The sequence below is a fragment of the Crinia signifera genome, chromosome 1 (assembly GCF_055691185.1).
Source record: "Crinia signifera chromosome 1, ASM5569118v1, whole genome shotgun sequence".
Taxonomy (NCBI): Eukaryota; Metazoa; Chordata; class Amphibia; order Anura; family Myobatrachidae; genus Crinia; species Crinia signifera.
The window spans coordinates 116,972,642-117,216,434 of record NC_139217.1 but is presented as its reverse complement, the minus strand read 5'-3'; the positions used below and the strand labels follow the sequence as shown (position 1 = coordinate 117,216,434).

Genomic DNA, 243,793 nt, shown 5'->3' with positions numbered 1-243,793 from the left:
GCTTTTTACCCATTCCCCTATAAAGCAGGACAGACTGGGTGGTCCTATACTGAATCAACACAGCATGTCCCAATCAATTACAGAATGATCCTGTAAAAGGTAGGCAGGCATATAGACAGATGCTACAATATTATTATTAATACAGTATACGTATGTTATATTTTAACATACTGTACATATATATGAATTCCTAAGAGAAAGTGTGATAGAGGAAGTTGCAGTCACATGCTGCCCTTTATATTTAACTTTTAAAATTGTCCTCTCTATAAATAACATTGTCACCATTCCACACATATTTATGCATACCCAGGGCGCTGTTCTTTGTTTATAAAGAAAAAAAAAAAAAAAAGTAACATACTGTATCTTGTTACTTTGTTCAAGGCATTACTGACATTGGTCTCTGGCAAGATGGCGTCCCTGCTTCTATAATGCAGACAACTGTCATTCATGTGCTAGCAGTATCATTAGAATACCGCTTCCTTGTCGTATTGTACTGGTAGCAGTATTGTAGTGTGTGTGCGTGTGTATTTCCCGGTAGTAGTGACACAACCCTGAACTGTATATGGCCGGCGGGTGCTATTATTAATGTCGGTATGCTGCGGCTGCTGTGGTCAGCACTGTGTGTGCATGCGATGTACACAGAGGCGCCTGTGCTGCTGTATAGCCAGGACAGCAGCAGCAGCTCCGCACAACCCAATGCAAGCAGCAGCGATGTGCGGCTCCCCCCGCACCAGCACCGCACCCCCGGGTCCCCTCCAACTACTGGGGACAGCACTTTTTCAAAGTTCATGGAGACGTTCGGCAGGAAGTACACGGCTGGGGATCAGATCATACAGAAGAGATACCAAGCCTTCCTGGTACTTGTGCATATTGTATTGCCTGTTAGCACAGAAAGCAGTTGTCTATGGGTTGTCTAGTAGAATGCACTTTATTTATAACGGATAATCCCACTGTCCTGCTTGTGGCAGCTTCATGCATTTGGAAATTATCGCACTGATAACACATTACTGGTGTAACACAGTGCACTCACAGCAACACATTATACACAATAAACACAAGCTTCATAAAGTACTAATTGTGAAGGCTTCATTTAAAATGTTAAAACCTGTCGTGGGCTATTTCTAATGCATTAATTTACTACATGCAACACATATACTGTATTACCTCCTTGGTTCACTACACACAGCTGTAGTCCTTGTAGGTCTACACCAACTAGGTCAACAATTGGGTCGACACCACTAGGTTGACAGGCAGGACGGTCGACATGGGTCAATGTCGACAGGTCATTAGGTCGACACAAGCATTAGGACAACATGGGCTAGGTCGACAGTCAAAAGGTCGACATGGGGTTTTTCACTGTTTTTTGAGCCGACGTGCCAATGGGTGGTATTTTATGCCCTACCATCCACTAGTGCGTGGTGGGAGAATAAAATAGTGTGCCCGAAGCATTGCAAGCAAAGCGAGCAATGTGAGGGGATGCGGTGCACTTCAAACTGTGTCCATGTTGACTGTGTCGACATTCGGGTCAAAAAAACAGTGAAAAACCCAATGTCTGCCTTTTGACTGTCGTCCTTGCCCATGTCGACCGAATGCTTGTCAACCTAATATCCTGTTGACAAGTATTAGACCCATGTCGACCTAGACCCATGTCAACCTAGACCCATGTCGACCTTGCTGCCTGTCGACCTAGTGGTGTCGACCCAATGCTTGTCGACCTAGTTGGTGTAGACCCACACCCCTCCACTGCCGGCTCACCCCGCACTGACAGCGGGGTGAGCCGGCTTCCTCCATCACTGCTAACAGCTTCTATAGCGCTCTCCCTATAGAGCAGGGCTGGGCAACACCGGCCCTCCAGATGTTAGTGAACTACACATCCCAGGATGCTTTGCATTACTTTTGCTATGTGGCCATGCTGAAACTGATGCAAGGCATGCTGGGATGTGTAGTTCATCAACATCTGGAGGGCTGGTGTTGCCCAGCCCTGCTATAGAGGCTGTTAGCATGGTTGGCTCTATGTGTCTCCATGGAGATGCTTTCAGCCAATCAGGGCTGAGCTATGCGTCTCCATGGAGACGCAGAGAGCCAACCACGCTAACAGCTTGAATATATATATATTAGTCCAAGTCAGCCAGGCTTTGCAAACCTGTGATACACAGCACACTTCTCCCTGAGCTTCTGAAAAACCTGCATTTCTGTATCTGTGGAGTGTTATACATTTATCCATCTTACCAGCCACCTGATTGACACCTGTTCAATAATGATTTGCTTTGTGGGTACCTAAACCTCTAGTGAATTAGGTGATCATAAAAAATGATCTACTATAAAAATCCATCCACCCGTTTTATTGCAGTACATCACTACAAGAAAGGAATAGCAGTTTATGTCTGCACTACCTATACTACTTGACTAGATGTATTCAGTGCCCCTGATGAAGTTCTGAAGGACGAAATGCGTAGGGATGCGAAAATTCTCTGTATGTGGCACACCGTGAAAAAAGGAAATGCACTACTGAAGATATTCTATATGCTGTACCATTGAATAAATGTTATTTGGTTTAATATATTTTGATATATTCTTTTTTAATAGCCACCTAACAAGTGGGCATCGGTGACAAAAATGTAGTGCACCTCTAAGAAGCACATAAGTGCTATTAACATAGCACTTACGTGCTTCTTATTAACCCTTACTAATTTTCATTTGTGTGCTGCCCTGGAGTGGTCGGCATGAGCCGACATGATGGGGACCTGCACCCCGGACCCATACCCAGTATTAGGGACCCCCAGTGACACAGAAACACCTTGACGTACTGCCTGGGGGCTTAGTTCTATATCTGCAGATATATGCAACCAAGATCTCTGTATTATCTGATTATTATGTAGTTATTTTTCACTCAGTGTGCAATTGGGATACATTATGTTCTTTTAAAATACTTACCAAGAAATTTTCAAGTGCGCATTTCACTCTGACTGTGGATTTTCGGTCTAAACCTTTTTTTTATTTTTACAGAAGTGTATTTTATGCTATACCGGAAATCCCTGAGATAAATAGCATTTGTACTGTTCAGTAGTTCAGCTATTCTGTTATGCAGACATTTAGTAATCCATAAGGTGGCAGTATATGCATGTACTTATTTATTTTTGTTGGTTATTTCATCTCGAACAATAAACTGCACAGCTTTAAGTTAAATGCTTGAATAGAAGCATTAAATCAAAGGGACAAATACATTTTTAATATTACAAGTTCAAACTAGTATCTTGGATATAAGTTACTAATGTTTATGTAATATTCCTTAATGCAAATAGAAATCATATAAATCCGGTAACTGCTGTAATTCAGACCTAATTGCCGGACTACGAGATTTCGGAGCCCAGTGATCATTCGCAATTTTCTCGCCCATGCGCACGGCTGCGAATGCGATCGCAGCCGTGTACATGAGGGGAAAACCATTGAAATCCACTCACCATGGAATGATTCACCCCCTCTAGACTTGCTCAGCCCTGCGATGGCGGTGGGGAGAAGGAGGCTGCTGATGACATCATCGGCCCTCCCTCCCAGCGGCAAGGAAATGCCTAAATTTTCCGGGACACACTTGCCCCCAAACTGCTGCAGGGTGATTGGCTAGCCATTGCTGGCTCCATTCCAAGGAACGGCTCTTGTATGCGCACATTGTACCATGTGCCTGCACGGTCATATGATAATCGGCAGGGTTGGGAATTCAGAATCGTCCCTTAGTATGTTAACCTTTTTTATTAACTTTTATGTAATAGGGGTGGTCTTGTAATTGTCCTGTGATTCACCGAGTTTCAAACATATTTTCAACTTGAGGATACTCTGTCTAATATAAACTTTCTAGAAAAAGCAAAGAGATCTCAGACTAAAAGTGTAACTGTGATACTGTTAAACACAGATTTAGGACCTTATTCAGATCCGTTCCGATGTTGTGGGTCAGCAGCCAGTGTATGATAAACTCACAAAGCTGCGAAATTCGCAGCCTTGCGAGGCAATCAGAATAAGGTGCTTAATTTCTCTTGAAAAACTTAGGAGGGTATTCAATTAGACTTAAGAAACCGTCCACCCATCGCTCATCTGCTGGTAATACCAGCCAGTGATGATCTGGCATCACTGGCCATACACACTGGGCAGTTTTTGAGCTCAAACTGTAAAAGTGAGCTGTTTCCAGCTCAAAATCACCCAGTGTGTATGGGCCTTAACATACCCATGGGCATATTAATCCCACATTTCCTAATTCTTCACACAGGCACTCTTCTTGTGTTTTTCCCACCATTGAATTGGTCTGCAATATACTCCTGTGATCCAAATTACAAAGCAGGTGCCTATATTTCCCTCCTTTTTTTCCCTACCTCTATCTATATGCTCTTTAGCCTCGCCCACTTATCATCCACTGCATATATCATACCCTCCAACATGACCCATTCCATTAGGTACAACATGCTCTGTTCCTGGACTTCCTCCTTAATTTAGGATTGCCTTCAATTTTGCCGGTACATCATTATTATCGTTGAACTAGTTCAACACAGGTGACAGCAATTATCAATTAAGAAAGAAGTCCAGGAGCAGAGCATTTTGTACCTAATGGAATGGGTTATGGAGGGTATGATTAGGGAAGCCAATCCCAGGGCATTTTTTCAATCCCGCCCCGCATATTTACTTACAGATGCGTGGTGCGGCCGGGTGGGTGGGCGAGATGGGGTGATGGAGCCCGGGCTGGTCCGCTGGTGGCCCGGTGTGCCGGCAGGTCTGCTGCTGGTCGGGCGGGCTGGTCCGGGGACAGGACGGCTGGGCGAGCTGATCCGGGGACAGCCCGGGCTGGTCCGCTGGTGGCCCGGTGTGCCGGCAGGTCCGCTGCTGGGCGGGCGAGCGGGCTGGTCCGGGGACAGGACAGCTGGGCGGGCTGATCCGGGGACAGGATGGAGGCAGACAGCCTGAGCAGCGTGACCTCTGACGTCGTCACGCTGCGCATAGCCGCACTGCCCGGGACGGGATAAGCCGGGCATCTGCTGAGCACCCGCTCAGACGCTGCCCGGCATTAGACTGCGCATGCGCAGTCTAATCCCGAAATCCCGGGATTGGAAACTCCAATCCCGGGATTGAAATCCCGGTGTTTTGGGGGCCAAATCCCGGGATCCCGCGGATCCCGATCCCGGGATTGGCCACCCTAGGTATGATATATACTTTGTATTATATTTTCCTATTATTTAATATGTGACTGAGGCACGCACAGCATAATCCTGATAGGACAGATCCAGGGGAATCCATTAGCTGTGGTAATTCACCGCTGCTCATAGATTTCACCCTATCTATCTCTCTTCTGAAGCCTTCTTAGTAACTGTTTCCAGCAAATTGAACTGATACTGTATGCACTTTTTTTTTACAGGAGAGCTTGCAAAGGCAGAAGTATCTAAACAGTTTTGCATCTGATAGCAGCAATGCTTTTTATGGAATCAACCAGTTTTCCGACTTGTCAGTTGAAGAGTTTTCTTGTAAGTAAAAATCAGGTTAATTTTCTATTTACCGTATGTCTCATTTGTACTACTTAGATTGTGGTTCATCCATAGCTCTTTATTGCCAATAAAATGTCAGACTTTAAAGGTGCAGGTTTAATGAATAATATTTTGGAAGTTACAAAAACAAAAGTTCCCATTTTCTAGAGAAATTTTAGTATACATGTATAGTCTATTAGGCGATTCAAAATACATACTTCTCCAAAATACCAAGATTTTAGTGGGTTTTAAGTTATAAGGTAAGGCATTGCTTCTAAGCAATTAAGTTTTCAGAAAACAAAAATTTCTTTACAGAAAAAAATAAATAAAAGCATGTGATGCACGGGATCACATGTTCACTTTCTGGAGAATCACCCTATTGGGGGTATCTAAAATCGGGTAATTGCTTCCCCTGGGGCTATGCAGTTAGTCCTGATAAACCGGCACATGCTGCAGATTGTCAGGGATTTTGTTTCACATGCCTTTTGGGTGCTTCTGTGGCAAAAACGCACACAATTCCTATGTGTTTTCACACGAAAAAGTATTCTTTTTTTTTTTTAACAGGACATAAACTTGGATAACACAAGGAATATTGGTGAAACATTGGGAACAATCGTTAAAAACTCCCATTTTTCATTCCTGATGTTTAATCATGCCTAATTGGCTAACCATCCCTGTGAAAGTGGACTCCTAGTGGCCAATTATACTGACAGACCCCATGTGATCTGGTCATGTGGCCTAAGCTCCAAGCATCTGCATGCATCTGATTTGTTAGCCATTTTGATCAAGCAGATCACAATTTTTGGGCACAAACATGTTGAAGTGAAATACTTCTGACATTTTACCATAAATGTTATTTTTCACAATTTAAAGCGCTCAAATTTTGGTAACCCACGGGTCCATTTTCTACTTCACTCTCGGTGTAAATATTTGCTGTTTTTGGAATCTGTAAAATAGACTGCAATACTGTTATACAAAAGTGTAAAAAGCAGCAACTGAGATGCAAGATTTTGCTTACTATAAAATATATTATTATATACAGTGGCATGCAAAAGTATTTGACCCCGTAAAAATTGAAATCAGGTTTTTTTTTAATATACTTTAAAAGCCTAGTGGGTCACAATAATAAATACTGCCTGGAACAAACCGTGTTGGTGTCTTTTTTTTAATTTTTTTTTTTTTTAATTAAGTCAAAGCTTTTGATTTGTTGGGGATTGAATACTTTTTGAAATATCAGTACATTATGTATATACTATAGTTAGTGGGCAAGTAGGATACTGGCTATCTTTAAATATAACACCTTCATTGGCTAACCCTAAAGATTTGCCAAAGAAAAGTATTTTAATTTTCAACCTATCGAAATGACAGAACAACATCTCAGTTTTGCCGGCAATTACACGCCTACACAGAGCAACACTTGTATTGCTCCATCGTATTCCATCTAGTTTGCCGCTGGTGGACACAACACTTGAATTCATCCAATAGAGTCGAGGAGCAATATTCACCTTTTGTTATATATGAATCATTTGTGCATTAAAGGTGAAAAGTATTATTTTTTATTCATAATTGTTTTCGTTTTCAGCTACTTATTTGAAAAGCTACCCTAGTATGAGCCAGGGTTACTCTATACTTAATGAGACTTCTGTGAGAAAAGATCCTTTGCCTTTACGGTTTGATTGGAGAGATAAAAACGTGTTGACTCAAGTGAAAAATCAGTTGGATGTAAGTTACATATGTTTTTGTATTTTGTATCATAGTATCTAATTTTAAAAAATAGAACAAAAAATTAATAATTAACAATGGTGTGGGGTTCCCACGAAGCGGACCGATCTTCACCGGAGGCCTTGGTAAGTATAATTTCCTTCCACTTGGATTCTATTGGATAAGGGGACAGACCAGCGGTGGACCAATAGGTCAGTACAGTATAGTATGTTTGATTGTAGTGTGAATTAAAGTTAAACTTGACTGGTGTCTGTGTTTTATTTAACTATTTGCAATGTTGTAGAACAATGCACAATAGTGCAGCCTGGGCAGGGTTAATTCTGGTAGGGGGGACCCCTTTATTTGGGGGTCCCCAATCCCCCAGGGTCCCTTCCTGGGCTGAACATTTAAGGGGTTAATGCTTTGGCCGGGGAAACTAGTATAGTTTCCCCCAGCTGTGGCACTACCCTGCTAGCTGTTTGGGGGCCCGGTGCTGGTTATCAAAATATGGGGACCCCTACTCGCTTTGTCCCCCGTATTCTGGGAACCAGGACTAGTCCTTGAGCCTGGTGCTGGTTTTGGAAATTACAGGGAACCTCTATTCGGATCTTCAAGCCCAGGGCTCGTTATAGCCATGGTTGGGGGGGAGACCCCATGCTGTTTTTTAAAAAATTGTTTTAAAGTTAGTAAATTTGGAATCACCATTCGCATGAATGGTTATTTGAATTCTGCCTATGGCGTATGCATTCTTATTCGGAAATACGAATACGGCTGGCATACGAATGCCCGTACACTGGCCTTTGTAAATTCCCAAAATGCTAATTTACGCCCATATACGGGTACAATTGGCAATGAATAGGCGTATTCGTAGCCATTTGAGCTTAGTAAATTTTCCCCATGTACTGCATGTCAATATGCATCACAAGTGTCTAGAAAGCAATATGTTTGTCTTTTTTACCTTTTTTTTCTGATTCACAACTTAAGTATTTAAAGTATTTATTTGATATGTTTACTTTTTCTTTAGTGTGGTGCCTGTTGGGCTTTCAGCATAGTTGGGTCAGTAGAGTCAGTTTATGCCATCAATGGACATCCACTTGAGGAGCTCAGTGTACAGCAGGTCATTGACTGTTCCTACCTGGATAGAGGCTGTAATGGTGGCTCCACCTCTAGCGCTCTGAAATGGTTATATCAGGTGATTATCAGTTTCCTTTTTTCCATGCACAATTTATCTTTTCTCATAATTGCTTTCCAATTTTTGTTTTTTAGCATTGTTCATTGCATTAATGTTAACGGCTGTTCTCCTTCTTGTTTGTGTTTTCAGACATAAGTGTACAACCTTTTAACAAACTCAATGAATAAAAAAGGCTTTTACTGTATATTGGTATTGTGTTACATTGGTCTACATACTTGTATCCATGATCCTAATTATAGTATGTATCAAATGTTGTATTGTTTTTGTTTTAAAGTCTCGCACAAAACTGGTGAGGTCTTCCGAGTACCCATATAAAGCAAAAACTGGACTCTGCCACTATTTCCCCAGGACAGAATTTGGGGTTTCTATAAAAGGATATGATGCTTATGACTTCAGGTAAACGTTTTTATTTACAGTACATAAGGAACCTCTTGCAATATAAAGCATCCTGGCTCATTCTATGCTCTGGATACTAAATAATGTAAGAATAATTATCATACATGCATGTTAACTGGATCCACTGCATTTAAAATGTCTGATAAGTGCACATCCGGCCGATTTGCTGCTTCGTAAGGACAAGTCTCCTTCATCGTTCGGTGTGTACAGGTGCTCTTGCAGTCTCGAGCAATGGACTCCAGGTTTAATGTGCTGCAGAACAAACCTAGCAATAATACTAGCGACCTTGCTTATGCTAATAAAAGAAGGACCATGGTCATTACATCCTTCATTATACTCTTTTCAGCATGCACCAATTTTATTGATGCAGTGTGTGCTTAGCTTTAGATTACAGTTAGAGTACCTTCAACTTTCTTTTCCGGGAAAGCAAAGGCATCACAGCGGCACTTCATGACCTTGAGGGCATTGGTTCATGTTGAACTTGAATAGTTCAGCCCACATAAATGGATTTTTCGAATTTGTGTATGTGGCAGATGCACTTTATACGACAAGAGTCCCTTGTTCTGAAACATTACTGTGCAGTGTGAAAAATGTAAATATTTGGTTTATAATACCCCTTTTACACTGCTGCAAAAATATGGGTTTTTCCCTTGTGTACAGATGTAGCCCCTGCCATCCTTGGCCGGGGCTCGCCAGACCCTCCCTGCTGGCAAGCACCGGCGGACAGGGGCTACACTGAACTGGGACGCGGGTGCGTTCCAGTCTCTCGGCGTGGACGCTGCGTGTCCCTGCCCGTCTCCGCTTCAGGGAGACGGGCAGAATTAGGGAGGCAGGCTCCGTTGCCAGGGGTCGCGCGAGCAAAGATGACCTAAGCTCCATATGCACCCGGGTAAGCGGCGGTGTAAAAGGGGTTAACCCGTGTCCCTTTACACAGGATTTCTACCCAGGTCCTGACCAGGGTAGAACACGGGCAGGAGCTGGGTAGCGGGCAGTGTAAACGGGTATGCCGGGTCATTCGACCTGGCTCCCGTTTACAGCAATGGAGGCAAACATAGAGGTCGGGCGGGGGAATCGCACAGCCTCCGCTGCTGTCTGCTGTACTGTGCAGACAGCAGCGGAGGCAGGGAGGAGGAGCATGGATTCCTGTGTGCGGCATCTATTCACCTCGCGGATGGGGGCTAGGAGGGTGTACGGAGGCTGGGGGCAGCCCAGCAGCTTACCTTGTTGCTGGGCTTGCCCCCAATGCACGGTCAAGGGCGCAGTGATTGGCGGCCCCCCGTTTACACTGCGGGTCGGCACCTCAGTGTGAACGGACCAAAATCCTGTATCCAACCTGGCTTGGAACTGTGTTCCAAATTCCGGGTCAGATCTGGGATTTTGGTGTAAAAGGAGTATTAGTAGGTTATAGTTGCATCTTGGAAAATAATAGGGCATGGTTTACTATATTGTGGCCTATTTATTAAATTCATTTTACCCTTAAAACATGCAGTAACATCTTTTTTGTCCCTACAAGACAGAATTAAGTAACATTACTAGTTAACAATGCAATCTGTCAGGGCCAGTGCACTCCACTGAGAACAATGGCCCCGGCAGATTAATATCCAGCATGCTGGATGTTAATATTAATCACCGGGCGATAGCGACATGCGGAGCCACGCATCGCTATGGTCCCTACACATGGAGCGATGTAGGATCTAGTCAGATCGCTTAAAAAGTGCCCCTGAATCGCTCCGTGTGTAGTCCCCATAACACTGTACACATCAATGCCTTTATGATAGTTTCCAGCTTTTCCAATCCTAATAGCATATGTCACATTAGCAGCAAGCAAGGAACATAACATTACATTGCAATGCATCCTAGCAAAAGTTGTGAAGGAGCCCAGCCATGCCGTTCTGGATTACTGCTCTGCTCTCAAAAGAGGGCACTACTCATTCTGAGCCTGATTCAGACCTGTTTGCTAGTCTGTGTATGTCCGTAGCCTAGCGAACAGGTAAACGCCGCCCTCCAAATGATTGTGGCTCGCGTAGATAGGTTGGCACGCAAACGGTTAACATCCGGCCACCTATAAATCTGTCCTTTGTAGGTCCTCAGAATGCCTTTCTAAGTTTCTACTTTTGAAATATGTAGAATTCCAAGAACAACATAGATCTCTTCTTTTCTTGATGTTTTTATAAACTTATCTTATAATTTAGGAATAATAAGGAGCATAGAAATCTTGAGTGTAATGTGCGGTGACCATGTCCTTCTTTCACAGAATTCTATAACAAAGAATTATTCTAATGTTCATACTGGCACATTTATGTTCTCTCACTGTTTAATAACTTTATATTAAGGTTCATTTGTTTCTGATAATAAAGTGGTCCCATGTGTGTCATAGTTGCCTACCTCCTGGCTGCCCTCTCTGAGAGAGGGCAGCCAGTTCACTGAGGCAGAGGTGGGCGGAGCCACTGACAGGACGGGGGGGATGGGGCGGATCACCAGTGTGGGGGCGTGCCCTGGCCGTGCAATGCTGGTATTTCAGACGTTGCACGGCGGGGGGCATGGCTACAGTGATGTGATTCACGTCATTTGCTCCCACGGACTCCATGCGGGAAGCTGCCTGGATTCCGGGAGGATTGCCTACCTTTCTGGGGGGCCGGGAGGTTGACCCAATTTCCGGGTAGGCAACCCTGATGTATGTGTGGGGTAAAGACTGTAAGCTCCCATGGAGCCAGGGAGTAATGTGAATGATTACATTTTCCCGGTACAGCTCTGCATAATCTGATTGGAGAGATATTTATAAATGATGAGGATAATTTACATGTAAGAGATCCTTTATGCTGTTCTGTGTTTCCTAGTTCCAGAGTTCTTAGAGGCGGGTGCTGGACAGGGTCCTTTAAAGTCGGGATCCCGACAGTCATTTACCCAACGTCGGGATCCCGACTGTTAAAACACCGACAGCCGGGTTCCTGGCGGCCACCGGCTATTCTCCCTCGTGGGGGTCCACTACCTCCATAGAGGGAGAATAGAATAGTTGGCGAGCGTAGCGAGCCACCGTGCCCGCAAGGGGCTTTGTTGCGCTCGCCATGCTGTCTGAGTCCGGCCAGTCGGGCTAATGACTGTCGGGATCCCGACTGTCGGAACCATATACCACACCCCTTAGGCTGTTTGAAAGAACTATGCTGCAAGCCAGGTGTTTCAGACCTTACAATTTTTAAGTGTCGTCATTTGTATATCGCACCGGTGATGTGCAGCTCCAGTGGGTGTAGCTGTCTCATAATGGGAGTTTGGCCATGTTAAAATATTGCATAAATTCATCATAAAGGAAAAAACCCGACATGGGCAGTGTCGACAGTCAAAAGGTCGACATGGGGTTTTTCACTGTTTTTTGAGCCGACAGGCGGTATTTCATGCCTTAACATCCACTAGGGCATGGTGGGTGAATAGAATAATGTGCTGTGCGTAGCGAGGCACCGTGCCCGAAGCATAGCGGGATGCGGTGGACTTCAAACTGTGTCACAGTGTCGACATTCGGTTAAAAAAAAGTGAAAAAACCCCATGTCGACCTTTTGACTGTTGACCTTGCCCATGTCGACCTAATGCTTGTGTCAACCTAATGACCCTGGAGACCTTGTCCCATGTCGACCTTGTCCCATGTCGACCTAGTGGTGTCGACCCAAGGCTTGTCAACCTAGTTGTTGTAGACCAAATGATCCACACCCATATACAGTATATTTGGCTTGTGAATGAGAGGAAACCGGAGCACCCGGAGGACTGTTGTATGTAATTATCCCACAACTTCAGTGCGGTCAGGTGCCATCTGTGCTTCTGCGGGTAAAGTAGTATTAGAACCAGAAATTACTACAAAAAAAATGTATATTTAAAAAATAAAGATTGGGGTGGCTTACAACTAACAGGTACAGTATTGGCAGAATTCTCCTGTTCCATTGTCTGGCCAGACAAGGGAATAGGAAGTACATACCCCTATGTCCCTTAAGTGGACCTAAGTACTCACCATCTATCTCATAAAATGACTGCACAAAATTCAGGGACACTTAGGTTTCCTTTTTTCCCCCACAAAGACAAACCTTTTTAAAGAATCCTGCTAGTTAACCAACCAGCATTTAACCAAGAGTTACATCAATTATCTGTTTCAAGTTAAGATATTGATTGCTTTTTTATTGTATTATTTATGAAATTGTGTGTTTTGTAAATTCTATAACACTGGCCAGTGCATATTTTTAGTATAATAAATATTTTCAATATATACATTGTTTCTAGCGCGTTCTATACACTCTTTTTCTACTGTTTTTGTTTCTATGGGAAAGGGCATTTCCCTGTCTAAACGCTTCTAGAACCTTCTGCGTAGAACACTGACATTTACAAAATCTAGTGGTACGTAGATGTGTATATGGACTACACCCTTAATAATTTAATTATTAACTGACATTGTGCTTGGGAGAGTTTAGCGCCAATATCTCTTTGGGCAGTATTCAATGAGAAAGTTCTCCGTGCATGGAGAGCGTTTTATTTCGCTCTCCATGCACTCTCCGTGTTTTAGCGGAGATTCTTCCTGTTCCGGAGCCTCCTGCTCCCACTATTCAATGTATTTAAGACTCGCCGCCACTCGCGGCGAGTCTTAACCCCTGCAGCGGACGAGCGTCCGCGGCAGGGAGCTTTCAGGGAGCCGGGGGACGGAAGCAGCCAGAGAGATTAAAGTCTCCCTGGCTGCTCCAGAGGAATGTGGAGGGGAGGTGGGCTCCCCTGGACCCAGGCAGCACAGGCTGCCCCCCCCTATAGCCAGCGGGGGACCCAGTATTCACTACACCCGATCGTGCATATTAACGATCGGGTGCAGTGATGAATATCTAATGAGCGGCTCGAGCGCTCCGGCCCCCTGCTGGCTGCACTGTGTAAAAAAAAAAATTACAATTTTTTTTTTTTTTTATTAAATATATATTCATGTGCTATAAGCACATGAATAAAAAGAACATGCCCCTTCACAGAAAAAAAACCTGATTTTTTGACACCAAAATTAAAAAAAAAAACCTTTTAGTTTAAAAGTTCACATTCCAGATCTCCATCAAAAGATGGAGAATTTCTACATGGAGAGAGACGGAGAAAATCACTTAGAAAGACGGAGAATATTTCACATTGAATAGGGTTGCTCGCTTTTGGAGAGCAAAATGCTCCGTCCAAGGCGAACAAAGCACAAATTCTCCATAAAACACGGAGAATTTTTCTCATTGAATACTGCCCTTTGTCTTTTCAGTGTTCCATTAGATAACACATTTGTGACACTCTTTTGTGAATACCACAACTACAACAAACACTAGTTTGCAGGAATCTATGATCTGCAAACTCTCTTTGTTCTAGGGAATAGGATTGCCACCTAGCAACAGCTGGTGGGTTATGGTGTAAGCCTCCCGACATACGCTGGAATGGTATAGTGAAATAAAATTTTCACTTACCTTACCACAGCCAGGGGAGTAGGGAGCTTAGCTGCTGATGCATGACATGTGCACAGGCAGTGCACATATACTGCAGGTCATGCAGGTGCACTCTAGTCACATGCACCTGCTGTATATAAGGCTAAGCCCCGCCCCTGAGGTCAGATTTTACAGAAGCTTACAGATGGCAATCCTAAGGTGGAACAAGAGAGAAATACCATTGTATGCAAAGACCATTGTATGCAAAAATAATGTTAACTAGAACATTCATAACGAACATAGATCAGATCTGAGAAACTCTACTGGAAGGAGTAAGAATGAAACTGGGTTGGACTAGGAACCAACAACTGAAATAACTGCCATGCTGTATTGTAGCCAGGCATGTTATAAACTGAGGCCAACTTGTGAGTATAGCAGAGAAGAGGAAATAATTAATTTCTGATCTTTAGGTGACTGCACTTGTTGCTTCTTCTAGGCCTTTGGAGTGCCTTGAATCAAAGGATAAGTTAGGTATATAACCGAACCTTAGAGAGAACAAGCAGCAGACCTAGCAAGGTACTGGGTGGGAAGGGTGGGAGCTGTTGCTAGGTGGCAATCCTATTCCCTAGAACAAAGAGAGTTTGCAGATCATAGATTCCTGCAAACTAGTGTTTGTTCGTCGGGAGGCTTGCCACCTAGCAACAGCTGGTGGGTAGACTACCACACACCTGGTGGTTGCTCTAAGGAACGCAATTCTTTGAGAACCAGAAGGCCTCCAGCAATGTCTAAAGAAAGTCCAAGCGGATGACCAATGTGCAGCTTGCAATACAGGCTGAAATGGTAAGCCTCTAGCAGCCATTGAATTAACTGCGTCACAGTGAAGGGGATGGCCTCTGAAGTGGAGTGTCAGAACTCTGTATGGTGGAAACTATACACTCCCTGGTCATAAAAAGGTCTGTCAGGATGAAAAATATTCTGGCATGTGAGAGAGAAGTTTGTTTGATGTCTCTCCTTACAGGTACTGTGAGGGGTAAGTAAGTGGATTGGCAATCAACTATACAAAGATCTATATCTGACTGGTCTCTGACCAGATCACATTCCACCAGAGGTGTGTGCATGGAACTTGTTTTTGTGTGTCCCCGTAGAATAATAAGGAAACCCATTGGCGTAGGGGTCACCCAGGTTCAGATATGTGGTTTGACGAAAACTCAGCCCCTCTGGCTGCAAAGGCAGGGGCTAACAGTGAAGCTAACTTCTTTGAAAGGCCAAAGATATCTGCAGATGGTGGTATAGTGGCCAAGAAGTACAAAAAGGGATTAATGTCCCACCAGGTAGAATGCCATAGCATGGTGGTCTAGCTAGAAAGAATCCTTTAAGTATTCTTATTCTCTGAGGCCTGGGATAAGGAGAGCTAGAGTCAAGCCATATGAGCATATCTTGGCATAAGCCTGCTAGGCTCGGAAAAGGGGGCCTGAAGAAGGAAGGTTAGAGGACTGTAAGGCTAGAAATTCAATTATGGATTGATATCTGGATCTTATTCTAGGCCTAAAACAGGCAAGGCGTGGAAAAGGCCGAGAGGTTGGGAATGGTCTGCAACCTAGTAATGTTACAATCCACATACAATGTGGAAGATGTTTCAGTAGGTCTGTGCTGCCCTGGAAGCAGTCTGTAGATGAACCTAGAGGAAGCCCGGAACCTTGTGAAAAAGGTTGATAAAGGGAACAAAACTCTGGAGGGCCAGACAGAGTATGCCAGAAATATTTGGGTATTTTGGACACGTCTGTTTTGATTTTGTGGATGACCCACAACCGCAGAGCCAGAGGGAATGTCAGCCCGCGAAAAAAAGGACATAGCATCCATGTGGAGAGTCCCTTGAGTCCGAATTTTGGATATGAATGTCAGAACTTGTACGTTTGATGGTGTTGCAAACGTATCCACTTGTGGGTGACCCAAGGTCTTTGCAATTCTGAGAAAGATCTCTGGTGTGTTATGGCAGCAGTGGGATCTAAATCTACACCTCCGAAGGAACTGGAGAGTCGCTCAATCCACAGTATGACTGGTTATGTATAAGGAAATGGCTATCTTGTTTAACTCTTCTTGTATGCATGTAGCAAACAGGAGAATGGACCGCTGTACTGCCCACTTCCAGGCATTTATTGCCTGCTGACAGAGAATGCAAGATCAAGTGCCTCTTATTCTTTTGAGGTAGATAAACAGTGGTTTTGTTGTCCAGACAGAGCTGAACTGAATTATCCCGTGGGTCTGAGGGAAATACAGAGGATATAGCCAATCTGGCAGCTCTTAGCTCTAAGAGATTGATATGAGCTTTAGAATCTCAAGCGGTCCACTTCCCTCCTACTGTATTGCACTGGGTGAATGCCCCCCAGCCCATGAGGGATGCATCTGATGTGATGACTATGTCTGGAGTAGGAGGTAGGGGATATCTGGAATAGGAAATGTTTTCCAACTGTGAATCTCCCTGTGGACTATGGGAGATAGTATCATTTTGTCTGTCCTAATCCTGTCAAATAAGGGATGATAGGAGGTTCTGGAATTGTCTGCATATGAGAGGTACGTGGCGAAAACCCAGGATCTGAGGCTCTCATTTTCCTTATCAGCCTAGCCAAGTCTCTCAGGGAAAACTGAGCACCTGAGAAACATAGACTTGTATGGCGTTCCACTTGTCTGAGGGAACCGCTATTGATAAAGAAGAGGAATCTATCAAAGACCCCAGAAAGACAACAGATTGGGAAGGTATTAATACAAATTTCTCAAGGTTCTTATGAAAACCTAGATGCCAGAGGAGTGACAGGATAAGATACCTGGGAGAAAAGGGGGACAATTGTTCTGCATGCACTACCAGAAGATTACCTAGGTAGATAATAACAGTGAACCCTTTACTGTCTGAGGTGTGTAATTGCTGCCTTTATGATGCATATGAGTATGTAAGGGGCATTGGACAGTCCGAAATCCATTACAGTCCAGTTGCATGGAACGTCTCTCCACAGGGAACTTAGCAGCCTCCTATGATTTGGATGTTCCAGTATCATGTTAAATGCCTCCTTCGGGTCTGTTTAGCTACAAAGGTCAGCTTGTGCCAGCCTAAAGGGTATATCTGCTAAACCCTCCATATGGAAAGACCAAGGTTTCATATATATTCAGTACTGGCCTATATGAACGGTGCTGTTTGCTTGCAGGGAAATGGTAGCTGACCCAACCTATTTGCAATTGTCTGCCGACTCGATCTAGCCCTGTTAAAGGGCCAGGGACATTATTCATCCAGCATCCAGAACTAGTGTTCCCTGGATGGGAGCATATCTGGTTAGGAAAAGGAACAAGGGTAATATGCCCCCTCCCCCACCTGTCCATGGTAGTCTGCCTACAGGAGGCCAATGCTCTAGTCTAGAAAGACAGGGAGGAATCCTCTGTCTTTATTAGGATGATATTCACTTCACCTCTCGTGACCTGTGTCTGGGAGAAGCCTCCTCTGCGCACTCTGTGGCTGTCACATTGCTCTAGGTTCAAACTGCTGGCTCTAACAGAATGACCCTCCTAGCAAACAGGCCCCTTGAAGGGCTGGGGACTTTAGCAGAACTTAACCTTGTGTATGAAGTCAGGACTGAAAGATCAGAATTAGGTTTGGGACATCCACTGATGCAGGAGCTACATTACTGAGATCTGCACTTGCTTGCTTGCAGTTCTGCAGGCATTTGAAATAGAATTAAAGGCCTGGCCAATCATCAGGGTAGCTCTATTAACAGCTTTCAATAGGGCCATTTGGAAGCAGGGAATCTAGGGAGTTCCCTGGAACCCTTCTTACTCTGCCTTATCCATTAATAATACTGGCCCACAGTGTCGGTTACTTTGAACTTTATTTATTTTTATTTATTTATTTTTTGCAGCACTTTTTCCCCCACTAGTGCTGAGAAAGCAGAGTCAATCTCTAGGGTAAAAAGGGCAGGGATTTCAGGAATGCCCAGGTGTTACAGAGAACAATCTGTCCTCCTTAATGAGGGGCTGCAAAAGCCAGCTGGGTGAATTACTACACCTCAAGCACTTGTTCAGGGCAGAGTGTGCTGTGTATAGCATAAATGGGGCATTTCACTTGCCAATGCCACTCAGGTCATTTGCAAATCACTATATTCACCCCTGTGAGAGGATTCACTGGATCTTGTTACATCCTCCAACTCCCAAGCCACTCCCTGTGAGTTAGCTGGGGACTGTGTACTGTGGTGACTAGTCCCTTTTCTGAGCACTAGTCCCTGTTATGAGCTTGTTGTTGAGCATACTGCCAGTGACAGGCAGAAAAATGTGCCGGCCATGGGCAAGAGAGGGTGGTCTGTTACAGACCTCTCAGGTATTCCTACTGCAGGCAATACCTGGTAAAGAGATGTTATTGCCTGAACAGGCATCTCTTGAAGAAACATGAACTGTTTGTTTGTTTCTTTTTGTGCCTTTCCACAACACTGTGAGAATAGGCAGTGGGAGGAGGAGACTCTGCCTGACTGGGCTCTCCTTTCACAGACCTCTCAGGTATTCCTACTGCAGGCAATACCTGGTAAAGAGATGTTATTGCCTGAACAGGCATCTCTTGAAGAAACATTTCTTTCTGTGCCTTTCCACAACACTGTGAGAATAGGCAGGGGGAGGAGGAGACTCTGCCTGACTGGGCTCTCCTTTCTCCACAGAAATTTCCCTGCTGTCTTCCGACCTGACAGGGTTAAATAACTTTCTCCTCTTAAATAATACCTCATTCTGTGAGGAAGAGGAGGTATAAGCAGCCACAGCCATGTAATGTTTGGAGGGCCGTATGTTTTGCTGAAGGATGGGGATTTTATTAGTCTGTCTGTAGCAGACACAGACACAGCTTCCTCCTTCCTTCAGCGCTGAGGTAAAATCTGACCTCAGGGGCGGGGCTTAGCCTTATATACAGCAGGTGCATGTGACTAGAGTGCACCTGCATGACCTGCAGTATATGTGCACTGCCTGTGCACATGTCATGCATCAGCAGCTAAGCTCCCTACTCCCCTGGCTGTGGTAAGGTAAGTGAAAATTTTATTTCACTATACCATTCCAGCGTATGTCGGGAGGCTTACACCATAACCCACCAGCTGTTGCTAGGTGGCAAGCCTCCCGACGAACAAAGGTGACATGCCCGCTGTCTGGCTATTTCAGTTATCCTACTGACCCAATTTTATATAGCCCAACATTGTAACAAAAACAACACTTGCACTTTATGCATAGTTCAATAGGTCATATATCCTGTCCTTCAAAGAATTCTGTTTGCTTTGAAAGTTGCCTGAATGAATAAACATACAACCAACTTATTTATCTGAGATCCCATTGATTACAGAGATTGACTTTGGTCCTTTTTTTGTGCTATTTAAAAATAAACAATTTGTGCAGTGATACTAGATGTGACCGATCTGTATTTCCAAACGGACTGTCTCTGGTCATGAACTCATCAACACCTCCTAAATAGCTGAAAGGGTATGCTTGGCAATTATGGTCTTGGGAAAACATTTCCCCTACCTGGTTGTGAGGAGAGCAGTATATCAGCACCAGGGCCGGCGCTACCCACTCAGCAGCTCCTGCGCTGCAGGTAGGCGCCGGGCTTAAGAGGCGCACTCCGTACACTGCCACTCTGCTGCTGTTGGTTGCCGGCTGATCCTGTAGCCAGAGAGCTTCAGGGAGGAGGAAGCGGGACTGCGGTGCGCTGCGGAGGTCAGGAGGAATCGGGACATGTCAGAAGGAACTAAGCGGGGCTGTGGAGAAATTGTGCCTGCGGACTGTTCACAGGGGTGTCGGAATGGGTGTTTTAACTTCTGCAGCCTGTCATACTGTATGACACTGCAGGCAGCAGCAGCGCTGGTAGCACTATCTCCTGTGAGTGTGTGAGGAGTCTCCCCCTTCCCTCTCCTCCGCGCTGCCCTGTCTGTCATGCAACCAGCTAGATATATTAAAGACAGGCAGCAGCGTCTCCGTCCCCTGGTCCCTCCTCCTCCCTCCCATCAGTGTAAACAACAGAGAATGCCACCTGACCTCTCCAGCTCCTGAACAGGAAGTCACATGGTCAGGTGTGCAATGGAGGAGCCCAGCAAGGCCAGCAGTCTCAGAGCAACAGCTACAGCACAGGAGCACACCACAGACTCGGCTCAGGCAAGTCATGCTGAAGATGGAGGGGGGTGCCAGTAATGTTTGCTGGGAGGGAGTGTGTGTGTGTCTCATTAATGTTTTGCTGGGGGTGACAGCAATGGTTACAGGGGGGTGTCAGTAATGTTTGATGGGAGGGGGGTTGTCAGTAGATGATGTTTGCTGAGAGGGGGTTGTCATTAATGTTTTGCTAGGGGTGTCAGTAATTTTTGCTGGGAGGGGGGGTGTCAGTAATGTTTGCTGGGAGGGGGGGTGTCAGTAATGTTTACTGGTTGTCTGTGTTTTGCTGTGTGTGTGTTTAAATATGGGTCACTAAGCGTTGTGAACATGGGACACTACTTGCTGTGTAATATTAATATGGGTCACTGTGTAATATTAATATGGGTCACTATGTGCTGTGTAATGTGACTATGGGTCATTACGCGCCGTGTCATGTGAATATGGGTCACTATGCGCTGTGTCATGTGACTGTGGGCCACTATGCGCTGTGTAATGTGAGTATGGGTAACTACGCACTGTATAATGTGGCTTTGGGTCACTATGGGCTATGCTATGTGATTGGGACACTATACGCTGTGTCATGTGACTGAGGGACACTGCGCTGTGTAATGCGAGTATGGGTAACTACGCACTGTGTAATGTGACTTTGGGTCACTACTGGCTATGTCATGTGATTGGGACACTATACGCTGTGTCATGTGACTGTGGGACACTATGCGCTGTATAATGCGAGTATGGGTAACTATGTACTGCGTAATGTGACTGGGTCACTACGGGCTATGTCATGTGATTGGGACACTATGTGTTGTGTCATGTGACTGTGGGACACTATGAGCTGTGTAATGCGAGTATGGGTAACTATGCACTGCGTAATGTGAATATAGATCAATACATGCTTTGTGATATGACTGGGCCACTACGTGTTATGTAATGTGAATATTGGGCAGTATGGATGGTGTAATGGTTAGCATTACTGCCTCACAGCACTGAGGTCATGGGTTCTATCCCCACCATGTGTTATATACTGTATATACGGGGCAGTACGGATGGTGTAATGGTTACATTACTGCCTCACAGCGCTGAGGTCATGGGTTCCATTCCCACCATGGCCCTAACTGTGCGGAGTTTGTATATTCTCCCTGTACTTGCGTGGGTTTCCACCGGGTACTCCGGTTTCCTCCCACAATCCAATAATATACTGGTAGGTTAATTGGCTCCTAACAAATTAACCCTAGAATGTCTGTGTGTACATGTGGTAGGGATTGGGAATATAGATTATAAGCTCCGCTGGGGCAGGGACTGATGTGACTTTTCAAATATTCTCTGTAAAGGAATTTTCCAGGAGGAGTGAACCAGAATAAGGCCCTTACTGCAGGGTATAGAGGGATGTAGTGTAGTAATGTAGTGCAGTGTATAAGGGGACTGTAGTGCAGTGGCATAGTATGTAATGTAATACAGCATATAATGGGGATGTAGTGCAGTGAGGCTGTATATTAGGGAACGTGCTGCTGTGGAGAGAGCATGTTAGTGAGACATTTGGCGAGCATGTGGGGAAATGCTGGGCACTCATTGCAATAACTTACTAACAGTCTTGTCTTCTTTAGTGGGGGTGGTGGGAACGCTGGTTGGTGAGGGTCCAAAGCATATGTTTGCACCTGAGCTTACTACTCGCTAGTTCCACCGCTGACACATCAGGAGCTGCGGCACCTCCATGGGACATTGGGCAGTCTAGTCCTGAATAACAAGTTCACCCCTATCCCTCATGAGCACACCCATCTCCTACAGTGATGCTGAGGTCGGGGGAGGTGATTGTGTCGCAGATACACTGCTTTAACGTGGATCACCGTCATAGCAGCGTCCCGTGTACATGCTCAGGTGGGAAGCATTGGCGGCTGTATGTGTGCGGTAATACCGCACCTGAGCATGCGGGGAGCCAGCGGCCTTATGACTGCCGCTGCACACATATATACTGTACGCTGTTGTTGTTACACTGAGGCACGCAGCCGGCAGCACCTGTATGCTGTATGTGAGGCACAGGTGGTGTCATTGTGCTCCTGCTAGCCTCTTGTCTTGCATGTTGTAGTACTGTGGCACATCCAGGTCAGTGCGTACCGCATACACTAATATCTCATAGATCTGTGTGTGTCCACTGTCTGTTTTGATCCGATGTGTGTTCATCAGTAATATTATACATACTGATGGGGGTTACTGTGCCAACCAAACACTGTTTGTAGCAGCTGATAGGTTGATATTTTATCTCTCCAAGATTTGACACCTTTCCCCCTAAGTATGTGGGGGTCTTGTTTTGCAGTATATCATAGGCCAGGAATTGTGGGTGTTCTGATGTAGATGGGTTACAAGCCTAATGCTGCTGGGTACACACTGAAGCGATTTCCACGGCTGTCGATATAGCGCAGTGCCGCAGGAGAACAATATAGTGCGTACACACCCACCAATATCGGTCAGTGACATCACCTGCCCTCTGCCGGAACCATGCTGCCTCTACCTCAGCAGCTATTGCATAGGCAAGCGCTGTCTCTTAGTAAAGTATGGGAGGGCGCAAATTTTTAGTTTGCAGGGGGGCGCCGAACACCCTAGCACCGGCCCTGATCAGCACTGTACAAAAGGTTATGCCTGCAGCAGACGTATACTGGCATCATTTAGATTTTTAACATTACCGGAGTTAAATCCAATTGGATTTAAAGTGCATTCTTCATTGGTTCCTTGTTTTGATGTCTTATATAACAATTACTTGTTCCTATGTCACTTAGAAGGCCTACACAGAGGGAGATGATCATTCTGAGTGATGTTAGAGCGATCAGACAGCTCAGCACACAGCGCTGCACGGCCATGTGCCGCTGAGCGATCTGTCAGGATCAGTGTTCTCTGTGAGCGATGTAGGGGCATGTAGGGGCATAATGCTCACTTCCACTCCACTCGTAAGTACTGCAGATATTTCAAAGGTTGGGAACCACTGCACTATACAGTAAGACTAACATTGGCTGAGCTTGGAAAATCATGTTGTAAATGCTGTGTACTGTACAAACACTGTTTTGGGATCGACCACACCATTGACATATTCTTTGCTACTTGTTTGCTATTCTGCTATTTTGCTGTTAAATTTTGTTTCTAGTTTTGTGTACATTATGGGAGAAATTTACTAAGAATACAAATACGATTTTTCGTATTCGTATTCTTAATATGAATGAATACGGCTGTTTTAGCCGTATGCAAATTCGTGTTCCGGAGGGGAATTTACAAAGCAGTCAAATACAACTGCTTTGTAATCCCCAATGGCGTATCCATTTGTATTAGCGGCCGTGTATATGGCTGCTAATATAAATTTGTATAGGCAGTCTGCACGTATCAGTCAGATCCGTGCAGGCTGCAGTGTGTAAAAAAAAAAAATATAGAAAAAGAAATAAATAAAACTGCCTGGGGTCCCCCCCCCACGGGCATAGTTGGACCAGGCTGAAAGAGCCGGGGCTGGTTCTATAAAAAAAAAGGTAAGTATCAGTATGTATGTGTTTATGTATGTATTAAACTTTTATTTTTCATCGGTGTCAGTGTGGTTATTTAACTATTTCCTTTACTGTGGAACTACAAGCGCCAGTGGGCCCTTTAATGCCCCGCATGCTGGATACAAGTCCCAGCATGCGGGAAGACTTGCTGGGACTCCTAGTTCCACAGTATAAGACAATAGTTTTTAATACTATTATTTACACCATTTTATCAGCTCGATGCCCAGGGGCATCGAGGACAGCACCAGGCTTCAGCCTGGCGGGGAGGGACCCCTTTATTGGGGGGTCCCCACTCCGCCAGAACCCCCTGGCCAGGCTGGCCGGTCAGATGGCTGAGTGCTTTGGCCGGGGGGACTTGTATAAAAAGTCCCTCCCCGGCTGTGGCATTACCCTGCTGGCTGGTTGGGCCTGAGGCTGGTTCTTAAAATACGGGGGACCCCTAGTCATTTTGTCCCCCGTGTTTTGGGAACCAGCCCTGGAGCCTGGGACTGGTTTAAAAAAATACAGCGAAGCCCTATTTGCCCGGTTTCCTGATTTTTTTAGAACCAGCCCCCGCTCTTTCAGCCTGGTGCTGGCTATGTCCGGGGGGGGGGGGTTGGGGGAGGAGGAGGGACCCCCAATTCGTTTTTTTTCTTTTTGACTGATCCATGCAGGCTGAAGCCAAATACTCCTGGAAAATGAAGCGTATTTTCCAGGCGTATTTGGCCGCTTATTACCGGCCCTGTTGAAAATACGGCCGGTTAGTAAATTAGCAATCGGCATTCATATGAATGGTGATTCCTGTTGTATTCTTTCAATGTTTTATTCATTCGTGTTTGTAAATACAAATACGAATGTCCCATCAATACGAATACAGCTATTTTTTATGAATTTGGCTTGGTAAATTTCCCCATATGGGTGGTATTCAATCCTGGGTCCCAACTGTTGGTACATAAGGTGTTAATAGATGGCATGAAAGGTGTTTTTTATTATTATTTTCATGTTAGATTATATTTTGAAATATAATCATTCATTCTTTTTTTGCAGTCGTGTTGAGGAGGACATGATGAACTTGCTGATAAGTGTTGGCCCGTTAGCCGTCATAGTTGATGCAATAAGTTGGCAAGATTACCTTGGAGGAATTATTCAGCATCACTGTTCCAGTGGGCATTCAAATCATGCTGTCCTCGTAGTTGGCTTTGATAAAACAGGTAACATGACTTTTGCGTTAATCATTTATTGACAAACGTTTGTAGAACCATAACCTTTCCAAAAGAGAATCTATCACAGAGTCCTGCGAGGATTCATTAAAAACACTTTTATAGTCATTCTTCGTCTCGTGCAGGTCACACCTTCACTAGCTTTGTGGTGGTAGAGCTAGATCAACCTGTAGCCAATTACACTCTCAAAATACAAGTAGCACCTAGAGATACACCTAGGATTATTGTCATCCGGGGCAAGGCAATGTGTGTGTGTGTATATATATATATATTCCCTTTAGAAAAGTGGGGTCCCGTAAAGGGGGCTGCAGGCTTAAATGCATTAAACAATTCATGAACCAAATCTCCACTATTTATTATCAGTTAATTTAGTGTGTGCAGAGCCCCTGCAATGTCTGTTTAAACAATGTGGTCACAAGCCGTAGGGCACCCCAAAACTAGGAAAGGATGAGTGCCGATGTTAAGTGTATGTATATATATATATATATATATATATATATATATATATATATATATATATATATATATATATATATATATATACATACAGGGCTATTTTTCAGCAGGCTCCAGCAGGAACTGAGGCCCTTATTCTAGTTCACTCTTTCTGACAAAATATTTCTTAGATGGACAAAACCATGTGCACTGCAGGTGAGGCAGGTGTAAAACCCCACCCAAATCTAATTATCTCTGCACAAGTAACACCTGCCCCACCTGCAGTGCACATGGTTTTGTCCATCTAAGAAATATTTTGTCAGAAAGAGTGAACTAGTATAAGGGCCTCAGTTCCTGCTGGAGCCTGCTGAAAAATAGCCCTGTATACATATATGTAATATGTGTATGGATGCCCTGACGAAAATGTGAACAACAATTAAACGTTGGCGTCTAATTCCATTTCTGTGTGTTTATTTACTGAGTGCCGCCGTATGCTGTATATGTGTGTGTGTGTGTGTGTGTATGTATATATGTGTATACATACACACACAAATGAATAAGCAGCCACTTATTGGCTAAAACCTCATCATTTGTATGGGCTTTTTTTGTGTGTGTGTGTGCCTACTGCCTGGCCGTTTCTATCTTAATTTAACCTTATAAGTGATCAAAATGGAATGAAGGGTTCTCAGGGCCTAGTGTTGTATAACAAGATTGACTAGCGGTGTTTGCAGCTAACAGTGTGCAGAGCTAAAACACTACATAGCGAACACTTTAATTCCCAGATAGTCATTTTACTGAAATCTTAGTTATTGAGGCAGGGCTGGATAATAGGGGTGGTCTCCATATTGTTGCCCAGCCTGCCAGCTCCCTGCAGTGTTGCAGTGTATTGCACTACATCGGCTGCTGGGAGTCCATTCCTGGGAGCGTCACAAATGTTTGAAACCCGGAAAAACTAAGAACTAAAATGTCTTCCCTGCTGGAAAGTGCACTACAGACAAACTATGTGTGACATATGCTGATGCTTAACATACGGTTCCTTCCTGGATCAGGTCTACGCAAACAGATAGACAGTGCACATGCCCACACCTTTGCACTTATTTGTCGAAAGGGGGGTGGGGTGTTGTCTGTTTTATTATGGCGGCAGGGTCAGGTCAGTTGTCAATTTTATTGATTGGGGCACACAAATTCGTTGCCTCGGGTCCACTTATTGCCCACCCCTGATCGAGTGGCTGCCGGCGCACACACTTGACTCTCCCCCCCCCCCCCCCCCCCCATAAAATGGAGCAGTAGCCTTTTATTATAATAATATAATAGGATATCCTTATGTTTTCGTCTGTCAATTTGTGAGTTTTATACTGGTTTAATTTCTTGTTCCCTCAGGTAATATTCCTTACTGGATAGTGAAGAACTCATGGGGTACATCTTGGGGTATAGATGGATATGTACATATCAAAATTGGGGGAAATTTATGTGGTAAGTTTTTATTTTTATTTTAATTAATGAATAGCTTTAAATGCTTTGATCCAAATAGTTTAATATTGTTTCCTATTTGGTTTATTATGCAGTGTTTTATGATTACAATGTGTTTTTAATTTAATTTTTAAGCACGATTAATCGCATGAAACATTTGCAATTAACTGCGATTAATCTGATTGTTAGGCACATAAGTGCCACTTGCTTACAATCTAGTTGCCAGGGGGGATTACATGCTCGTTGCTGGGGGGAAAAGAAGAAGACTGCCTCATTTCTTACAGAGCTGTCTGACAAAAAAGCTGCTGCTATAAACAGGATATAAAAATATATATGTACGAAAACACCATGCGCTGCTAAGTGGACTGGTTAATAAAGAGAACCTTTGGACAAAATGAGCACTGGACGCACCACTGAATATAGAAATATTTATATATGTAAAAAAGACTAATGCCGTCCATACACGTCCCGATGCGGGCGTGCGTTCTGTGCTTAACTAGCACGCATTGCATTGCATGCGTTGTGCATGCGATGCGATGGAAACTAAGTACAAAAAGTATGTGCAGCACTTACTTTTTGTACTGTGCGATGAGGTGCCGCGGGAGCGCGCACCTCAAAGCACGCATCGCACAGCCCGCATTGGGACGTGTATGGCCACCTTAATACACTTAAGACAATTGTAGATACTACATCAAATATGACTTAATATGAAAATAAAAATAATAACAATAAAAATACAGATAAAGATAAAAATCTATATGGCCATAGAGGTCACGCTTGCAAAGGAGCTCCAAGTGTCCAATTAATATGAATATTGCTATAAACAGGATGGTCACTCCGTATAACTAACTTAAGAAAGAAAAAAGTAATCGAAGCAGCGCTGAAGTTTTAAGAGATTGGATATACTTTACAATTTATTTCTATAAAATAGACTACACATGATATACATAAATGAAAAGCAATTAATGTGGGACTTATGTAACTGTGATAAGACAATACACCCTTAGTCGTGTATAACAGTGGAAAGTCCGTTCTGATGAATGCCCCTGCAAAAAGTTCACCTTATGCGGGTAGGTTGCACAGTATTTATACCAGTATATTTACCATCCTTCGTGATGTCGAGTGGCAGTCCTGTCCCAATATTTTCTCACTTTAGCTGATGGTTTGGAAGTCCCAGTTGGAATTGGGATAGTATGGTGTATATTACTGAAGCCAAGGTTCGCTTTGAGAAGAAGGAAGGTGGACTGCTTGAAGTGGGTTCTCCCAGCAATGGTGGATGGTGGCAATGGATAAAGTTCAATTTCTTGAATAGTTGTAATTCCTTGGGGCTTATCCGGACTCTCTAATAGATGTAAAGACAGGGTGGTTGTCTGCAGCAAAGCCCTTACACATTTCACTACATCAGTAGCTTTCTCAAGGATGGAGAGCTGCTTAACTCTATGGGGTTTATATACCCATAGTGATTACTACATGTCAGGCACATGGTAAACAATTAGGTAATCCAATCAACTCCGAAAACAAATTCATATGCAAATGAAAAGAGAGGCAGACCGTTATCCGCTTATAACTCATAGGAACGGACTTTCCACTGTTATACACGACTAAGGGTGTAGTGTCTTATCACAATTACATAATACCCATGTTTATTGCTTTTAATTTATGTATATCATGTGTAGTCTATTTTATAAAAATAAAGTTTAAAGGATATCCAATCTTTTAAAACTACAGAGCTGCTTTGATTAGTTTTTTTTTCTTCATTGCCAGGGGATTACATGCTTGTTGCCAAGGGGGATTGCATGCTCATTGTCCAGGGGTTCCATGCTTGTTGCCGGGGGGATTACATGCTTGGTGCCAAGGTGGATTACATGCTTATTTGTTTAGGGGGTTCAATGCTCGTTGCCAGGGGTTCCATGCTCATTGGCAGGGGGAATACGTGCTTGCTGCCATAGGGGGTTAAGGCTCGTTGCCCAGGGGGACATAAATCTTTTCATTGCGGGGAGATCGGCTCTGCAGAGGCGCAGAATCTCTGACAGCATTAGAGACCCAGAACCTCTCAAAAGATGGTCACAGCAGCAAAGGAGACAGCCGTTAGAGGTGCAGGAGTACTTCTATCATTCTTCTCTGTGGCGGCGGCCATTTTTGGAGGGGTGCAGGTCTCTGTAATGCTGTCAGAGAATCTGCGTCTCCATGACGCTGCTCCCCCCCTGCCACTCCCTGTGCCTGTTAACGGCATTAAAAATTGTAATCGCCGTTAGAATGCTGCTGCATTAATGCGATGTTAACGCGCCCAGCAGTAATTTACATACATTCAGCATGGGTAGGGAAATACTTATTTGGAATGTTACGTAAGGCACCACAAAGTTTATTATTACATTTAGATACCTATTACACTATTTCCACTTCTTTATTTTGCCAATTAATGTGTTTTATGTACTGTATGTGTAGTTATTACTGAAAATCCCATTTTTTTCTCAATCTGTTCTGCAGGAATTGCTGACTTTGTAACCGTACCAGTGATGTGACTTGGATGAGATAATGTGACATTTTAAATTGTGCTCTTAAAGAAATTCTACAGCTATTGACAAAAGCACATCAAAGTACAGAAACATGAAGAATCCCAGGCTTGTTCGGGGATGTTTGTGAAAATTGTACAGTTTATCCGAAAATTGCATTACAGACGTTAAAAGAATTCAGTGAAGTGGACATATCAGTGTTGCCTGTTGAGCAAAAATAGGTCCCCTCAGGTAAGAGAACAAGTGCTTAAACTGAGTACTGGAAGCCCTTTTTGGATTGAAGAAAAACATGATACAGGAAGGGTCATTCCATATATGTGAGTGAAGTTCCTGTGCTTCACGTGACCAATCCTTCTGGTATACAGATAAAGACGTTCTCATCTAGGCCTTTAATAGGATTAAGTGAGCCAGAGCTGTCAGACTTAATCTTATGCTAATCCCCTACTGTATTGTTCTATGTATTGTATTGCATCTGATAACAATAGGCATTGGTGAGCCATGGCTATCCAGAGAAGGCTAGTTGAAGAAGGCTCCATCTGATTGTCCTATCATTCTCAAACCCTTTGTGTAAATCTTAGGCTGATGCATTTGGCCCTGTGTCTTTTACTTAGATCTACAGCTGATCTTCATTGATAATAATTTGCACATGTATGTACTGTATATGTATGTATATGTTACAAGCAGAATAAAATCCACACACAATAACATTTGAACATGGAATAATATATTTAATGAAATGCTGTTTACAAAGAATAAAACTCAACACAAAAGACAAATAGAATATGGAAATTGTTTTAGATAAAATGTTTACAACATAACACAATGCAAATAGAACATGAAATAATATAATTTGATAAAAATACTGTTTGTGATATTATCATTTCAGACATTCAACAAATTGAAAATCTATTTTAAATTATGAATGTCTTGTTTGTGTTTTTATAAATAAAGTTTATTAAGTTACTACAAATGTTTGTTTTATTATATTTACATAACATTTGATACATATATGCCAATATAGATATTGACGTCTTTAAACTTGCAATAAAATTAAAAATGAAACTTGTATATAGCAAACACAATGTGGTATATATTAATATCTACATACAATATATGTAGATTTTGTCCATGCACATTACAGACTAAACAATAACCACAATGATTTGAACTACATTACATCATTTAAACCATTCATTTTTTCCTCTACTTTCTAATACTGTTTAAAATGTGGAGGCATTTACTGTATCAAGATTTAATTTTGTTGCAGCTGTTTCTTGTAATTGTATTACTAAATGTTTGTTCTGTTATAGCTTTTGCTACCAGCATTAACACTACTATACAGAGGTCTCCTCATACACTGTTGCCTGAGGTTGCGGCCTTTGTTGGCATGCCAGGCCCCAGACAAGTTGGTCATACCAAGCATCTCTTTCCCTGAGCATATTACTTGCATAGATAAAACAAATGGGAGCAGCTACATTGCTTTCTTGCTCTTATGAATTTGATGCGCCACATTTTTATACCTATGTGTCACTGTATACAAATTGCTGTCATCCTCGGCTGACATTTTTTTTTCTCAAAGAAAGTTTAATTTAGCTTCATATGCAACCTTGTACATGATTAAGACTAGTGCCCATGTGGTAAAACTCACAGCCCAGTGTCTCTAATATACTTTGAGTGGTATTCTGCTGCACCTGTAATGTGAATTTGACTCCAGATTTAAAGTAGAAGATGATACGCTTACCGCTCAGAGCTCTTCAGTTGTGCAGTGTCTTCTGCTGTATGGCATATGGATGCTAGGTGCCATCTTTATGTATTATATTATGACATTTTACTGTATATTCATCATTCTGGTAACTACAGAACGTACTGTCCTGTACTTCTGATAGTCGCTAGTGTAGATGTACTGTATAAGCTAGGTAGTTTGTTGTTTTTATTATTTTAACACTGCATAGTCCAAGAAGGGTGAAAAGTATCTGTTCCTCAGTGTTGATGGACTTTAGTCAGAGTCATCACTGCTGAAATAAGAGCTGTCGCAGCATTCTGCTGTATACAGAAACTTGTGTATACTTGGGTTCAGGCGAGGTATCCAATGTCTGGGCACCAAAAATGTTGACAGGTTGAAGAGATCTACAAAGACTTTGTATCTGTCACTGTTGGCAAAAAGAAAATGGTACTTTTAATTGCCATACAGTATATTTTCAGGTATGAGATTTTTTTTATAAAGTCTGAAACTTATATTTAAATTTAGTAAAGTTTGTTTTAGACAATTTACCTCACGGTTGAGCGCAAATAGTGGTAGCCAGACGATCCCCCAGTACCAGCTTTGCTGCCAATCATTCTGTGCACCATACAGACATGAGTATCTGGTGAAACAAATCATGGGCGTCATGTAGGAGCACTTTCACAAAGTGGTTGAACAGAAATTAAAGGGTTTATTTTGTGTGTCAGGGCAAGATTTATCAGGTGTTATATTGCAAACACAGCCTGTAAAATGACAGGCACTGATTGGCTGCCATTTTATCTCTCTCCAAAGCTTGATACATCTCATCCTTAAAAAAAAACCAGTATAAATGCTACAAATACACTTATTAGCCTTCTTGGTAACGCTTTGAGGGCCAAGAGAATTAGTCAAAATAGGTGTGAAAATTGCCAAGCAAACATTTTAGTCATCACAATGACCTGTAATGTTTACCTTATATAGGAAATAGAGGGTGACATTTAATAGGATGAGAGTTTTAGTCACATTCCAAAATCGCCTATTATCGCACTTTTTAGAATCGCATTTTTTGCAGCTAAATCGCAGATTTAATGAGCTGCGTGTTCTGGGCAAAAAAGTGTGAGTCATGAAAATGCGAATTTGAGGAAATGTGCGAATTTGTGTTAAAAAAAAAAAGAAAGCAAAAATGGCGTGAGGTCCCCCTTCCTGAGCATAACCAGCCCTTGGCTCATTGAGCCGGTCCTGGTTCCAAAAATACAGGGGACAAAAAATCTGTGGGTCCCCCGTATTTTGAAACCAGCATCGGGCTCCAACAGCCCACGGTGTCATGCCACAGCCGGGGGACACATTTTACATAATGTCCCCCGACCATACCATGACCACTGCGGCTGGTCAGCCTTGGGGGAGTGAAGACCCCCCCAATGAAGGGGTCCCCCCCCCAGAATTCACCCGTCCAGGGCTGAAGCCCGGGGCTGTCACCAGCGTCCCTGGCCATTGGACGCTGGCCTGATAGGGTTAAAACAATCATTCGTCAAATTGCTTTATACAGGTGAACTACAAGTGCCAGCAGCCCCCCCGCGCATGCTGGGACTTGTAGTCCACCTGTATAAAGAATGTTTAAATAAAACACACACACACAGAAAAGTAGAACTTTATTACACACACACCTCAATTTTACACCAATATACTTATCGACCCAGGGTCCAGCGCTGACTCCCTCCTCCAGAGCCAGCTCACCCCACACTGACAGAGGGGTGAGCCGGCTTCCTGAGGAGCTGGTAACAGCGCTACAGAGGCTGGTAGCATCCTTGGCTTGTGCGTCTCCATCAAGACGCATAGCTCAGCCAATCAGGGCTGAGCTATGCGTCTCCATGGAGACGCATCGACCAACCATGCAAGCAGCCTCAGCACTGGACCCTGGGTTAGTAAGCATATTGCGATTTTGCGGCAAAATCGGCTTTTTTTGCCGTTTTTTGCAACTAATTTTTGACTAAAAATCGCAAAAATCACATTTTCGCATCCTAGTAAATGTCACCCATAATCTTTTTTTTTACTTATTTTTTATTTGAACTTATATAACAAATGTGAGTGACGCTGGCATTTTTTGCGGATATTTTGCACATCTCTCACAGAGATGTTGGCACTCAAAGGGTAAAAGCAATTTGCTAATTTTATTTTGCTAAATCTTTAAGGGTAGATGGAAAGCCACTGTGATTTTCAATAGAGACATGCAGTGCATGTGACTTTCTGGAGATCAGAAAATGGGAGAGTATACAGGATGAGTATCCCGTATCTGGAGATCTATTATCCAAATTATTCCAAAAACCGTGTTTTTTGTGGAATAATTGAAATTTTGTTTTTACTCAACCTGTATAATGTTCTCTTCTTTTTTTAGTGTGTTTACACTATCTACATCTCCACACAGAGATAAATATTCTCTAAGGGGTAGATGGAAACTGAGAGTGATAAAGTGACCTTCCACATAGCAACCAATCCGCATTTCAAAGACTGTGGCAAATAAAGGACAGAAGCTGATCGGTTGTTTTTGGTAATTTATCCACTCACTAAGGGCCAGGTGTACCAAGCTTCAAAAGGTGATCAAATGGAAAGTGAAAAACAGCCAGCCAATCAGCACGTACCTGTCATGTTACAGGCTGGGTTTGAAAAATGACAGGTAGAATCTTATTGGCTGGTTATTTATCACTCTCCACTTTATCACTTTTTGAAGCTTGATAAATCTGTCCCTTAAGCTTGTTACACACCTATTTGTTACACTTGTTAGCTCACCTATGTGTGTTTTGCTTCTCAACTGATAGCTAAGTAACTGACTATAGGGGAAACTGAAACTGTGTGTACTGATTGTACTGTAATAGAAAATTATAACTTGAGGTAAAGAAAATTAACCTCTGCTAACTAAAATGAAAAATAAAGCTAATTGCATCATTGTATATTTGATTATTATAAGCAAATGTTTAATACATACATCTCCATTTGGTCATCAAAATATCAATATCCATTAGAGAAGTCAGGAGTTGAAATGGAACCTGGAAACGGGGTTCCTCCCTTGCAAAACAAAATTATGTAATATTTAGTGATCATTGTGGCATTATTTAACATCATTAACTACGGTACATAGCGTTGCTTATTATTTTATGAAGCTCCATTTTGTCTGGCTTACCTGTAGAAGTAGATCATTAAAGCCCCTTTCAGTGCTTTATATGACAGTCTTCTTTCTCCTGTAAAACATCACATCAAAATTACAGTTTTCAAATGTTTCCATGTTAAATAGAGAGACTTCATTTAATGCTTATTTCAGGAAAATATCTTACTACTTATTGGTGGTTAGATGTTTTATTCATTGTGCAGAGAGAATGAATGTATTTATAAAATGGAAGGTTAAATTAGAGGCGGTCAAAGGCATATACAAAACATTTTATCATCTGTTTTATGAACCCACTATAGTACCATCCAGAGTATAAAGGTTGGTTACTTGTGAATGAAAATGAGTTTCTCTATCAGTACAGGAACTGTAAGCTGCAGAATTCCTTACTACATGAGGTGGTAAGAACAACGTGTGACTGTATGCCTTTTTATAATACTATCCTCTTCTACTTATACATCTGGAGGTATAAGTAGAAGAGGATAGTATTATAGTTCAAGTTAATTTACAAGATATAAAAAGCTGCCATGTTTTCTCTATCGTTGCACCCTCTCACCTCCCAGTGTGCACGTTGCACCCTCTCACCTCCCAGTGTGCACGTTGCACCCTCTCACCTCCCAGTGTGCACGTTGCACCCTCTCACCTCCCAGTGTGCACGTTGCACCCTCTCACCTCCCAGTGTGCTATTTGCACCCTCTCACCTCCCAGTGTGCACGTTGCACCCTCTCACCTCCCAGTGTGCATTTATTTGCTTGGTAGAGTGCTAAACTATGTCAGAACATAGTAACCTTTCAGATCATCTATTGGTTGAGTTTTTTCAGTCATGCTTGATTCTTTGAAGATCAGATTGCCCACAGCTGCCTTTACCTCTTGGCCACTCAAAGAAGGTGTCTGTTTAAAATCTTTGTTCTAACAGGGGGCCTAATTCAGACCTGGTCTCATGGAATGGGAATTTGCAGGCCGGGTGATGATCAATATACTGCACATGCCCAAAATATGCATGCTCGAGTCTATCCTGTGATAAAATCCTGATACTGTTTTACCGCTGCCCATACACAAGTTGATTGACAGAAATCCGGCGTTTGGGTGTGGTTACCAGATGTTTTCTGGGAGCATCAGGGAAAACGCATTCATGCCAAGGCATTTTAGGGAAAGGCATGTGACGTCAGCTCAGGCCCCAATCTGCCTGTTTCTATTGCAGCCACCGGGTAAGTCCTGGGCTACGCAAAGACTGGACACACTGGATAAATCATTCAGTGGTGAGAGGCTTGTGAATGGATTTGCAGCTATTCACAGATATATGGATTTGCAGCTAATTTTTGTAAACCCTGCTAAGCAAATCTCAAAGGGATCCTTTCAAAAAAGCCTATGTCAATTTACAAAGACATAGAGGGTGCCCAATCTGTTTAATGTTTTCGCAAACCCCTTTTTGGTGAAGTATGCCTCAATTAAAGAGGGCAAATGGAACATGAAAAGTTCAACAATTAAAGTATTTTTCCACAGTTTATTAAAATATCCTGCTAATAGACAATAAACAGTACCTTTACTGAGAAGATGTTCATGTCGCTTCTCATCAAATAAAGCAGTAAAGACTTCCTTTTGTTTCTGGAGCTCTGCTAGCTGCTCTTCCTTGTCTTCAGAGTCTGGTTTGGCCTAAACACAATGACCAGAAGGCCTGTTAGCAAAGTTTTCTGCATCAATCATCCCCTTTTCCTATCTCTGCAATTGCTAATTAAGCTCCATGTGCAGAATATGTCACAATATATATATATATATATATATATATATATATATATATATATATATATATATATATATATATATAGAGGTAGAGGTGTAGGCCTGGCACTCCTCCAGCAGTACAGGTAACCCAGGTGCCTTCAGGAACAGAAGTACAGGATAGTGAAGAGACAACAGCGGCACTCTGGGGATTTTTTGAAAAAATATATTTTCAGCAAAAAAAGCTTCCAACGTTTCCGGGTATGTGACACCCCTTTGTCAAGGTTATACGTGCAAAGTATGCACGTATAACCTTGACAAAGGGGTGTCACATACCCCGAAACGTTGGAAGCTTTTTTTGCTGAAAATATATTTTTTCAAAAAATCTCCAGAGTGCTGCTGTTGTCTCTTCACTATCATATATATATATATATATATATATATATATATATATATATATATATATATATATATATATATATATATATATATATATATATATATATAATATATATAGCTAATTACTCCTCACCTCTCTGAACTAAAGTACCGCCAGTGAGCACTAAAGGCCACTCAACAGACCAAATTCCAAATTACTCCTTAACAGAACGTGAAAACAAAATGATCTGTTTCAAACTTGCTGGATATGGAAATAGGAAGCTGTTAAGACAGATATTGGAAGTAGCAACAGATAGAGACTAAGCTGTAATTTTGACTTTCTTTTAACTCGTTATTGTATGTTTGCTTTGTGGCATCTTGGCATTCCATTTTACGATGCTGGTGAACATCAGAAGGCATGATACAAATATATTCGTGTGTCTTTGTGGCTATTAGTGTATAGCTGTCATCGGTAAAGAGAGGATGAATAAAGTTATCCTTATATACCTGGATTATCATAGATCAATCAGTCCTAAGGCCCCCACATACACAGGTTTTTCTTTCCTCACAACAAATGTTATTGTGGAAACTACCACCTCCAGTCTAAATTCTAACTATAAACTTGTGCACCGGTCCGTTTTCCCTTTCCCCCCTTCCCCAAAAACTGTTACAGGTCTGATTTGGTCTGATTTCATCCTATTCCGATGGCTCAGGCCAATGTATCAGATGAAATTAGTCCAAATGGGTGAGTGACATCAGATCCAAACCGATGCGCTTTCCTGTGCATATCAGATTGGATCCAGTGCAGCATGTATGTTATATAGGAATCGAATCATCAGCGGCACATTGCAGGTGTTTTGTAGCACCTGCGTTGTATCGCATCTGATTCCCCTTGAACTAACCCGGCAGTGATTTGACGCTTGTAAAAGTGGCACATCATACTGTATGCCAAATCGGATGGAGCCCTCCCGGGGAGCTGCATGGGGAGCTCAAGGGGAAAAAAGTGCCTCAGACAAGTCGGACCTGTGGGGCCTTTACATATTTATCTACATTATTCACGATTCTGTCACAATTTAGTAACTTAATAAAATGTCAATGTGATAAAAATGAACACATTTTAGAGTTCACATTGACTAATAAGGTGGCATAATAAGAAGCGTTGGAAAAGAAGATAAAGTAAACTAGCCTTGGGGTTAGAGAGGTAACTGAGACAGTAGGTGCAAGTCTTTCTAGCCATACCTTGGCCATCCGTAGCTGCTCCTCTAATCCTCGTAATATATTGACCTGCAGCTTTCCCCAAAAGTCAAAGCCGGCTTCTTCCAAGCCAGGTGTGCGTTCCAGCCATGCCTTAAATGAAACAATAGTCATGATGTACCGTAGTTTATCAGTCATAAATTATTTTTATATATGTTACGTATATATTTAGAGAGAGAACTTAGATACTGAAAATAGATGTTGGGAAGGCGCTGTTCTGCCACTCTTGAATAATAAGAGTAGATTTTGTACACTCATATGATATTTTATTCAAAATGTAATAAACATTTGTTTAAATGATCGATCTAAAAATGTATATATATGTATATACAAATTCAGCCGGCACTCTTAGTAGTAAATGACAACCATCCCTGGTGACCATTGAAAAATCATGCAGAAGTCCAACAAATAAATAATGGCACTGCAGAGGCATTTGTTCAAGTGTAACAAATTGTATTAAAGAAGTCAATGACTTCTTCAATACATATATTCTTCAATATATATATATATATATATATATATATATATACTGACAACGTTTTTCAAAAACTGTGTGTGTTATCACAGTGTTTTCATGTTTGAATGTAATCCTAATTGGTGTTTATGTAATTGTTCTTTTTAAATTGACTTTGGTTGTACCATTTACGTTTGCATTCATTGACTTACATCCACAAGGCCCAATAGTGTGGGTTCTTCCTCAGATTTTAGAAGCATTTCATTCTCTTTCCCTTTAAAATTATCACGGTAATGGCGTCTGTTGTATGGAACTCTCAGACTTTCAGGAACACCAATTTTATTCTCCAGTAGTCGGAACTGCAAGCTTTGAAACCCAGAGGCAGGGGTCAAGTATTCCCTTTGGGAGAGAAAAAATTGTTCTCATTAAGCCTATAAACAAGTTCATGCTCACTAATGATATAACTAATTGGCAGAATGTGTTCTTTCTGGGGTGGATTTCATCTATACAAGTCTAAACATTAGGGCTGTACAGCAGATTAACATACTGTAGATTCGTGCCATGCTGTTGTGTGTTTGATGTAAAAGTTAAATAATGGAATACACATGAAGCTATGAAGGCATTTTCTTCAAATTCACATATAGGGTGAAATTTAATAGGATGAGAGATTCAGAAAGTGAGAGATTTGGTAAGAAATTTTCAGGTTTTTTTTTAAAGCGGCAATCATTACACTTCAAAATCAAACTCTCACTTTCTGAATCTCTCATCCTATTAAATTTCACCCATAATGTGCCTACAACCATAATTGTGGGGCAGATTTATCAAATCGTATAGGGTCAGATGTATCAAGCTTCAAAAACGATAAAATAGAGAGTGATAAACAGCCAGCCAATCAGCTCCTACCTGTCAATTTGCAAACCCAGCCTGTAACATGACAGGTAGGAGCTGATTGGCTGGCTGTTTCTCACCCTCCATGTTATCACTTTTTGAAGTTTGATACATCTGGCCCATAATCTTTGATTTATCAAATCAATCTTATAGCAACTAATCGGCTTACAACTTTTTTTCATCTAGCACAGCTTGCATAATTAGAGTTAAAACCTGATTGGTTGTAGACAACTTCTTCACTTTATCCCACCTGAAGCTTTGATAACTCTTCTCGTATGTGAGGATGTGTTAAAGACCTACCTAAATTCAAAAAAGTCCAGGGGCGTCATGGTCTCCAGAACTGAGAACTGCTCTACCAGTAATCTAAGAATCATGGAAATGCGATGAATTCGAGTAACCACTTTCAGCATATTCCTTTCGTCTTTCACCTAAATCAAGGTAAGATTATTTATTTGTGTATTTATTACCAGTGTCTAATATAGCACACACATATTCAGCAGCGCTTTACAGAAAATATTTGAACATTCACATGAGGCCCTGCCCCATGGAGCTTATAATGTGTATCCCCTACCACATATACACACACACAATAAACTTTTCCGCATAATTTTTCATTGTGGGAGAAAACCTGAGTACCCGGAGGAAACCCATACAAGCACAGGGAGAATATATAAACTCCACACAGTTAGGGCCATGGCAGATATTGCATCCATGACCTCAGTGCTGTGAGACAGTTATGCTAACTATCCTTGCTGCCAACAGAATGCCACCGGAGAGGAATAAAGAAATTTGTACTGTGGTCAAAATTACATAATTCTCTAAACAGATTATAAATGGCATAACCAATGTCCTTTATATATCAAAAGTTTATTACATCCGCATTGCTATGTGAATAGGAGGTACAGTATAAGCAACTTTTACTGATTTAAATGAAATGCCGCATGCCTACTGTATATTCTATGTGAGTCATTCTGATGAATTCACTCCCCTTTGCGGTGTTTTGTTTCTGCACATGCGTATAGCCATTTATGTGCATGTACAGGCTCTGTTGGCGAACGTACGCGCGACTTGCATAGCCGCCGTCCCATTGACATGGATCAGTAGGGTGTGGGGTGGTGGGCATGGGTCGCGCCCTTGGGAACGGCAATCGTTTCATGGCATCCCCATGAAAATGCTGGGCATTCCCATGGGTATTCAGGCGGGAGGAGGTGTGCCAGGGGAGGGCGGATGACTTCACATGATGTCAGCCGTCCGCCCTGTCTTTGGCGGAATGGTCGCAAATATAAGTCAGTCTTGGAGTAATCATTTGATGGTCGGCAAAACATCCATTCGCATGCCTGCGGGAAAATCGGCGTTCAAGCAGGGGGCGGCCGTTCATGCAGGCGGCGTTTAGTTGGCTCCCAAAGCAGTGAAATTTGCTGCTTTGCGAGTCAACCAGAATGACCTCCTACATGTGAATGCTGCCGTATTTGCATACAAAACGCTACATTGCAGTATTTAACAAAAAAAGTAACTCAAAAAGACATTCGGTGCTACTGTGTCACGCAAAAGCCTGGCGTTTAACCTGACTGCTGCATGGATGTAGAAGCACGAATCTGTAGGACCTGTTGGGGCATCAGGAGGACAACAGTAGAGAAACCTTTGTCCTTCTCTGCCAAACTAAAGGTGTGACTGTGATGATGAATCCCGGTCAGCCCTACTTATTTGTAAAACTAGGGGTGAGATTTAATAGGATGAGATTTTCAGAAAGTGAGAGATTCGGTAAGAAATCTCCAGTTTTTTTAAAGCGGCAATCATTTACACTGCTAAATCAGTTTGATTTTAAAGTGTAAATGATTGCCGCTTTAAAAAACCCTGGAGATTTCTCACCAAATCTCTCACTTTCTGAAAATCTCATCCTATTAAATCTCACCCTAGGTGTTTCAGACTTGGCTAAACACATCTACAGTATGTACTCAAAAAAGATATCTTCTATATCCAACTATTTGGTGGTCAAACCTAGTTTATGCATGAAAATGTCAACAGTTTATGTAAATGAATAATGAATATATATATATATATATATATATATATATATATATATAAATAATACCAAGTTTACTTACATGTCCATTTTGAAATATTTCTCGAACCGAATCTAATTCCCAGAGTATCTGTTTGAACCAAAGTTCGAAAGCTACCATTCAGGGAGAAAAAACAAAAACATTTTTATGGATGCAGTCAAAGTAATGCCAATGTCAGCATACTATAATTGATTTAGGATGGCTCCATTGTTTTGCAGATTCAGATTTAAATTCATAAGGCAGATGTCCAATATCAAATATTCAAAAATAAAGTTGCAACTATGGGCCAGGATATTTGTTACATTCTGAACTTTGTTCAATTACGTTCTTGATCTTTGTTATTAAACAAAAAAAAAACAGAAACTGTACATATTGTCTTAATAGCACCAAAAAATGTTTTATTAATAAAAATATATGGTCAGTATATTTACAAAATACATAAACTCTTTAGCACACTCTTTGCCATAGATTTGATGTGCTGCTTATGGACTAGTTTTTTTAAATTTATGGCTGAATTCAATTAGTTGTACTAAAAACCGCAGGCCTGTAGCAGTGCCTGGGGCGATAGAGTTTTAGTCTGCTATAAGCCCACGGGTGATTCTGGTTGATTTGGTCAGTTGTAAATTTGCAACGGGGAACAGTGGAGGAACTTGTGCAGGCCTTTTGTTGAGGGGGTGTGGGGGGTTGAGGAGGCATGCTGAGAGTGTTTGCATGGGAACGCCCTGCGTTTCCTGGGCGTACCCAAGAAAACGCTTGGTGCGCCCAGAAAAATGTTGGGCGTCCCTATGCGAACGCAGGTGGGCACCTGGCTTCCGGGGGCGGGCGGCTGACGTACCACTCAGTTCTCGGAACTTGGCGCTGCAGATCTAAGTCAGCAGAGACTAACTTAGATTTGCGAGCATGTTCAGGCTCTCACTCAAGCCTGCGAATGGATGTTTATGCTAAACATCCATTTGCAGTGCTGCGGAGACATTCAGCGGGGGGGCGGGCATTCATATGCCCGGTGGGCGGCGTTACATGGCTCGCAGAGTCAACCAGAATCAGGACCTTAACGTGGAATTTTGTTTGCACCCTTTTTAATATGTGAGGAAAAGGGCTTGTAATTAAATAGCTTTAGACGTTAGAACGTGATGCAACCTGGCCAAGGTAACTGTCGTGGCTAACTGAATCCAGCCCTCAATGCATAATGCGTTCATAACTTGTACATTGTGAAATTGTAAATTGTGAAAATGTAAACAAGGACAAACCATTTGGTGATGTAAGAAGTACGAATCAAATGTATTTGGGGCCTCACTAGGGGGGTGCAGGCTACACCTGGCTGTCACTTTCTCCGTGGGGAGACAACAAAGGGCCAACTCACTGCACTGTAACATTACTTAAAGCACCTGGCTCCTGTCAAGGTTGTGAGTCAACACTGTGGTCTAGCTGGTCCCCAGGAGCAGCCCGGCATCTTCGGACACACATGAGTGATGAAAATGGGAGTTTGGACCATGCCCCTTACCCTGCAAGGCAATGCTTTCTTTTCACTGGTGCAAGGCAAAACTGTATTTTGCCCACACCTGGAACCTTTTATGAATGTAGGAATGTCACTGTCTCGTAGCACACACTTGTAAAAGAATTTATTCTAGAAACAGCAACTGTACCCTGAAATCTGCTCGATTTTGTGTTTGGAGCCCTATGGGGCAGCAAGCATTTTGTGGCCCCTGACGCAATGACAAACACCGGCAACATCATCGCAACTAAGTAGGTTGATGCCATTGCCTGTAGATGTGCATAATTGAATTGGCGTTGTAATTACTTGCTTTGTTTCTGAGTTATGCGGAAAACATCCCCCACCAATCACATTGCATCACCATTCAGCTCTTTTACAATGTGACAGTTGGTCTACTACACCTGCCGATTGACATGGAGAATGTGACCTGCCAGGTGCTATGGAAACTTATTTATGTGCAACCACCCACTAAGCAAGGATACTACTGGGTATTGACTCCTGGGGGAAATTGTTCTGTCTAAAAAGCATTTGCCAGGCTGAAACCAGCCACATCAACTAGTATTATTTAAAACATAACTATGGGGAAAGGAATGAGTTTTTGTGTAAATAGAGTATGCCCGTATTATTTGCACAATGTACAAAAATCACAGTGCTTCAATTAAAAAAATGTTGCTTGTAAACTGATAAATTAACATTTTACAATAATTGAGTATAGCTACTGAATAAGTTAATTTGAATTATTATTGGCATTGCTGTTATATCAATGCCGCAAACTGAAAGTCTGGACTAATTAACCCAACATTCGTTAAAATTGAACTTTCACCCTCCCTGATCTCTGATAGGTGGTAACCGATAATCTCACAAACAAATACTTCTTAAAGTTGTAGATTCTGTCTAATGGTTTCTCCCATGGGAATCCTACTGTATCCCTAGAGTTTCATTCTGCTTACCTTGATGCGTGACAATAAATAGGTGTTCATCGTGGATTTTATTTCCCTTCGTCTCACTCTGTAGCTCCTGTGCGTCTAGCACTTTGTCAAGCTAAAAAAAAAAAGCAGATCACTTGCATTGGAAGTCTTCAGACAATATGAACTTAATGGGTATATTAACCCCTCAAAGACCATGATGTTTGTACTGTATATGATTGCATTTATTAAACACACAGTAGTAGAGATGCTATTCACATCAGAATATTTATATTTTATAGTCTTTCTGATTTATAGATATTTTTTTTTTTTTTCGGGACATTATTCAATCACAGTGAAGTAATCTTATTAATAATTTTTGGAATTATATTGGAAAAACCTAGAAAGGAGTAATTATCCCCTTCTTTAAACAATTAGAACAGAGTTGCCCAAAATGTTATTCTGCCTGTTCTCGAGTATAGATGGGTGTTCTTTGTGCAAAATGAGGAGCTTAAAGCATACTTACATGCCTTCCTATCAGCACACAACACTAATTGTGTCAATATATACTTGCGTATTCATTATCCAATCTGCAATCATTAAAAGAACACTGTAAAAGGTCCCAGTGTCTGTCGCTCCTTCCGGAAGAGTTTGTTACAGGGCCCCGAAACATCATATTTAAAATATTTAGTGAATACTCATCGGTGGAAGTAAGGGGAGATTGACTAGAAGTGTTCAGAGAGATTCGGGGGGGGGGGGGGGGGGGGTGGTCATTGCATTGTTGACTAGTTTGGGCAATTTTAATTCTGGGAGTACACAATACTGAATGATGAAATGTTGAAGGAAGACTTTTTATTGTAGCCTTTTTTTAAGGAACTTACAGGATCATTGTATATAACACATCACTTACATGTAAATAGTCCCCATATATGATTCCTCCTCTGCTGGCCTTATTGATACCTTCTTGCGAGCTGTCCCCATGTCTGTCCTCCAGAGAAAGTTCATTGAAAGTGTAACTAAAACAGATGAAATATGTGCATTTATTTATAATAACAAAAATATTTTGGTCCTCATAGTAACCTCACATGTCAGAATCCGAAAAGCGTTTTACTTACTGATGCCTCTTTCCCATAAAAGGACAGCCACTCATTGTTTATATTGTGTAGTTTTCCGTAATGTCCAAAACACTGCACCAGCATGACTTGTATCCTGTTATATACCTGCTGCTGGTTCTGTGTTGGCCAATCGGCAAACGCTTTTCTCTTTCTACCCATGCAATGTCAGTAATTATTAAACAATGACTGTGAAACTTATCTCAGTGTCTGTCACTGTCAAAATAGTTGTAATATTTGCTTGTAGCATAAGAATGTGTTGTCTGAAGATATTTAGTATAATGTTCCCCATAGTATTTAAAATTATATATTTAAAAGAAACGGACAGTGTATCATTCATTATGCCTTCACGAAGGTGACGTTGGCTGAACGCTTATTAAAAGTGATTGCTACGGTAAGGGGAATATTGCCGTGAACAATATAACACTTGAATGGGCTCTTTTGTTTGGTCTTTTGAGTAGTTTTACACTAGATCAGAACTATTAAGAGTTTACGTTTTCATGGATCAATATTGGTTGCCATCTGTGTTTCCCAATCAAATGTAAAACATTAGCACAATTTGTCCCTGGGTTAAGTTGTGAATAGCTACTCAAAGAGGTGTGTCACAAATTGATCGACACAACACAGGGACTATATGGCTGTCTTGAAGCAGGGCAAAATGAAACAGAAAGTATTGAAGTGTCACTTGTAAACATGTAGATGAGATTCCTTCCAGTCAATCAGTGACAGATCATGAGTGAGCTGCCTCTGATTGTAATTGCAGGTAATAACATTAGCATAAAATTTGCAGTACTGATCATATTTGATGTCATCAGTCTGAGGGAGAGACATGACAATTCTCCTACCTCTATGTCTGTTTGTTATTACTACTCAGTTTGTTTTATCACTGTTGTTTCCAATTTTAAAACACATCGGAATATTCTGCGCTATATGATACAGTAAATAAATAAAAAAATACAATTATTTTGTTTTTAGTCAAATGAATGGAGGTACAGTATAACAACTTTCTCCTTATTCCCCAGGGAGAATGACAAAACAGAAATATTAATAATGTATACATTATATCATCTTATTTAATGTAGCTTCTGCCAGCATTTTATGTATCATCATTATGACTTTAGTGTATTACAAGACAAATTAATTCTATATTTGACTAGATTAATTAAGTGCCTAATTTCCACATAGTAAATGAGGTGATTGCCAACTTCATATAACCCACATTAGACAACAATTAACTGTGCTAATTTATCCTAGTTAAAACCTTCTACTGTAGTTAAAAAAGAAACACCCTTATTCAGATCTGATCACAGTACAAATCTGGTCTCAAAATGGGCAAAACCATGTGCACTGCAGGTGGGGCAGATGTAACATGTGCAGAGAGAGTTAGATTTGTGTGAGTTATTTTGTGCAGGGTAAATACTGGCTGCATTACTTTTACACTGCAAATTAGATTTCAGTTTCAACACACCCCACCCAAATCTAACTCTCTCTGCACATGTTATATCTGCCCCACCTGCAGTGCATATGGTCATTTTGTGAACAAATTCGTACTGCGATCAGATCTGAATAAGGGCCTTAGTTTCTAGTATGAGTATAAATGTTACCAGAGACTAAAAACAAGGCTTGCAACATTTTCTGCACAAGTCCTTGTATCTCAATGTAACCTTCATTTACATATACTGTACTTGTATAGGATGTAGTCAAAAGGTCGAACATCACAATGTTAGCAGGTATGATGACATTGTTAGTAATGTTGACAGGCAATGTGCCAATATTCTCTGAAGGTCAACATTAGAAATACTGGCATTACAGCTAGAATGTACAGTAGGATGGGGAGGTTAGGGATTAGAGAGAGGGTTTTGGATAGGAGTGAATTACCTAAACAGCAGGGGATCAGGACATCTGCCACGAAAATCATAGTCATGTGTCCATCAACCACGGGTCCCAGCATGACACCTAGAGGCAGCGATCACCAACAGACAGCCGGCAGGATCGCCCCACCTATGAGTCCACCGGGCACAGCAGAACCCCCGACCATGCATGGGATTTGCGGCCTGCAGGCCCCCCAGCAGACTGCACTAGCACCGGCTATAACTCCAAAGGGAGGAGGTATGGCTACACCATCTCGACCTGGCCTCACAGACCCCCCTTCCTCACTGACTCTCCTCTGGCCTCACAGACTCACTCTTCCCCACCACCACCCACTCTGGCTCTCCCTCCAGGGAAGATGGCCTTATGAGCCCTTCTGCTGCTGTGAGCAGCATGAGCAAGATGGTGCCACAAATGGCTGCCTGAGAACTGTGCACTCAGCCATACTGTATGTACCCCCGTGTCTCCCCTGTCTTGTACACTGCACAGCAATCTATATCTGAACTGTCTCTGCTTATCTATTACCTACCTGGCTGCTGCAATGACCAGTGGCGCTGCTGATGGCTGCCTAGGCACTGTGCAGCTCAGCAGGTATGTGTTCCCTGGGTGATAGCTGTATTGTCTCTGCTTATATTGTTACCCAACTGGCTGCTGCAACTGTGAAGTTATCAGACTCACTGTAAGACTGTAATTATTATATTTTATTAGGTGTAGTGATTAATGTACTTTTTAGTCCGTCTGTACCCTCTTCCTCTCTGTAGATATTTCTATCCCCCAAATCTGTGTGTATTTCCAGAACCATATCAGAGGATGTTGCCCAAATATGGTCGGACAGGAAATACCCAGGAAAGAACAGTGTATGATTTCACCAAAATGTTATGTCCAATTACCATACTATTGTTCCTGCTATTTACAGGAGAGTGATAGCTAGGGACAATCTTCACAGGGGGTGATCAGCACATAACGCAATCAGCTGGTTCTTGTTCCTTGTATTGACACTCCCTTGCATATCTCTGGTCACTAGCAGACTTACTGGAACCGGACCCAGCAGGGGGGGCAGCAGCAGATGGACAGCTGAAGCTGGGAGGGGGGATATACCTGACTCTTGAATCCACCAATCCGGACCAAGTACAAGCCCACTGATAGTTTAAGCGCCGTGGGAATTTAGAAGGTTTTAAAATGACTGGTACATGCCAGCTTGTCATGTTAGTCGCAATCCTGGCTCAGGGGTCATACCCTCCACTGGATCTTGTGGAACACATCGTTTGCCCCCGGGGGGGGGGGGGGCATCCTACTAAGCTCTGGTGTGGAGTGTCCGGTGCTGTGTGGATTTACACAGGTTTCTGCTATCACTGCTGTGTGGAATAAGATAGTTTTGTGATTTGGAACTGTGATGCTACAAGGACTTGAACTGCTACCTGGATGTTTCTATGCTACATTTTGCCTCTTGTTCCTGTCTTTATCTACTTGTGTGTGCTGTGATAAAAATAAACCGTATTTTGGTTTCATCTGCTCGGTGTCTGAGTGATTGAGGAACCTCGTAACCTCACAGCAACGACCAGTGGTGTCGCTGATGGCTGCCTAGGCGCTGTGCTGATCAGCAATTATATGTTCACTGTATCTATAACCCCCAGGGTACATCTAGCACAGGGCTGGGCAATTGCGGCCCTCCAAATGTTGAGGAACTACACATCCCAGCATGCTTTGCATTAGTTTTGCTATGTGGCCATGCTGAATTTGATGCAAGGCATGCTGGGATGTGTAGTTCCTCAACATCTGGAGGGCCGCAATTGCCCAGCCCTGATCTAGCATATACCTGTATGTGTTAAGTATATCTGTACTGTCACTGTATACCGGTTACCTAACTGGCTGTTGCACAGCAATCCAAACCAAATTCCTAGTATACGCAAGTATACATGGCCAATAAAGAGCAACGGGGTACACGACTTTCCATAGCACGATGGGAAAAATTGCTTAGATGGGCGAAAATCGATCAGTGTATATGTACTGATGGACTGTCCCCATCATTGGTCTGCATACATGCTGGGCAAACACTTGTATGCACCTTAAGAGACCTTAGCTCCATAGAGACCTGACTTGCTTATTACCTGCATTACCGCTTTTCCAGGATCCCACACGCCCTTGTATTATACAGTTACAAACTGGTAAACTGCATCAACCCCTGCACCACTCAAGCTCCAATCCATTCCATGGCCAGTGCATCATACTGAGTATGGCTGTACAATGTTTATCTTCAATAAACCATCCCACTGGTTAAGCAACTGGGCTGTCTGTAGTGATCAGGCATTTTGCTTGTGTGTACATAGCTCTGTGATATCATCATCGCTGTACACATGCATTTCCAACAAATGCCCCGTATACCTCATAGTAGCATATGTGTCAAAGGCTAGAGAGAGATAAAATATGGGAAAAATCCCAAACAAAAACACTTAATTTTGCAGTAGCTTGTGCCACTGTGGTGCGGTACACGACACCCACAGTGGGGGCCCTGCTGGAAGATGTGCTCATCCGCCAACATTCACGGATGGCAGTGGGTGCAGCGCTGCATCGCTGACTCTCACTTAAAGTGACTAAAAGCTGTTTCCTTCTGTGGAAAGTTGGCATGCAAATAGCTGTCAGGGCATGAAACGGCTTGGATTTGCTGGCACTGGACTGAAGTGCCTCTCCACAGATGGAAACAGCTTTCAGCTGCTTTAAGTGAGTCCCAATCGCCAGCCAGAGCCAGCTACAATGCAGGTGAGCGATGGCAGGAGCTGATTGGTTGGTACGTTATCTCTGCAAGCTTTGATACATATGACCCATAGTAAGAGAAAAGTACTGACTAATATATTGAACAGATTTAGGGGGTCATTCTGGTTTGCTCGCTATTTAGCAAGTTTGGCCCCGTTCCAATGTTTTGGGGACTGAGCATTTGCATGGTCTGTTTTGCGCATTTGCAGCTACCCTTTGCGAATGACTTTGGCGATTTATATAGTCGCCGAGCCCTTCGCAAACATAGGGGCAGACCGGGGGCGGATGACAGCAGGGACGGGGATCACCCATGGTTACGCCCAGCATTTTATAGGCGTCCCCATGTAAACCCTGGGCATTCCCATGGGTGCTTGGGCAGGATGATGTCTGCCGGGGCGGGCGGCTAATGTCACAGGACGTCAGCGCACCCACTGTCTTCGTCCCAGTGTTCGCAAATAAGTCCGTTCCCCCTGACTTTTATTTGCGAATCCAGGAGAGATCATTGGATGGTCGGGGACATGTGAGGGGTGTGTTTTTGTTAGACATCGCTTTGCATGTTAATGAGGGGATTCGGTGGGTGGCAGGTGTTTGGACGAGCGGTGTCTCTGTTGCTTGGTACGCTGCAATATTCTCAGCTTTGCAAGCAAACCAGAATCAGGACCTTAATTATTTACATTTAATTAAATATTGGCAGCAAATTCTGTTTTATTTTATAATTGGAAACAAAGTAATAAAAGAAGACTGGGTACTAACAGACACATATAAGGAGATATATCAAAGCTTGTATAAAGAGATAAGAGGCCTCATTTAGACCTGATTGCTGGGCCGCACATTTTCAGAGCCCAGCAATCAGGTAAACGCCGCACTGCCAGGTTCTCCCCCCACCCTTGTGCACGGCTGCGTATGCATTCGCAGCATTGCACACAAAGGGGGAAACTTCGCAATCACTCAAATGGTTTTCCTCCTATTCGCAGCACCGAGTAAATCTAGATGGAGGCTGATGCTGATGTCAGCGGAACCTCTCTCGCCACAGTCGGGCCTGTCTGTGTTTTTTGGCAGCACTGCCACAAAATGCTGGCGTGCCTCCTACGAAAGCCCCCCAGCTGTCAGACTAGCCATCGCTGGCTTCTTTCGCAAGGTGACCTCGCGCATGTGCACAGCGTTCCATGTGCATACGCAGTCATTCGATAATCAGCAGGGCTGAAGATTACAGCCCTGCAGTATGATCTGAATCGGGCCCAAAGATCAGCATCTGCAATTTTACAGGCTGCATTTGAGAAATGATAGCTAGGAGTAGCTCGCCAAGCTCTAATAAATGTCGCCCACAAAGAGGTAAATGGGTCTGCTCGCAATCATAGGCAAATGTTATAAGTGCTACATATTGCATATTGGTCTATCCAGACCGCAGAGGCTCTTGGTGAGCTGTATGGGCAGGGCCACACAGGGTTGCTTTTGGATCTTACTGTACATGGATGGTTCGGGAATTTGTTTGGAAGTATGTCTGAAGAGAAAGAGTTTTTAGGGAATGCTTGAAGGTTTTGAGACTACAGGTAAGTCTTGTCGTATGTATGAGGACTTCCACAGAGTGTGCGTTCAGCCCCAACAATTCCTGTAACCATGAATGGGAGCAGGTAACGAGTGTGGATGAGAGGGATTTTGTGAAAAGCATAGAGCTGTATTTTGGTGTAGCTGGTAAATATACTCATGTGTAAGTATTTAGTTGAGCATGTGAGTGTGGCTACCATGGGAACCATGAGAAACCAATGATTCTGATGATGAGAAACACATAACAAGAGTAGCAGTAGAGGGCCAGATGTACTAAGCTTGAAAGAGTGATACAATGGAGAATGATAAACAACCAGCCAATCAGCTCCTACCTGTCATTTTTAAAACAGCCTGTAACATGTCAGGTAGTAGCTGATTGGCTGGCTGTTTATCACTCTCCATTTTATCACTTTTTGAAGCTTGATTCATCTGGCCCAGAGTGAGCCCAGGACCACAGCCCAAGCAGAGAATATTAGTAGTAATTCTATAAATCGAACTATATTGTCTGTAAAATCAGTAACTTCCGTATTCAAAAGTTCAATGTACAGTATGTCTGTCGCTGTTATAATTTATCAGACACTATGGGGTCAATTTAAAGCTTCTAAAAATGAAAAGAGGTGATGTTGCCCATTGCAACCAATCACATTCTGTGTTTCATTTTCTAGGATGCAATAGAGAGATTATTCAAGTAATCTGCTAGGGGCAACATCACCTCGTTTTGTTTTTAGAAGCTTTAGTAAATGTACCTCTACCAACCTGATATAATGCGTTACACGTCACAGAGTCAGACTGGAATCTGAACATCAATATTTACCAGTAAAAACCTGTTTAGTGACGTTCTTTGTGCTTATAAACACAAAATCCCAAAATGTGGTTTTTACCCAATAAAGTTTTCACTGAAAAGCTTTAAAATCTGCATAGAAAGTTCTGTTATCTTTGTATCAAACCTTTCTTCCATGTCACGGGATTGCATCATGCAATAAGTGTCATTGACCTCATTCCGCCCTCCAGCATTGATCAGTGATTGGTGGGCTGAATAGCCATTGCATCAGACTTTGTCCCTACAGATGGTCTCACTAGTTTCTTCATCGCATGTTTAAAACACAAATATTTAAGTAAACTCTAATCCTGTATATATGGTTGTATATTGTGTGCAAACAAAAGAGTTGACTTTGGTTTCACGAGAATACTGTATACAAAGTACTGTAAATATATACTGATGTTAGTTAGTTATAGAGAGATATACTGTACTTGTATACAGTATATAGAAAAAGAGATACTATCAAAGGCGTAACTACCATAGGTGCAAGGGATGCAGCTGAAGGGGGCCCATCTTTACTGTATAAATGATATTTTCTATATACATTTATCACTAATATTTGGTATATAGGGGCCCTTACAAACTTTTGCTATGGGGCCTGTGAATATCTAGTTACGCCCCTGGATACTATCATCTAGTCACAGATATGATAGTCTCTTTAGAACAGGCAGTATTATCAGCAGGTCATGTTTTAAGAATTTCCTTAATTAAAGATTCTATTTTGCTGGATCAGTAATTATCCCACCTACTCCCATAGACAGAAGTCCACAAAATATAACCGGTAATGGTGGGTACACACTGACAGATATATTGGCTAATCTATTGATATACAGGTGTGTACACAGGTGTGTACTGTAACTGCAATATGTCTGTGAATGATGTTGTTCTCAGACATACCGCGTCTACTGTGCAAGACAGACAATGAGTGATATATCAAGATTTATTGATGCAATATGCTGTGTGTACTGGTGATCCGCGTGATTGACAGCTGTAATAGCTTAGGCCTGTAGACCAGTGGATCCCAAACTGTGTGCCGTGGCACCATGGGGCACCTTGGGGACTTGCACGGGTGCCCTGGGTTGGTGGTCCAGGACCAATTCAAGTTATTTATAATAGTCAAATTGTGCACAAACAGAAGTGAATCCTGTCCATTACCACATCCTAAGGATGAGATGTAAACACAATTTATTTAAATTAATATTGAGTTCTAACTTTCTCAATGAGAAACTTTTAGCCTAGGGGTGCCGTAAAATAATTTCTCATGCTTTGGGGTGCCACGATTCAAAAATGTTTGGGAACCCCTGCTGTAGACAATGGTACATAGACTATTAAATACCTATGGGGTAGAATTTTGGTGCTTTAATGCAATGGTTCCCAATGTTGGCCCTCAAGGTACCCTAATAGTGCAGGATTTAAGAAAACCTGGATTGTTAGGGCAGGGCCGTCACACAGAGCAGGTGCCCTGGGATTGGAAACTGCCAAATCGCCAGCCTCCACTCACAATGAAATCAACAAAGCACATTTAAAGAATCAAGTAACACTGGGGATGTTCCAATAAAATATTTAAATAAATATATGAGTGGAGGACTACAATATTTGCTGTTGGGCAAGGAGCTCTGTAAATAAGATCCTATGAATTAATCATACAAGCGAATGTATTTAAATGTCTTTCATCCACAGAGAAAGATACATTGGGGGGTATTCAATCCCCGCTGCTATTTCCGACTGGGGAAATAGCGGCAACCGCCTATTCAATTCTGTCGTTCCCGACAGCATTGAAGAGGCAGATCGACAGAACGGACCCAACTTTAAAAGCAGTCAGGCCCGTTTTGCCAAAAAACGGCCTTGGATTGTCGAGATCACTGCCGTTTTAGCAGACGCACCCCCTTTTCGCCAATCGGCAGACGGTACATTGGTAAATGGTAAACTGGCAGGCGGGCCAGGGTCCCAACTGTTGGGACGTACCGACAGTCAGAACGTACCGACAGTCGGGACCCAGGATTGAATACCCTCCATATTGTTCATCTGCATGTCTATTTTCTGTATTATTGAGAAGAGAATTTACAGTGGATCTAGTATCTCATAATTCTTTGTGCATATTATATATGATCAATCTTTATATCTCTCACTCCCATTTTTAAGGGGCAATGTATGCTTAATTCTGTGCTGAGTGATGTAGGCTAAGAAAATCACCCCTTGAGCTTCCTAGTGGCTAGATTACCCATACGCACATATCGATGTGTGTATTGGCGATCTGTGCTTACTCAGTGTTCTTGATGCACATGCAGGTTATCTACCTAGATTTTGACTGCATGTGCTAAAGACCTGAGAGGGCGATGATGACGCGCAGGACCATGCATTCCCATCGCTATGGGGTATACATGAGGAACGATTTGTGCTTCATTTCTAAGGGATCTAGACAGATCCCTTAGAAAACAGCAACAATTCACCATGTGTGTATGCCCCAATAGGCCAGGATCTGTGCACAATCTCATAATTTAACATTGTTCAATTAAACACTGGCTAAACACAGACAAAATATTACTCCCATCTGTATGGTGCATAATGATATTTTGGGTGACATTTAGGGGGAAATTTACTAATATGATATCGTAGACAAAAATCATATTTTCCTAGGAAAATACGAATTTTTTGGGTGTATTTGTATTTTTGCATTTACTATGCCAAAAATACAAATATTCGTATTCATATTGATTTGTATTTACAAATACGAATGTCTACACCATTGATAGAATACGACAGGAATCACCATTCAAAAGAATGGTGGTTCCTGATTTACTAAGTAGCCGTATTGAAAATACGGCTGCTAATTAGTGTAAAACTGCCACGAATATACGGCAGGAAAATACACTTTATTTTCCTGTTGTATTTGGCAGAAGCCTGCACGGATCAGTCAGATCCCGTGCAGGCTTTAGTGATTAAAAAATTGTAAAATAAATACATTTAAAAAAAAACAGCTTGGGGTCCCCCCCACAGCTGTAACCAGCACCAGGCTGAAAGAGCCGGGGCCATTAATTAAAAATCAGGGAACCCGACAAATAGGGGTTCCCCGATTTTTAACAACCAGCCCCAGGCTCCAGGTCCGGGGCTGGTTCCCAAAATACGGGGGACAAAATGAGTAGGGGTCCCCCGTATTTTAAGAACCAGTCCCAGGCCAAACCAGCAGGGTAATGCCACAGCCGGGGGGAGACTTTATATACAAGTCCCCCCGGACAAAGCATTAACCCCCTGACTGGTCAGCCTGGCCAGGGGTGGCCTGGTGCTGTCCCCAGTGGCCCTGTGCGGTGGCCACCGGGCTGATTGAGTGTAAAAAAAATAGATTTAAAAACTATTGTTTTAAACTGTGGAACTATGAGTCCCAGCAAGCCTCCCCCGCAAGCTGGGACTTGGAGAACCACAAGTCCCAGCCTGCGGGGCATTAAAGGGCCCGCTGGCACTTGTAGTTCCACTGTAAAAAAAATAGTAAAATAAACACACTGACACACAATAAAAATAAAACTTTAATACATCCAAAGCCCATACATACTGATACTTACCTATCTTGAGCCCGTAGGTAGGTCCCTGGGTCTTGGTCCGGTGCCTTGTCCTGCTCCATGTTGGCTGTCGGCTCCATGTCGGCAACGTCTGTGTTGGCGTCTATCCGGGGCCGAAGAAATCCATGGGGGACCTGTGGAAGGAAATCCAACTCACCCAGGTTTTCCTGTGAAGATCTGTAGTCTTGATCCGCCGTAGTCCTGGACTTCTGTCACCTTCTGTGACACGCCGGCGACACCATCATCTTCCCGCATCGGACTGTCAGAGAGGCGCAGAGATCCTTCATCTTCCGCGCCTCTCCATAGAATGATTCTATTGGCCGCTAGGCGGCCAATCAGGAGCCGACTTTCTCAGCTTTGGGAAAACATATGGATGCGAATTGAAGTGTGACTAAAAATCGCAAGGTCAGAATGTGTGAATTCGCAGCAAAAAGTGCCATTGTACCCCCCACAGTTTGCATCCTATAAAATGTGCAATTTTCGGAAAAAGTGCGATTTCGGATGTTTTTTTCGATATTATCACAAAAGTCCCAATATTGGACCTCATTAAATCTTGCCCTTCATCTCTAGTGAACACTCAAGGTTGTGTACAATACCTGTAAAACCAGTACACTAAGGAGGTAATTCTGGTTAATTTGCTCCCCTGTGCGTTTGCCGTTTAGCGGTTGCGCACATAAACTTTCATGCGCATGTGCAGCCGCTTTGTGTGAGTGGGCACGGCGAATTGCTTATTCGCCAGCCTGTTTGCACCCAGCAGTGCAGGTAGGAGTGTGGGGGGCAGCGAGGGGTTGCACCCACCAAAATGCCCAGCGTTTAATGGGAGTTCCCATTAAAACGCTGGGTGTTCCAATGCTAATGCAGCTGTGACGTGGGAGGGGGTGGGCATCTGATGTCAACAGAGACACAATAAACAAAAAAGAGAAAGTGTGTCTTGGTGTGGTGCACCATAAGAATTAAATGCCAGTAAAAATTAACTTTTAATTATTTGTTCTAAAAACTTGCGAAATATAAAAATAAACACATAGTTGACAAACAAGGTGAAGATAAGTGCGTGTTTAAAAACAGCACGTGTGGGGACTAATTGTGTGCTCTATACGTCTCTTTTTATGAATGTGTTTAGTGTTGCGTCTATCATAAATGGTATCAGATTCAAGTGTGGGACAACTTCCTCTTGTTACACTTGTAGCGATTAATTATAGATGGACTGCTAGTACTTGTAGGAGTCTGTGTTTTTAATTGCCACTTCAATCACAGTGTCAACATTCGTGTGTCGATGGCATGTAATTGATGTACACTGCCTCCTAATTTTTGACTGTTGATGAATATAACAGGTATAATTCCTGATTAATCACCAGTTGGATGGGCAATGTTTGCCTTAATGATGTTTGTTACACTGGGCAAGAACCTATAAGTACATAGGACAATGCATGCTGACTGATTCACTGTAGTCAGACCTCGGGGTAATTGATCTGTGAGACAGATTGTCAGTGTGTATCACAGTTAGTATCAATTACAAGTGTGGGACAAATTTCTCTTATTACACTTGTTACAATTATTTGTGAATTAATTGTAACAAGTGTCTCACAGATCAATTACCCCGAGGTCTCACTACAGTGAATCACCTCACCCTCCACGATGACAACTCTCCACAGACAAGCTCTAGGTACCCCCCCACCCCGAGCAGGATTAAGGCTCTGGAGGGCCCGGGGGACTTAAGACAGGGGGGCCCTAAGCATTAAAATAAAAATCATAATACAAATAAATATATATTATACATATATGTATCTCAGTCCCTCCATCCCTGCAACCCCTGTCACCCATGCACCTCTCACTTCCTCCTTCTCTGCACCTCTTCACCACCCTTGCACCTTTCACTTCCTCCTCCTCTACATCTCTCTGTCTTCCTGTCACCTCTCATTCCCTCTTTCCTTAAACATCTCTATTGCCCTATCACCCCTGCACCTCCCTGTCCCCATTTACTTCTCCACCTCTCTATTCCCGCCCATCCCTCTGTACTGTACCTCTCAATACCCCTTGCCATTCTCCATCCTCCTGTCCCTCCTGCAGCTCTCTATTCCCCTGTTCTCCTTTCTGTATCCCTGTCCCCTCTTCACCTCTCTGTACCCCTGCCCCCCCCCTGCATGGTATACATAAAAGATTTACGTATTGCACTTTGGACAGACAGCAGCAGGAAGATGGGGTGTGCGGCAGGCAGCAGATGGGCAGTGGGACGGGCAGAAAAGGTAAAGTGCTTTGCTAGCATCCGTGGCTGGGTTCTGTCTCATGAGGCTGTGTTCATTGCAGCCTCTGTGCCAGCCACTCCCGGGGCACACTGCAACTTTGCATATGGAAGTCAGCTGTCACAGCCCAGCATGGCTCTGCATCGCTGTCAGCTGTGACGGCTGCCATAAGGGAGAAGTGCTGCAGCTGCTAGCGTGGGAATTTACCCCTCTTGACCCCATCTGTGGTGGATGGCGGGAGCCCTTCCAGAGAGGGGGGGCCCGGGGCTCTTAATCCGGATTTGCCCCCTCACCCATACACCTGCAGATAGCCAGACAGCTCCAGTTGGTGTGCACCGGCAGTGCATTCATGTTCAGTGTAACTGGCGCTGATGCAGGAATATCCAAGGTTGGCACACAGTGGAAACAGTGGAAATCCTGGCCTGGCCCGGTGTGGAACCATGTTCCAAATCTTAGGTCAGACTGGGACTTTGGTGGATAAGGGTCATTAGACAGCTTTATTTTTACACTGGAATTTAAATTTCATTTTAGACACACCCCACCCAAATCTGAATCTCCCTGCTTGTTTCACATCTGCCCCACCTGTGGAATAGCATGGTTTTGCCCAGTTGCTTAATTTTTTGCCTTTCTTACAAACATGAATCAGGCCCTTGTCCAAAGAAGATGAAATTGGGCTTAATGCAGACAAAAATGTTGACAACTATCTATAGTGTGCGGGGGGCGGTGCCCCTGGACTGGTTGGGCTGGGTGGCTCTAGTGCGGCACACCGTTACTGTCTATTAACACTTAGCACTATTTTTTTCTCACTAACACTATTTCTTTAATATTTTAATTATATTTCTTTTTTTTCTTTCTCTCTCACTTTCTATATATAGCTTTGGCTTCCTATCACTAATATTTATTAACACTATAGTACAGTGATTCCCAAACTTTTTTGAATCACGGCACCCTAGAGCAGGCATTCCCAACCATGGTTCTCAAGGCACACCAACAGTGCAGGTTTTAGTGATATCCAGGCTTGATCACAGGTGACTTAATTAGTATCTGAGTGATTCTGATTAAACCATCTGTGCTGAAGCCTGGATATCACTAAAACCTGCACTGTTGGTGTGCCTTGAGGACCGCGGTTGGGAATGCCTGCCCTAGAGCATCAAAATATTTTCAAGGCACCCCTAGGCCAAATGCTTCTAATCGAGAAATCCAGAAAAAAAATATTAAATTAAGTGCATTGTGTTTATATGTCACAGTTATCTGGTGAGGGACAGGATTTGCTTCTGTTTGTCGCAAGCACTGGTTTTGCCTGGTACATTGACCATAAATAATATGAATTGATCTTGGTCCACTAAACCCAAGGGACCCCTGCAAGTGTCCTGAGGCACCCCAGGGTGCCTAGGCACACAGTTTGGGAACCACTGCTATAGAATTCCACTGGTGTGCCACTCTGGGCTTTCTATCCTATGCTAGTTTTTTGGGGCACATAGATATAGCGCTAGGGACCCCCAATATACAGAGAAGCCTTGACGATGGCTTGGGGGCTTACACAGAAATTTGTGCAAATATATGTAACCAATATCTCTGAATTCTATTATCATGTAGCGTTCTAGACTGGTTACTAATACCATTCAGTGAGCTGTGGGAAATCATGCATTTCTTACTTACTCAGTATTACCCCTCCTCCCATGCACCTGAATGGTATTACTATACTAATGTAATTGAGCACTTGCCACTATCTATAGAGAATATTTTTTCTTTTCATATGTCACATTACGTTGTGTCAGGATGATTAACCTAACAACACTAATTGGGTTATCAGCATGAATAAATGTTTGTGATGTTCATGGATCACACACACATTCATATATTGAGTGAATATCCAATAATACTACTATAATTATATATTTATAACCAATAAATAAACATACAGCGGAACTTATTTTTGTTTTAAAGCATGTTTCACATACTTCTGGCTACATTTGTTGGCATCTATTTTTGTTTCTCTAATTATATATTAGGATTTCTCTTTTCCTCTACCTATTCCTATAAAAAAAAATTTCACCTTTCACGTCAAAAGTGCTGTTCACTAAATCAAAAAAATACATATACCATGTACTAAACTCACACTACTCTATATATTTTTTTTTACAGTGGTTCACTGACAATTAATATAGGCCATAGGCTTATAGCCATCAGGGTGTATCTGTGTTGATTTAAATCTTGGATAAAAAGTCATCCAGTTGGTAAATCTCTAAACCATAGACCCAGTAATATCTCAGGGTCCTTGAAAAATAAATAAAAAAACCAACCCACTAACATCGGAACTTATACTTATGAGTGGTCATAAATAGATACTGTAGATTGAGTTATCTTTTATTGTAAAACCCAATCATTGGCTCTCTATTGTGAGACTCCCTAGAAACCAATTTCCAGAGGAGCACCATAAGACATATAAGGTGATATTTTGCTGTACCTTCATCACAAAGAGCAAGCCCATCTGCCCAAGACAAATTGTGGAGGTAGAAGGGTGTCAAACATTCTTTTGCTCCTTTTTTTATATATATAAAAAAACATTAAGGGGGGTATTCAATGTCAGGGGCACGGCTGTTGAGCTAGCGCGACAGCCGTGCCCCTGTCCCGTTCTCGGTGAGCTCGCCTGGAGCTCGGCAGTCGGGATTCAATGTCCCGGCCGCCGAGCGGCGAGAAGGGGGCGTGGCCGCGAGTTGCGGCCGGGAAGTGACGAGCTGCAGCCGGCAGCTCGTCACTTCCCGGCTGTTCTCGGCAGAACGAGCCCGACAGCTAGAGATGTCGTGCTCGTTCTGACAGGAAACCCTGTTCAATGCTGTCGGGGAAGACAGCATTGAATAGGGCCCGTCGAGCATCTCCCCCACGGGAGATGCTCGACTGCGATTGAATCTCCCCCTAAATCTTATTTTGCTCTGCCTAGGGAGACGTACTTACCCAGGCAAGACCTTGCATGTTGTATGTTTTGTTTGTGAAATTGTTTGTGTGTTAATAGTTGGCTCAAATATTTTAACCGAAAATAATAAAAGTGAATTTTTAAACAAAAAATCATATCATAGACAAGTTGTGCCCCCAAAAAAGAGAGAGTCCTTTTCTGTTCTTTCTATGCTACAATACTTTACTCTCTAGGGAGCACCTCCACATATAAGATTAATCGGTACGATTGCACCCACTATACTCTTTTTCATTGTGGAATGCTACATTAATCCTTAATTTTTCTTTGAGTAATTACAGTGAATACCTGTGCATGGACAAAAAAAACCCTTCCCCTTTCCCCATACTAAGAAGCTAATTATATATTACACATTTTTGCAATAAAAGTTGTGCTTTAAATCTAGCGCAACATTAAAAAGACAACTCCTGTCTCTTCTTTGGTTTTGTACTAATTCTAATTGGTCGTCAGCAGGCTGCACCACCAAACAAAAAATTAGAATCATAATAAAAACGTATACGGGGTTAAAAATAAAGTTAAAAAAATGTTCTAAATGTAAACATGTGCAGTAGTTACTTACCATTCTTTGTAAGCAGCAGCTGAGTGCCCTATGTATCATGATGCCACTTGTTTATGTTACCAACAGGCCAGGCAGAATGACGCCACACATTGTGTGCAGCTTGTGCCCTTTCTTTTATCAGCTATTGCTACTTGCATATTCAGCTCAATAAGACCCTGTACTCCATAATATACAGGTACACTATATACAGTAGGTGTCATCTAACAGCAGTAAGTGTATGCCCACTGTATGAAGTACTGTATGTGCTGATGGCTAGCTGACACATTACTTTTTTTTGCCATGTCACTTTGTTTTTCTCAGCTATAGAATGTTCTTATTGGCTTATTTTGGTATACAGTAGGTGGTGTGCTGTGAGGCCACGCCCTCCTCCATGAGACCATGCTCCATTACTCCTGAGGGGGCGCAATACTCTTTCTGCCTTAGGGCACCAACATGTCTGTTTTAGGGTACCTAGAGTGTTTGGGAAACCATGCTATAGCAGAAGATTTACACAGCCTCCATGGAATCACTGAATCTAGTCCTCTGCTGGGCCTCAAAGATATTCTTGTAAATGGGTACCAGGTCCAACTAAGCTCCAAATTAGAGGAAGTCGAAATCAAGGCCAGGGTGTAGCAAGTTAATCACAAAAGCAAGTAACAAAACATTTTAAAAGCATAACATACAATAACATACATCCAATAAAACAGTTGGCAGAATATGCTGCTCTGAACTTTGTGGGTAACAAGATGTTAAATCATTCCAGCTGATAAACGGGAAGTGAAGGTTTATGTGGATTGTTGCAATGTTTGTTTTAGAACTTCAAACTTAGACGGATCTGAAAGTACAAGTTCTGTAGGAAGTGTTCAGCTAAGAATGACCCATGTATTACAACCTCACTTCATTGGAGTGAGTCCTCATACTGCAAATATAATCATTTTGTGGACTTTTACGTCACACAGGCACTAGTATCAAATAACAATTTTGCCACATCTTCTGTTTGCATTTAGTAGAATAAAAGTGATTGTGCTAAAATATAAATGAAACGTTGGTGTCTTTAGCTGTTTCTGTGTCCTTTTTTTCACTGAGTGCCGCCGAACACTGTCTATATCAGGAAGGTATGTGCCGCATGTCTATCTCCATGGAAGGCACCGGGACTTGTGTGCCCCGTTTCAACAGAGCCCTCCGCCGCCCGCTGCATCTCCCCCGATGCCCCAAGCTCCTCCCTCCCTAGCTGCTTCCTGCCACCGTGTTGACAGGGATGAGTGTGTGTGGGTGTTGCTCGTGCATCCCCGTCAGATGGAGCACCTCTCCGTCGGTGATCGCCAGCTAAGGGAATCTAAGGGAATCTGAGATGTTCTCCATCTGTATGCGTGCACTTTCCACATATTTCAATGGTCGGCGACCATCGAAAGATATGGGTGGATTCCCCTGGCCTGTTACTGTGTAACATCCATTAGCATGCCCTGTGTACAAATCATGCTTGCGAATGGATCGCAGCAGCCAACCATTCACAAGGAGAGATTTGGTGGACTCGCAAGGCTGCGAAATCGCAGCCTTGTGAATCAACCAGAATAACCCCCTTTGTGCAATGCTTGATATGTAAATAAAAACATGTTAAAACAAGTGCTTAAAGGGCATAACATTACCTTACAAATAAGAAAAAATGGCTGTCCACACTGTTTTTTCAACGCGTTAATTTTTTCAAGACATGTCTTGAAAAAAGTCTGTATTATAGACCAGAACGGGTCAACAAGAACAGTGTGGACAGCTATTTTCTCTAATTTGCAAGGTTTTTTTTATGAGTTTAAAAACTTGGACTATTGGAGATTTGTTTTATATATTTCAACTTTTTTTTTTTTTTTTGCTGAGACTTGTGCTCAAACTTCTGCTTTTATCCTTTCATATATGGATCCCCTGAATTTGAGGTCTGTTCCTGGCAATAAAAACATTTTGCATTTTTAAACTCTACCGTTGGCATTTTTTTTCACCTGTACTACAGTCACACTAAAACTTCTATGTATTATAAGAATTTAAATGCTGCAAAAATAAAACCTTGATTTGCTTCAAAAAATTTAGAGAGGGGGTGGGTTTGAGATCTGCACACAAGAAAGAAGAATTGTACCCTATTGGATCTGGGGTCTGCATCCATTGTGAGTTGGGTATGCTATCTATCACCTAATATTTGAAGACACACAAATATCTACTTTTATTTGATTTGATGGAAGATACCTTTATGTGCTTCAAAATTTAATTGCGTTGAATTTAGAATACCTATGTCTAGTCATTGCGATTGTTGAAAGATACCGTTACAGTATGTGCTTCAAAACACAAACATCATTTTGAGTTGGGGTACGCCACCTTATACAGCTCTACGACTAGAGATTCCACATGCTTACACAGAACAACAACTTGAAAGATACATAGTGCACCCATGACCACTCCTTTTTTTGTGAGTGGGGTAGTTAATCAATTAAAGAAAAATAAACTCCTCACTCCTACACTTTAAAAGTATCTAGATTGAAAAACACATATGCAGGTATTCAATACTTTAATTCCCCTTGTGCAGCGAATCCTGTTTTGGATTCGCTGCACAATCGCCGAGTTCCGGAGGGCTGCAGCATTAGCTGCCAGCCCTCCCTCACCCCCTATTCAACGCCTCAGGGGCTTGCTGCCCCTGGCGGCGAATTTTAACCCCCCGGCGAATGCCGCAGGGAGCCGGAAGACGGCTGCAAGCAGGGAGATGGAAGCCTCCCTGCCTGCGCCGGACACTGTGGGGGTGAAGGAGGGCTGTCGGGGACACAGGGAGAGCCCCCCAGAGCTGGCAGGGGGCTGTGTTAGGGAGCCGCTACACACTGGTCCCGATCGTGCATATGGAATGATCGGGACCAGTGTGCAGTGAATATATGAATATTAATGAGCGGCTCCCGCCCCATGCTGGTGAATGTGTAAAAAAATAATAATTTTTAAAAAAAAAATATATTCATGTGCTGCAAAATAAAAATAAAAACGCTGTATTTTCAAAGATCACATTCCAGTTCACCTAAAAAAGATGACGAATGTAAAATGGAGAATCCTGGCGAAAATCACTGGAGAAAGCAGTTCTCCACTTCAGCATTGAATACACTCTCTGTGATTTCCACTGAAAACCCCATTGAAAACCACCGGCGAATCGCGGTGAATCACAAACGGCGAATCGCCAGACATTCGCTCTTCATTTGCAGCGAATTGTGTCCATTGAATAGGGCGAATTGTTTTTTCTGTGAGAAAATTCGCCAGAAAACAGGCGAATTGCCAGATTCGCTGAAAAAAGTGGCGAATCAGTGGCATTGAATACTGGCCATAGTTGTTTTTTTTTTTATATATATATATATATTTATTACTTCAAGGCATTACTGTTGTACATTGAAGGTAAACAGAACATAAGAATCATTGTGTAATTACAGTTACATTAATGTTGCTAATTATTATATATCAAGCACCATGGAAGAACACACTTACACAAACGGTTCTTTTTATAATGTTTAAATATATATCATCAAATTTATTAGATATCAGATAAAAATGCTATATAGATACATTTTAGGTGGTCACCTATACACATATATCAAAAACACAATAGTACAAAATATGTGGTATGCAATCGGATAAACATAAGCAGTATAAAGTGATATTTTTGTCTTTAAAAGATGTTTGCTGTGCACTTTAAGTTTACAGCTCTTTGAAAAAGCTCCCCTGTTTGGGGCGAAACGCGTTAGGGGGAGAACTTTCCAGCCTGTCCGACTTACAGAGCCTTGTGGAGTACGCATTTGCCTTCACCTATTCAGCAGAGAAAAAAGGCGACAACACCTGTGATTTCAACCTGCACGCTTCCCTGCCTGTTACATCCGGCACCTTCTGAGAACTCCGTAGGACGTGTAAGCGAACCCGGCGTCTGTGAGAGGGACGCTGCCGCACAACACCAACAGCGGCACGGGTTTGGAGGGTAAGAGCGAAGACCAGCTACAACATCCATATGGTCCGTTCTCCACCAGCTACCATTTTGGAGAGACACTCAGACACAAAAACCAGCAGCGCACGGAGGCGCAGGTGAGAGACGCGGTCACCACGCGTCCATGTACACATTTCTCTATCTATCTGCTCCTGAAAACAGTGACTCTACTCATATCCACTAATTACAAGTGGAAATTGTGAATAAAATAAACGTAGACAGGACCACTTTCATTTAACCATTGACTTTTTATTTGTAAATTTAAAGTGCACAGCAAACCTCTTTTAAAGACAAAAATATCACTTTATACTGCTTATGTTTATCCAATTGCATACCACATATTTTGTACTATTGTGTTTTTGATATATGTGTATAGGTGGCCAACTATAAAGTATCTATATAGCATTTTTATCTGATATCTAATAAATTTGATTATATATATATTTAATCATTATAAAAAGAACCGTTTGTGTAAGTGTGTTCTTCCATGGTGCTTGGGGATGCAGTTAAAATACCGGCGGTCTGGATCCCGGCGTTCAGAATCCCGACGCCGGAATCCCGACCGCCGAAATCCCGACACTTTCTCCCTCCGTGGGTGTCCACGACACCCCTGGAGGGAGAATAAATTAGCGTGCCGAGCACAGCGAGCCCGCAAGGGGGGGCGATCCACGGGATTTCGGCGGTCGGGATTCCGGCATCGGGATTTTGAACGCCGGGATCCCGACCGCCGGGAATTCATACTGAATCTGGTGCTTGATATATAATAATTAGCGCAGCTATCCTATCCTTTTCTTGACTATATATTTTCTTCTGGTCCTCATCTGGTCATACTTTATGTATGTCCAGAAAGAGGTCAGTTGTTGTGTACTCACACTCCGAAAGCTGCAGCTGAAATTTTTATATAAATAATATATTTATACTATTTCTACATAATTAAAATATTTTTCTTTTTTTGCTTTAATTGCACACAGCGCCCTGATTACGACACTGTTATACAGTGTCGACCCTTCTATTTATGAGCTATGGAGACAAATGATTATTTCTTAATGTCTGTTTGTTGTGGCATCATGCAAAAACTACTGGATGAATGTGGATCACGTTGTAACTATGGTATAGCTTAATGACCTAGAAAGAAGCTGCGGTACAAGGCGAGATGTACAGTAATAGGGTGTGATTTTTTCTTGTAACAAATATGTGTGATTTTTAGTAAAGGTGTGGGATTTTAGTAACATGAATGTGCAGTATTTTGTTAAAATTTTTTAAAAATGGCATGGGTTCCCCCTACCCCGCCCAAGCATAACCAGCTCCGGGCTCTTGGAGCCGGTTCTAGTTTACCAAATACATTGAAAAAAAGTGATGGGGTCCCTCCGAATTTAGGAAATCAGCACTGGGCTCTTGGACTGGTCTTGATTACAAAAATATGGGGGATATAAATAATAGGGGTCCCCCGTATTTTGGAACCAGCACCGGGCTCCAACAGCCAGTGGTTTAATGCCACAGCTGGTGGGCTCTTTTGATGAAAGGTCCATCGGCTGAAAAATTAACACCCTGACTGGTCAGATGGGGTCACTGGGCGAGTGGGGACCCCCCCAATAACCCCCCCCACCCCCACCAGGCTTAACCCGTCCAGGGCTGAAGCACAGGGCTGACCTTGCCACCCCTGGGCTGTGGGTGGTGGGCTGATTTAAGTGGGCTGATTAAGGGGCCGAATTTGGCCTCTTGCAAATGGGTCTGAATTAGGCCCAAAGGGTGCCGGCATTGAAATGACATAGCAATGACACAATGCACCCTTTGCAGGAAATTGGATCATTGATGCATTAGGGTTGCCAACTTTAAAATGCTTGTCTCCGGGAGAAGCCCGGAGAGGAGACTTTCATTACCCGTTCGGGGGGGTCTTGACTGTGATGTCATTAAGCCCCGCCCCCATTACGGGAAATACTCGAAATCACTTCTCTCCATGGACACGAGTGTGTCATTTTAGCTCCGCCCCCTTCTCTGAGACCCGCAGATTGCGGCATTTCAATGCTGCGTTTGGGGGGCTCACTGGGGGTCCCCCTGATTCCGGGAGGGTTGGCCATCCTTCCGGGGGGCCGGGAGGGGGACCCGATTTTCGGGAGACTTCCGGTAATTCCGGGAGGGTCAGCAACCCTGTGATACATATGTTCGTGTACTTTTTGCAGTTTATTCCACTGTAGAAGTGTGTTTGCAGTCTCAGTGTATAAACAGTATTCACAGTACCTCCTACCTGGGGAGACACTTTCTCAAATCATCCTTCTGACAGATAGATAGATAACGCGCAGAACTACTGTAATTACATATATAGACTTGCCAAACCATACTATTAAGCGTGCCTGATAATATTGTATTCCTACAAATGGCAATGATGCTCCCTCTTGTGTTGCTCTTCAACATTACCTGCACTATAACAAAATAACAAAATAGTAATATTCCCTCAAAACCAAATACCTCTACAGTAATCACTATCAATTACTGAAAAAGTTCTTAGAATAAACTTAGCAAGGAATTTATTATATATAGTATAGGCCAATTACTACTCACACTGACTGCTTTATTTACATATTACACAAGACTGGTTTGTGTGTGTGTGCCCACCACCAGGAATTTTGAGACCCGGGACTCATTTCCAGTCCGGGTCCCCCCTCCCCCTCCTCACTTGACTTACCGTGACCCGGCTCCTGCTCCCCCATTTCCTCTTGCGCTGAGCTGCAGCCCGAAGGTCCCGGAATGCAGGCTTCTTCAACTCAGGATGCAGGCGGCCAATTAAAATGCAACACCGGCTGGTGAGCCAATCAGAGCTTGCGTACTGGCAGCCGATTTGATTTTAATTGGCTGCTGGTGTCCTGGGTTGAATAACCATGCGCTCCAGGATCTGCTTTGTTCAGCTCAGCGGAGGCAGTAGGGGGAGGGGTTGTGGTGGGCAAAATGAGCTGCCCGGGCCCTTCCAGTGGCCGGGGCCAGGGACAACTGTACCCACAGCACCCCCTATTGGTGGCCCTGTGTGTGTGTGTATATGCGTGCACTTATGCCCTTGTATTTCTACACTTTTGGAGACACTGGCCTGGTAACACACCAATACTGACAGGACCGCAGGCATAGTAGCCATGAATTGGACTGTGAATTTAGGAGGTTTTCATCTTATTTAAGATTGCCAATCCCAGGGAATTTTTTCAATTCTGTGAATCAGAATTGAAAAATGCTTAATCCCGGCATCCCTAATAAAAAAACACACTGTGTCCTGCACATTTACTCACGCGGGCGGGGTGGCGGTCCTTTCGGGGGAGATGGTGTGGGCAGTGATATTAGCAATAAACCAGGGGGCGAGGTGGCAGTGCTTCTGAGAACACAGCGTGACCTCTGACCATGTCTCGCTGCACAGAATCGCATTGCCAGAGTCAAAAGAGGCCGGGCAGCATCTGAGCAGGTGCTCAGATGTTGTCCGGTATTAGACTGCGCAGTCTAATCCCGGGATTGTAAATACCAATATGGCCAATACTGATCTGAGTTCAGTTTGTAAATTAAGTCACTTTTCCCAGATCCATGGAAAATGAATGACCCCCATATCCAGTCTTCTTGGACCCATCTACCAATATGAGTGATTGGGCGGGCAGTTGGTGTTGTTACCTTCTGGTGACAGAAAGCACTGTTACCCTGTAAGTCTCGATGAGAGATATGTGAAACCAAGTTATCTGCAAAACATAAATCCCATGAGCTTTAGGCCAGACATGGGATTTATGCAGATCTGATCGCAGTACAAATTTGTTTGGAAAATGGGCAAAACCATGTGCACTGCAGGTGGGCCAGATGTAACATGTCAAGAGAGAGTTAGATTTGTATGAGTTATTTTGTTTCTGTGCAGGGTAAATAATGGCTGCATTATTTTTACACTGCAATTTAGATTTCAGTTTCAACACACCCCACCCAAATCTAACTCTCTTAGCACATGTTACATCTGCCCCACCTGCAGTGCACATGGTTTTGCCCATTTCCCCCAAAAAATTGTACTGCAATCAGATCTGAAAAAGGGCCATGGTCCAAAGCAAGCACAGTGGGTTGTGATTTACATGATATGGTGTTAATCTCTGGAGACAAAGGTTACTGCACCCCTGAAGGTCACAGAAGTTTGTCCAGGCCTCCCACATGTGCACCCAACTCTGCTATGGGAGGTCAAAACTTGGTGCAATTCACAACTGCTAAAGTTGGAAAGGGGATGTGCCATGCTTTGAATGGATCTAGGTAAAGTTGTGCAACCATATTTGTGAGGTGTCTGGTTGACAGAGCTGTTTGCATGTCATTTTTGGGCATAATAGGGTTTCTACCATTGAACCAGAGGCAGAACTCTGGGAGGCAATGGAGTCAACTGCCGCCGGGCTCCTGCTACCAAGGGGGCACCTCTCCTCCCCTGTGAGTTTGAATTAGCTAATTGAAAGCCGTTGATATGGCTTTTGTGGCTGACTTCTTCTCCTAGCAGGACCATAGATGTCACACTTTATTCTAAACATAATATCCATAAAATACATACACTCTATTACAAAGCTGGACACAATTTAGGGGCATCGGCTTGGGTCATACGGAGATTAAGATATCGGCTTTTGCCGACGATGTTCTTTTATTTATCTCCAAACCCAGGAGGACCCTTGGGCCGTTGATGGACCGTGTCAGGGAATTTGGATCGGTATCCGGGTTTGAGGTTAACTTTGACAAATCCACCGCTCTTTATCTAAAACCGGGCTACAGGCTCCCCAAGTGGCATGGGGACATCCCCATTAAATGGGCAACTAAAGCCATCACTTACCTAGGGATACAGCTCCCAAAAAATCTTGCTTCCTTGTACACCCTTAACTTAAAAAATATAATACGCACTATGCGGGAAGACACAGAACGCTGGCGTCACTTAACTCTCTCGTACTTAGGACGAGCAAACTTGGTCAAAATGATCCTATTCCCCAGAATACTATACCCACTACAATCCCTTCCAATTCTGCTCACCAAAAAAGATGCCTTAGAGATTGACAAAATCATCCGCACATTCATTTGGAACGGTTAAAGGGCTAAAATTAGTATGGTCAAATTACAACATCAAAGATCCAATGGCGGTGTTAACTTACCTAACATAACTGAATATAGTTATGCCTCTCATCTACGTTACCTCCGTGATTGGATACATGGAGAAAGTATCTACTCCAACACCGCTCTAGAGGGTGCTTTCCTGACTGGTATCAATATAACCTCTTTCCTACATCTTCTTGATGAAGAAATCCCTTTGTCAATTCGAAATAACCCACTCTTAATGTCCACCAGAAAAGTGTGGCACATATTACGCCACAAACAAACAATAAACTCACATACATCATTATTCCTATCCTTTGTACGTAACCCCTCTTTCCAAAATGGGCTTGCTGGTCACCCCTTCTCCCTGTGGGACAGACAGGGCTTAAAAACTGCTAGGCAGCTAATGGATTGTGAGACTATGAAGCCGTTACAGTTTGCACAGGCCGTGGAGAAATTCCCAATGCTAGAACCCTTCCCCATGGCTTATTTACAAGCCCAACACTACGTAGCTAGTCTTTCCAGGATACTTTCCCCTAAAGATTATAATAATCCACTGGATACCTTATTAGCGACACCGAACCCCTCTTTTAAGGCAATTTCTGTGCACTACCTATTTCTCCATGTCCCCATCGATTACGAGACCCAACAAACAGGATTAGCACAATGGAAAAGCCAATTCCCAGCCCTTACCATTAAAACAATATTGCGAATATTTGATATATCGGTTAAGCTGGTATCAGCGACATCTTATACCGAATTATTCTTAAATGTACTCCATAAAACATATCTATCACCACACCGTAGATATCTCATGGGAACACTAGCGACTCATTCATGTCCTAGATGTGGCTCCCCAAGGGCGGACATATTTCACTGCCTGTGGGAATGCCCAATAATACGGAGGTTTTGGATCCAGGTCTGGAGATTCGTCACTCAACAATTAGTAAATTGCCTACCCCTGACACCTGAATGGGCGATATTCGGTATAACACCGGAACGTACTCGAATAGCACTGGGGGTCAAAAAGTTACTGATAATAGTATCCGCTGCTGCAAAAAAATGCATCCTCCAATTATGGATACAACCCACAGCCCCCCCGTTTTCAATGTTTTTGAATAAATTATCCCACATTTTTAGAATGGAGTGGCTGGAGGCCTCATTACAAAAAGAAAAATTCACGGAGAAATTTTTCGAAACATGGGAAAGCTACATAGAGACCCTGTCAGACCCTATGAAGGAACAAATATGGAAGTGTTTCAAAAACACCATGTGGTATGAAACACGAATGTGTGCTCAGGACCCCCCAATATCACTTGCAGTACATGATGTGCCTCCTTAGCTGGGACTAGGAAGGGCATAGGCTCGGATCCAGAAATACTTCTATGTCTTCCCTTTTATACATTATGTTGTTGTCTGTAACATAAAGACACTGCTGTTAAATGTTTGTGACAACTGGTTTATTCTTTTTATGTACAAATCTATGTGATTGCGGACTGTGGTCAGCACAGTGGAAATGTACCTACTATACGCATTTATTGTATGTCATGCTTCAATAAAGAAAAATATTGTTTAAAAAAAAAAAAATACATACACTCATACATATATTTATATAAGATTGTGTGTTGGGGGGGGGGGGGGCCACCAATATTTATTTTACCTCCGGGCAACTGGGACAAACTTACGCCACTGCATTGAACCCTCTGCTCCTACTCCCGGATTAATAAATGAACTGTCAGAACCAGTTCTCCTCTGCCATCTCCATCAATACCTAAGAACCCAAGGGGCAAATGGTCTGTCCAGTAAAATTCCGGACCTCTAGGTGGAAACTTCTATGGAAGCAAAAGGTTGTTACAGAAAAGGTTGACACGTGAGTTTTTCTGATGTGACGGCACCTGAGTATGTGGTCCCCAATTCGCTCATTTCACTCGCCATGCTCTGTGCCTCGCTGCACTCGGCTTAAGTTACCATTCCCAATCGGATGGTAAGGTATGAAAAAGCTCAAAAACGTTCCGACAGTCGTAATCCGCAATTGAATACCACCCTAATTATTCAAACTCTCTCAATCCGTGATTGAACAAGTAGTCATGTCTTACCTACTGACATTATGCAATGTTGAATAAATATCTCCTCTGTACACTCATGATGTTTACCTAATCCATGTTTTATAGACATTACATTAGTGTAGTGTCATTACTAGCTTGGAAGTGCAGTTTAGCAACAAAAGCAGGCTAACAACTGAGTTATGCTTTGATAGTGATCATTCCTCCCACGCCAGACCTTCCATAAAATGTACATACGAGCATACACAATGCACTGATTTCTGTTACCTTTCCAGCACAATGGACCAAGAGTCCCCAGCACCTGAGAGTAGTGGTATGTACATTTTCTAAGCCTTTGTCATTTGTCATTTCTTACTCCCTGCTACCACATGGTTTTAGTTTTTAAATGTATTGTTTGTGTAGTCTTATGCATACAGTAACAGAATTGATATTTGGTGTGGTTATGATCCAATGTCTGTGTTCAATAAAAACGTACTGTAACCAGAAGTATTTGGTTTTCCCTTACAAAATAGGAAGTTGAAATATACCCAAATTGTACAGGTTTGCCTTTAGCTAGATCTTATTAGCACTGGTTAATATTAAAACTATACTGACGGTGATCCCTATATACTATTATTCTTTATAAATATCCTGATTCAGATTGGTATGCTAAAGCCTATGCAGCTGCAATTCAGTATGCAGAAGATGCAAGATTATGCAGATCCAATTAACCACGTACATAAATGTAGGATTGGTCACAGGCGATTTGATTGTTGACATCCTCAGTAACTCTATGGATGCATTAAGACACCAGGGCAGCACAGATGGTGTAATGGTTAGCATTACTGTCTCACAGTGCTGAGGTCATGAGTTCGATTCCCACCATGGCCCTAACTATGTGAAGTTGTATATTCTCCCCGTGCTTGCGTGGATTTCCTCCGGATCCTTAAAACCAAGGGGAAAAAGGAAGGAATTTTAATATTTTATAAAGATACATGAGATATAAAAAATCTGGAGAAGACTAAATGGCAAAAAAAAAAAATTGTTTAGGTCTCTGAATAAAATCTTCTACATATATCTATTTATTTATCAATTTATTTATATAGCGCACACATATTCCAAAGCACATTTACAGAAAATATTTTACAGAGAATATTTCTACAGAGCTTACAATTTATATACCCTACAACATGTACATACACACACAGGGCCGTCTTTTCGTATGGGCTTAATGGGCACTTGCTCAGGGGCCCCAGGTGTATAAGGGCCCAATCCTGATAGCTGAGGATCCCCTTTTTCCAGGGATACCAGAATTTTGAAAATCGGCCCTGGGGAACTGGAGATATCTAACTTCAAAGCAGCAGTCCACATCTGATCTGTTAATTGCAATTCCCAGTCATATTTCTCAGGTTCTCTCTGACTTCGAGTTTCTCGGAGAATATATTCCAAAAGCTAGGACCCTTTCTGTCGACACTAGCGGCTTGTCTCTATCATGCCCAAAACAAGAGATATCAGCCTTCCAGCAGCCGGTCCCTGCTCCAAACGTCTGGTGTACAGTTTTATATTTTTGTCAATGGATTGCTCTGGCTCCTGATCTCTGATCCCCAAGTTCCCAGCACCTCCTGAAAGGTGGGACTCTAGGTTTTTATACTATTGAAGACTAAGATATATATTTTCAGATAATGGCGATATCTGCAGTCAAACAAGCTGCCCTTCCACCCGGAAAATGACGAATATTAAGCCCACTCCGCTATCCAACCCTCCCCTGCGTATAAAACACCCCCTACCTCCCTGGAAGTCATTTACAAGGGACCCTACATTCAGCTCAGTGCCCCCTTCCACACGTTAGTGTTCTCCCTCCCACCACCTGTGCAGTAAAGGAGTAATTAGCAGAAGTTACTGCTCCAGGTCCTACATGTTGAATGGAAGATAGAGCACCCCTGCTCCCGTGGGACATCAAAGCTGCTGCTGATAGCACCCCCCACCCCTAGGAGGGGAGAATTGGTAAGGGCCCCAGTGCATTGCTTTGCCCAGGGGCCCACACTGCTGTTAAGACGGCCCTGCACACACACAGACATTCTAGGGTTTGTTGGGAGCCGATTAGACTACCAGTATATTTTTTGGATTGTGGGAGAAAACCGGAGTACCTGGAGGCAACCCACAAAAGCAAAGGAAGAATATACAAATTCTGCATAGTTAGAGTCAAGGTGGGAATCAAACACATGACCTCAGTAATGCTTACTATTACACCATCTGTGCTGACCATATATTGAGAGATATATTAGAATATATTACCATATGTATTGGACCCCAGCTAAGATACACAGAGCGTGGCCCGGCATGACTGACGCATACTGGAGATGCAGGGAAGATGTCGGAGATATGATTGTAAAAAAAACTCATGCCCCTATGGGAGGAAATAGGAGCCCTGATTCATCAGGTGTGTCAACTTAGACTCAGGGTCATCTTAACAGAAGTGCAGGCTACTGGGCAAAGCAATGCTCTGGAGCCCCTTCTAACCCATTGACGGGAATAAAAAATACCCTATAATGCATTCCCTAAGGGGGTAATGGAGACTGCTATTGGCTGCTGTTCTGGGGGGGGGATCACCTCAGCACTAAACGCACTAACAGACAGCTCTGTCACAGCGTGAGCTTCTCCTCAGTGTCGTGAAAGGTGCACTGATAAGAGACTCGCTGGGTGCACTGTCACTCACAGGAGACAGCATGCGGGGACCAAGTGGGACGCCCACACGCAGGGATGGTAAGCACAGCAGGACAAACAGCCTAGAGGCTGCCACTGGTGCTTTAAAGGACAGGTGCAGCGCACACCATACTAACATAATCCAGTGGAGGGTCATCAGCCCCTAGAATCCTTGGGCCTCTGGACAACTGCCCATTAAGCCCAATGGGAAAGACTAAACTGCTTAGACTGAAGCTTACCCCTCAACTGATTCTGCTCCATCTATTTCAGACAGATATTGAAGTATTGCAGAGATATATTATCTTACATATACTCATGGCAGCTAAAACATGCATAGCACAGTTTTGGAAGCAGGAGCAGATTCCAAGTATATCAATGATTATTCGTAAAATAAATTAAAATGTTTATAAAATGGAGTGAAGGAGTCACCATAAAGAATCAGCCAAAAAATGGCAACTATGGGCACTATTTACAAATACCTGAGACAAGCTGTTGTGAGGTTAGAAATTGGGATATGGAACTCCCTTTGAGGAGACAACTCCTCTATGGCTATTATAAACTTATTTAGTCATATCGATTTCTCATCTTAAAGATATCAATAAGAACATATTAAGGTAGGGATGAATGAGGTAGGAACGGATTTTTTTTGTGTCATATTTCTTTGATATGTATGTATTGTATCTATCTTAATGTTTGCTTTTTGTATTATGTAAAATCTGTTGTAAAAGGAAGAAATGTTATAGTCCTCTCTCTACTCTTCTACGTGATGTATTTTTAGGAGAAAAGAAATAAAGTATATATAAAAAAATTTAAATTAATTTGAAAGATTTCTCTCATCCTAGAATATTGGTATAAAATCCGTTCCTTTGCTGAAAAGCATTGTGCTCCATCTGTAGAAGAACGGAAGAAGTATAACCAAGAATTTGTAGTTTCCACCTCATTCCATGGATTACATAACCTCATAGATCGCAGAAACACTGGAATACGCGGACAGATCCGTAGAGTTTTGTGGATGACTGTTGTATCAGCATCTGTCATTGGAGCCTCTTCGCAAATCTTCACACGCGTCGCCAATTATTTCAGCTGGCCAACCACTACTTCAGTCACTATCCAATACGTTGATAAAATTGAATTCCCTTCTGTGACATTCTGCAACTTAAACAGGTAAATGTGTGTGTGTATATATGTGTGTGTGTGTATATATATATATATATATATATATATATATAACAATACCAAAGTCGATACCAGCACTCAAGGGACTTATCAAACAATAGACAAACTCAGATGTCTGTGAAGCGACGTTTCGGTTTATTACAACCTTTTTCAAGCTTAAAAAGGTTGTAATAAACCGAAACGTCGCTTCACAGACATCTGAGTTTGTCTATTGTTTGATAAGTCCCTTGAGTGCTGGTATCGACTTTGGTATTGTTATATTTGCGTTGCAGACGCATTACAAGGCACCAGGGCATATATTTCCTTTTCCACCTATGAGAGAGTGCCGACTTGAACTTTTCTTCTATATATATATATATATATATATATATATATATATATATATATATATATATATATATATATATATATATATACAGAATGTAGATCCAGACTGCGCACAGCCACAAGCTTCAGAAAATAGGAGTGCGTCCTTGGGTCAGGATGTAGTGCAGCTCTCTCCAAATAAAGCCAGACCTTAGCTTTAATTTTCCCAATCACATGTAGAAAGAAATTGGAGAAAAAGCGCAGATATGAGCAAAGTGTAAAACAAATTTGACTAAAAGTGCAGGCTCACATACATCATAGATAACAGCAAACAGCTTGCCACAGTAATATCCAACATGGTGCACCAACGACTTGAATAGCCGGGACCAGCCTTTTCGCCGCCGCCAGGGCCTCCGTGGTCAGGAACTCCAAAAGCACAGCGTTGTCAGTTTAGGCCACGCCCAACCGTTTAGGTAACACGGTGCCCCCCGTTTAGAATGAACCTGAGAGGACCTCAGGGTATTTAGAGCTGGGTGACGGCGGCACTCGTCTCGTAGAATAAATGATGACCAGGAGACTGGATAAGTTCCCCAACTTTTCGAGGCGTTGTGCCTCTTTATCAGGGTGCAGAAAGACGTCTTTCTGCACCTTGATAAAGAGGCACAACGCCTCAAAACGTTGGGGAACTTATCCAGTCCTGGTCATCATTTATTCTATGAGACGAGTGCCGCCGTCACCTATATATATATATATATATATATATATATATATATAGAAAGCAAGAATCCTCTGGGGATAAGCACGTCACTGCAGCCAATATCATTAAGGCAAAAAGTTCAGTTTATTATGAGGCTAATAAACGGAACTTTTTGCCTTAATAATATTGGCTGCAGTGACGTGCTTATCCCCAGAGGATTCTTGCTTTCTATAATATACAGCAAAGGCACGCAGCATTATTGGACGATCGTGGGGAGTGCCGGTCCTTCACCCTGGATATATATATATATATATATATATATATATATATATATATATATACCATATCCAATAATAAATGGCACTCCAGAGACACGTTTCAGCTGAATCAAATTGTATTAAGAAAGGCTAAGCTTTCGGGGTTTGACCCCCTTCGTCAGAGCACACAATCCTACAGCAATTTTACAAAGCAAAACATACAACATAAATACCTGCTGCCGTACAGATCCCCGCCTTCCACGCCACCGGGCGCACGCTGCTGAATACAGGAAGCACCGCTGAACAGCGTCCTTCCAGTCCCAAGCAGCAGACAGGTTGCTAAGCAACGCCTGCAGCTTGCGTTCCACGGCGGCCATGTTCAGTACGATCGCTACTACAGACAGCGCCTGCAGCCCTAGGGGGAAGAGGGAGAATACACATTAGGTAAACATAAAAAAACATACATAAAAATAAAAGCATAAATACAGAGCATGAATACATATACAAATTGAAGAAATATTAGGAAGTATTAAGTAACAGCGTTCCAATTGATTTTGTCATTCAGTCCCAGTGGATACATGGTCTTCAATCGGAAGATCCATCTAGACTCAGCGATCAATAATCATTTTGCCCTATCGCCACCTCGTGCAGACTCTTTAACTGTATCGATCATAAAGTATTTCAAAGAGCTCAACGTATGGCCCGCGGCCTTAAAGTGGCGTGCCACAGGCTGCTCCACCGTTCTGCCCAATAGGGCCAAATCGATGGCCGACCTATGGAGGCCCATGCGGACACGGAATGTCTGAGTGGTCTGGCCAACATAGTAATACCCGCAGGGGCATACTATAATGTAAACAACGTGGTCAGACCTACACGTAAAGACAGATCGAATCTCATACACTTTATTCGAATGTGGGTCTTTGAAATTTTTGCACACAACCATATGTTTGCACGTAGTGCAATTGAAACAGCTGTAACAGCCAGGGGGTTTAACATATGTATTGGGGGCTCTTGGGATATTCATCCCCGTGATGTCACTTTTAACCAGACGATCACGTAGATTACGTCCCCGTTTAAAGGCTGCCAGCGGGCGAATTGTTTTAAAAACCGGGAGATCAGGATCACTCTTAACAATAGGCCAAAGGGCCTTAGTGGCATAATGGATGGAAGGACTAGCCACAGTATATGTACTGGTCCAAGGCAAGACACTGCTACTTTGACTGGTATTAGACTGAAGTAGATTAGCACGGGGTATGGCCAACACCTGCTGTTTCTGTACCTCCAAGGACTCTCTATCATATCCCCTTTGTAAAAATTTTTCAATCAGGTGATCAAGTTGATCCGACACCCTAGTGGGGTCACTGATGAGCCGGGCCACTCTCATCATCTGTGAACGGGGAAGCCCCCGTTTCAGGGCCGGGGGGTGATGACTAGAGGCCATCAGGAAGGTGTTTCTTTCCACGTCTTTATGATACACATCAGTACATATTTTATTATTGACGATGGAAACAGCCACATCGAGAAATTGTGCTGTATCAGTACTGCAGGAATACGTAAATTTAATAGTTGAGTCCCGTGCATTCACCTCAGACATCAGTCCGTCAAACTGCTCCCGTCCACCCGTCCATAAGATGAAAATGTCATCAATGTAACGGGTGTACAGGAGCAGGGACCGACTGATCTCAGGCCGACTCAGGAACATCTCATCCTCCTGCAAAAACATAAAAATATTAGCATACGAGGGTGCCACGGCAGATCCCATTGCGCACCCTCGCAGCTGCAGGTAGTAACTACCATCAAAAAGAAAGAAGTTACGCTCCAGAGTCAGGCCCAACAGTTTAAGAAATAAGGTGTGATTAAACAATCTACTGTCAAGATGTTGTTCTAAAAAGCAGTGCATAGCCCTCAAACCCCCATCATGGGGTATAGATGTATAAAGGCTAGAAACATCTAAACAACACATTAGAGTTCCATCAGGGACTGCAGGAATGTCCATGAGCAGTTTTAGAAAACTGGTAGTATCCTTCAAGAAGGATTTTCGCAGTGGTAACAAAGGCTGAAAAACAAAGTCCAGCAATTGGGCCACAGACTGGTATAGGGAACCGCGTGCAGAAATAATTGGGCGTCCCGGTGGTTTCCTGGCATCTTTGTGCACCTTAGGTAAGGTGTACAGCACAGGAACCACCGGGGCCGCCACTGTAATACGGTCACGGACCTTGGCTGGTAGCACACCCTCCTTGACAGCAGTAGTCAAAATAGAAGAAAGTTCTCTTTGATATCTTATAGTGGGGTTGCCTGGTAGTTTGCAGTAGACTGCATCATCCGAAAGTTGCTGGTAAATCTCACTTCGATAATCCTTTAGATTTTGGATCACGATGGCCCCGCCCTTATCGGCGGGCCTAATCGTGATATCTTGATAACTGCCCAACTGCTTAAGGGCTACAGCTTCAATCGGGGATAAATTCTTTTTTACTTTACCAGGGGCTGCCATAAACCGATTTACCGAGTCATCCAGTAGGCGACCAAATGTTTTAATCGACGGATTATTAGATATAGGGTCAAATTTAGACCTCGAGTTCTTAGAAAGAAACTGGTCAAAAAAGCCACTGGATGATTGAGAAGGTTTAGACTGGAAAAATTCTTTCAGTCGCAGTTTCCGCATCAGTCTGTGCTGTTCACAACGCCAATCAAAGGCATCAAACGAATTAGTTGGCACAAAAGAGAGTCCCTTCTTCAGCACCGATGTTTCAATCGGGGACAAGGTGCGATCCGATAGATTAAATATCAGGGTTTCTTCCCCTGTACCAGGCGAGGGGGATTGCGTCTTATTTCGGCGGTTCTGTCTGCCCCTACGGGTGGCCGGCCTCTTCTGCGCTGCCCCGCAGCCGAGGCGGCTTGATCTAAAGGGGCCTGTTGATTTTCATTTAAGTCATCAGACTCAGAAACCGCGAAATCACTATCGCTTGTCATATTAGAGTAATTCTGGCGATTGCGATTTCTACCCTGTTTCTGTTGCCACGGCTTACGGCGTCGATATCCTGGATCAGGGCGTCTCTCTGGGTGTTCCCCAGTCAGCCACCCATACACCTTATTATCATCGTAGTCCATGTCGACAGTATGTCGCTTATTTCTTTTAAACTTAAGAAGGTCTCGTCGATATGCCTCACACTGCTGCTCCAACTTGAGCAATACACCAGCATTAGTTGAACTGTTGAGAATTTCATTATGCTCATCTTGGAATTTAGCAATCTTGGACTTAGTGATCTGCAGCTCCCGTCCGGATTCCTCCACCACTAGAACCATAAGGTCCATTGACGCCCTGTTAGGGATCCCGATCCACTTCCGTACAAATTCTGGACTGTGGCGTCCGATAGTCGGGGTATTACGAATGCGGAAACCCCTAGGGATCTTGTTGGCACGATAGTAGTCAGATAGTGAGGATCCATGTAGATGGAAATCAATCTCACGCCGTCGGAGCTTGAATAAATGATGCTGTAACTCATCTATGCTCTGGTCGGTTTGAGCCAGAGCAGGATCTTCATCAAACAGAATATCGTTAATTTCAGCAGCTGTATATGTAAACTTTGTCCCAATAGGGACTGACACATTCAGACATCCCGGTGCGTCCTGGGATGCCGATGCTCCTACTGGGTCCATGATGATAAAGGATACTCCAGCAAAGTGCAGCAGAAGGGTAGTGCTGTATGCAGGTAAACAGCGGGTTAATAGTAGGTAGGTGCCATGCAACTAGTCACTGTTGTAAAGCAGTGGCCACATACACAAAGTCCAATGCAGCCGGCACTCTCATGAATAGTCACAACTGGCCTCGGTGCCCAGGAAGAAAAAGTCATACACCATATCCAATAATAAATGGCACTCCAGAGACACGTTTCAGCTGAATCAAATTGTATTAAGAAAGGCTAAGCTTTCGGGGTTTGACCCCCTTCGTCAGAGCACACAATCCTACAGCAATTTTACAAAGCAAAACATACAACATAAATACCTGCTGCCGTACAGATCCCCGCCTTCCACGCCACCGGGCGCACGCTGCTGAATACAGGAAGCACCGCTGAACAGCGTCCTTCCAGTCCCAAGCAGCAGACAGGTTGCTAAGCAACGCCTGCAGCTTGCGTTCCACGGCGGCCATGTTCAGTACGATCGCTACTACAGACAGCGCCTGCAGCCCTAGGGGGAAGAGGGAGAATACACATTAGGTAAACATAAAAAAACATACATAAAAATAAAAGCATAAATACAGAGCATGAATACATATACAAATTGAAGAAATATTAGGAAGTATTAAGTAACAGCGTTCCAATTGATTTTGTCATTCAGTCCCAGTGGATACATGGTCTTCAATCGGAAGATCCATCTAGACTCAGCGATCAATAATCGTTTTGCCCTATCGCCACCTCGTGCAGACTCTTTAACTGTATCGATCATAAAGTATTTCAAAGAGCTCAACGTATGACCCGCGGCCTTAAAGTGGCGTGCCACAGGCTGCTCCACCGTTCTGCCCAATAGGGCCAAATCGATGGCCGACCTATGGAGGCCCATGCGGACACGGAATGTCTGAGTGGTCTGGCCAACATAGTAATACCCGCAGGGGCATACTATAATGTAAACAACGTGGTCAGACCTACACGTAAAGACAGATCGAATCTCATACACTTTATGCGAATGTGGGTCTTTGAAATTTTTGCACACAACCATATGTTTGCACGTAGTGCAATTGAAACAGCTGTAACAGCCAGGGGGTTTAACATATGTATTGGGGGCTCTTGGGATATTCATCCCTGTGATGTCACTTTTAACCAGACGATCACGTAGATTACGTCCCCGTTTAAAGGCTGCCAGCGGGCGAATTGTTTTAAAAACCGGGAGATCAGGATCACTCTTAACAATAGGCCAAAGGGCCTTAGTGGCATAATGGATGGAAGGACTAGCCACAGTATATGTACTGGTCCAAGGCAAGACACTGCTACTTTGACGGGTATTAGACTGAAGTAGATTAGCACGGGGTATGGCCAACACCTGCTGTTTCTGTACCTCCAAGGACTCTCTATCATATCCCCTTTGTAAAAAATTTTCAATCAGGTGATCAAGTTGATCCGACACCCTAGTGGGGTCACTGATGAGCCGGGCCACTCTCATCATCTGTGAACGGGGAAGCCCCCGTTTCAGGGCCGGGGGGTGATGACTAGAGGCCATCAGGAAGGTGTTTCTTTCCACGTCTTTATGATACACATCAGTACATATTTTATTATTGACGATGGAAACAGCCACATCGAGAAATTGTGCTGTATCAGTACTGCAGGAATACGTAAATTTAATAGTTGAGTCCCGTGCATTCACCTCAGACATCAGTCCGTCAAACTGCTCCCGTCCACCCGTCCATAAGATGAAAATGTCATCAATGTAACGGGTGTACAGGAGCAGGGACCGACTGATCTCAGGCCGACTCAGGAACATCTCATCCTCCTGCAAAAACATAAAAATATTAGCATACGAGGGTGCCACGGCAGATCCCATTGCGCACCCTCGCAGCTGCAGGTAGTAACTACCATCAAAAAGAAAGAAGTTACGCTCCAGAGTCAGGCCCAACAGTTTAAGAAATAAGGTGTGATTAAACAATCTACTGTCAAGATGTTGTTCTAAAAAGCAGTGCATAGCCCTCAAACCCCCATCATGGGGTATAGATGTATAAAGGCTAGAAACATCTAAACAACACATTAGAGTTCCATCAAGGACTGCAGGAATGTCCATGAGCAGTTTTAGAAAACTGGTAGTATCCTTCAAGAAGGATTTTCGCAGTGGTAACAAAGGCTGAAAAACAAAGTAATCTACGTGATCGTCTGGTTAAAAGTGACATCACGGGGATGAATATCCCAAGAGCCCCCAATACATATGTTAAACCCCCTGGCTGTTACAGCTGTTTCAAATGCACTACGTGCAAACATATGGTTGTGTGCAAAAATTTCAAAGACCCACATTCGAATAAAGTGTATGAGATTCGATCTGTCTTTACGTGTAGGTCTGACCACGTTGTTTACATTATAGTATGCCCCTGCGGGTATTACTATGTTGGCCAGACCACTCAGACATTCCGTGTCCGCATGGGCCTCCATAGGTCGGCCATCGATTTGGCCCTATTGGGCAGAACGGTGGAGCAGCCTGTGGCACGCCACTTTAAGGCCGCGGGTCATACGTTGAGCTCTTTGAAATACTTTATGATCGATACAGTTAAAGAGTCTGCACGAGGTGGCGATAGGGCAAAACGATTATTGATCGCTGAGTCTAGATGGATCTTCCGATTGAAGACCATGTATCCACTGGGACTGAATGACAAAATCAATTGGAACGCTGTTACTTAATACTTCCTAATATTTCTTCAATTTGTATATATATTCATGCTCTGTATTTATGCTTTTATTTTTATGTATGTTTTTTTATGTTTACCTAATGTGTATTCTCCCTCTTCCCCCTAGGGCTGCAGGCGCTGTCTGTAGTAGCGATCGTACTGAACATGGCCGCCGTGGAACGCAAGCTGCAGGCGTTGCTTAGCAACCTGTCTGCTGCTTGGGACTGGAAGGACGCTGTTCAGCGGTGCTTCCTGTATTCAGCAGCGTGCGCCCGGTGGCGTGGAAGGCGGGGATCTGTACGGCAGCAGGTATTTATGTTGTATGTTTTGCTTTGTAAAATTGCTGTAGGATTGTGTGCTCTGACGAAGGGGGTCAAACCCCGAAAGCTTAGCCTTTCTTAATACAATTTGATTCAGCTGAAACGTGTCTCTGGAGTGCCATTTATTATTGGATATGGTGTATGACTTTTTCTTCCTGGGCACCGAGGCCAGTTGTGACTATTCATGAGAGTGCCGGCTGCATTGGACTTTGTATATATATATATATATATATATACACACACTTTTTTGTCATCAGATTATTCTTGTTTTACTATTTTCAAGTATTCAACATTTATATTTGGTCATCTTTCTTCTTTTTTATCCTTTTGTCATGTTCCAAGAATAATATCCAACAAAACTTTTGAACATTTAATATACATTTGATTAGAGAACTAGCACATTTTTGTTATCATTTCTCATTTCCTGATTTGAAGTGAAAGCAACAAATAGCCAATCAGAGCGTTGGAATTGGCCCAGCAGCGAATTGCATTTCAGGAGAGAAGTGTGCTGACCTTGTGTGAGGCAGTGCCCTGTATTATACTGTATATGACTACAACTTATGGGGAAATGTGCTCACAGTTTCTGTGTTTAAACATACCGTGCTTTTCACCTAGCATTAGTTCCACTTTAATAGGATTGAAACCATGAGATTTGTTGGCTTGTTAAACTAGCCTAAGGTGATGTAATTGTCAGACAATTAGTGGAGCTTCAAGTAATCCAGTCACCTGGCTTTACCACAGAGTTAGCCATTTTGGCCGCTTAATGACATTCTTATGGCTATTCAACCAAAGGCTCTGCATGTCAACAGGTAGTTTTAGATTGTAAATTAATGTTTGCTTTAAACAAGAAAAAAATGATCTTTCTTATATGGGAGACTGGCAACCTGGGTTTAAAATAGAAGCATACATGCAATGTATTCTATGGGATACAAGTAGAAGTGGTGATTGCTGCACGTGGTATAACTCTGGGCTTCGTGCCCAGGGCTATTCAATAAAACAACCTTTTCTAAAACTGTGTGCCCAACTCCGGTGGGGGTTTTGTCTTAACAAGCAGTCCTTGATAATTGAATTAGCCAGTGTGGGTAATTAGCAGTGGAATAAACCCTGTGGTTAAATTGATTCCCCACTAGGCAGAGGAGTAGCTAGGTGACATGGTGCCCAGGGCAACAGTATGTTTCGGCGACCCCCCCATGGCATTTTAGTGCCACTTACACATAATGCATCCTGTAGTGCTTCTTACATGCATAACACCCCTTGTAGTGTCGCATACACATATAATGTCCCCCAGCAGTGCCCCATTATACACATAATGGTCCCAGTAGTGCCGCTTACACAAGGAATGCCCCCCTGTAGTGCCACTGTATTACACACATAATGCCCATACTAGTGCTGCTTACAAATATAATGCCCCCCCCCCCCCGGTAGTGCCTTACACACATAATGCCACCACTAGTGCTGCTTAAATGCATAATGTCCCTGAAGTGTGGCTTACCTATATTCTGGTTGCCAGGGGTTTAATGCTGTTTGCCAGGAGTTCCCCATGCCAGGGGGATTACATGGCCATTGCATAGAAGGTTACATGCTTGTGGCCAGGAGGAATGATTACATACTCGTTGCCCAGGGGGAGTTAAATTGCCTTCCCACCCGCCTAAATGTCCCACCTGTCCATAGCAGAGACACAGAGTCTCTGACAGCATTAGAGACCCTGCGCCCCTCCAAAGATGGCCACCACCACAAAAGGAGACAGCCGCTAGAGGTCCCCTGCACCTCAGTGTGCAATTGGGATACAAAATGATGTTTTCCTAACCAAAATCCTTCTTAGATGGACAAAACCATGTGCACTGCAGGGGGGCAGATGTAAAATGTGCAGAGAGAATTAGATTTGGGTGAGTTATTCTGTGCAGGGTAACTACTGTCTGCTTTATTTTTACACTGAAATATAGATCTCACTTTGAAGTAAAACCGCACCCAAATCTAACTCTCTCTGCACAAGTTAAATCTACCCCACCTGCAGTGCACATGGTTTTGTCCATCTAAAAAGGATTTTGTCAGAAAGAGTGAACTAGAATAAGGCCCCATAGCACAGGCGCAGCATTTATTAATGGAATTAATAAAGGAGACAACTCAGTGTCTTAGTTGCATCAACGTTTCAGTGCTTTTATTCCACAGTATCACCGGATGGTGAGCCACACCTGTGCTGTGGTATATATTTTATATATGCTGTGAAGGCATATATCACATTGCTAGGAGTTGGAGGTCTTGTGGATCAGTACTCCTTCCAACTCCTAGCAATATATGACATTGCTAGGAGTTGGAAGGAGTGCTGATCCACGAGTCCTCTCTCTCTCTCTCTCTCTCTCTCTCTCTCTCTCTATATATATATATGTGTGTATATCCTTTTTTCCCATTTACATTATTATAGGTTCCAGGCAAGTGCAGTGAACAATCTGAGTGTTGCATTCTTCATGTGGAACATTGTATCTGCAGTTCTCCATTATTCCAACATGGACAAAGACCTAGAAGAAGTGTTAGATTTCCTGCAGCTCCACCAGAATTTCAGCATTAAAGAATTCACCAAAAATTATGGATTTTATCTCAATAACAGGACGCTATTAAAGTGTGATTTCTTTGGATACACATGCTACCCAGAAGTAAGATGACTTACTTTCTTGCTTGTTTTCCTAATAGATGGGGTTTCTGTATAATTATATGGTCATAACAAAAATGTTAATCTGGTCTACGGTCATGGCATGGCTGGATGGGATATTGGGCCCTTTCTGCCAAAATCCTTCTTAGATGGACAAAACCTTGTGCACTGCAGGTGGGGCAGATGTTACTTGTGCAGAGAGAGTTAGATTTTGGTGGGGTTTTACTTCAAAGTGAGATCTATATTGCAGTGTAAAACTAAAGCAGCCAGTATTTACCCTGCACAGAAACAAAATAACTCACCCAAATCTAATTATCTCTGCACATTTTAGATATCCCCCCCCCCTGCAGTGCACATGGTTTTGTCCATCTAAGAAGGATTTTGTCAGAAAGAGTGAACTAGAATAAGGCCCATAATGCAGTGTGAGTTTGGCAGCCACCCGGCATATCGGACGACCTCTAAGGTTTTTTTAATGGAGACAGTAATTTTCAAGACAAAACCATGGCTTATAAGTGACTGCCCCTTTAAAAAACCTCTGAGTTTGGCTGGCATCCCGCACAGCCGCCGGACTCCCACCGCATTACATCACTCCCAATGTCTATCCTTGGATTGTCTTCCTTATAATTCTCCAATTTTTAAGTAATTTATATTTTAAGACTCATGAACTATAGTAAAGTAATAAAGGAAAACAAATGCAGTTTGCAAGTACAACGCAAAGCAATATGTGTTTTTGGATTTCATGGTAGAAGACAGGGAAGAATTTAGCTATTTTTAAATGTATCTATTGTTTCTTAAAAAATAATAATAATAACATTACATCTACATGATACTAATTTGTGAAACATTTTACTATTTTTCTTCCTTTTTTTTTTAAAGGACTTTGTGCATGTTTTCACGGAATATGGGAACTGTTATACTTTTAACAGTTCCTTGTCAAATAAAAGGATCAGCAGTGCTGGAAGAGGACTTAGTGTAATGTTTGATATAAAACAGGTACTAAAATGACATTAAACATTAAAAATAAAAAATATTGTCCATATTTAAAAATAAGAATGCTGCCATTATGGATTCAAAGTGTCAGGCCTTCTATGTGACCTAAGTGACTTACAGAGATACAAACAGCATTTACACACATCACACTACTTTTCATGGGGACGTGAGAAGTAGTACACTGCAATAGGCATAATATAAACTTTGACCATTCCCAGAACCATTCACAGAACCGCTATATGTTATTGCATTGAAATAAATATCCTGAATTAGTTCATATTAAATACAGCTGAAAAGTGCTACACTCCACTATCTGGCTTTAATCTACTCTGTAATCATTCTAGCTGGGTCTAATCAATAAGTAACTGTAATCTTCACTGCCCCCTTCCAATCAGCTGAAGTGAAGGGCACATTTCGGATGTCCCCTCCCATAGCAAGATCACATGTGAAGTAGAATACACATCTTAGTAAATTTCCCCCAATGCATTAATTTTTTCCTTCAAAATTCTACACTCAATGGGGTTTATTCTAGTTCATTCTTTCTGACAAAATCCTTCTTAGATGGACAAAACCATGTGCACTGCAGGGGAGCAGCTGTAACATGTGCAGAGAGAATTAGATTTGGGTGATTTCTTTGTTTCTGTGCAGGGTAAATACTGACTGCATGATTTTACACTTCAATATAGATCTCATTTTGAAGAAAAACCCCACCCAAATCTAATTATCTCTGCACAAGTTACATCTGCCCCACCCGCAGTGCACATGGTTTTGTCCATCTAAGAAGGATTTTGTCAGAAAGAATGGACTAGAATAACCCCCAATACCCCATAATGACATTGTGAAAAACGTTTTTGGGAGATTTTTGCAAATGTATTCAAAATAAAAAAACGGTACTTGTGTATTATCATGGCGCCCACGATGTGCATCGTAGGGCATCTCATCGCATTTTTTAATTGTACAAGCACCCTGATGGGTGCTTACAATGTGAAATGCCCCCCTATTGTTAACGCCACCCCCAGTATCAACGCCAACCCGAAGCGTGGTGAGCACAACGAGCCCGCGCGGGGCGGCGGTACGTGTCCTCTGACCTTTTCATACCCCCACTATCCACGTCGGCGTGGAGTTAATTTTATATAGTGTGGAGAGTGCAGCGAGCCACCGAGCCCGAAGCGTGGCAAGCATTTCAAGATCTTGCTATGAAGCCTGCAAAGTTCTAGTAATGCCTCTGCCCTCATCCATCCATACATACATCCATCCATACATTGCTCCCTCATGGGTATGTAGATAAATGCATACGTCCCCAAATAGATTTTGAATATATTTTAAAGATTTTAATAACATTTTAAAGATATGAATAATAATATAAACATACCACTGGGTCGCTGAACCAGGCAGCGCGAGCAGCACTATACAGACCAGCAGCAGATGGCTACAGCCTCTGCTGCATGCTTTGCAGGGTTCAGGGGATGAGCTCTGAAGATGCGGCTCAGTTACGATTTAAGCTCCGGGAAGGCAAGTGTGGTGGCTCAGCCCTACTGCTGCTGCTGGCAGGGGGCATTGCCTTCTGAAGCTGCTGTGGGTTCTATGGTGCTGCTGGTGGGCTCCGTTGCAAGCACACCCCATGCATCCTCTGGCTTCATGCATAGTATGGTAAATAGAGTGTATTTCCTACATGCAAGCTAAAATTGCATTCACATCACTCATGTGGAAAAATGGTTTTTCCAGATGTATATTGATAACTTGGATTTGTCCTATCTCTTTAGGATGACAATTTGACTGATTACTGGTAGTTCTCCCAACACATTACAATGACATCAGTTGTGATAGGTTACTATGCTAATATCTTGGGTATTAAATATCTGTATTTGCCCTTTATGCAATTTGGTATTGCAGATTAAAGGTGTCCATACACTATGGCTACGCTAAGATATTGCATGCTAGCCTCACATGCGTTACCCCTGCTACTGACCCGATAGCTTCCCGGTGGCTCGATCTTATGAGACACATCATATGGGGTAATTTTGCGTATGATGAATTGCATGAGATCCCTTTCACTGCTCTGGGTATGATAAGTCCTTATTGCAGCTGTGGCAATCTCTGCATATGATGTATGACCAATGGGACCGTGCATCGGATCAGAATCGTAAGGAAATGACGTATGATTTGACACTTCACACTTCATCCCGGATTGTCGAAATCATGTAGAAAAGAGCCAAATCACAAGAGCGTATGGCCATAACAGTAATGTAGTGTGGGACCTGGTTAGTATGTAACAAGTTACCAGCCCATCAAATTGATGAAACAACATAACAGAAGAGTCAAGGACAGTAGCAAATAAAAACTCCCAGCACTACTGTATGTAGATTGAATGCATTGTGATATCAAGTTCTATTTTTAACATTTGTTGTACTGCTGTATTTACACACAGTACAGTGAGGGCCATAGTTTGCTCTGGTATGCTGGACAGCCAGCCAACACTAATATTGACAATGGACATATTATCCTGATGATGAAGCTTTGCATGGTTATACTGTATTACTAGAGCATTCTAATTCTTGTTCACAGGTGTTTGTATTGCTTCTATAATTTGCATGCCATCCTAATGTTTATGGTTCTCTTAAATCAGGCTGAATTCACGGATGAACCAAATTTGGGATTTATGGATGCTGGAATAATATTTGTGGTCCACTCCCCAAAGGTTCCTCCCAGCTTTGATGGCCTGGGGTTACACAGTCCTGTAGGGATGCATTCTCATGCTTCCATCACACACTTCAAGGTAATTACTTATTTATAGGAAATCACGGCAGAGAGTTTACATTTGCAATGCAAATACGTTATCCGGGCAGGTCATTTCAAAGAGCAAGCAAGCTTCCCTAAATACAGACGCAGATGACTGACTTTTTAAATATTGATGGTTAATGTACTGTGTTTTTAAGCACAAAATAGAAGACTTCATTGGAACTCAGCAGGTAATAAAGCCCATAAATGCCAACTGCGATATATTAGCATGGCTTTGAAGAGCACCGTAATGATGTTTGGGCATTCAGATGCTTTAAGACAGTTTTGCTTGGTGTACTGTATATTTTAATGAACTGTACCACTGCTCTATATTTTTACTAAAGGAACTTTAAATGCAGATTCAGTATGTGTTCCATGAAATGTACATGCATACTAAAACCTTTATAATGTTATTTTATATTATATATATATATATATATATATATATATATATATATATATATATATATATATACAGTTCTACAAGAGAAAAGGCACACGGACACCAGTCATCGGTTTCAAAATGATGTATTGGGCATAGCACTATCTAGCGCTTTCGGGGACACCACCCCGTCTTCAGGATAACTGCCCTGCACAGACGGGGCACTTGTTTGTGCAGGGCAGTTATCCTGAAAACGGGGTGGTGTCCCCGAAAGCGGTAGATAGTGCTATGCCCAATACATCATTTTGAAACCGATGACTGGTGTCTGTGTGCCTTTTCTCTTGTGGAACTGTATCTTATGTTTGGAGAGTGCACCGGATCAAGCTGTCTTGGAGTGCCGGCATATAAGGATTATATATATATATATATATATATATATATATATATATATATATATATATTAGTGTTTAGTATATATATATATACTGTATATATATATAACCAGCAGGAAGAAAGGCGGCACTCTCACAGACTTGTAGTGAAGTTTAAAAGTCCTTTATTGCAGCGGTATTGCAGGACTGCTGCAATAAAGGACTTTTAAACTTCACTACAAGTCTGTGAGAGTGCCGCCTTTCTTCCTGCTGGTTATTTTGGATCCTAGAGCTCCCTGGAAGGCACCGCAGCAAGATATTTGTATCACAAGCAGAGTGCCGGGTAATACTGTTTCATTCATATATATATATATATATATATATATATATATATATATATATATATATATATATATATATATTACAGAAGGCCCAGCACTATAACAAACTAACACACCTTAACGTACAGATAATCAATTATGTAAATAATAGGGTTTTAGTTCATGAATTGATCAATGCATTTAAGACCACATATTGCTAAGCTTTACACGGTACTTATATGTTAGTTGCTTAGCTATTTGCTTAGTTTTTCACACTCGCTGCGCTCACCACACTATATAAAATCAACTCCATGCTGACATGGATAGTGGGGGTATGGTGGTACTAACTAAAGTGGGAGCCCAACTAACATATAAGTACCCTTTCCACACCAAAACAATTTTAATTATTGCATCTCTTTGAAGCATAATGAGTGGTTGGTATTGGATTCTTTATTTCAAATGTAATTGTACAGATGGAGCCGGGTACCTTTTTGTAGGTATTTTATTTATCTGTGTGTTTTAACTTCTTGTGATGGTTGCCTATCATTGCCTTTGACTCATAAGTTTAAACTATTCATCCACTGTTTAAAATAAAATTAATGTATTGTACATGTACATGAAACCACTGTCTATTTTCTGTTCCACGCTTGTAGACAATTATCCAAGAACATCCTTGGGGTGATTGTAATCCTGATCTAATGTTGGAATACCATGATGTTTACAGCACGTATGGATGCTTACAAGAATGCAAGTCATCCTATATACAACAAAAATGTGGCTGTGTACCTTTCCTCCTGCCAGGTAAGAAGTTCAGGAAAATAACTACAATGCTTACTAGTACCAGACCCTAATGATGTCAGGTTAAAAGCTATGACCAGTGGCCCAACCCGGCATATTCCCGAGCCAGTACTTGTAGATGAGATCATCTCCACGAGATGGCTATTTCATTGCAGTGAACGGGTCCCATTCCCATAAACCAGGATTACTGGTTTGCACTGCACTGCTCAACCCAGCATATTTCAACAGGGTGCCTAGACCCAGGACAATATAACTGGTTGCTGTGCGTTCCTGTGCAAAAACCCGGGATATTTAGGGCGGTGTAAAACCAGTATTAGGGATAAGAGGAGCATACTCACTTGAGCGCATTTCCATCAGATGACTTTGCTAGAAGTGACACTCACATGAATGATGTATAATGACATGCAGAGACATCATGAATATCATACCACACCCAACAATAGTACTATGACACTGAGTAATGAATATATGCAATTGCAGATACAACTCCAGTAGGGTGTGGATCAGTTGGTCACCAGCAAGTTGTTAGACAGTCATTAGGTCGACATGCATTTAGGTCAACATGTGTCTAGGTCGACATGCTGGAAGGGCAACATAAGTCTATGTCGACATGGGTTAGGTCGACAGGGTCATAAGGTCGACAAAGACACTAGGTCGACAGGGGTAAGGTCGACAGGGTAATTAGGTCGGCAGGGGTAAGGGCCACAGTGAAAAAGTCATAATTTTTTCATTTTTTTTTTACCCTTATGTCGACACAGTCAACATAAACACTTAAACATACCACTGTGTCCCTTCGCATGGCTTGCTGCACTCGGCACACTATTCTATTCTCCCACCACGCCCTAGTGGATGGTAGGGCATTAAATACCGCCTGTCGGAACGTTGTGTCGACATGGACCCCGAAACGTACCACCACATCCCCTCGCATGGCTTGCTGCACTCACCATGCTTAGGGCACGGTGCCTCGCTACGCTCGGCTACACTCGGCACACTATTTTATTCTCCCACCACATCCTAGTGGATGGTAGGGCATGAAATACCACCTGTCGGCACATGGCGCAAAAAAATAGTAAAAAAAAAACCATGTCGACCTAATGACCCATGTAGACCTAACCCATGTCGACCTAATGACCCTGTTGTCTTGACCCATGTCGACCTAATGACCCATAGACCTAACCCATGTTGACCTAAAGTCTTGTCGACCTTACTGCATTTTGACCTAAAGTCATGTCGACCTATTTACATGTCGACCTACTTGGTGGTGACCCAATGACCATATCCCCTCCAGTATTACAGTAGGTATACATTGCACATTGTCATTTCTATGTATTCTTTTAATCACAGGAATTGGGAAAGAATGTGACATTCAACAGTTTTACAACTGTGTATATCCTGCTCTCCGTAAGTATAGAAAATATATTTATTCCTGTATCATAACAGCGGTGGATATAATAATAATAATAATAATAATAATAATGTTGTCAAATACCTTATTAATTCCATGGAGGGTGTATATACAGTATACAGTTGTGCTCATAAGTTTACATACCCTAGCAGAATTTGTGATTTTCTGGCCATTTGTCAGAGAATATGAATGATAACTCACAAACTTTTCTTTCACTCATGGTTAGTGGTTGGGTAAAGCCATTTATTGTCAAACAACAGAAACTACCCAAATGACTATGATCAAAAGTTTACATACCCCAGTTCTTAATACCGTGTATTGCCCCCGTTAACATCAATGACAGCTTGAAGTCTTTTGTGGTAGTTGTGGATGAGACTCTTTATTTTCTCAGATGGTAAAGCTGCCCATACTTCTTGGCAAAAAACCTCCAGTTCCTGTAAGTTCTTGGGCTCTCTTGCATGAACTGCATGTTTCAGATCTCCCCAGAGTGGCTCAATGATATTGAGGTCAGGAGACTGAGATGGCCACTCCAGAACCTTCACTTTATTCTGCTGTAGCCAATGACAGGTAGACTTGGCCTTGTGTTTTGTATCATTGTCATGTTGGAACGTCCAATTATGTCCTATTATGTCCCATGCGCAGCTTCCGGGCTGATGAGTGCAAATTTTCCTCCAGTATTTTCTGACAACATGCTGCATTGATCTTGCTATTAAGTTTGACCAAGTTTCCAGTGCCTTTGTAGCTCACACATCCACAAAACATCAGCGATCCACCTCCGTGTTTCACAGTAGGAATAGTGTACCTTTCATCATAGGCCTTGTTGACGCCTCTCCAAATGTAACATTTATGCAGAAGAGAAGGAATGTTTCACAGTCCCCACTTCGCCTTTGTGCAGCAATTACAATTATTCCAAAGGGGGAATAGCTGAAAACCCCTGAAATATACAATTCAAACAAACATCTGGAAGATCACAATTGCGCTCAAATGAAAATAAATAAATTATACAGTAGTTACTTATCACCGTGAAGTAGGTCAAGATTTGAAAATGCCCCTATATTCACTTCAAAGAGTCCTCCAATGTATTTCACATAAAAATGAAGAAACACATACTGTATATAGTGTAATATTGCTTATATTGATTATAAAGTCTTAAAATATCTTTTCCAGGGAGAAACTCCTTCAATGGATTCTTGTGATATAAACTTTACGGGACCACCTTTCATGCCGTATTCATAAGCAAATGCTTACAATTATCTTACAATTCATAATCTGTATGTAAACATATAAAGGTATCTTTAAAAGGTACTGTATGCTACATGTTCTTACTTCTTATACACAGCGATTCCTCCTATCGCGGTTTCTTTTTCCAAAAAGGACCAGCACCAAGCAGATTTCAAAACACTTTTTTTTTAATTTATTAGCTCATAAAATAGGATAGGTCATAAAATATAGTAAAAAAGAGGAGGAACCTCTCCACAGATGGAATAGGTAGTGAAACAAAAACAAAAATGGAGAGTGACAAGGGCGCCAAGACAACTCACCACAAGTCGTTCCACTGTATTAGGGGAGATCCCTTCCTCTCAAATAAAAAATGTTTATGGTTGTGGCCAAAAAGTTACATTTTGGTCTCATCACTCCAAATGACTTTGTTCCAGAAGTTTTGAGGCTTGTCTCTGTGCTATTTGAAATATTGTAAGCTGGATGCTTTGTGGCATTTCCATAGTAATGGCTTTCTTCTGGTGACTCGACCATGCAGCCTATTTGCTTCAAATGCCTCCTTACTGTGCATCTTGAAACAACCACACCACTTTTTTTGAGAGCGCCCTGTATTGCAGCTGAAGTTATTTGTGGATTTTTCTTTGGATCCCAAACTATTTTCCTGGCAGTTGTGGCTGAAGTTTTTGTTGGTCTACCTGACCATGATTTGGTTTCCACAGAATCCCTCATTTTCCACTTCTTAATTAGAGTTTGAACACTGCTGATTGACATTCTCAATTGCTTGGATATCTTTTTATATCCCTTTCCTGTTTTATACAGTTCAATTACCTCAGTGGCGTAACTACATTTTGGGCGCCCCCCCGCCGTTAAAGGGCGGGCGCCCAGCCACTCACCCGCCCCTCCGCCCGCCGCACCAACACCCGCAGTCTAGATGTTCAGATCCGATATATCTGTGGGTACCTGGGGGAGGGGCAGGCGTGGACCGCAGGCGGCGCAGATGGAGACCGGGGGCGCGGCGGGAGAATAGGAAGAAATCCTATTCAAAAGACCGGGCGGCCGCTGATTGGCTGAGCTCTCAGCCAATCAGCGGCCGCCCGGTCTTTTGAATAAGATTTCTTTATATTCTCCCGCCGCGCCCCCGGTCTCCATCTGCGCCGCCTGCCGCTCCCCCAGGTAGCCGTCAATGCAGGTGGGGGGGACGCTGCGAGGCGGCTGGGGGGACGGACGCTGCGGGGGACGGACGCTGCGGGGGACACAGAGGCGGCAATTACTTACAGCTGAGCCGGGCAGGGGGAGCCGGGAGCTGTCACTGTCAGTACGGAAGAAAAAAAAAAGCCCATACAATGAATCGGCAGCCTGTGATTGGCTGAGCGCTCTCTCAGCCAGTCAGCAATTGGCTGAGAGAGTGCTCAGCAGCCAATCACAGGCTGCCCATTCATTGTATGGGCTTTTTTTTCTTCAGTACAGACAGCTCCCGGCTCCCCCTGCCCGGCTCAGCTGTAAGTAATTGCCGCCTCTGTGTCCCCCGCAGCTTCCGTCCCCCGCAGCGTCCGTCCCCCCAGCCGCCTCAATGCCCCCCTGCCCCCTGCTCCCTTCACATTGCAGCTAACGTAACTATAGCACTGCAGCCCCCGGCGCCCGCATAGCGCCCCCCCGCGGTCGCGGGGGCTGCGGTGCTATAGTTACGCCCCTGAATTACCTGCAGATCCTTTGACAATTCTTTTGCTTTCCCCATGACTCAGAATTCAGACATGTCAGTGCAGCACTGGATGAAAGATGCAGGGTCTTTCAGGAGACCAGAAACACACACACACTGATTACAAGCAAACAGATCACAGGTGAGGATGGCTACTAAAAGCCATTGAAACCCTTTGTGTCAACTTGTGTGCATGTTATGAGGCCAAAATCTCCAGGGTATGTACACTTTTGATCAGGGTCATTTGGATAGTTTCTGTTGTCATTATGATTTAGATTTAGAGAGTAAACACATTCATATTCTCTGATAAATGGCCAGAAATTCTGCTAGGGTATGTAAATTTATGAGCACAACTGTATTATACAAACAATAGACAGTTTTAATTGAACCCAGACAGGGGCGGATCCAGGATAAAATGACAGGGGGGGCACCATGATAAAAGAGGGTTTAGGTGGCGGAGCGGCGGTGTTAGTGGTGCCAGTGTACATACTAAGAGAGCGGCAGAGAGAGGGTGGGAATGGGATTAAAAATAGGCCCTGGCATTTAAAGTACGCAGGCCCACCATGGCGACAAAAGTGAAGGATATAGTTGTGCAAGCCGCGAAGGCGCGCTCCGGAAAAGGGTGTGTGGCCACTCAACAGGGGACGTGTCCTTGAGTGTAGTGTACAACACCATATACAACTTCTACACATTATACAACAAAATACTAGACCACATTATACCACATTATACTTGCCCCTTACACATGATGCCACATGGATTGAGCCAAAATTCACATAATGCCACACGGATTGAGCCAGAATTCACATAATGCCACACATATTAAGCCAAAATTCACAATACGCTTGTCCACCAAAGGCGCACATTAAACATTTACACCATAATGTCCATTACACGTTAAGTTACACGCCATTACGATTATGCCAAACACCATAATGCCTATTAAAAATTATGCTACATACTGTAAGTGCTGCTTATCTACGTGCTCATTGCCAAGGGTTCCATGCTCATTACCAGAGGTTCCATGCTTGTTGCCACGTGGGATTACATGCTCATTGCCAAGGGGGAATACATTCTCGCGGTAAATGGGGGACAGCCACCGCCAGGCAGAAGTGGTAGCCACTGACAGTGGCAGAGCCTGGCTGTATTCAGAGCACTGCAGGTCCCGGCTATTTGAAATAATACCCCTTTCACAACAGAAAATGCATTCCCAGGTTGGCCCCTTTTACACCAGCCTAGTCCCTGCATTTTCTGGTGTAAGGGGGAGAGAAAACCACCCCTCGCCCCCTTTAACCAGTTATCTCATTTAACTGGCTATATCTTCGGAACCAACTGACCCATTTACATGAGACAAGTATCATATTGAAGAACGCTTTGAAGGATTTTGGTCCAGTGAAACTGGAACGTTTGGTTCCAGAGTAATCTGCCCTCAAAAAACATGAACAGCCACAAGCTTCTGTGATGCTAGGGGGGAACTGGCAGCCGTCGGAATCGGGTGGGGGTCGGAATTGACGGGTACCATATTATCCTATGGGGGAAAACGTTACAGCTTTGCCAGGCGATTTCTCCGTTGGAAAGCCCTGGTCTTCAGCTACAAAATTAAATGACAGGGGGGACACGTGCCCGGGTGCCCCCCCCCCCTGAATCCGCCACTGAACCCAGATATTTGTGGAAGAATACCAATGTTTATATTATGCTAGAAGCATAACCACAGATAGCAGCAATGTTTCAGGCAAGTTGTGCCTTATGTACAACACGTTGGTGTTTTTCTACAGACGTTGGAGTGCCATCCATCTTTATACTGTATACAATTGACCTCTCTGGCACCCTACATTGATGTATATTCTGAGCAGAGTGACCAAATAACACTTAAAAGTAAGGTTACATTGTAAGCATCATAAAGGTGCCTGTTTCACAATCCATATAAATCTGAGTTAATCTTGCTGTAATTGAATTTGAATGATTTAGTGACTGAAACGCATAGGATATCGGTTGTGTAATCTGATAATGCTGTATTTTATATGTTCCTTACCTGCAGATCATATTGATAAGAATGAGCTCTGTAGTGTAGGAACCTACAATTCCACATGTCCTGTTCCTTGTGAGGAGACAGACTACCCCGCTAGACTCTCATATTCTACGTTTCCAAGTCAGAAAGCTGCTGATTATCTCTCTAGCAAACTGGATAAAACTCCCACATACATGAGGTAAATATATAGGGGGTTATTCTGGTTAACTCGCAAAGGCAAACTCACTCTCTAATGGAAAAAACCATGTGCACTGCAGGTGGGGCTGATGTAACATGTGCAGAGAGAGTTAGATGTGGGTGGGGCTTGTACTTCAAACTATTATCTATATTGCAGTGTCAAAATAAAGCAGCCAGTATTTACACTGCACAGAAACAATAAAACACCCTACCTGCAGTCCATATGGTTTTGTTCCTTAGAGAGTGAATTTGCCTTTGCGAGTGAACCAGAATAACCCCCATAGACATAGTTAACCAGACCAAACAGTTCTTGTGTTGTTGCTGTAATCCTGGTAATTATACACGCTCCCTTATTGATTACAGAACAAACCTCTCCATTGACCTTAGAGTTTCTCATTTTAGGAGTTTATTGTCTTTAAATAGAGGAAGCCAAAGCTGCCACACAACCAAGTTAGTGCATGAAACATTGTAATGTCACTAAGTGCTTAAGTGACCTAAATTACGGTCATTGGGTGACAAAGATCAGCTACTGTTTTCTAAATGAGCCATCTATTGATTTTTATTCTGTAACTTGGGGGAAAAAGCATTGTCCAACTATTTACGAGATAAGAAAAATGAATGATCTACAAAGGAAGCACCACTAATGTATCAAATGCCCAGTAATAAACACAAGTCATATCATGTTATTCAATCAGGTTTTTATTAACCATGTGAGTGCCAACTGTGAGATATGTTTAAAATGTCCACTATAAATGCCAGCGTCGCTCACCTTTTATTATATAAATTCAAATACACAATATTGGGTAAGTAAATAAATTAGATTTCCTATAGAAGGTGAACATTACAGGTCGTTATGATGAATAAAAATGTTTGCTTGGCAATTCTCACACCTATTTTGACAAATTCACTTGGCACACAAAGGGTTAAATAATAATGAGTTTACTCTAAATTCACAGTATTTGCTGAAAATAAGATGACAATTTTCAGTTAACAAAGAATACAACTTGTGCAGCTGTCCTAACAGCATAGAAGATGCAAAAATAAAACCAACAATTTTCTGATATATTTATTAAGTAATAATAAGCCTACATGTAGATGTATTAAGCTCTGGAGAGAGATAAAGTGGACAGAGATAAAGAGGACAGAGATAAAGTGGACCCTTTCTGACAAAATCCTTCTTAGATGGACAAAACCATGTGCACTGCAGGGGTCAGATTTAAAATGTGCAGAGAGAATTGGATTTGGGTGAGTTATTTTGTTTCTGTGCAGAGTAAATACTGGCTGCTTTATTTTTATACTGCAATATAGATCTCACTTTGAAGAAAAACCCCACCCAAATCTAACTCTCTCTGCACAAGTAACATCTGCCCCACCTGCAGTGCACATGGTTGTGTCCATCTAAGAAGGCTTTTTGTCAGAAAGAGTAAACTAGAATAAGGCCCTAAGTACCATTCAAAATTTTTGTAATTTTTCAAGCCCACCCTACAACATGGCAGTTAGGAGCTGATTGGCTGGTACTATAGTTTCATCTACTTTATCTTTCTCCAAGGCTAAAGGTGCCCACACACTAGAACGATTTTTTGGCCGATTTCCGATGAATCGTCAGATATATCGTCCGATGTTAACTGATAATCGGTAGAAAATCGGCCGATTTCGGTCCGATGCGCGCTCCCGTGGATCTTTTGCTAAATTTTCTGATCTTAGGTGCTGCATGAAAGATCAGAAGATTTAAGAAAAGATCCATAGGGATGCACATGGGATCTTAAGAAAAATCTTTGGTAAAGCTGTGCCCTTGCCTGAAATCTTTTATCCAGGACAGGCAAAAGATTTGAAGGCTAACTTATGCGCACATCTTATGATCACAGATCTTTCTAGTTGTGATGACGTGATAACGTCACACGCATAACGGAGAAGCTGAAGCACGATAGAGGAAGAGAAACCAGCGGACACTGCTGATTCCCTTGGCGCTGATGCATCCCAGGCCGCCCTAGCATGCCCATCCACCCACCCATCCTGTACACAGTAGCCAATAGCCGGCTTTGTGTACAGTCAATTGAATCAGTGGGGGGACTCGCCTCTGGTGCTCAGCCATGTGGGCAGTGGCAGGCAGCGGCATGTTAGTGCATTCAGCGGGTGCTGGCGCCCACATTAACCCCACTGTGGCTTGCTCCCCCAAGCGGCAGCTGGGGCTGCCTTACAGTAGTTACACCACTGATTTTAAGAGGGGGGTTTCCAAATGTCATCCAGAATCTTCTACTCTGCAGCCCATTGGAGTAAGTACAGGAGTGTGGGGGAGCGGTAACTGCACTGAAAATTGGTCTTTTTATACACTGGCTACTGTATGGAATACAGTATTAATATTTAACAGTACAGATGGTCCATAGTATAGGCTGTTTCAATCAATTAGATAAGATAGTGGTCAGGAAAATTGTTAAACATCATAATAAAAAAATTCACAAACATAAGTTGGAGCCAGAAGTGCACTTTTTAATCTCCCACTTCAAGGTAAGACTCCTGTCGCTTCATCCTGGCAACTACTCTCTGGTCAGATACACAAAGTATATGAGGTAGAAGAAGCTGGTACACTAGGCATGTGCAGCAGCTCTGCACCGTCTATTAAACTGCATGATGTAAAGGCATCTCTAGTGATTGTATTATATACCAGTGCTATTGTTGTCATAATTTAAGGCACAGCCCGAGAGGAGAGTTCTTACCAACTCTGTGGGAATGTTCACAAAGGGATGGAGACGTCCTTGCAAGTTCACATAGGGTACTGAGTGTTCAAGGCAGGATGATCTGCTAGGAATGGCTGCTAGTCAGTGCACTCTGGTGGGTACACTGTGGCCCCCAAAATGTGAGTGGCTCTCATTGGAGTGAGCAGTCTATTAGAGTTCTTTAATTTCTGCTGCTGGCCAGCCTGTAATTCCCACTGCGGGTACCTAATTCATCCCTATGTGATAGTTTTGCACTCTCATTCCTTTCCCCGTTGACCTGTTCATTTCATTTCAAGTGTTTGAAAACGATAGAGGCTCAAATCGTCATTTGACCCTGACCTACTGTTCTGTGCACAATGTTAATGTATGTTTCTATTTTTTCTTCCAGGAATAATTTGGTGTATATTGACATTAAATACCATGAGCTGAATTACAAAATCAACAAGCAACAGAAGTCTTTGACATCAAATGAGCTTCTCTGTGAGTTTTGATTTATAAAACATAAAATAATAAATAATAAGCCTAGGCGTCATTGGGTCTGGTTAATCCCGTTGCTCAGACTATAGCCTTCCATGTGAAGTGGATGTGGTCTCACTGTGAACGTGACCTCAAAGGAATCCCCTGTTACCAGGGGCGGATTGGGAATTAAAACCAGCCCAGGAAATTGCTTGAAGCAGCCCAAATAGGGGGGTCTCTCCAAAATCCTTACACACACCACCAAACATCGTCCGTAACCAAAGACGGACCTGTTGCGGGCCGGAAGAGCGCCCGGTTTTTTGGGGTGTGTGGCCTATTTCACGGAGGCCACGCCCCATTTTTGGCTAGTGGCTCTCTAAGCTGCTGGCTATGTCCCCAGCCCCTCAGGCTGCAGAATATGCGCAAGCGCACAGCGTCTATTCTGCAGCCTTTGGGGCTTGGGAGATAGAGACAGGGAGTGACAGAGGGTCTCTCAACTCCCCCCACCCCACTGTGGGACACTGAGTATGGGCCACCTCCCTTAAACACATTATGCACCATAACAAGAGCACCCCTTTTTCTATCGAAAAACCTGTACACCTTATACCACACAGTATGAGCCAATATTCACATTATGCCACACAGAATTAGGTAAAAAAAATAACATTATGCAGCAACCTATGAGACCAAAATCACATTATGCCAAACAGTATGAGCTAAAGTTCACATTATGCAACGGAATGAGAAGACACAGGGTGAGAGGGGGTTGGTGCAGAGTGAGAGGGGTTGGTCATGAAGGGTGAGAAGGGGGTGAAAAGAGGTGAGATTAAAGTGGCAGGGTGGAAGAGGATGCAGGGAGGGAGGGGGGATGCAGGGTGGCTTAGAATGCTGGGAGGGGAGATGCAGGGTGGCTGAGGATGAAGGGAGGGAGGACGTACGCAGGGTGGCAAGGGACGCAGAGTGTGAGGGGGGCATGGTGGGTAGGAGGGGTAACGCAGAGTGGCAGAGGATGCAGGGAGGGGAGTCACAAATTTGTGGAGGATGCAGGGAGGGGAGATGCAGAGTGGGGTAGGTTGCATGGTGGTAGAGGATACAGGGAGGGGGCACACAGGGTGGCATAGGTTGCGGAGTGGTGGAGGATTCAGGTAGGGAGGGGGGAAGCAGGGTGGCGGAGAAAGCAGGGTGGAAGAGGGTATGCAGGGTGGCGTATATGTGTATATATAGATATGTATACATATATATATATATATACACACACATTATATGTGTATATGTATGCATATATATATATATATATATATATATATATATATAATATATATAGAGAGAGAGAGACTGACTGAGGCAGGCTATTATTACGATTGATACTGACTGTACCTGCCTGTGGCCGCCCTCAGCCTGCTAAGCTGCTGCCACCACCGCCACCTATCGGATCCGGCTCCCCAGATGCCACTGGGGTACTTCACGTACATTTTAACTTTCGGCACAGCCGAGGCTGGCCGTGGCTATATTCAATAAGGTCATATCGCCGCGGCCGCTACCGTGCAGATGGCGGTTTGGCTGGCCGTGGCCCAGCCAGGGAGGGTGGCAGCTACTTCTTCTCGAAAATGTGCCGGCCCACCGGGAAACGGCCCGCTTTCCCGGTGGGCCTCTCCCCCCTGCTTGTTACATTACTCCAGGGGTGTGCAAAGCATTCCCGGAGGAGATGTTAGGCTACCCACAGAGCGTCTGCCTACTCTGCCACTTCGTCCTCAGTGACAGGAGCAGGGCACTGAAGATAATATCACAGTTTAGTGCCCAGCTCCCTGTTAGTGAGCAGGAGAATTTTGGTATCACCCGCTTGGCTGGTGATACAAGGGTGAAGTTCGTATACCCCAATAGTGATGCTTCTTGATATAAATAAATAATTGTTGTTCAAATCAAAACCGGCCTGCTCCTGCGATGTGAGGTTTGTCTCTGGGATGGATGGCAGTACTTATGTGCACAGAAACAGGTTATTCAACAGTTGCACGCAGATGCAGCCACAATGTGTGCTGAGAAATAAATGCGGCCTTCAGCTTGTATTCAGCTGGCTGCATCTGTACTAGTGTACTGCACTCACCTTGTCATCACATGTCACATGTGCACCAGATCTATCCTTGGTGCAAGAGATCGAGCAGAAGGATTTCTGAGTATACTCTTCTCTGAATAGCCTGTTCGCTCAGTGCAACATTTTTATTACATCGCATATTGAATGTGTTTTTTTATTATTACAAAAAAAAGTTAATATTTACTATGTAATGTAATACAAATCAGCTGCACTACTGCTGAGAACTGCAAAGTGAATATTTAAATATTTGTGGGGGGAGGGGCTTTGTAAATAATAACTGCCTGTTCATAAATGAGACCGAGCGAGTGACAACACTTCTATACTCTCACTATACCTCTCACCTGTTTTCGTGGTCAGTCCCATTTTTTGGGGACTCTCCCACATCCCACCCGGGGCCAGCAGTGTCCTTCCCGCATCCCACCTGGTGCCAGCAGTGTCCTGCAGTGGGGTGGGGGTAGGGGGTGGGACGAGTCCCCCTGTCTGCTTCTGCTAGGAAGAGCAGCGGGGAATAGATCCTGTGCGCATGCGTGCATTCACTGAGACAGAGGGGCTGAGGGCAGGGCCGCCAGCTTATACAACACTGGCCATGTCCTCATAGTGCCAAAAATGACAGAGACCAATACCCCCTTTTAACGTGCATGCAGGCCCTGAAAAGGGGTGTGGCCTCTGTCAAAGGGGGCTTGTCCTTGTGATTGTTGCACCAGCAAACCATGCCCCCTTTGCCAGAGGCCACACCCCCTTTCCAGGCGCACCCGGGTCTGCCATCCGAGCATCCCGATCACAAAAGATTTACATGTTGGCAGGTATGTTCTCATTTTTGCAAAAACACCTCCCTGATACCACTGACACCACTATTCAGGCTTCAGTCCATTCTGCCTGTGTTTCTCCTGCAGTCCTGTTTTGCCATCACACAATCACCAATGCAGGGGCAGAACAAGGAAGAGCAGATGGAAGCATTGTGCCTTGTCCGGGTCGGTGATCTGATCTCATTTAACTCATTAGTACGGGTAGCCGGACAAGTGACCTGCCACAGGGGGGTCAGAGTAAGTTCCCTTTCAGGAATCCAGGCAGATGGTTGTTCAGCCAGCACCCTTATAAAACATTGCTAGGCACTGCAAAGCCGCAGCTATGATTACAGACCCTGAGCCCATCAGAACCTTGGGGCCCCTCACAAGGTGTTTCCTTTGACTCTCCCCCTGTTGCCGGCCCTGGTGCTTATATGTGGCTTGTGTTTTCAGTAAATGCTAAAGTCCCATTGCCCAATTTCTATACAACATAATACAGTCATTGTAACGCAAAATAAAAGAATACATTAAGGGCCTGATTCAGCAAGGCTCACTAAGCAGCGGTCGTTCACTGCTTAGCGAGCTCTGAAATGCCAAATGCCCCCCGCCAAATCTCCTCAGTACCACGTGAGTGGATGTACAAGAACACATGCCCTCGCATGTGGCCGAAGGGGACAGAGATCATTTGATGGTCGCCGACCATCAAATGATTTCTCTCCCCTTTGGAAATAGAATACCTTTATTTCCTTCAGTGTCTGCTGAAGAGGGGAAGGGCGCTGTTGTCCTGTAACGCCAGCCATAGGCCCGTCTGCATTCCCAGGCCACCCATAAAATGCCCGACGAGTGTGTGACTCGCCAAAGCCATTCAGTGCCAGGGTTTGCACATGCGCAGAGATGCGTATGCACGAACCCTGAAAATCGGGGCCTAATTCGAATAGCTACCAGCGATCCTGAATCGGGCCCTAAATTCAATGAAATTCACACATCCGTTTCCTTTCCTTGATTTGTCTGTAAAATGTATCCAAAGCTACATGAGACTCATAGACATCCCAACTGTCCCGGTTACTACTTGGACACTATTCCATTGCCCCACCCACAGGTCACAGTGTCCCATGGGTTGAAGACAGTTAGGAGCATCATTGTGCACAGCAGCCGATGGACACTTAATAGATGCCTAGTGTACGGAGCGGAGCCAGGGAGTTGCCCAGCTGCTCAGGGAGAGCTGGCATGGCACCGAAATGACAAAAACCCTCCACAGGAGGCCCCGCCCAGTCCACAAAGAACCCGCCCCCATTTTCAGAATGCTTCCAGCCTCCAAAAGTTGGGAGGTATGCCGTAGTGTCTGCTAAGTGGAAACTATTTTTTCTCTGGTCAAATATTTTATATACAATTATACATGTGACTTGCTGAGTGACATTGAGTAACACAACTAAACTACAGTATAACTAATGTTCTTTTCCTTACTCTCTTGCAGCTAATGTGGGTGGACAGCTAGGCCTGTTCTGTGGCGCAAGCATGATTACAGTAATAGAAGTCCTGGAGTATCTGGTAACAAATTTCTTGTGGATTTGTGCCTTCCTTATCCTGAAAGTACCCAATCTATCTCAGTGGACATATACACGGGAAAGACAGTGATGCTAAGGGTAGTGTGTGACCTCAAAGTATGTTCCATACAGTATACCATTATTACATATCTCTTTCTCTCTCAGATCAATATTTGGTGTGACTTTGCCTTCAAAACAGCATCTATTCCAGATACACTTGCACAGTTTAAACCAGATTGCAAAAAAAAATAAAAATCATATTTAGAGGACATTCTGGAACCTTTTGGGAATATTGATTCTCCCAAACAATAGCCAGAGAAGCCTGGAGCTCCTGGAAGTATTGAATGGAGGCAGGACTTACTCAAAAATGACATTGATGTCAGCTGTGATGTCATGGTCTGTCTAGTGTTCCTGGCTGAGTCTGTAATGAATATACATATATATATATATATATATATATATATATATATATATATAGAACAAGGGGAGACGGCGGCACTCAAAGGGACTTTGGAGAAAGTAAATCAGACCACTCTGGGGTTCAGTTCAACGTTTCGGTCGGTTAGACCTTTATCAAGAACTACTGCATACACGTGTATGCAGTAGTTCTTGATAAAGGTCTAACCGACCGAAACGTTGAACTGAACCCCAAAATGGTCTGATTTACTTTCTCCAAAGTCCCTTTGAGTGCCGCCGTCTCCCCTTGTTCTATTACTTCGGTGCTTGCTGCACCCTGGAAGGCACCTGGGCAGGTATTATACCACAAAAAGGAGTGCCAGCCTTCCCCCCAGTATATATATATATATATAATGAATAGTTAAAGGCCAGCATAACACAATAAAATAGCAGAAGATAGCAAAAAAGCAAAAAGCTGTTTAATCATAAAGGTGGACACACCAGCATATCAAAAATAGTCCATATACATATTACCAAGTCCAAACAGCAGCATGGCAAATGTGGCCATTAATAGGAGGTTGGTACCAGGCAATTGATGGTATAGGGAGTGTCCCGCAATATAGCTCTAGAGTCCAAGATATTGGTAAGTATCCTGACACGTTTCGTTACCTTCACTGGTAACTTTTTCAAAGGAAAATCATTTTCCTTTGAAAAAGTTACCAGTGAAGGTAACGAAACGCGTCAGGATACTTACCAATATCTTGGACTCTAGAGCTATATTGCGGGACACTCCCTATACCATCAATTGCCTGGTACCAACCTCCTATTTATGAATTTATCTGATCTTGAGACTGGAAGAAAGAACCTTCGGGGACACCACCACCATCTCAATATTGGGAAAATTTACCACCAGCCTATGGATACCTGTCATTCCATCCACAGAGACAGCAATTCCTGAAAACATAGTGGCAACAAATATCCCAGCATGGTTTATGGACACCCATACTACTAACTTCCAACATTAAGGAGGACAGATCGATCCAGCTACTGGGCAAAAGGGAGAACGCTATAAGTATATGGCTCAGTCCTATTTCTTTTATCAATTTATTACCTATTTTTGTGTTGTTTTTAAATACCTGTACATGTGATTAAGTGTATCATTTTCACTTACTCATTTTTTAATTAGTGTCTTAATAAATGTACATGAATTGTGATACCCTACTGACCTTTTAGTTATTTTTGTATTATAATTCATAATTTCAACCCACCTATAACTACCTCCAAGCGCTCCACAACCTCTCTTTTTTTCTTCTACATATATTTCGAGGAATTGACAGCTGGAACCACATACACCCCATTTTTTGGCGCCCACTTCTTACCTCTAGTAAGAAATTCCCTCTTTTTTTTATATAGTGATATATGTGGCCAATAGTATTTGTACACACTGAGGGCCAGATGGTATCAAGCTTCAAAAAGTGATCAAATGGAGAGTGATAAACAGCCAGCCAATCACCTCCTCCTGTCATGTCACAGGCTGTGTTTGAAATATAACAGTTAGGAGCTGATTGGCTGGTTGTTTATTACTCTCCAATTGATCACTTTTTGAAGCTTGATACATCTGCCCCTGAGTGATATAGGCTGCTGATGTCACCGGGACCGGCTAAACATGCAGGTCGTTTGGCTATATAGTCAAATTGACCTGCATGTTCAGAAGACAAGCAATCATTGTTAACGATGTGCAGTAGTCGTTAATGATATTGAGTGCACACACGAGACTATATTGTGAAAGATATCGCTCAGAGGCCCCTTTCTTAGCGATATCTCTCTCAATATCCTCTAGTGTGTATGGTGCTTTAAGCTGGCCACATGCCTAAAGATTTATTGTGCAATCTGGCTGGTTGGAACAAAAATCTGGTAATATATGGAAGCAATTGGCAATTGACCATTTGCTCCAAAATACCAGAAAACTGACAAAAACATCCATTCCAATAATCTCATATCATTTGGAATTAACCAATTTGTCTGATTAACCATTTTTGTCTGTTCTTCAGTATGTGGGAGCAAATTACCAATTATCATTTACACCCATATATTACCAAATTCTTGTTCCATCCAGGCAGAATGCACATTAAATCTTTAGGTCTATGGCCAATTCGTCAGCATCCAACTGGTGGTCAGAATACCGATGCATCCCTATGGAGGGAATCTCAACCTAGTATATTTACAGCTCCTCTGTATAATTTTATATTAAGCAAATTATAGATGTTACTTAACGGCAGCCTATCAGCGCTGAAATAACATCTGTAATTTGCATAATATTAAATTATACAGAGAAGCTGATTGGTTGCCATGGGGAACATCTCCTCTGGTTCACTTCTCCACCCGTATCCCGCTTCATAGATGTAACCAATTGTCTATTACCACTTTTTCCCCCCCCCATAGAATGTATGTATCATATCTGTTCACTTCCAGTCCCCATTTTCTGTTATGTCTTATGCAGAAAAGTAAGCTGTAACTTGGTCTCCTAATTTTGTTTGTGGATGTATAATTCTGCTTATCTGTATGCTGCTCTATTGAATATCTTTATAACTTAATTTGTTATATAGTGTTTTTTTTTAACTAGGTGTAGCACTTTGAACAGTTTGTAGTCCTTTCTAAACAAAATATGACGATGATAATAATAATAATAATAATAATGCAATGTTCAAGATCCACGTTTGCTGCTTTTTTCTTGATTACACTGTATATAACTGGCCTACATTCTATAAAATGTACAGCCCTGACATTATAATGGGCATCATTGAGCATTTGACTTATTTTGTACAATATAATTGAAGACTTCCGTTCTATTGAGTCTCATACACCATGGGCCAAGTGTAATAGGGTGCAATTTTTTTAAAAGGTGCCATTTTTAGATGCCTAAAAAAACGTAAAAAACTACATTTGGCCCCTTACTGTATGTACAGCTGATAATACAGCATTGTGGGCGGGATGTATTAAAATACATCGCCGCCCTTCGCCGCCCCCCCCCGCCGCGATGCTGCCGCATATGTACTAACATATGCGTCTGGCATCGTGGTGCGGTGACGGAGTCCCCTCACGATACCTGTACACTGGTGTGCGGGGGGTCTCCGTCACCTCCCTGCCGCCACGCTCTCCCCTCACGCCGGGGACAGCTATGCATGCTGTCCCGGCGACTCCTCCTCCCCCCTGCAGCCGGAAGGATGTCCGGCTGCTTCACTAGGGGAAGGCAGGGCTTACCTTCCGGGGTCCAGGAGGATCCTTCAGGAAGGTAAGCCAGAGGGGGGGTCGGTGAGGCGGCGGGTTTGCGTCGGCGGGCGGCGAAAAGAAGCCCATAGGCTTCTATAGGGTATCGCCACCCAAAGGTGGCGATACCCTTCAGTGCGGTATCATTTTTGATACATTGGAAAATGCGGTAAAACTGGGGTTTTACCGCATTTTCCATTTGATACATCTCACCCTGTATCTTTATCAGGCATACAAAATATGTTTATTTACTGTATACCAGATCATTGCAGAGAGATACGTGATCGTGTTAGTTATAAATGTGGCATTACCCTTTTCTGACAATTTAATGTAATGAAATGTTGTACTACACTAAAGAGAATAGATTGTTGTAGGGTCATGAAATCTAAAAGCATGAATGTAACATACAGCAGTGTGCGTCGTCTTGTACTGCAATCTGAATATAAAAAAAACTGTGAATAACTTTACTAGGAACAGATTAATCTCATCATAAATATTTATTAGTGAAGTAACAGACAAATGGTGGAAAGACAGCATAGAAAATGAAAAATATATACTGTAGGTTATCTGTCCATTTAGAGTGGTCCAGATAATGAAATTTCATTTAGTCTTTCAGCAGCAAGACTTTATCAAGGGGATGCTCAGCATCAGTCACATCAGTCATAACATTAAAAAATACCTCAAATGAAAGCATAAAATGAATAACATATGTCACTTCTAGGAGTAACCCGGGCATGTTGCCCATGCCTAGCTGCTTCCTCAAGCAGTAATGCTGTGTACACACTGGGGAGATATATTGCTCAGCCATATATGGCTGAGCAATATATTGCTCAGTTTCTACTTTACATCAGCGACCAGAGATGGTCGCTGATGAAAAAGAAACTGCCGGGGGGAGCCCGGCAGTGGTAATCAGCTGGTCACAGGAGCATGTTCCTGCGACCAGCGATCACCACAGGGGCAAAAACGGGAGCGCGCACCCGGCGATATATCGCCGGTGCACACTCCCATTGCGGGCAATATGGTCTCTCAGCGACCATATTTCCTGCGATTTTTCACAAAATCGCCCCTGTGTGTACGCACTTTTAGAAGTGATTTCTTACATTGCCAACATTATTATATCAGATCAAGCCTTGTTGTTTCACACAATTCCCGTAGCTGGCTGTGGAGATCCACATGTTATCTCTCTAAGCAATCTCTGAGCTTTTTCAAGCTTATATTAAAATAAAATGTCTGGAATGACTTCCTTCACAATACTGAACATTGTAAAGTTCTAATCTTATTTTGGGAAACGTCCAAGATAGTTTTTAGTGGGGTAGGGGGATATTATTTATTTTGTATGCAGGAGTGTTAGAGGAGATGTTCGGTGAAATTTACTAAGATGGGAGTTGTATTTCACATGATATGTTGCTATGGGCAACCAATGAGTTCTACTTAGCACCCTCTAGAAGAAAATAGACAGGATCTGATTGGTTGCCCAGGGCAACATCCCATGTGAAATACAACTCCCATTGTGTATGCAGGAGTGTTAGAGCGGATATTGGGCCTCATTCTGGTCTACACCATCCCCAGCGTGGTCGCACAGGGGACCAATGCTGAAGCACTGCGCATGTGCATATTCACTTATGCCCATGTGCAGGGCTTCTGTGTGGGCTCCTTTGTCGACCTGCATAGTTGGCGTGGAGTCGCACAGATGGGGGGTGGGGGGAGGGAGATTGAGGAGGGTAGGAGGCGTTCACCTGCGTTTCCTGGGCGTACCCATGAAAACGCTGCAAGCGCGGGAAGACACCTGGACAACAGCCGCCCGCCCAGTTTTTGCAAGTCTAGGTCAGCCCAGAATGACTTCGATTCGCGAGCACTGTAGAAATCATTAGATGGTCGGCGACCATTGCATACCCTCCAACATGATCCATTCCATTAGGTACAAAATGCTCTGTTTCTGGACTTCCCTGCCAGTGGCAGTTACAGAGTTGGGGCTGCACCACTGTCCAATATTCAAAAAGGGGGGGTCACACCTACCACCTCAAACATCACTGTCCTGGACTCACTGGCAGTTTAAGTGACACCACCCCCCCCCCTTGAATTTTGGAAGTCGAGGAATAGAGCATTTTGTACCTAATGGAATGGGTCATGTTGGAGGGTATGCCATTGAATAATTTTGGGCCCGCATTCTACCCTGCCAATGGATGTTTATGCAGAATATCCATTTACAGTGCAGCGGGGATATTCGCAGGGTGGTGGGGGACAGGCAGGGGGCGTTACAAGGCTCGCTAAGCAGCAAAATACTGCTGCTTAGTGAGTCAACCAGAATCAGGCCCTTTGTATCTCCTTGCAACTATGCGAAGGGATGTGTTATAAAAACACATGCCCTCGCATGTCCCCCAGCAGGAGAAATCATTCAATGGTCACTGACCATCGAATGATTTCTCCTGGACTTGCAATATAAGTCACGCCGCATTTACAAGAGAATGCCCAGCGTTTGCATGGGGGACATCCGTGAAACACTGGGCATTCCCATGGATGTGTACATTATGGTTTATGCCAGAGGTTCCCAAGCACGGTCCTCAAGGCCCCCCAACGGTCCAGGTATTAAGTATATCCATGCTTGGCCACAGGTGACTTAATTAGTCAGTCTGATTTAACTATCTGTGCTGAGCCATGGATATACCTAACACCTGGACCGTCGGGGTGCCTTGAGGACTGCGTTAGGGAACCTCTGGTTTATACTATGCCATATCTGTAACAAATCAATATAAATCCATTTACCTGTCATTTATGTTGAATTCTGACATTTTTAGTATGGGATGGCAGCTCACCCCTTCAGTGTAAGACTGGAGCACTATTTCTATGTATTATTACACACATATACAATCAGTTTACTGATCACATGGTATCGATGTGTATACAGGACTGCTACGGACTTATAGCACTTCTGCTACATTTGGGATCAGGATGTCGCATCTCATGCACATTTAATATTTTAGATGCCGACCCTCCAATCCCATACAAGCAATGCTCACAGGGGATGAATATCGGTACACATTATTTGGCTGTTCGGGAGCGGTTCCCTGATCAGCTGAGTGATCGCCAAAGTGTGTACCCAGCTTAAACTCTAAAGTTGGCGGGATTTGTTAATAAAACACTGTGACTGACACTTCCTCATGCACTGAGGAGGATCCGACAAGAACACCTACAACAAGACGCACAGCACCAAAAGAAATGAAGTAACAACCACACAACGGACATGTACCAGTACCCTTATTTTATTTTGCAAGAACAGCAAACAATTATATTATTCTTTTTATAAATAATACTTTACGCTAGACAGCCCATAATATTACACTCAGCAATATTCAAGCCCCACAAGCATCTTTATTTGGCACATATGTGGCACATGTGTGCAACAAAAAAACCATTGCACCAATTTCTGCTCAACAGATATTAGTATTTTACATGCTTGCCTTGGTGAAACTCAAAACCATAGTTACACACTGCCTTATAAGGAGCTCACATGGACTTTCACGTTCTTTAGCAGCCTAATCACATAACAGAAAGAACCACAATGAAAATGGATGCCAAGGTTGATTTGCTGCACCAAGCGTTTAACGATATTAGGTGACTTAGTCACTTGCATGTTTCTTCCAGCACAATCATGCCTGTATTCATATAATAAGCATCCTTATTCCATACTGTGAACTCTGTTGCACCAGTTGCTGTATCTAGATGCTTCTATCAGTCTCATGTACAGTAGGACAGATGCATTTTTCAAAACATTATTGCTTGCTACTGCTAAGAACATATACTAGAAATTATTATTTTTTGCAATAAAATATCTCACCCTTGAAATCGTAAAATCAGGGCCTGTCGGAGGCCCTTGTGATTCCTGAGATTTTATTTCCATTGATGTATAATTTATGCTGGGCAAGTTGGAATCTGACTGAGACAGAGCAAGTGTGATAATTGAGGAACGTGGTACAGTATGTTCAACATTCCTCAGGTCAGGGAGAATACAATGAGGGCTGAAGCCAAGGAGTTATAGCTAGAACCTTGGTGGATTGTAAGCATGTGACAGGGAATAGTGGCTTTCAGTAGATGAGTCATTGGATTCTGAGGGTTGTATTAAGAACGTTTACATAATGGTGGAATTCTTCAACGTTATCATTCCAAGAGCGCACACTTTAGAGGATCAGTCAGTGTGATGTTCTTCTTTCGTTTACAGATTAAACAGTAATGTCTTTTCTAAATGTATCAAACACTGTGCCTTAGGAATGCTTTCCTATGCGTTTTGGGGTATGGATCATTTGGTCGACCATAAGTTGGTCGACAGTCATTAGGTCGACACCACTAGGTCAACATGCTGAAAGGTCGACATGGGTCTAGGTTGACATGGGACAAGGTCGACACAAGCATTAGGTCAACATGTGCTAGGTTGACAGTCAAAAGGTGGTCATGGGGTTTTTCACAGTTTTTTCCCCCGAATGTCAACACAGTCGACATGGACACAGGATAAAGTGCACCACGTCCCCTTGTATGGCTCGCCATGCTTCAGGCTCGGTGCCTTGCTGCGCTCGGCACAATATTTTATTCTCCCACCGCGCCCTAGTGGATGGTAGGGCATGAAATGCCACCTGTCTGCACATGCCGGCTCAAAAAACAGTGAAAAACCCCACGTCGACCTTTTGACTGTCGACCTAGCCCATGTCGACCTACTGACCTGTCGACATTATCACATGTCAACCTTTCAGTATGTCGACCTAATGACCGTATCCCACGTTTTGTTCTCAAAACCTCACATCAATGTGCATCAATTAGAACTACCCAATATGAAAAAGCAATGACATTTTTTTTGCATGGTATGCAATGTATTACGCAGAGTAGAAATTAAAATAATAGTCGTTACACGGACTTGGTGGTTTATATATCTTGCCTGTCAAATTGCTATATATAATATATAGCAAAAAAATGTGTTTCTTGCTTTTTGTACAATCCAGCCTCCCGAGCATTTCATATATAGTGCACTCATAACAAGCTGGGTCCCTTTAGGTACTTTAAAACAAATATCAGTGCCCACTTGGCCACTATACTGTACCATAGAAATAAATACTAGCCTAAATCTTTAATGGTCCAGTGTAATTCTATGTGAAGTATGATAATCCATATTGGAAATACCTGGGGACTGAACGCAGCAGGTGGCGGGGCAGCATCATGGAGTCAATGGCGTAAGTATGGATGTTTTTACAGCAACTGGACACTTGTACTACACATAGGTGTCATGTAGGAAACAAACATTTAGAAATGGTTTATAGTCTACACCAAAATGAACTAAATACCATAGCAGTTAATGGAACAATCTAATACAAAATAATACAAAAAATACTGTATGGTCCAATATGAAGGTTGTATTTTATATATAGATATCATGAAATTCTCTAAAATATGGCACATATTTAAAATATACTATAATACTTTTATATTGATAAATATTTACAAGCTTTGTATTCATTGTGTCAAAAGTACATATCTCACTATAACTAGGATACCCTGTTAATAAGGACTCATAACTAAAATACATACCATATACATTTATATTATATACATTATTGACAGAAAGGACTATCACTCAGAATGTTCAAAATACTAGTAAACATTAAAAAAAAAGTGATATAGTTGGTTTATAATTTCTGTGAATGTGTATGTTACAGATACTGCTATATATGAGGCTTGGATATAGATTCTCTATACAGTATGTGCATGAAAACATGGCTGTGCAGATACACATAAAGGGGAGGATGTAATAGCTTGCGAGAAGCAGGAAGTGTGAGTCTCACATTTAATGTAAAGCGGCAATCATTTACATAGCAAAACCAGGATGGTATTTCCGTGTAAATGATTGCCACTTTAAGAATCATGGGAGAACTTGCGCCAACGTTCGCACTCACTGCTTCTCGCCAGCTATTACATTCCTCCCTAAATGTTGCCAGACATCAGGTCATCTGGGTTTAACCTGCACATGAATTTCTCATTAGTTTACTTTAGATTGTTTGGCTAGCCCTACAGTAAAACCGATACCCACAATATCCAATTTCTGATTTGCTCCATGGGGCTATATTTATGAAGCAGGGGCTTTTACAATTTGAAAATTTAAAGCGCCATTAACATTCATTGTAAAGCCTGTCGCAACGTAACTATAGCCCTCTAGTGTAATGTATACACAGCTCTCTACCATTATTCACTGATCAGTATGTACTGTGTTTATTCACCGGTGCTGACAAAGGAGGTAATTCGGGTACATTCTCACCATTGCGAATTTGCAACGGTGAGCAATGTTTCGCAACTTTGCATGCGCATAAACATTTATGCGCATGTGCAGCAGCTTGGTGCAAGTGGCCACGGCAAATTAATTGTTTGCCGGTCGCTCGCACACAGCACTGAACGCCCGCGAAATGCTGAGCGTTCCCATGGAAATGTGCCCGTGATGGGGGGGGGGGGGGGGATGTCAGCTGCCCGCCTGCTTCCCATACAGGGCGCTTGCATATGTAAGACACCAGAGAGGTGTCTTAGATCTGTGAGCGCAGTAGAAATCATTTCATGATCGGCGACCATCGAATGATTTCCTCCCTGCATGCAGCAGCGAATGGATGTTTATGCAAAACATCCTTTTGCATGCGTGCGTGGAAAGTTGGCGTGCGAGAGGGGGGGTGGACGGTAATGTGGGCGGTGTTTGGTTGACTTTGGATCCCTGTATCGGCAAATGGTTTGGAAAATATCCCAAAGGCTACAATGAATATAGCCAATGGGACCAACATTTTAGAAGCTCAGAACAGCCTATTAATACTCTCAAGCAGTCATTCTGGCAAACGTCTCCTAGTGGCCAGTCAGGACCTGCTATAACTAATGTCTATGAAGTGTAGGCATCCAATAATAAGAACAACGCTAAACAACAGGATTAAATTAATTATACAATCTGTGCACAGGCAGGGATATCCTTAAAACCTGGACTGTTGGGGTGTCTTGGGGACCACTAAGTTAAATTACTCTACCTAGTAATATAACACAAAATGCACCTTTTTATAGGCTTTTATAAGTACTTGACGGACAGATTACAAGTTGCCACCAGGGCAATATCTGAATATATTACTTGCCAGTAAGTTGCCTCATGATCAGGGCTGTTCCCACCGATAGTTTTTATGTTTGCCTATAATGTCACTACCTTGTTGCTGGTTACCTCTCTGGTGCTGAGGAACGCTGTGGCGCCTTATAAAACCACCACAAAACTCATATTATAATAACACCAATAGATCACTGGAATATTCACAGTAAACAACACAACTACTTTTTGCAGATTTGAATATAACATGGAAAGGAAGCACACAAATGTTATTTCCCAAGGTCAGCTGGAAAAGTTCTTTGTAGTATAAGTTGATTTTCCCTGGATTCTCATCAATTCTTTTATATTGCACTTACTCCTTAAAAACACAAAGAGAAACAAATTGTAATAAGTATAATGCGGGTGTTGCAAAGATAAAATGTGTCCATTGCAATTATACTCATTCTCAGACATAGAACCACCACAAACATGGACATACATATATTGGACATACAAATAGGTTTTATTGCAAACTGATAGAACACTTTGTAGTCAATTCGATTAGCCATAAGGGGGGCAAATTGCTGTGCCTGGAAGCACCAGTAATGGCATCTCCTGCCACTCCGTCATAAGGGGTGTTTACACATGGAGCAAATTTGTGCTATTTTCTAAGCAATCGCAATCTCTCATTCTGAACCACTACCCGACCTTTTTTTGCTTAAGCAAAATAGCTTAGCAAAATTGCTTAGCACAAATCTCTGCATGTGTATGTGCTCTCCATGGGAGATCTTGACACCAGCAAAATTGCTTAGCACAGATCTCTACGTGTGTATGCCCCTATAGACTAATCTCACCCTGTTTTCATAGCTCTTCGTATGCAAACAAAAATCAACAAGTCCAGAGCTACCGTAAGTGCGGACTAGTATTAATCTATTTGAATGGACCCCCTTGTCTCTGGTATATTATGAGTAATAGATGCATTTCACTGGAATCACTGGGATCAGTCCAATTGTGGGTGAACGGTGAGAATTGCCATTACACTCCTTGCACACCATGTCATCCGGAATGTGCACAAATTTGTATGCAAGCCTATGGGGCAGTAAACACAACCGTGCAAGTCCAAGCTGCCGTAAAGTGCAGCTGTTGCACTAACTTGCCGCAAGAACTTTGCACAAAATTGGATTGACCCCAATTACTGTATTGTCTTTTCCCAACCACTGGTAGAGGGTGGGAATATGTTTCCCATAGGGTGGGCTAAATCTTGCCTTTCTTAAGGAATGATGGGTGTATTTTTTAACAGGCTGGTTTTTCCTTTGCAATCGTCACAAAATGTAAAATCCCATCCCTAAAAACATAGCAAATTGTTATCTTTGCAGAATGTATACAATTAATATATTTGTATATTTGTATTTATATAATAAATTCCCTTCAGAAACAGCTTCTTTAAAAATAAATAACCCAGACCAGTGACGTGCGGTGAGGTCATTGCCTGGGGAGGCACTGATCTCCCCGCACGGGACCACAGGCAAGGGACCCCTCGTCTGCCCGCATACCATGCTATATGGTATATGCAGCGGCCGGGCACAGGCAGCAGGGCGTACATGCGCCCCCCTCCCCCGGCGGACTCACCTCTCCTCGGCGGTGACAGCGGCTATCTCCCAGCGGCGCCGGACTCCACGCTGTCGCACTGCTGCATCCTATCCAGGTGGGCCCTGCATGTCTGTGATTGGACAGCGGATCCATCACTGGATCCGCTGACCCAATCACATCTGGGGGCGTGCCTTCATACTGGTGCCCCTGTCATTGCGGCACCAGTATGAGTGCCGCTTCCCCATTCATTTTCAATGGGCTTTTACAGCCCATTGCTGCACCCTGCCCCCTGCCCTCCCCTACCCGCCCCCCGCTGCCCTGTGTTTTAATGTTAACAGCGGGAGGCACCTCTCCCGCTGCCTCCCACCCTCACATGCAGCAGTGTAAGATGGTAGGAGGCAGGGGGAGAGGTAGAAATGAAGAAAATAATAAAAGAAGATATATAAATATCTTCTTTTTATTATTCACATCATTATGACAGGGGAGGCACTGCCTCCCCTGACTGCACGTCCCTGACCCAGACCTACAGTATACATGAATAGTGGATACGGATGGTGTAATGGTTAGCATTACTGCCTCACAGCGCTGAGGTCATGGGTTCGATCCCCACCATGGCTCTAACTGTGCGGAGTTTGTATATTCTCCCCGTACTTGCGTGGGTTTACTCCGGGTACTCCGGTTTCCTCCCACAATCCAAAAATATACAGATAGGTTAATTGGCTTCCAACAAAATTAACCCTAGAATGTCTGTGTGTGCATGTACATGTGGTAGGGAATATAGATTGTAAGCTCCACCTGGGCAGGGACTGATGTGAATGTTCAAATATTCTCTGTAAAGCGCTGCGTAATATGTATGCGCTATATAAGAAACTGTTAATAAATAAATAAATAATGCTAGTCTGGACACCTGCCGCTGAACTGAGGCGAGTGAGAACAAAGCAAAAGAAAGCAAGTTAATGTGTGCCTTGGGACAGCAGGCAGCACTGCAGGGGGCAGTGGTAACATGAGCAGAGATACCTTTGGATAAGAGAAGGGTGTGTCCAAACTCAAATCTATATTGCAGTGTAAAATAAAGCTGTCCAGCATTGGTGGGCTATGTGCAATAGCACCGATGTTACCCAACATGCAAAAATGCAGAACTTGCACCCCTTGCATTGCAGCATGGTTTGTTGCAGATGGTATACGGTCACTAGGTCGACCACAGGAAGGTCAACATTCATTAGGTCGACCACTGAAGGTTGACACCCTTAAAAAGTCTACATGGCTTTAGGTCGACAGGGTCATTAGACCAACACAAGCATTATGTCGACATGGGGAAGGTCGACAGTGAAAAGGTCAACATGGGTTTTTTATGTCTTTTTCTGAGCCGACATGTGCCGACAGGCGGTATTTCATAACCTACCATCCACTAGGGCATGGTGGGAGAATAGAATAGCATGTAGAGCGTAGCGAGGAACCGTGCCCGAAGCATGGCGAGCGCAGCGATCCATGAGAGGAGACGAGGTGCACTGATACGGTGTCCATGTGGACAAAAAAGGAGAAAAACCCATGTCGACTTTTGGACCGTTGACCTTCCCAATGCCGACCTAATGCTTGTGTCAACTTAATGACCGTGTCGCCCTAAACCCATGTCGACTTTTTGAGGGTGTCGACCTAAGGCCTGTCAACCTTCAGTGGTCAACCTGATGAATGTCGACCTTCCTGAGGTCGACCAAATGATCCTAACCTGTTGCATATACATTACTTGCTTTGCTCCTCGCACCTCAGAATCAGCCCTTGTGCCTGGTAGCTAAGAGCAATGTGAGACTCCTACACTAACCAGCCACACCAGTATGCCACTACTCCGGCCACAAGGGTGGGACCCCACTATTCAGCTGGTGGGTCATTTGCTTACATTTTAATTGTCCACTTAAAGTATAATATAAAGTTTCTTGCAGGGAATATAAATGTTAATCACACAAATGACATTGAGAAGTGTATTTGGGCACAAGTACATTGTAATGACTCTGTTGTGGATCATTTGGCCAACCCTATTTAGGCCGACCACTATTGGTCAACAAGCAAAAGGTCGACCCATGAAAACACATGAAAGGTTGACATTGACAAAAGGTTGACATGATGAAACTGTCGACATGGAAATGGTAGGCATATGAAAAGTTTTTCATTTTTTTGGGGGTGTATATGTCGAAATCTGCCGACATGGACACCATATAAGTGTACCACGTCCCCTCACATGGCTCGCTGTGCTCGGCACACTATTATAATCTAACTCTATGCCCACTTGGATTGTGAAGTAAGAACAAGTCTTCGTTTAAAAAATAAATCATGAAAAATTAAAAAAATAATGTCAACCTTTTTATGTGTTGACAATTAACATGTCAACCTTTTACTAGTGTTGACCGTTTGTCATTGACGACCCCAACATGTTGTCCTTTTTCATGTGTTGATCTATTAACTGTCGATCTAATTACTGTGGACCAATCAATACTCATGAATCATTCCCATGAGAATGGTTTAGAACTTCAAATTTAATACAAGCTGTAAGATGTGTGGATACCTGCATGCAGATTAGCCATACCTCTGGTTCTGTGTTCTTTCTGGACAGAAACCACACTTGCATCGGGTCTGTTTTCCCCTTCATGCTCACAGGCCCTCTGTGCTGTAAGTGGAATTGAGGGTCAGCATTATCTGGACTCATAAGACATCTGTAAAATCAGAAAAACATGGTTCTTACTGCAAAGTGTAATATACAGTAGCATAGTTCCAAAATGGCTTATGAATAATACAACTGTGTATATACTGTATTTAAGTAGATTCAGAAACAAGGAAGATTCAGAAGTGCAGCATATATTTTATTGCATGTACACCATACTTACCTACTGTACAGTAGCTCTTCTTTCTCCTCTCCGAGAGAAGCCTGGAGAGAAGACACTGGCATGCACATTGGGGGCACGGATGGACTCAAGCCCCTTTGTGGAGGGGGTGGGGCTAAAATGACACAAAATGGCGTCATTTTAGCTCTGTCTCCTCCCAGAAGCTCCGAGATTGTTGGTATCTGACTCAGCGGCAGATTGGGATGTGTGGGTACTTGTGAACCTTTCCGGGGGTTTGAGAGCCATCTGATTTTCAGGACACTCCCCGCTGTTTCAGTAGGGTAGGCAGGTATGATATATACCTAGTTTGCATCCTATTTGTGCATTTGGCAGCATTTTCAGATGGGATGATCATGATGGATCTGGATATTTCTAATGACAAGCTGGTTGTTTGAGGTCACATGTCCTCAATTTCTTCCACATTCAAAAGTGAAATTTCTAGGTGTGGACGAGCCCCTGACCCCTACTGGCTGCTGTCATTCCACCAGTGCCTGCTCATGCAACCCATTGCCACTTACAAACAGCACGGTACTGCCTGCCCCAACTGCAGCATCAGCAAACAGCTCAGCCAGCAGCTGCAGTAGGGAGGTGGCAGTAGGAATAAAGCCTGTGAACAGTCTGCACAGCTGCTGCACACAAATAGACGGGAACCATAATGGAGCAAACCCTCAACAATCACATCAACCGCTGCTGTAAGTGCACCATACCAGAAATTAACACTTACCTTGTTTTTGCCACGGTTATGTCCAAGAGAAACCTTTTCCCACCTATTTGTGCCCTCACTTATCTCTCCAATATCTCTCTGACCCCTTTTTATATGCTCTTACTTATCCCTGAGATGTCCTTCTAACCCTCACATATGTCTGAAAATAGGAATTTGGTGCTTACCAGTAATTCCCTTTCTCCGAATCCGCAGGGGCACTGCAGTCATATAGATTGGGGATAGAGCTGGTGTACTGGTGGAGTCGAAATTAAGAAATTGAGTGTGTGGCTGGCTCCTCCCCCTCTGTCCCCACCCAGAACTCAGTCTTAGAAAAACTGTGTCCGAGAGTGGAGGAGACTAGGTCATATCCAGGGCGAAGGAGGAGGAATATAGGAAAAAACAAATGAAATAAGAACTGAAAATTATGCAGCAAATGGACATCATGCCATGCAAACACAGAAAAAAACAAAACTTTAAACAGGATGACTATCGCAGGGAGGTCTTGCAGTGTCCCCTGTGAATTCAGATCTGCACTCAACGGGAGCCACCAAGAATCATCTGCTAGCATTTTTTGAAGATGCGAATACCATACTCTCCGTGGCCAATCGGGTGCGATGAGGATTACGGAAACTGACTTCTTTTTATCCGTTTGAGCAACTTTGGAAGTAGAGGGATTGGTGGAAACAAGTAGACCAGGTCATAATTCCATGGAATGGATAGGGCATCCCACTGCTAGAGCTGCCGGGTCTCTGGTTCAGGCACAGTACAGGGGAAGTTTGTGGTTCACTCTGGATCCCATGAGGTCTATCTGTGGTGTCCCCCATTTGAGAATCAACTGGTGAAAAACCACCAGATTCAGAGATCTTGGCGACTGAGATAATCTGCCTCCCTATTCTCCACTCTGGGGATGAACACAGCCGACAGACAAGTGGCAGATAGCAGAATTGGCTGAACTTCCTGTATCGCAGCACGACTCTTCATTCATCCCTGGCAATTTATTTATGCAACCCCTGTTGTGTTGTCCAATTGAATTCGAATCACTCGTTCTCGGAGGAGAACATCCGCCCGAGTATGGGAAGGAAGATCTTCAGTGCAACCATGTCCATTATCAGGCCTCAAAACAGAATGCGCTGGGACGGTTGGAACTATTACTTTTTTACTTTTTATTTATGACCCATCCTTGTTGAACCAGAAGCTAACATGTGAGAGCATTTTTCACAACTGTTTCCTGGCATGGGGCATTCAGAAGAATATCATCCATATAGGGGACAAGTGTTACTCCCTGTAAGCGAAGGGCTGATATCATGCACGCGATTATCTTTGTCAAGACACAGGGTGCAGCTGATAGGCCAAAGGGAAGTGCTCTCAACTGAAAGTGATGATCTTGAACCGCGAATCGGAGTAACCTTTGGCGCGGTTCCCAGATGGGGACGTGTAGGTAAGCGTCCTTGAGATCCGGGGACAGTAAGAATTCGCCCGGTTCGAGTCCGGCAATCATCAAGCAAATGGATTCCATTTTGAACCTGTGATACACAGTGTATCGATTTAAGTCCTTTAAATTTAAAATTGGGCAGACGGACCCATCCGGATTGGGAACTACAAAAAGATTTGAGTAAAAACCCTGACCCTTCTGTGCATTTGGAACTGGCACGATTACGTTTGATTGTTGAAGATTCCGAATTGCCAAACCGAGAAGGTCTCTTTTCTCTGGTGAGATTGGGAAACCGGTAGTGAAGAATCGGTTTGGGGGAGGGTAGACAAATTCCGGAGTGTAACCTAGAGATACAACTCTGAGTACCCAGTTGTCCCGACAGACTGATATCCAATGTTTGCTGAAGTGTAGCAGTCTTGCGCCCACTAAGGGATCCCTCAAGTGGGCCGGGAGCCCGTCCTGCCATGGTCTACTCAGTGTACTTTGGTTTATGGTGACGAGATGTAGCTGGTGCAGACACTTAAGTTCTAGATCGTCTTCCTCAATGTCCTCTAAAAGAGGCAAAGTAACCTCTGGATTTTCCTCTGAAATTTGTGGAGCCTCAAAATGCTAGAAAGGATGGCCCTACAACGGGTCTTTTAGTAGGCGGTGCTGATGAGGGAAGAAAGGAAGACTTACCTCCCTTTGCTTGAGATATTAGTTTGTCCAGTTCTGGACCAAAAAGTACCTCCCCTGTATAGGGGAGGGCCTCTACCGTCTTCTTAATCTCTACCTCAGCCTGCCAGGAATGTAATCAGAGGGTGCGCCTTGCTAACACCGCTAAGACCGAAATCCTGGCGCCCAAATCAGCAATATTTGTGGATGCTTCTCCCAAGTAAGAAGCTGCATCTTTAATATTTTCAGCAAGTGGTACTAACTCAGATCTGGGCCTGTTCTCCTGTAAGCCTTTTAGTCAGGTCAACCGCCCAACTCTCCACCACCTTGCTTACCCATGCACTTGACAGGGCAGGACAAAACTGGAAACCAGCCGTTGTATAAACTGACTTCGAAGTAGTTTCCAGTCGACGATCGTGATCCTCTCTCAAGGATACTGCTCCAGGAACTGGGAGCGTGGTATGCTAAGACAACCGCAAAACTGAAGCATCCGTCTGAGGTTGCGTTTCTCATTTTTCTGTAGATTCTGGAGGAAAAGGGTAAAACAAACGTAAATGCTAGAAATGTGAAATTTCTTGTCAGGTGTTTTCCACACAGCTAATAACGGTGCTTCAAGTTCCACAGAGCTTGAGAAGGAAACTAAACATTTCTGGTATTTTCCAAATATAGAAGCCAGAGGCTCCTCATCAGCAATGTAAAGGGTTCATTTTACTGCGTTAATTAACCCCTCAACACCTTGAGAATCATCCTTCACCTCATTGTCCTGAGGGGTTTCCAATTCAGGCTCTGTTATATATTCACTTTCCTCCTCAAAGGTGTCATTATCTAATTATCTAATTAAATAGAGGGAATAGCCTTACGCTTACGCTTGGATAGGTCTGTAGAGGGTTCAGTGGTCTGAGTAGGCGCTGTAACATACATTGTTGAACAGTCACAATGTTGACTCGCCCCAATAAAGTTACAGTCCCCTGTAGGTTTTGAGGAGGAAGTGCTGGAGCGACTGAGGAGCCCTGGTGTACCGGGACCTGCCGTTGTCCTATGGGGGCCATAGTCCTAGCACAGCGTGGGCAACAGCAAGCCTGAAAAAGCCTCCCCTCCCCCCCGTGCAGGAAGACCCGGATGTCTTGTAAAGATGGCGCCGGGTCCTGGGAGCACTGTGTGAATAGCCCCGCCCCCTGACTACCTGGGCTACTTTTAAGGCACCCAGTTTGTAAAATGTATTGCTGGTGAAGGGGGGCTGTTGCAGCACGTTGATTGACGGCCGCAATATGTGTGTATGTGTTGGATATGCAGCTATCAGCTTCCAACACATAGCTGTGCTCCTGCTTGACAGCGCGCCATACTGTCAGGTGCCACAGTGGTGCAGGTGCACCATTGCCAGGTGGCTCTGTGAAGCTGCTGGTTGTGTGGCACTAAGACCCTGGACCCGTAACATAAGCTGCGTGCAGCTGCGACGGGTCCCTGGTGTGGAGGCCCCAGTGCTTGGGGCACAGGAGGTACACTGCGTGCAGTGGCGATCTGCCCCTCTACCAGGATTATCCACATAGCAGGCAGGCAGAATTAAACTGTCTGCCTGTCCTCAGCTGTATAAAAAAAATTGAAGAGCACAGTCCCTCTTAGGAGTCCTAGCTCAAGGATCCGACTCCGACGACACTTTTTATAATACGGGGTCTGCTGGTTGTTGATAAACGGGGAGGAGCCAGCCACACACTAAATTTCTTAAAGTGCCAACTCCTCCAGTACACCAGCTCTATCCCCAATGTAGATAACTGCAGTGTCCCCTGCTGGATGACCGAGAAACTGGGTTATTTGGAAGGTTTCCTAGAGCAATTTAATCATGCATATGAATATCTTTATGCAGAACTAAGGATCAAATAGGGTTAAGGTTACCTAAAGGAAAACAAAAGGGGCAGACTAAATTGGCCAAGTGGCTCTTATCTGCCGTCACATTCTATGTTTCTCTGTTTAGTTAGAAGGAACATTAGGCTAAAATGAAAACATTGGAATGGTATCAGCAGACATTACTCACACTGCAGAAAGGAGACATGCAGGAGAGGTGGTACATGGCTGCTCTAGTATTCCATATATATCGGCTGAAACAACTTGGCATAAAGCGAGCAATTCTGCCTTACATTGCACATGCCATTACATACAGTATTTGGAAATAGAAACCTTCATCCCTTTACCTCTCTGTGACCGGACAATTAGGCTGCTCACAGTTTACCACACAAAAGTTTATTTGGGTAAAGAATATTGCACTCCGTCCATGTTCTAAAGTGGCCATAAATCAACCTGGATGGGCCTGAGATTAACTTACAATATATTTCCAGCCACCGTGGAGATTTCTTTACACAGGATACAACTTTAGGTTTTTCCATTAACCCAAGCCAAGGTACCAGGAATAGTGTCAGATCTTAGAGGTTTAGAACTGCATAAAAAGATTCCTGTCTTTCTCATATTACATTGTTATCTTAACATTGGATAATACCTCAACCCCCCTTCCCCATATACAAATTGGTATGTTTGTCCCATTTACATTCTGCTCAAGTCGGAATAGATATATCGTTTCATTCTTTAAAAGCTTAGCAATTGCTTAGTTGAACCAGTTCATCAACAATGTATTCCTGAAAAGCTATGGAAGAGCTCAGTATCTATGGCAGCCAAGGGCGTGTAGCTTGAGAATTGTTCAACATACAGCTTTGCTGCTGGCCATAGCAAATCATTGGTCATTTGTTGCTAATAGCATCCCCATGAACATGTGTGGGAACAGTACATGCCCCTGAAATACATGGGACCACATGTTGCATACAGATGGAGAGCCTCTCGTTCAGCGCCGGGAATCACTAGAATGCCCCCGCTGTCGATCGCCGACGGTGAGGCACTCAATCTGACTGGGACTTGCGAGCGTCTCACACGTGTCCCAGTATTTCGGCAGTGGGGGTCGGAATCCCTGCACGTCTCCGGTTCAGGGAGCCAGGCACGGTTACGGGGAGGAATTGGAGGGGCTGTTGTTGTGGGTAGCTGCGTGCACTGACTGGCTTAATGAGGCCGGCTACATCTGTACACCCAGCGAACGGGTCACAGGTGGGCATAAAAAATCACAATTGGGATGCATATGCACCTTAAACAGTAGCAAAGATGATGCTAGGCACACCTGTAGAAATTTACCTGAAAACATAAATAATATTTAGATTTGGGTATGGTGTGTTCAAACTGAAATCTACTGTAAATTGCATTGTAGAAATACTGTGTATAAGCCAGTATTTACCCTGCACAGAAACAGATGTGTGGTCTTATAAGCCTTAAGGGGCACATGGGAAACACCTTACATTTCCTTGTTTATTTTCCTGTGAGTGCAACGATGATCACATCCCTGTTCTCTATGCTCTGCGCATACTATCAGAATAAACATTTGAACAAAAAAAGTAACAGAAACTGAAATAAATAACTTAATGTTCAGTGTGAATAAGTAATCTTTATTAGTGAACACCACAGTCTATTTCCCTGTTTATGAAAATAAAGGGTTTAAATCTATCTCTATTTCCTCCCACTCCACTCTCCTCTTGATCCTATACCCTTACAAGTCAGTAAAGCTCTGTCTGTTGTGCTAATCCCAAACTTACCTAAAATCTGTAACCTCTCTCTCATTACTGGTATCTTACCTTCTTTCTTCAAGCATGCACTTATTACTCCCATTCTAAAAAAATAAAATTCTGACCCTAACTGTCTCTCTAACTACTGTCCTATCTCTCTGCTCCCATGCATCTCCAAGCTACTTGAGAGTCTTGCCTACACTCGCCTCACACTTTCTTAACTCCTACATTTTATTGGACCCACTTCAGTCAGGCTTCCGCTCTCAACAGAGACGGCACTGACTACAGTAGTAAATGATCTGGCCACTGCTAAATCTAAAGGCCATTTCTCACTTCTTATTTTTCTAGATCTCTTGGCTGCCTTTGATACTGTTGACCACTCTCTTCTCATACAAACACTACAATCCCCAGGTCTTCAGAATACAGCCCTTTCCTCTTCACTACCATTGTCAGTGGGAGTACCACAAGGTTCAGTTTTAGGTCCTCTGCTTTTTCTCAAACTATACCTCCTCTCTTGACAAACTAATCAACTATTTCAGATTTCAGTATCACTTGTATGCGGACGATAATCAATCTATCTATCAACCCCAGAGTTGTCACCAGTGGTTTTAGGCCGAGTCTTTGAATGCTTCTCTGCTAACTCATCTTGGATGTCTTCTCGCCACCTTGAACTCAATATTTCCAATATGGAATTAATTATATTCCTACCAGCCAAGAGCAGTTACCATCCTGATATCTCCATTACTGTTAACAACTCCACAATCTACCCTACCCCACAAGCTCGCTGCCTAGGTGTTATCCATTGACTCTGAACCGTCCTTTGTTCCCCACATAATCTGTCTCTAAATCATGTTATATGCATCTAAAAAACATATCCAAAATACGATCCTATCTCACACAAGACACTGCTAAATCTCGTATCCATGCACTCATTACCCGCAATGATTATTGCAAAAGTCTCCTTACTGGTCTTCCCAAGAACAGACTCTCACCACTGCAATCCATGCTGCTGCTAGGCTGATCTACCTAGCAAGACGCTCATCATCTGCTGATCCACTCTGCCAGTCCCTCCATTGGTTGCCTGTATTTTACCATATTCAATATAGAATACTTCTACTCACATATAAAGCTAATAATCATACTACAAAAAGTTATATCTCTTTACTTATCTCTAAATATCTCCCAACTCGACCACTCTGCTCTACCACAACTCGGTAGTGCTGAGCATCTTTATGTGCTACTTTTTCCATTAAAATACATCTTAACAGCATTTCGTATACATATACAGCTGCAGTCGCACACATATAGCCATGCCGCATATCATTTTAATCAACAGAAACTGCTTGTGCACTGTCTATATATAGTGATGTGAATAAGATGCATTTTCGGCAAACAACTACAGCACTGTCTATATATAGTGATGTGAATAAGATGCATTTTCGGCAAACAACGACAGCTGGAGTTAGCAGAGCTGCCCGGAAACGGCCCACTTTCTCCCACCAGGCATCTTGTGATCTATGGCATATTAGGGCTAGATGTATGAGGACACATCTGTATTGTGATCAACAAATAATTCAGATTTGTTTAATATTAAAATGCTAGGCCTTGGTAACATATCTTGATCTTGCTATTCCTGTAATATACAGTAGCTAAAATATATTTATCATTAATTCCTTAATGCCTTACCTGTATGTATATTCAGATACATTGATCTTTCCCTTCTCACCAGTTGTCTCCGTTCTGCTGGTCAAATTGACAGTATTTCCAAATAGACAGTAACGTGGCATTCTCTGGCCGATAACACCAGTCACCACCTCTCCTGTATGTATACCTATTGTGATCTAGGAAGGAGGCGATAAATACTCATATAACAAATCTTTATTTTAAAACATAATGAAGTAGATGTCACACATCGGTCTCTGGGACCTCTTTATCGGGTCTGGCCCAAAGCCTTGATTTATAAAAAAAATCTTTAAAAAATTAATTACAGCTAATTAGAAAATTATACATTAGCTCTAATAAAGACAGTGCCTAATTTTAGGAAGTCATGCTCTTTAAGAGTAAAGAGTGAAGCATAGGTCAACATACCGGTGCTCGGGATGCCAGCAGTGGGATTACTGATGCCGGTAGCCCGACACTGGACAGAAGACCCGCGCCGGGATCCCGACATTCCGGTAGGTCGAGAAGTGTTGGGATCCTGAGCATCGGCATGCCGCCGATGGACTTATGGCTGCCAGCACCGTCAGGATCCCTAGAATGTCCCAGCATAAACTTGCTGAAAGTGAAATTTAGAATTTGATGCTGGAAGGAAAGAAAGTGCCTCGAGAGGCTATGAAGGGGGGTAATCCCAGAAATCATACAAGATTTCTATATTGCAGATACCTGTTTGTTTTTTACAGTATATAAGAATGATTATATATTACTGTATGTATTTGTTATTTATATACTCAAAGAAAGGGAGGGGGGGATATGGGAAGTACTTCTGCACAAGAGGTTGGTTGCTATTATCAAAGATGTGGTCCCCAATATTTGGTTGCCGTGCTGTGACTGCAATCTGTACAAGGATGGGGGTGCTGCTAAAGACAATGGGAATTGTACAAGAAAGCAAGAAAGAAAAAGGATTGTCTTTGTTGCTGGCGCACTTAGAGAAAAGAATGTAATAAAATGTAACTTTTAATTCGTATCAATAAAAGAACCGTTCAAGTGAACTGTAAGCTACATACATGACTTTACAAAAAAAACATTGAACAATATATTAAAATGATGCACGCGCTGTGTATATGCCTCTTTCTTTGGTTTGTACTGTCCAGTGTCTACTTTTCAGTGTTTTATGTGTACAATCTTCCGTGTTTAGTGGTCTGGGTTACCAGAGTATTGGGGTACACTAAAAGGTGCGTTCCCTTTCCACAGCTACTTGTATACAAGGTGGGTCTGTGCCCTGCACAATCGAATTTGTGCTTCTGTTTGTGCGTACAGTTTTAGTTGAAAGGTATTATAAGTCCCTACTATGATCACGTCCTCCTAGTGGGGCATATGGGCAATCCGACAGTATGTATGCTATCAAAGATTCCCTCAATTATAAGTCCCCGCCATGGTCACGTCCTCCTAGTGGGGCATATGGGCAATCTGACAGTGTGTATGCTATCAAAGATTCCCTCAGTTTCAAAACAATTTGTCAGACAGAGTAGATTGCCAGTCAGCGACAATTTTATAAGATGGATAGATTGGTACTTTGCACAATCAAATTACGATTAATGTAATATACTAAATAGCGCAAAAACTATTGCGCATACGATATAAGTAAAACAGAACCCCGCTGTACTCACCAACCAAAACACAAATTCGATTGTGTAAAGTACAGAATACTAAGCTATCCTTTTTGTCAGCCGCTTTTTGAAACTGAAACAAATTGACAGCATACATACTGTTGGATTGGATACAAATTTCAGTGCGTATATGTTACAAAATAAGATCAATCTCTCTGTGATCACTGATATAAACACTGCCAGAAGTATAAATAAAACCGAATTTCCCAGTACTCGCTAATTAAACACAAATTCGATTGTGTAGAGTACCGAATATAAACCTATTCCTTTTGGCAGCTACTCTTGAAACTGAACCAATTTTGACGACACACACACTGCCAGATCAGATATAAATCCCATGGTGTATATGTTATAAATTAAGTCCAATCTCTCTGTGCTCACCAAAAAAAGCACAAATTTGATTGTGCAGAGTACAGGACATTCAATCTATCGGCGCTGTCAGTCACTCTTTGAGAAAATTGATCCAACCTGACAGCATACACACTGTCAGACCAGACACAAATCCTATTGTGCATAAATTATAAATTGAATAAACTTACCTGTGTATTAAGCACAAATTTGACTGTGCAAAGTACAAATTTACTTATTTTACAAAATTATCGCTGACTGGCAACCTAACCGCTATATACAAGTATGCAACATGTATATCCGATATTAATACGGAATACTAAGAACTGTATCTGATAAATTGTTCTGAAATTGAGGGAAACCCTGGACAGCATATACACTGTCGGATCGCCCACATATTTCTTACTAGGAGGTGCACGATAGGAGGAACAACACCACCGGGTGTGCCAAGTGTGTACTAATATAAGCACAAATTTGATTGTGCAAAGTACCAATCTATCCATCTTATAAAATTGTCGCTGACTGGCAATCTACTCTGTCTGACAAATTGTTTTGAAACTGAGGGAATCTTTGATAGCATACACACTGTCAGATTGCCCATATGCCCCACTAGGAGGACGTGACCATGGCGGGGACTTATAATTGAGGGAATCTTTGATAGCATACATACTGTCGGATTGCCCATATGCCCCACTAGGAGGACGTGATCATAGTAGGGACTTATAATACCTTTCAACTAAAACTGTACGCACAAACAGAAGCACAAATTCGATTGTGCAGGGCACAGACCCACCTTGTATACAAGTAGCTGTGGAAAGGGAACGCACCTTTTAGCGTACCCCAATACTCTGGTAACCCAGACCACTAAACACGGAAGATTGTACACATAAAACACTGAAAAGTAGACACTGGACAGTACAAACCAAAGAAAGAGGCATATACACAGCGCGTGCATCATTTTAATATATTGTTCAATGTTTTTTTTGTAAAGTCATGTATGTAGCTTACAGTTCACTTGAACGGTTCTTTTATTGATACGAATTAAAAGTTAAATTTTATTACATTCTTTTCTCTAAGTGCGCCAGCAACAAAGACAATCCTTTTTCTTTCTTGCTTTTTTGTTATTTATATGCAAGGCATGATTTGGTAAAAAGCAATAACAATTTTTTTTTGCTGTATAATTGTAATCAGTCAAGTGTATTGCTGGAAGTGCAGTTCTTATGTCTGCATTGAAGGTCCAAAAATAAACTACTGTATCACTGAATAAGCTTGATTTATATTTTGTACACTGCCCTTCGCACAATTTGCATGCTCATTTTTTTACTTTTCATGACAGATAGTGTCCCTAATGGAATAGCACATAAAATATATACCTGCACTGATTCCCCATCGACTTGAACCTGTCCAGCAATTTCTATCATCTCTAAGGCCAGGTGACAAATGGAGCGAGCGTGGTGCACACATGGCTCTGGGAGACCGCTCACTGTCATGTATTTGTCTCCAACTGTTTCAACCTAAAAACATAAATGATATAAATATGTATTTCTAGGAGACAGAGGCACGTAGAATATATTCACTGGGCTAATTTTTATAGGAACTGCATCTGCAGATGTGAATATTGATCACAGATGTTGATGGAATAGTGATGCTATTTCTACAGAATGGGGATAAAATGAATCATAGAGATATATCATCTAATGAATTAAATATGGCAATAATGTAACACAACTTAGGGGTCTATGTACTAAGGCTTGGAGAGAAATAAAGTGGACAATGATAACGTGTCAACAAATCAGCTCCTTACTGACATTTTTCAAACCCAGCCTGTAAACATGGAAGTTAGCAGCTGATTGGCTGGTACTTTATCTGTGTCCATTTTCTCTCTCTCTAAGGCTCAGTATAGAGGTTCTCAAATTCAGTGCTCAGGACCCCACACAGTTCATGTTTTCCAGTTCACCTGGCCGGTGTACAGGTGCATTCATTACTCATTGACACCTTTTAAAAGATCCACATGTGGAGCTAATTATTTCACTTGTGATTCTGAGGAGACCTGCAAAACATGCACTGTGTGAGTGGGGGTCCTGAGGATCGAGTTTGAGAACCGGTGGCTTAGTACATAGACCATAAAAAGAAATTGGATTGTCAGCATCACAGCGCACTAACAACTGCCGCTAGGCTACTATCAAGGAGCACCACTCCTAAGACATATACCAAAGAACAAAAATAGATAGTGTCCCAGCGCATATCAAATTAATAGTTGAAATCCACAGAGTATTTCCAGACTCTGGATACTTGAGTATATGGAACCACACTGACCTTGGTGTTGGTCCCTATGTCCATAAAAAGGTTTCTTTGCAGCACAACCGAGATCTTCAAAACACAGCCAATATTGAGGGAGGTGGAAAGAAGGACAATAGTGGTATTACTGACCTGGGTAGAAGGCAAACTGGAAGTCCTAATGGAATGCATACCGCCATCCAGCGGGATTGAATGGATGTTCACAGGATGAATGGAAAACTTTGTGTCCCTATGGTTATCTCATGAAAAAATGGGGGCACACAAAGTTTTCCATTCATCCTGTGAACATCCACACAATCCCGCTGGATCGTGGTATATGTTACATTAGGACTTACGGTTTGCGTTCTACCGGCCAGAAATGATGAAAACGAACTTCCGGAAAAGTGGTATTTGCGGAAATATACAGAAAAACTGCATCAAAAACGGACCTAACATGCTGGCCACAATATGGGACATTCTTAACACCAGGAATGGATTCAAAAGATGTAAATCTATGTGTCGTGTGTATTCTTTCAGATCCTTTTGTATGTAAAAATTCTATTCTGAGAAGTAATGATTGATATAATTATCTATTATGCTCTGACTTGATTGTTATGATGTGTAATGATCTATCCAGGTTTTGGTGCCCACCTGTGGCTGAGGGATGGTTGATCCCACCCCTTGATCACAGACAGGGTATAAAGGCCTTGTCAGTGGACACAACCTTCACACCCTTAAGGCCCCCATACACTAGCCGATTTTGGTCAGATTTCGGCCAGATCTGGCCGAAATCGGACCAAAATCGGCTAGTTTTGATGTCCCCTCAGATCCAATGCGCGGTCCCGTGGGCATCGGATCTGCGTCGGGTGGTCGGACCTGCTGCACGTCCGACCACCCGACTTGGGACCTAGCGGGGGACACAGGCGGCATAGAGCCGGGCGGGGGGAGCCGGGAGCTGTCAGTACTGAATAAAAAAAAAAAGCCCATACAATGAATGGGAGGCCTGTGATTGGCTGAGCGCTCTCTCAGCCAGTCAGCAATTGGCTGAGAGAGCGCTCAGCCAATCACAGGCTGCCCATTCATTGTATAGGCTTTTTTTTCTAGCACTGACAGCTCCCGGCTCCCTCTGCCCGGCTCTATGCCGCCTGTGTCCCCCGCAGCGTCCCCAGCCCCCCCTGCTCCCACCAGCAGCCCTGCTCTGTAGCCCCCCCCCCTTCTTACCGGGTTTTTTACATGTGATAAATCGAGACGATTTATCACATGTAAAAAATGGCACATCAAGGGGAGCAGCCGGGGAAGCTCAGGGGGAAGTCGGGGGCGACTTGTCCTAAGGACAAGTCGCCCTAGTGTATGGGGGCCTTAAGGAAGGACCCATACAGACCCTTTCCATCGGTTGGCCACATTGTTTTTCCAGCTCAGTCCGGGTGAAAAGGATACATTGTTCCTGTTTCTCATTTTTTTACTTTATTGTGTTTACCCTTTTTAATAAAAATACTACTTTTTGGAGAAATATCGAGTCTGCATCCAGATTTTGATGGTCTTCTGGGATGTAAAAAGAAACCTTGATGTGCACATAGGGATTGTATCCCAGGTCAGTACTGCTCTTATGAGTGCGTTATGTGTCCTATGGGGCTGGAGTGAAGATACCATGATGTGCATATAGGGACCAGTTCCAAGGTCAGTAATACCACTATTAGCATTCTTTCTTCTACCCATATTAATGGCTGTGTTTTGAAGATCTCGATTGTGCTGTAAAGAAACCTTTTTATGCACATAGGGACCAAGGTCAGTGTGGTTCCATATACTCAAGTATCCAGAGTCTGGAAATACTGGATTTCAACTATTAATTTGATCTGAGATGGGACACTATCTATTTTTTTGTTCTATAGTACATAGACCCTTTACTTTTTGAAGATCTTCTGTCTTAACTGGTAATGTAGGCATCCATGTGAGCTCCATCCTCGGCCGCCGCGTGGCGGGGAGAGGACGGAGGAAGAGGGGCTCCAAGGTCCACAGCCGTGGCCCCCAGCACGACCACCCAGACACGGCGACTCCATCGATCAGCCTGAGGATCCCGGGTACATCCCGACCAGCAGGATCCCTGGCCGTGGCCACTACACTCGGTTGCTACAACCCCGGTCAGACGCTGGGACCAGTGAAGGAACTCCCGGCCTGCAAGCCCCCGGCTGAAGACCTGTGGACTGTGAGGGCTGTTTGCCACCCCCGCATGATGTACCAGCTCCAGGTGAACCCAGCAGTGCCCCCACCCCTGGGAGGAGCCCCTAAGATGGAGGTATGACTCTTGTATTGGGGGACAGTGGTGTAGAAAGGCCTCAGTGACTCTCCCCCCTGCCCCAACTGACTCCTCACCCACGCTGGCTCTCCCTCCAGCCGTGGCTCCAGCCAGTGCCCCTGACACACTGGCCCCCCTAGCCCTACAGCAGGACAGCCTCAGGGTCCATCCATAGAATGCTCCTTATTCCCATTACATGCTGCACCTGTCCACCACTGCTCTAATATACAGCACTGAATGCTTCCTACAGTACCTCCCAACTTCCAAAATGGGACAGAGGTACAGGATCCCAAATCAGGTCTGTCACACCTAAACTGCGACATGTGGGAGATAGAGATGCTTCACATACTCGAGATGGTTAGAAGTGCAAAGGAATTTGGATGGTTTTGGGATTCTAGCATGTTTGTATGAACATACATCTTGGATGGTGTAATCTCTGCTACTTACACATGCGTTTGAAAAATGAATGGAGGTTTTGAAAATTACATAAATCTCATACATCAAACTCTCACGTCAACTAAAGTTCTTCACATGCATCAATTTACTGTATGTCAGGTGATAAAAGTGGTGATTATTGAACTGTTAAAAAGGTAAAAAATGTGCCCAGCCCAGAAACATTCCAAAGTAAACGGAACATCATTTGTGTGCTTTATCTTTTTGAAACAGGACATGACAAATTGACACCTTTAAACCTGAGATGATACCTGGGAGTATATTTACTAAAGGGCCGATTCAGACCTGATTGCTGGGCTGCAGTTAGTCCCCTCCCCAGCAGAGAGAACTCCCGCCTCTGTGCACAGCTGTAAATGGCTTCGCAGCACGGAGCAAACAGGGGGAAATCCATTCGAAATCACTCACCATCAAATGGGTTTACCCCCCTCCCTCCGCGTGCCGCCCACAAACACTGGCCAGCTGCCATACAGCTAGCGTTCAACCTGCAATCACAGCCTGTCACTGGCTGTGGCAGCCCAGAGGGCTTGATCATGTGCAGTGCAGACCATGCGTAAATACGCAACCCTGTGTACAGAGCTAAATCGGCCCCTAAGTGCGGGCTTATAGAAGTGGAGATGTTGCCCATAGCAACCATTTACAATCTCCTTATAAGTTATCTAGCACATTCTAGAAAATAGAAGATAGAATCTAACTGGTTAGTATCAGCATATTCTCTCTCTATAAAGCAATACTACATCAAATATACCGCCTGCTCTCCAATGGTGCTTTGTTTACCTTATAGACGAAAGGATTCTTCCTTGAGTCGGTCAAAATATCAAATCTTGTATATACATCATTTAAAAGGTTTACAATCTTCATGGCTCCTTCCCCAGATGCATGCTTGCTGCAAAAAGCATTAAATCCCACAATGCCGCTAAACAAAATGGTGACATTGTCGTATCTTTTGGCCGCAACAGGGCGCTTATGTCTCAGTTCATTGGCAACGGATTGAGGGAGGACGGAGTACAGCAGGCTATAAATGGAGATAAAATAAGATATAACATGAAATATAACTAGCAAAAATTGCTGTAGATTCATTACATGTATTGATTGATGAATATCAGTGTTAAAGATCCACCAGCTGTATACGCAATCAGGTGTGGACGTAAACAGACGGTACATAGGCCTAGGAATGGACAGGCAGAAGTATAGGGATGGCAGGTTACATCATTGGAGGTGGAGGTGTCAGCTATCTGTTCTAAATGCTTTAGTAAATGTACCTCAGACTATTTATGTCCATATTACAGAAGTCTCAAGATACAGTATATGTGACCTGTATGGCAATGTCGGGGGGCACACTTGATACGTCATTTGTCCTCATCAGTTGCAGTATATATGCTATATGGTTGCACATGCACAGTACAAAGAGGCGTATTTTACAATGAAAACATTTCTTGTATTCAACTGTAAATGTAAATGAGGCCCACTGTGGGGCCGATTCAGACCCATTCGTTAGGGCCTGAATTCAGCCTGTTTTCGATGTTGTGAGTCTGCGCATGCTCGAGTATGAGCAAACCCCCTGTGTGAAAGCCTCTGGTGAGTATCACACTCGCTGAGGCTTTCGTACTGTGAGGGGAGGGGCGGGTAGGAGACTGGAGCAGAGGAATACACATCATTTTACGGTCGAGAGTGCAGGCGTGTCGTTGCCGCCCTGAATTTGGCCATTTCTGGATAAGATAAAATTAATTTGATGGTCAGTGACCATTGAATGATATTTTCACCCATGCAGCCGCATGCGAGGACCTGTAAGTGTACACATCCCCTCGCATGCTAATGTGGGGACATACGCAGCCTAGCCAACAGGTCTGAATCAGGCCCAGTAAGCATACTGGGTGCACAAACGAAGAGACAAACCCTTGTTAATTATAAACAGATATGTAAATGCTTCCCTATAACATACACCTGGGTTTTCCGAATCAGATCCTCCTGTACCCCCAAAGATCTTGTTCTGAGGGTTTCTTATATACAGATTGGCTATTACTGATCCAGTCTGTTCGCTGGACAAATTTGTTCTCAAAATTTGGAAAGCCATGTGCACTGCAGGTGGGGCAGATGTAAATTGTGCAGAGAGAGAGCAGTGCTGCATGGTTTTGCCCATTTTAAGGACAAATTGTTCCGCGATCAGGTGTGAATTTAGGCCTTGAATTGCATGTGAATTTGTACAGCCCATGCATCAGAGCCTGAGATCAATTATGGAGTTGGCTGCATCTCAGATGTATCCACACTTGTGACCGAGTGAGTGACATTAGCGGCGACGGGCGTCAGTCGCATCTCAGACATAGAAGTTAGGGCTGGTGCAAATGCGTGCTGACGATGATGACCACTCTCCCGCAGCACAGTCACACAGATGTGGCTAAATATATGTGGAGAGCCACATTCACACTAGTACCACACATGCTGGCGCCGTGAAACTACACAAGTACCGGCTGCCTCATTAGCATATGGGAATGTCCAGTGTTTTCATGCTAATGAGGCCATGACATGGGTGCGGGGGTGGGGGGTGGGCAACTGCCCGCCCATTTCCATCCCAGCCCGCCCATTTCCATCCCAGCGTGCACGCATATGTGACTTCAGAGTAATTTTTATATGCCTACCAAATGATGTGGGAGGATCCCACTAGGCTGTGAATAAATTTTACTGTGTAACATCCACTTAGAAGCCCCTGTGAGTGAGTCCCCCTTGCGAATGGGTGGCACCAGCCAACCATTCGCATTGTGGGGTTTGGTGGACTCGCAAGGCTGCGAATTTGCAGTCTTGCGAATCAACCGGAATAACCCCCTATGTCTCCTGTGAATGACTAAGGAAACCCTAATAACCATCAGCTGTTTGGTGTGGGGACCAGATTTGGAAAACACTGGTATACACTGTCCTAGTACACACATACACAGCATACATGAATCCTGACTGAAGCCACACTGACAGACAATGGGCAAAATTACACAAAGCCCTAGGGCCTGATTCAGACCTGATTAAACGGCTGCAAATGTGCTGGCTGGACGATTATCAGTATACAGCATATGCATCTGGGCCACGGTACAAATGCAGGAGGCCTAGCTGTGATGAAATCCTGCTACTTTTTTTTGATCACTGGCCGTTTGCAGGGTGACTGACAGGAAGCCGGTGCTTGGGGTGGCAACCGGACATTTTATGGAAGTGCCAGAGAAAACGCAGGCGTGCCCAGGCATTTGGAGGGAGGGTGTGTGCAGTCAGCTCTGGGCCCAATCAGCCTGTTTCTATAGCAACCATCAAGTAAGTGCTGGGCAATTCACAGACGGCACACAGTGCAAAAATCAATCAATGGTGAAGCCATTCACAAGCCGTGCACATCAATTTGCAGGGTGGGATTTCACTCTGGCTGGACCGGATTGCAGGACGCTGCAAATTAGCAGCCTGCGATCAGGTCTAAACACACAGGGTCAGTGGCATAACTATAAATTTTGCTCCTCCCTGCCAAAAAGTTTGTGGCGCACCCCCCCCCCCCCCCACCCCTTCCAGGCTCCTCTCCAGCATGTTTTCCCAGCATGTGCTGTGATGACATCACACGCATAACGGAGAAGCTGAAGCAGGAGAGAGGAAGAGAGACCAGCAGACACTGCTGCTTCCCTTGGCTCCGACGCATCCCAGGCCGCCATAGCACATCCACCCGCCCATCCTGTACACAGTAGCTTATAGCCGGCTCTGTGTAAGGTCAATTGAATCAGTGGGGGGATTTGACATCTCTGCAGGGACCCCACCTGTGCTGCGGCTGACTCACCTCCAGTGCTCAGTCAGTGGGCAGCGGCAGGCAGCAGCATGTCAGTGCGCCGAGCACGTGCCTGCGCCCACACAGGCCCTAATGCTGCTTGCTCCCCCAAGCGGCTGCTGGGGCTGCCTTACAGTAGTTACGCAACTGCACAGGGCAATGTGGGAGGGTTTCATAGCTAATGCATCATGTAGTAGGCATTTGCCTTTAGAAAGGAGGGTTTAATTTGCATGGAGGAGATTATGGGCCTAACTCAGTACCATTTGTAATGGGCAAATTCGGCCCCGTTTCGATGGTGGGGGGTCTGTGCATGCACAGTCCCGGGCAATTAATGATTTCTCCTTCTAGCGGATGCATGCGAAGAGATGTGTTAGCGAGCACATCCAGTTGTGTGGTACGAGGGAATTCAGTGTGTGTGGGGGGGGGGGGGGGGGGGGGAGGGGTAGTTCGTTTCAGCACTCGGTAGGCAGCAAACTTCACAGCTTACCGTGCCTTACAGAATCACCCCCTATATTTCAGTAAGTGAAAGCAGACAGTTAGCTACTGCCAAGGATGCAGTATGAAAATGGTTAAGGAAAGGGAATGTGTAGTGGGGAGATTAATGAGCTGGAGAAAAGTATGTACATTATTTTGTGCCCAGTGTTGTCTCCCAGTCTCACAGTGTGTGAACAGGCGTGGAGGGGAGTTCTGCTGGTATGTGTGGTTACAGTGTGGGGGCAAAGGTGAGGTAACCTAGAACAAGGCGGGAGTATCAGTAGAATGTGTGTCCTGTATGTGGAGGAGTGCCTGAATGTGAACTGTATGTTGATTAATAGTGTTAAATGTATATGAGCTAATGCTAATGTGTTCATGACAAGAGATCAAGGGGGAGATGTACTAAGCCATGGAGAGTTTTAAAGGGGAGAGAGATAAAGTATCTCCAATCCGCTCCTAAGTGACATGTTACAGACTGTGTTTGAAAAATGACAGTACAGTATGTGCTAGTACATGTATTTATATTATGGGACATAATAGATATACTGTATATTGGGCAGGCAGCGCACAATGGTGAGAGGGGAGGTAAAGTTACAGAAAGGGAGCAACACAGTTATCTCTGGACTGTATACTGTATACACTCATTAACTGAATGTTATGTATTTACACAGTTATGAAATAGTTAAAATAAGAACTAGAGTCCTCAAGCGACCCCTGCCTAGTGTATCCGGCCATTGGTTTGATAACCAAATAACATGCCCACATGAATGTATCCATATCTGACATTCAGCTCCTATCTCTGTCTCTAGGGCTATTTATGATGGTACACAACAAGCAGGTCATTGTTGAAAGGAGAGTGGAGCAAGGTATGTGGGGTGTGGAAGGCCCTGCAATCTCTACTTGGAAGGGGCCCAAACAATTCCCGCACCAGCTTTGCTATCATTATTGCTGTCACCATCAAATGCTAAAACGTTACTCACGTATCAGTCTTTTTCTTCTCATCTTCCAGGGCTCTTAGGGTGTGCTGCAGCCGGTCAGTCAGGATTTCCAGTTCTTGAGTCAACTTATATTCTTCTCTAAACTGCTCTCCCAGCAGTACCAGGTCACGGGTAGCATCATGGAGGGGGATGTCACTGAGATACAATCCTCTTCTTGTCAGATCATCCAGGTTCATAACACTGCAATGAAGTCATTACTCAACAAATAAGCTTTACAAGCTCACAAATAGTCAATCTGCAAAATGAATAAATGAAACATTTTTATTATATGTATGAAAATAATCACCTTTTAGTGGAGTGTGGATTAGATCTGTACTTTCATGGTGTGAGCGTAATATTTGTTTTACAGTTGGGACCACAAGTTCCACAGACCCTTTAATGTCCCGCATGCTCATACTAGTGGTTCTCCTAGTACCTCATGCAGGGCAGGTTTGCTTGGACCAATATTTTGGGGAATGGGTTACGGGAAGGTTGCGCTGCGGACAGTGGGAGGGTCTTCCAGCTGCAAAGTGTTAAGGTACTGTATACTACTAGTACCTTTTGAAATAGTGGATAGTGGGAGGGGTTACACCTTGCGGTGTCACTGCGCTAGAAGACACCTATGGATAAATATCGGTGTGCTATACCTTTGCAATATTATGTGACAAATGAAAGTAAGCACGTTTTGAGCAAAAATATATGATGTGTTTATTTTATTTTAGCATATGAATAAAACAATAAGGAGAATAGTCATTCAAGTATTACCTCTAAAACAGTTAATAAAACGGCAATGCAGTATTTAAAAAAGCAGAGTGTGGTTCTAATACTAATACCGGTATACACATACACTGGGTGGGTGTGGGGAAGGGGATAACACACAAGGGGTAACATGTGCAGAGAGAGTTAGATTTGGATGAGATGTGTTTGAACTGAAATCTAAATTGCAGTGTAAAAGTAAAGCAGCCAGTATTTACCCTGCACAGAAACAAAATAACTCTCCCAAATCTAACTCTCTCTGCACATGTTACATTTGTCCCACCTGCAGTGCACATAGTTTTGTCCATTTACAAAAAATATTCGGCCTGAATTAGGCCCTATATCTGTACACACATGTGGTGGTAGTGGTGGTGTAGTGTGTGTGTGTGTGTGGGGGGGGGGGAGGGTTATGGACAGAGTGGTATCTGCCAGCCCTCTTGAAAATAGGGGAGGATAAGCCAGTTGTAGATTCTCTGTCCCCGGCAACATGATGAGACCTGAGGATTCATACGGGTGTGGTACAGGGGTCCGACAGTTGGGATCCTGACAGTCATTAGCCCGACGTCGGGATCCCGACTGTCCGGCCTCAGACAGCATGGTGAGCGCAACTAAGCCCCTTGCGGGCTCGCTTCGCTCGCCACATTGCGGGCACGGTGGCTCACTACACTCGCCACCTATTCTATTCTCGATCTATGGGGGTCGTGGACCCCTACGAGGGAAAATAGCAGGTGGCCGTCTGGAACCCAGCTGTCGGTGTTTTGACAGTCGGGATCCCGACGTCGGGTAAATGCCTGTCCAGATCTCGACGTTGGGTAAATGCCTGTCGCGATCCCGACTGTGGGGACCCCGTCCGGCACCCATTCATACAGTAAGATCCCGATACTGTGTCTTTGGATACAGCAGCGGATTGCAAAAGCATGAAGTAGGTGTCTTTCTACTCCTGCTTTTACATATTTGAGCACAGCTGCTGTATACAATGGTGTAGTGGCTGTGCTCCTGCATCCACCTCTGATTCCGCCCATATAACCCAACACCAAACACTTTTTGCACATTATGAAGTACTTAAAACCAAAGATTACCTTGGAGAGCAGAGGAAAAGAATGTTGTCAGCTTCTGGCAAGTAGATCATTTGTCCCTTCAGACGAATACAGCTGAGCTCAGTGACAGTCAGTTCATCTTCATTCTCTGACTTTTCCACATCAAGCAATCCTTCCTAATATCAAACAATATTACAGCATTTGAATCCAAACTGTGAAAATAGTGACGTATGTTACAGTGCCAGGTACTCTCCAGCTTCCTTTTACCAATAGCTCCAAACCTTCACCATAAGGTCAGGCAGAACCTGGACTAACACAGACTCCACCTATCTTTAATAAATTACTTTTTAAATGTACTCTAGGAGTATGTATACTAGTTTGTGAAGTCAAAGTAGAATCAGCTTTTAAAATCATGTCACATATTTATCTTATTTAAGATCATGGGACTGATTCTGGTCACGTAGCATGTGGCTGTGATTTCCGTCCTTTGGCGCATGAGCCAGACCAGTACTGCACATGTGCAGCCAGTATGGGTCTGCTACGTTGGTCACACTACAGCTACAGTCTGATACCATTAAAGGGTGAGGACTGGGTGGTTTCCCAAAATAGAGACATTGTGGTGGCGAGAATTTGTCTGATAAGAGTTCCCGGCCTCTTTGTTGTTGCTGGCATGCACAATCCCAGGGGTCAGACAGCCAGCCGATGGTCTCATAGATGATTCTAGGCTGCATCCTAGGAAGCAGCTCAGATCAGTGATGCATGCATGAGGCGTGTCACCTCCTGCTGCATTACCGTATTAATGCTATGAATATATCAGCGATAGCTACTCTGTCCACATCTGAATTAGGCCCATCCATGTTGAGCCTCAGTGCCTGCAGATGGCTATACTTTGGGGGGTATTCTGGTTCATTCCCTCAGATGCGAATTTGCATCCTTGCGAGTGAACCAGATCCCGCATTGTGAATGGTGGAACGCCGGCCCAGCATTCGCAACGGCACGTACATTCACACTGGCTGCGAATGGATGTTTTACATAAACACATCCATTCGCAGCCTGCGGGGTAACACTCACATAATTCGATGGTTGCTGACCATCGAATGATGTGGAACGTGCTCAGAGAGAAACCTTACATCTGTGTGCACATTCGGAGGGAAGTGGGCTGGCAGCTGACATTCGGTGAGCATCATAGGCCCATTAGCATGAGATCGTCCATTGTTCTCATGGAAACGCCAGTAAAATGCTGGGCGTTCCCATATGCTAAAGAGCCAGCCCACGTCTCTCCGTTCGCAAGGATTGGTGCCTCATCCTTCCCCTAAATGGTGACAACATGCCTCTATTTTCACAAACAGAGGCCAACATGCAACCTCCCCACCCCTAAAACGGCATTAGACTGTCATGTCTGCTTGGTGCATGCGCAGAGTACCAAATATCAGTATCTGAATGAGGGCCATTGACCTTAATTTACCCTTCTAAATGACACCCTTTGCTTTCCTGCTTTCTTCCGTTTGTGCTGTATGTATAGGTATGACAGGCCTTGCACTTTCTAGTAATCAGCCAACTTTATCTAATTTTTCTGTATTTAAAAACTTTCAATTGTGTTTTTTATTTCACAAAGAGAACAGTAAAATAAAGGAAAAGTTAATTAGCAGTGACGGAAGGGGAGAGATTTATCTGACATGAGCTGCCCTTACTAGACTGTCACCACTTTGCCTGTAAACTGTTGTAGTATGGAGAAAGAGACAATGAAAAGTAATTAGAACAGTAGTCGCGAGCCAAGCTACAGTAATATAATTTAAACTATTTTACATCCACTTCCTCAATATTAAAGGAAAGTCAGCAATATTAAAGGAAAGTCACTGGCCATCACAATGAAAGGGAAGGACACTTCATTAAGCTAGCTTGGCACTATGTGATATATAAACATTGCACAGCAGTCTTTATTTGGCCTAGTCGGTTGCTATAATCCTATGTAGTCCAAATAAAATCTTGCTGTATATTTTAAAAACATTAAAAACATTTTCCAATTTGTTTTTTTTTTCTGAGACATCTGAAGTATGGGTAAACATAACCTTATTAGGAAATATTCATACTTGAAGTATAGTGTAACTGAATTAAGGCTGGCTATGTGTTACAAACATACACAAAGCCGAATAAAGGCTCTATTTTCTACTGACAAACAATAGAAAACTAGTTTTATGTATATTGTTTCAAATGATGAATTTTTAGAAACAGGTTTGATTGGATGGTATTGCTGCAGAACTGACAACGTGTTTCTAAATCTTTGTTCTGGTGGGTACACTCTAGAGCCATAGCCATACAATTTGCTATATTGTAATGTTAATTCTAGGATTTTTTTAGGGCTGGGTGCTGGCCACCGGGCAGGGCACTGTATTCAATTGGGAGGGCACATTTTATATTACAAATATACATAACAAACAAAAAAAAAGGGCTGGGTGCTGGCCACCGGGCAGGGCACTTTTTTCAATTGGGAGGGCACATTTTATATTAGAAATTTACATAAAAAAAAAAAAAAACATAAATAAAAAATTGCACACTGCACTAGGATTACGCCCATTAAACATTGTCATACTCTGCTATGCCCATGACAATTACACATTATGGCACACACTGTAATGCCTCTTACACATTATACCACACACCATAATGCCCATTACACATGATGGCATACATCATAATACCCATTACACCCATTACCCGAAAGTTCTCAGCGGCATGTCAGCGCAGTGGGGGGCTGCATAAGGGCGCACAGTGCCACACACAAAAAGGGCAGGCTGCATTTTAAAGTTTTAAAAGTGGGCATGGTGTGGCACCCTGCAAAAGAAGCTTAGAGGGAATTATGCAGGATTGTGTGCTTCCACAGAACAGATACAACATTGCCTGATTGTGCAGTGTAATGAAGCATGGAACAAGATGTTGTTTAATTGTTGTTACATTGCTTAGTGTGTAAGGGCAATCTGGTTGCTGGTCATTCTGCTGTGTACTCACCTTAAAACCATTCAATGCGCAGGAAATCCATAAAGGAAACTTTTATGTGACACACCAACAGATAAATACACTCATGTGCTAGAACAACTGAGACAGCCGCTTCCATACTAGCTCATGCCACCACATTCTTGAATAAAATTGGATATTTTGCAATCTTGCAAAAGATGCCTGATGCTAGTGGAGTTGCATGGAACCAGAAGGCTTACTTCCAGGCATCTCATGCTACATGGCGTATTGGGGTTATATGTATGTCAGAAATAACTCCATCTCTGAAATCAACACAAAATTTGGATTGACGCTTGCAACAATTTCAAAGGTATATACTGTTGCAGCTACAGAACATCAGGGAAGACATCCAGTGCACGACATCACAATGGCCAATGAAAAACTGTAAACAATTGTGGACAGCGTTGTTTGTCAGACATTGCAACATCTGGCCAGCGTGCGACACTGCTGCTGATAACATTAGAATGTAATGCTAGGGCCAAAAGTAACATCAGTATTAGAACAGTACAACATTCCCTTTCCTATATGGGGTACAGGAACCAACTGCTAACTCAAGTCCCATTGCCAACCCAAAGGCAGAAGGCTCTGGGAATCGCCTGTTCTAGTAAACACAACAACGGGATGTAAGATCACTGGAAAGGTATGGTCTATTCCAGCGGTTCTCAAACTGTGGATCCTGACCCCAAAGTGGGTCTCGACCTTCTCAGCATGGGGTCGCGACTCCATGTTGCTGACCGTCAGTCTGATGACTTTTTTAATCTCAGTCAATGATTCAAGTAGTCTGAACAATCTGTTGAATTGTCTGTTATTTTAGACTCCTCACATCATTTTGTGCCTCCACAATGCTGCCGTGTATGTGCTGTCTACTGACTACACATGTGATGTGATGGCCTTCTACAGTAACTTGCTGGGGTCCTGTATTTATTTTTATTGTCTGGTGGGGTCCCAGAGCAAAATAGTTTGAGGACCCCTGGTATAGTCCAACAAGTTGAGGTTCCAGCTCTTTTGGTAAGATGGACATTTACGCATGTGGAGAAATATATAAGGCAATTCCAACAAGGGACAGGTCCATAGACACTAGATTATGGTTTGAGGAGCATTTATCTGAGTTTGGAATCATGAGTTGGCTTTCTCATTTGTCAGATTTACAACCAATAGAACATATGTGGGATGGCAGGGTTCCATCACCATTGCATATTATTGTTTTATTATTGAAAATGACAATGGAACCTCAGAGAAGTGCAAGCAGAGGGAGTACAGAGAACTATTTGAGGAGGAGAGCTGAAAGAAGGTCTTCAACAAGGATCCTTAGCATTACCAGTACTAAAGTGCCCAATTTAGCCCCCCTGTTGATGGCCACTAGCACAACTAAGAAGGTTATTCTGGTTGGTGCGTAAATTTCCGAATTCTTTCGGAGCGGACCGCACGCCTGTGCGGACATCGAACGAAGAAACGCCCACCGGTCCTCCGCATTCGGACGGACTCACACTTTAAGAAGAGGGCGTGTTTACGGACAACATCCAAACCTTGCGTGTGCGGTGGACACACACATATTCTGCACGGTCTTGCAGCGTCTGCACGGTCTTACCGCGTCAGAACGGACGGGAACCTGCCCGTACGCACCGATATTTATTTTAATATTTATATTAGTGATAGCCAGTTCTGTCCATTGCTTGCAGTGTAAATGTGTGTAAAAAATGCAGCCGTGCTTTCAGCATAGATTTGTGTGTTTTGTAATGGCCCATTGAAGCTGCAATGGTTCCAATTGAAGCAATGACAAGAGTGTAATTAATGAGTAATGAGTAGAGGAGTGGATTGTATTGTGTTCAGCTGACATTGGTTCAGGTGCGGCCGTACTAATTGGGCGTTCCGAATGCCTAGCGAATGACCGAGTGGTGTCCGCAAAGCAATACTTACTTATGGAGACCGCATATTTTCTGCCTTTTGGTTCGTTTGCAGTCGGTGTTCTGTCCGAATGCACGCCTACCAGAATTAGTGCACTCCCTCGTGTACGCCCATGTTTATGCCCAGTTTAGCCCACTTTGAAACTACGCCCCTGTGCAGGTCCGAATGATGCCCATATTACGCCCATATCTGCCGAGTGAATGCGGTGCACTTTTCTGTACGGTATTAGTGAGAATGAGTACGGAGACCGTGCGTGGCACATGCGCAGACGGCTAAAAAACGCCATCCGAAAGAATTCGGAAAATTACGCATCGACCAGAATAAGGCCCTAAGTGAAATCTTATTAGTGTATGCCACACAATAGCTATCACACACTCACAGCATAAGTTCCAAGAATGCTACAGAATAGTTGCAACAAATAAATGTTATTACAGTAACTGAAGCATGTGCCACTTAATAGCCAAAGCATAAAGGCTTTACACAAAGGAGGACACACTTTTGATCACACCAACATTCGGCAGTGTTTATGTCCGAGAGAGAGCCATATAATAGTTATAGCAGAGAGACTTTATTTCAGTGACAGGAGTGACGTAAGCAAAATAGCTGCAACTGAGGAGCATCAGACACTGGGCACAGAGAGAGATACATAACAGTGTAAATGAGAGTATGCCATGTATATGCAGACACAGCTTTATGTGCTAATATTGTACTGCATTTGAATTGCTACCTACATGCATAGATCTATTGGATTATCAATGCGTATTACGTGTTTTTATAATAGTCTAAACTCATATGCTTATGTCTTGCAAGTTTTTATACAGTGTTTTTGCTTCAATTATAAAAAAAATGGAGGTTCTGTTGAGTATGTCCTATTAGTGTGTGAATACTGGGTGAATGTGATTGTATTGGTATAAAGGAGATTAGGATTTGTTCAGGAGATAGGTAAGGGAATTAGGGTTGGGAATATAAAGTGGTATTGATAGTAGTGTGCGAGTTCATTATTAATTTGGAGTTTATAAAAGTGATCCAAGTGACATTGTTTGGGGGCGTCGAGTGGATTAAAAATTGTACCCAACATTAACATCACTAGGAAGGTCAGGATAAAGGCCCATACATGATATTGGTCACAATATTTCTATGAAAGGGCTTTTGAGGACAATATCACCTATTGTGTATGCTTCCAGTCATTAACGATGCGCACTCCCTTGTGCCGTTAATGACCCCCTCCCTCGTCCACGCATGTCCGGATGAGGGAGGTCATCGTTACAGGTGGCCATGATGCAGCAGCAAGACAGCCTTCGATCCCAACGCTGTTGCTCACCTCGGAGCAGGCATTGACAAAGGTGTATGCACTTGCCGAAGCCTAACACCCCTCTGCCGCCGGGTCCCTGACTCTTCCAATATCAGCGACGGGGACATTGTTAAGTATGTATTGGTCTTTTGGCTCAAAGCCGCAACTTGAATTATAACCAATACTAAAAACGGTACTTGTTTCCTAGCACGGCCACAATCTTGTCCATCGTGTACCTTAAAGTTAAGGTACACGATGGACGCGATGGACCCGATTTCCTTTGAAATCAGGTCCATTTTGCCGGCAAAGGCAAAATCGGGGGCATCTCGTCGGTCGCGTGCATTAACATGGCCCCCGACGCGATTGACGCGATTTTGCCATAGGCTTCAATGATAAAACATTTTTAACATTAAAATCGGGAGCATCGCGTCGGTCTTGTGCCATTATAATGGCACAAGATGAGATGGACTTGATTAAGTCCATTTTACATAGGAAACAATGTGAAATGGGCCAATATGACCCATTTCACATTGTATATGGCCCCGTCATGGTACAAAAGTTACGCAACCCCATTGTGAGCGTCACCCCAGGATTGACACCAACCCGAAGCGTGGCGAGCGCAGCGAGCCCGAGAGGGGCGGCGGTGCGCGTCCTCCGACCTTTTCATACCCCTACTATCCACGTCGGCGTGGAGTTGAGAATATAAAGTGTGGCGAGTGCAGCGAGCCCCGCGAGGGGACGCGTATACCTGTGAAGTTATACGCGTGCGCTCGCCTCGCTGCGCTCGCCACACTTTATATTCTCAACTCCACGCCGACGTGGATAGTAGGGGTATGAAAAGGTCGGAGGACGCGCACCGCCGTCCCTCGCGGGCACGCTTCGCTCGCCACGCTTCGGGTTGGCGTCAATCATGGGGTGCCATTAAGGGGGTAAAATTAGGGGTCTGGGGAATACTTTACATTGAATCCAATGTAAAATAGGGTCCCAGGGGCCCTATTCACATTTGATTCAATGTAAAAATCGGGTCGATCGCGTCGGTCGCATCACATGCGATTTGGTTTGGCTGCGATGCGACCGATGCAATTTTTCCGACACGATCACCCCGATACAAATCGGTGTGGCTGTGCTAGGAAACAAGTACCCTAAAAACAGTGTGTTTGTAATATTATTGGCCCAAAATGTTACTTAATTCTTAATTCAGTGCTGTAGTATCGTGTACATACCAAGGGCCAGATGTACTAATCTTAAAAAGTGATAAAATGGAGCCACCAGCCAATTAACTCCTAACTGCCATGTCACAGGCTGTGTTTTGAAAAATGATGGTAGGAGCTGATTGGTTGGTGGTTTATCACTCTCCATCTTATCACTTTTCAAGGCTTAGTACATCTCGCCCCTAATCTTCAAGCAGTTACAATGTATCTGTCTGTACCTTTAATAATTATTAATTACCTTGCTCCTTAGGACAAATACTGTGTTGATATGAGACAGGATCCCATGGAAGCTAATGTCAATATGTGGCCGTACCAAAGAGAACACTGACAGCAGGTTACAATTTCCAGGCTGGAGCTGTAAAAATTTGAAGAAAAAAATATTGATAATGATGACATATATTTTAGCTAACAATAGGAATACAGTATGGTAACATAACGTCACTGACCAATGTCAGGTAATGGGGACTTGGGGGGTATTCAATCTTGGATTCCGATTGTCGGAATCCTGGCCCGTTTTCCCTCTGCTCAACAGGCGGAATTCAATGTTCCGACAAAACAGATCCAACTTGTTTTAAAGTCGGATCTGTTCTGTCGGAATCCACCTTTAATGCTGATGGAAACGGCATCATTGAATAGGCTGTGGGCGCTACTCTCCCTGTCAAAAAAATAGCTCCTGACATTGAATACCTTGATGTAGTATGAAAAGTATTCTGATGCTGTTAACTATCATTCAAATGATTAAATAGAGATCACAGTTTATTAAATAGGCCTACAGAGTTCATTCCCGAAAAGTGAGACTTGTATTGAGAAGACAGCTGTGTATAATGTATGGGTCCGAGAGAACTGAGATGTACAACTACATTTGCTCATCTCATAAAATGACATGCTTATTTTACCCTCATCTACCTTACATACTGTATAACTTGTGCTGAGACTTTTAGTTACACACAGGAGGATCCTGAGGTACCTACAGGCAAATTGGCTCTCAATTTAGAAACACGTGAATATATGACCAAAAGTAGAACTATTATTAAGTAGTGTAGTCAACCTGCGCGTTGCCTTGTCGCGGCAGATAGATTATAATACATTTGCGAATGTTTATTGCTGAGCCCACTGCATTTTCGGTAGAATGTATGTTGGAGAAATGTGGGTCTTGTTTTTCATGTCTAGATTAAGTGCTCCATTACACACACCTGCGATTGGCCAATATATTTATTATGAGCAAATTCCATTCCAGAAATGTGGATGGGCATGCGCCGAACATCGGTCCAGAATAAGGGCATACCCATCACTTCACCCAATGCAGGAGTGTATGAGTAATGTCATACCCACCATTTTATCACTTCACCGTGCTTAATACATCTGCCCCATTGTGTCTTGTTTTCTAAGCTATGCCAGGTATAACATTTCTTTCTATTAAACAAAAGATATAAAGAATGTTGCATTTGCAATGTCACCATTACCTGTGGCAGGACTCTGTAGATAGCATTTCCACACTGTGTAACAACAAGGTCTCTGTCAAACATTATATGGAAAGGGAAAGCTTTGCAGAATGTATAGGGACTAATGCGGGATTCTTGAGTTCCATTTTCCTCAAATCTGTCCAGATCCTCATAAAAGTCTTCCTCCTTGGAGTCCTTTTCTTCTATCAAGAATTGTGTATGGTCAAATTCCTCATTTCTCTGTTGAATTACCTAAGCAGATAAGACAAGGAGCTAACATTAAGTAAATAAGAAGTATTTTATGTTCTCCGATATGGCTTGCGTTATCCGAAATGCATGTTTTTTTGGGATCAGTGTTTATTCTGTTTAACTGCACTAAAATGCATAAAACAGCAAATGACCGAGTGATGCCAACTTCAGAAATCCACTACAAATGTGTATCATGAGAAGGCCACCATCTGGACGGTTTCATGTTCAAAACCAATTAAAAATAAACTGTATTCAATGCACTTTTAGATTATGTACTAAAATTCTGTATAGTATTTGCAATGCATTTTTTTATTAACCTTTAAAATTTGGTAGGTTTTTTTGTCCTGCATTACCCTGTATAAGCCCTTTAAGGTAATTGCTGTTTTAGGGGAAATTGGCTCTAAATTGCACACCCTCAGTAATGAAAGGTGCCATCTGCTGAGAATAAAATGGGTTACATTGCTGTTTTATTATGTCATGTATCTATAATTGTGTAAATGTGTAGTGTTTGCAAGCAATGCATTGGCGCACAAAACAGTGCTCCAATGGGGAGAGACTTAGGGAATTAGGACACTACTACAGTTTACAATACGTGCATTTTACATGTCCTGCCAGTACAACGATAAACATGATGCTAAATCATTTTGCTTCCACCTATGTATAATATATAAAGAGTGATGGCATTTAGGAGTGAACATACTGGTAAAGAGTAAATGTTTGCAGGTTGGGGTTTTTTTGTGTTGCAGATCTAAGGTGGCATCTATGGCAGGAACCCCACTAGCTAACTTACTGGGGCTGGTGCAAACTGAGCACTATATTAGTTTGCGTAGTGTAACTTACAGTATGTGATACTGCTCTGAGCATGCTCAGAAAATGAACGCTCTCTACAGCCACACATATTTGGACATTTGAAACCTTGTGATTAGAGTGGTGGAAGCAGCATGTCTGAGGGTGTATTTATGCACAGGTCATGCAAAACAGCAATTGTGTACAGTACATATACATATATGTCTATTAGGAGATCTACAATTGGCACATGCTACAGACCAGATACAAGTACATGCTTATGATGATGTTGAGTTGTCATGAACTTTGATCAAATCTGAAGACAGCTTATGCAGATGTTCTGTAGAGAGCAGACACCAGCAGCTACTCACCTTCATATCTATTTCTGTTCCATGGATCTGCTGGGCCACGGTTTTAATAATCCCAATAACAATATCCTGCAGTCCTTCTCTCTCCGAGTAGTAGTGTAATATAAGGCCTTTCCCCTTCTCTGCATCAGTGCATCTAAATGATGGAGCACGCATTCCGGGATATATAGTACCCAGGTGGTCGTGCAGGGCGTCTAGGTTCTGCAAATATTAAGCAAATTATGACCATTTATTCAACACATACGCCTTTAGTGATATAAATCATACACAATGGGCAGCATGGGAAAGTCAGTTCTTACATTATTGGGGGAATTCAATTATTGTCACTGCCGGATCTCCCATTTAGTGATGTTAGATTGAGGAGTGATATTTAATTGCTGGTGGATATCACAATGATCAGGTTTATTATGGTCGGGTTTAGGAACATCTAGCAGCTAAACCCATCACAACTAATAAGCGTGAAGGGTGCAAGCTGGCAGCCAATTGCACCTGAATGGTACTACAATTGAATAACTCCATTGGGCACCATTTGCTGGACGCCAATAAGCACAACATTGAATTATCCACAATACCTCCAATGATATCTGAATGTACTGGATACTGCAGGTATATTAAATGTCTCATTATTTCTTGTCTAAAATGGTAAAAAATGCACAATAACAATGGCACAATTTGAATAAGGTACACAATTTGAAATATATTGGGCCTAATTCAGAGAGTGACGCAGCTGCGTCCGCTGTGGCATCCATTGCTGGAGTTGCAGGTGCAATAATATGCAGATGTTAATTCAGCCAATGAACACTATTGTGTGCCTTAATGTGCAAGCTCTGAGATACCATTTTCTGCACCTCTGCATGCAGCTAGTGATTCTAAACAGTCCACCATCGGCGCACCAACTGTGTCCACCATCGGTGAACTGCTGACACTTACACAAGCCTACAGCAGGCAGAGTGTCTATGTGAACATGGCCTCTGTGTAAGCAGGTATGCATCATAGAATGCTCCTGAATGCCAGTGGAACTCCCTTCACACAACTATGTGGAGGAATTTTTGTAGTCCCTTCAGGCCACCTCCCAGCAATGCCCATCGCTACACTTCTCTGGTTCTGTTACCAGCTCTCCTGTACATAGTAGCGCATGTGGTTGTAATGCATGAGCAGTAGGGTTGTGTGTGGTTTCTGTCCACCTCTGGATCAGGCACACAGCTAGACAAAGTCTTGCAAAGAAAATAAATGCATCTCTAAAATTGAGGACAATAGTCACGTTACGACATGATTCACAGACCTATGTACTTTCACTGCCCAATTTTTTAAAATGGCATCATTATTGGGGATCTTTTTGTGTGTGTGGTGACTGCACTGTAGGGCTAAATAGGGGCAGTATGGATGGTGTAATGGTTAGCATTACTGCCTCACAGTGCTGAGGTCATGGGTTAGATTCCCTCCATGGCCCTAACTGTGCAGTTTGTATATTCTCCCTGTACTTGCGTGGGTTTCCTCCGGGTACTCCAGTTTCCTCCCACAATCCAAAAATATACTGGTAGGCTAATTGGCTCCCAACAAAGGTAATATTCTCTGTAAAGCGCTGTGGAATATGTGTGCGCTATGTAACAAACTGTTATATATGTTATAAATAAAGGCACGTGATCAGAATGGGTAAAGACAAGCTCTCAACTGCATCATTGTTACAGTACATCTTGTTCCATTCTGTAAACACAAGAAAATCATCTAACATTGAGAAAATAGCATTTATAGCATTGACCACCCTAGAAACATTTTTTGCTTGTGGACAGCTTGTTCTTGTTTGTCAGCAGTTTTTCAGATATATACTTTGCAACATGAACTGCTATTGATACAATAAAATGACACAATTTGTATGCACATAGTGTGGCATTTACAGTATCTATAGTTATCTATCTATAAACATGCAAAATATGCATAAACAGTATAACATTAGTTACTCATAAAAATACAAATGTCCAATAGTGAAAGTTATGTTTTGCTCACAGCCTTAAAAATAGTTCTCTAAGATGAATCACCATACGACTGTGTAGCTCCCACTTAACACATTTGGAAGAAATTAAGGGTCTTATCTCCCATCTTCTCAGTTACCGCCCTTAAGACTTTCCCCCAGGCTTTGGTTCCTATGAATTGAGACAATGAAGAACTCCCAAAATCCTGGGACTGGATCAATTGGTGCACCAAGGTTGTGTTCGTTTGCGTAGGTGCTGCAGCTTCCCCATTTGGAGTTAGTCCTATCTAGAACTTGTGTGCTATGGGTCTTATTCAGACCTGATTGCAGGGCTGCTAAAAAGACAGCCGCCGCCTTGCCAGAGTAAAATCCCACCCTATTTTAGCCTGAAAAAGAGCTGCAATCCTGTGAATAGCTGCAATTTAATTCACAATCACTCACCATCTAATGATTTTTCGGTACTTGTTTCCTAGCACGGCGCCCGTCGAGTCCCATCGCATACCATAACTTAAGGTATGCGATGGGACCCAATCAGACCTGACCGACCCGATATTTGGGGTTTAAAGAAGTTACCCTACAATTTTAAAATCAGTCGCATCGCATGCCATTACAATGGCATGCGATGCGACGGACCCGATTTTACATTGTACAGCCACCCTGATGGCAGATTACAATGTAAAATGCCCCCCCAGACCCGATTTTTAATTGTATACCCACCATGATGGTTAATTAGTATGTCAAATGCTAGCACCACGCCACGTTCAACGCCAACCCGAAGCGTGGCGAGCACAGCGAGCCTGCGAGGGGCGGTGGTACACGTCCTCCGACCTTTTCATACCCCACTATCCACGTCGGCGTGGAGTTAATTCTATATAGTGTGGCGAGCACACGGAGACACCGAGCCCGAAGCGTGGCGAGCGCAGCTAGCCCCGCGAGGGGACGCACATTACTTCACATGTATTCCGCGTCCCCTGGCGTTAGCAATGGGGGGGCATTTGACATAGTAATTACCCATCAGGGTGGGTATACAATGAAAAATCAGGTCTGGGGGGGCATTTCACATAGGAATCAGCCAGCAGGGTGGCTGTACAATTAAAAATCGTGTCAAATCGGTCGCATCGCATCACATGCGATCTGGTCGCATGTGATGCGATGCGACAGAGTTTACACACCCGATGTCATACAATCTACATCGTGGCGCCGTGCTAGGAAACAAGTACCGATTTTTCTTGTGTGTGTGAGCATAGCCCAGGACCTACTCGGCAGCTGCGGTAAAACAGGCTGTTCGGGGCCGGAGCTGGCCACACCTGCAATTTCCTTGACACTCCCATTCAACGACGGGTTCCACCCCCAAACATCGGCTGTCTGTCAATCAGCTTGCTATGGCTAGCGAAAAAGGGTGTGGTATAGGGTTCCGACAGTAGGGATCCTGACAGTCATTAGTCCGACGTTGGAATCCCGACTGGCCGGACTCAGACAGCATGGCGAGCGCAATAAAGCCCCTAGCGGGCTAGCTGCGCTCGCCACGCTGCGGGCACAGTGGCTCTCTACGCTCGCCACCTATTCTATTCTCCCTACAACAACATTAGGGAAATGGAAAAGTGGCGCAGTGAGATACTTGGTGTTCTTTTAGTGTTACAGGTTCCTCCTTGAATTTGACTGGAGTTATTCTTGCATAGGAGTGGATGACCGGATCAGCAAGTGTTCAGTAAAAAGAACATAGACAATGAATAATTAGAATTTGTATAAAGGATTTCACTTAATGTAGACCAAATAATGTGGTGGGAAGGATTTCTAGATTCCGTATGCGTACCAAGACTCACATTATTGTATGATGGTGTTCCTCTCATAAAGGTATCTTTGGTACGTCCTTTGAAGGGCTTTCGGATTTTTCAACGCGTAGATCCTGCCGGAGGAGAGTGAACAGCCACATAGAAACCTTTTGGATGTACGTATGGATTTTATTCTATTTTTTAACTTTTTATGGTTCTGTTTTGTAAATTGATCTTTGTTACTGGATTTCGGATTAATGTGGTTTGGCCCACAAAATCCATTGTATGGGACAAATTTTTTTGGATTAAAAATATACTGTGAAATTTTAAACATCGGCTTCCCGGCTCTATTTTTGGTCTTTCTACACTGCAACTACAAGCACTTTGGAAAAGAAACCGCTATATGCGTGTTTCCCCCATAATTAGGGGTGAGTAAGGTACGCCATTACAGTTCTGACCCAATAAATAGTAATTGCAGAGACACTTATATATTGAATCACATTTTTGAAAAAAATTTATTTTATGAAAACTACACCGGGGAACCTTCTGGTTTAAATTGATGCACACCGGATCTGCAAAGTCACAAAGTCTAATGCACCAGGGAGAGACCCATGTAAAGAAACCTTTATAGGTTTGAAACCTCCTGATCACTCCGTGAGTAAGGGTACGCCCTTCTTTCTAATCAGTAAAGAAACCTTTACATGTGTTCTCCCTCACTTCCAACACGTAAGTGAGTACCTGAGGGAAAACGTCTAATCCTTCAAACCAGTGCACACTGGATTCACACAGCCACATAACTTACTGCACCAGGGAGAAAACCCACGTAAAGAAACCTTTACAGGCTTGAAACCACCTAATCACATCGTGAGTAGGGGTACGCCCTTTTTTCTTCAAAAGTAAAGATACCTTTACATGTGTTCTCCCTCACTTTAATCACGTAAGTGAGGTACGCTGCCAAGGGTTCATCATCTTTGCCCAGCCTCCCCACCTACTCACCTAACAGTTTAAAATAAATTGTTTAGAATATATCAGAATCTAAGACACCTTCTACTTTCTATTTGAGCACGGGTGAGGAGGAAGGATTCCCATTGAAAAATCCGAAAGCCCTTCAAAGGACGTACCAAAGATACCTTTATGAGAGGAACACCATCATACAATAACGTGAGTCTTGGTACGCATACGGAATCTAGAAATCCTTCCCACCACATTATTTGGTCTACATTAAGTGAAATCCTTTATACAAATTCTAATTATTCATTGTCTATGTTCTTTTTACTGAACACTTGCTGATCCGGTCATCCACTCCTATGCAAGAATAACTCCAGTCAAATTCAAGGAGGAACCTGTAACACTAAAAGAACACCAAGTATCTCACTGCGCCACTTTTCCATTTCCCTAATGTTGTTGTAGTGTATGGTTTGTGAAGTTAGGGTGCAACTTCTGGGGATTGTGAATTGAGGCAGCATTGCGCCACGTATTATCTGTCACTTGTCTTGCAAATTATTCTATTCTCCCGTCTGTCAGTGATTTAACAGTCGGGATCCCGACATCGGGTAAATGACTGTTAGGATCCCCACTGTCGGGACCCCGTCCGGCACCTGCGAAAAATAAAGACGCTGGATTTTTTCAGCAGAAAGGACCTGCGCATGTGCGCTAGGATCCATGCACATGTGCAGTCAATCAATAATCGGATGGCCTGCGAATTTGCAGTCATCTGAAAAGGTCTGAATCAGGCCCTATGTATGAAAAGTCTTTTTAGAGGCTTGGTATTCAGAAGGAACCCCTCTGTATCTTGACTGTCTATAAGATTTGATACGTTTTTGTCTCCCTGCCCAGGTTAAGTACTGCCTGAAACAGGGATATGGAAATGTACTATGCTGATAAACAATGGTTGAATATTTTTAAAAACATGATTTCTTACAGAGTGCTTCTGTTATCGAGACATGATATAAAGTAATCGCTAGGTACAGGTGCTTCAGCATCCCAAGCAGTATGTTTTGAAATAACCAGTAGTTCAGCTATCGATAGTTAAAGCCAACAACACTTTTATCATCGATGGCTGATATATGAAATGCACCACCATTGATGCCTGTCAATCAGCAAAGTGTTTTCCTTCCACCTCTCGGTGACCATAAATGATTACCCATAATGGCCATCCCTACGAGTCATTTATTCTTTGAAATGTGTGTAGTCTGGGAAAATGTGTAAGTAGGTTATAAAAACACTTTTTTAGCCTGATTAAATATGTAGCTTAACCCATATACTTTGAAAGTACAGACAGTAAGTGCTCATCCCACAAACTATTCTAACCACAGTCCCATTTAAATGAGTAACAGATATCCCACAATTCATTTCAGCTCACGATTCAGCATAATTGATTTGGTCTTTTTTAAAAGCACACAAGAGACTTCTTAACAGCATTGTGATTCATTGACTGTAGGATTGTTTTTCATAGCCGCAATTGATTTTTTTTTAATGTTTAAGAAATAAAAACGCGTCGCTATTTATTTCTTATTCATGGACAACAAAAACATAAAATACAGATGCCGATATAAGTGTCACCAGTTAATGTTTGTTGTTTCCTGATATCTTTGTGTGTTAGCAACAAAACGGCGACTGTTCTCTGACCTGTAAAAATTCTCTGACATTAGATCCAAGTACACGAAGGATTGTGTCATAGCCGGATTCTTGGCAAAAAACAAAAAACATATTTCCAAACATTTGGAGAATATCCCCGGCATTGAGATCTGCATAATTTTAAGAGAGAAGAAAAAAAAACAAGTTAGCTTAATTTACATGTTATCCAGGCAAATTCACTGTAAAGTCACTTGGATGAAAAACGGTAAAATACAAAAAGCAGGCCATTTATCCTTTTATAGTAAAGGCCTAACATATAGTTTATAACACTGTAAGACAATGCCTAGGACTCGTACATAGTATAGGAAGAAACAAGGTGACATTACAGCCGGGATAACTGTTTCAGAAGATGGAACATTCCTGTAGTTACCATAACAAAGGATACATCTGTCGTCAGGCACAAAGCACGATTGTTAGTACAGTACCGTAGCCAATGTTTTTGAAACTATAAGCACGAAATTTTCATCTCTCATGCACGTTAATGTTACATTTACATTTCTAATTACTCTTAGGCAGTCCCATACATGTTTTCATCCTTTAACTATACACCCTTCTTCAGGTCACCACAGGCGCAAGCCTAAAAACAAGGGTTTGTGCTGAAAATAATGATCTAGCTAACTGTACGTACTTGGAAATTAAATGTTAGATTTGTTGAACAGTTTACAGCCCGTCAAATAGTTTCCATGCAGGCTAAGAGCAGAGCCCGTGGCTGAGTGGGTGCAGAATTAACCCTTTCCCAATCATTTTTGTACTCTTTACTCACAGATAATTACTGCTGGCTAGTTATGGCTGATACTGGAAACACAGCAGCCAATGACAACTGGCCACCCAAATCACTCAACATTTGTAATGTTATCTCGTTGACAGAAACACAAATGTAAAGCTTGTTATAGTCTAAAAACAAAAATAAGGTACACATGGTTAAAAATAGATGAAAAATGTTATGTACATGACTTGCTTTCCTTTTAAATTTCCTGAACCAGTTATCGCAGTGTTACAGAAGCGTGCAGACTACTTACTGAGCACTTTGCTTGCTGCTGATACAAGGTCGTAGGTTTTGGAGTCATCGTAGATTATTCTCACCAGGAACTGCCCCTCTTCATCAAGCTGTGCCTCTCGCCTAGAAATGGAATTAAAGCATATTAAGCTATGTGTATAATAATGCCTCTTATTTAAATAGAGTACATTCAATTACAGTGTAAGAGGGAATTAGCCACAACCATTTTTGGAGTGCAAAAAAAAAAAACGGACTTAGCAATTTTTTTTTACTTCAGGCAATTCAATTAAAGCCCATTTTTGGGCCAAAAAAATTTCTGTTTTCAGCTGAAAACACATAAGGGTTCATTTAAAAGATGGGATTTCTATTGAAGGTGGGATGTTGCCCCTAGCAACCAATCAGAATCTATTTCTCATTTATTTAGCACCTTCAAGAAGATAGAATCTGATTGGTTGCCCATAGAAACATCCCATCTCCCATCTTAGTAAATAAACCCCATAAAATTTGCCATAGGTTCGCATACCTATGTACTTTCACTGCCCAATTTTTAAGACTGGCACAATGTTTGGGCATTTGTTTTCTGTGCCTGCTGCATGTGTCCACACTTCAGGTGCTAACTGAATTCTCCCCTTAGTGGCTCTTCTGGGGAAATTTGCTTGAGCAACAATGCAACAATACCTTACCGTCTGTAAAAGATCATAATAGAAATAATACTAGGCTGATCTCTGATTTCAGCAAGGCAGTGTAATTAAAAAATAAAAATAACAAAAATAACTATCACAAATTCAGGAAATAGCTTATATTTAATTGTACATTTTAACCCAGGATTCCAATTGTTTTTAGTACAAAGGGCATAAGCCTGAGACATGTCAATCTGTGGCCTGTCTTTCATAAAACCACGGCTTACTACTTACCTGCTGACATATGCAGAAAAGGCATGCAGTTAAAAGTGGAAGCCTATGACACCCATTGGGTGTCCCTCTGCAGGCACAACTGTTATAATTAATAGGTGCAAAAGATCCCTCAGGTATAGATGTCCTATCTTCATACGAACTATAACAGAACGCATGGAAAATGACAAGGACACTTCCAGTAAATGGGGCTGTTTCTTTCGAATGCAGGGTGCTGCTGAGATACCAACCAAACATGCCCATTTAAAAGAAGCATTATCCATCTACAGACAAATCAATCTGTTTGTAGGAGAGATCTTTGTCACTTAGTGTAAAGGTGCCCATACACTGAGGCCCGTTAAATTGGACCAAATCGTCCCTCCCTGACATGCCGTCGGGTCCAATGCGCAGTCCCGTGCGCATCGGACCTGACCAGGTGGTCGGACCGGCAGGCCGTCCGACCACCCGTTCCTCCTGGCGGCGAGGCGGGAAGCAGGGATGCATGCGATCCATCACAACGGATCGCATGCGTCCCTGCCGCCGGGAAAGTCCCGGCGGCTCGCAGGCTGTCGGGTGTCCGTACACTGCTGCGAGACATCTCAGCAGTGTATGGGCACCTTAAGTCGGTCTAGGTGCAAGAGCTTGCTTTTCACTTCTCTCCAACTCAGAAGCCAGCCCAATCTGTCCTGTGTAGGTTGTCACAAAGGTCTATAAGACTGCGTTGTCCTATCAGATCTTCTATAAAACTCAACAAAATTAAATAAAACCTCACTTAGAAGTAGTACCTGATATCACTTTTGCACCACACTTTTAACTAACATATATTTTCAATTTTTTTTTCAAAACTACTTTTTTTTCTAACCACCCGACAATTGTTTTATTAATACTAGTTAGAGATCACCCGGCCTTTGTTTTATTACTACTATGTAGAGATCTCCCAGCCCTTGTTTTATGAATTCTACGTAGAGATCACCTGACCCTAATTTTATTATAACTACGTAGAGATCACCTGACCTTAGTTTTATTAATACTACATAGAGATCTCCTGGCCCTTATTTTATTAATACAGGTTGAGTATCCCTTATCCAGATATCCGTTCTCCAAATTATTCCAAAACCCCAAAAAAGTACAACTAGGGACATCTGTAACTGGTACTACTGAGGACATGATATGTAATATGTGCAAGAAAATGATTTCTTAGCATTCAAAGTCAGATTGTACATAAACTTTGGTCCTTATTCAGATCTGATCGCAATACAAATTTGTTCTCAAAATGGGCAAAAACCATGTGCACTGCAGGTGGGGCAGATGTAACATGCAGAGAGAGTTATATTTGGTTGGGGTGTGTTGAAACTGAAATCTAAATTGCAGTGTAAAAATAATGCAGCCAGTATTTACCCTGCACAGAAACAAAATAACTCCCCCAAATGTAACTCTCTCTATGGGCGAGATGTACTAAAGGGAAAATGCGGTAAAACCCCCGTTTTACCGCATTTTCCTATGTACTAAAACCCGTTCGCAGCGGTTTCGCAGGGCAGGGTATCGCCACCTTTGGGTGGCGATACCCTATAGAAGCTTATGGGCTTCTTTTCGCCGCCCGCCGCGTCGCCGCAACCCGCCGCCTCGCCGACCCCCCCTCCCTTGGGCTTACCTTCTTGCAGGTCCTCCTGAACCCCGGAAGGTAAGCCCTTCCTCCCCCTAGCAACGCAGCCGGACGTCCTTCCGGCTGCAGGGGGAGGAGGAAGCGCCGGGGACAGCTTGCTTAGCTGTCCCCGGCGTGAAAGCTGCAGAAGCCGGCTGGGAGGTGACGGAGACCCCCCGCAGACCACAGTACAGGTATCGCGGGGGGCCTCCGTCACCGCATCGCGATGCCAGCCGCATATGTTAGTACATATGCGGCGGCATCGCGGCGGGGGGGGGCGCGAAGGGCGGCAATGTATTTTAATACATCCCGCCCTATACATGTTACATCTGCTCCACCTACAGTCCTGCATGGATTTGCCCATTTTGAGAACAAATTTGTATACTGCGATCAGATCTGAATAAGGGCCTTTGTTTCATGTTTTGAAACCTTGTTTTATGAACAAATAAAATATAGTTGTGTGTATTTCATGTGTTTGTACAACATAAATGCAAGATACCTCAAGATACATCATTGGAATATAAAAATATTCGGAAATCCGTCCCGAGCATTTTGGATGTTACTCAACCTGTACTACGTAGAGATCTCCTGGCCCTAGTTTTATTAGTACTACGTAGAGATCTCCCAGACCTTATTTTATTAATACTACATAGAGATCACCCAGCCCTTGTTTTATTAATAGTATGTACAGTTCTCCCAGACCTTTCTTTAAAAATACTACATAGAGATTACCCGGTCTTTGTTTTAGAGCTGCATTTCTGTTAATGTTATAATCCTACTCTTTCTGTTTATTTTTTTCTGTTTCATTGGCAAGGATTTAAGCTCCTACTCTATAAAATGTCTATAGTAAGAGCAAAGGAATGATAAAAAGAATTGTTCTATAACAGTTGCGTCCATTTCTCAGGTAGTGGTAAAACTGTTGGGGTAAAGAAGACCTATGGACACTCATAAAATGAACAGTGCAAATACTGGCGTGTCCTCATACACTACTGTCACAGTCACACTAAATGGCTCTACTTGTTGGTGTCTCGGGTTTTTTGCCTGAATATGCTACAGAGGGCAGTATTCAATAAGGCTGATTCGCCATGTTTTATGGCGATTTTGTGCGATTTTTTTGACTAAAACGGTGAATCACCCTATTCAATGACCAGATGGCGAATACATTTCAAGGTTTTTATTGCCATGATTCACCGAGTAGCAATCGCTATCTTTTTATGGTGAAGTGGAATGTGAACTTTTAAAATAAAGTGTTTTGTTTTTTACATTTGGTGTAAAAAAATCAGGAATTTTATTCTGAGGAGGGGCATGCTATTTTTATTCATGTGCTGTAAAAAAAAGGGGGGGGCGTGGTCTATGCAAATGCTAATTAAGCCGCGCCCCCGTTTTCGGACGCGAATAGACGCTGTGCGCATGCGCACAGCGTCTATTCGGTCAGATTGGGGGGGAACTCCCAACTGCCCCCCCGCGTTATTGTCGCAGCCCGGTGCCTCTGGTACAGAGTTGTGTATCTCTATGTCTAAAGTGCAATTAAGACTCTAATTTAAATAAAAAATTGCAAATCCATAACTTCTAAAACAAGGGATTTTAATGGTTTTGGTCATCTCCAGCTTTCCTACCTGAGTAGAGCTAATCTCCCTAAACTGATAATGTTCCCTAGATTGTTATATCTTCCCCTCTTACTTACTAAAGAATATACTAAATTAATGAATTCATCTTTTGTAAAATGTATCCGAAATAAAAAAAGACACAGGGCCGTAATTAATGAAAATGTTCTCCGTGCATGGCGAGCGTTTTTTCCGCTCGCCATGCACTCGCCACGGCACTTTCGATAGTATTCAATGTGACTGATACTCGCCGCCCCTCACGGCGAGTATCAGCCAATCCGGCGTATGAGGTGACGCCGCAGGGAGCCTGAGGACGGCGGCAGGCAGGGAGATTGAAGTCTCCCTGCCTGCCCCAGAAGGTATGTGGGGGGGAGGTGGGCTCCCCGGGAGCCAGGCAGCACAGGATGCCCCCCCGGAGAGCCAACAGGGGGCCGGGTATTCACTGCACCCGATCGTGCATGTAATGATCGGGTGCAGCGAATATATGAATATCTAATGAGCGGCTCGGCTCCCGGCCCCCTGCTGGCTGCTCTGTGTAAAAAAAATGTTTTTATTAAATATATATTCATGTGCTATAAGCACATGAATAAAAATAGCATGCCCTTTCACAGATTAAAATTCCTGATTTTTTGACACCAAAATTAAAACAAAAAACCTTTTATTGTAAAAGTTCATATTCCACTTCTCCATGAAAAGATGGAGAATTGCTACACGGAGAGACACAGTGAAAATCACTTAGAAAGACGGCGAGAAGTGCACGTTGAATAGGGTTGCTCGCTTTTTGAGAGCAAAAGTCTCCATCCAAGGCGAGAAAAGCACAAACTCGCCATAAAACACGGAGAATTTTTCTCATTGAATACTGCCCACAGAATAGGCTTACATAGGGTTCAACAACCAGTTTTTAATGGGGGAATTCATTTTACAAATCTTACACACTACAACCATGCAGCATTTTTACGACATCCCATGGATTGATTAGATTAGACTGATTCAACTTAATTGCCAATACCCCAATATATCAGGGCTACAAAATTACGTTTTTATATCCACCCAAATCACAGTATACAACAAAAAAACAACAAATTGTTCACAGTTACAATACAATAAACTACTGATACCCAACCCAAAGTAGAATTCAATGCCAAAATAGCTCTAAGAAAAAAATTATTCCTCAGTCTATTCGTCCTATTCTTAATGCAACTAAAACACCTTCCTGAAGGCAATAATGTAAATAGTCCTTGTGCCGGATGAGTCATATCCTTTAAAATCGTATGCGCACGACGGAGACAGCGCTTTTTCTGAATATCCTATTCTGTTAGAAGGTAAATAACTTTAATCCACTGCGCCACACCACTCGCTGGATTGACGTCCACTCCATAACCCTACAATTCCCATACCAAACTGTGACAATTTGTCAGAATACTTTTGATCGCACAGCGATAAAAATTGTGCAATATGTGTACTCACAAATGACGTCTCTTCAAGATTCTTAGAAAAAAAAGGCATTGATGAGGCTTCTTTACTAAGCTCTCGGTATTTAATGAAATGTGAGTACCCAAAAATTTAAAACTAGAGACTCACTCAACATTCATCCCATTAATCTGAACTGGGATGACCTGGTTAGGTTTCTTTCTCCTATAATCCCCAACAATCTCTCTCTTTTTTTTTTTTTTTTTTTTTTAATAGCATTAAGGATCAAATTGTTAATTGGTTACACAATACTAACATATATACAGATTCCGTTTTGGAGGGAACTTTTTGCAAGACCTCAAATTAATCTCTTTTCTGCATATGCATGACCAAGAGATTTAAAGGGAAATCCGTGAAAACCCTCTGCTTTGGTCCACCCGCAGACTTTGGCATACAATATATTGAGACAAAAGAAAGGGATTAATACTTATTATACTCTTTTTCTTACATTTATGCACAACCCATAATTTGCTTGGTAGATATATCATCCAAACAAAACCTTCCATTTCAGCAGAGAATTGAGAAACTTGACTTCTTGGTCTCCTATCCCTTCGCTTTTCACCGAGCGCAACATTACGTGAGTCAGGTTACTAGAAACTTCTCTGATCAAGTTTGGTATTACACATTTTACATCTGATTACAATGCATATACCACAGGCCTGCCTCAATGGCAACAACATTTTCCAGTTGATAGTCCTTTTAAGAATTTGCACAACTCTTACCGCATGATTCGGGCAAGCTCTTATAGGGAACTATTTCTCAATGTCTACCATAGGACCTATATCAGCCCTTATAGGGCTTATTTGATGGGCTCTTCCTCATCACATAGATGTCCTAGATGTCAAGCAGATAACACAGATATTTTCCATAATCTGTGGATTTGCCCAAAAATGAGCTCTTTCTGGCTGCAATCACCCAGACACTCCCCCATTCTCCCTATTTAAGGAACAAAAATAGTTTTTTGTTTAGAATGGATTGGATTGAGGCTTCCCTTGCTAACGAATCCAGAATGGACAGTTTTTTTCAGCTCTGAGAGAGTTACATTTCAATCCTTCCTGCCCCTACTAAAAATGTACCAATTAAGTGTTTTTGAAATACGTCATGGTATCTTAGTGGCGAATGTAGGGTAGTTTCTTTGAAGTTCTCGCACGGTGTATCCCACAAAATTAGGATGCATTATCTAGTTTGTTTGTCTGGCTTCCTCAGACATATATCATGATATATGTCTGAGGAAGCCGCTGACAAATGAAGAGGTGGGGAAACGCGTCACAGGACTGTGCTTGCAACACACAACCACTGATTGGGGGATCCCTGAATCCGGGCTGGATGTTCTAGAGAAGGCTGTATAAATAGGAGGCACCAACAGCCGGGAACCAGCTTATGGTGAGAGAGACCATCACCCAGCAGGTGGACTATAAATCCCAGGCAGCGGAGTCTAAGTATAAACCCTTGCTTACTGGCTATTCTGCTTCTAATTGCTGCTATAACAAGCTTACTAACCTACTGCTCCTCTGGAGGAAGATGCTGCTTAATTATGTCTGTTTTCAACAATCTAAACGGAACACTGCTCTCAGATTGTTCTAAATGCTGCTATAAAAGACAATTCCATCTAAAAAGTTACTAAATATTGCCCGAAAAGGAACTTTGGTTCTGCATGTCTAGTATGGGACAAAAGTACTAACCACTAATCGCTATATGCTTGCTGAGCCTGGATATGCTTTGCTAAAATAGCTGATTGAAAATTACATATGCTTTTTCATGATTAGCTATTAACGTTTATACAGTATATTTTATATTGTCAGTCCATGTTCTATAAATTGTGATTTTATGTTCTGTGCTACCGGCCGGTGGGTTGATCTTTCTATATGAATAAATGTCTAAATTTGTCTAAAAAGGAGTGTATTTGTTTTATGTTTTGGTCCTGTTTTAATCACAAACTCTAACTTTTTCTAAAAGGGCCAAGTATCCCTTTTTGAAACAGCAGCAGGTTGGACCTTAACTTGGTTTTGTGTGCTCAGTGTCAGGTCTGGGGTCTGTTGTGTTCCCGACCCTGACCGTGGTGGACCAGTGGAGGGCGCTGTGTATCGGAAGGCTGGAGGCCTGATGAATGACATGCACAGAAGCAAGGCCTTGCGTACCAGAGTGTTGGCGGAGACCACAAACAGAAGCGCGGAGTCTAACCTGCCAGCGGTATTCACCAGGGACCTCCGCAAGGGGATATGGACTTCGCTGCGTCTGACAGGCAGGTCGCGGCCCTCTGCCCTGGCCCTCTGGTCGTAGGCTGAGAGTAGTAATGTCACTGGAGACACGGGTAGGTGAAACAGTGTCTGGGAGGCACAGTGGGCAAGTGTCAACACTGATGTCGACAGCAGGGTCGATGGGGTCACTCAACTGCACAATGGTAATTAGCAGGAGGCTTCTGGAGATGGTATGCCAGGTGAGAATGGTAACAGGAATAGTTACTCGACTGCAGAGTGGAATGGCAGGAGTCTTCTGGAGATGACAAACCAGGTAGTAGCTGTAGATACTGCGAGAGGTACACGGGGAGACCGGTAACCAGGAGCCTTAGGAAACAGCTGAACACAGGAGGTACTGAGGTCAGATGAACACATATTCAAGGCGATGACTGAAAGTTAGAGGCCGGAATATATCCCCCTCGCTGAGTACTGATTGGCTAGCTGCAGCAGCACCAATCAGTACAGGGAAAGAGTGAGCATACCTGAGAGGTATGCAGGTGTGTGGGTCAGAGGTTACCCTGGCTGAGCAGCGGGATTGGACCCTCTGGTCAGCTGAGCGCATGTGTCATGGCGGCGCCCATGACGCGCGGAGTCCAGCGTGCCGGCATGTCGATTACACGGGTCAGCACCAACCAAACATGGGACATCTCGCCAGACACTGACAGCAACCAGAGGCCTTACTCTCAGTGCTGACCACCGGGAAGGTAATGGACGTGGTCTCAGACGGGGCTGAGACCCACGGTTTGTGACACTCAGTTTATAACCTTTTTCTAGTTTCGTCTTGAGGGCTCCACTATGTTTTTACCAATATTTAGCCGTTTTGTCACCATACGCCAGGCCCTATTCAATGCTGTCTTCCTTGACAGCATTGAGCAGGGGATCTCGCAGAACGAGACCGACTTCACAAGCAGTCGGGCTCGTTCTGCCGAGAATGGCCGTGAATTGCAGAGCTCACGGCCGCAGCTCGACTATTCCCGGCCACGCCCCCTTCTCGCCCCGTGACATTGAATTCCGCCTGCTTTTTCTTGGTCGAGCTGACCGAGAACGGGACTGGGTCACGGCTGTCGAACCAGCTCGACAGCCGTGACCTCAGATTGAATACCCGCCTTATACCGTAACTCGATGCATTTTATTATTCTGTTTTTATTGAAAAATGATCACATTGACATAAAAACATAGTGCAGAAATAAAGTGAAACGCATCAAGACTGGCAAAGTATATCCATATCCCTATGTCAGGGACTCTGGTGTCCTGGAATGTTCTAGCAGAGCACAGCAGGTATAGTATTAAGCACATTACATTGTACCTCCCTTCATTTTGTTATGGAGCCTGGCAATTTTGTCCCTAACCCTAACCTTAAACCCTAATGCTGTGTACACACGGGGCGATATGATTGCTGGCGATATATTGCTAGCAATATATCACCAGCAATCATGTTGCTCAGTGTCTCCTTTTCATCAGCGATGAAAAGGAGACACTGCTAATGTCATGGGGCGGGGGACGGGAGAGAGACCTGAAGGGGGGAGGGATCGGCAGCACACGCTGCTGCTGTCATGGGGCGGGAGGGAGAGAGCAGCAGTAGCCGTCTGCTGTCACGGGGAAGGGGGGGAGCAGCAGTGCTGATCTCCGCGGCGCTGACCTCCTGCTCCAGCGACCATTAGGGAGTACACACGGGAGCGCGCAGCTGGAGATTTATTCCCAGCAGCACTCCAAATCACTGGCAATACGGTCACTCAGTGACCATATTGCCAGTGATTTCAGCCAATATCACTGGCAATATTGCCAGTGATTTACGCACCTTAACTTCTGATGCAGAGATATAGTAGAAAAAAAACCAAGTTTGGTTATAAAAACACTCTGATTAAAGTTTATGCGTTGTGGAGAGCATTTATCATACAGTACTTATTTTTTTGTTTTTTATGATTATTTATGACTTGTGACATTTAAATAGCATTTCCAGGCACACTCTCTTCTGGAATGTTTTTATTTGAGGGCTAATAAATGTTCTAAAATATTTGCTATTACTGTGCCTGTTAATTCTTGACAAGGGAAAGTGGGTGGATAAGTGACTGTCCATTGTTTACATGGGCAAACCTAAGGTGGGTATACAATAAATGTGTGTCCACAACAACAATATTGTTACTGATGAGGATCAAACAGGGAGCCGGCATTGGCAAGAACCGTCGGAATCAGCAAAACCATTATGAACATCGTCTAATGTGTACCCAACTTTACAGTATTGATTTTTCGGTAAATTGTTCTTTGAGGTTGGGATAAATGCTTTTATTTATAAAAATGCAATGGTTGTACATAATTATGTCTGGTATAAATATAGGAGTAAACCTTAGTGACTTTGAAAAAGAGGTGAAAAAGAGCGATTGGTGATATATTGCCCAGCAGCCTACAAACATCGGATGACCATTTCCAGATTTTTTTATTTTTTTTTGCAAAGTTGCTTGGTTTACATCTTCTACGGCAGCACCATCTAGCCGTACAAAGCCGCAAGCTTGGAGTCTAGCCGGAGAACGCCAGCAGGAGTACTAATCCAGCGTGGATGAGAGACGCGCTGTATTATCACTGAGTGCGCAAAACATCAACCGCACCCACCCGCCTAACATCACAGCTAACTCCGTATGGCGGGACACTCCGGACTCGCAAGGTGAAGGACTGTGTGGAGGTATAGGTGAGATATTTATCCAACAACACACCACCCTCCATAGCATCTGCTCTTATATCAAACTGTCCTCCCGGGAGCTATACTTCATCTATACAGACTCCCCGCTTTGTAGTGCCGTGGCCCGGCAACACTGTGGGTTCAGCCTGGAAATATATCCAAAATTGGGAGGAAAATAGAAAGCCTATTTATATAAAAAGTCTTGTCTATACAGAAATTCATTGTATACAGTTTTCATAAATATATATATATATATATATATATATATGCGCATAATAATTATCTTGAATTTTTAGTACATTATTGTGTCTTATTGTTTATAGGTGGCCGCCTATTAAAATTTTCTATATTTGTCTAAATAAATTAGCTTTGATATATACCGAGACCATCCAGTTATTTGAGTCTGTGCATTCACTCATGGTGTGTATTGCTTTAAGATATTACAAAAAAATAGTGCAGCGATTCCCACTTTGGTGGCTACATTTTGATTAAAAGAGTGTGTTTGGCAGAACCACCAATGACAAACAGAGACGGATGAAAAAACAAGATCAGTTAAGGGAGTGGGCAAAAAGTGCATTCAGGATTGTGAGCAGTTTTTATTAATTGAAGACAAGCTAAAGCAAAAGTGAGAAACTGCAGATTAGCTGACTGTAATGGTGGCCAGACACTGCCGCAACTTCTCCTAGTAGTGTATGGCCATCTGATACCCCCTGAACCACCCGGGACTACCCTCCGCCTCCTTTGACATGCGGGGTGACATTCTATGCTTTGCGCAAAAAAGCGCATGTTTTATTTGCGCACCACATCGCCGCAAATCGCCTATTTTAAATTCGCATTTTTCAGCCTAAATGCGCATATTTAATGTGATGCGCATTGGAGGCTGAAAAGTGCGAATAGGGGCGATTTGCAGCGAAGTGGTGCGCTGTTTTTAGTCCTGAAAATGTGCGATTTTCATGTCTGAAAATCGCACATTTGCAGGACAGCGCAAGGTTGTAAAAAAAAGAACCGAGCGCGGGGTCCCCCGCCCGAGTATAACCAGCCCCGGGCTCACTGAGCCGGTGCAGGTGACATAAAATCAGAGTCCCCGACAAATAGGGGTCCCCTTGATTTTATGAAACCAGCACCAGACTCAAGGTCCGGCGCTGGTTCCCAAAATACGGGGGACAAAGTGACTAGGGGTCCCCCGTATTTTAAGAACCAGCACCGGACACAACCAGCCAGCAGGGTAATGCCACAGCCGGGGGGAGACTTTTTATACAAGTCCCCCCGGCCAAAGCATTAACCCCCTGGCTGGTCAGCATGGGCAGGGGTCCTGGAGAAGTGGGGACCCCCCCAATGAAGGGGTCCCCCCCCTCCAGGACTTACCAGCCCATGCTGATAGTCCGGGGCTGTCCTCCATGCGCCTGGGCTGTGGGCATGGAGCTGATGATTTGTGTAAAAAAAAGAATGAAAACTATTGTTTTACACTGGCGAACTATGAGTCCCAGCAAGCCTACCCCGCATGCTGGGACTTGGGGAACCACAAGTCCCAGCATGCGGGGCATTAAAGGGCCCGCTGGCACTTGTAGTTCTGCAGTGAAAAAAATAGTGCACAAAATCACACTGACACCCTGTAAAATAAAACTTTAATACACACAAAACACACACACACTGATACTTACCTACCTTGAGCCCGTAGGTCGGTCCCTGGATCCTGGGTCCGGGCTCCGGGGCAGAAGAGTCCGGTTCCGGGGCCTTGGTCCTGGTTCCGGGGCTGGTCCTGGGGTTCCGGGGCTCCTGGCGTGAAGAATCCGGGGTCCGGGATCCGTGGTAGTCCCCAGGGGTACCTAAGGAGGCAAATCCTACTCACCTGCTCCCCGGCGGCGACCTCCGGTGACAGCGCTGCTCCAGACTGGTACCCGGCTTGCAGGACTTTGCCCGGCGCTGAGATGTTTCCTCCTCGCTATCTCTGAACAGAATGATTTCTCGGCCAATCAGGAGCCGAGAAAGTCGGCTCCTGATTGGCCAGAAATCATTCTGAATACAGACGCCGACGAAGTAACATCTCAGCGCATCCAGAGCATCCTGGATGCGCTGAGATGTTACTTCGTCGGCGTCTGTATTCAGAATGATTTCTGGCCAATCAGGAGCCGACTTTCTCGTCCGAGAAATCATTCTGTTCAGAGACGGCGAGGAGGAAACATCTCAGCGCCGGGCAAAGTCCTGCATGCCGGGTACCAGTCTGGAGCAGCGCTGTCACCGGAGGTCGCCGCCGGGGAGCAGGTGAGTAGGATTTGCCTCCTTAGGTACCCCTGGGGACTACCACGGATCCCGGACCCAGGATTCTTCACGCCAGGAGCCCCGGAACCCCAGGACCAGCCCCGGAACCAGGACCAAGGCCCCGGAACCGGACTCTTCTGCCCTGGAGCCCCGGAGCCCGGACCCAGGATCCAGGGACCGACCTACGGGCTCAAGGTAGGTAAGTATCAGTGTGTGTGTGTTTTGTGTGTATTAAAGTTTTATTTTACAGGGTGTCAGTGTGATTTTGTGCACTATTTTTTTCACTGCAGAACTACAAGTGCCAGCGGGCCCTTTAATGCCCCGCATGCTGGGACTTGTGGTTCCCCAAGTCCCAGCATGCGGGGTAGGCTTGCTGGGACTCATAGTTCGCCAGTGTAAAACAATAGTTTTCATTCTTTTTTTTACACAAATCATCAGCTCCATGCCCACAGCCCAGGCGCATGGAGGACAGCCCCGGACTATCAGCATGGGCTGGTAAGTCCTGGAGGGGGGGGACCCCTTCATTGGGGGGGTCCCCACTTCCCCAGGACCCCTGCCCATGCTGACCAGCCAGGGGGTTAATGCTTTGGCCGGGGGGACTTGTATAAAAAGTCTCCCCCCGGCTGTGGCATTACCCTGCTGGCTGGTTGTGTCCGGTGCTGGTTCTTAAAATATGGGGGACCCCTAGTCACTTTGTCCCCCGTATTTTGGGAACCAGCGCCGGACCTTGAGTCTGGTGCTGGTTTCATAAAATCAAGGGGACCCCTATTTGTCGGGGACCCTGATTTTATGTCACCAGCACCGGCTCAGTGAGCCCGGGGCTGGTTATACTCGGGCGGGGGACCCCGCGCTCGTTTTTTTTATTTTTTAACCATTTCTATTATTTTTTACAGCAGAACCCTGCACGGAACATTGCGATCTGTGCAGGGTTCTGGCTAATTCGCCTAACAGACCCAGGTCTGAAATAAGTGCGATAATTAGTCACTTAAAAAATGCGATGTGCAAATGCGCATAGCATTAAATAAGCGACTTGTATACTTTTCTGTGCGAAAACATCTGGATGCGATAAAAATGCGAATTAATCTCGCATTTTTATTCACCAGACCTTAACGCACATAATATGCGATTTCAGCCCCTGTGCGCATCCCATTAAATAAACGATTTAATGGGAAAATGCGATATCGCCATTTTGTGGTCTAATTACCGCAAAATAACGATACTCGCATCCCATAGAATGTCACCCGCGATGTATTGCATGCGACCCTGTTCCCAGCCGCTGGGAGGGGGCCGAGTTAGAGGTCGGACCAGCAGCAAGTCAAACATCTGAACGCTCCGATATGCACTAGACCACACATTGGACCCAAACGAATGTCAAACACATACCGATTTCACAAGATATCTCAGCCCGATCCGTCAGAATCGTGTAAAATTGCCCCAAATCAGACCGGTGTATGAGGGCCTTAAATGCCGGCCTATGTCATCAGCAGCCATCTGAACCAAGAGTGATCTAATGAGAACTTACAAAAACAAAAAAATGTAAAAAACTATATTTTTCGGCGTAGACCGTTTCCATATCGACATTTTGAATTTGCTTCCCATTTGTCATTGTCCACCTTCTGCATGCCAGCCATCTGCTGTCTACTTAGAAATTGGGCCTGATTCAGACCTGATCGCACGGCTGATAATTTGCAGGGCCTAGCGGTCAGGTATATGCCGCCCCTCCAGAGCTTGCAAATACATTTGCAAGCTGCTCGCCATCTAATGATTTGATCTAATGACCAGTGTGTGCCGTCTGTGCGTAGCCCAGGACTTACTCAGCAGCTGCGGTAGAAACAGGCTGACCGGGGCCCAAGGGCTTCAAGGGATCCGGTGCCAACATCCGCCCGGCATTAAGTAAGAAAGTACTTTCTTTTATTTTATATGTGCGGCGCTGCTGCGTATGTCCGCGGGCGGGCGGGGCGTATGCCGCCGGGAGCGGCAGGTGCATGTCGGACACCAATGGACGCAGAGGCAGCGGCAGCAGCGCTAGTGTGTACCTCTGCATCCAATGCGGTCTGGTCGGTGACAATCTGGACTGGTCTATGTTGGTAGCCCTAGCAACAGGCTGCCAATCGCAAGGCTGCCTGTTGCTGCTCTCACACAGTCTCGGACAGGGAAAGCAACAATGGCAGCCGCTGCCATAGGTAAGTTATTTTAAGGGGAGTTGGGGGCCGTGGCTGAAACATCAAACATTATAAGGAGGAGGGGAAGGGGTGCATAAAACTTCTTAAAATAAAATAACAAAAAATGAGGGCTGGAGGCACAGAAACATTTTAAAATATAAGGGAGTGGGCACAAAAAAATATATAAACACAAAAAAAGCCTTTAAAAATATAATGGGGACACAAACCCTAACCATCCCAGCCTAACTCTAACCATACACCCCCCTCCCCTGCAGCCTAACATTAATTATACACTCTCCAGTAGCCTAACCCTAACTATACATCCCTTCATTGTCTAACCCTATCTATACACCCCCCCTCCCACAGCCCAACAGTTCACCACCCACCTGCAGCCTAACACCACCCATCCCCTCCCCACAGCCTAAACCTAACCATACACTCCCCTCCGCAGCCTAACTATACACCCCCATGTAGCCTATAATATGAACCACACAGGCACACACCCCGCAGTCTATAACCCTTACCATATACACACACCCGCAGACTATAACCATCACCCCCCCGCACACACACACACACACACACACCAGCAACCTATATCCCTAACCACACACATCCCACAGCCTGTTACCCTAACCATACACACACACACCCAGCAGCCTATAACCCTAACCACACACACACCCTGCAGCCTATAACCCTAACCATACACACACCCCGCAGCCTATAACCCTAACTATACACACACACACACACACACTGCAGCCTATAGCCCTAACCACACACACCCCGCAGCCTATAACCCTAACAATACACACACACACACCGCAGCCTATAACCCTAACCATACACACACACACACACACCAGCAGCCTATAAGTTATAACCCTAACCATACACGCACACCGCATCCTATTACCCTAACCACACACACACCAGTAGCCTATAACCCTAACCATACACACACGTATCCTATTACCCTAACCATACACACACACCGCAGCCTATAACCCTAACCATACACACACACCCCACAGCCAGATTGTAAGCTTGCGAGCAGGGCCCTCCTACATTTTGACTGTCTGTAAATACCCTGTTTTGTTGTATCACTGTCCCCTTTGTAAAGCCCAACGGAATATGCTGCGCTATATAAGAAACTGTTAATAAATAAATAACCCTAACCATACACACACACACACACACACCCAACAGCCTATAACCCTAACCACACACACATCCTGCAGCCTATAACCCTAACCACACACCCCACAGCCTATAACCCTAACCATACACACACACACACACTGCAGTCTATAACCCTAACCACACACACCCCACAGCCTATAACCCTAACCATACACACACCCCACAGCCTATAACCCTAACCATACACACACCCTGCAGCCTATAACCCTAACCACACACCCCACAGCCTATAACCCTAACCATACACACACTGCAGCCTATAACCCTAACCACACACACCCCACAGCCTATAACCCTAACCATACTCACCCTGCAGCCTATAACCCTAACCACACACCCCACAGCCTATAACCCTAACCATACACACACTGCAGCCTATAACCCTAACCACACACACCCCACAGCCTATAACCCTAACCATACTCACCCTGCAGCCTATAACCCTAACCACACACCCCACAGCCTATAACCCTAACCATACACACACACCCCGCAGCCTATAACCCTAACCACACACACACACCCCGCAGCCTATAACCCTAACCACACACACACACACTGCAGACCATCTTTGGCGCACACTGTACCCATTTTGAGTTTGTGTGGGGGGCCCCACAGCATATTTTTGCACCTGGGCCCACAACTCGCTAGTTCCGCCTCTGCCCAGGACAGAGACGTGTCCAAATCCCAGATGTGATCCGCCAATGTGAAAGGGGTATAAAATAGGGCTGCTTTGAATCTGCGTCCAGCGCATTTTAGTTACACACAGTAGACTCCTCTTAAATCAAAACTAACCATAATAATTTTTTGTTCTCATAAACTCTACAAACTATAATAAATAGTCACAGAAGATAACACAATAATTTACTGGGAACCTTAGCTCACACTGTTATAAAGAACAGTGGAAAGAAGCAATTTATTAGATTATCTTGATGGGAGCTAATGTAGCAGTAAAATAAATGTTATCATGCATTTAGAGCTTTCGTTTTTGTCTGCTGATGCTTTACTAGATCATCATTACTTCTATTATCTTAGTTATAGTAAATGAGCATGCCAGTATACCATGAGCCAATCTTATTTGATGCTTTAGGTTCACACAAATCCAGAACAGTTTATTTTCCACTGCATTCTTAACATTATGCACAAGGAGAATACATTGGAAAATACATAGGGAACACCCCACCAGCTCAATAATCTTTTAATAAAAACCTTTTATAGCATAATATAGGTAGGTAGTTACAGTATGCTCTATGCCAATCTGTTCCTTCAGAGATTGAGAGGATTATTAAGGGTGTGTAAGTACAGAACTGCCATAACACTCTACACACATGCCCATACTGTAAATGAAAAGTAAAGTAGCTACAGTACCTGAGGGATGAAGTCAGGATCCTGACAGTAAGAATATTGACAGCAGGACCCCAAAGATCAGAACCCCCCTGATTTAGATCTCTGTGTTACTGCTGTTGGCATCCTGACCCGCGTGATAAATGTCTATTGGGATTTCATATCTAACCCCTATCTGAAAATACTTACCTACTTTCAAATGATGACCCTCAGGAGAGCTGGCTTCATTAGGCCCACGGGAGGGCAGGAATACTGTAGTTTATCTATTTTGCCTTAGTATGTAGTAGCGTTCAGACAAAAAGCTGTGATGTCTTTGTCACTTCAAAGGCTTAAGAGCTTTCTGCTGAGATAGGTTGACAGCAGTGGTATTTTGAAATTCCGGAATGCCCTACATGACTGGCATTCTGCAGCGCCAATTACAGTAGTGTTCAGAGGGAAATTGAGGACTCTGGTTCTGATCCAATGCTCTAAGACCGAAATGGCATTGATTTCCTCTCATAAAATATCAGCAATATAACACTAGTCCGCCTTCAGTTAAGTTACTGTTGCGTTATCATCATTGAGAATGCCCTTCTATTTTATTGTGTCTGTTGTCACCCCATCCACTTCTTAATCTATTGTAAGAAAAGCTCTTTTTTATACAGGTTGAGTCTCCCTTATCTGTGTTTTTCAAAAACTGAAATATTCAGAAAATCCCCCCCCCCCCCCACCACCACCGCCACCTCTTTTTTCATACTTAATTCATCCACCGGTGTCTACGGCGGCCATTGAAATCCTCCTCAGTGCCATCCCTGGTTCCAAGGATGCATGTCACCGGTGTACCAGCGCACTCGCGTAATGCACCCCTGGGACCGGAGATGCCGCTAAAGATGATTTCAAAGGCTGTGGATGTCGGGGGACCATCGGGGCACCCAGTGCCAGATTAAGCATTCGGGGGGGCCCGGAGCACTTTAGACAGGGGGGCCCCTTCCCACTTGCCATGACTGGCCGCAAACTGCACAGGAGAATATTACACTGTCAAAACACAGAGTAAAGGCATTATAAACTTGGTCAATGGGTAACTGTAGGGGGGGGGGGGTTAATTTAACATAAACATAAATCAATTATATATATATATATATATATATATATATATATATATTGACCACATGTACCCTCTGTACCTTACTCTGTAGGAGCCCTGACAGGCTCAGCACTGCATTAAAAACCCTCCCATGACAAGGCCACTGCTGCTGCTATCCTCCATGGTCCTGAGAAGCATATGGTGAGCGCCACCAAGCAGAGCTCAGCACAAGCCTCTCTCCCAGTAATGCACTGCTTGCCTCCTTATGCTTAGCACTATTAATCACTGTCACATTGGCAGATAGGTGAAGCTGCAGCACTGCCCCACTCCCATGCACTAAACCATGCTAAAAAAATGTTTTTGGGAAAAATACATGCCAACCACAGGGGGCCCCTAGATAGAGGGGGGGGGGCATGGGTACTGATCCCCTGTGCCCCTGCTTTAATCAGGCCCTGGGAGCACCACCAGGGGACCAGGTAAGTATAAAAAAAAAATCAAAAATCCACAAAAATCCCTTATCCAAAATACTCGTGGTCCCAAGCATTTCGGATAAGGGATTCTCAACCTGTATTTAGAATGGCCTGGTTACAAAAAACCTCCATATCCAAAGATTTTTCCATACATGGGGTAGTTATATCAAATGCCAGTCACCAGATACTATCCACAGATAAACATCTGTTTCTTATACAAATGGTAAGCCCAGGATATCTAATGATTTTTTAGTCTTACCATTAACTTAAATAACGTACCCCAATATGTTTTGTCTCACCACTTCATCATGATGAAGTAGTGAGACAAAATATGTTGGGGTTACCTACTGACGGAATAACGTAATGACTTTTTGGACAAGCAAGACACGGAGATGTCCGCAGGTGGCAGTGTTTCCCATTTAATGCGGGACTCCTGTGGAAAAGGATAGTACTGTATACCTTAAACCGTTTAGACAGTTAGTACTTTTTGTCTGGAGATTTCCAGGCCTTTAGCAAACGGTAGCTCCAGAGTTTCAGACACAGGTAAAGTAAGAGCAGCTTTTCTGTGTCTACTAAAGAGAGAAGTGTCTACCATGTTAAGTGTAAGACGTATTGCCTTTATCAAGGCCTCTATACCCTGGGAATCCCCCTGAGAATCACCCTCCAGGTCCTCTACAGCATACCCTCCAACATGGCCCATTCTATTAGGTACAAAATGCTCTGTTGTTGGACTTCCTTGCAAATGACAGTTGCAGATATGAGCCTGCAGCACAGTCCAATATTCAAAAAGGGGAGCCCCACCTACTGCCACCCAAACATCACTGCCCTGGACTCCATGACAGTTGATGTGACCCCCTCTTTGAATTTTGAACTGTGCTGGAGGCCAACCTCTGCAGGGAAGTCCAGGAACAGAGCATTTGTACCTAATGGAATGGGTCATGTTGGATGGTATCCTACCCCTCCATCCGTTCCCATCTGTTCCTATTGTTTTTCGTCCGTCCACCCACCTCCTTTTAGTCTGTTAACTCTTATGAGCAGGGCCCTCCTTCCTCACGTATTCACCCTACCTCTTTACCTCACCAGTGCTCCTGCCCTGTTCTTCCCTTCTTCTACTTCATCTTCAGTCTCCTCGACAATTTCGACACCTACTTCAGAACTGATGCTGATTTTAGTTCTACCAGCTATACCCCTATTTATGCTGTATTTTATCAACACACCCTGTACGTTACCTTGTAATAAATTTTTTGTTTGCTATGTACGGCGCTGCGGACACTTTGTGGCGCCTTATAAATAAACGGTAGTTTCCTAGCACGGCGACCCGATTTTAGGGCTTCAAAGACGTTTCCCGTACAATTAGAAAATAGGTCGCATCGCATGCCATTATAATGGCATGCGATGTGACGCGACCGACCCGATTTTGCCATTGGACCCAATGTTAAATGTGTAACCGAGACCCGATTTCACATTGGATCCAATGTTAAATGCCCCCCAGACCTAATTTTTAATAGTATACCCACCCTGATGGTTAATTATTATGTCAAATGCCCCCCCCCCCCCCATTGTTAACGTAACGCCACGATCAATGTCAACCCGAAGCGGCGGTACGCGTCCTCCGACCTTTTCATACCCCCACTATCCACGTCGGCATGGAGTTGTTTTCATACAGTGTGGCGAGCGCAGCGCCCCACCGAGCCCGAAGCATGGCGAGCACAGCGAGCCCCGCGCGGGGACGCGGAATACGAGTCCGAAGCGTGGCGAGTGCAGCGAGCCCCGCGAGGGGACGCAGATTACTTAACATGTATTCTGCGTCCTTTTGCCACGCTTTGGGCTCGTATTCCGCGTCCGCTCCCCACGCTTCGGGCTCGGTGGCTCGCCACACTATATAAAATCAACTCCACGCCGACGTGTATAGTGGGGGTATGAAAAGGTCGGAGGACGCGTACCACCGCCGCTCGCCGCGCTTCGGGTTATCGTTGATCGTGGCGTTAACAATGGGGGGGCATTTGACATAGTAATTACCCATCAGGGTGGGTATACAATTAAAAATGGGGTCTGGGGGGCATTTAACATTGAATCCAATGTAAAATTGGGTCTCAGGGAGTATTTAACATTGGATCCAATCTAAAAATCGGGTCAAATCGGTCGCATCGCATGCGATTTGGTCCCATGCGATGCGACTGATTTTTCCGACCCGATGTCATACGACTGAAATCGAGGGCGCCATGCTAGGAAACAAGTACCAATACTTCAGAAGAGGGATAGTCCTTTTCCTGGGCAAGAGAGAAGCCTGAGATGGAGGATTAACTGTTTTATCTAAAGAGTCCACCGAGCTAACCAGAGCCCTGGCCCAAGATAACGCTACAGTAGTAAACAGGTGAGGTGATTACAAAACAAGTCCCTGCAGGACTGAGCTAGGTCGACATAACAGAGAGCATGCCGTCCTTCTCAGGAGGGGCAGGTGTCTGTACCTGTGAGGAAGTCATACCAGCACGCTCATAACAGTGTTCACAAAGATTAACCCCCTTTACGTGGGGAGTAAACAGCTCCCCACATTGTCTGCAAAATAACTGCTTTAGGGACGCTTTTTATGAAGTCCCTTTGCCTGACATAGTTGTAGTTGCAGTCACACACCACACACTCACAGTAGAAATATGGTAAAATAGAGGAAAGGAGCCTCCAATCCCCGACACACAAATAGACCCATTTCCACACGCAATGTAAGAACACTTGCAGTGACTTTAGAACAGTGTGGAAGGAGCGCTGGTCTGTGGCTGCGGGTGTATACACTAGAGACTTGAACCTGTGGAGCCATGTGTGGGGAACATAGCGCCCGGACAGTGCGCAGCGTGACTCCTTTGCAGAGCCGCCACATTTCCATGTCCTGAAGTCGAGCGTGCTGAGAGCAGCCATGCAAACTTTATAAATCAAGGCCTCCACTAAATAATTTATTAGAAAAATTCAGCCTCCCAGAGGAGACCAAGTGCCAGAGATTCAACTCCTCTGGCACTTTTTACTGGGGTCTGGGGGGAAGTAGATGGGAGGAGCCTACCTCACTTCAACAAAAATGTAAAGTGCCCGACTCCTAGCTAACAATCTCTTTTCCCCCAATGTAAAAGCAGATGTCAGTGTCCCCTGTGAATGAAGGATAAATATTGATAAAAATATTTTAGTCCAAACAGCCGATATAGTAGTCCATACAATATCGATACCTGAGCTCAGCACACTTTACCTTTCCATATCAAACTCCAGGAGGATGGTAAAGCATGAAAAAGTAAAAAAACGACAACTCATGTCGACTTTTTAACGTGTTTGTCAATGTCAACCTAGTGCATGTTGACCTTTGTCAGTGTTGACCACCTTTTGGTGTTGACTTATTCACTGTCCAACTAAACATTGTCCATGAGCCATCCGGATAACGTAAAGGCATTAAAGACCTCAAGAAGAGTTTATAGGCCACCAGCCCCTTGGGCCCGATGGTCTGGTGCAGGAAAACCACATGCAATGCTGATGTTTTCACAGTTCAGTGATTATTTTGTAATGCTCATGTGGAAAACATCTTGGAAACCCTTATTGCACATACGTTATCCTGAGCGTATGCACAAATACGCTATTGCATAGAGGACAGCTGGTACCTGAACCGGAGAGAACACGGGATGGGCATTCCTGGGCAGTGTCTGGAAAGTGACCTGAAGCGAACACAAAAACATCCACCACATAAGGGTGTAATGTCAGTCCTCCAAGCGGCCGTGTCCCTGCAAGCAGGGTTTCATTCCAGGCACATAGCTGCTTTTACTGAGGCCATGTTCAGGAAGAGCTACTGCACCTGTCGTGGAGCATGGGGCAAGTGCTGATGCTGGATGTGATGGCGCACCAATGGAGAACTGTCTGGACCCGCCGGCGGTGTTACTGCATACAGTACATGGATGCTGAAAATGGGCATCTAAGTGCTTTCACATTCCTGCACATGGTAGTACACAAGGGCTGAAACTAGCATTAGCTCATTACTGCACATGCAAAATGTTATTATAATATAGCGTTAATTTAGAAATGAATAAAACTTAATTAGAAATGAGTACAACTGACTTTGTGCCAAAACACCTCAGAGAAGACAACACACCTAAATATAAAGTGTAAAATGTGTTATAGCTTTATAATACGTTGTATTTATTAGTGAAAAATAGAGGGCAGAACGAAGCCAATGTATTACATGGCCAGTACGGATGGTGTAATGGTTAGCATTACCGCCTCACAGTGCTGAGGTCATGGGTTCTATTGCCACCATGGCTCTAACTGTGCGGAGTTTGTATATTCTCCCCGTACTTGCGTGGGTTTCCTCCATGTACTCCGGTTTCCGCCCACAATCCAAAAATATACAGGTAGGCTAATTGGCTCCCAACAAAATTAACCCTAGAATGTCTGAGTGTGCGTGTACATGTGGTAGGGAATATAGATTGTAAGCTCCACTGGGGCAGGGACTGATGTGAATGTTCAACTATTCTCTGTAAAGCGCTGCGGAATATGTGTGCGCTATATAAGAAACTGTTAATAAATAATAAATAAATTATACAATGCATACTGCACATCTTGTTGCTATTATACCTATGTTTATTTCTTACCATGCATTTTGGAATTACTGAGTTCACATTAAAAAGAACATTTACATTTTCTTCTCTAAAATCCAAACATTTCACTGTGAAATCTTCTACCTATTTTCATGTCTATCTACTGTACAGTATAGCAAGATATTAGTAGTCATCAATTCCAGTTCTTCAAATGTGCCCTTGGAGGGTACAGTATCTAACTGTATATATATATACATACATGTATATGTATACATCTCACTGTATATATGGCATGGTATTCTGAATTATTATACTAATGCTATGCTGTTTGGTCTTTTGGTTTAAAAACAAATGCCATCCATACATTACTGAGACAAGTTCAATAATAAGCACTGGTTTGATTTTACCCTTGTTACATATATTGGAGAGCAGTTAGTGGTGCATGTACATACTGTATGGGGTTTTTGAATAATACACATTTCCAAAAATTCTAAAGACAGGGCCTGATTCTGGTTGACTAGGTAAGCTGTGAAGATTGCAGCTTACCGAATCACAGAAACCCCGGCCTTCGCCTCACCAAAAATCCGGAACGGGGTCCCTCCGAGCAGCGGCAGTGGCTGGGAGCTTTTCGGGTGGCGGGGCGGGAAGCGACTGCTGAATATTGTGAAATGACTGGACGGACACTGATTGGCTGAGATAATTCTCAGCCAATCAACATCCGGCCAGTCATTTAAAAATATTCAGCAGTCACATCCCGTCCTAGTGACCCGGCAAAATGATGCTACAAGCTCCCAGCCATCGCCACTGCTCGGAAGGACCCCGCTGCCCGGCACTAGAAGATGCCCACCCCCCGCCACCACCAGCTGGCCGGATCCCACCAGTAGGAGCTGCCCGCCCCCTGCCGCTTTGACCTCACTGCTGGCCTTAGTGTTTCCCTGCGGGCACACACCTAGGATCAGACCCGACATATCGCGGGTGCTAAAAAGCACCTGGGTCCGATTGCGGGACATCTGATGTCCTGCGGGTGCGACAACAGGGTCCGGGTCCGATGCACACGGGACTGTGTATTGGACCCGACAGTATGACACACACACAGCTGATTTGGTCCAATTTCACAGCCCGATCCGTCGGAATCGGACCAAATCGGCTCAGTGTATGGGGGCCTTTAGGAAGCATATATCTTATGTTTGCTGGTGAGCTGGTATATCTATATGGAATGATGATAATGACTCATCAATATAATAAATCACCAATGTTACCACTACTGTATGTTATATCTAGCCTTGACTTTCTTTTGCTATTATGTATTTGACAATTCAGTTTGAACTACTCATTGATTTTTAAATGGTAGAAACAAATGTATTTAATGTAATGTGTATTAAATGACATTTAATCTAAAATATTAGACTTTCACATTTTTCACAATTTACACTTTTTATTTGGGCATTTTTCATGTTTTCCCAACATTGCTTGGTTTATTAAACACATGGCCTACAATTGGGAGTAGTAATCTGTGGCAATGGTGCTGGTGAATGATGCCAGCCCGTGGGGGCATACATCTCTACTAATGGTGGTTACATGTTACAAAACGTACAAGACTTGACCCAAAACACTGAAAAAACCCTGTGTCAACGATTTGTGCATCAACCATTGCCATGTCGACCTTTTGTAACCATTGACCTTAACGTGTCAACCTTTTGTACCTGTAGACTTCATGTATGACGACCATTTGGTGCCAACCTCTTGACTATAGACCTAAATACTGTACATCTATACTATATTCATAAGATCACATTAAAACGCAACTGTCAATAAAAAAAAACATTCAATGACAGAATCAGGCTATGACACTTAGGGGGAAATTTACTAAGATGTGTATTCTACTTCACATGTGATGTTGCTATGGGCAACCAATCAGAATCTACTTCTTATTTATTTAGCACCCTCTAGAAGATAGTCGACAAGATCTGATTGGTTGCCCATAGCAACATCACATGTGAAGTAGAATACCCATCTTAGTAAATGTCCCCCTTATAGGCAGGCATTCAATGCTTTCACGGGGGGAAGGCAGGGAATCCTGTGTAGGATTCTCTGCACATTCCCCCCAATTCTCCCTGTAGGGAGATTCGCTGGGCAGCCTCCTGTCCGCCCTATTCAACCCGCCAGGGGTTCTCTGCCCCTGGTGGCGAATTTTAACCCCCCCCGGCGAATGCCGCCGGGGAGCTGAGGGACGGCTGCAGGCAGGGAGAAGGAAGCCTCCCTGCCTGTGCCAGACACTGTGGGGGTGAAGGAGGGCTGGGGGGACACACAGGGAGAGCCCACCAGAGCTGGCAGGGGGCTGTGTTAGGGAGCCGCTATGCACTGGTCCCGATCTGTAATGATCGGGATCAGTGTGAAGTGAATATATAAATATTAATGAGCGGCTCCCGGCTCGGCCCCCTGCTGGTGAATGTGTAAAAAAAAATATATATATTGTTTAAAAAAATAAAAAACGCTTTATTTTCAAAGATCACATTCCAGTTCTCCAGAAAAAGATGAGGAATGTAAAATGGAGAATCCAGGGAAAATCACTGGAGAAAGCAGTTTTCCACTTCAGCATTGAATACACTCTCGGCGACGTCCACTAAAAACCCCATTGAAAACCACTGGCGAATCGCGGAGAATCACAAACAGAGAATCGCCAGACATTCGCTCTTCATTTGCAGAGAATTGTGTCCATTGAATAGAGCGAATTGTTTTTCCTGTGAGAAAATTCCCTGAAAACCCGGGGAATTGCCTGATTCCCCAGAAAATATGGCGAATCAGAGGCATTGAATACTGGCCATAGTATTTGTAAAATACAGGTAATGTTTTTTCTTTAAGGAAACACCAAAGGAAGGTACTTACATGAATTCCACAACCATGCAGCAATGTGCAGGAAAACATTTCCACTCTAGCAGAAGTAGACTTAAGTGCTTTAACTCACACATTACATTAAATGTCATATAAAATGAAAGTTCTCACTGTAGGTGAAATCTTCAAGTGCTGTGCATTAACATTCTTTGTGCATACAAGTTCTTATTGTATATAGTCATATTTTATAAACCATAGTGTAATAAATCTGACCACCTAAATAGAAATATAGCTATAATACATCTCTCTGTAGTGATGTAATCGTTCATTCCACATGACAATATGTGAATTACCAAATAAATAAACAAAAACGCAACCTACTTGATGTCTTCCCATACTTCTATCCCATAGTTTCTTATTACCAGCAGCTCCAAAGCATGGTTGACAAATCCATACTAGAAACAAACAAAAATAAACATTTCCCACATTAAATATACAGACCAAATTAAAATGAAAAACACCCCAACATTTCATAAAATAACAATAACATGTTATTAGTGGTACACTTATACCTTGTCCATGTCGACATATGTGAACATGAAAATCTTGTGTCAGCCAATATATATATATATATATATATATATATATATATATATATATATATATATATATATATATATATATATAGACATTGTAGGGGTTATGTACACGCACATATACAGTATATATATACTGTACATACCACATGATAAGCCTGTGTTTGTCCCTCTGCTCCTTACTCTGTAGGACTGTAGGAGACCTCACAGTCCCAGTGCTGCCTCTGATTAAAAACCCTCCCATGGGCTGCTGCTGCTGTCCTCCATGGGGGATGCGGTCAATTTGCCGGCGGTCGGGATCCCGGCATTCAGAATACCTACACTGGAATCCCGACCGCCGAAATCCCGAAACTTTCTCCCTCCGTGGGTGTCCACGACACCCATAGAGGGAGAATAAAATAGAGTGCAGAGCGTAGCGAGGCACCGGGCCCGCTGCGTGGCGAGCGCAGCGAGCCCGCAAGGGGGGGCAATCCACGTCCCCCCCATGTCGGGATTTCGGCGGTCGGGATTCCAGTGTCGGGATTCCGACCGCCGGGATCCCGACCGCCGGGATTACGTATCGGATCCCTCCATGGGCCTGAGAAGCATGTAATGAGCTCCACCAATCAGAGCTCAGCACAAACCTCTCAGCATCTGCCCTCTTGTGCAAAATGTCATGGGACTTAGTCAACTCCCAGTAATGCACTGCACACTTGTGCAGTCAGTGTGTCTTGGCTCCCGATGCTCAGCACCATTAATCATTTTCTTTTTTTTTTTTTTATAAACTTTTTTTATTGAGACATTCCGTGCACTTTACATAACATATGCAATGTATTAGTTGTCACATTCTTAACAATCAAAAGATAAGAATAAAGAAGAAGTTCAATCAATAATGGCATTTGTTAGTGTACATTAATTTTTGTCTTGTTACAATCTTCGAGGCATCAAATAAAACATTGTTTCACATTGCAAGTAACCATTGAATAAGGACTGGTGGGTCCTGTGCAGCCATTCGGCTGAGGTACCACGTTGTAGAGTGCAGGCTATTATGTAACATTTTCCTGGTGTTCAGTGGGAGAGTTGTTATATAAGAGTCCCACAACATGAAGAATTTGCCCACTTTTGTATCTCTGTCTACCATAGCCTCCACCCAATCCATCCTGAACAGGAAATGTAGCTTAGACCGAAATAGGGGAAATTGTGGAGGTGTGGGGTCAATCCATCCCTGGAGAATAGTCTTCCTACCCGCTGCACTCAAAGCCAACAGCAGTTTTTTGCTTTCTTTTGTCATACGGGTGTTTGGGTCGAATATACCCAGTATCGCCCATTCTGGAGTAAAGGGGACATAAGTAATGAGATTTGCTTCTGCGTATCGTTTTATTAGCAGCCAGAAGTAACGAATGATGGGGCATGCCCACAGACAATGGTATGTATCCGCGTTGTCAGAGTGGCATTTTGGACAGGTATGGGTGTCTGATGTTCCCATGTGGAAGCGTCTTACAGGGGATAGGTAAGAGTTATGATAAATGTTTATGAATAGCTCAATGTACATGTTGGCTTTGAGGGTTTGTCAGGAATATAGAAGGCCCTTCTGCAATTGTGGAATCGAGAGTGTAGGGAAGTGGTCAAGCCATGTGGCCATGCCACCCTTGATCTTGGTGTAGTCCAAGATCTGTCTCAGAAAGGTATAGTGGATAGAAATAGCTTTTGAGGTCGGAACCTGATAAGTAAGCATGGTGTCCAGGGTGTTATTCCAGTCCTTATCAGAGAAATGACCTATCACATGCTTCACATAGAAATTGGTTTACATAAAGGCTAAGGGGTACCATTAATCATTTTCACATTGGCAGATAGGTGAAGCTGCAGCACTACCCCACTCCCATGCACAAAACCTTGAGCTAAAAATAAAAAAAATATATATATATTATTTAAATACATGCCAACCACAGGGGACTGCTAGCTAAAGGGGGGCCCAGGAGTACTGGCCCCTTTTGCCCCTGCTTTAATCCGGCCCTGGTCATTTGTGCTTAAAAAGCATATACAATCTGCTTACGACTGCAAAGAAAGCCTACGGATCAGATGTGCAGCACGTCTGATCTGCGGGACCGCGCATTGTAATGACATTAACTACAATGTGCACACGTTCTGTCGCATGACCAATTTTGCGTTGGGGCCCAATATCGTTCAGGTATATGGGGCCTTTAGACTTCACCACATGCAAAAGCAGGAAGAACAGCACAAAATCAGATGTACTGTATATTTGTGATCAGCATTGGTCCCCAATATCTTCCTCCGATGTGAGCAGTCTGTTTATACATGATGAGTTTGCACAGCACAAATTCTACAAATAAGAAGATATATACGGTGCATTATTCAGGTACATTACTGCACATGTGCAGACCTGGGGCTTCCATATTGCTGACAGCACCCAAACACAGCAGTATAATTGACATGCTGCTGGTGCTCTGAATAAGGCCCTGAATACTATTGCTATTTGACTTTGCTTTTAAGTATTTTTAACGTTTACTTTCTTGCATTAATAATTCTTGTGACAGTCTATTTTTTTTTTTTTTTAAGAAGTCATGTAAACATTTTACAAAACACACACAGACAACAATACACAATCTTCACCTCTAGAACATCATTTGAATATCTTGCTTGCGTTTGCATCAGACCAAGGGCGTAACTACCATGGGTGCAGGGGGTGCAGCTGCTATGGGGCACTTGGGGGGGGGCATCTTCCTTCTGTAAGTTAGATGTGCTATATGAAATTATGGTACTTGTTTCCTAGCACGGCCACCCCGATTTACATCGGGGTGGTCGTGTCGGAAAAATCGGGTCGATCGCATCGCATGCGATTTGGTCGCATGCGATGCGATCGACGCGACCGACCGATTTTCGACCCGATTTTTTTTTTTAATGAAATGTAAATCGGGTCCCTGGGACCCGATTTTACATTGGATTCAATGTAAAATATTCCCAACCCCCCCCCCCCCAAATTTAACGGCGTACACCGCACCCCACGATAGACGCCAACCCGAAGCGTGGCGAGCGCAGCGAGCCCGCGAGGGGCGGCGGTGCGCGTCCTCCGACCTTTTCATTCCCCTACTATCCACGTCGGCGTGGAGTTGAGAATAGAATAGTGTGGCGAGCGCAGCGAGCCACCGAGCCCGAAGCGTGGCGAGGGGACGCGTATACCTGTGAAGTTATACGCGTCCCCTCGCGGGGCTCACTGCGCTCGCCACGCTTCGGGCTCGGTGGCTCGCTGCGCTCGCCACACTATTCTATTCTCAACTCCACGCCGACGTGGATAGTAGGGGAATGAAAAGGTCGGAGGACGCGCACAGCCGCCCCTCGCGGGCTCGCTGCGCTCGCCACGCTTCGGGTTGGCGTCTATCGTGGGGTGACGACGGGGACATCTATAATGTGAAATGGGTCATATTGGCCCATTTCACATTTTTCACATTTTTTCACTATTTCAATGTTAAAAAATATTTTAACATTGAAGCCTATGGAAAAATCGGGGGCATCGCGTCGGGACCATTGTTAATGGTCCCGACCGACGCGATGCCCCCGATATTTTACCTTTCCCGACACGATTTCAATGTTAAAATATTTTTTAACATTGAAGCCTATGGGGAAATCGTGGGCATCGCGTCGGTCGCGTCGGGACCATTGTTAATGGTCCCGACCGACGCGATGCCCCCGATATTTTGTCCTAGCCGGCCAAATGGACCTGATTTCAAAGGAAATCGGGTCCATCGTATGGATCGTGTACCTTAACTTAAAGGTACACGATCCATACGATTGTGGCCGTGCTAGGAAACAAGTACCGAAATTATCAGTATTGGCTGGTAAATAGGGGCCCTTACAAACTTTTTCTATGGGGCCTACAGACAACTAGTTACACCCCTGCATCAGACTGCAATATCTGACGTCCTTCCTGTATCATCGCCCTCATTAAATTAGTGTTCCCTCTAAGCTTCTTTTGCAGGCACCCTGCCTTTTTTTTGTGTGGCACTGTGTGCCCTTACGCTGCCCCCACCGCGCTGAGGACTTTCAGTGTATACCATCATCTGTAATGGGCATTATGGTGTGTGGTATAATGTGTAATTGTCATTACGACAGAATATGTAATGGGCATAGCAGAGTATGACAATGTTTAATGGGCTTAATCCTAGTGCAGTGTGCAATTTTTTTATACATGTTTTTTTATTTTTTTATTAATATAAAATGTGCCCTCCCAATTGCAAAAAGTGGCCTGTCCAGTGGTCAGCACCCTGCTCTAAATAAATCCTAGAGTGAACACTAAATAAGGAATGCCAAATGCTCTCAACTCCTTCCATGCCCTCATTATGCCAATCCATGTGCTCTCCTAGAAAAATATGCGCAATCATACAAAAAATAGGTCTATGGGCCCACCTTGCGAATTATTGTGCTCGCTGAGAATGGATGTGTATGGATTTGTCCAAAACCCATCGTAACAGGCTCACCAGTGGCGTAACTATAGCTCCGCAGCCCCCGCGGTGGCGGGGGGGGGGGGGAGGGGGCGCTAAATAGTTAGTTACGCCCCTGAGGCTCACCATTGAGTGATTTTTACACTGGGCACAAGTCATCGCAGTCACCGTGTAGCCCTGGACTAATTACTCAGCAGTGTGATGGATAAAGGCGTATCCGGGCTAGAGCTGAGGTCACAAACCCTCCCCTAAAACGCACAGGCATTTTTCTTAATACTCCACTAAATGGACAGTTTTCACCCCCAGATGCCTACCTCCTGTCAAACACCTTGCAAACGCTGTGCATATAGAAATAGTTGCAGGATAACCTCGCACATGTCTACTACAGGCTGTATGCAGTGTATCGATAATGGGCCACTGTGCAAATTACTGTCTGTGCAATGAGGTCTCAATCAGGCCCCCTAAGAGCACAACATGCTAAAGAGTACTGTGGGCCTGCCTTTTTACCATTTTAAAAATAACTTCTCTAAACTATTGGGTACGACTAGAAATATGTGTGAAAAGCCAGATTTTTCGCACATTTCTGCTCGGCCCTTGTTGGCATAAATAATGGGCACCTGCACCCGAACAGGGCAACAATTTAATTGCTCCGTTGGGTGCAGGGCATCCAAAAAACAATTGATTTACCCTCAATATGTTATTGACCATAATGTGTTTGTGCTGCGATTTGTGCTGGGATGTATTAAACACACAATAGTGTAATTCATTTGGAAACCTTTCCAAAAACATTGATTGTTGTATATGTTTCCTCCTGCAATGTCACCATGACAATAATCACTGAATGCACCTGACTGACAGCTGACCGGCAGAGTCAGGAAATACAGCTGCAATTGATAAAGCAGATGTATATTAGCAGCATGTTATACACATGTACGAGTGTTTGTCACTGCATGCGGAAGAAGAATGTGACGCATTAGAACTCAGTCAGGGCCTTTTCCAGAATGATAACCTCAGCTCGCAGCACCCTGATGGAAATTGTCATTACATTGTCCCCAACTGTTCATGCTAACTAGGCAACACAGCTATCGACATAGTTCCATGCATTACTGACAACAGCAGATACAAGGTATTTATTTCCCGATAATTTGGCAGCAAAAATCTATTTAAAGCAATAGTATTATGACACTTGTGGCATTGCCTGCAGCAATCTGCCTTTCTAGCAGAGCATCCATTCGATAAGACGATGGAAAGCTACGCTACAGCCATGGGAAAAACGTGATAATAGTATTAATTATTTGTACCAGCATGCAGTGTATGTAGGATTGCAGAGGGAAACAGGATGCCTTTAAATGATAACACATCCACCCACATATATTATTATGTCTTCTATGATGCACTGATTCTTTATCAGCTCAGCAGAAATCACAGGCATTGCATATAACAGAACACTACAGGGCTACATATGACAATAGAAAAGGTGCTAGCATGATTCCTATAACATACTGTACATGCAGATTGTACACTGCCATCTTGTCTTATTACACTAATTAAAGCACTTACCATTGTGTCAGTGATCTCCCCCTGTGCACTTTCCAACACAGAAAATGTTATTTAGAGAGTAAGCCAGTGACAGCCTCTACACAGGCAGCAGCAGCAGCAGCAATACGGTATTTGTGTAATGATGGGAGGCTCAGACACCAGCAGCAGCAGCAAGGGAAAATCGGGCACAGGGATCCGCCTCTGTCTGACAGACAGCTGCCAAGAGCCAATGGGCGCTCACATAGTGGTGGGGACTCCGTAATAAGCAGACGATACAGCTGCTTTGACAATGTGATCTTTGCAGGGGGGAGTAGCAGCCATCATCAAACCAGCGCTGCTCTGGTTGCTGCAGCAACCACACAGTCTGAAGCAAGGGCTGCTGTATAGATGCCTGTATACTTCTGGGCAAGGGAGGGTTGAATGCTAAGCTACCACGTTTGGAGGAATAACCTATATTTGTATAATCTATAATTAAATACAAATTATGTGGAGAAGTGATATTGTTTCGACCTGTGAGCGTAATACATGTATAGAGAGAGATACAGAGTGAGAGATCATATATAAATATATGGTACAGTACTTGTGTAGTTTCACAGCGCTACTGGATCGCATGCGATATTGCATGCAATTTGACGTGCGATTTACTATCCATTTCACAGTGGCGTGCGGTGGGGTGAGGCACAGCCTTTCTTGTCATACTAGCGCATATGCCGGCGTTTTGAATTGATAAAGTATGTCAAACATACAAATAATTTATAAAAAAATTCTTATTTTTGTTATTCTAATCATTTTTATAGTCAAAACGCTGGAGTAAAAAGTCTATGGCAGGTGAGGCAGTGACTCACCTGGCTACCTTTTTTGCACATCTCTTCTTAAAACTCAGTGAATCTCCAGCAGTACACACTGCTGCACATGTTTATAATGCTGGTATGTACCCCAGGGCTCATATATTGTGTGCATATCTGGCTCTGGTACTTGCCAGGGACTCTTGAGCCATTTACCTCACTGCACGTTCATGCCATTTCATTACCCCACTATCCACTAGGGCGTGGAGTTGATTTTATATAGTGTGGCAAGCCATGGAGCCGGAAGCGTGGCGAGGGGCCACGCAATGTAATCAACGGAATTGCATGCAAATGCCATGCGATAGTCGCTCTGAAACAACATCCGTGTCCCTTCGCAGGGCTCACTGCGCTCGTCACGCTTCGGGCTCGGTGACTCGCTGCGCTCGCCACACTGTATAAAATCAACTCCACGCCCTAGTGGAAAGTGGGGTAATGAAATGGATAGTAAATCGCCTGCGATATCGCACGTCAAGTACCAAATATATATATATATATATATATATTGTGTACACATATATTGTGTATATATATATATTTATTTTACACAGAAGTATTAATAATCTGTGCTCTCAACCACAATGTGTTCTCCACTAATCATATCTGTTATAAGGTCATTCCAGACCAATGGAGGGCACTCAGTCTGAGTTCAGTAAAGGGAAAATTTTTATAACACATCACCAGTATAATTCAGTATTGTCGACATTTCTACTCCTCAGGGTTGTTGTAACTAATTAACTAATTATACAAAGACTGCAGCAGTATCTAATACTGGAATGCATATTATATATAGGATGCATTGATCACAACATTTCTTTGGCAGTATTTATTTCAGGGTCTAACACAAAAAGATGCTTGGGGCTAATAACCATGTAAAGCTGCCCATGGGAGAAGCAGCTGGTCTTGAAATCTTCGCCTTCAGCCTTCAACTACAGATTTTCATGTGAAATAGATCTTGTATATCTTAGGTCATCGAGGTGGTTCTCCACTAAGGTAACAAAAAATGGGGCAGATGTTTTAAGCCTAGTTATGTGATAAAGTGGTGATACAGTAACACGCTGCTTGGATGTCTTTGACAATTGTCTTTAAGCTAAGACAGTATAGCGAAGTGTTCACAGGACAGAGATTCAATTGCACAACAGTGCAATTGCATTGCTGGGATGTGCCTGGCTGAAATAGAGAGAGAGAGAGAGAGAGAAACATTTTCACACAAGTCTTTCAATTAACTTGTAGGGTGCCAGTCCAAGGGGTTAGATAATGAGCAGCAATAATTTCACTAAATAGTGAAGTAGAAGCACCAATTCATCAGTAGATAAAATAAAATTAAAATAAAATAAAAAATAAAATAAAATTATTAAATCCAAAATTTTTAATAATCCCCCCAAATAAACATAAAAAATTTGACATCAGTCAGCAAATGACTAAAGGCCCCCATACACTATTCGATTTTTGACCAATTCCACACGATTTCAGCACTTGGGCTAATAAATTGCGTGAAATCGGCCCAAAATCGCATGTGTTTGACATTTGATCTGATCCGATGTGCAGTCCCGTGCGCATCTTACCGGATCAGGAGGTTGGACATGCAGCATGTACGATCAGGTCCGAACTCCTGCAGCGGGTGGGCAGCAGCGGCTCAAATGAGTGGCTGGTGGGTGCAGAGGAGGGTGCCTGTGAGGAAGCAGTGCGGCCGCGACGGTGATCAGAACAATGGGGCAGGTGGCGGTGATCATCAGTGTGCTGTGTGCAGCAGGTGGGCAGCAGCGGCAAATACAACTTTAAAATAACGTGTCAAATGACTGTCAGGCTTGTGATTGGCTGAGATAGAGAACTCTCAGCCAACCAGCGGCCTCCCTCCGCAGCCGTTGATTGGCTGAGAGTGCTCTATCTCAGCCAATCAAAAGCCGGAGAGTCATTTGACACATTATTTTAAAGTTGTAATTGCCGCCGCTGCCCGCCCGCTGCGGCGCTGGACACTGATGATCACCGATGCCCGCTCCACTGTTCTGATTACCCCCTGCGGTTGCATTGCTTCCTCCCCGGCACCCCCTGCCAGCCCCCCCACTGCTCCTCACCACCCTTCAGCTTTTTACATGTTATAAGTCGCAGGCAATTTATCACATGTTAAAAATGGCACATCAAGTCCTAAATCGTATGTGAGCCCCCCGGGGAGCTGCCGGGTGGCTTGGAGGAGAATTGGGTCCAACTTGTCTACATAGCTGCATTTTGCCGGGCGCCCATCCAAATCAGGTACATGCTATTTACATGCGATCAAATCGCATGCAGATCGCATGTGAAAAAAGGTACATCAAGAGCAAAATCAGATAAAGCCTCCCAGGGGAGAGGCAGCAGAATTTCAAGGGAAAACTAGTCATTTTTGTGGTCAGATAAATCTGGCTCAGTGTATGGGCACCTTAACATTACTCTCATTAATTGGGCATTTTGTATAGTCACCCTTCCATATGTTTGGCCGGATAATATTCGTCATAATCTACGGTACCGTTTCGGCTCAGGAGGGAGGTGCTCTTGGCACATGACGTCAGCGCCCGCCACCAATTCGCAGAAGAATGGTCAGCATAAAATGAAGTCCAGGCTTACTTTTATCTGCGAAGAGAGGAAAAATTATTTGATGGTGAGTAACGGGTGCATCCGAGCAGATGTATAAGCGGAAGGGATCCGGCCGCCGAGCGGTCATGCATTCGATGAGGTCGGTGTTAACCTGCTTGCTAGGCAGAAATATATGCATCCTAGCGAACATGTCTTAATCGGTTCCATAGTGTGGAATTCTAAGGGTTAGTTTACAAAGGAGCAATAGAAAAAGTTAAAATACTGTAGCTGCACACATAGATAACATTCATTATTCTGCAAAGGGTATTTTAATTGGCCAAGCACCCTTCCTTCCTCAGTTGTAGAGTACCAAGCTGAGAGCCAACGTATGTATAACAAGCATACCACCAATATGGTGACTACGTAGTATAACAATCAGACCTCCAGTGTATACGTATCTAGTTACATTCAGCAGACAGCAACCAATGTTCCAATCTGTTAATGATGTCAGACAGGAAACTGGGAAGTTCTGTATCTGGACACTATTAATAACTTAAACCTTATGGGAGCTGATGGTTCCCAGTGACTATTCCCCAAGCAATGATTAATGGGGTTGTTACTGTTTGTCTACTTAAGTAACATATCAGCTGCACTCAGCCATTTAACAGTTCTGTAGCTGTAATACTCAATTGCCTTGAATCAGTAGTTAGCACAGTACTGTATTTGTACCAAGTGCTTGCGATCTGTGCAAAAGAACAGTTTGCACATGCGCAAAACCTCTGCAACATAGCCACCTGCAGATAGGACTAGGGGCGGGGACCCAATGAAATCCCTGTTTGGAAAAAATCTATCTGATTAACTGACACAATCCATTATCCTTCAAAAACTGACACACTCCATTATCCTTCAAAACTGTTTATTATCTCCAAAACAGATACAAGGTATGAAACTTTGGGCCTAATTCAACAATACTTGTAATGTGGGGACTAATATATATATATATATATATATATATCCTTTGTAAATCCAATGCACTCACAGTTTTTTGTAATTTCCAAGGGCGGTGCTCCCATCAGGCACCCAGCAATCGCCAAGTCCTAAATTACATAATCCAGGGGTCCAGGGCACTCACCAAACTCATAGTCTGCAACAAAGTCCTTTATTATCTCATTGCTGAGAATAAGCCGACGTTTCGGACCATACAAGGTCCTTAATCATGGCAGTAATCCAACACAAAAGTACAGTTGTACTTTTGTGTTGGATTACTGCCATGATTAAGGACCTTGTATGGTCCGAAACGTCGGCTTATTCTCAGCAATGAGATAATAAAGGACTTTGTTGCAGACTATGAGTTTGGTGAGTGCCCTGGACCCCTGGATTATATATATATATATATATATATGTATATATATATATGTATGTATATATATATATATATATATACATATATATATGTATATATATATATATATATATATATATATATATATATATACACACACACACAGTATATATATATGGAATAAATATTAAATAATATTAATGTAAAGAAATTGTTTTAAAAAATGTTTTTAAAAATTTGTAAAATTCTTATGTGCAAATTGTTTGTGTCCAATCAGCACCAACTATAAACTGTGCCTGCTTGGGAATTAGTCTACATAGATATTTGACATGCAGCCTCCAGGTGTCTTGTTATTTACTGTACTGTATGTAGTCATCTGTAAGCTGGTTTCCTGGACACTGGGCCAGGCCACACTGTACTCAGAGAGACAGGACATAAGAGGTATGATGATTGGCTATATTGTCACCTAACTATATAACTGAATATCTTTTACAAACTGTAGGAAACTTTTTAAATATTTCACACATAAAAAATGTCTGAACAGTGTAATTGAATTATTTTTTTATCCAAACTACGCAAATGGCTTGTTAGGGATATTTGACGAGAGGGCTTTTCATAATCAGATTCATTGCTCTAAGTATGTGACTTTGCGGGTTAATATAATTTATTATCTCTCGCGGCAAACTGCTTCAATATTTCACAGTTCCAACAGATGATTTTGCCAGCCAAAGTGTGAAACATTTTTTCCTATCTTGACTTTTGAACACCAGCCAATTGTCAGCTGAGCAGGCAGCTGGGATGCATAACATGACAGAGAGCTTTATCAACTCAGCTGCACAGTGACTTTCTCAAATACCAGACCAGGGCATTTTTTTTGTTTCACTTCTATATCCTGCTTTTGCCTCTATTGCAGAACTATCAATGCAGCAATTGGCACTTTTCCAGAGCTATGCTGTAAGCATGGCATGAAAGCAGCAATGTGGCTATGAAATGAGGAGGGGGCAGTGGCATACTTGCCTACTTTTGAAAAGCAAAATGAGGGAGATTTTAGATGATAGCAAAATGCACCGAGAGCAGCGTCGCGCATCATTATATACATACATACATATATAGAGATCAGTGGACCGGCACTCTCTGTTTCTGCTGTCGGGGTCAATATGCTTGCCTGGGTGCCTGCTTCAGTGTACATGTGTTCAGGTGCGCCAATGTAGATTGCTGTAGAAAGCGTCACTCCAGGGCTTGTGATCAAGTTAACATTTATTGGGTCATTGGGTCAACGCCGTTTCGGGCCTCCTGATGACGGGCTGAGGCCCGAAACTGCATTGACACAATAAATTTTCACTTGATCACAAGCTCTGGAGTGACGCTTTCTACAGCAATCTACATATATATATATATATATATACATACATACATACATACAGTATATATATATATATATATATATAGAGAGAGAGAGTGGAAATTTAAAAGTCAGGGTATGGAACAAACCAGAGGATTTAGTTCTGCGCGCGCCGAAGGCGCGCGCGCTCTGCAAAAGGGGGTGTGGCCACAGGAAAAGGGGCGTGTCTTTAAGTGAAGTGTGCCACACCACATACCACTCATACACCACACTAGTAGGACTCCTTATACTATCTAGTACTAGTGCCCTTACACAATGTGCCACACAATGGGCCTTATTTTGGTTCACACTTTCTGACAAAATCCTTCTTAGATGGACAAAACCATGTGCACTGCAGGGGGGCAGATGTAAAATGTGCAGAGACAATTAGATTTGGGTGAGTTATTTTGTTTCTGTGAAGGGAAAATACTGGCTGATTTATTTTTACACTGCAATATAGATCTCACTTTGAAGTAAAACCCCACCCAAATCTAATTATATCTGCACAAGTTACATCTGCCCCACCTGCAGTGCACATGGTTTTGCCTATCTAAGAAGGATTTTGTCAGAAAGAGTGAACTAAAATAAGGCCCAGTATGAGACAAAATTCAAGGACAAAGGGACAGGGAGGGTGACATCAAAGAGACAGTGGGAACACAGAGAGAGTGACAGCAGGGACACAGAGACAGCCACATATGTACTGTATATTGGGCATCATGGTATGTGGCATATGCTCATTATACATATACCGCACACCGTGATGCCCATTATACATATGCCACACACCGTGATGCTCTATTTTACATATACCGCACACCGTGATGCTCCATTATACATATGTCACACACCGTGATGCTCCATTATACATATGCCACACACCGTGATGCTCTATTTTACATATGTCACACACCGTGATGCTCCATTATACATATGTCACACACCGTGATGCTCCATTATACATATGTCACACACCGTGATGCTCCATTATACATATGTCACACACCGTGATGCTCCATTATACATATGTCACACACCGTGATGCTCCATTATACATATGTCACACACCGTGATGCTCCATTATACATATGTCACACACCGTGATGCTCCATTATACATATGTCACACACCGTGATGCTCCATTATACATATGTCACACACCGTGATGCTCCATTATACATATGTCACACACCGTGATGCTCCATTATACATATGTCACACACCGTGATGCTCCATTATACATATGTCACACACCGTGATGCTCCATTATACATATGTCACACACCGTGATGCTCCATTATACATATGTCACACACCGTGATGCTCCATTATACATATGTCACACACCGTGATGCTCCATTATACATATGCCACACACCGTGATGCTCTATTTTACATATGTCACACACCGTGATGCTCCATTATACATATGTCACACACCGTGATGCTCCATTATACATATGTCACACACCGTGATGCTCCATTATACATATGCCACACACCGTGATGCTCCATTATACATATGCCACACACCGTGATGCTCCATTTTACAGATACCACACACCGTGATGCCCATTATACATATGCCACACACTGTGATGCCCATTATAAATATGCCGCACACCGTGATGCCCATTATAAATATGCCACACACCGTGATGCTCATTATACATATGCCACACACCGTGAAGCCCATTATACATATGTTACACACCCTGATGCCCATTATACATATGTCACACACTGTGATGGCCATTATACATATGCCAAACACCGTGATGCTCCATTACATGTATGCCGCACACCGTGATGCCCATTATACACATGCAGAACACCGTGATGCCCATTATATATATATATGTCACAGACCGTGATGCCTATTATACATATGCCACACACCCTGATGCCCATTATACATATGTCACACACCCTGATGCCCATTATACATATGTCACACACTGTGATGGCCATTATACATATGCCACAGACCGTGATGCCCATTATACATATGCCACACACCGTGATGCCCATTATACATATGCCACACACCCTGATGCCCATTATACATATGTCACACACCCTGATGCCCATTTTACATATGCCGCACACCGTGATGCCCATTATACATATGCCACACACCGTGATGCTCATTATACATATGCCACACACCGAGATGCCCATTATACATATGCCACACATCGTGATGCCCATTATACATATGCAGAATACCGTGATGCCCATTATATATATATGCCACACACCGTGATGCCCATTATACATATGCCACAGACTGTGATGCTCCATTATACATATGCCACACACCGTGATGCCCATTATACATATGCAGAACACCGTGATGCCCATTATAGATATATATGACACACACCGTGATACCCATTATAGATATATATGACACACACCGTGATGCCCATTATACATATGCCACAGACCGTGATGCTTATTAAACATACCAAAATAGATGGCTCCGGTAGTCAACCACGTGTTCTTGCCAACAGCTGCCCTACTGATTTGAGAAGTTTAGCAATATAGTGGCTTAGACCGTGCCCGCCCAAAAAGCAGAAATGACAGAATGACTATAGTAAGCTATCCCATGTTCATTATTATTTCACATAACAGTAGTCATGGGAACATGACAAACAGGTGACATTTCCAGCTGTATGAAAGCATGTCAGTGGCACACACTGCAACCTACATACACTTACACCGCATATATATATATATATATATATATATATATATATATATATACATACATACACACACGTATACATATATATATACACATATACATACATATATATATATATACATTTATATATATATATATACATATATATATATATACACACTTATATATACATATATACACACTTATATATACATATATACACTTATACACTCTCTCTATCTCTTTTAAGTGCCCCTTGTAGGAAGGCAGGCAGGCAGCTAGAAAATTAATGGGGCATGACGACAGGAGGAGTCGGAGCATGTCTTGGGACGGGAGCCAGTCGGGGACCAGTGGTGAGGGTAGAGGTGATCGATAAGAAGCAGGCTTAGTGAGTGGGGGAGAGAGGAATGCAGCTTACAGTCAGAAACACTCAGTTAACTTTAAGCTTTTACTTACTGGCTGCAGCTGCTGCTCCTTACACCGCTGAGACGAGTCTGACTGACACTTGTGTGCTCCCGGCTCCCGCTGCCCGACTCACTGTCTGCCACTGCCGCTCCTGCACGCTCAGGCCAGCGCTACCCACACAGCCCCGCGGTGGCCATCCTAATTACGTCACAGCGTTGCGCATTTAGGCCCCGCCCCCGCAATGACGCGTTCGCGCATGCGCATTCCGTTTTCATTGGAAAGGGGACAAAAAACCGGGAGAACCCCAGGGATTTGCGGGGGGCGGGAGAATGATTGGAAAAACGGGAGACTCCCGCTAAATGCGGGAGGGTAGGCAAGTATGGGCAGTGGCAAATGCAGGATTTTCAGAAGGGGGTTTCCAGAGGGGCTGAGCAAAGCACGGAGATGGATACTTAGGTGACCCAGTATACGCCGGGTCAGTTAAAGTATTATAGATAGACCAAATGTATATTAATAATAATAATAATAATAATAATAAAAAAATATACACACACACACACACATATATATATATATATATATATATATATATATATATATATGTATATATGGGTTTCGCATCCTAAGAAGTGACACACGTCATGAAGTTGGATCTGACATTACTTATGTGAACAATACTGTGATCTGTATTGAAAAGTGAACTAAACTTTGTATAAACCGTTTTACTGATACTGTGATGAAATTTTTAATAAAAAACATCTTTTATGTACCAATGCATGATTGTTAATGCACTAGTGGTGAAACATACAGAGCGCACATTTATCTCTTCTTCTTCTATCTATCCCACCTGGTACCTATATTTAACAGCTAGGTACGGTAGAAGTGCTGCTCACTAATCAGCGCAGAAAAAGGACCACACTCCCCCCCATTTTTTACATATATATATATATATATATATATATATATATATATATATATATATATATATATATTAGAGATGAGCGGGTCCGGATCCCCGAGATCCGACAGATCCGAATATCGGGGATCCGGGCCAGATCCGAGCCGGCTCGGGTGTTCCCGCCTTAATTCCGGACCAATAACGAGGCCGAACGTCATCATCGCGCTGTCGGATTCTCGCGGGAGCGGGATCTTATAAAAGACGCACGCGCGCCCGCCATCTTCACTCCAATCTTGGAGAGGGAAGAGGGTGGTTGGGAAGCTCCGTGTGCTCCGTGCTGTGCTCTGTGCCATGTGCTCCGTGACCTGACCTGTGCCCTCACTGCCCTGTGCTGTGCTCCGTGCCATGTGCTCCGTGCTGTGCTCCGTGACCTGCCCTCACTGCCCTGTGCTGTGCTCCGTGCCATGTGCTCCGTGCTGTGCTGTGCTCCGTGACCTGCCCTCACTGCCCTGTGTTGTAGACTTGTGGCCTGAGCCCTGTAGTGTGATTTAACTAACTAGGTGCTGCAGTGCTCACACGCAGGGGCTGCAGTGTCCACTGTCCAGGGGCTGTCCTGTGGCCCGTGCCCTGATGTGATTTATTTAGCCCTAAGCCCTGTGTTGTGATTTATTTTATTTAGCCCTGAACCCTGTGGTTTTTTTTGTGATTTAACTAACTCAGTGCTGCAGTGCTCACACACAGGGGCTGCAGTGCTGCTGAGTAGTACACTGTGTACAGGGGCAGCATTAATACAAGGGGCTGTGTCCAGTGTGACGGCCTATATCTTATCCATTGTCCAGTGTCACAAGTCACTCACGACATATATCCTGTGTCCTGTCCTGTGTGACGACTGACGACATATCCTGTGTCCAGTGTGACGACATATATCCTGTGTCGTGCTGCAGTGCTCACACGCAGGGGCTGCAGTGCTGCTGAGTAGTACACTGTGTACAGGGGCAGCATTAATACAAGGGGCTGTGTCCAGTGTGACGGCCTATATCTTATCCAGTGTCACAAGTCACTCACGACATATATCCTGTGTCCTGTCCTGTGTGACGACTGACGACATATCCTGTGTCCAGTGTGACAACATATATCCTGTGTCCAGTGTGAAGACATATATCCTGTGTCGTGCTGCAGTGCTCACACGCAGGGGCTGCAGTGTCCACTGTCCAGGGGCTGTCCTGTGGCCCATGCCCTGATGTGATTTATTTAGCCCTAAGCCCTGTGTTTAGCCCTGAACCCTTTGTTTTTTTTGTGATTTAACTAACTAACTCAGTGCTGCAGTGCTCACACACAGGGGCTGCAGTGCTGCTGAGTAGTACACTGTGTACAGGGGCAGCATTAATACAAGGTGCTGTGTCCAGTGTGACGGCCTATATCTTATCCATTGTCCAGTGTCACAAGTCACTCACGACATATATCCTGTGTCCTGTCCTGTGTGACGACTGACGACATATCCTGTGTCCAGTGTGACGACATATATCCTGTGTCCACTGTGACGACATATATCCATTGTCCAGTGTGACGACATATATCCTGTGTCCAGTGTGACGACATATATCCTGTGTCCAGTGTGACGACATATATCCTGTGTCCAGCGTGACATATATCCATTGTCCAGTGTGACGACATATATCCAGTGTCCAGTGTGACGACATATATCCAGTGTCCAGTGTGACGACATATATCCTGTGTCCAGTGTGACGACATATATCCTGTGTCCAGTGTGACGACATATATCCAGTGTCCAGTGTGACGACATATATCCTGTGTCCAGTGTGACGACATATATCCTGTGTCCAGTGTGACGACATATATCCTGTGTCCAGTGTGACGACATATATCCTGTGTCCAGCGTGACATATATCCATTGTCCAGTGTGACGACATATATCCTGTGTCGAGTGTGACGACATATATCCAGTGTCCAGTGTGACGACATATATCCTGTGTCCAGTGTGACGACATACTGTATATCCTGTGTCCAGTGTGACGACATATATCCTGTGTCCAGTGTGACGACATATATCCTGTGTCCAGTGTGACGACATATATCCTGTGTCCAGCGTGACATATATCCATTGTCCAGTGTGACGACATATATCCTGTGTCCAGTGTGACGACATATATCCTGTGTCCAGTGTGACGACATATATCCTGTGTCCAGTGTGACGACATATATCCTGTGTCCAGCGTGACATATATCCATTGTCCAGTGTGACGACATATATCCTGTGTCCAGTGTGACGACATATATCCTGTGTCCAGTGTGACGACATATATCCTGTGTCCAGTGTGACGACATATATCCTGTGTCCAGCGTGACATATATCCATTGTCCAGTGTGACGACATATATCCTGTGTCCAGTGTGACGATATATATGTAGTGTCCAGTGTGACGACATATATCCTGTGTCCAGTGTGACGACATATATCCTGTGTCGTGCTGCAGTGCTCACACGCAGGGGCTGCAGTGCTGCTGAGTAGTACACTGTGTACAGGGGCAGCATTAATACAAGGGGCTGTGTCCAGTGTGACGGCCTATATCTTATCCAGTGTCACAAGTCACTCACGACATATATCCTGTGTCCTGTCCTGTGTGACGACTGACGACATATCCTGTGTCCAGTGTGACGACATATATTCTGTGTCCACTGTGACGACATATATCCATTGTCCAGTGTGACGGCATATATCCTGTGTCCAGTGTGACGACATATATCCTGTGTCCAGTGTGACGACATATATCCTGTGTCCAGCGTGACATATATCCATTGTCCAGTGTGACGACATATATCCTGTGTCCAGTGTGACGACATATATCCAGTGTCCAGTGTGACGAAATATATCCTGTGTCCAGTGTGACGACATATATCCTGTGTCCAGTGTGACGACATATATCCTGTGTCCAGTGTGACGACATATATCCTGTGTCCAGCGTGACATATATCCATTGTCCAGTGTGACGACATATATCCTGTACACAGGATATATGTCGTCACACTGGACACAGGATATATGTCGTCACACTGGACACAGGATATATGTCGTCACACTGGACACAGGATATATGTCGTCACACTGGACACTGGATATATCCTGTGTCCAGTGTGACGACATATATCCTGTGTCCAGTGTGACGACATATATCCTGTGTCCAGCGTGACATATATCCATTGTCCAGTGTGACGACATATATCCTGTGTCCAGTGTGACGACATATATCCAGTGTCCAGTGTGACGACATATATCCTGTGTCCAGTGTGACGACATATATCCTGTGTCCAGTGTGACGACATATATCCTGTGTCCAGTGTGACGACATATATCCAGTGTCCAGTGTGACGACATATATCCAGTGTCCAGTGTGACGACATATATCCTGTGTCCAGTGTGACGACATATATCCTGTGTCCAGTGTGACGACATATATCCTGTGTCCAGTGTGACGACATATATCCTGTGTCCAGTGTGACGACATATATCCTGTGTCCAGCGTGACATATATCCATTGTCCAGTGTGACGACATATATCCTGTGTCCAGTGTGACGACATATATCCAGTGTCCAGTGTGACGACATATATCCAGTGTCCAGTGTGACGACATATATCCTGTGTCCAGTGTGACGACATATATCCTGTGTCCAGTGTGACGACATATATCCTGTGTCCAGTGTGACGACATATATCCTGTGTCCAGTGTGACGACATATATCCTGTGTCCAGTGTGACGACATATATCCTGTGTCCAGTGTGACGACATATATCCTGTGTCCAGCGTGACATATATCCATTGTCCAGTGTGACGACATATATCCTGTGTCCAGTGTGACGACATATATCCAGTGTCCAGTGGGACGACATATATCCTGTGTCCAGTGTGACGACATATATCCTGTGTCCAGTGTGACGACATATATCCTGTGTCCAGTGTGATGACATATATCCTGTGTCCAGTGTGACGACATATATCCTGTGTCCAGCGTGACATATATCCATTGTCCAGTGTGACGACATATATCCTGTGTCCAGTGTGACGACATATATCCTGTGTCCAGTGTGACGACATATATCCTGTGTCCAGCGTGACATATATCCATTGTCCAGTGTGACGACATATATCCTGTGTCCAGTGTGACGACATATATCCAGTGTCCAGTGTGACGACATATATCCAGTGTCCAGTGTGACGACATATATCCTGTGTAACGGGCTGTGTCGTGCTGCAGTGTCCAGTGACCAGGGGCAGTGTCCAGTGTCACAGGCTGTGTCCAGTGTCACAAATCAGAAAAATAAATAAAAGTATTAAAAAATTTTTTGGGGGGGAGGATGATGGAGGAGGAAATAGTGGGAGATCAGCAACCTGATAGAACTTCTGAAGCTGCTACCACCAGTCAGATTCATGAATGCAAGGCCGATGGTCAAAGGCCTAGAGGCCATGTAAAAGCAAAGCAGAAATAAAATTTTACAATGGTCCATAAAAAAAAAATTAAGTCACGTGCGGAGAAAAATAAAATTGGCAATATGCCGTTCACCACACGCAGTGGGAAGGAAAGGCTACGGCCTTGGCCTTTGTTTCTGACTGATGGTACAGCGTCTCAGAAGAATGATGGTAGCCCTTCTGCTACTACAAAAAAAGAATGAAAGTTTTTAAGACAAAGGCGAGTTCACAATTGTCACAAATCCAAGAGGAGAGTCTAAGTGTGTCCGTGGATGCCATATGTGAGCCGGACCTTTCAAATACTGTTTGTGAAGAGGAGGTTCATTCCACCATTTGCATGCCCTCTGCAAGTGTGTGCAAGAGCATCCCCAGTCAAGATTTTGACCTGGTTATTGAGGATGCTTCTGAGGAATTGGATGTGGATTCTGTTGGTGAAGCTGGCACACAGAGGGATGCGGATGATGACGATGTTGGGGATGATGTTGTTTGTTTTAAGGCACCGACGGAGACAGTTGTTGTCCGGGGTGTGGAAAAGCCCATTGTCATGCCAGGGCAAAAGACCAAAAAATCCACCTCGTATGTATGGAATTATTTCTACCCAAATCCGGACAACAACTGTCAAGCCGTGTGTAGCGTTTGCAAAGCTATTGTAAGTAGAGGTAAGGACGTGCAGCACCTTGGGACCTCCTCACTGTTACGGCATTTGCAGCGCATCCATCAGAGGTTTTTGTCAAAAGAAACTGTGAACAAACATGTAGCAGCCCGCCCAGCGTCACCGTCCTGCTCCCCTTTCTCTGTTAAATCCAAGGTCCTGCAATCTCCTCAAACAACTGCATCATCCCCATCCTCAGAGATTATGGGATTGGGAAGTAGTCCTGCACCCAATGTCATGATCCTGACTGAATCCTCTCCTATCCTGGATTCCTCAGAAGCATCCTTATCAGGTACACCTGTTGCTTCTGCTGCTGCTGCTGGTGCTGCTGCTGCTGCTTCAAGGAAAGGGACCAGGAATGCTAGTCCTGATCACTTAGCCAAGCAACTGACTGTAAGTCAATCCTTTGAAAGGGGGATGAAGTATGCCAGCAGTCACCCCGTTGCACAGCGTATTACTGACGCCATAGCAACTATGTTGGTAATAGACGTGCGTCCAGTATCCGCAATTAATTCTGTGGGTTTTACCCAGTTGCTAGAGATCCTGTGTCCCCGTTACCAAATTCCATCTAGGTTCCACTTCTCCAGGAAGGCAATACCCAGGCTGTACACGGACATTAAAAAAAGCGTTGTTACTGTCCTTAAAAATGCCTCTGTACCCCCACTGTCCACTTAACCACGGATATGTGGACAAGCGGAACAGGGCAAACAAAAGACTACATGTCTGTGACTGCTCACTGGGTGGATGTATTGCCTTCAGCAGCAGCACCAACAGCAGCAGCAGCAACATCATCTCCCATTGCTATTCAGAGGCAGGCTACACTGTGTATCACCTGTTTCAGTAAATGGCACACAGCGGAAAACCTCCTAGAAAAACTACGGGAAGTCATTGCGCAATGGCTTACCCCACTTGGACTCCTCGGGATTTGTGGTATCCGACAATGCCACCAATATTGTGAGTGCATTACATGTGGGCGAATTCCAACATGTCCCATGTTTTGCTCACACAGTAAATTTGGTGGTGCACCATTTCTTGAAAAAAAACAGGGGTGTTCAAGAGATGTTGTCCGTTGTTCGGAAAATTTGTGGACATTTTCGCCATTCTGCAAGTGCGTGCAGGAGATTGCAAGACTTGCAAGAAAAGCTAAATTTGCCCTGCCATCAGCTGAAGCAAGAGGTGGTCACGAGGTGGAATTCCACCCTCTATATGCTTCAGCGGATGGAGGAGCAGCAAAAGGCCATCCAAAGCTACACCTCGACCTATGACATAGGGAGAGGAACGGGAATGCACCTGAGCCAAGCTCAGTGGTAAATAATTTCCGTGGTGTGCAAGATCCTGCAGCCCTTTGAGGCTGCTACACGCGAAGTTAGTTCTGACACTGCCAGCTTGAGCCAGGTCATTCCCTTGATAGGTCTTTTGCAGAAGCAGTTGGAGAAATTGAAGGAGGAGTTGAAGTACACTGATTCTGCTAGATATGTTGGGCTAGTGGATCACGCCATTAGTTCCCTTTGCAACGATCCAAGGGTCGCGGATGTCTTACAATCAGATCTTTACATTTTGGGGACAATGCTGGATCCTAGGTTTAAGTCTTACATCGTGTCTTTGTTACCAATGGGAACAAATCTGCAGAGGTGCAAAGACCTCTTGGTCCAAAAATTGTCAGCTGAAGCGGAACGTGGCAGGCGCACAACTTCTCCTTCAATTTCTACCACAGGGGTTGCGAGGAAAAAGCTCAATTTTCCTAAAAGACCGACTGCTATTCAGTCCGGAAATCTATTTGACATCTGGTCCGGACTGAAGGAGCTTCCTAGCATCATGGACACGTCGACTGCCACAGACTATGATGCTATCACCATTGAAAGAATGGTGGATGACTACTTTGCTGATAGCATCAATATAGGTATGTCAGACTGTCCATTCCATTACTGGCAGGAAAAAAAGGCAATGTGGCATCCTTTGCACAAACTGGCTTTGCTTTATTTAAGTTGTCCACCCTCCAGTGTCTATTCTGAGAGAGTCTTCAGCGCAGCTGGGAACCTTGTTAGCGATCGGCGTAGGAGGTTACTTCCACAAAACGTGGAGAAGATGCTCTTCATAAAAATGAATTTCAAATTCCACGAACTGGACCTCCTTCGCCAACACTTACGTCCTCCTACTGCACACAGTCCTCCTGTATTGGTTGATTCCAGCGACGACGAATTAATTGTGTGTCAAGAAGAGGATGAGGCTGAGGAATCTGACGCTGAGGATGACCTCTTGTAAAGCCAGTTTGTGCAATGCCCATTGCCTTTTATTTTTCGTGGGGGCCCAAACAAACCAATCATTTCAGCCACAGTTGACATTCCCTCCCGCTGCAGTCCCTGTCGCTGAAATGATTAGTTTGTTAAACTGTGCATGTCCTGTATTCAACATAAGGGTGGGTGGGAGGGCCCAAGGACAATGTCATCTTGCACCTCTTTCTGCATCGTTTTGTGGGCTCTTTGGAGCGTCATTAATTTTAAAATCTTTGATGGATGAATGGTGGGGAGATGGGCGATTTATCTCGCCACCTCATCTATTATAGATTCAATGATGTCATCGGGGACATCCATGAACTCACCCTAACTTTTATTATCGTACTTCTTTTTGGATGGGATGTCCCGGATGGATGGCTGGGTCGGAGGGCCCCAGCAAATGTTTTTCTTCTTCTTTTTTCATCTTTTTTTGGCTCTAGCCAGCCATACCAAACAAATTAACCTTAGCGGTAAATTGGGTGACAGATGTCGCAGACTCATTGACCTCACAAACACCACAGTCTAGGGTGGACTAGATCTCCAAACCTGGGGTCCTAGAGAGGTGGAGGAATTTGTTCATCTGCCACCAACTACCCCCCTCCCCTCCACCAATTAGGTGATAAATGAAGAGGCGACTGGAAATGTTCCCAGAGTTCACCGATCAGTTTATTATAGCAATTGATAATTAAGTAATCACTAATCAGAAAATCAGGCCAGATAGGGGTCTTATTAGATTTTAAAGTGATACAAACAGATACTAAATATATCTTTTACATATTCTCGCCTTTTATTTTTTTGACTTGTATTGACAAGCGCTTTGCTTTCCTTTTGTGGTGAGTCTTTCGTAGGACTCTTGTACAGAATTTTTTGCAGGACTCTTTTTTACAGGACTTTGGTCGATACGTTGGAAAGCAGTTGGTGATTTTGCACTTAATCGACGTTTCACCCTGGTTTCCTCACTTTTCTTTTCGGAAGACTTTTCTGAAGACTTCATCACCTTTTGCTTTTTGGGCGTGGAGTAAGTTGTACTCTCTGCAGAGGTTCCATTGCAGATCCTTTTCCTGGGAGACTGATCATTTGGTAGATTTTTCTGTTGCATTTCTGTACTATGGCTTGGTCATTTTTCTTTCTGTTTTGTACAATCGGACATGTAAATGTCAGGCTGGGTGGTAGGGCCCTACCTCGTCTTTTGGTGCCTTTTGGCTCTTTGGAGCAGAGACATCCATGGTCTTCGCCATTCCTCTAATTATCATATATATTTATTGGATGGGATGTCCCGGATGTCGGGCTGGGTGGGAGGGCCCCAGCCAATCTTTTTCTACCTCGTCTTTTGGTGTCTTTTGGCTCTTCGGAGCAAGAGTAAATATTTGGCCATCTGATGGATGAATGGTGGGGAGATGGGTGATTCACTCTCCATCATCATCCATTATGGATGACAATATGTCCTCAGAGACATCCGTGGTCTTCGCCATTCCTCTAATTATTATATATATATTTATTGGGTGGGGGGGCCACAGCCAATCATTTCCTTCCTCGTCTTTTTGCGTCTTTTTTGGCTCTTCGGAGCAAGAAAGACTTTTTGGGCATCTGATGGATGAATGGTGGGGAGATGGGTGATTCGCTCTCCATCATCATCCATTATGAATGACAATATGTCCTCAGAGACATCCGTGGTCTTCGCCATTCCTCTAATTATTATATATATATTTATTGGGTGGGGGGGCCACAGCCAATCATTACCTTCCTCATCTTTTTGCGTCTTTTTTGGCTCTTCGGAGCAAGAAAGACTTTTTGGGCATCTGATGGATGAATGGTGGGGAGATGGGTGATTCGCTCTCCATCATCATCCATTATGAATGACAATATGTCCTCAGAGACATCCGTGGTCTTCGCCATTCCTCTAATTATTTATTATATATATATATTTATTGGGTGGGGGGGCCACCGCCAATCATTACCTTCCTCGTCTTTTTGCGTCTTTTTTGGCTCTTCGGAGCAAGAAAGACTTTTTGGGCATCTGATGGATGAATGGTGGGGAGATGGGTGATTCGCTCTCCATCATCATCCATTATGAATGACAATATGTCCTCAGAGACATCCGTGGTCTTCGCCATTCCTCTAATTATTATATATATATTTATTGGGTGGGGGGGGGCCACCGCCAATCATTTCCTTCCTCGTCTTTTTGCATCTTTTTTGGCTCTTCGGAGCAAGAAAGACTTTTTGGGCATCTGATGGATGAATGGTGGGGAGATGGGTGATTCGCTCTCCACCTCATCCATAATGGATGAAAAAATGTCCTCAGGCACATCCATGGTCTTATCCATTCCTAGACCGAGTCCCAACAGCTGCTGATGGTCAGCGTACTAGACCAAGCGCGTGGCTTCGGGAGGAACACATGTCAAGTGGTGAAGTGGTGGAATGCACGCCTATCCAGTCTGTTCAAGCTTGATAAGCAGGCAACTGTTCCCAGCATCCAGAAACCACTTGACCTCACGCCAGATAGTGGTCTTATTAGATATTAAACTGATACAAACAGATACTAACTTGCAGACACAGTCAATGCTGCACCAAACGCCCACTGTTCCTTGGCTGCACATGCCAAACTGCAAAATCAATCCACATTGGGCTCTTGGTACTTGTGTGGAGGTTCTTCTAACAGAGGAGCGCAGCTACAAGGACAATTTCAACTGCCACCCTATCTGCCCCTGCAGTGCTGCTCTGCTTCTAACATGTGCCAGGTTGGAAGTGTAAGGTCCACCTGTATGTGATGCCCACTGCTGTCGCCTAGCCTAGACATCCAGCTACCTCAGGATAACCTTTTGGCCCTACTACAGTAAATGAAAACGATTTTGTGAGCTGTGAGGTGATCAAAATTGACTAGAAATGAGTGGAAACTAATGCTATTGAGCTTAATAACACTTTAGGGGCAAAAACAGGCCTGAAAACTATTATTTTTGCAATTTTTAGCATTTTTCCAAATAAATCCAGATCCAAAACCAAAACCAAAACCCGCAAGGGTGGTTTTGCCAAAACCAATCCAGATCCAAAACACGAAGGGAGATCCAGATCCAAAACCAAAACCAAAACCCGAAAAAGTGCCCGCCGCACATCTCTAATATATATATACATACAGGGGCGTCAACAGCAGTGTAGACCCCTGGGCATAGCAATGTATTGGGGCACCTACCGATCCTCCAGCGGTAGGGGTGGGGGAAGCTTTGATGTCCCCTGGGTGGTGGGCCTGGATCAGTAATTTTCACTAATTACCCCTGTACTGCACAGATGGTGGGAGATGGGGTGGGAGAAGGGGGCATTGGGCTGAATGAAGGGGCCCTGATGCATAACTTCCAGGGTGGTAGAGGATGTTTAATATGCAGAGGAGGGGTGTATAGTGGAGTGGGCATATTATTCATACTTTTCTGGTGGGAGGACAGCTTGCTTGACTGCAGATATCTCCAGTTACCAGAAATATATTTCTTAGATTTTAATGGAACTACAAACTAGAGGATCCCACCTACCAAATGGTATTGGGGACTAGGGGATCAGAATTCAAGAGGCAGAGCAATCTGCCAACGAGAATATAAAACTACATATCAGGTGTGTGGAGCTGGAGCAGTAACCAGCTGCTGGAAGGCTGATATCTCTGGTTCTGGGAACAGTAGAGACAAGCTACTAGTGTCCATCAAAGTGGGAGAGTCCCAGCTTTTGGAGTATCCCCTCAGAAAAACTCTACGTCAGACAGCACCTGAAATATCTGACTGGGAAGAGCAAATAACAGGCTTGGATGGGGACCATTGCTTTGAAGTCAAATATCTCCGGTTTCCAAGGGCCGATTTTTAAAGTTCTTGTACCCATGGAAAGAGGGGACCCTCAGCTTTCAGACTAGAGCCCTTGGACTCCAGGGGGGGTTTCTGGGTACTCAGAAACCCCCCCTGTGTGCGCTACTGGGGGGCAGTATCCCTCCTCATAGGGCATAATTCTGAGCTGGATGCAGTTGCAGCTTTCCTTGTGTCTTCTGCAGTTGCGCCTGAAATTGATGTTAATGCTGTTACAATGCCCTTCCCAAATATGTAAGGACTGAAGCCCATTTCCCCTGTCTACAGATGCTACAATCATGCTTTGTCTTTAGATCCCACCATTGACATTTTCACCATCCCTATGAAATGTGCATCTGAGTATGGCCTCCAATGTGATCAACTCAACATATCAACTAATGTTCAGTTTAGGCATATTTTATGTTTAGTTCAGGCAAGCCTATCATATTTAAGTTCTACACGCATAACCCTCTGAGGCACTTATGTATTATATAGCTTCCCTTCTGGACTTGTAACTTGGTGGGACTGCTATGCTATTACTGGTGCCTGTCCTTGTGTTTCCCTCCTATATCCCTATAGATTGTAAGCTTGCAGCAGGGCCCTCCTACCTCCAAGTCTGTCTGTTGTTACCCAGTTTGTTTTATCACTGTCTACTATTGTAAAGCGCAACTGAACCTGCTGCGCTATATATGAAACTGTAAATAAATAAATAAATAAATATTTTCATTTGGAAGTAGTGTGATCTAGTACAAAAAGTATGTGCAGCACATACTTTTTGTACTAGATCTCATCTTATCGCTGAGATGCGATATTGTATACAATAATTGTAACGTGTATGGGCACCTTAAATGTGATCAACTTGATTCACACAAGTTTTATCCACATTCAATCAACAGATTAGAATAATAATTACTGATATGCTACATTTATTATAAAATGTATTGGTATGATCCGAGTGCATACATCTAGCATTTTATACCATGTTACCGTTAAGTGCATGCAACATAGTACACATAACAATGATTGTCTGTAGGAACTGATAGAAAGCAAGCGGCTAGGGCAATTATGCGCTGAATTATACAAAGTACAATATAATTGTGCATACGCTTAGCTCAGATGCATATACTGTGTTACGCGGTATGTGGAAGAGTGAGAACAGCCATATTTCCAAATAAAACAAGAAATTCTCTTCTAATGAGACCAGATTTTAAAACAAATTGGGGAAGTCAAACAGAATGTACAAATATTATTTATAGTTAAGTTTCTGGTACAGGGTCAAGCAAGTGAACACAGAGCATAAATCTGAGAAAAAGTCCCATGCTCATTATATTAGTGAAAGATTCCAGTGATGCGCCTGAATGCAAAGGTCAAGTTAAAAAAATAGCTTTGTAGCAGAGTAAACATTTATAGAAATGTCAAACAGTTTTACATACAATATGTAGTTCTACAATACTGCTGTGCCATAAAATGTATATTATTCTGCGGTTCCTAAGTGGATTTTAAACCGTGGATGGCGACTTGCTGGCTGCTCACTCCGGGAGAGAGCAGTAGGGAGGGAGGCAGGGGTGTGATGCATCACGGAAGGAGCATGGCAATACAAAGGAGGTGGTTTGGTGGCCATGATGATATCATCATAGCCATGCCCCCCACTATAAAATGCCTAGATTACTGACATTATACACCCAGGGGTGCAGCTAAAACTGATAGTCTGGACAGCAGATAATTTGATTCTTGCTGAATTACGTTGATGGCAGCCTTGACCGCCCACTTTACTCGGACAGCCGAGTCCAGAGTGCAGCTTAAATCAAGGCACCTGCCCATTCTTCTTCACTTGAGGGTCATGCTGGGATAGTAGCCAAGTCAATTTTAAACTTGGACCGAAGAGAAACGATCTACGCCAGATGGATGGTAAGTATAATTCTTTTACACAAGTACCCTATTCTACTTGAGAAGAGGCAGGCATACGGGGGACCATATAGGTATGTGTGGTATATTTTGTGGGGCGTGTCTGCATAAACGGCCTTGGATTATCGATATTCGGCCGCGATCGCGACAATTCATGGCCAAAATCGTCAAAACGGGTCCGACTGGTTTTAAAGTCTGGCCCATTCTGTCGATCTGCCTATTCAATGCTGTCGGGAAAGACAGCATTGAATAGGCATTCACCACTATTTCCCCCGTCGTAAATAGTGACCCAGATTGAATACCCCCCAGTGCCTCAAAAGGCTCTCTTCTTGGTCCTCTCCTTTTCTGTCTCTATATGTCATCTCTAGGTGAGCACATCTTACAATATCAGCTTTATGCTGATGATACTCAAATCTACCTCTCATCTCTTGATCTCTCTCCGTCTCCTCGCTCGTATTTCCAACTGTCTCTTCACTATCTCTTCTTGGATGTCCCAATGCTTTCTTAAATTTAACATGTCAGACTGAGTCGATCTTCTTCTCACCCTCCAGCATAACCTCACCTCCCACAATTTCACTATCTATTGATGGAACAACTATCTCTTCTTGCCCACTATTATTCTTGATTCCTCCCTCTCCTTCAAACCACACATTCAGCACCTTTCACAGTTCTGCTATTTCCACCTCATAAATATTTCCAGGATCAGACCCTTTCTCACCCAGGAGACTACCAAGACCCTCATCCACTCACTGGTCATCTCCAGCTTGGACCAATGTAATCTCCTCCTTTTTTGCCTCCCTCACAATGCCTCTCACTAATCTATCCTCAGTAATGCTGTCCGGCTGCTCTCCAAACATACTATGTCTACCAACCCTACACTGGCTCCCCTTCAGGATCTAATTCAAGCTCCTCACTCTCCTTTACAAAGCACTCACCCATTCCTCACCCACTTTCATATCTGACCATATCTCACTTAGGTCAGATATTAAAGTGGGAGAGGAATGAACTTATCTCTCTTTACAATCCCACCTGCCCTTTGCACCCCACAAATGCACCAAGCCTCCCCTGCCAACTCGTTACTTCCTCCGTCCCAGTCCTGAGTCCAAGATTTTCACCATTGTGCTCCTTATTTCTGGATTTCTCTACCTTCCCTATCAGACTCTCCACCTCCGTACAGAACTTTAAACAGGCTTTTAAGACCCAGCTCTTAATTAAACCCAGCTATCCTTCATCTTAACCCTTCTTCTGTTTATGCTCACTTCTACCCCTTCACTACCATCATTACATGTCTGCACCTCCCGTTTAGAATGTAAGCTCTCTCTTCTCTCTGCTTATGCGTTTTTTTCCTCTCCTAGAATATATATATATATATATATATATATATATATATATACATATACAGTGTCCTGGGACGGCACTCCACACAAGGTGCAGCAACAATTCTCCCACCAAGGGAGTAAGCATTCAATCCGGTGCCCTTCGAACTGACACACTGTCAGGTATGTAGACGGATGTGGGGGCGGCGGCACTCGAAATCAAACACAGCAGGCAGGTTTATCCTGACGTTTCGAGACCTCTAGGTCCCAGGATAAACCTGCCTGCTGTGTTTTATTTCGAGTGCCGCCGCCCCCACATCTGTCTATATATATATATATATATTCTCCTTAATCCATTCAAGGGTACCTAGCTCTAGGCCTCTGCGGCCCTAATAATCACTTAAGTGTCCTGTCCCTTGAAACAACTGTCTTTATTTACCATGTACTTGTCCTAAATGATTTTGTACTGTAAAGGTGGCCGTATACTACAGTGATTTCTCACAGTAGTGTATGGCCATACGATCCCATTGAGCTGTCTGTGACCTTCCCGGGGGCAGAATTTCATGCACTACAATAACATGTGGTCCTACTGCATGGGATGAATCCCATGCTACCTCGTTCCCCGCTGCCTTGCAGGCAGGTCTAACATCAGACTCCGATCTGTTTCACACAGGACAGCGCATCAGATTGGATGCGATCTCAAACCCGATTTCTCGGCCCGATCCGTTGGAGTCAGGTGAAAACGGCCCAAATCACATTAAGTGTATGGGGGCCTTTAGGCGTTCTTTACTTGTTTTTGCTCATTTATGTATTGTTAGGTGCTGGGGAACCCTTGTGGCACCTTATAAATAAAGGATAATAATAATAATAATAGTTACAAGGACCATGAAGTGCAACATAAACACACTTCTGGCAGGTCATACAGGAAACTTATGGACATTTTATGACTTGTGAGGCTCGAGAATGATGGCATTGAGAGACATCTATAAAATTCTTAGGACAATAGGTAAGGCTGAAATCAAATAGAGAAAAGGAGAGCAGGGATCAAGTATATTGGGGATCCAAGCTTAGTGCATTGAGGCTATACAAGAGCTTTCTTCAAGAATTGGGATGGCACCATTTTTGATGGTCAGGCACTAGAATGCGATCTTATAAGTCAAAGCTGAAAAGGAAGCAGTAATGATGAAATAATTTTGCATGAAAAATGAACGATAATTAGCAAATCACGGGAAATGTGCATAAAAACAGCCACATACTGTACTCAGGGTAAATTTACTAAGATGGGAGATTTATTGAAGCTGGTCCATTTAAAGTTATAATTCAGAATTAATAGTATAATAAGATTGGAATTTTTGATCATATACTTGGCATACAATTGATTTCTTGAAAGTGTCATACAGTAGGACAGGCTTGACGTGGCATTGATATGAGGCTAGATCGAAGGACTAATTAAGGATAATGTAGTAAAATAATAAATAGGCATTACAAAAGTTATAAAGATACAGGTTGAGTATCCCGTATCCAAAATGCTCGGGACCAGGAGAATTTTGGATAACGGATTATTCCGTATTTCGGAATATTTTAATATTTCAATGATGTATTTTGAAGTATCTTGCATTTATGCTGTATAAACACATAATATACACACAAATATATTTTATTACCACATAAAATACACACAAATATATTTTAATTGTTCAAAAAACAAGGTTTCAAAACGTGAAACAAAATGTGTGTACTATCTCAGCACTGAATTTGAATGCCAAGCAATCATTGTCTTGCACATATATAGTGCCAGTTACATATCATGTCCCCAGTGATGCTGTTACAAATGTCCCCAGTGAGTTTTTAGCAAAAAAAAAAAATTTCACTTTCTGGAAAGTCCGTATTTCGGAATAATTTGGATAACGGATATTCGGATACGGGATACTCGACCTGTACAATATTCTTAGAACATTTGTTTAACTCAATTTAAATAAAAGTTTTCAACGTTTATAGGACGGGTCATGGGCTAATCACGTTAATATTTTAGCAAAACATTTAGAAAACCAAGACGGTCTATTTACTAAGCGTCAGGTTATAAAACCCGGCAATTCAAAATACATTTAGGCCCTACATGTAAAAAAGTCAATGTTTTTGCTGATAAAATATATTTTTTATTAACCCCTTCCCGACATTTGACGTACATTTACGTCATGGTCGGGATGTACTTCCCGACGCATGGCATAAATGTACGTCATGCATTTAAAGTGTCACCGCGTCTATAGACGCGGTGACAGAGGGGAGATGGCTGCTGTCCCTGACAGCAGCCATCTTCCCTCATTGCCCAGGGGGGGCAGCGATGCCCCCCCCCCATCGGCGATCGCTGCGATTGGCTGTTCAAATGTGAACAGCCAATTGCAGCGTTTTCTGTGTACCGGCGAATAACGGCGCTCGGTAACACAGGGATCGGTGGTGATTGGTGCTGTTAAGTACAGCACCAATCACCACCGGGTGTAAAGGGGTCACTGGTGGTCACCCCAGCTCATCCCACCTGCCCCCAAGGCTGTGATTGGTCCGTCGGACCGACGGACCAATCACAGCCATTACACCTCAGAGAAAATAACGGAGACAGCCCTGCAGCCGCCATTCCGGTCAGGAACAGCGTGCAGAGCGGTCTCCGTGCCCATCTGTCCTCTTATACTGACCTGATCAGCGTTGGTGGTGTGGTGGCATCCGTGCTGCCTGCTGCTGGTGGTTCCTGGTTGTTGTTGTGCTGCTGCTGCTGCAGCGTCATTGTGTAATATAATTTTGTCTCTGCTGCCCCCTGCTGCCCCCCTTTTGTGCTGATCAGTATAAACTAACTGATCAGCAACTTTTTGGGGGTGCAGGTTTTTTTTTTATATTTATACCATGTCAGGTTGCACCAAAAGTTGTGCGCCTGCTGCCCCTCACTGCTAATCAGTGTCGCATCACTGATCAGCAATTTTTTAAATTTTTTTTTTTTTTTTTTGTGATCAAATTCCTGTTGCCTTTGGGCGCTGATCAGTGACGGACGTTACTGACCAACATCTGTGCTCAATTTTTGGCGCAGGAGCATTTTTTTTTTCTTTTAACCCCTTCAAGGTAGTACCAAAAGCTGCCTTGAAGCTGCTGCACTACATACACACTACATACCCCCCTGTTGAAATAAAATTTGTACCCCCCCTACACTATACACGTGTTGAAACACTACACTTACACAAACACAAAAATAATAAAAATGTCCCAATCATCCCAAAGACTGTTTTCAGCGGAGGAGGCATATGCCCTTATTGCCTCTGACACTGACACAGCCAGTGATGTAAGCGATGAATTTGCATTCGTCTTAAGCTCCTCTTCCTCCTCTAGTGATGAGGGACCCCCTCAAAGACGCCCCCGTAGAGCAGCTGAGACTCCCCCCTAAATGATTGATCCCGTATGGACCCCACCACCAGACAATTTTGAGCCCCAGGTTCCTGAGTTTTTGGCCAACCCAGGAATCCAATTTGATACTACAGGGCTCAAAGAAATTGACTTTTTCAAAGTCTTTTTCTCTGATGATTTTATAAATTTAATGGTGGACCAAAGTAATTTATATGCCCAGCAGTTTATTGCCCAAAACCCCACGTCATCATTTGCTAGGTGGACCCCTGTAGATGCAGTAGAGATGATGACGTTTTGGGGTCTGGTGTTACATATGGGCATAGTTAAAAAGCCAGAAATTAGACAATATTGGAGAACAGATGTTCTGTACAGCACCCCACTTCATCGTATGGCCATGACCCGGACTCGTTTTGAGACGATCCTTAAATTTTTGCATTACAACGATAATGCACAGTGCCCACGCAGAGATGATCCCACCTTTGACCGGCTATTCAAAGTCAGGCCGGTCATTGATCATTTCAGCGCCAAATTTGCTGAGATGTACATCCCCGAAAAATTCATTTGTGTAGACGAGTCACTTATACATTTTAAAGGAAGGGTTAAATTCCGCCAGTACCTTCCCAATAAGAGGGCAAGGTATGGCATAAAAATGTATAAGCTGTGCGAAAGTACCTCAGGGTACACCCACAGGTTTAGGGTATATGAAGGGAAGGACACAAGAATTGAACCGCCAGAATGCCCCCCCTCCCTCGTAGGTGTTAGTGGAAAGATTGTCTGGGATTTAGTGCACCCCTTCCTGGATAAGGGTTATCACCTCTATGTGGATAACTTTTACACCAGCATCCCCCTGTTTAAGGCCCTTGGTTCAAGAGGTACAGCAGCTTGCGGTACTGTGCGCAAGAACCAAAGAGGCCTCCCAAAAACGCACGTTGCCCAATTACTGAGAAAGGGTGAAAGCAGGGCACAATCCACCGAAAATATGTTGTTGGTCAAATATAAGGACAAGAGGGATGTCCTTATACTGACAACAATTCACGGAGACAGTACCACCTCCGTCCCTGTACGAGGTACCAGTACCCACACCTCAAAACCTATTTGTATCCTAGATTACAATAAGTACATGGGCGGAGTGGATCTTTCAGATCAGGTACTGAAGCCGTACAGTGCCCTGCGGAAAACAAAAATATGGTATAAGAAGCTGGCCGTGTATATCATCCAGATGGCACTGTATAACGCTTACGTACTATTCCGTTCTACCAGCCAGACGGGGACATTTATGCACTTTCAAGAGGAAGTCATAAAGGGCCTAATATTTGGGAACCAGCAGGCAGAGGGCCCCAGTACTTCTAGTACTGGCCCCAGTACTTCTAGTACTGGCCCCCTTATTGTATCAGGGCAGCATTTTCCTAACGAAATCCCCTCCACTGGAAAAAAGGGCAGGACACAAAAAAGGTGCAAAGTTTGCTATAAAAAGGGAATAAGAAAGCAAACTATTTTCCACTGTGAAACTTGCCCCGACAAACCCGGCCTATGTATGAAGGAGTGTTTTAAAATATACCACACATCTATGGATTATTAGGTTCATCATTTCACCGTGCTTCGGGGGTCTTGCTAATGCGACATAGCACCCACCATTCATTCCACCAGAATCTGTGCTGCAAAATCCAAATATCACTCCTTCCCTTCTGAGTCCTGCCATGCACCCAAATGGTATTTTTTTGGTCACATGTGAGGCATTGCCGTACTCGGGAGAAATTGCGGCACAGATTTTGGTGTGCTTTGTCTCCTTCATTCCTTGTGAAAATGAAAAATTTTGAGCCAGAACTGCATTTTTGTGTAAAAAAATGTAATTTTTCATTTTCACAGCCCAGTTGTACCAAAATTGGTGAAACCCCTGGGGGTTTGAAATGTACACTATACCCCTAGATGAATTCCCTGAGGGGTGTAGTTTGCAAAATGGGGTCACTTGTGGGGGAGGTTCCTAACTTTTAGCATCTTATGGTGCCTAGAAACCTACATGGTGCCTAAAAAATAATCTCATAAAAAGGAGGCTCCAAAATCAAGTAGGTGCTCCTTCTATTATGAAGCCTGTGGTTTGGTCAACGTGCACACTAGGGCCACATATAGGATATTTATGAAAACAAAAGAATTGGGAGAATCAATTTTTAGTCACATTTCTCTAGTAAAATCTACTGTGTTCCTTACAAAAATGTATTAAAATTGAAAATCTGCTAAAAAAAATGAAATTTTGAAATTTCACCTACACTTTGTTTTAATTCCTGTGAAACACCTAAAGGGTTAACAAACTTCCAAAATGCTGTTTTGAATACTGTGAGGGGTGCAGTTTTTGAAATGGCATCATTTATGGGGGTGTCTCACATACAAGTCCCTCAAAGTCACATCAGAACTGAACTGGTCCCTAAAAAAATCAGTGTTTGAAATTTTCTTGAAAATTTGAGAATTTGCTATTCATATTTTAAGCCTCCTAGTGTCCAAAAAAATTAAAAGGAGGTTGAAATAATGATGGCAACATAAAGTAGACATATGGTCTTTGTTAGTTATTAACTATTTTGAGTGGTATGATTATTTGTCTCACAAGCAGAAAATTTAACATTTTGCAAATTGCAAAATTTTCAATTTTTTTACGACATTTTGGTATTTTTCACAAATAAACACAGACTGTATCAACCAAAATTTACCACTAACTTAAAGTACAATGTGTCACGAGAAAACAATCTCAAAATCACTGGGATAAGTAAAAGCAATAAAAAGTTATCCCCACATAAAGTGATACATGTCAGATTTGAAAAAAAGGGCTCTGTCAGGAAGGCAAAAACAGGCTGCGGCGGTAAGGGGTTAAACGTGCATAAACATGATCGGATGTAATAAATAAAGCCCTAAAATCACATGAATAACTTTGTATTTTACATATTATTTTAGTGCATAGACCAGTGGTTCCCAAACTGTGTGCCGTGGCTCCCTGGGGTGCCTCGGGACACATGAAGGGGTGCCCTGGGTTGGTGGTCCAGGACCAACTAAAATTATTAATGGTTAATTATTTATGTGAAAAAGCAGTGCTGGTGGCTGCCTATCATAAAATGTGTACAAACAGAAGCAAACCCTGTCATTTATCACATAACTGACACGAAGAATCGCATATAAACACAATCTAATAAAAAAAAAATTGGCATAGGGGTGCCGTGAAAAAATTCTGATACTCTAGGGGTGCCTTGATTAAAAAAGATTGGGAACCCCTGGCATAGACATTTAAGGATTAACCTGTGAGGAGGGGGACTGATTTTATTTGTTATGTCTTCTCTGAGTCCTGAAGCTCTGCTTCCACACTGGGATGTACTTGGGAATAGGGGTCAGCCAGCTGTGTGTGCTTAGCTGATAGATACTTTATGAGAGGCCAAGAACAAATGATCATAGGGGCTGTAAATGCTAAAATCTCTGATTTTCTCTAAATTATTGTATCAATATCCATCAATAAGACAAAAACAGACCAATCAAACCCCTTGGGGAAATTTACTGAGATGGGTAGTCTTTTGAAGATAAGATGTTACCCATAGCAACCAATCAGATTCTTTCTGTTATCTTCTAGAAGGTGCAAAATAAATAAGTAGTAGATTCTGATTGATTGCTATGGACGACATTCCATCTTCTTTAGAACTTCCATCTTAGTAAATTTACCGCTTTGGCGGTATTCAATGTCAGGTGCTATTTCAGACAGGGGAAACAGCGCCCGCCGACTATTCAATGCTGCATATTCTGACAACATTGGAGGCGGATTTTGACAAAATGAATCCTACATTGAAACCTGTCGGATCTGTTTTGTTGAAAATGGTCGTGGATTGTCGAATTCAGGTGCGTTATTTGACAATGAACGGCCATTTTCACTGACGGCCTGGGATTCCGACTGTCGGGATGCTCCAACAGTCGGAATTCCACATTGAATACCCCCCTTTGTGTTTATTTGTGATATTTCAGGGCATCTCATCTGCGTGACAGGGGACTTAACATCTTGTCTAATTTTGAAGACAGTGCAAAGGTGTTATGTAGTTAAAGATATGCTTATGATCTTCATACATAGGCATGCGTCCGCCCACATTCCCGCCCGCTCTGCCAACGCTGCTAAAGAGGGCAGCTTTCCGTAGAAGGAGTAATGAGCATGTTAAACCCCTGTGGCAACAAACATGTAATCCCTTATGACAATGAGCATGTAAATCCACAACAATGAGCATGTAACTCCCACATTGCAATGAGCATGTAACCCTGCTCAGGCAACAAGCATGTAACTTCCCTGTGGCAATGAGCATGTAATACCCCTGTGGCAACAATCATAAATCCCCTGGCAACAAGCATGTAACCCCTTGGCAACAAGCATGAAAACCCTGGCAATGAGCATGTAACCCTGGCAAGGAAAATGTAAGTGAGTTGGACTTATGTGGTATTATATGTAATAGGCATTACAGTGTGTGGTATAATATGTAATGTGCACTACAGTGTGTGGTATAATTAATAATGGGCATTACGGTGTGATATAATATGTAAAGGGCATCACAGTGTTTGACATAATGTGTAATGGGCATTACGGTGTGTGGTATAATGTGTAACAGGCATTATAGTGTGTTAGAATGTGTAATGGGCATTATGATGTGTGATATAATGTGCAATGGGCATTACGGTGTATAGTACAATGTGTAATGGACATAGCATTGTGTGTAATCCTAGCACAGTATGTTCAAGGGGTTCTATCTGGCTCAATGTGCCTAAGGAGCTCCAGCTGGTGCAATGTGTATAAGCAACATATTGTGTGGTGTAATGTGAATAATAGACACTACTGTGTGGTGTAATATGAAATGGTACTATAATGTGGCCACACCCCTTCCCAAGAAGTCATACCCTTAATTTTTTACTTTTGTCTTTGGCGCACATTGACCCTGTTTTTTCAGAGCCAGATTGTTTGACAATCCCAGTCACGACCCCCCCCCCCCCCACACACACACACACACTTCACACAGAAAAGCAAATGATCAGGTCAGGCATTTCCATTTGGGTTCAATTAATATAAGACGTGGATTAATGATTTCAATAATGCTAGCATGAAAATCTAGACACACCCACGCACAGCTAGAATTTTTTTTCCAGAGTTGCATACGCTAAAGCAGTGGTAGCCAACCCTAGCCCTCGAAAGCTACCAACAGTTCACATTTTCCAGACAACCTAGCTGCTCTCATTAATCACTGACACATTTTAAAAGATACACAGATGGAGCTAATAAGCTCACTTGTGATTCTGTGAGGAGACCTGCAAAACATGCACTGTTGGTAGCTCTCGAGGACTAGGGTTGGCTACCCCAGCACTAAAGTAATGAACTGCAGGGGCCTATGTTGATATATAAATGTAGGATAACATATGACCTGTTTTGTGTGCATAATATGAACTCTGCAAGACTTTTACTGCTTTCACATTGCAGAAATGGGTAATGACACGATATTCTTAAATGGGACTTTAAATTGGGTCAGAGCCTTGAGACCTTTCACATTGCAGGTGAAAACCGTTTTAAAAATCATTTAATACCATTCAAACATTCAACCCGTTTAACCCCTAAGGGACACGTTTCAAGCCATTGAAATAGAGCTGTTCAAACTGCCAAAAAAACGGCTTTAAAACGTGTAGGACTCTGCTTTTTAACCGTGTTGAAATACCGGTTAACTTTAACCGGTAAAACAACTCTGGCACTTTCACATTGCAGCCTTAAACGTTTTAAAATGGAAAAAAAACGTCAATATACCGTTTTAAAAGTGCGATGTGAAAGGGATATTTATGACATTCTAGTAAGATATGTCCTTTCTTAAGAATCCTGACTAGAAATGTGTCTCAAGAGAAAGTAAGTAATGCTCATTTGTGTTCACTCAAGACTACTTGAGTCGACATCACAGTACAATACTGACTAGGGCACCCAGGCCTGCTTATATAATGTAACATAACATTATATAAGTTGGTCATGTCTTGGTAGCTAAGTTTCATACCAAAGTAATGTCCCAGAATGTATGCTTCTCCTAGCAAGCAGTTTATGAGTAAGTGTATTAATTTATGTACTGTAAGTAATGTCTCTTCTCCTAAGTTAATGTGCCAGGATTAGTTTGGTATTAGGAATGCTACATATACAGTATAGTAAAGGCCCCATACACTATGCGATTTGGGCCTGGTTTCACCCGATTCGGACTGATCAGCCTGTGAAATTGGCCCAAATCGCTGTCCTGTCTGACCTGATGCGCGGCCCTGTGTGCATCGGGTTGGAGTCGGGAGGTCGTACAGGCACATAAGTTTAAGTAAATCTTATGTGCAGCCTGGACGTGGGCAGGGTTCGCAGAGAGGCAGTGGGCGGTGAACGCAGCAAGGGGACCAGAGAGCCGGGTATGGGAAGCTGGGCAGCGTGCGCACATATGAAAAAAACACATACAAATGAATGGGCAGTCAGTGATTGGCTGAGAGCTGTCTTCGTACAAGTTCAACCTAATGTATGGGGGCCTTAAGTTGTTAAAGCTTGTTGAAATAAAACGGGAACACTGAAGGCTTCCTTGGTGAGAGTGTCAGCTCTTGAAACAGACCTACAGTAGGTGTATTGAAAACTTGAAAGGTACGTTTTTGTTCAGTCTTTTTTATACACACTTCACATGAGCTCAGATGAGGGCTACTTGGGATAAACTTCCTCATGTACAGTATTTGAACATCATATACTACTTTTATGTGGATGAGAGCTTCCCAAATATCATGCTTTGAAAAGTTTGTTCAGTATTAATTTGATAGGTGACCCTTTAATACAGGGTTGGGGAACCTTTTTTCTACCGAGGGCCATTTGGAAAATTTGAAAACCCTTCGGGGGCCATATAAAAATTATCAATTATCGGCATATACGCGTGGGCATTATACACAGGGCAGCGGCATATACATGTGGGCATTATACACAGGGCAGCGGCATATACATGTGGGCATTATACACACTGGCAGTGGCATATACATGTTGGCATTATACACAGGGCATCGGCATATACATGTGGGCATAATACACAAGGGCAGCGGCATATACATGTGGGCATTATACACACGGGCAGTGGCATATACATGTTGGCATTATACACAGGGCACCGGCATATACATGTGGGCATTATACACAGGGCAGCGGCATATACATGTGGGCATTATAAACAGGGCAGCGGCATATACATGTGGGCATTATACACAGGGCAGCGGCATATACATGTGGGCATTATACACAGGGCACCGGCATATACATGTGGGCATAATACACAAGGGCAGTGACATATACATGTGGGCATAATACACAAGGCACCGGCATATACATGTGGGCATTATACACAGGGCAGCGGCATATACATGTGGGCATTATACACAGGGCAGTGGCATATACACGTGGGCATTATACACACTGGCAGTGGCATATACACATGGGCATTATACACAGGGCAGCGGCATATACACGTGGGCATTATACACACTGGCAGTGGCATATACATGTGGGCATTATACACAGGGCACCGGCATATACATGTGGGCATTATAAACAGGGCAGTGGCATATACATGTGGGCATTATACACACGGGCAGTGGCATATACATGTTGGCATTATACACAGGGCACCGGCATATACATGTGGGCATTATACACAGGGCAGCGGCATATACATGTGGGCATTATAAACAGGGCAGCGGCATATACATGTGGGCATTATACACAGGGCAGCGGCATATACATGTGGGCATTATACACAGGGCACCGGCATATACATGTGGGCATAATACACAAGGGCAGTGACATATACATGTGGGCATAATACACAAGGCACCGGCATATACATGTGGGCATTATACACAGGGCAGCGGCATATACATGTGGGCATTATACACAGGGCAGTGGCATATACACGTGGGCATTATACACACTGGCAGTGGCATATACACATGGGCATTATACACAGGGCAGCGGCATATACACGTGGGCATTATACACACTGGCAGTGGCATATACATGTGGGCATTATACACAGGGCACCGGCATATACATGTGGGCATTATAAACAGGGCAGTGGCATATACATGTGGGCATTATACACACGGGCAGCAGCATATACATGTTGGCATTATACACAAGGGCAGCGGCATATACATGTGGGCATTATACACAGGGCACCGGCATATACATGTGAGCATTATACACAGGGCAGCGGCATATACATGTGGGCATTATACACACTGGCAGTGGCATATACATGTGGGCATAATACACAAGGGCAGCGGCATATACATGTGGGTATTATACACAGGGCAGTGGCATATACATGTTGGCATTATACACAGGGCACCGGCATATACATGTGGGCATTATACACAAGGCACCGGCATATACATGTGGGCATTATACACACGGGCAGCAGCATATACATGTTGGCATTATACACAAGGGCAGCAGCATATACATGTGGGCATTATACACAGGGCACTGGCATATACATGCAGTAGCGCACGCAGGGGGGGTTTACGAGTACCCAGAAACCCCCCTAGAAGTCTAAGGGCCCTAGGCTGAAAGCTGAGGGTCCCCTCTTTCCATGGGTACAAGAATATTAAATATCGGCCCTTGGGAACCGGAGATATATGACTTCAAAGCAGTGGTCCCCATCCAAGCCTATTAATTGCCCTTCCCAGTCAGATATTTCAGGTTATGTCTGGCTTAGAGTTTTTCTGAGGGTATATTCCAAAAGCTGTGACTCTCCCCCTTTGATGGACACAAGAAGCTTGTCTCTACTGTTCCCATAACCAGAGATATCAGCCTTCCAGCAGCTGGTTACTGCTCCAGCTCCACACACCTGGTATGTAGTTTTATATACTCCTTGGCAGATTGCTCTGCCTCCTGAATGCTGATCCCCTAGTCCCCATTACCATTTGGTAGGTGGGATTCTTTAATTTTTAATTCCATTACAATCTAAGAAATCTATTTCCGGGAACTGGAGATATCTGCAGTCAAGCAAGCTGTCCTCCCACCAGAAAATTATGAATAATAAGCCCACTCCACTATACACCCCTCCTCTGCATATTAAACATCCTCTACCACCCTGGAAGTTATGTATCAGCGCCCCTTCATTCAGCCCAATGCCCCCTTCTCCCACCCCATCTCCCACCATCTGTGCAGTAAAGGGGTAATTAGTGGAAATTACTGATCCAGGCCCTAAATGCTGAGCAGTTGATATAATACCCCCTACCACCTGTGGGACATCAAAGCTTCCCCCACCCTTACCGCTGGAGGATCGCTAGGGGCCCCAATACATTGCTATGCCCAGGGGCCTACACTACTGTTGATGCCCCTGTATATATATATATATATATATATTTATATTTGTTTTTATTATTTATATACATTTGGTCATATACTGGGTCACCTAAGTGTCCATTTCCGTGCTTTGCTCCGCCCCTCTGGAAACCCCCTTCTGAAAATCCTGCGTTTGCCACTGACATGTGGGCATTATGCACAGGGCAGCGGCATATACATGTGGGCATTATACACACTGGCAGTGGAATATACATGTGGGCATTATACACAGGGCACCGGCATATACATGTGGGCATAATACACAAGGGCAGCGGCATATACATGTGGGCATTATGCACAGGGCAGTGGCATATACATGTTGGCATTATACACAGGGCACCGGCATATACATGTGGGTATTATACACAGGGCAGCGGCATATACATGTGGGCATTATACACACTGGCAGTGGCATATACATGTGGGCATTATACACAGGGCACCGGCATATACATGTGGGCATAATACACAAGGGCAGCGGCATATACATGTGGGCATTATACACAGGGCAGCGGCATATACACATGGGCATTATACACACGGGCAGCGGCATATACATGTGGGCATTATACACACGGGCAGCAGCATATACATGTGGGCATTATACACAGGGCAGCGGCATATACATGTGGGCATTATACACACTGACAGCGACATATACATGTGGGCATTATACACACGGGCAGCGACATATACATGTGGGCATTATACACACTGACAGCAGCATATACATGTGGGCTTATACACACTGGCAGCGGCATACACATGTGGGCATTATACACAGGGCAGCGGCATATACATGTGGGCATTGTACACACGGGCAGCGGCATATACATGTGGGCATTATACACACGGGCAGCGACATATACATGTGGGCAGACACCATAAAAAGTGACAGTGTGGAGGAAGGGGCGGTGTCACCCCCAAACAGGTTAATGTGATTATGTCTGATTATGAGAATCAGACATAATCACATTAACCTGTTTGGGGGTGAATCCAGGGGTAAATGACAACCCCTGGATCTGTCAGTCACTGGGGAAGGGAGGGTGAGAGAAGCAGCATTGGCGGGCACGTCTTCTGCACATCTCCCCCGCCACCCGCCCGGCTATATTACTGATGTATCAGCCGCCCACCTGCCCGCCTATATTACATATCAGGCGCCGGGAATGGCTGCTGCTGCTGCCACCGGGGAGTTGTGCAGAAGATGCGCCTGCCAATCACAGTGGCTGTGGAGGTGATGTGCCGGCAGTGATTGGCGGGTGCGTCTCATGCACATGTCCCCGGCGGCAGCAGCAGCCATCCCTGGCAGCTGGTATGTAATATAGGCGAGCGGGCGGCTAATACTTCAGTAATATAGGCGGGTGGCTGATTAATGTTTAAAAAGTAATATAGGCGGGTGGGCCGGACATACTGGGTGCTGGGGCCGTATCCGGCCCGCGGGCCGGAGGTTCCCCACCCCTGTTTTAATAGGATGAGATATTTTGAGTTTTTATTTAAAACATCCAAATTTGCATATTTTCTGAAAATCGCACATGTAATAGGATGTGAATTGCGGTAAAAAAACGCACATTTTGACCTGACGATTTTTTCTCACAATTCAATTCGCATCCAGATGTTTTCCTATTCTAATGTATACAAGTCGCAAATGTAATAGGGTGCAATTTTTGGTAAATGTGACCAAAATTCACAAAACAAATAAACCAAGTTCTGGCAGACGAGTTTGACAGAACCATGCACAGACCAGTGAGATCTGTGCATGGTTTAGTCCCAGTGTAAAAAAAAAATGGAGTGGGGTAACCCCCTCCTGAGCATAACCAGCCCCAGCCTCAAAGAACCGGTTCTAGTTTTAGAAATTCAGGGGACAAAAAACATGGAGGACCCCTACTAATTTTTCCCCCATATTTTGGAAACCAAGACCATCCCTTGAACCTGGTGCTGGTTTTAGAATTCCTGGGGATCCCCGATGTTTTTAGTTCCCTGAATTTATAAAACCAGGACCAGTTCTTTGGACCCGGGTCTGGTTATGCTCAGAAGGGGGGACCCTATGCCGTATTTTTTTTGTTCCAAAAACCGCACATTATCATGTATAACAAATCGCACATGGGTATTAATTTGCACATTTTCATGACTAAAATTCACACATTTTCATGACTAAAATTCGAACTTTATCGCATGACATTGCATTTTTCATACCTCAATTCACATTCCATTAAATTGTCGATGTATTTTTTAAAAAAAATTAGCGATTTGAAAACATGCAATAAGGTATGATTTTAGAGCCTTAATAAAAATTGCATCCTATTAAATGTCACCCCAGATGTTTAGAGATCAAGTCAAGAAGGTATGACTTGTCCAGGTATGACTTGTCCATAGTTACTTTGATTAAATTCCAGTAGAAGTGGTCATTTTTATGAAAAACACAGCAATAAAAGTATATTTGTGGATAACTCTCCTTTTTATATTCTACTTAACATGATCAGACATGGGGCGAGATTTATTGTGTTTACCGTTTTTCCGAAAATGCGATTTTTGCTCAAATCGCCCTGTATCGCATTTTTTCCCAGAAATCGAATATTTAATGAGGTGTGTATTCCGGCATGAAAAGTGCGAGAAAGTGCGATGTAGGGCGATTTTCGGGATGAAAAGTGCGATTTTTTTAGTCATGAAAAGGTGCGATTTTGTGATTAAAAAAAAAATAAATTGGCGTGAGGTCCCCCCTCCTGTACATAACCAGCCCCGGGCTCATTGAGCCAGACCTGGTTCCAAAAATACGGGGGACAAAAAGCGTAGGGGTCCCCCGTATTACTGAAACCAGCACCAGACTCAAGGGCCGGTCCTGGTTCCCAAAATATGGGGGACAAAATTACTAGGGGTCCCCCGTATTTCAAGAACCAGCACCGGGCCCAACCAGCCAGCAGGGTAATGCCACAGTTGGGGGGAGACTTTTTATACAAGTCCCCCCGGCCAAAGCATTCATCCCCCTGACCGGTCAGCATGGGCAGGGGTCCTAGGGGAGTGGGGACCCCCCCAAAGAAGGGGTTCCCCCTCCAGAACACACCTGCCTATGCTGAAGCCCGGGGCTGTCCTCGATGCCCCTGGGCGGTGGGCATCGAGCTGATTTTGTGTAAAAAAAAATAGATGATAAACTATTCTCTTATACCGTGAAACTATGAGTCCCAGCAAGCCTCCCCCGCATGCTGGGACTTGGAGAACCACAAGTCCCAGCATGCGGGGCATTAACGGGCCCGCTGGCACTTGTAGTTCCACAGTAAAATAAATAGTTAAATAAACATACTGACACCCATTAAAAATAAAACTTTAATACATACAAAGCCCACACACACTGATACTTACCTATCTTGAGCCCATAAGTTGGTCCCTGGGTCCGGGATCCAGTGCTCCGAGGTCTGGGGCTCCAGGGCTGAAGAGTCCGGGGTCCAGGATCCAAAGAAATCCATAGGAGAACCTGTGGAAGAAAATCCTACTCACCAAGTTCCTCAGGAGAAGATCTGTCATCTTGATCCAACGTAGTCCAGGTCTTCTGTCCCGCTTCAGGTCTTCTGCGTCTACTCCCGCTGGTACCCATCTGACGAACTATCTGGAGAGAGGCGGATGTTCCATCTTCAGCGTCTCTCCTCCGAATGATTCTATTGGCCGCCTAGCGGCCAATCAGGAGCCAAGTTTGGCGGCCAATAGAATCATTCAAAAAATTTAGACTAAAACTATTTGTCAACAAAGGTTTTTTTTTATACGACTAAGATGTAACGATAACGAAAATAGTGAATATGAGGAGTAAATATAATAAAATACGCAAATAAATGTCTAAACGTTTTAAACAAAAAGTTGATGGCCCAAACGTGATTTAAGAAGCAGAACAAACGGTAAAACAAGTCGAACGGTCATTATTAATGAAAGAAAAAATTGAGAACAAAAAATATATATATATATTGAATGGGCTTTCTTGACCAATTTAACATACAAATAAAATACATTTAATCTGTTTTTAAAAAGAATTGGCATATTTTAAAGAAAGACTCGGTTTTAGAGAACATTTTACCTGATCGTCCGATTCCATTCACATGCACAACAAAGGGACCCAGCAAACTTAAAGATTTTACAGTTAACCATTTTACCTCTAAAATAAATGATTTTATAACATGCAATTCTAAAAATGTAATTTATATTTTAGAATTTGTATATTTTCAGCCATACGTGTGTAAAAATACGTATAGCTGAACATACATATATAAAATATCAGAAAGGACTATATAACCATACCGTTTCATCACATTTTAAAGAGAAACATCAGTCTCATGAATGCCACCTTAAAACTTGCAAATTATTCCAAACCGGAAAAATAGGGATATACAGTAGATAAGAGGCCGTCACAAAATAAGATGAGGTGGATACATAAATTGCACACTTCCTAATGGGTTAAATGGAGAATTTGAGTTAAAATGTGTTTTATGATTCTAATTAGTTTTTTATCCCTTCTTGTTTTTTATACCTCTTACTTATTTATGGACACCACTGGACTTTTAATATGACCTACTGTATGTGTTTTCCATCGTGAAAAGCCAAATGCTTCCAAAAGTACCCTGTTCTGGGATGTGAAGCGCGTATCTATTCCATTAATTACTTATGATTTAACGAGTAAAAGGTAACCCGGGCAGAGGTGTTTGAAATGGTGCTCCAGAAATTGATTGATTTCCAGGGACTGAAACGAAAGGTGCGTTCCATGGAGGACAGACGTTTAAGTGGAACTCTGCCGATATTGGGTGACAACTTCCCGGGGAATAGAGCGCATGGTGCGCTCCACAAGGCATTTCCTGAGCGGCAGAGGAAACTAGCGATGAAAGTAAGACAATTTCTGGACTATTGGAATGCATTATGCGTTCCATGTACCACTTCTGGGATCAGCAAATAGAATTGGTGGACGGGAGAGCTCAGGAGATGGCACAGGCACCTGGACCTGCTTAAGTATTATAGTAGCACTATAAAAAGGGTTACTTGGACAGTAGCCACCAAGCATTTGATGAATGACAAAAGTGTCCGAAGTGCATTAGGCTGGTGACATTTCAATTTCCCATTTGCTGATAACCTGATGACTGTTGGACGCAGTTTTGCAAGTGAAGGAGCGTGGAACCGGCACCCTCTCCCAAACTCTCCTATTCACCATTCTGGGACTTGATGTGGACTTTGCCTTAAGGTTGAATCAGTGGGACTCCACAATCGGTGTTGATATGCTTTTACTTATGATTTTATGCAAGTGTAATGTGAGACCAATAAAGTGTTCAAACATATTGCACTATGCTGGCGATCTCTGTTCTTTAATTAGAATATCTGATTGCCAGGCAAGGACTCTGATTGCCAGGAATATCCGGCATTGAACTGAAGAACTGTTTCTAATATATTGTGCATAAAAAACACATGTATTTATCTTGTTTGCACAAGCCATCTAAGCGCCAGTTTGACACCAACTTTTTCTTTCCTGTATCATATGTGGGAGCCATAGGTGAAGGCCCTGTGTGTCTATAGGCTGCACTGGCGGTGCATCTTCACAATTCTTTTTGAATGACTAAATCATTGACTACAATAAGACTAAAGCGTTAGTGAAGATGCATTGACTAAATCTTGACTAAGACGAAAATAAAAAAAATTGACTAAAATGGGACAATTAATTGAGTCAAATTTTAAGAAAGTGACTAAAACTAAATTGATAATCCTTTCCAAAACACTGCACAAAGTCAGGGATTTTGTAGGATTATAGACAGTTGTGTGATTAACCAATCATACCAAACAGGTACTGTAATAAGGGCTGGAGAACAGCACTACAGAGTGGTGTCTGCTGGAAACAATAAAGACTGGTGGAGGTTCCTTGCAAGTTTGGGGTTACATTTCAGCTTATGGAGTTGGGGATTTGCTGAGAAATACATGTAGGTACTTATCCATCATGTAATACCATCAGGGAGGCATCTGATTAGCTCCAAATTAATTATGCAGCTGGACAATAACCCCACATATACAGCCAGTGTATGTTCTTGACTGATGCCTGAATTGGATCAAATGTTTTCTAGATTTCTTGAGCGATGGCTAATTGAGATACATCTGGTGGAATTTTTTTTTTCTCCAAAAAGGTCCCTTCTGAGCGATATCTTTTACAATCTCTAATGTTAACAATGTGCTCTTCTGTGCGCATTGTTAACGACCCCCTCCCTTGACTGAGCAGTTATGTTCTGGGAGGACCTTGTTAATGAGGGTCATGCTGTAGCTGCAGCATGGCCCCTGCTCCCCCCACCATTGCTCCTCTCCCTGCTTGCATTGGCAAGTGTGTCTGCATTTGCCGATGCCAGTGCTTCCACTTATGTTGGCAGATACACACATTGGCTAGTGTGTATGCGGCATATATAAGTACAAGGCCTGATCTCAACAACATTAAGACTGTCTAGGATTGCAGTTCATGAAGAGACAGCAGATTTTGAGCAGGCCTACATTCACAGAAGATCTGTGGTTAGTTCTCCAAGATGTTTAGAAAAACCTCCCTGCAAGTGTACCTGGAGGAATTGATGCTGTTTTGAAGGCAAAGACCAATCACAACAAATATTGATTTGTCAAATAAAATATTCTCGCAATGTATATTGTTTATTGTCAAATTCTTTAAAAATGGCATACAACATGTTAGTGCCAAAGTTGCTGTAAGAGATCTTGAGCGACTTGCATAGTCGCTGTAGCGTTTGCACAGGGGGGTGGGATGGTGACAGGCAGTGGGCATTGGATTTCATGGGCATATCTGCAAAAAAGATGGGTGAGCCCAGGAAAACGCTGGGCGAACATAGAGCCTGCCCGTCCTGTTCTCAGACCCGGATCCCGCAAGTCTAGATCAGTCAAGACTGACTTTGCAAACAGGGTAAAAATCATTCGATGGTCGGCTACACTGCAAATGGATGTGTATGCAAAACATGATTTGGGGCAGGTAGTGGAGGGCCTGACATTTCTTTTCAGGGATACAACATCACCACAGTTTCTCTGACTCACCTGCAACACTTGCTTCCCTGTAGCCACTGTTCTCCTGGGTAAGGGTGCTGCTGCTTCTGTCTAGGCATAGGTAATCTAGGCAAATGCCTAAATGGGCGTACAGACAGCTCGATGTGGTGGGCGTCAATACCTTCCCATGCCCCAAACCTCCACCAGCCTTAAACTTGGAATGCCTGTAGGCCATACTTTCCTACCTGACCCTCTCCTTCAGGGAGAAAATGCTCTGTTCCTGGACTTCCCTGGTAATGTATGATTGCCATCACATGTGGTGAAACACCATTATTATCGATTACCTAGCTCACCACAGGTGATGGCAATCATACATTACCAGGGAAGTCCAGGAACTGAGCATGTTCTCCCTCATGGAGAGGGTCAGGTAGGCAACACTACTGCCATAGGCATTGCCCAATTTGCTTATGCCAAGGGCCCTATATGATTGTACGTATGCACGTGGATCAAGGCTGCAGAGGTATACAAATTACCATAACAGCAGGGCTCCATTTATAAGAATTAATTCTAACCTACAGTATGTAAACTGTGCCTGTAATTCAGTACAGAAATACACATTTAATAGGAAGTATGGCAAACCATCTGATGCCTGGCTATAACTGTTGAAAATGCAAAAAGGAAAACAATTAATGTCCATCTGCCTGTTAAATTCTAATTGAGGAACTATACTGTATTTGATTAGATGTATGCTTCATTAAAGGAATACATATATTATGCATGTGCCATTTAGCTTATGTCTTAAATTAGTTTTCCAGGTCAATATGTTTTATTTGTTTGTTGCATCTATTTTTATCTTCCATGTGACTGCTTCCCACATCACTTCCCAGGCTTGCTGATTGCTAACATGTGTGTAAATACTGCAGATGTCACAGTTTTCCTCCCTATTCTCAGTAACAATTGCATTGGCAGTATGGTGATTTCAAACAAAGCATTTTAAGTATTAGACCATTCGCTCCTTTCCCCTTGCATTTTCCATCTATGATATTATCAGTAAATTGATGGCAGCTGTGAAGTATTGAACTGTGGTTTTTAAAAATAGATTATCCAGTGTCCCGTCCTAACCACAGACAGAAATATGCTTCCTGATACTGACATCCAAAGTATATTTACCATAGAGTTTGTCTAAGATGTACAGTACCGTATGCAGCAAGTCACATGCAGTATGCAGATTATACATCTACTGTATTTCTGGCTGGAGACACATCAGGGCTGAGGGTAGGCAGACACTGCACGCACTACTACACCAGCATAAAAACAATAGTTTTTTCTTATTTTGATGTACCAGCAGAAGAAATATGCCTTGAAAGTGATGTCTGCAATTGATATTATCAGCACAGAAAATTCCATGTTTTTCCATCATAAACCACAACATAAACTATAAGCCCATCAGTGCTGCTATGCTGTGTTCAAGCAAAAGAGGCCAGATCCTGTGTGGAAGTATAGGGTTAGGGGGTCAGGTGTTTGCCATTGGTGCCAGAAGATCTTGCCTACTCATACCCCTTTCAGACATAAGTGAAAATCACATGAAAGCGCATCAACCCGGGACTAATTTATGTCTGAAAGGGTCTTCCCAGGATTTTACTCCCAAATCCTAAGCACCTGAAATCGACTCAGGTCACTAAAATGCCGGGATGGAACCCGGGAGTACAATCCAGTGTAGTATGTCTGAGGGGTATGAGTAAGTGGCTGGAATCATTCTGGTTTGTGTTTCTTTATTCATTCACTCCCAACTATTGTGGGTGTCACAGTAGAAAGTTACATGTATCATCAGAAATAACGCATACCCACTAACTAAAATATGGAGGGACAAGGGGGCCCGATTCAGACCTGCTGACTGGACTGCGAGTATTCGGAGCCCAAAGAGCAGGTAAGCACCAAACTGCTGATCTCTCTGCTCCCGCCAGCTGTGAATGCGTTCACACACCATTATATTCTCCCATCATGGCATAGTGGATGGTAGAGTATGAAATACCTCCTGCCGCCACATGTCGTCTAAAAAAACATGTGAAAACCTTTTGACTGTCAACTTTCCCAATGTCGACCTAATCCATGTGTCGACATTTCCGCCGTGTCAACTTTAGCCATATCAACCTATTTCAGGTATCAACCTAAGCCCTGTCGACCATCAGTGGTCGACCCAATGTATGTCAACCTTAATTGAGTCGGCCTAGTGACCATATTCCCTGCAGCCACAATGAACTAATGAACTACTGCCTCACAATTCCCCAGCTTATCTAGGGAGATGAGAACCTGTACATGCACAGCTCACAGTGGTGACCAGTACAGTTACAGCACAGCTAAATCAGGAGATGGAAGGTGATCTGTACATCATGGTAAAGTTGCTTACACACTGGTGCAATATAGTTCCTGGGATCGGATGTACCACGTTGCCTGCACCAAGCGATTGCAGATTGGTTTTGGGTCCCAACCTGGGCAAATAGGCCATTCCTTCTTACTGTAAGTAACCTCCTGTTACTGATCACCCACTTTGCAGTAGGCGGGCATGTTGCTGCCACTGCCTCCAACGCTGCACCGGGTTTGTGTTTATACTCCTAGCACTTGTTAACGCTGCTGCTGCTGCCACACCTCCTGGAGTTGGTGACCCCCACTGGTCAACTTTGCCATGCAGCAGGATGTACCTACAGTGTGCTCTCTGTGCTGGCGGCTCCCAGCATGCATTGTTGCAGCTTGGCCTTCCAGATCACAGCAACTACCTACCTGATGCAGTCCACCAGGGGTTAATGCACTACCCTGCTGTTGCCTCTGGAGGTGATCCGGGACTGCAGGGCATCACTCAGCCCAGCATCACTACTGCCAGCACTGTGTATGAGTTGCTGTAGTGCTGGGGTGCCGGGACCCCAGCGGTGGGCCCTTAAGCATGCTGCCTGGGACTAAATGAGTCATTCAGCACAGCTGCGAATTCACACGGCTGCGAATACAGTGCCCAGTGATCCGATAGATGCTGCCATGTTAGGGTGAGATCCCACCGTCATCGCTGTGTGTATAGGTGTGCATGGCTGCAAATCTATTCGCAGCCGTGCAAATATGTTCATAAACTTTTGTAAGCCGATCACCATTAAATGATTTTTACACTTTGCACCAGTCATCTGAGGCTCAGAGTAGCCATAGACTTACTCAATGGAGGCTATGAAAACAGGCATACTGGCCTGTTGCTGACGTCACACACCCGCCCCTAAAACGCTCGGGCACACCTGCATTTTCCCTGTCTCACAGCTATTCTTCTGGCATGCCTAGCGTTGTTATTGGTACTCCCACAAAACGGCCGGTTACCACCTAATGACACCTACTTCCTGTCAATAACCTTGCAGGTTTTCATCGCAGGACAGCCTCCCATGTACTATGGGGTGTGCGCATGTGCAGTCTATCGATATTTGTCCAAAATTCCAATGTGCAATCAGGTCTGAATTACCCCCACAGTCCCAGCTGCAGCAGGTTCCTTTATACCACCCCATGGTGCACAGCTCAAGGTGTTAACACATGGGGTGAATTCCTATTACCCGTGGATATTACTTATTGTGGGTAATAGGCTTGCTCGGGGGTACCTAATTAGCCCCGATAACCCAGCGCATTCCCCAGGTTAATTGGGATTGGATATGTGGTTGGATCTCAATCAAAAATGATATTGTTATTTAAAGTATACTGTTAGTGTACAATGCAGAAATCTGAGTACCTGTGAATAGTCTGCAAGCATGTTTTGATCCAATAATGAACTGATACCTCTTCCTGTACATTAAATCTTGTTTTTTATTTTTCTTATCCATTTCGTATCCACTTACCAACTCCAACATTGTTATTGATATTGAGCATACACACTCTAAGTGATTTTTAGAAAATATATCTCAGAAGGGCCAAATTAAGCGATATTTAAAAAAAAAAAAAAATCACCTAGTGTTATGGGGTTCAAGTCAGATGTATTGGTAAGGAACCAAGGAGTAACACAGAGGGGGATTCATGTTGGATCGGAACGGCACAAATTCAGCCTTGTTCCAATGGCGGGGGGTCTTTGTATTCGCAGGAACGTATTTGTGCATATGCAGACATGGCAACGAATGGCATCGGCAAGTTACACGCTCGCTAATTGTACTAGCAAGTGCCCGATCCTGGTAGAACCAATGCAATTGTCCTTTTTGTCTATGAAAATAGCAATACACAATGCTTTAACCCATACTTCCATTTGCCAAGTGTAACACATTGCTGGCATCTGTGGATCACCCGTCCCCACCTACCTTAATCAGTAAATCATACATTTATGTAATCCCTTCAATTTCAATTAATATAGAATTTAGAGCACACAAAGTGGAATCCTAACTTACTGTTTTCAGGAACCGTCTTTCCAAATGATTAAAAGATAAACACTTTCCTGGGGTATTCATACTATTTTACAAAGCAACAATGAGCATTGACTGAAATCTCATAGAACCTAGTCAGGCCACAAAATAATAAGGAAAAACAAAGTTGTCCATGTAATAGACATACATGCTGCTTCATACATCTTAATAAGATAAAAGCAAACAGAAGTTACTGATCTCATGCAACATTATAATTTACTCTCCGGAATTTCTTAGATGCTTACTGATGAATGTCAGTGTTCTGTGGGTCATATCTAGGTCAGCCAACATCTAGCTTTTACAAGAGCAATTCAAGTGAATGTAGGGCCTTAAATAATACTATTACTTAGGTTATCATGGAAGGTTTTTACTTGCACTGTCTGTCTTATGTAAACCTATGATGGACAAAATACTTGGGAATGCTATATGTAATCTGAATAAAATGCAATGGGCGGTATTCAATGACCTGAATCGTTGGTCACAGTGATTCAGATTTTACATTCGCCAGCCATTCACCGTTTTTTTACGTCGATTCGCCAAGCGTAGGGAGTCGCCGGGACTAGCTGTGTCACCCTATTCAACGTGGCTGAGAATCGCCGCCCCCAACGGCGATTCTCAGCCAATCCGGCGTTTCCCTAAACAGCTTCAGTACTGTAAGAAATTGCAGTGAAATGCAAGAAAAATGCAAATTACCCTGAAAAAACGATTCCTATACAGCAGACTGCAAAAGCTGTGTAATCTCCGCAAACGCCAAACGAAGGAGTGAGGTGGGGAGGAGAATCATGGGTAAGTGAGGTGCACCATGGGTAAGAACATTGCTTTGTGGGAGAAAAAAAAAATACGAGAAAAAATTAAATATATATTTGTATAGCACTTCTACGACCATCACATCACACAAGGGC

At 43.5% G+C, this 243,793-nt stretch overlaps 4 protein-coding genes across 4 annotated transcripts; 2 read left to right on the top strand and 2 right to left on the bottom strand.

The window, feature by feature from the left end:
* The first annotated feature begins 488 nt into the window (after positions 1–488).
* CTSO (cathepsin O) lies at positions 489–31,602 on the top strand. Its single transcript, XM_083172270.1, has 8 exons — positions 489–857; positions 5,396–5,501; positions 7,084–7,223; positions 8,227–8,394; positions 8,669–8,790; positions 24,899–25,062; positions 26,887–26,979; positions 29,464–31,602. The coding sequence occupies exons 1-8, from the start codon at positions 594–596 to the stop codon at positions 29,496–29,498; spliced, it is 1,092 nt and encodes a 363-aa protein (XP_083028396.1). The 5' UTR covers positions 489–593; the 3' UTR covers positions 29,499–31,602.
* TDO2 (tryptophan 2,3-dioxygenase) lies at positions 31,053–44,774 on the bottom strand. Its single transcript, XM_083172257.1, has 12 exons — positions 44,635–44,774; positions 44,430–44,535; positions 43,565–43,655; positions 41,165–41,235; positions 39,360–39,487; positions 38,384–38,570; positions 37,703–37,810; positions 35,908–36,019; positions 34,385–34,442; positions 34,190–34,269; positions 31,762–31,852; positions 31,053–31,639 (listed from the first exon to the last, which is right to left on the bottom strand). Exons 1-12 carry the CDS (start codon positions 44,667–44,669, stop codon positions 31,486–31,488), a joined length of 1,221 nt encoding a protein of 406 aa, XP_083028383.1. The 5' UTR covers positions 44,670–44,774; the 3' UTR covers positions 31,053–31,485.
* Positions 44,775–50,776: 6,002 nt separating this feature from the next.
* Positions 50,777–106,660, top strand: ASIC5 (acid sensing ion channel subunit family member 5). The gene is made up of 10 exons (XM_083156869.1): positions 50,777–50,801; positions 75,562–75,883; positions 86,259–86,487; positions 87,360–87,476; positions 90,100–90,249; positions 91,978–92,125; positions 93,467–93,523; positions 98,480–98,648; positions 101,750–101,841; positions 106,166–106,660. The coding sequence occupies exons 1-10, from the start codon at positions 50,777–50,779 to the stop codon at positions 106,324–106,326; spliced, it is 1,470 nt and encodes a 489-aa protein (XP_083012995.1). The 3' UTR covers positions 106,327–106,660.
* Positions 106,661–113,138: 6,478 nt separating this feature from the next.
* GUCY1B1 (guanylate cyclase 1 soluble subunit beta 1) lies at positions 113,139–194,365 on the bottom strand. The gene is made up of 14 exons (XM_083172233.1): positions 194,196–194,365; positions 187,985–188,058; positions 161,211–161,311; positions 160,183–160,301; positions 153,817–154,014; positions 152,432–152,662; positions 151,207–151,323; positions 143,592–143,725; positions 141,760–141,957; positions 137,299–137,536; positions 132,875–133,015; positions 129,514–129,668; positions 121,151–121,277; positions 113,139–117,361 (listed from the first exon to the last, which is right to left on the bottom strand). Exons 1-14 carry the CDS (start codon positions 194,196–194,198, stop codon positions 117,356–117,358), a joined length of 1,842 nt encoding a protein of 613 aa, XP_083028359.1. The 5' UTR covers positions 194,199–194,365; the 3' UTR covers positions 113,139–117,355.
* Between the last annotated feature and the right edge of the window lie 49,428 nt (positions 194,366–243,793).

Coding starts and splice junctions, on each gene's coding strand:
- CTSO (XM_083172270.1), top strand. CDS start 594: ATGCTGCGGCTGCTGTGGTCAGCACTGTGTGTGCATGCGATGTACACA. Junction 858..5,395: donor AGAGATACCAAGCCTTCCTG/GTACTTGTGCAT, acceptor TTTTTTTTACAG/GAGAGCTTGCAAAGGCAGAA. Junction 25,063..26,886: donor AGTTGGCTTTGATAAAACAG/GTAACATGACTT, acceptor TTGTTCCCTCAG/GTAATATTCCTTACTGGATA.
- GUCY1B1 (XM_083172233.1), bottom strand. Junction 141,958..143,591: donor CTTTTCCTCTGCTCTCCAAG/GTAATCTTTGGT, acceptor ACTTCATTGCAG/TGTTATGAACCTGGATGATC. Junction 137,537..141,759: donor GAGAAGAAAAAGACTGATAC/GTGAGTAACGTT, acceptor CTCCATTTATAG/CCTGCTGTACTCCGTCCTCC.
- TDO2 (XM_083172257.1), bottom strand. CDS start 44,669: ATGAGTGGCTGTCCTTTTATGGGAAAGAGGCATCA. Junction 41,236..43,564: donor ATTTATTGTCACGCATCAAG/GTAAGCAGAATG, acceptor CCTGAATGGTAG/CTTTCGAACTTTGGTTCAAA. Junction 34,270..34,384: donor TTAATGATCTACTTCTACAG/GTAAGCCAGACA, acceptor TTGTTTTGCAAG/GGAGGAACCCCGTTTCCAGG.
- ASIC5 (XM_083156869.1), top strand. CDS start 50,777: ATGCTTGAAGGTTTTGAGACTACAG. Junction 86,488..87,359: donor GATACACATGCTACCCAGAA/GTAAGATGACTT, acceptor TTTTTTTTAAAG/GACTTTGTGCATGTTTTCAC. Junction 87,477..90,099: donor TAATGTTTGATATAAAACAG/GTACTAAAATGA, acceptor CTCTTAAATCAG/GCTGAATTCACGGATGAACC.